The 278,340-nt window shown below is 37.7% G+C and overlaps 12 protein-coding genes and 3 non-coding genes across 18 annotated transcripts; 9 read left to right on the forward strand and 6 right to left on the reverse strand.

Moving 5' to 3' along the window:
• Positions 1 to 1,394: 1,394 nt before the first annotated feature.
• zgc:113516 (uncharacterized protein LOC541449 homolog) lies at positions 1,395 to 28,741 on the reverse strand. The gene is made up of 8 exons (XM_054619952.1): positions 28,283 to 28,741; positions 22,467 to 22,729; positions 20,893 to 21,045; positions 15,446 to 15,594; positions 14,812 to 14,895; positions 12,874 to 13,034; positions 9,379 to 9,452; positions 1,395 to 3,050 (listed from the first exon to the last, which is right to left on the reverse strand). Exons 1-8 carry the CDS (start codon positions 28,421 to 28,423, stop codon positions 2,981 to 2,983), a joined length of 1,095 nt encoding a protein of 364 aa, XP_054475927.1. The 5' UTR covers positions 28,424 to 28,741; the 3' UTR covers positions 1,395 to 2,980.
• A 17,731-nt stretch (positions 28,742 to 46,472) lies between these two features.
• On the reverse strand, positions 46,473 to 103,626 carry LOC129108005 (protein inscuteable homolog). The gene is made up of 13 exons (XM_054619627.1): positions 103,571 to 103,626; positions 103,325 to 103,483; positions 66,204 to 66,570; positions 65,455 to 65,507; positions 65,249 to 65,372; positions 64,622 to 64,735; positions 58,742 to 58,867; positions 53,211 to 53,382; positions 52,139 to 52,317; positions 51,837 to 51,903; positions 50,605 to 50,760; positions 49,358 to 49,434; positions 46,473 to 47,529 (listed from the first exon to the last, which is right to left on the reverse strand). The coding sequence occupies exons 1-13, from the start codon at positions 103,624 to 103,626 to the stop codon at positions 47,401 to 47,403; spliced, it is 1,779 nt and encodes a 592-aa protein (XP_054475602.1). The 3' UTR covers positions 46,473 to 47,400.
• Positions 103,627 to 104,259: 633 nt separating this feature from the next.
• LOC129108722 (calcitonin-1-like) lies at positions 104,260 to 106,532 on the reverse strand. Its single transcript, XM_054620624.1, has 3 exons — positions 106,447 to 106,532; positions 105,234 to 105,368; positions 104,260 to 104,440 (listed from the first exon to the last, which is right to left on the reverse strand). Exons 1-3 carry the CDS (start codon positions 106,530 to 106,532, stop codon positions 104,260 to 104,262), a joined length of 402 nt encoding a protein of 133 aa, XP_054476599.1.
• Positions 106,533 to 127,947: 21,415 nt separating this feature from the next.
• psma1 (proteasome 20S subunit alpha 1) lies at positions 127,948 to 132,894 on the forward strand. The gene is made up of 10 exons (XM_054620194.1): positions 127,948 to 128,035; positions 130,194 to 130,238; positions 130,350 to 130,451; positions 130,730 to 130,833; positions 130,921 to 131,009; positions 131,117 to 131,187; positions 131,308 to 131,437; positions 131,671 to 131,750; positions 132,083 to 132,187; positions 132,589 to 132,894. Exons 1-10 carry the CDS (start codon positions 128,033 to 128,035, stop codon positions 132,649 to 132,651), a joined length of 792 nt encoding a protein of 263 aa, XP_054476169.1. The 5' UTR covers positions 127,948 to 128,032; the 3' UTR covers positions 132,652 to 132,894.
• A 58-nt stretch (positions 132,895 to 132,952) lies between these two features.
• Positions 132,953 to 140,007, reverse strand: ric3b (RIC3 acetylcholine receptor chaperone b). Of its 2 annotated transcripts, none has more exons than XM_054620192.1 (7): positions 139,925 to 140,007; positions 138,647 to 138,929; positions 137,568 to 137,794; positions 136,878 to 136,956; positions 136,634 to 136,727; positions 135,844 to 135,974; positions 132,953 to 134,724 (listed from the first exon to the last, which is right to left on the reverse strand). In XM_054620192.1, exons 2-7 carry the CDS (start codon positions 138,756 to 138,758, stop codon positions 134,267 to 134,269), a joined length of 1,101 nt encoding a protein of 366 aa, XP_054476167.1. In that variant the 5' UTR covers positions 138,759 to 138,929; positions 139,925 to 140,007; the 3' UTR covers positions 132,953 to 134,266. The 2 variants fall into 2 exon arrangements, with proteins under 2 accessions (XP_054476167.1, XP_054476168.1); XM_054620193.1 differs by having other exon boundaries at positions 138,647 to 138,881; positions 139,925 to 139,996.
• Positions 140,008 to 141,705: 1,698 nt separating this feature from the next.
• On the reverse strand, positions 141,706 to 152,460 carry LOC129108381 (rhombotin-1-like). Its single transcript, XM_054620169.1, has 5 exons — positions 152,095 to 152,460; positions 151,350 to 151,563; positions 147,099 to 147,224; positions 146,660 to 146,768; positions 141,706 to 142,384 (listed from the first exon to the last, which is right to left on the reverse strand). The coding sequence occupies exons 1-4, from the start codon at positions 152,114 to 152,116 to the stop codon at positions 146,663 to 146,665; spliced, it is 468 nt and encodes a 155-aa protein (XP_054476144.1). The 5' UTR covers positions 152,117 to 152,460; the 3' UTR covers positions 141,706 to 142,384; positions 146,660 to 146,662.
• Positions 152,461 to 163,813: 11,353 nt separating this feature from the next.
• On the reverse strand, positions 163,814 to 169,276 carry rerglb (RERG/RAS-like b). The gene is made up of 5 exons (XM_054620750.1): positions 169,225 to 169,276; positions 167,457 to 167,513; positions 166,624 to 166,697; positions 164,808 to 164,956; positions 163,814 to 164,219 (listed from the first exon to the last, which is right to left on the reverse strand). The coding sequence occupies exons 1-5, from the start codon at positions 169,274 to 169,276 to the stop codon at positions 163,934 to 163,936; spliced, it is 618 nt and encodes a 205-aa protein (XP_054476725.1). The 3' UTR covers positions 163,814 to 163,933.
• A 16,143-nt stretch (positions 169,277 to 185,419) lies between these two features.
• rpl27a (ribosomal protein L27a) lies at positions 185,420 to 189,542 on the forward strand. The gene is made up of 5 exons (XM_054619917.1): positions 185,420 to 185,461; positions 186,599 to 186,662; positions 187,028 to 187,103; positions 187,682 to 187,856; positions 189,368 to 189,542. The coding sequence occupies exons 1-5, from the start codon at positions 185,459 to 185,461 to the stop codon at positions 189,494 to 189,496; spliced, it is 447 nt and encodes a 148-aa protein (XP_054475892.1). The 5' UTR covers positions 185,420 to 185,458; the 3' UTR covers positions 189,497 to 189,542.
• On the forward strand, positions 186,004 to 186,133 carry LOC129108946 (small nucleolar RNA SNORA3/SNORA45 family). Its single transcript, XR_008531960.1, has one exon. It is a non-coding gene; the product is annotated as a small nucleolar RNA SNORA3/SNORA45 family (small nucleolar RNA).
• On the forward strand, positions 187,374 to 187,500 carry LOC129108947 (small nucleolar RNA SNORA3/SNORA45 family). The gene has a single exon (XR_008531961.1). It is a non-coding gene; the product is annotated as a small nucleolar RNA SNORA3/SNORA45 family (small nucleolar RNA).
• Positions 188,913 to 189,039, forward strand: LOC129108944 (small nucleolar RNA SNORA3/SNORA45 family). The gene has a single exon (XR_008531958.1). It is a non-coding gene; the product is annotated as a small nucleolar RNA SNORA3/SNORA45 family (small nucleolar RNA).
• A 1,400-nt stretch (positions 189,543 to 190,942) lies between the features above and the next one.
• On the forward strand, positions 190,943 to 194,304 carry akip1 (A kinase (PRKA) interacting protein 1). The gene is made up of 5 exons (XM_054620691.1): positions 190,943 to 191,081; positions 192,557 to 192,750; positions 192,845 to 192,919; positions 193,004 to 193,123; positions 193,906 to 194,304. The coding sequence occupies exons 2-5, from the start codon at positions 192,592 to 192,594 to the stop codon at positions 194,053 to 194,055; spliced, it is 504 nt and encodes a 167-aa protein (XP_054476666.1). The 5' UTR covers positions 190,943 to 191,081; positions 192,557 to 192,591; the 3' UTR covers positions 194,056 to 194,304.
• A 13,493-nt stretch (positions 194,305 to 207,797) lies between these two features.
• On the forward strand, positions 207,798 to 220,186 carry znf143b (zinc finger protein 143b). Of its 3 annotated transcripts, none has more exons than XM_054619616.1 (15): positions 207,798 to 207,888; positions 210,409 to 210,521; positions 211,113 to 211,301; positions 211,456 to 211,536; positions 212,441 to 212,637; positions 213,238 to 213,306; positions 213,399 to 213,515; positions 213,706 to 213,781; positions 214,568 to 214,693; positions 215,299 to 215,478; positions 215,759 to 215,986; positions 216,171 to 216,325; positions 216,963 to 217,115; positions 218,090 to 218,218; positions 219,827 to 220,186. In XM_054619616.1, exons 2-15 carry the CDS (start codon positions 210,416 to 210,418, stop codon positions 219,908 to 219,910), a joined length of 1,890 nt encoding a protein of 629 aa, XP_054475591.1. In that variant the 5' UTR covers positions 207,798 to 207,888; positions 210,409 to 210,415; the 3' UTR covers positions 219,911 to 220,186. The 3 variants fall into 3 exon arrangements, with proteins under 3 accessions (XP_054475591.1, XP_054475590.1, XP_054475592.1); XM_054619615.1 differs by having other exon boundaries at positions 207,819 to 207,888; positions 210,406 to 210,521; XM_054619617.1 differs by having other exon boundaries at positions 207,819 to 207,888; positions 210,406 to 210,521; positions 216,171 to 216,319.
• Positions 220,187 to 222,205: 2,019 nt separating this feature from the next.
• wee1 (WEE1 G2 checkpoint kinase) lies at positions 222,206 to 229,894 on the forward strand. The gene is made up of 10 exons (XM_054619905.1): positions 222,206 to 222,993; positions 224,744 to 224,955; positions 225,368 to 225,434; positions 226,051 to 226,223; positions 226,597 to 226,865; positions 227,099 to 227,188; positions 227,318 to 227,403; positions 227,502 to 227,672; positions 228,032 to 228,177; positions 228,699 to 229,894. Exons 1-10 carry the CDS (start codon positions 222,565 to 222,567, stop codon positions 228,853 to 228,855), a joined length of 1,800 nt encoding a protein of 599 aa, XP_054475880.1. The 5' UTR covers positions 222,206 to 222,564; the 3' UTR covers positions 228,856 to 229,894.
• Positions 229,895 to 234,531: 4,637 nt separating this feature from the next.
• On the forward strand, positions 234,532 to 265,288 carry swap70b (switching B cell complex subunit SWAP70b). The gene is made up of 12 exons (XM_054619529.1): positions 234,532 to 234,681; positions 237,938 to 238,078; positions 247,592 to 247,765; positions 249,901 to 250,128; positions 250,757 to 250,903; positions 251,505 to 251,613; positions 252,803 to 252,984; positions 258,436 to 258,543; positions 259,854 to 260,020; positions 261,821 to 262,019; positions 262,913 to 263,009; positions 263,547 to 265,288. The coding sequence occupies exons 1-12, from the start codon at positions 234,586 to 234,588 to the stop codon at positions 263,663 to 263,665; spliced, it is 1,767 nt and encodes a 588-aa protein (XP_054475504.1). The 5' UTR covers positions 234,532 to 234,585; the 3' UTR covers positions 263,666 to 265,288.
• The last annotated feature ends 13,052 nt before the right edge of the window (positions 265,289 to 278,340 follow it).

A 278,340-nucleotide genomic window follows, 5' to 3' on the forward strand; every position in this document is an offset into this window, starting at 1 on the left:
TATTACAAGGTTGCACTACTTTGCATGGGAGCAACATGTTGCCAGTGAATATGATCCAGTGACAAAATTAGGTTCAAACATTATAGGAGACAATATTGTGTTCCAGTAATGTCAGCTTGGTACTACAGTACGTGTGACCTGTACTTTGTGTCAGTAATTCACCTTCCCTTCTCTCTCACATGAAAATATCCAAGGGGGGATTAGCCATATTAACCACATTAGAAACAACTTTGATCACTAAGAGCCACCTTCAAACAAAGAAGAAGAAGAAAGAAGCTTTTCATCTTAAACTATCTTGTAGTTTCAGATCACAAGTTAAATTTGACATGTCCGGGACCTATTAATTACACTACTCATTTCTGTCTCTTGATATTGTTTTGTTCACAGTCTGACTTTTATGTGTTTGAAGCATAAAAACTGACATTTCAGAGCTTTTTTTTTTCTTTAATTTTACATCCTAACTTAACACATTGCATTGATAGCAGAAATCTACTGTAAATTGATAAACGAATGTAACAAAGATTTTACATGAAAATTTCAGATTAGATACATACAATATCATTCAATTAGTCTGGCCTTTTCCTCATAAATCAAAACTTAATTAGCATTCATTTTCAAAAGATAAATGACTTGATCATTTTTAATTACATTTCAGTGACAAATAAAGCATTGTATACATTTTGTGACATGATTTTTACTGCATATTAACATGGTGTGGATCTTTGTCTATGTGCTTTATGTACATCTGCGACACCTCCACCTGATTTTACTCCGCCGATTGAACCCCTACATGCTTGTTCAAATCCTAAATGTAGGGCAGATGACTGCTGCAGGACCTTGATCTCCTGGCTTGGAGCTGTGGTCAAAACAATATAACTAATCATTATTCTGATTGAGAGACGCAAGGCTTTTTCATGACTTGTCATAAATATATTAATTTTGGCTATGGTACAGGAATGCATGAGGGCTTCCTACCGTATATCAATGAATAAAAAATGAACAGAGCCATGATTAACGCTATTAATTACACTTGTGCTTTTCGTGCTTAAACAAGTCAAAATGTGAGCTCGACACTTCCAACATAAGTTTTCCTGCTACCTCAAAAATTTGAATTAACTGCACTGAAGTTGAATAAAAAGTTAAGTCTTCTCTCATGTTAAGCTGACTGGATAAATTAATTAAACTTCAGTTATTAAGTTGAATCAACAACTTAATAACTGAAAATGGCACAAACAGATTTGCTTTCCGTTAAAATTTTCTAAAATTTAAAAGTTAGTCCTTCATTTGCCACAAAGCCTACAGAAGCCACAGCTGTCGAAGTAAATATAGTTTAAACACAACATGCAAGGCTGCTCCCAGTAACCTTATGAAATTATTATCATAGGGGCAGGGACTGAATGTGATACTAACCTTTATTGTGATCAGCATTAATCCTGAAAGGAAAAAACATGACTCCACATTTATTAAAGACACACAGAAACTTTCCACCCTGGTTGTTCTCTTCAAATTTCAAAAAAGGAGGGTCTCTTGAGAGTTTCAACATAAAAATCGCCCAAAAATTGCCATATACAACAGGTACATTGAGGTTCAATGATTTGCTCATTGTCAGTGCTGGGGATCAAACCGCTAACCTTGAGGGACAATCCACTTTACCCACTGAGCTACAGCTGACCCTATAAACAAAGGTCCCATAGCTGGAATCAAACCTAGCACATTGCAGTAATGTGGTATGTGCTATAACCACTCGGGCTACGCTGGTGCTCAAATTTCTTTTTGAAATGGAGGTAAGTACATGGCATGGACTGGTAAAACAATTGAGGTATTGAAGTCTGCTAATATGCTGATGATTCAATTAATTTGTTGAGTTAGGTGATCTCTCAGCAGTAGTCGTTCAACTCTGCATTTCAAGTACTTAGTCAGGTGAACCCATGTAAATTATTTCTGAAGAGGTCTTCAAAGGAAAAGTAAGTTGAGTTAAGTTGAATTAACTTGAAATTTGAAACTTGTATATTTAGTTAATGAGAGAAAATAAGTTAACACGTTGATGACATGCAACTGATGATACATGTCCCCACAGTTATAGGCTAAAGTGTAAAACGTACCTTTTCAGAGGACTACAAAACAAAAAAGCAGCTGCAGTATTAAGTCAGAATTAATTAGAACCAATTCATCAATCTTACCCATTAATAAATCTACAAGCTGCTCTTGTGTTTGCCTTGCTATGGTACTGTGAAAAGGGTCCGTATGAGGTGAAATGAAACAGCAGAAACACTGTCAGTCAGTCAGTGAGCTAAAAAACTTTTACGGTTAAAACTTCTATAAGCTTTAACCTTTTTGCAATTTGGACAAAAGGCTGTCCTACTAAAATTAGGACCAAGTTGTGACATGATTTATACTGCACATAACCACACATAATTCAGAATACAATACTGTTAACACTGTATTAACATGCTGTTTTGGAACTTAAAATGGCAATTAATTTGCATTTCTCTTTGTAAATGTGCAGTATGCTGTATGATCGGTATACATCGTGTAAGGTAGATAAAAAGCAGCTTTTAAACAATAACCCCAGAGTTACAAATGTCCAGTAAGTTTTCCATCAGAACTGTGGTACACACTGAATAAGCATGCAAATAACCCTTAAGGGTTTTATGATCAGGCTCAGTTTTGTGGCTTTATGCAACTCTACTAAATGTGGGAACAATTAATGGGTTTTTGGCAGGACCTTCATCACCATGTGCCAAAAAGGCTTATCGGCATACAGGCTGTGGTAAAACAAATATTTTAAATAAATCACAATGATAGCAAAACATTATCACAAACTACAGCCTGAAATAACAATGGGGAGCACATTGCATTATATGCTTTAAATTCCACAGTGGATTTACATAGAATTGTACAATATAACCAAGAAGGACATTGGTAACTCTCGTAATGCTACGTCTGATTTAAAATATGCTGGTAATTCATCCTCAGTTATTTAGCTTATTGTCAATCCAAAATATTCCTCTTTCTTTTCAAAGTAGTAGTTGAGTCGTGCCATGGCATACCTGAGAATAGAAAAAAATAAATAATCAGAGAACACAAATTTTTCTGCATTTTTCTACAAAACTCTTAGTAAATAATGTTAAATCTGTTCACCCTCCACTGTCCTTGGAAGTTTATGGTGCATTTTTACAACGTATTGGCTTTAAATGGGACCGAGGACTACTGTTGCATTTAAGTCTCTCCTCAGCAGATCCACATTTTACTACAGTAGGATGGCTTTTTTGCCATCATACTAGCAGTCCCTTGTATTCATTATATGTGGTGTACATAAAGGGAAGTATTAACTGAATCTCCATGTAACTTCACCAGGTTTGGACACAAGAATTTGGGTTTGAGCAAAAGAGTTTGATCCATTAATTCAATAACATTTCATCTTCATCATTTCTTCTCTTGAGTCTCTTGATTTGGTTTCTTGGTTTCTGCAGTATAATCAAACTATATTGAAAAAATAATTCCTATGTGAATGCCACCCATAAAGAGAAATGAATACAGGGTTGGCTCATTCATGTGAACAGAGGAAGGGAAATAACTCTGGATTTGACTATTAATGCATTTTACAACTTTTAGGACTTCCTGATTTGAATATGGGCAACTCAAGTATACATTCTGTGAAGTTGATTCAAATAAAAAAAATGATGGTTTGATCAACAGACGTCTCATTCACAATGTAAGTCAATGGGAAAAAGTATTTTTTGGCCCCATGGAATTACATGACGAACTTGGAAGTCTAATTTCACCATTTGGACACGATGTAAGTCTCTATACACTTTAAAAAATATATATATAAATAAAATTTGAATAGTTTATGTTATTTATGTAGAAATAATATAGATAATTTAATATTTAGTCAGCATTTAATGTTTGTTGCATATATTTTAACTACCTGAACTTTTCTTTGACATATACAGTATGGCTTTTGACCTCCAGAGCTTTTCATTCACTAAGCTAGAACATATTTGGAGTTTTTATAGTATTCAGATATATCAATATCTCAGGATATGGATCACAACTTGTGTCTGCATCATCTTATCTTCAGTGTGCGAAATATGAAAGATTTAAAGCAAAAATATCTTCATCGTTAAAAGATGTAGACTCATCAGTTGAAGTTAAAGTCAATATACAGATATGTGTTTGTAGTTCACACCTCTGTTCTGCTAATAGCTCAAGGTGGGCACTATGTTTTTTGTTTGCAAAACTTGCATAACAATATAGCATCAAGACGCTATTCAACAGAGCCCCGAGTCTGAAAGCTGTGCCAAAGCCTCAGAACTTAACTGCGAGAAAAGTGGTTTATTATCGAACGCTTCAATAAATCTGATGTCTGAGTATGCTGCTGCCCTTGGCCATTATACTATACCCTTTGAAATTAAGTGAAGTTTCAAAAGCACAGAAAATGAAGGCACAGAGAGGAGTTTGTCCTTTAATCAGTGCTTTCACTGAACTCCTCAATGTCGAATCAGTTTTCTCTCTTTTATCCCACGGTGAGACAAAAACATAATTCAGACACATGCCTTTTAGTTACTTGTATTCCAACACTTTGTTCTTCACCTGTGTCTCTGGGTAAAAACTGCTCCCTAATTATTGTGTCAGAGTCTGACTTTTGTTGTTTGCTCTTTGCAATTTTTTTTGTAGACTCGTTGCTTTCTTGTAGTTTCTTTGCTTCACTTGCAGGTCACCTTTAGACAAAGAATTCACAGTTGTAGCTTGTTGATAGAGAGAGGTTGTACAGCATGCGTCTAACCCTTTGCAATTGGAAAGTAGGTGTTAAAAATTTGGGGGTAAAAGAAAAAGTAAGAAAAAGAAAATAAATCACTGGTGTTGCCCTGCTAGAGTCAGCACACCATTTTCACTTCTCTCATTGTGGTTTGGCAACACTCAAAAGGAATTTTGTCTGGACAGATTTTTAATAAACCATATGCTTCTGTGGATGATTGACTCACATCGCGAGACGAAGACCGGCTAAACCTGATTTGATGAAAGCAAAACCTGTCACTTGTGTAAAATCTTTGCTTCTGCTTTTCAAACTGAAAAAAGCTATGTTGGCTGTTATGCTATAACATCAAACATCTTTGTTAGGCAAATGATACGGTAAACATTATTTAGACTCATGTTTCAAATGTTTTAAATCTATGTATCTAAGCAGACTCACTCAGACGTTATACTACATCTCATCAATAATTAGCATTCAAATTGGCTAAGTTTGTGTGTCTGTAATTGGCTACAAATCATTTGTGGGGTAATTTACTCCACTTTGTTATACTATTATACAAATGTTGTTTTTGTAATTCCATCAACTTCAACAGAGTGATACGTTCCAATTCCTCATCAATTTAATTGGTCATGAGCTACAACCCTTCAGTATTTGGATCAAGAAGCTTGTGAAAAATAGTCCTATTAACTATTTATGTGAGTCATATAATTATGTGCTTTTATTCTTAAGGCAAGACGTCTCTAAACGTTGAAACATGGTATTTAGAATAAAAGACTGCCTCCTTAATTTGTGAGAAATACCATGAACAAGTTTTGCTTTTAGGCAGCTCTGTGCTATCAACCCGTTCACACTCCCAATCTTCTTATATACAGTCTATGCTCCCAACTCTTCAAAAAATGCTGCTTTGTAAGTGCTCCTCATTGTCGAACACCAACATTTATTTAGCATGTGTATATGCAACGTGTATTAATGTCAACCACGCTGTTTCCTAAATCGAACTTAGAGACTTGGAGACGCATTGGTGTGAGAATACGTTGCTATTATCAATGAAATTGCCTCAAACATTCAGTATTCTGACACTAGTTCTATTTTTAGGCTAAAAGTGTAAAAAAAAAACAAAAAAACCCATAATATTATATATCATAATAATATTATTATTTTATGGAAATTCAGATGGTTAAATTAAAAAGTGAAAAAAGCTTCAATATCAGCTTGTCAAATACAATAAAAACTAAATAAAATCACTGGTCATACCACTTTTTTCTGTTCACGTAATTACCTGTCGCACTCACACCCTTCATAAGCCGAATTATATTTGAGTATATCCATTTAAAAGAACAGCAACCTTCACTGGTGATCCCATTCAATTCCTATTTTTATTAAGGCTGACACCTAAAACTAGCGTGCTTAACATTTATCATCATCAGAGATGAAATTGAGATGTTTTTCTATTTAGCAGAAGTAGGGGAAAATGAACTCCCTCCAAAAGCAGGTATTCTATTTCACAATGTGCTTTTGTGCACAAATCCCTCAATTTTGCAGTCAGGCTATTCCAAACAGTGGGCCTCCTCCTCGTTCATTTCCTCATAATAATGTCTTTGTCAAATAACGGCTCACCTTGCCAACACGTCCACAAATCTAAACCGCTGACTCGCAGACTTTCAACACATGAATAAAATCATATAAGGAAAGTAAATATGGACGGGAGAGGGAGGGCGGGTTTGCATTCCCCTTGTGGCTCCCTATTGTCACATCTACATCTGGCCCTGGTTAAAGCACAAGGCCTGGGCGACGCCTGTCACTAGTTGGGAAGTCTGCAGAGATTTGGCTCAGGGGGATAACAGTGGAAGAACACACACACACACACACACACACACACACACACACACACACACACACACACACACACACACACACACACACACACACACACACACACACACACAGACTCTAACTTCCTATCTCTTTCCTCAAAAATAATGTTCATCACAAAAGCATATAGCAGCAATGTGTTGTGTGTTCTCTTTTGAGTTAAGGTAAGAAGAACTGCGTGGTGAAGCCAAGGGTAAGGTTGTGGTCATGTCAAGCAAGTTGAAGCTTTCATCATTCTATTCTGAATTAAATCGAAAGACTACATTTTAATGTAAACAAGGTCTTGCAGCAATTCACCTGCACAGAATAATCTCACAACCCTGCTTTTGATACATTCACTATACGCCAACAGCTCAGCACCAAAAGGTGGACAGAAGTCATCGGTTAGCATAAGAAAGTTAAGCGTCTAAAGAGACAGATGCTTTGTTGAGTGTTATATCTTGTTTAAGATAGCAAAAAATAAATTAAAAAAATTGGTAAACTAAAAAGCAATTCAGTTGAAGTTCAGGAAAGATCATTGAAGCCCTATTTGCACAGGATTATATTTTATTTAGTTTAGCAAATTCCACCGCAAATTACCTACCATGTTTTTTCAAACACAGAAGTCTTGTGATAGTAATATAAGTCCTGTGCAAATCGGTTTATTGGTGATTGGGGGTCTTATTTGTGTTCTCTGTGCCTTGTTTCTGCCTCTTTCCCAGTTACGAAATATGAACAGTATTTTGAGTGCAAATTCAAGGGGCTCATCTTGCTTAAAATAAAATAATAATAATAATAATAATAATAATAATAATAATAATAATAATAATAATAATAATAATAATAATAATAATGTAAACATTTTAATATCTTTAATTTAATTGGGTGTCAAGTGATATTATTTTCAGATGTTTCCATAGAGTTACAAGTGGATTTACTGGTTGTCAAACTGGACAAGCTACAGATTAGCTAAGGGGAGGGGACATTGGCTGGTGGTTGCTACACTTCTGCGTATATTGCTGCAACTTTGACAATTATAAGCAGATCTCTGGTGTTCACTTAAGGCCTGGTCCCACCAAACACCTGACTACTCGTTGGGATGGGGAGCTAACCGCTAACAAGCTAGCCAGTTGTGACATGCTAACACTAGTCAGTCCCAATATGTCCTCAAGTTTCTTTCATACTTCTGTGATGTGCCGTTTACTTAACACCCCCTTGACATTTTGCTCATAGGTTTTTACACAATTAAAATCCCCTGGTCATATTGTAGACAAGAGAAAAAAGGCTTAGAGAAGCTAACACGTATACTAACTTACTGAATGCTTTGCTATTAAATGTATGTGTAGATTGCTTTATGCTGTCTAAACAAATGACAAGGACGGTCTTATAAGGTTATGACTGTGGTGCTCACTGTCAATGTATTTAAATGAAAAGATGAAAGTCAGGAAACAAACTTGACCTTTGCCATCTACCTTGTTTCTTTCGTTACATCTTGATTGAATCCTGAAAGTAGTGTTAGCAAAGGGAACTAGTATGTATGTGTGTGTGTGTGTGAGAGTGTTTATGTATATGTGCAAATGTGTGTATTGGGAGACATAGTTGGCCGGGTAGTGATGCCTTTAAACCTGGTTCCCCATCGTTACTCTGAGCTCATTTAAGTCTAAAAAAAAAGGTAACCCGACCCTCACAATGCACTTTAGGACAACCTCAGCTGGCGGCTTAGAGGAGCAGACGTCTAGCAGGCGCATGTGGCCCAGCCAGGGATGAGAGACGTATATGTAAGGGAGGACCGACGGCATGGGAACAATAGTGCCTCTGTGCCTCGGTACCCCTCTGGATCACATTTCCTCCAAGGTCCAGATCGAAATGAGGCGGGGGCCCTGTCGCTGATCTAGCAAGCGAGCGGAGAAAGCCACACAGAGGGGAGGGTGCCGTATGTCAATAGTGATTAAGATCACGATCACAACTGTGGCGGGTGTGGGGCACACAGAGAAGGGAGGAAAAAGTGGGGGTGAAGGGAAACATTTCACCCTCCTGAACTTTATTGTCTGGTTGCTGGTAGTTAGGAATGTCTCCTGGACTTGTTTAAAGATGACTATGTGGATCATTATACATTCAAAAATCAAAAGATGTTAGTTTTGATTTCTTTAGAGCCTTTAAGATTCATGATTTGTGGTTTAAAAGTTAAGAAAGGTCGATCATTTCATATGTAAAATAAAGAAGAAGTGACTTGTGCTTGTCCTGCATGTTTTATGCTAGAGTCCAGATACACAGTCTTGAAACACAAGTGAGGGAAAAAAATATATTTCCACATGGACTCCGTTTACTGCAATTTCTCTGCCAAATTCTTTGTGAGGCAATCTTGATGAAGAACCTGTTTGTCTAAACATTGCAATAAAAAAGCAAGTGTTTCATATATTTTTACCCATTTGTGAATATTTTAGTGATGTATGATGCTGTTAAGTAATAAGGCGGACCCATTAAAATTGCCCTGAGGTTGTAATTTTCTTTTTGGATTTGTGTGTTTCTATATTAAACAGTTGCTGAGTTGGTGTGAATTTTAAGGTGGTGCTTAATGTCAAAAGGACGTCGATTTTAATATTAACAATTTTGTTAAGTGTCTATTTTGTGCAGTATTTTATATACAACAGCCATAACGCTTAAGGAAACGCAAACTATGTTTATACAAAGTCACAGCCAGACACACTCCTGCAACTGTGGAAATGAACCATCTACTCCATTTAAAAAGCATTCATCAGAATACAAACCTTAGGAAGTCAAAGTCAATCGAGGAAAACCGTGATTGCAGGATGGCCCAAAGACCCCAGAAGAAGTTTGATGCCTGGTGGTAGAGAAAGAAAAAATGTTTTAAAGGAACATACTCGAAGTGTCCATGCTTAACACTTTATTATTGACTAGTTTTCAAAGCATTACATTACCAAATGAAAATACATTACTTGCTTAAGGGTAATCCATAACAGTGGACATGATTTTATTGCTGTCATAATTGCTGAGTGAAGCAGTTGAAGTAGTGGCCAAATCATTAAATTAAAGCACGACAGAATGTGTGTGTGATAGGTACAGATCACTCAGCATGCAATTCCCTCCTTGGCAAGTTCTTAAATATGAAGCACATTTGGAGTAATATTCTGGGAAAAGATCTTAAAAGTAAAGAAAAAACTTATATTCTATTTTTGTTTTAGCGAAATGACCAGAAACAGAGGTCCACACTTGGTTGGAGCAGCTTGATGGTCCACTGTGGGTAACGTAGGAATATATGTGTGTTTGTGTGGAGTCGTTATTGTGGGGACATGAATCTGTTTACACAGTGGGGACGCGCCTCACTTATGAGGACAAACTGAACAGCCCCATTACGTAAATCATTACAGTTACATTTCTGAAAGTAATGAAGACACGTGTGTGTTTTATTGGAACTACAGCAGTAACATTATAGAATCCAATGTGAAGTGTTTGCATGTTCAGTACAATTCTTGATGTTGTCTGTAAGGGAATGGCAGGAAGAATGTGTGACTGACATGCAATTCTCATGCACCCTTTTGATAATCCAATTAAAGCTTCAAAAGCACACTTCTTCTTGCCCTCCTGCAGGTCACGACGGGGTCAGATGTCAGCGTCTTCAGCATGGCAAATTATGGCTGACAGAGACTGAATTGTAGCCAACTGAATGACAGACTTGTTAAATACATGCCGATATAGTCCATGATACACTTTAAGGACTGGAATATGTACAACAAGTGTTGCAGATTGTTCTAAATCAAACATCACAGTTGCTGTATGGTTTCACAAACTTTGTTTTTCTTTGATGTTTTGCTACATTTCCCTGTGCCACAGAGCAGAACTGTAAAAACACACTTCAGTGACCTCCAGTTGTCGTGTTATAACTGCTCCCATAACTGCTGCTGCATGCTGCTGCCAGCTGCACGCTGCTCCGTCAGAATGACAAACCTCTGTATTGAATGGTTCCCTCCTTAATGGCTTTGCTCACTTAGGCTTGCGGACTTCCCTGCCTCCATAAATTTCTGTTGTTCTCCACCCTTATTGTAAATCTTCATGGTAGGACCACTAATAGCAAGTCCTAATAAGATCCAGACAGACCTCTGTTCTGCGGCCCAGTGATATAATCACATTTTTATTTGATAATCAAATAAAGGGTGGAATGAAATACTTGAAGAGCAATGTGCGGTTTTCCCAGTTTTTTTTTTTCCTCTCCCTGGCAGATTTTCATCTCTAATCTCTGTCTTGAGTTGGAGAGAGATTGAGCGTGTTTCCATTATGATAAATAACTGCTCTCCATTAAGAGAGCATTAGTCTAACACTAAGCAGAGGACGTCAGTGAGAGGGAGCCATTGAGAAAAATGGGAGATGGGAGACGTGTGGGCAGAGTGACATCACAGAGCCGCGGGCTTTAGCCTCAACATCACGGGGGATCCCTGTGGGGGAGGCGAGTCGTAAAGACCCCACGGCGTCTTGGCACAGTTTGCCAGAGATTAAGATTCGAAAGAGGCAGCTTCACGCCGCAGAGCTTTGGCAACGGGCCAGAGTTTGTCGATGCCACACAGCAGAGCCACAAAGCGTCCTTCGGTGCAGACTGGTTTTCCTTGGTTTTGACTATTCATCTGTATTCTCATTTACTAAGCATTAACTAGAGCAGGAATTCAATGTAGTTTGATTATTCAAAGCAATTACCAAGGGATATGACAGCAATACAATTCATGAAAAAAACAACACAAAAATATTAAAAAGTATCCGGTTGAATTGATGATTATAACAGTTGTTGGAATTTTTCCAAAGCATGTTACGCATTATCAACTATATGATCTGGTTTACCAGAGGTGATTAGAAACAATAAAACCGTGATGAAATCTGTATGGTGCAAATAATTGAGTCGAAAACTGAGTGGACACAACTTCCGATTGATAATGGATGCAAATAACGACGAATCATTTGATTTCTAAATTGTCAGAAAATAGTGAAAAATTTCCCGAAACCCCAAAATCATTTTAATTACTATCATTGAAACCATAAGCAAATATCACATTCAAGGAGCTGGAATAAGTAAATATTTTTGCATTTCTGCTTAAAAAAATACAAAACAATTAATTGATATGAAAATTGTGCCACTAATTGTTTCATTTTTTTTTTTATAATTACCTTTCAAATGATTCATAATATTATTAAGGTACTATTGGATATCTTTGATATTTTGAGTATTTTGTCTCGTGACAAAGGAAAACCAGTAATAAAAGTCTTTGAGTATGAAATTTAATTAGTGAATTATTGTGAATAAACATTACATTTAGTGGCTAAAATGCCTCCATTTGTGGATATTTTCAAATGGAGAAGTTTCAACTCAGTTCCTTGAAATTATGGAGAATAGAGCCTGTGATTTTCTCAGTTGTCAGTTATGAGTATCCCTCATTTTGACACACGGCTCGTCAAAACGAGTCCAGTTGGAAACTTGGCTTGTTAAGCGTCCGTGATCAATTTCTCCCACTTTCCTCGAGTCAAGAGTCCTCCTCGGTTTGTCATAGAAAATCTGATTTCAATCAACATGATGTTATCGTCTCTCTCACTCCATCCCGGGCTTCATTTTCTTTCCCCATCTCTCACTTCTCCCTCTCTGTTATTTTGGCCGAGGCACGACTTATTTAAAAAAAAAAAAAAAAGTAAAATGCTTCCTCATCATTTCTGGGCTATTTCAAGAGACATTCACACCACCTCAAAATTGGTCAGGACAATTCTGCATATTGTATTGAGCAATGAAAGCACTTTTAGGCAGATAGTCCAGCACCACTTGAGCCACCAAAGAATGAAAATTGTGGTCATAAGAAAAATAATTTTGGCTGCTGTCTTTCATTTTTTCCCCTTCGGCAGTTTCTAATCAACTCAGATGGAGTCCATCAAACTTTGAACAGTGGTGGGTCAGCCGTGGATCGGGTTTTTTTTTTTTTTTTTTTGGGGGGAGAGTTTTGTTTTTTTTCTTTCTGGGAGCTGGAAAAGTAAATTGTTAAAATGTGATGGTGAGGTGTTGCCACTCTGTCATTTCAGAAGTCTGCACACATACGGATATTGTTGAAATGAACACACTAATCTCATAATATTGAGATATTTGAAGACCAGAACTTAAAAAAAGGAAATAACTTGAGAGATTTGTCACTTTCCAAAGTCTTTCCAAAGTGTTGAGGCTCTACATAATGACATATTTCAACATTTCAACAAAATCCCTGGAAGCAGACACTTACCAGAGAGAATTTGCAGACTTGAATGTAGAGCTGCGTAACTTCTGCCTCTGTAACAGTGACCTCGTGTCCTTTGCTGTGCTTGTAGCTCTCCAGATAGGCCGTCAGCCAGTCTCTCTGCAGCTCCAGGCTCGGGTAGAGGCTGTAGTTCACATCATTCACACCTCAAAAAACAAAACACACATATGCACATACTAGTGGAACAACTGTCAGTGTTACAATTCAACACAATGCCTAAACTAACTGACAGTTTTGATGATTTGCCACAGAGCTCAATCAGCTCAACTCTTCAGCCAAAACTAGTGAGATCCACATGAATTGTTCCAATTATTTGTGAAATTAAAGATATTCTAAGTTTAGAAGGGGAACTGGACGACAGCACTTTTGGTTGAACACTGATTTAAAATCTTAGTGAGGTTGATATGATGCAAATGAAGAGTCATAAAGTGTCTGGACGTGATTGTCATTGTCCCAGTTCTGGCAGAAAGGGATAAGAACTCCAACTAATGATTATTTTTATTATCAGCTACTTAAGTTGAATTTTTTGCAAATTATCTGTTGTTTTTAAAATGTCAGAAAATTGTAAAAAATATTATTATTATAGCTTTAAATTCTATGTTAATTCATTTTTATGACTTTAATGTCTCACATGCAGTGGTCTCAGTTTGTCAAATTGTTAAATTGCTGAATTGCTTTTGTCTTTTCTGCTGTTTTTAATGATACACACTTGTTCTGTCATACTTTTAGCTTATCAGTCATCTGTGAAGCACTTTGAACTGAACTAACCTGTATGAAAGGAGCTATACAAATTAAGTTTGATTGATTAGTCACTACTTAAGGAACTTTTTTTTTTATTTGAGTATTTCCATTTTATGCCACTTTATAATTCTAATAAAATAAACTTAACTGAATTACAAAAGAGTTTAAATAGGAAAACATTATGATAACCTTGTAAAATATGATATATTATTGTAGAAACTGAAACAGTCTAATGCTACTCAGACATTAGTACATCAGCAGTAATAATCTATTAATAAAATGATATATCACTCCATATTTTGTGCTTCAAATGTTCTATACTTTAAGTAGATTTTGCAGTACAATCTTTGAAACTGGACTATCACTTTTAACAGAGTATTCTTACAATGTGCTCTACTACCTTTACTTAATTAAAGGCCCTAATGAATATGTCCTCATCACTGCATACTGTATATTAAATTGTACAATATACCAGAAAGAAAGATGCATGGAAATTGGATGACACGTACAACATTTCAGTTTGAAAATTTATTTGAACGTTTTAAGGGATCTGTATGCTGCAAATGAAGGAAAATTGTTTTTGCTGTTCTGATAATTGATTGCAGTTAAGCTGTATTGTCTCCTTATCAACAGCAACATAAAAATGGATTTATATGCTGTCACTAAAAAAAGCATACAACCAATTGTGTGCCTATTTGTGTGTGACTATGCTTCACTCCAGCCACAATTTGGCATCATGATAATTCAAGGATTGGACCAAGTTTGCACAGTTGGCAAGTGCTGTCAAGAAATCTTACATTATATGCCCTTTCAGAACTATCTCAAAAGTGATAAATTGATGATTGTTCCACAAATGTTCAACTGAACCCTGTAAAGCTTTGCTGTAACACAGCTGGTACATCAAAGCCACGTTTATCACCGTGCAGAATACGCACTGAATACAGCAATTTGTCTTGGCAGCATCAGAAGAGGGATGGTTTCATGGTACATGATGGCAGAATGATAAAATGATATCATAGTCAAAGAGTCAGGACAAACTGGACAATGATTCTGCATACCACTTACTGTATATATACAAGTTTTACTTCACTCAATATCCCACATTAGGCAATCTTATATGTTCCGGCCATGAAACAGATTTGGAGTCAAATTGAACTTCTTTTCATCACAACACAGACCTACCAGCAAATTCATTGAAGTGATTGCCAATATCGAAAGCCTGGTAGTTGTAATCGGCGTACTCGTAGTCGATGAATTTCACCATTCCTGATGGAGAAGGAGAGGGAAAGTAGAGAAGCAGCGGTTACCAGGACAACATGACGAACACATCTTAGGTATGGTTCTATATCTGACGACTCTCCCTCCTTTTATTCAAAGTACGGAACCTTGTGGGAGTCAAAGGAACAAGGAGTCTCTTTTGACTGAGAGTCACCCTGGGCATCCTTGTAAAATATGTGAGAAATAAAATCACAATAAAAAAAGGATACTACAAATAAGGTAAGACATTTAATAAAGTTCAAACACCTTTTCAGTGGTGCAAAGGTTCGCCTCTGTATGTAAAATAGTATGAATATACTCTGTAAGCTGCATTATTTCAAACTGATGAAAAGAAACACATTCATCATTGTCATCATCATAGCATTAGCTTTAGCAATAGACTCTTGAATCACAGAGCTACAATTAAAGAGTTTAGCATAAGTCAGTGATGTATTCATTTGCCTTTATAGCGTCTGATTAATGGGCTGCCACACTAGCTCATTTCAGTATAATATGCACCATGTCTTCAGTGTCAGTGATGTGCACGGCTGTTCCTCACCCTCTTTGTGGTTGTAGATGATGTTTTTTGTCAGGAGGTCATTGTGGCAGAGGACGGTCGGCGAGTCAATCTGCGAGAGTTGTCTCTTCAATGACTCCATTTCAACTGACAACATCTCAAAGCTGGGGAACTCTTGCAGAGCCGCGTGACTGTAAGAGGGAAAAAAAAAATTACTTTTCTGCCTTTTTCGTCGCAAGAGGCAAGGCAATGAAAGAGGGCTGTCTTTGCTTAACAGGCGTTTGGGCACATTGGCGGCACAGTTCAACGTTCGTGAATACCACCTTTGCCAGTGTGTGATGTTTTTTTTTTAATATATATATATATATACACAAAAGGCTGCAAAAAAGACAAGAGCTTCAATTTAGTTTGAATCACTGTAGCTGACAAATACACCACCAGTGAGTTTCATATAATTCACATATTTTTTATCATAAGACAGGTGTCATCATTATTCAGCAAATACAACTTTCCAAACATCCATTATAGGGTTTAACTAAAAGGATAGAATGTTACATTTAATAAAATAAAATAAGTTGTGTTTTTGTGAACACCCTTTGCTTATTTGCATATCTAACTGCAGCCCCAGTGGCTTATTGCACTGCGAAGTATTGACTTTCACACATTGACAGTCGTAAAAGATGTTTTTCAGATTTTTTCTTGACTTAATGTAGCACTACTTATTTAACTTGTACCCTTGCTTCTTATTTATTAGAATTCAGCCTTTCCTTATGGCATATGTAACCCAGCTTGTACCATTGTGTGACCTGCTTTTGTAGATGTGACGAATGAGGGAGGTCAGTGATGGAACAAGTAGAAGAAAGAATGTATACATTGATACTGAATACAAATACTGTACTTAATAAAAGAACAGAAGTATTATCTGCAGAATGTACTAAAGGTGTCAAAAGTAAAAGAACATACCCTTTTTTATATTGTTATATATTATATTATTGGAATGTGACTACTGATGCATTAACGTGGAGGTAATATTTTGCTGTTGTAGTTGGTCAAGAAGGATTTCAACACAAATTTAATGTTGGGAACTTCAACCTGTAGCAATATTTCAAATAATAACATATAAGATGATCATGTGTTTTGTTTGACAGACAGTCACATGTCACATGTATTATATTTAGCTCTAAAAGCTGTTGAAAAGTACATTTTAACAATTAAAGTAACTATAAATACATTTGTAAGGTTTTGTAAGTATGCCTCACTTTAAAGTGGAACTACCATGTCCTATGCTTCTTCAAATGTTATTGTGAAGGCTCAATCTAACCAGGGATTTTCCCTAACACATGGTTACTCACCTGCCTTTAACAATTGTTCACCCTAAAAGAATTTGAATTGTCTGGCTTTCAGCAGTGTGTTAGAGTCCTGTGGTCTGGTCTAATTGCTGTTTTAGAGGGTTGTCTAGCACAGAGAAACAAAGACTTCATGCAATTATTCTTAAAAATCCAGGATTGGATCATAAAAGTTAGTTACATGAATCTTAATATTGGCCTTTAGATATACTTATAGGTTGATGGAGATTTGAACATTTGACATATTATTGAAAGAAAGTGTTTGTACAGAGCAGCTGAGGGGGAATACATCCAAAATAAACTTGGATAAATGGAGGGAAAACAAGACTTTCATGATGCAGTTGTCTGGGAGAGTACAGATATGTAAAAACCAACTTTCACACAAATTCCTCACTTTTCTTCACAGAGCAACGTGTTTGTAAACTAAAGCAGTTCGACGTGCCTTATTGAGAGGTTACATGCCTTGTTTTCACTCCGTTGATTGCTCGATCTATCACAGAAGGCACTAATGTCCTTGGACGTCAGTGCAAAAAATGCACCTGGAAGAAATGCTGTGCAAGCATCCGTCTCTTAATTAATTTCCATGTTTCCTTTTCAGCCGTCAGGCCACGATAAGAGGTTAGTTTAAACAGTGTTATTTAAACACTACCTATTTATCCGTGGGGGAACAAACAGACGCTCCGGTATTATACACACTTGTAGACATCATTTAGTGAGGCCTGTAAGGAACGCACAATAAAAGCAGAGGAGCGAGGCCTTGTTTATAGTCGGGACACAGAGGACCTTATTCAACTCCTCCTACACATCCTCAACAACACAACTCATTTTTGTATCTCTCATTCACTCAGTGCTTCCTGCTGTGGATAGACCAAAGATCAATGAAGGATTTTTTTTGAATAAAAACACCTTGAGATTGTTGTTCCTGCAGAAAAATATGCAAGAATATACATTCCTTTTAAAATATCTGCTCAAGTTCTGACCTTTTTTAATATGTTATTTGACTTATTCAACCTAAATAGTGAAAATACTGTAAAGTTAATTTCCAGTAGCAATTTCAGAAAATCTCAGCCTGCCGTATAGCTGTCAAGAGTGTTTGATTCACATCTACTCGCCTATGAGATGTTGTGTTCCTTAAAAATCAACCCCCTCTGACATGCACCATTTATCCATCTCTTCTCCAATATGAATTAAAAAACACAGATGAATGGTGAATCACCCCGATTCCTTTTCAATCCATCCACTGCTTTAACTTAACATACTGACTTTTACCATAGAAAACCTGCGATTACTCCGGAGTCAAAAGCTAAATAAAAGACTTTCATTGACTTTAAATGGAAACCTGTCGTCTTGCCATCAGATCTTTTCCTCTCTCCTTGCTGTCCTTTTCATGAGAAACAGTTCGTCAAGTACATTCAACCTCCTGCTCCTTGTCGAGTCTCTGTAAGGTAATTAGTGGAATTTCCTCTTCTGGCGCTTCATTATCAATGTGCCTTATTTACATATGATTTCAAACACCAGCCGAGCACTGATTTTTTTCTTCTTTTTTTTTTCCCTTTTTGCAGTTTTATGTGATATGCGGGAGTGCAAACGGGAGACGTAGCAGGGGGCCTTTGGGAGAAGAAGAGGTTGCACTCTAGCTTTCCATTGCCTTTCTCTCTTTTCTCTCCCATCTCTGACTTCTACTGTGCCCTCCCTCTCCGAACCTTGCAGCTGCTGCAGCCTCTTTCTCTCTCTCTCTCTCTCTCTCTCTCCTTCTCTGTATCTGTCGCTCTCTTTGCACAGCGGGTGGCTTGAGAGCTGAAGACCTCCTCTGCAGGTGCAGCCTCTTCCTGCTCTCTCTCTGCCTTTCTTTTACCATTTCCTCTGAAGAACACATTCATACCAGCACTCGTACATTCTCAAGTACAAAAGTTGCTCTAATGCCTGTTTAAAATCACTTTTGCTTTTTGTTCATTCTTGTCAAGTCTTCTGTGTCAGTCACACACACACCTTAGATTATGCTGCAGAGTTCTTTCCATCACTTTATCGACTTAATCCTAATGATTTATATTTTCCTGATTATCATGAGTTCTTCTGTGCGTCTGTGTTCGAGCGGCTTTTGGACTGTGTCAAGTCCCTCAGTCACACAAATGTCTCACAATATAGCACCATCTATTGGGCCTCTAAATGTGGTGCAGCCTGCTTCTGTAGACAAACATTACAGTGAGTAATGTCCTGATTCATCCATAAACTCGTCACTTTTGGTATCACATTGTATGCAAAGCCATCCCTTGTACAAACCAGGAGCTTAAACAAATTGTGATTCTCCTCTATGTGTCTGCTGTGTGTAAAACGGAAGATTTAAAAGGTCAAAAAAAGTTAGATGTAAGATTTAACATTAATAAAACCAAAATCTACATAATCTGTTGAGATGTTAAAACAATGAAACAATGCTACATTTCACTCTATGTGCCTTATGCTGGAAGTAGTTTCTTTTTGCAGCATTGTTGGTTGAATTTCCAACATGATGTCAAATTCAAAGATTGGACTCAATCAATATTTCTTTCAGCTTGCTTGAGGTAATTTAAGGTTATTTTAGTGAATTATAGATAATGATATTGTCTAAAAGTACAATCATTATTATCTTAAATTGATACTGTCTATCTTGTAATAATACGATAAAAACAATTCACTCAGTTCCACATGATTTCCTCCTGAAGCAAAGCAGAAAATCTTTAGATGTTTTATGGGCTCAGTAAGGGATGTGCTCTAAAATAAATGGATTTATAATGGAATAGAAAAAAAAACAGAAAATACAGACTTAAAAAGAGAGTAGTTGTCTTCCCGATGACAAAGAAGTTAAGTCACACTGGCTTTCCCTTAGGCCTTTGTGGGACTTTTGTCTTTCTGAATCCAGAAAGCTTCAACTCCTTATCATAAGAGTCTCCTCCCTCATCCCTTTCTTTAATGGATGACTCAAAGAAGAAACTCTGTGTTTTTCTGAAGCGACGCAGAGACTCTAGGGCTGCCAGCGTCGGTTTGCTTGGACTTCCGACCCCTCCGCCGCATACATAAACAAGGTTGAACGTTTGACCGATAAGGGAGAGCTCTGCAGGAAGCTTGTGGACGAGCGTCTGTTTCTTTGTAGTGTCTGGACGGACCCTCTCACCTCTCATCCCCTGACCCCTGTCAGAGATAACGCAATGTCACTGCCACGGAGGCCCCTCCCTCGCCTCATCCCGCGGACCAATAACAGCTCGCACTGACGGCCTCCATCCCCAAAGGTGGGGGAGGTGAATGGGCAATTTGAGTACAAGTTGTTCAGTTACTTGAAAAACGTAGGTGTGGGGAGGAGCACTGAGGGCAGATTTGAGAATTGTACATATGGCATGTAAAAGAAAATGATAAGGGATCAGTGGAAGTGCAGCTGCTTAAAAGATAGAGATGTGGAAAATGTTGCTGGTTTCTTTCAAATGGATGAATGCGAAAATAACTACCACTGAGGTATTTTACCAGTGAGGTTATTCTCAAAGAACCAGCTCAGTGGGTATTTGTTCAAAACAGAAGTTATTAATTGACATCTCTCTTCTCTCACTTATACATTAATTTAAACCCTTCCTACACCTGATTGGACGGTTGTCCATTCACTAAGACCCACCCTCTTAATTACTGTTGCTAACCTGCAGTTTCCAATGATAAAGGTGGCAGTCTAAATCTACATTTCCCAGGCAAAAATTGCACAGTAAGAAATTACTTGACAGCGTATCGACAAGTCATCTATGCAGCTTTTTATATATATATATATATATATATATATATATATATATATATATATATATATATATATAGTAACCTGTAACTAATGTTGTTAGTTAATGATGTTTTCCTTTGTTCTTTGAGGTTTTGATGAATTAGGTTAGAACTGTTATAAAGCTAGTTTGTCAGACGTACTAATGTTTTCAGTTCATGTGAGGGCAGATAAACACAACGATTAATCACAGTCCCTACACTTACAGACTTCCATACAACCAGACTTCTTTTTGGATCCAGAGGAGTCGCCCACCGAAGGCCATCAAAGACAATGCAAGTTTAAGGCATGTCCACATTGGCTTCACACTTCAGATATCTAAAACACATTAAGATGATTTTTTTCAAAGGCTGTACCTCTTCCTGCAGCGCTGCAAAGCCGTGCTGCTGCTGTTACTGCTCTGCACCAGTGTCAGAAAGTGGGACATTTTTGTCCAGAGAAGAGGTTCAACAGGCGGACCACATTTTGGCTGGATGGAGTGGATTCTCCCAATCTCTGCCGCGATCAATCTGCAGAGAGAAAACATTTTCTCAGATGAGCCTGGCCCGACGCTGTTATTGCACAAACAACCATTATCAGAGTAGAAACACAACTCCCTTTCCATTTAGCGCTCTTATCTTGTTCTTCTTCTCAAAAAAATGGGCCTTGTTGCATTCGTGACCTTTTGACTACTTGAGTGCTCGTTCTCGAGGCATCTTAGCCGTGACATAAAGTTTTTCTGGGTATTCCCCACAGAGGCTATCAGGCAGAGCAAGGTTGATTGATGTGAATCGTGGCCCCGGCTGTTCAGCCTTGGCTGGCTGTGTTGTGTCCTACTGTCCTGTGGGGAGAATAATGGTGCTGGTCTGTTATCGCGGGAATGATGAATGAACCCGGGGGCAGGACTAAACAACATTGCTCAACATGAAATATGACTTAAATAATTAAAAAAGGAAAAACACCTGCATCAGCACAATGGAGATTGTTAACATACACACGCCATACACACAAACACATGCCCTCCAACAAACGCTAACTGTTTCCTTAGAAAACATAAATGGCCAAGGTTTCACATTACTCTCAATAAACCTGTTGCATTTTTACAGATTGAACACTAAATGGACCTTGAAATAATCAGCATTTATTTGCTATTTTTGTGTTTATCTATGATGTTAATGTCATTGTATGCCCAGCTGTCATACGATATGCAACTGTGGTAACAAATGTCTTTACTGACATATTAGGTTTTAATTTTTAAAATAAAAAATAAGAAGTTAAATAATAAATTCAACAATGGTATGCTATATTATTGCACATTGTGAACACATTGTTTTTTATAAAATGATGTAATAGTAATACATTTATTTGGTGTAGATGACAAAGAAAAGTCAGTTGAATAAAGGAAATCTTTACAGAAAGTCAATGAAATGCATATTTTAAACAGTATAAAGGGTTCAAAATTGTCCAGTTTTCTTTTTTTGATAAAATATATATTTATTTATTTATTTATTCAAGGACTTTAATTTAGCAATTTTTTAAAGTGCTTTTATTTTGAAAAATGTAAACATGTATTGACATAAAACATGAATTAATTTTTTCTTTATTAGTTCTTTTTTAATGTTTAATTATTTTAAACAACAATAAAAAAAAAAATAGTAATGCAAACTTAGAGGTAATACTGATTCTCATACCATTTTTGAGAAGTCTTAAATGTGACCATCAATAGTTTTCAACAATTAACCTTTCTTTTCCTTTTATAACCAAGTTGCTGAACAGGACGATGATCATCATATTGCAGTTCCCGCATCGCTGTGAATGTTGAAACTATGGGTCTCTGAACCAGGACATTCCCCAAAAAAGGCACAAACATGCTCTCATCACACAGTCTCTGATAAAATCAACTTTACACTATCAATAAATAAAAAGCTGAAAAGCTGTTTGAGGCAGAGACCTGTAGATGGAGGGTTGCCGGAGCAGCCCATCGTCCAGCACCTTTCCTCTTATAAACTCGTAGCAGATGCCATTCTGGAAGCTGCAGTAGATCTGTGGACCACACCCGTGGGCGTGGAAGACCTGGAACATCTCCACCTCGCGGTCCCTGTTCACGTAGAGCTCCGTCATTCTGCCGTAGAGTCGCACCAGAACACAACCGGGCTCCTGGAGAGAAGCCACGTAGCAGCCAATCAGCTGGTTGGTGATGCCTTCTGTGAATTTCTGGAGGGACAGAAAAATCAAAAGAGAAATCAAATAAATAAATCTGCTTATCTGAAGTACAACATGTGACAACATCCAGTTACCACCAAAGAGTCCAAAACACCTAAATCAACACCGCAACGTTGTTAATGAATGCCTATGTGTAACTTAACAGTAAAAAAAATAAAAAATAATAATAATAAGAAGAAGAAGACTGCCACAACACAACCTTTTGTAAAAACAAGGATTTTTCTTTGTGATGGCATTCATAATATTACAGACGTGGACAATACAATTACAGCATGCTCTAACCATTCGTGTCTGTGTAACAGGTGGTCACACTCTTATTTTGTAACTATTGTGCAAATGAAATATGTGCAGAGCTCAATGGGTCACTCTCCAAAACCACAGTCTGAGTTACTGTTTATTCATGATGATGTTGGATAAATCCCACTAAACATGTTTGCACTCAGATCTTATGTAAATAAATGCAATATGTTTGGTTTCAGGACTCTGGATTACAGCTTTTGGGAACATATCAATTTACAGGCTGCTAGTTTACTGCTGTTACGGATCATTTAGCTGAAATGTTATACTGCCCTTCAATTTAAGACAAAAGCAAAAAAAATAAAAAATACACAGAAACAGAGATAATATACTGTCATAATCTACTACTGCTCCAAGGTTATATTCTTCTTTTGTTTCAGTCATTCATTCATGTGTTTCCTGTTATATTTGTAACTCTAATAACCTAATCTGAAATGTAGCTGGTAACTATGGCTCAGAAATAAATGTTGCAGGTTAAAAAGGACAATTTTGGAAATTAAATGGAGGAGAAGTATAAAATATCAAAACATTAAAATGTGAAAGTGTGCTTGGTTACATTCCACCATTGAGAATCACGTGTTTATGCCATAATTAAGCTATATCTATTCATTATTCAGATATTAAAGGTACAGCTATATGTATCATAAAAAGGAAAAGTGAAAGTAACGTTTCAGTTAAAATAATGTGATGTTATACAGCAAGATAATATGCAAGGCTGGATTACCAACTGAGCAAAGCGGATAAAAGGGAGCCCAGACTCCCATGTGATCATTTGATTAATGGAGTCATGCAGAGATGAAGTATTTTTGTGGGCGGAAATTAGCATTGCACTGGTTCCCTCGACAAAAAGCCAATGGAATTTTCCATTGGATTTTGATTATTGAAGAAAATGAGCTCTATGTAGCGCAAGTAAACACAACAAGGCTTTGAAGGAGGACTAGTCGAGCTTGACAGTTTCGTTTTTTTAGACATATAAATGCTTGTAACTTCACAAAAAAGGTACTGATGTATTTCATATCCCTGAAAATGACTTTTAAATCTCTTAAGCCTGTGTTATTCAAAGACCTTATTTCAGGCATCAAATTAAAAACCCATAAAAAAAAAATTGACTTCAAGACAAGGAAAACAGAAGTGCAAAAATGCTATTTCCCCTTCAGGTTTTAGGACTCTTCCCCCTGCAATCTATTGCATATTTGTAAGAAATTTCCCAACTTGAAAGTATTGGTAGAATATTAACCAGGAAGGGTCCTGCATGTTTAGCTAATGTTGAGGCCTTGTCTTGTAGTGAGACTGTGTGTCAAAAAAAATATATTTATAAAAATGAATGTAAAATTAAACACAGAAAAAAACAGACACAGGTACATGCAACAGTAATGACAGACGTAGAACTGTAGACACCTGCAGCCTGAACTTGTTGACACTAAAGATCACACTTCCAGTGTAGCCGGTGCGGCCCTGTGTGTGTACACAACAATACCACAGCGACCACTGTTTGCCTGCAAAGGCCCATGGGACATTTGTTGTCATTCAGCGGTTTCTCAAAGTCTCTCATTCTCTCTCAAGTCTCCATGGCATTCTCCGAGCCTCAGATTGGCCCTGCACACAGCGGTTTTTCATCTAGATGGAAAGTGAACAAACATGCCCACCTTGACATCGGATCAAGGATTCATATAGTGGATGGAAGGCCACTTGGATACTTTCCTCTGGTTTTGACATTGTTATCAAACTAACCTTTGTCTCTGATCTGCACATATTATTTTTACATGAAAGTTTTTCTGATGTACTGCGTTTTATTTAATAGATAAAAACATTTATTGTCATTTAAAAACAAAAACTCACTCTCATTTCGTTACATATAGAGATGTAGATTACAGCATGTGTAACTAAACTGCTTTTATACAATTTCTGAAACAAGCCATGCAAATACTTGCCTCTGCCTTATATTATTCATTTTATGTTAACCCCATTGACATCGTCTCTTTCAGTTTTTGTCTTGTATTCCTTTTGTTTTTAATTTCTTTTGAAGCTAAAGTGCATGTTGAGCACTCGAATTGCCTTGAATTGTATCTATTGTTTGTAAAAAAAAAACAAGAGCAAAGGTGAAACACAAGATATAACAAGCCTCACATACAACACACTTTAAAGCACAGGTGTAACAGGAACAGCATGTCCTTCCCCTGAATACACTGTATATTCAAACAGATGAACACAATACATCATTAAAGGGACTGTCGAGTCTTTGTGTACACTCGTGGACCCGGTGTAGATTGAGAGGTCACCCACCCAATGTGCTGTCACCTAACAAACATAAACCCTATTTCTCTGAAAGATTGGACCTTGTGTTTGCACATGGGACCAGAATGGGATTATCCAGTTCTGAACAGATTCTCTGACAACACTACACATCTGTTCCCAGGGTTGACATAATAAAAACGTCCACTTCTGTTGTCCAGTTGCCTTGGTTTCTCTGCTGGTTTTTATACGTAAGACATGGTCACCACTTTCCATTTTAAAGCATATAGATGGCAATATATCTTTGTCATTGTCAAGAAATCCCTGTCTCTCTATCTGTCCCTCAATACTCTCAATACTATTTTCCCAGCCTGTTGGAACCCAGTCGGATGAAAAGATATTGGCATTGTACGTGTCTAAAACCACAGGATAAATGAAATGTTGACATTTCAATCATACGCTTTATCAGCCTTGTAATACGCTTGCAAAAACGCCTAGCTACGTAGTTAACGTTGTGAATTGGTTAGTTTAAGGATTCAAAAATACTTGGTTATGGTTAGAAAAAAAGATCCTGGTTTGTGTCAAAATAACTCAACAACCGTAAGAATGTGACTAGCCTAAATAAATATCTATACTGCCCTTAGTGGACATTTTTATACCAAGATAAGGCAATAAGCGACAACAATGCTAAGTAACAATTGGTCTCCTGGGTGAAAGTCCTGTGTTTGATCATTGTTATTATGCCATGTCATTTTTAAACCATATAACTTTCAATAACGGTTGCTTGACATGCGTCGCTTGCTGTACTGCGTCATTTGCTCGACTGAATGTCAAACACATTGACATTCATCTTATCCGTGTTTTGCAGAAATGTACAATGCCAACATTTTCCGCACCATCTGGTTTCTACTAGAGACATAAACCTATGAAAACGCCTCCCAAATGTACTACTTTAAAAGGATAAATAACGTCCTTAAAAAGCTTGGCTTTGTCTTTTTGGCAAACGTTACTGAAGAAAATAGAACACTTATTGGTTAATTATTTTCAGCTGCAAATTTGATGCGCTAGTGAATATATACAGCAGCAGGAAGGTGTACATGGGATCCATTGGATGTAAGCTGCAGTCCTTGTTCATTATAACAAAGGAACACTATATGTAAATATATGCAGGCACTTTTTATAAATCTTTCACAGTAACATAAGCATGGAATTGTGGTTTTTTTGAATTGTCAATAGACGATTACAGTGAAGTTAATTCAAACTACATCCTAAACAATGTTGACTAATAGAGAGGAAGGTAGCATTAGTCACTCTGTGTGCAATTTAAGCAAGTAAAATAAACGGCACTGTGGGTTGCTGGGAAATGCAGACAATATGGTCTGTCTGTTCTGCAGTGACGTTCAGTTTAATATCCCACCAATCTCAGTCAAAACTGCAGTTCGTAAAATACTACTCCAATAATATTAAAACAAGTTCTCCCCGGTTTATGAAGGATCTTTTTACAGCAGCCGTGAGGAAAGATTGCTCTGTGGAACGGCTCAAATTGCAGTTACACAAAGGGTGAAACACCAGGAATTGAATTTTATATCCCCTGTGAAGACAAGAACCTCATTGTAAGTCTACACGCTTAAACAACTCGGATGTTTTATGAGAATGAGTGTAGGGAGAAAATATTTAATTTAAAGTTGATCTTTTTTTGCTTTGCTTTCGTCCACGCAGGATTTTTTCTTAAGATACAAAACAAACACAATTTGAAGGACAGAAACTATTTTCGAATGTCACAGTGACATGTCATGTGTTGTCATGTGACATATTAATGTGACATTCAACAGCTAAATTAGAATTAGGGTTGCATAGTCCAAGTCTGTCTCCTAAAAAATTATACTACTACTACTATACTACAGTTTTGTAGTTTTAGGAGTAAGGGCTGCACAGTCTGTACATATGCAGTAAATTGAAGTGAAAGTTGACGGTGAACCTATTGTAAAAGTAATATAGTTGAGTAAAATCATTGCATTATATAAACAAAATATAATTAATGAATCCCAATCATTCTAAGTTTAAACACTTGCTAGAGATGACTAAAATTTAGAGATCTGCTGCACTTTTGACGTCATCATCATAACACCTAAACATGAACCCCAAACTCTGACTTTTCTTTACAAAGCGGTGCCCATAGGAGATAAGCATTAAATAATTTAAATAAAAAATGTCTGACACTCAATCAGTATAATATGGGGTGATCAATTCACAGGAAGAGACATTTATCCGAACAAGCTTTATACAACCAACCAAACCACAATCATGGACAGATGATACTTTAAAATGAGATACAGTGCTTTTTTATTGACCCAGTTGCAAGGAAAAATTTTTGTCATGGTCATAAGTTGTGCATTGTATGTTTCTGTAAACCACAGGATACGTTGAATCTGGATGTCTTTGCATTCTGTCAGAGCAAATGACAAAGTACAGCGAGCAACGCACAAACTCGTGACATAGAGCAACCTTTATGGAACAAGTGAGTCATTACACTAGAGTGGGCAGAAAGGGTTAGTGGATGGATAGATTAAACAAACAGTATTCTCACCAATGTGAAACCAAAAGAAAACATTGACTTTGCACTTGTTACATAAAGCTGTTAAGTAACACTTTAAAGTAACGTTAACATTACGTTCAAAAGTCCACTAAGAGAGATTGTCGTTTATTTATGGTAGTTACATTTTTACGTAGTGTTTTACATTGATTTGTGAAAACCATGGTCTTTAACTGACCTTAACCAAGTAGTTTTGTTGCCAAAAACCCTACCTATCATTTCACAACATTAACCACGTGGCATTGAGAGTTTCAGCATTGGAGATATGAGGCGGATATTACACATATTCAGGAAACGTTTTGTGATACGGAAAGGCGAAAATTTTACGTATAATGTGGTATGCAGAAACGCAGAATTTATTCTAGCACACGGATTGCTATTACGGTCATTAATGAATCACGTAGACACAAACATTCACTTGCCTTCATCTGAATGTCCTGTGCCCTCCAATGAGGACGGAGTCTCCTGAGGAGATCCAGGATTCCTCTTTGAGGTTCATGCTCATCAATTTGGAGGTCCACATGGAGAAGCGGATTCCCAGCGCTAGCAAACCGACTGTTCATCTTCAAAAATGCAGATGTGAAGTCTTCGATTTTACCCCCGAAAAGTTTGAGATCTAGAACTTCTTCAGAGACTTTTGGACCAAAGTCCCACTCAGACCATCAAAACATCCTACAATGGGGGTTGGATCTTGAAACAGGATAAACCACAAAAAAAAAAAGCAAAACAAACCTGAGTGAGGTATAAAAAATCGTAATGATTGTGATGCAATCCACAACAAAGCTCTGACATCTGCTTTTGTCAGAACAATTCAAGAGCCATGCTTGGTATTTGCATGTCACTCAGTTGTCCACTTGTGTGTCCAGTGACTCAGCTGTCCGGCTTGCTTATCAGGGGCCAATGTTCCTATGGGCATCTTCAACCCCACTCTTACAGTTTACATATTAACCACTGGTGCATGGAGTTCATCTGCGCTAGGAACATGTAGTATTAAACAAAGTTAAATGAGAAACGTATCTTGGAAAAACAAACGTTGATTTTGAGGCTCTGCAATGAAGTGCAGGGAAGTTTGTTCTACAGTAACCTTCTTCTACTTTTATTTACTTACTCATTCAACCACACCGCATCAGTCTTTTAGAAAAATGCCTGGAAATATATCTTAATATAATAATGGGAAATAAAAAAATGCTAAAAGATGTAAATAAGTCACTGAAAATTGAAATATATCATCTTTATCTTTTTTGAAATTGCTACTACACAGTTTTAATTTTGGCTGCTGTTTTAGTTTTAGTCTTTTAAACAAAATGTTTTATAAGTTATACTCACATTTTTGTAATTCTTGTCCTATATAGTTTTATTCTAGTATTAGTTGACAACTCAGTACTCTATTGTCCAGTTTTGGTCATGGAAAAGTCATCACATTTAAGTTATTAGTTTTGGTCAAAATATTTTCTTTCTTTTTTTTGTCAGGTATTTTTTAAATTTAGTCTTACCGTCAAAAGTGCTTTTTCTTCAAAATATATTTAATATTTAAATCATTCTGTTATCAAACTTATTTCACATACGATTTTATCTTATCACTATCTGAAAACAAACAAAAATGCTATCGATAATTACTGAGAACTATTCAATCATTCTTTGAAAACCTTTAAACATATTTCATCATATATTTAGTTAACAAAGCAAACACTGCTACTTGGAGGAACTTTAATGTTGTGTTGATTATGGTGATCCTTGTGAACAAAAGTGGTACTGTTTCTGAAACCCAGAGACCCTTTAAAAAAACTCTGATTTTACCATAGCAGGGTCTGACTCAGTCCTGGTTCTGGCATATCCAGGTGGAGTCTGAGTTGAAGGAGTTTCTGGTGAACCTACATGATTTCATCTGATTTCACCAGAATTCGATATGGTGGAACCAATGAAAAGCATTAAGGATAACTGTTCAATAATAGCCAATCTTCTCACTGATGGCTTCATTTACTTGTGGAGGTCATATAGAGTCATCAGTATTAAATTGAGACTGTTCACAACTAGTTAAAAGTTACTCCTTTCAAATAAAACATTGAACTAAATGTAATGAAGAATAAATTTCAACACAAGAAAAAAGGCCTGGGATTGATTAACTTCTCATTATGGGATGTCTGTAATCCGTTCAAACAGTCTGTCAGCCACAAAGATGTGCCACTAGTGTCCAAATTGAGCTCAGCATACTTTCTCTCCAGAAACCGAGCTCCCTTTGCAGTCAATTTCAGCAAAGCTCTCTGATAATAATAATTTTCAGATGCATTATATTTGGCTGCACCAGCAAAAAGACTTTCAATGGGTGGAGTCCATTGTCTGACCCAAGTCACTGTGTAATCCAGAATACCCATTTAAATATCATAGAATTAGTTCATTCAAACATGACCTTCCATGCAAGCTCAATGCCATGGAACATTTCAACATGATCACTCTATAAACACAAAAACGCATTTCATAAACATTGGAGCAGCATGTTTTCAGTCTGTTAAATTATTTAGATGTTGGGCCAATGTTTTCCATTTTGCATCATTACAGTAATTGCCTAGAAGTCACGAATGTGGTGATCATCTTGAACCAAAATACTTTGCAAGCTTTTAGACGAAAATTAAATTCACTTGCCATCAAAGAGAGTCTCATCATCAAAGATGTTGGGTATTGAAAGAGAGATGAGTGTCTCGATTAAAAATGTAAGGGTCAGGCGGTAGAATGGAGGAGTGGAGTCAGTGTTTGTGTTACTGCATGTACCTCTGAAGTACAGCTGAACAAAAGGGCTGGTTGAAAAAGAGATGACTGACACAATAACCCAGGCATGCACACATATACTGTTGTGACACTCTTAAGACAGACTCACTTACTATATGTTTGGTTTCTCTTTCTTTCTTGTTCCTCATGATTGTTAATGTGGAGAATACAGGAATTGACATGTGGGCCTTTGAGCCTTGAAAATGAATGATTTATGAAAGGAATAACAAAGTACCAGTTATGTCGAAGACAACATAAATGAAACCCAAAAGTGAGTTAATGTTACAGGAGTTTCGCTTGACTTCTTGACATTATCTAGACTATGAGTCTTTTTCACTCAAGTCGTTTAAGCAATGGAACCACTAGCTATTTCTATTCAACTAAATGCGGAAAAGAAATAGAGTCAAGGGAGAATAGAGGAGAAGAGGATCGGAAGATTTCATTATTTACAGATTTATTGTTGTTGATAAAGGATCATATGTCTTCACTTTTCCTTCTGGAAGCTTCTACATGGCATTTTCCAAGATTCCCGGATAAAGAATCGATTTCATGGAGACTTTTCACTCAAAACCAGAAATGTGGACCTCATGGTGGCACTATAGAGTAAAAATCAGGGGATCATCATAGTCTATATGATTCATCCTCTGGACAGAATGACAAAATATCATAACAATCAATCCAATAGTTATCCAAAAGTATGTTTTTGCCTGGATGAGTGAAAACTTGGGCCTGTTGGTGGCGCTAGATGAAAGATCAGGTGTTCACTAAAAATCATTAGGATTCATCATGTGGGGACCATGAATATATTTTTCCTAATCTCCTTACAATCCATCCAATAGTTAAATACATATAGACATGGAAACTGCCCTAAAAACTAAAATGCCAACTTCATCACGGCGCTATAGGAAAATTGTATCTTGATTTTTATGAATTGAATATGTGGATTGTATAAATATAAATTGAATCTCAGTGATGTTTGGAGATGCAACTTAAAAACTGTGTACATAATTAAAAAAACATGATGAGTTGTTTTTTATACCCCCAAATCAACAACCAACAGCCTCTTACACTAGGGTTTGAAATCTTGAGAAAATATCAAGAATACGCTTGATTTTTTAAATAATAATAATCCAACCCAGTGTTGCCGACTCTTTTCCAATGAAAGTAGTTGGCAGCACTAGCTTCAAAAGTTGTTAGTTTTAGGGAGAAGTTGCAAATTCTGCAACATAGACAATCATTTTTTTTCAGCTGAATGAAATGATCGGATGGGCTTATTACAGACCTGCGAAAGCCACAGATAGATAACCTTTTTTTTTTGTCAGAGCATTTGATATATTGATAGCTGTCGGGATGTAAAAAGATTTCCAACAAAAATAACAAAAGATGTTTTGAAGATAACCAACCATACCTTTAATGTCACAAAACGGATTCTAACCTTGATATTGGTTTTTATTACAACTTCAATTCAATTCAATTCAGTTTATTTTGTATAGCCCAGAATCACAAATTACAAATTTGCCTCAGAGGGCTTTACAATTTGTACACATGCGACATCCTCTGTCCTTCCCTCACATCGGCACAGGAAAAACTCCCCTAAAAACCCCTTTAACAGGGAGAAAAAAGGAAGAAACCTATGGGAGAACGACAGAGGAGGGATCCTTCTCCCAGGATGGACAGAATGCAATAGATGTCATGTGTACAGAATGAACAGCATAACAGAGATACAACACATTCAATGTATATGACATAAATGATTCATATAATAAGACTACTTATAATAACAGCAGCAATTATTACAGTAGAACGATTCATGGAAACCTGCAGAGCGAGAAAGCAAAAAGGGCTTCAGGGTGGAAGTAAAGCTAAAATGCTTAATGGTACAGGTAATAATAATAGTAATGTGACTAGTAATAATAATGGTGGTAGCAGTCGGTGTCAGCAGGGCCGTAGCAGGATGCACGTCCACGGTCCAGGTACAGCCACGATTTATAGAAGCCTGCGAAGCGAGAAAGCACAAAGACTCCAGGGTACAAGCAAGTCAATAAGCGTAATAGTACAGGCAATAATAATAATAATGTGACTAATAATGATAGTGGTAGTAGTAGTGGGTGTCAGCAGGGCCTCAGTAGGTGGCACGATGACAGTCCAAATATAACCCCGATTCCTGGGAACCTGCGAGGCGAGAAAGCACAAGAACTCCGGGGAAGAAGCAAAATCAGTAATGTGCATAAATAGGAGATTAACTTGGCAGTTATATGAAATTTAGATTGTGAAACAGGGAAGGAAAACTGGGCCATTTATTGTATCAAAGAATTTTTTGAGAACTCACTTCTTATCCCTTTTTAGATTTTTAAGAAATCAAAAAATCACAAATCTACTGTACATCTATTCTATTCAATACCTAAGATTGTGTTGTGTGCTGTGGGTGTGTCCAATATGAAACCCGTTATGGGGGCAGGACAGTGAGGATGACCTTGATCATTCAAAACCAGGAGCTGAAAGAGTATTATTTGATGAATTGTGAGTCAAATTGAATAAGAGCATATCTATTGTGTGGTGAATTGTCAAAATATTAAAATACTAAAAATATTTAGTAAAAGTTTTAATGAAGTTCCCAAGAACTCTAGACTTTGGACATTCAAGGAAAGGCTACATTCACTAATATCAACAAAGACTCTTTATGATGGAATAATGTTTTTTTAAATGCAGAATGGTGTATGTGCTGTAGGAGTAGTTTGTTGTGTTGTGTTTGAAAATGTTGGTTCTCATTTTTGTGTTATGTTAAGATATTTATTAACAAAAAGGCCAATGGGATTTTGCCATTGGATTTTGCATTATTGCAGAAAACAATTTGTTATAAACACATGTTTATGATACTTAAATGTTCTGTTCAGCAAGATAATCGTGACAAATGAACACCACTTTGTGATTTTTGGAGTGTGAATGCAATGGAAACAACTAAAATGCTAACGTCAGGGATACAAACGAACTACACAAGGATCACATGAGTAAACACGAGTATGTAAAGGCGCACTACTCGGCATGATGGCGTTTATTCTCATTTACCCACTTTTTAGGAACCGCCTTTTTGAAGACACGTAAATGCTTCAAAATTCCCAAGAAGAACATCTACTGACTTTTCTATATGGTAGAACAAAACATTTATATAAAAAGTAAGCTTTTGTTAACCCTAGACCTTATTTCAGGCATCTAACCAAAAACCCATTAAAAAAATACAATTAACTTTAAGATGAGGGAACCGGATGTGCACACATGCAAACTCATTTACCCATTTTAGGATTCATTACTGCAGCACTTTATTCAAGCCTTCACATTCCTTCCAAAATCATGAGCCGTTGTTGAAATTCATCATATTCTTGACTGTCTTGCTCTTACTTTTTGGTTTTTCAGATAATGTATTTTAGACAATTATACACTCTATTGCATTTATAATATCAATGAACTTCAATATGTGGATTAGATGAAAAAGTGTAAAAATCCAAATGTCACTATTGTACTTGCATTGCAGATGTTTCTCAAATGCTAAGAAAATGGTGATTCTACCCACTGCTAAGGGAACATTTTCATAAATGTATACATCAAACCACTTCAGTGACTGTCTTAGCAATTTCAAATTAATTTGTCCTTCACGGTGCAACACTTGCAACAAAAAATACTGTGGCTCCTTTCTTCCCCGGGCTTCTTCCTGTCTTTCAGAAGTTTTTGAAAGGAGAAAATTTCCTTTTATTACAAGGCAAACAGTTGTTGGTGTCCTTTATCAGACAGCTCTTTCAAGAGAAAAAGAGAGAGAGAGCTATGCAGACATTTAACCTTTTGATATAGTCTCACAATTGGGGCTCTCAAGGCCTTTCATTTGTGAAGTTCCTGTGGAAAAATCAGGGAGCTTGGACTCATTACGTTTACCGTTACAGTATATTTATATTTCAGCTCCAATCAAAGCTAGCCAATATGCCATCCCTATGTATTTTCTCCTCTGAGCCCTGCCTCCCCACTATAATTTCCACCGACATTTTGTGTGCAAATGCAGTAATAGACACATTTATCACATCAAAAGGGATTCAATTTTCTTTTCAATCATCCACCGGTATGAATAGCACCACATCCTCTGCGGCCAACAATGAGGGGCCATTACCGTGAGCCAAAGGATGGCTTCGCCTTCTCTATGCATTCAAGGGGAAAGTGTGTCAAACTGTTTGCTGACGCCAACGTTTGTTCTAGGGAAATGGAGACAGCTTTCAGACAGGTTAGTACCCAATTTTATTGTCAGACAAATGTCATTTTTGTTTGGGGCCGTGGTAATCATTGGGCTCAGACACCGGTGTTCCTTGACAGTAAAGCCTACAGTTAGTCCATTTAATACTCTAACTCTCATGTCAGTAACAGATTGCCAAGTCCAGACATGACACCCGCTGTCTCCTCATTATGTGAAGAGGGTGACATGCAGGATTCAGGCCTCGGCCCTCGGGGGAGGGGGTTGGAGGGGCTGATTGCCCGAGACATTGTTGATTTACATGGGGAAAGAAAATACTTTGCGAATGCAATTAATTGTTCCCTTGTGCTGACAGGTCAGAGATGTGGACTGGATATTTTCTGTCAGATTTATTCGCAGTGACGTGCGTCACTACTGTCAGTCGCTGCAGGAGTGTTGCGCTACTGTACGCCATTTAACTGATGTTTACTGCTGCAGGTTTAGTGCTGAACTGTGCTGCAGGTTTGTGAGGAAAAGTTACTTCAGTCAGCACTTTCAATACTGTAGCTTTTTTATACTTTGGGGAGTTTAGTTCAGTATTATTATTATCCCAAAATAAACATACTTTGTCATAAAAATCCATGTTATTTATTTTGACAAATACTTGATCAATGGACAACTTCCTAATATATTCATAAACATAATTATCCGATTTTGACAAAGATAGAATTATATAAATTTCAACACTAATTTCCAACATGTTTAATCAAGATGATGACAGGTATTCAAAGTTTGACTTAAACAAGCTCAAGAAAATTACAGTTATAAAAGATATGGACTTTAAAGCAGGATAAGGAGTTTTCCCATTTGGAGACCTTCCTAATTAGGTTTTAAATATTTTAATCATTCGACTTAACTTCAATTGTAGCCTGTGTTTCCTAATTTTATTTTTACTCTTCTTATTTGTTTGTTAATCTTATTTATAAGTATTAAACATGTTCTTCGGCTATTTAAGTTTGATTCAGTAGCACTATCACGTTTAATTCTGACTTTTAGATCAACTTTATAGCAGCTGTTCTCCACCACTAGAGCAGGGAGCACTGTTGAGCCTCAGAGCATCTAGTGGGCCGTAGAGTTTCTGCTAAATGGTTTAAAAATATATAAAAGATAAAAAAATATATTTGGAAGGTTATTTACAATATCTAAATTTGCCCAATAATTCACTAAAATAAAAAAACAGTAATTCAAAAAAGGCCGGTTACTGTCATCATACCACATGATCAGAGAGAGAAAAACATTTTTTGCCACCAGGTTAACCACGAAGTTGGCGGTTCGACCTTCGGCTTCTTATGTCCGCATGGCAAAGTGTGTTGTGAGGAAAAATATGACTATATTATAGGAATACATTCAATTTAGATTTATAATAAAGAGTTATCTTTTAAAAGAGACAAGATCCATGACTAGTAATAGGGTTCACGAAGACTATATACATGCCTTTTTAATGTTTTTCTAATTTAATTTTGGCTGATTGCATTTGCATTTCCCTGATTGCTCAAAATTGTAATTTGTTGGTAGGTTACATTGAAGAAAGGATTATGATGATTTCATAATTATTATTATTATTATTATTATACTCTGGGCTCAAATTTTGTGTATTTCAGCAACATTGAGCAAACAAAAGTCCAGGTTTTCCAAACTACTGTTGCTCTGCACAAAGCTTTCATATATTGTAGTAACCAAGGGGATAAATAGTTTGACTGTGTCTCTGATTCTTTTAATGATTTTGACCCTAAATACTTCCAAAGCATTACTCTTGTTGACTTAATTCTATCAAATAAAGCCTTTAAGGATCAAGCCGTTGCCTGTGTCGGTACCAACACGCTCTTTGCGCGGAAAACGTCTCTGCTGTGTTTTCCTGTCATCTCCTGCCACAGCTTATACGCGCTCCCTCGCTGCCAAACCACCCGAGCCGCAGCTGATGAGGTCATGCATGTCGCCAGCACCGGACGAGCCCTGAAAGCTCTGCTTAATCGGATATCATTGGCAGAGAGAGAGACATTTAACCAGCTCCATCTCTCACCACACTGTATTTTGGTGTTGCTCACCGTCCAACAATGCTGTCTTGTCTTATGCCTGTGGGGATTCTTAGGGGCCGCTCGTAAAGCTTAATTGTTCTCAATTTATACTTTTGAAGTCTAGAGAGAGCTTGTGCTTGTGATGCCGTTTGCAAGCAGCAGTACGGTGGTTGGGACAAGGTTTATGGAGCGTGGCAGCATGGCGGTAACGCTCGAAATGAAGAATGAGCCACGAAACCACGTCAGCACACGAGGCAGAGGTAGCCCATTTGCTTTTATGTTAAGTGGAGTGTTTTTCTAGTTGTGGTCTGGCTACCGGATTATGTTGGAAGTGGAGGAAATGAACAATCAATCTCTGGATTGAGACCCTGCAAACTGAAAAAAAACAAGCATTTCTTATTAATGATACATTGAAAATAATAAATAATGCAGTTTAAAGATGCTATGCGGGGGATTTATTTGACTGCCTAATTTATTTCACAGGCGAAAATGAGCAACATCAGCTGTGGATGGTATTTAAAATACAGTAAAGCTCAAGCACCCAGTCACATATGTTCACATTCTGTCTTTCTCTATTAAATATGTATTGCATAGGCTTGGGCCTCTGACCTTGGCTTGGGAGAGAGCGCGTATCATTTCATCTTGAAATAAAAGAGACTGCCAGCAATTATAGCACGTTAATTACACATTCACTTTCATCTGCTAGAAAATCACACAGATCTGCCCTCAATGCTGCTGTTGGGTCTCTTTTGATGGAGGGGGGATAGCGCTGTTCTGTATTTGAAAAACATCTGTCAAGTGCCCTGTCTAGTTAATATCTACTTGTCCTTACCTGTTTTGGTTACGAGTGCTGCTGCTCTTGTTTAATCTTTTAGAGATGAGGGAGAGGAAAAAAAGAAATTGATGTTTGTGTGAAATACCTAGAGAAAGTGGTGAATTTGCAGGTATAATTACTGACAGAATGAGGATAGTATTTTGATCTTGTTTTAAACATATACTGTAACATCTGCAAGGAAACATCAGCCTTTTGGAAAAAACACACACATACACAAACTTAAACACACACTCACTTCCCGTCTTCAAGAAAGACTCTTTATTCTGCCTACAAGTGTCTCTAACAGAGAAGGCCAGACTAGAGCTCCGTTCGGCGGCTGTTGTAATTTCCCCCCTTCAGGGTATATGAGGAGGAGGTGGAGGGGTTGTTTGACAAGCACTCTTCACCCTCTAACACCCCCCCCCCACACACACACACACACACCCCACCCCCTTGTCTGCGTGTCAAAGAGAAATTTACATAGAGATGCCATGTTAGATCGGAGGGCAGCAGCGCGGAACCGTGAGGCGAAGGAGTTGAGACTTCTTACTGGGATTAACAGAACGAAGTCTGCACGAAGCTAGAGGAGGGAAAATAAAATAACCATCAGGAATTTGAAGTTAAATGTATACAATAAAAGTATCTAAGCACTTGATAGAAGTCTTACATGAACACCTTACAGATGTTTCTTTTCTATCTCAACCAGGTGATAATGCGATCTCTCTAAGTGCCTGAGTGAGTGAGCGTGTGCATGCATCTCTGAGTCTGTCCACAGCTCACTGCTGCACCAAACTGCCTAATATTTTGGGTGCTCATTCATGGCTGCATGTTGAAGGAGTCAGTTGACTGACTGCTGACTCCTAACTCACCACTCTTGCGCCGGTGCAGACATCTTAGAGCGTATTATTGGTGTGCGTGTGGCTCAGTGTAGAGAAAAACTGGACACTGAAGGCGAGAGATGACGAGCATATGTGAGCAAACATGGTCTATTGTGAATTTGTGGATATAAATATCAATAGATATAATAAAGTAAAAATAAAATTGTTTATATACCTTTCATTTTTGTAACAGCAAATAGGATTTTAAAGATATAATGCCATACATAAATGCTACAAAATGGAGCTTAATTTTTTTTTATTAACATAGTAAAGAAACGTTTTTAATGAATGTATCTGCAAAGTACCAAAATGTTAACTAGCATCTTATTTCAATTGCTTTCCTACAGTATCTATATCAATAAACTACTGGCTTTTAGCAACTAAAGCAGGAATTACATATTTTAGACTTCTGTTGAGGCACTCAAAGCACATGGTTTACTTTAGAGAAAGAGGGATCTTGGTTTGATATTAATAAAAGTCAAAAGGGACTTGAGATGGAGCGATATGTATATGTTATTAACAGCCCACAAACTTTCCCCACCCTTAACGGAACCATTATTTTGGATGTCAGTCCCAGTCTCTGGTGTCAAAGTCCTGCGCGGTAGCATTTTCTTTACTTGAAAAAACACACATTCAGGGCAATAATTATCCAACAAAACCTACTTGATAAAACAAACTTGTAGTCTATAAATGTTATGTCTCAGAGACTGTGTTGCTTTATGAGGCGCCCTTTTAAATACAGCTGGATTAAAGCACATTCAAGAGGCTTTCATGGATGTCATAAATATGAATCTGTTCAAAATGAATTAAATAAGGTTTGAACAACAGCAATAACATTCCTCCTTATATAAAGACACTTGTTATGACAGCATCTGAGGGTCATACATGATATAAGAGAGACAGCAACTCTGTTTTTTTTCCTCTTGTGAAAATACCTGCACACACACACACACACACACACACACACACACACACACACACACACACACACACACACACACACACACACACAGACTCATTCATGCTCAAACATCCACTCCAAGAGGGCAAACTCAATCAATCAACCGCCTTAATGTTTAACCAGGAGTGTCACTTCAGGGCAGGGGAGGTTACATACAGGAAACCCTTTTAGCAACTGTTAGTGAATTACAGTAAACCCCCCCCCAAAAAATTCAAATACTAAAAACTAAAAAATGACGATTGAAATCTGGATGAGGAAAAACTAAAAAAGCCACTATAACACTCATATAACATATGGGCATTTTTAATAACTGCCATTTCCTCACATCCAGCACAGTTTTTGAGTCAACATCCCACAACATGTCACTCAAAATACAAAATACCCCAGAGACCGAAAACCTCTCCTGCCAATCTCAAACAGTGTCAAACAAACTCGGTCCTGTCAGACATATGAAACCTAAAGGCTACAGATACTCAGGCTGTTACATGATATACTCCGTCATAACAAATGTGGACACAGACGGTTAGCACACACAGCCCGGCGGTTTGCTACTGTAGTTACAGGCAGAGCTGCAGAAAAAACAAATACAATTCTGCAGCCTGGTTGTCTGCAGGAGAAAAGAAACTCTCTCCACAAATCCTCTGAGACACTAGATGGAGAGAGAAGTGTGTGTGTGTGTGTGTGTGTGTGTGTGTGTGTGTGTGTGTGTGTGTGTGTGTGTGTGTGTGTGTGTGTGTGTGTGTGTGTGTGTGTGTGTGTACGGGGGTTGGGTTGACTGGAGGACCTAAATGGAGAAGGCGTGCTGCGGTGGCCTGTTAATGGCGGGGGGACTTAGTGGACCAGAGGGGAAAGTGTGTGTGTATGAGTGTGTTTGTGTGTGTGTGTGTGTCGTGTGGGGGGTGGAGGATTATGTATGTTGGATGACCTACTGAACAACAGATGAGTGTGTTAACAGAGGTAGTGAACAAGGTGTTAAATACGGCTGTTCTGTATAAAAACTGATAATAGAAAATTGTTTAATTTGAATTATCTACATTTATTGTGTGTGTGTGTGTGTGTGTGTGTGTGTGTGTGTGTGTGTGTGTGTGTGTGTGTGTGTGTGTGTGTGTGTGTGTGTGTGTGTGTGTTGTGGACTCGTACAGCTATCTTTGTGAGGACCAATACAAGTTTTAGACCTTCAGAGTGAGGTCATTTTGGAAAGTGAGGACATTTTGGCCAGTCTTCACTTTGGGGACCTTCAAAGGCTTGTTTTAGGGTTCAGATTTGGTTTTAAAGGTTTAGGTTTAGGTTAGGGTAAGGGATTGCGCTCAGGACTTTAGTTGCAATGATTAAGATTAGGATACGGGGCAAGGGAATGCATTATATGGGTGTCCTCACAAAGAAGTACAAGATTATGTGTGTGTGACTGGAATCCACGTATTTGTCTATATTTGCTGTATATATGCATGTGTTGGTAAGTATGAGATCTTGATACATATTTTTGTGAGAACCAATTTGAGAGTGAGGCCATAGAATTGCAGACATTTTGGCTTGGCTTCACTGATCCGTTTGAGGGTTAAAACTTGGATTTAGCATTTTGATACTTTCACAGTTTTGTATATAGCACCTAGATATGCTTTAGTCGTCTGGGTTTCATTTAAAAAAAAACGTTTTATTGTTGCTAATTTATGAGAAAAAAACAATGGCCACACCCTAATCTGACATCTAACTCTCCGTTAAGGACTCCCAATGAGAACTGGCTACACAATTTAATTGATGCCCATTGTATTGGGGTGGCTATAACAATAATGGAAACAAACCTAAAAGTCTACTCTTAAAACAAAACATCAGTGAGGAAGAAAGGAATTTCACAGTTTAAGTTCAGGCTTTGGGTTATATCTTTATGATATTTAAGATTTAGGGACCGGAATCAATTATGCCAGTGAGGGTCCTCAACCAACGTGGGTCTTCATATGTGATGTTCAAGGCAGCTTTTCTCAGCAGGAATTGCCACAATCCCTAAAGAGCACTAGTCTCTCCCTTTATCTCTGTCTGTCTCACTCACACACACACGGAAATTCCAAAAAACAGACTCAATAAAAACACCCTTTGACACTAACAAGACTGTGACTGCTCAAATTTTAATTACCACATTTCATTAATTCATTCCTTCTTCCACGAGCATGCTGCTCTCCGTCCAATGAGCCACCATTCACCACGTTCCTGAGTTATTTTAGTGAAAGAAAAAAGATTCAAATATTAATTTTCTGTCACTGAAAAGTAATCACCATTGTTTGTCTCTTACTCTACGGCGTGAAAAATAAATTGCAGCCCTGAATATGCTGAACATTTTATCAAGGCCGAGCGTCTTGGGACAAAAAGGAGCTGTTTGAGCCTCGGCGCGCGGCATTTATTTGACAGTCAATTCTGACCCACACAGAGCGACCTCCCGCCGTCCTGCCTGGAACGCACAAATTAAGGTGCACTCAAGCAACAATTGAACAAATTCATGGCAGTCCATGAGGAATCCTGCTGAACACAAAGAAAAAGGAAGTTTACTCTGAAGGTCTGTGAAAAGTTACGTTTATTGTACATTGCATACTGCCTGACTTGCTGTAATAGTTTCAGCACAAATGTCTTTTTTAGATTTTGTTGTAGCTTTTTGTCACAAAGAATTTTAAATATTTTTTCTGTTTAAAACAGAACCTATATTAAAAAATGACAGGATAATGTCTTGTTCTCTGGGTTTCATTGAGTGGTTGTGGCTAAATAGGATGAAAGAAAGATTTCTAAGCTGTAATTTGGAAAAAAAGATAACTGGATAAAGTACTTAGGTAAGCAATGATACACTCCAATATATCCTGATATAAAAGAAGAGATCGACAATGCAGAGGAAATAACGCCAAAAAACATCCCCAAAAAATTCTTCACTGATTGGGAATGCAGAATGCACCTGTAGGTCAGTGAAATACCAAAATAAGTCACTAGTGTTTTCCGGCGATATTTCTGTTTAAATAGTTCCAATATCACACAGACAATGACATTCAAAATTATTTTTAGAGACTGTCAATTAAACTCCTGCCACCCAGCAAGAAACAAAAAAGGTTTAAAAAAATTAAGGGATTTGTAGGGATTAAGGGATTTTTTAGGGATTTCTTTAGATTGTTTAATGTTTATTACTATTACTAAGTCACATCCAGTAGAATAAAGTCATGATTTATCCAGAACAGTGTTTAAGACTTTATGAAGCGGCAATACAAGGCATCTAAAGATAAAGCCGTATGAACACAACAACAACCCGTGAACATTTTTTGGCATTAGGCTGTTACTCTTCACTGATTTTGGCCAAAAGTTGTTGTGGTTGTATTTCAGCAATTAAAATCCCCACTGGGTCCTCTAATGGGAAGCCAGCTGGGCACTGGACTAGAGATATCAGTAAACCGGAATATTACTCCTTTAATTGGCTGTCCAACAGATATGGCACTTAAGTCATAATTAGCCTTTAAACTGTGAGGTCTATATGAGCTGCAGCAGGATCCTAAAACTTTAAACCTTCCAGTTTTACAGTTTACAGAGCCCAAAGCCGACAGAACATGAAGCACATTTTAGAGGCAACATAATGAATGTAAATAATCGTCGTTTCTTTTCAACAGAACAGCTGCAAATGTAGAATTTAAGTGCCGGATTTGTTTTTTCAAAGGCCAGGAATAACTGGACCTTGTTAATTTGTCCAAAAGTAAAATATTGTACACAAAATACAACTGGCTAGCAAGCTAACTAACTATCTTGTTAACAAGCTACTTTTTCAAGCCAACTAGCATATATAGTATATAGAGTAGTGCAGGAATGAGTCCCAAAACCCAGATATGAGTCAGCATTTGTGTACTTCCAGGGTCCCCTGTCCCAAAGTCAATGGGTTTTCGGTTGCTTTTTTAGATGCCTGAAATAAGGTCTGCTGTTAACACAAGCCTATGAGATTTAAACGTTTTGTTCTATGATATAGAATACGTCAGTAAATACCCCTCTAGGGAATTTTTCAAGCTCTACGGTGTCTTTAGAAAGGCAGTTGCTAACAAGTGGCTAGACGAGACTACATAATGTCATCACCCCAACTAGTCCATCTTAACGACCTTGTTGTATTTACTTGAGCTCAAACGACCATGGTTTGTAGTTTGTTTATAGCCTAACATTAGCTCTCAAGTGTAAATATTAATATTTAACAATAATCCAAAATGGCTTTTGTATTGAGCCGAATATACCAACAACAAAAAAAAAGTAAAAAATTTGTCCAAATGCACTTCTTAACACAACTTAGCAAAATATCACCATGTTCAGGGAGCTGCTGCTGTTTGGTGCTCCTTGAACCTACCTTGACTTCCTTGTTGATGATGGAGTCAAACATTAGAGCAAGGTGGGCACAATGGTTTGTATGCATCTTTCAAATCTAAAAAAACTAGCATCCCTTTCATCTCTTGGTCAAAAGAATTTGGGCAAATTATTTCATTTTAATTTGTGTGTTTTGCAAAAGTTAAGTCTAATGTAACAACCTCTGAAAGCGGTGTCAAAGAACAAGTTTCCCTCATTTCAGGCTTTCTCAAAGAAAATGAGTCAGAGAACAACTCTTCCCTGGCAAAAGCAAAAGATGTGACCCATAAAATATTAAAACCTCCCGGGAGTGACAGAGGAGTGTCTCCTTGCATTCAACTACAAGTGCTCAGATCCTTTTCTTACACAGAGCCTCTGTGAATTATGGTTTAGGACAGTGAAGACGACATGAAAATGACTCTATAGCACAGCTTTACCCTTTTATTCTACCTTTGTTATTGTTATCACTTTTATTTGTAATGTGCACTTTCCATATTAAATGCAGAAGTGCTGACATGCGGATACCTGTTCATGAGAGACCTTGTTGATAGGATGATTGGATAAACTTTTCTTATTATCTAACCAACTCCTTGAAACTTTTGAAAACAACAAAGATGGCAACAGCATGCACACAGAGGACCGTGGAGAGGGAGGAAAGTGAAAGTTCAAGCGCTTAGAAACTGAGAAAAACTGAAAAACCCAGAGCTACAATGCTTGGCATCATTGGTCATGGTCGAACCAAAACAATATCAAAGAAACCTGTGTTTTTAGGTCGTCTGTTTAGTTCTCCTCTGTGTCGATACATATTTCATCTGGTCTCACCAAAGCGAGGCAGGAGCATATTCTATCACAAAGGCCTCTGAACACATTCCCACGTGTATGCTGGACAACACACAAAGCAGCTCAATTGTCTCAACTCTGGGTTGGAGTGTAACAAGTCCAGGCTCAGCATCAGTGCCCTTAGGTTAAAAAGAAGCTACAGAGAAAGCAACAAGACCCTCAATTGTCTCTCCAAGGAGAGGAAAGCTAACGGGGGGGAAAAAACCTGAGCGTGTTTCTATCAAAGAGATGACAATACAAAGGACAAGTTTTTGCAGATAAGCCCTCACACATTTCTTTGTAATCACTTGCTGCATCATGTCCCAGTAACTGAAAATGTTGCATGAAAGGTCTGCAGTAGTTGGGGTTTATGAGCCCTTTTCAAATCCATTGTGATTAAATGAATGAATTAATACTCAATGAGTGAAAAGCTGACATTTTTATGACAAGTTTTTCTAACTCACACAGCTACACTCTGTGCTGCTATTCCTCCCAAAGAGACCCTCTGTTTTTGGAAAGTTGGAAGCTTAAATAGCAAATGTCCCTCCTGTCTTTTGGGGAGGAGGGGGGGTTGAGAGAGGACATGTTGGTTCACGGTGGGTCCACCAGGGTCCACCCTTCTTGGTCTCTTAGCCTCTTTCTTTCCCTGTGAACCGCATTCAAAGGCTTTTCTCATCCCTGTGCCTGCATTTGTGCAGAAGACTGAATGTGAGAGCTCAGTTCCTCTGAGATAGCTGGAGGTCGAGGGGCCCTCCGAGGAACTTTAGCAGCGTGGACCCCGACTGCACTCCTACTGCAATAAGGCGGCACTGTGTGTGTGTGTGTGTGACTACTTTGAATGTGGTTCGCTGTACCGGTGGAGCAGCAGTCTGCTGTGTGACGACAATAAATATGGAAAGAAGTTGAACTTGATTTGGTGATTTTTCTTGCATATTTTTTATATATCCATGGTTTCTGTCTGTTTTAGTTTTGTTTATGGTTGTTCTTTCCTACTTTCCTACTGTGCTTCCTACTACTTTATACCGTTAAAAGTCCAGTTATGTAGAGCATTGACGAGTGTGTAAAGGGTATTTTATTTTATTTGACAACTCAAAAAAGATCTACTGAGTTACAGACGTCTCTTTCCCAATGTAAGTCTATGGTGAAAAGTCTTTATGGCATCACGTAAGCTCGGCTACGCCCCGTGTCCCTGTCAAAAATAGATTATGGATGTAGATGTAGCGGAGCAGATTGGAGAGCTGCTTCTGTGGCTAGAGTGGCAGTGATTGCCGTGGCGGCTGCAGAAGGAGCACGAAGAAGCTCCGATTGAAATCCAGGTGTAAGTCCAATATTAACTTTCTTGTAGTTAGGTCTATGTTTGGTCTGGTCATGGTTGTTATTTTTCTACTTTCTTTGAAAACGGCGCAATGACGGTGAACCAAAATACAAAATTAACTGACAAAACAGCTGATTATATATCATTAAGATGATAATTATTTGGGGGGGTTATCCTACCAGTGAACCCTTACACATCTTCACACTTAGAACCTATTGCAATGTAGGGCCTAATTTATGTACTTTTCCACTAAATTTGTTTTCATCTCTAGGTTATCTACGTTCTGACTTTACTTCATGTAAAACTGAAGAATAGAACTTTGTGACAGAGCTTCAGTGACAATACGTATTACAGAATGACACACACTGAACAATAGATGATTGCCTTTATTCCATGCATGGCATACAATAATGGTAATTCTCCTTAAATAAAAAGCATTCATTTATTCAAATTCAAGGCTATTTCTATAGATTCGTTATCCAGTGGCAAATATTATATTTGACATTGATGGCAATAGAATAATAACACGCCATTTATTGTACACCATTCAGATAGATCATGTTGCCACATTCAGTCTTACATTTTAAATACTACTAGTGCCCTGTCAATGAAGGGACTCAAATAACAAACTGAAAACATGAAATAGCAAACTTAAATAATTTAGTTGTAAAAGGTCCAAATAAAGTGGCTGGTAGTTGGAAACATAAAAAAGGCAGGCAGGTTTTTTTTTAAAAGACCAAAAATAAAATAATTTCACCAGACATACTCAAACGATAAATGCTTCAGATGATCATTTGTGTCCGAGGCATTTTGCTGTATTATCCACTTGAAGGATCTTTCTCTGTTCTCAGATAGCCAACATGCTTTGGATACAACATCTTCAGACATTGCACAAAAGAAATTGCACGGCGGTGGCATAAAAGTGTTTTCATTCCAGAACAGGTTATACTTTCATTTCCAAAAAAGTAGCACCTACTCATACAAAATAATTCAACAAACTACCAATATGAAATTCCCCGTGGAATAAAATAAATGCATGACCTTTTTTCAAAAACACTGTCCACATTCATTGCATTTAATGTGGTCACTGAGATGCACTTAAGGCAACTCATGTATGTATATTAAGATGTCTTTTGCATCCATCTAAACTGGCAGTTTAAATTCTTGATGTCAATTTGACTTTTGGACAACAAAGTATTCTCAGGACACAGGAAGAGACAAATCAAAGCTCCAGTCAGGAAATAGAAGCAATGTTCTGGAGTGATGCTGCTCGTCAGTACTCGCCGTGTCATGGAAAGTATATGTACTTGATGTTGTACATGAGTTCAGCTCGCCGCTTTCAGTGTTCGCTGTGCAGGCCGTCATACGAAGCTCTCCTCCATGTTGGAGCACAGCAGGAAGGAGTCGACTAGCCGCGGTTTGATCAGCTGCTGGTGGTCGGCTGCCTCGATGCTGTCTGGACACCCTGCTGCCAGCCTCCTCAAGGCAGCCTGGAGACACACACACACACACACACACACATCAGTATGCATGTGCACAAGCCCCCCAGAAAAAACACAGAAATATGCATCAACACATATCAAGATCATGCTGCACTGCTGTATACAAACACACAAAGTTGCCAGGGAAAAAAATGTACATTGCTGCAAACTATGTTTTTTCGCATTAAGCCAAAGCAAGAGAAGTGACAATCGAGCAGCCGCTTTTGAAAGTCACGTAATGTGTAAATTACGTCAACATTTAAGATTACAAATTATCTGTGCGAGCTCAGCATCCTTTGAAGATGAAAATTCAACACCTACAAATGCTGTACTTGACCCTTTGGCTAAAAGGATAAAATAGAATCACATTAATTTGAATAGACTGACAAGTGTGGGTACAGTAAAGAGGAGGGCATTTCTCAGCCCAATTAAGCTCCTGACCATTATGGGCTTCAAATCCCCTCTTCGGCCCTAAGATCTGGTCTTGATAATTATGATCAGAATGAGAGAATGATGAAGTGTGAGCAGGGATATTATTCATGATATGTACATATTTAAAGATACAACGTTCGAAGATGATGTGAATCGGTCAACTAAACATGGCTTAAAGATACTGAGTTTGTGATATATTTTGAATTTTCATATATTGCCCTGTGGATGTAATTAAATTCGAAAGACATTTTGCGCTCTGATGTTACTCATGCAGGACTGAGGAAAAAAGCCCTCAGTTTGTACTTTTTAAAGGGCCAGTGTGTAGAAATTAAGGAGGATCTGTTGACAGAAATGAAATATATTATTCCTAACTATACTTTCATTAGTTGGTAACCACCTGAAACTAAGAATCGTTGTGTTTTTGTCAGCTTAGAATGAGTCCTTCATATCTACAAAGGAAGCGGGTCCTCATCATAGAGTCAGCCATTTTGCACTGCCATGTTTCTACGGTAGCCCAGAATGGACAAACCTAATACTGGCTAGAGGAAGCCTTTCGCATTTTACGTCGCCTGAGCCGAACGGCGTTACCATGATTTTGCAATCTGCAGCTCACATTACCGAAGTCTTGGAAAGAAAGGAGCGAGCGGAGGGGAATTCAGTTGGTTGCAATCTGCCATCACACCACTAGATGCCACTAAATCCTTCAAACTATACTTTTAACTACTACATAGAGGGTGCAGCTTGAAATATATGGTATTTCAAATTGTGAATACAACGTGTTTTTGCTTGTAAAGATTAAACAAATTCTGCCAATGGAACAAGTGAAAAATGCTTGGTAAGATTTCCTTAAATAATAAGGTTTAGGCCTTTAAAGATAAAAGAGATCTTGAAATTAGCTGGGAAACCTCATTTTGAGCTATGTGTTGAGTGTCATAAAACCTGTAATGCTCAAAAGTTTGATTTTGTAATTAAACAAGATTATTCAAGATGTATTGTCTAAAAGCGTGTGCCTTAATCTCACTGAAATGTTGTGTCAGGTGATTGTTACAAGTTTTTTTTTTATCTGTCATTGTACAACAGGGTTGCATAACAAAACATTTTTTTGTCATGAGTTCTTGTATCTAATAATTAAACAAATATACTTGTAAGATTTTTTTGTTTTTGCATTGTAGGCAGGGGTTAATCTTTCAACGGCATATTTATATTCAGGACGGGGAGTCATTTACACATATCTAGGGTTATATTACATTACATTACATTACAGTCATTTAGCAGACGCTTTTATCCAAAGCGACTTACATATATATATATATACACACACACACACACACACACACACACACACACACACACACACACACACACACACACACACACACATACCTACCACACACTTCATACCTACCAGGCAAGCGACCAGCACTGAGTCGCTGTTATTTCTCTCAGTAGGGGAGCGACACAGTTCAATAAGACGAGGAACAGCTAAAGACAGAGGGGGAAAAATAAAACAGTTACAAGCTTGTCCCATTCTTAGACATTGATACAAACAAAGGTGCAGACAGAGCAGATGTGTACAGGACACATCTTTTTATAATGCTTAGAACACTCCTAAAATAAAGGGATGTTTCTGGTATATAATGTTTTATACACCTCCCTGTGTACTTTAAATACAGTAAAAGAAACTTATATCACCTCTACTAAAATAAATAAATACTTTCCATCTCTGGCTTCTGTTCTAATGAGATTATGGGGTTTCATAAAGCATTCATAGAGAGCTGCTTCCCATGAGACAACGAGGTCTACTGGCAACAAGGATGTACAGTTCATTTGTATATTAAAGGGGAGGCTTTACAGTCCAGCAATAGGATGAGGACATCTGGTCCATGAAATGATCTTCTGAGACATTTTTATCTCCTTAAACTAAATAAATATACAAGCTCCAAAAGGATGCAGAATCACGACATCATGTCCAATTGATGGTTTTGTTATCTTTAAGTCTTTAAAAGTGCAGTGTGTAGGACATGGCTGCATCTTGCTGTTAGGTTGCAAATTGCAACCAACTGAAGCTTCTCCTGTCTGCCAAGCATAAAGGAGAACTACTGTGGCCGGCGTGAAAACGTGCAAGGCTTATTTTCAGATGATTATACACTAAAGAAACGTATTTTAATTAAATTCCATCTCTGCCATAGATCCCCCTAAATGCTACCCTCTGGCCCTTTAATTACAAATGGAGTACCTCAAGGCTCAATTCAAGGTCCAGCTGTTGTGTAATACTTTACGATTGCCTCTAATATATCTCAACGGCTGGCGGCTTGTAGCTAACAGTGCTAACAGCGCTAACAGTAAAACTATGGTAAACGTGCTTACAGAGCTAAAAGTGGTTAACTGAGATGGAACCCGCGGGTGGATGCTACGCTACGATGCTAAGTTGTTGGGTGCTCTGATTTTCTTATATTGCACCTTTAAGATGGTAAAATGTTATGCCCTAAGCAGCTGTTCAATTCATTTATTTATTTTTATTGATGAATATTTTTTGCTTTTAACACTTATTGTTGAAAACTTAATTTGGTTCCCTTAACTTTTTCTGCATTGCAACAGTCCTATTTAATAAATAATTAATTGTGTTTTAATATAACTGAACTGCTGGACTACCTTTTAGCTGGATGGCTGTTGTGGCCACATCAGGGTCTCTGCTGAGACGAGCCAGCGTGACAGCAGCTTTCTGCTGAACGCGCTCACAGGCGGCGCCCTCTGATGGACTGGGAGAGGTTGGCTTTTCTCCCAGCAGCAGCAGCAGTCGCTCTATTCCTAAAAGACACAATATATATATATATATAGTAAAGATTAGCAAGGAAAGAAACAAAAGAACTAATGGTGTCAGGGTGGATGGAAATGAGCAGAGAACAACAAACAGCACAGCGAGAAGGCAACATGATAGAAAAACAAATGAACAATTGTAGAGAAATAAGTGACACACATAGGGACACACACATAGGAGCCAGAAACAACAGTTTGAAGCAGACATAAAGACTCAGACACAACAAAGTGTTCAGGTGAATAAGGAAAGGAGCCAGACATTACTCACGTCAGAAAAGATTTAGACCAAAAGTGCAGTAAAAAAACACTCAATAGACCACTCAATAAAAAGAAAGACTTGTGATAAACAAAAGAAGAACACAGTCAGTCCGTCTCCAGGTTGTTACACATAATTCTCCACAAGTGCTTCAGGACAATTACTGGGACAAAGACTGCAACAAACTAACTTTGAAATACATTGTACAGATTGTAAAAGTGTTAATACTTTTGGTTGCTCATTCCATTATCGCATTTTTTAAATACTCCGCGAAGAGCAAGCCATAAGATTTCTTTGGATATGACTGAGAGACCTTGATAAATTAAAACAAGAACTAAATATGTGAGTAAATATTACTGATACTGGCCTAATCAGAAGCTCTATTACAATGATTAACACTGAAAATATATCAATACATGTATTTTACAATGCATTAATAAAAAACATAGACACAATGGAACATGTTAAACAGGATGGACTTGCATTTAAGAGCAGAAAAATATAAAATGGTCAATTAATGAATGAAAACTTGATTTTAAAAAGTTGTTTAATGATATTTAATAAGCTCAGAGGTTGATGTTTTATTCAAGCTGTTCCAGGCAACTTCACAAATATTATCTGTTGATGCCATCTTGAGGATTAAATAAGAATTACATGGATGTTTCTTGCTTGTACATCAATGTATGGGTATGAGTGAGTGGTTCAATACTTGCTGGTGTATTTGTCTTTCATCCAACAGCAGTTTCGCTCGTGAACAAAATAACTGATGTGTAACATTCATGTAATAAATGATAGCTGTGAAATAGATTACCTTGGTCTTGCAGGACTTCAGAGGCACACTGCTCTAAAACTGACAGGTTTGCCAAGATTGTCACAACCTGAGATTAAAACAGATTTAAAAAACAAAGTTAAACATATACTTTTGTGTTTTTAGCTGAAGCTTTTTTATTTGATAAAGCAACATTTTCTATACCATACTAGTTCAGTAATAGTTCAATTCAATACATTCCCAGCTAAGATCTGTCCCTGTACAATCAAAACCTGCTGTTTTGGTGTTTTTAATACAATATATTTTGTGAGAAACAGCACCTAAATGCATGCCATGATGTGCACCTGGTCTTTGGAGTAAGGCGTGTCGACTCTCTGGCGGTCTCTGCAGGCCTGCAGCAGGATGTGGATGGCATTGAGCTGCAGGAGAATCTCACAGGCCATGCTGTCGAAAAAGGTAATGTTGGCCAAGGCTGCAGATGCCAAGAGGAACACTTCACCACAGGAGGCGCTCTCGCACAACTCTGGAACAATAAGACATCGCTCATTAAGTACGGTGTTCTTTATGAAACACAATAACACATGCGATGCAAGGAAAAGTGCAAAAGTTGTTTTTTTCCCCCCTATATTCACCAATTCGTGCACATGTAGACAATTTGGACAAACTAGCAATAAGGCAACAACAGATGTTATTGATTTACAAATGAGACAGCTAACTCACAGGGAGAGCATGTGAAAATAAGTAACAACTAAATAAAAAATAAAGAGGAATAGAAAGAGAAGGCAAAAAGAAAAGCTAGGAGGAGAGAAGAAATAAAAAATAAATGGAGGGCGTGTTATCTGTTTGGGGTTGGATGCATTTCATCCAAACTTTGCAGGATGGGGTTCGTGTTAGTACTATAAATAATTATGTTCATACACACACACTAACACACAGACATACATGTTACACTCTGCTTACATAAACATTTAGATTTGAGTTGTGGCACAAGTTCACAGGCAGCAGGAGAGAGTGGAGAATTGTTAAATACACTTTATTAAAGTGTTCAAGTTGTTTTTTTAAATTGATTTATTGTGTTTTTTTTCTTGCTTTTCCAGCTCAGTAGTATTGTTTTCTTAGCGATATGATCATGAATAAAGACCTATCCCAACAGTATCTTAATTTTATTGTCTTTCATCTCCATTGCCAGGTGATGTGGTGGTTTTCTTTTAAAGTGGGTTCTGTAGATTTCAGCTTCTATCTTTATATTTTTAACATGTTTTAATAAGTTTTCAGCCTCGAAATTACTGTTGGGTTGGGGATTTCTTAAACCTAAGAACAAATCCTGTTTCTCCAAACAGTCATTGATTCCGGCCAAATACAAGACAAGCCAAAGGTCTGGGTTACATTATCAGTACATAATCCAGATCCACTCACTGATGAGTGCGGTGACGATGTCGTGCATGCTCTCCAGGAAGCTGGCGAGGTGCTGTGTGGAAGTGTGGTGAGGCGAGGTGATCTGAGCCACGACCGCCGCTGCCTCGGCCCTGGCTGCTTCCACGCTGCTCTCATCGGTCAGGATGTCGGCCAGGCACAGGATCCCGTCCACCTGCACATCGGACAACAGACAGTTATTTATTCTAATCTTTACAGTCATCAGTGTTTAAGATAGATGATACAAATTTGAAAGTAAGACACATGGGATACTCTCACACTGTACTTAGTCAGCTATGGTCAGTGCATTCAAGAAATGACTCAGTTTTTCATTAGTCATTTACGGTAAAGGACATGACTTCCATTTCTACCTTTAGGGGACTGGCTGAAGACACTAACAATATAGTCATCAGCAATAAGAGCAGTGTCATCTTCATGTGAAACACACTCCCCATGTTAGACATTAGACTCTGGCACTAAACACGACATCCTGAACATTTTGGGATGATATATTATTTGATTTAAGATTAGTAAAAGTGTAGGTTCAGTCTAACATTTTCCACCATTTAGCTTTCTTTAGTGCGACACACAATGTTTTCACACTCCCTGGCTGCTACTGACTGCATTACTGTATCTTGACACAAAAGGCTCATTAATGTTCATTGCGATGCATTACTGAATTTAAGTAAATTTGAAGTTGCTGCTTGTCAATCTCCATATACAAAGGTTAAATAGAAACCATGCATGGGGAAAAAAATCAATAAATGTCAAATACTTTTGAATTTCATGTGAAACGCAGTTTGTAGTCAATATATCTTAAAGACCAGACCAGTTGGGGAAAATCATGCACACCAGATTAGAACATTATTTCTTTAAGTTCTGTGGAAAACATGTGTAAAAAGTGTAATGTTTGGTATAAGCTACAGTATGATCAAACAGAAAACACGTTTTTGTCATTTTTATACTCTTGTGTGATTTAACATCCTTTTTTATCGTCAAATAAAAATTAGCTTTAATATGCAAAACCATGAGTAAGGTAATTTATTAAAATATCCAATAGTAGAAAAACAAACCACTTTCAGTGGGATGGGTTTGCAGGCAGAAACTCTTACTTCACACACTGCAAGAATGACAAAATATCTGCAGCATCACCAACCATACTGACAGTAAAGTGTCCATGCAGGTGTCAGCTTGGCTAAAACTGGCTGCTCCGCCCGTAAAGCCATCACAATTAAAGCACTGATTTAACGGCCAAGAGACTTGTGTATATGTGGCTGGCATAAGCCCAGAGTGTGTGCATCATCAGGTTGGAGGAGGAGCTCAGAGTTATTGAAGAGCCGGAAATCCTCTTCTGTTTAAAGAAAAGTTTACTCAGGGTCATGAGGTCATGTTTTTCTCATCTTTGTGTTTGTGTGTGTGTGTGTGTGTGTGTGTGTGTGTGTGTGTGTGTGTGTGTGTGTGTGTGTGTGTGTGTGTGTGTGTGTGTGTGTGTGTTTGTGTGGTGCTGTGTTTTACCAGCATAGTGGGGACATTAATCCGGTAATGTCTTGTGGGGACTCACGATCATTACGAGGACAAAATGAAAGTAAATCATTACAATTTAGGGTGAAGACTTGGTTTAATGTTGGGTTTAGGATGGTAGCGGAAATGGTTATGGTAAGTCTCCAGATAATTAATGCAAGTCAATGTAATATCCCGAAAAGTCATGAAAACAAGACTGTGTGTGTATGTGTGTGTGTGTGTGTGTGTGTGTGTGTGTGTGTGTGTGTGTGTGTGTGTGTGTGTGTGTGTGTGTGTGTGTGTGTGTGTGTGTGTGTGTTCAGGAATTGATGTTGGAGGCTTCAGGAAATAATGGAGATGTAGAGTCACTTTATCCACTTGGTGGCAGTATTACACAGTTCATTCAAACTTTTTTACAGCATTTCTGCACCTTTCCACTGTAGTTCCTATCAAGTCTTGAAAATCAGCACATACTCTGGAAATCATCCATACTATCAATTACAATTTGCAGTCATAAACTGCAGGATCGTTGATTCAATGATGGCCATGAAGACCTAAATTGTGTCCTGGAGATAAATCCCTCACCTGAAACATCAGAAACGTTTTGTTTTCTTTATGAATCACTTTTTAGTAATAGTTATTAGCTCTATCCTTGAAGGAATAACAAATTTATGTTTCTGATGCTCAGCCTCAACCAGCCAACACTCCTAAAAAACAAAAGTTTAAAGCATCCAGAGTGAGGCATACCGTCAGCTCTCAGCGCGCCACACCTGTCAGTCATATCTGCTGACGAGCATCAGTGCACTGAGCTTCACAGGGCATTTCCCTATTTTTGTCTCCGTGGACGTCAGCAGCACTGTGCCATCGCGACCCACTGACGTGGAACAATCCACTCTCCAAACCCCCGTTCATCTACCGTCCCTACCCGCACCACCTTCTCCTCCCTTAAATAGGATATTTCCCAACTCCTCATTTACCATACACAGGATGTATCTAATTCAGTTTTCTGTTCCGATGTCAAATAACTTTTTTTGTTTTGCTTCATACCAATCAGTTGACTGTTTTTAGGCTGTGACCATAGAAAATGAATTGAATTGATGTGCTCTGCATCCCAAACATCAAATAAAATGTGTTAGGTTACTTTTCTTGTTACGTTTTCTCAGTTAACACTACATTAATACTTTGCAGAGAGGCAGCACTAATGAGTTATCTGAGTGTCTTTATAGTTTATAGCTGTCAGCCGGTTGTTTTAATATGTAACTCTCAGACTCAAGAAAGTAACAAGCATAGTCATTTTACGTGACGAATATAGTATTTTTATCCCAAACCAAGATCTTTACCTTACCACTTCATTTTATTTTGTGTAAAAATACAAAAATCGAAGTAAACCTAACACAAACTGAAGCGAATAAAACGGATGCTAGAGAGGGTCCTTGAGTAATAATGTGTGTTTGTGTGGGTGTTCAATAAAACCAGGTGTTTGAATAGGAGTGGCCTATAACAGAAGGTGAATATCTTCTAAACCGTTTCACGTACCATGGCCAAACTCATGAACCATTTGCTGTAGACTTTTATAAGGGGCATCATTGCACTCAGCAGAGTTCCTCTTTTATTGGTAAGGGGGTTAGCCCTGCCTCCTATACTTAAGCCACACCCACTTTCCAAATAAAAATGATGGTCCAATTTAGAGTAAAATTGACCATAAAGTAGAGTATGCTTTAGGGCTGGTCTACCTTATGATTGACAGGTTACCATGGCATTGTCAAGTCTGGTTGTAGTCTGTGTTTTTCTCGTCTTACAACTTTTAACCCTTTCACAGTGTGTTTACGGTTAATAAAAGTTTGTTGTCACAATTGGTCGCCTAAAAAGGTCTCGTTAGTTTCACTCTCTCGTGTCACTTCTTTTTGCAAAAAATAAAATAAGATGGCAAACACCCAAAAAGTCAAACTCAAAACTTCAAAACCTCAATCCACAAACCAACGTGTCATATCACGGCGCCACTTCTTGTATACGGTCTGTGGTTGCATATCAATGCAATCATGTCCTATCATTTCTTCATACATTTTTAGATGAGGATTTAGGTTTTCGTATAACATGAATTTTAAAAGTTTGAACTTTAAGTCTGACATAATACTGCAGTCATCAGTCATCTTCACACTTTATGAAGAAGTTATGCTTCTTTGTCCATCAAGAACAGCTGTGTTCCTAATCGATACCCTTCCCATTCACCATGTTATGATTACATAATGTTCCATTTGGGGATAAAACAAAGTTGGTATATAGTATAACCACCAATGAGCAGCACAGATGCATGCTGGCCCCTTCTCTCTGTCACCCTTCAACAGTGACAGTTGTGTTTCTCAAGCCTGAGCGATCGCCGGTGAGCGGTTGGTAGCGTAGACTTGCCTGACAGCGTCTCTCGCGGGACGAAGCAGCTAATATGGGGCGGACTTTGGTTCCACGTAAAATAGTTTTCACACTCGGATGATTCATGCTGTCCCAGCTGCTCTGCATGAGAGCACAGACGCCGCTGTGGCATCATTATTAGCCGGATTCGGGTTATATTTGTCTTTCTGTATGCGCTCGATTGACACAGGTGCGTCTGTTGTTTATTTTGGTTGAATTCTCAATGGAGAACAAACGGAGACAAACAAAGAAGGACATATCATTAGCTTTCTCTCTCCCTGTCTCGCCTTCTTTCCTTTACACACACTGTAAAGTCATCCAGTTCCAAATGTTTGACCTGTCAGCTCAGCAGTCAAGAGGTCCCATATAATGATCTCATCTCTGCACACCACGGAGACACACTGTAAAACATGACTCATCGTTTTTTGCGCATGTGTACTGTATAATTCTGTCATCAGGAAGACAAAAATAACACAGTACACAGTATGATGCCTATTTCTTCACCGTCTCCGATCCTAAAATTATACAGCGAGAGTTTAGTGGCGGTTTCCCTGAATCTGAACTCAGTGAACTCATTCATGAAAATGTAATCAAGTAAATAGCTGGAGAACTCAACTGCTGCAGTCAAAAGTTTTGCCCCAAAAAAGTAACAATGCAGGAATATATTTAATAACAAAGAGGCTGTATGTGTCAACTGCTGCCTCCTTATAAATGTAAAAGGTGCCACATATAGCATCAATTATTTATTTTGAGACATAAACAAAGTTTTTATACTGCATTTTCTGATTGAGTCTGCCGATAGCAGAAGGCAAAATCACCTGCGACATGTGAATCCTTCTCCTGGATTCAATCAACAGAGTGTTTAGGAAGTGTGGTCCAAATTTAAGTAAATTAAAAGCACCAGTTTCATCATGTTTAATGGTAACTAAACCAATGTAGAGATATTGTAAAATTCTATAATTTCACGGTAAGGAAATAAATGCACTTTTTCCTGCATTTAACTATCCTTTAGTCCACAATCACACACTTTGTTTCTGTGCAGCTCAGCCTCTTCCTCCTGCTGCCGCTTCTGCCATTGTTGGCACTTCATTCACCTGTGAAAATAAACTTTGCCTCCCAGTCATAACATAGAAAGTGAGAGCATGGCTGAATGTGTACAACAGTAGACGGACTATTCTGTGATGCTGGGAAGAGCGAGAACCACCTCCTGTCTGAGCCACGACTTTAGTTGATCAGTGTGCACATAATCTGTCTGGGATGGAGGGAGCCAAGGTATTTTACTGGAAGTACTGTACTTAGTTGAGATTAATGTCATCTCACTTTCTCATTCTCTCTCTCTCTCTCTGTGTGTGTGTGTGTTTTATGTGCGTACACATACACATTTTTAAAATGTAAGAAAATCTAGATTAGTGCTCATGTGCAATTTTTTCATTTTAACTGATTTTGTACATCTGGCCAAAAAACGCAGATGAAAATTAGTTTTCCGTGAATGAGTCAATTGTATTTAATTAATTAAATAAACTTGTCCAATCACTTGATCTTGACCCTCTTTTCCTTTGGTATGTTATCAAATCAATTAATGTCTGTCTCTTTTATTTCAACATTTGGTCATTTCAAGAGAGGTTTACCTTGTCCAGTTGGTTGATGCCCTCCTCCACACAGCAGATGGAGGCCACTGTTCTCAGAGCGTGAGCGTAGAGGTCTCTGAAGCGGTCCTGCCTGCAGATCTTAAACAGGACTACCACAGCCCCTTCCTGTGGAGGAAGGAAAAGTAATTAGATGTTTGTGCATTAGGACAACATCTAAGGTGCTGCTTTATTCTGCGCCGATGCTGAATTGTAATACAACCACGACAGTAAAACCACGTCAAGCTTCATTCACTGTCTGTGTCGTTAGCAGGTGTCTTTGAATGAAATCCGAATTAATACTAATAAGCAAAAGACAACAAAATTCATCTGTTTTCCACCGCATTATTAACTTTTTGTATGTCTAGACCCTGGAACCCTTTGGGGAAAGATCTTGGAGGTGGTTTGATACAAAAATGTCTGCCGTCACTTGAGACATTTTTATATTAGCATTAAAAGGAAACCAATCCTTTCACAATCCTAGACCGAGTGCTGCTGTTTTCCAAACCAAACCACAGACTGGCGTCATGATCCTGCGCTTTCTGTTTTCAGAATCAGTAACTACCACCTCCCTGCAGTTTATAAATGTAGCACTTCATTCAGTCATTCAACGTGGCCTGTGAACATCATCCAGGCCATGATTGCATAAGATAGCAAGACGTTTTTGAGAAAAAACAATTCAATAATATACAAACATAATTTCTAGAGGAAAGGGTTGCATATTTATATATTTTGAATGTAAAAATAGTTGCATATTATGTATGAAAGAAATGCTAAAATGCCCATAGTGAAGAATGGCCAGCAACACCACATGATTACGCACCCAAAGTTGTGTTCTCTTATGAATGTTTTAGTTTCTGTTTATTTGCCGAGTGGACACTGTGTTTGTTGCAATTGGTTCTCTGTACATTTTCATAGGTTAATGTTGGACCAACAGGTGGTTGGTTTGGGAAAACAACCTTCAGTGAGAGTTTTGAGACTCACATTGGGTTTCATACCACCAAATTATTCACCATACGTCATAATCAGCTCTTGTCTTTGAAGCACACATGATTGTGCAAAATGATGGATCAATGCTCCGTGCTAGACTGTGCTGTGAGAGCCAACGGGTCCATCAGCTCTTAGCCAATAGCAGCATGCTGGTTTCAGATAGCCCATGAGACCCGGAATGACCGATGGATTTGGCCGGCTATATTCAGCGAGCCTGCCAACCACAGAACCTATCAAATGGCTCACGCAATCTATCATGTCAAATAAAAACAGCCAAAATATACATATTTCATGAATGGAAAACACTGACCTGAAAAAGAAAAAAAATGATTTGCTAGCTATAATAGCTGAGACTATTCTGTTGGATGATGCTTGGTGTAAACAAACAAAAATAGCTCCTGTATTGGCACTATGTCTGAACCAAAGCACCCCTCTGACAAAAAAAAAACACTTGCAGGTATTGAATTCTATTGCAGATAGATAGAATTACCCGGAGGAAGACGGAGCCTGTACATAAATACCACCATTATCCTAATAAGGCCATTATACTGGGCTGGCATGTCTCATATGCTGCTAAGGCCATGCTGTCGGGGCTTGGAGTGACTAATCATCCTGCCCTCCAGCCTGACCTGTTTCCTCTGTTCGCCGCCCACGTAATATAGTTCCGCCGTACCGGGAAGAACTGCGAACACCAACAGACAGTTTTCACTAAACCTGATGAAACTCTGGAGAGACTTGCAGGGTTAATCAAGCTGTGTTCGGTTAGTGAAGAAGAGGTTTTTGATCCTGTTGTTATGCTGTGACGCAAACATTGCTCTAGTTTTCGGAGTGAGTCCGTGGAGAGAATCTCAGAATGGTCTAACGCACTTTTGAGCTTTGGTTCTTTGGTTTTAAAGTCATATTTTGGGACTTTACACAATAAAAAGTTTGATTGAAGTTTTTAAGTATGCAGTTCCTTGTTAACAAAATGGTGGGTACTGGCAGGATGCCGGTTGACGTAGCGTGGAAAAGTGAAACCGGACCTCTGCTGAGTGGAATGATGCCTAATACAAGTGTCTACGACAAACGTTTCATGGGTTATGGAAGGAGTTAGGCTAACATTAAGGGGGCAGATACAACTGTCACTAATGAAACAGGAACTCTCCACTGAGTGCAATGACGCCTCCAATGAGAGTCTACAGCAAACAGTTCATGTGTTATGGAAAGGGCGTGGCTTAAGTGTGGGGGCGGGGCTATGGGGCTATATGGGCATGTACATGTTGTCACTTGACAACATGTACATGCCCATATAGCATGTATTATGACTGAGAAATTTGGAGCAGGTTAGACAATGGACGCTTAAGTTACAACAACTTCCTCTTTTATAGGGAAAGACACTTTTTCACCACCACTTTGTGCCAACAATGTTGCACGAAACTTCACGTTAGATCTGCCTAGCAAATTTCCTACATGTAGGTTCAATTCTAGCAACTTTGTAGGTGGCACTATCGAACCATTTTGCTAACCAATTGACCAGAATTTTTCGATCATCTGATTGAACTATCTAGTTACAATAGCATCTATGTTCATATTTGGACTTTGAGCAATACTTAAGCAATATAGAGGACACAATAAAACACATTTTGCTATCTTTCTTTATCCACTTAATATAAGAAATGTATCAGAGGAAAAAAATAAACCCCCAGCTTGACTTCCAGACAGTTCTATTCAGAAAATCTTCAGTTTTGTAGTAGACGCATTTGTTTCATCATCCAAACTGTCTCCTGCTTTTCCTTTTCACAGATCGTTGGATCTTGTCAATCTTTTTTTCCCTTCCCCATTAAAACAACTTGCAGTTCTATTGTTTCCACTTCAATGACTGCATTTATCCTCACACTTGTGCATTTTGGTACTTGCTGCACTAACATCATCATGTGAAACTTGACTACTTATCTAAAAACGCCTCTCTATCCGTTTGTTTGCATGCGAAGGTCGACACAGCGTGTAATTTCCTTCCATCTCATCGTTTTCTGAACTGAACTCTGTGCTCTGGTCTGTTGTACTCGCTCACACAATATCTGCAGCTCCTTGGGGTTGCAGGCAGTTTACATCTTTATTTGCCTACAAAAAAGGTTGTCAGGAAAAAAGTACATTTCTCAAGATAAGGGTGGGGAGGGAAGCTAAATCACAATGCTTGTCAGACCGTAAAAATGGCCAAAAAAAGACAAATTTAATTTGAAAAGCCTCTTGTGTTTTTTAAATCTGCTCTCTCTACCCATGTAGTTTTGATGAGTTATTGCCACGTCATGCTCTTCCCTTGTTAGAAGAGCAAGGGCACACACATGTCTGGGCGGCTGTGGCGTAGTGGAGAGCAAGGTAGTTCTCCAATCAGAGGATCGGTGGTTCGATACCCGGCTTCGGCAGTCGATGTGTCCTTGGGCAAGACACTTAACCCCAAGTTGCTCCCGAAGGCTTGCCATCGGTGTGGACTGGATGATGAATGTTAGTTAGAGTCTGATGGTGGCACCTTGCATGGTAGCCTGTCATCAGTGTGTGAATGGGTGAATGATATGTAATATACTACTGATTGTAAGTCGCTTTGGATAAAAGCGTCTGCTAAATGACTGTAATGTAATGTAATGTCTGCCAACATGGACACGTTTAGATCAGTATCCATCATGACAGTAGGCAAACACAGACAGCAAACTCTCATGTACATCATGACACAGTCGCTCTCTAATGTTCCAGCTGCTGTTTGATTTATGAGGTGGCACATGGCTCAGTGTTAAACACCGTCAGGTAATATAAAAAAAATTCTCTTTAGACATCTCAGCCCTGTTTTTTTTTTGAGGAGGTCAAAAAACATTCAGATCAGGTTAAAATGAGACTTTAAACTGCAAATATGTTTGTTAAGATAGGATGTATCCCTGTGATATGAGAGAAAATAATTTTGGTGGATTTAAGGCAGGGTTGGAAATATTCTTCAAATTTTTGGGGATATTTTTGTTAACATTTTCATTACGTCCTGGCAGGAATAAATTAATAAAATGCTCTGCCACAAAAACAAAAGACAAATCCGCTATCTGTGGCTGTCGCAGTACTGCAATAATCCCATAATCCCATCCTATCAGTTTATTCAGGCCGAATGTATTGATTGGACGTCCTACCTGCCTTCACTAGTCTTGCCATGCACTGATTTTGTGTCACTGTAGTCTTCCATAAGCTCACGGCTTGTGTGAGTGCTAACATTAGCCATGTTCATTCTTGACATTCAACATGATAATTTGGGGGGAGTGGATTTGACGGAAGGCCTGAATGGACAGGCTGTCAGTGTGTTGACTAAGTGACTTTCTCGCTAGATTTTTGCGACGTTTGTAGCCAGTGCTGCTAGCTTCTTTCATTGGAAAGAGTTGGCAACACTGGGCTAGGTGTTGGGTTGCGTAATTAAATTAAAACTGCAGCTTTAATGCCGCTTTAACTACCCAAATCTTTAATTTGATAAACACTTAGTTTATACATAACAACCCTGAAAGTATGAATTTTATTGATTACATTTTAATTCTCCTACAAAACCAAGGGGAAGACTTTGCGACCCGACTACAGCCGTGATGTGACATAGAAGTTGATGTGTCAGCAACAAGCAATGAGCAAAAGGATCAGCTGTTGTCACCATGCAAGCTAGATGGCTGTAAATGAGAAGTAAATACCTAATTATCATCAGCTTTCCTTCTTTCCCTGAGGAGCTGCCCCCGCCTTAAACTGTCTGGTATCCATTATGCTGCTCAACATTGTTAAACACATCTGGTGCTTCCAGCATATACACACAATGATTCATCTCTATTCATCATGCTGCCTGCTTCACTACCACACATTTAACTTACCTCCCTTCTCTCCACACACTCCGCTCACTAAACACCGTCTGACACTGGCAAAGAGATGCAAGAGGAGGGAATATCAGGTGCCCACCCAAATATTTAAACGGCTCATTGCAGTTTTTCAAAAGTAAAGTCAGCCGGCTGCGGAAAATGATAATGAGTGAGGAGCTTGGAGACAAGCCTGTGGATGCGCTCTACTGTAAAAGGGTGTGTATGTGAGATGTGTGACAGAATGACTGGTTCTAGTTCATTAACTCAGGTGGAGGATGTTTTGTATTGGGTATTCATTAGCAGCCGTTTGCAGGCAGGTTTTCCTTCAGAAGCCTCTCTGAGGGCTCGGCCAGCGGTGCTACGGAGGGAGTTTAGCAAGATGGAGCGCTTTGAAAGGTAAAGCAACCTGCATTTGTGACCAATGCTCACTCCTAATGGGAGCTGACAGTATTGATCTGACGATCTGGCAGCAAAGATGGTATGTGCGCGTTATTCTTGTGTGCGTGGGGGCCATCAGGAAGAGTCTTATCAAGAGTATCCTGGAAGCAGTCGGTTGACTAATGGCCAATTGAGACTTGCTGTCTGGTCTGTCTTCTGTTATCTCACAGTGAAATAGCTTTTTAGTGGCATGTATATAAGAGATAGCTGCAGGCCTGGACGATGAACACTGGCTAAAGGTGGAGTTGATCATAACAGGGGTGTGTCTAGAGGGAAGTGAGGGGTGGAAATGTAACATCAAATGAAGCTTCTTCTGTGAAACAAGGAAAAAAGTACATCATGCTGCTGACTTGCCACTGGTGTTAGGATCTCTGACCTCGCAGGATGAAATGCATCAGTTGCAAGTAACACGTTTTCACTCCCAACTCGCAAAATACAGTAGCCTGGTGAGTGGCACGAGGCTTCAAACTATGACGCTCTAGGTACCCCTCTAGTAATCTCTATTAACAGATAATCATTATAGAGATCTTGATATCAGAAGCGTTCTGGTTTCCGTTTGTACTCTAAGTAGTATCGACCAATCATATTCGAGTAATATGTCCGACATTACCTTGGCGATGATGCTGCAGAGCTGAGGTCCGTCCTGGGTGAGGGACAGCAGGTTGCTGATGGCACTGCCGATGGTGTGAATGCTGTCCGATGAGTCGATCTGTTTGATCAGGAGCTGCGAGGAAGATCAAACATTGTCACTTTTTCTTTTTATAAATAACAGACCTAGATATGCAATTCACGTTGTCGGCAGCTGAATGCTGTTTAAGTGTTTTTAAAGAGATTTTTTAAAAGTGGATAAAAAACTAATATAATGTAATCGTATCTCATCTTTTATTATCCTTATAAGCCAAATTTTATCAGTCGACAGCCTGGATTAAAGGCTGTTTTTAAGAACAGCACTTAAATCACAGTGTATTTGTGAAGTCCAGTGAAAGGTGAAAATTATATTCAAGGTGTGGCTTTACAGATGTTAATTTATTATTTTTATACAGATAGTCATTATTAACAAAGATAATTTCCACAGAAAAGTGGGACTCATATGAACCAAAGACTTTATTTAAAAGTCTGTACTGAAGGCCTCGATTTCAACACCTGACAGTGTGCATGTGGAGGGGCCCAAAAAGGTATACAGAAGGAAAAATGTAGGTAAATATTCAGGGCTGGGGGTTATGATTCAGTTACATACCCGGATCTCATTGGCTAGAGCCATGTCGATCATGTTGCTGAAGGAATCGCTGACATCTGTGAGGATCTCGTGGATGGCCTCCCTCATGGACTTCAGGAAGAACTCGTCATCAGTGTGAAGGCACCTGTGAGTGAGGAGATATTTTGGATCATGATTCCACAGAAAACCAGCTGTTTACCAATTTGTCTAGCATTCCAGAGTCTTACCTCTCTGTAATATTGGTCAGCTCCAGGCACTTTTCCAGCAGAGATTTCTCATACTGCAACAAAAGGAAAAGGAGGATAACATAACGCTGTGTTAAAAGATACAGAGGAGTAACATAAAGATTGCAGTGACTGGTATTTACTTTTGAATGGAAAACTTTCCAGGGGATCAATGTAAAACAGATAATGACATAATTCCTCTGCTAAATACACTTAATTCTTAAACTCTTGTACTGCACAACATCACTGCATTTTCTCGTGTCACTGGAAGATTTTCTGAGATTTATGACATACTGATCATTGATATAGTTAATTTATATAGTGAGTTTTAAAAGGTGTATCAGGTATCAGCTTTTTACAATTTGTTGCTGTTTTGTCTTGTCACTAACATTTGCAAAACCCCTGATGGATACATCATCATTTGTGGTTATTTATCTGCAAGGATCTGATCTAATTCTCAACTTTGTCTTTGTTCTTTGGTGTTTAACACATAATGAATGATGCTAGAAGACAAATTGGAAAAGGAAGTCTAGAATAGGGATTACTCTGATTTATTTAAGGGGGAAAATAAGGTTTTTATTGGCATAACTTCCCATTTAACTCAGGAGTGTTGGGCTACTACTGTAAGACTGATGAGCCTGAGCAAAATAGAAATGTAAGACATCCTGAAATAATATTTAATAATATAATAATTGTATAACCACATAAAAAACTTGCAAGGACCCCAAATTGACTCCACACGCCAATCACACCTTCTGCATCTCAGGCGGTGTGCTTCGGGCGGCGCTGTACTCGTGCACCAGTGAGCGCACGTGGCAGTTGGCCCTGACGGCGGTGCTGTGGACCCTCTGCCAGCGGCCCTTCTCCAGTCGCTGGAACATCTTGCCGAGCTCCGTGCTGACCACCAGCGCTCGACGGAGCAGCGTCTGCAGGTTGTTCCTGGCCACGTGGTCGCCTGCACCGACCCCGGTGGACACAATCAGCTCTCCCTGCTGGGCGTCCTCCTCCACCCCGATGGGTTTGGCCTGGAGGACACACATACACTCCACCTCCGTCATGTGGCGGAGGTCCTCCATCCAGCGCTGGACAGAGTCGACGTGGAGCGACTGCATGCGGGTACTGTAGAAGAAATAGACTGGTGTAAATCGGTGTATTCAGAGGAAATGAATTCCCTGCTTTTGAATTGATTTGCAGATAGAAAATCAACATAAATTGGCCTTATGGTTTCATTGCATTTCCTCATTATTGATACACAAATAAAAAAGTACAAGTTACTGCACAAACAGAACCACATTAGAGCAACAAATCCGCCTCGGAAACACGCAGATACTGTCTCCATGTTGAGGGCTGTGTTGTCTGAGTTCCAGGAAGTCGTTTGTGCTGACCAGCCTGCTGAACAGATTTATGTGAGAATACTTTAATCATCTTTGCCTCCTCCACAAGAAATAACATGCTTAATCAGTAAAAAATGAAGGAAGTAGTTACTCATAAATTCAAACTGCCGACAATGACGGATCATTTAAGTTGGCTGTGCCACCCTCATGCTCACTTTTAATCCCCCTTACTTCTTTTGTTTTTATTATTTCTTTCATTTTTATTAGAAAGTTTAGATCATAGTGTAGGTTTGGTTTGATAAAACAAAATAAAACGAGAGTAACGTTCAACCGCTAATGTTGCACTAGTGTGAGGAAGGAAAATATTCTGCAATTAGTGCATTTTACAACTAATAGCTAATGATTTAAATAAGGTTTAATTATGTGTTCGTACTGGGACTTATTATCAGCTTATCCGATTTACAGACGTCTCTTTCCCAATGTAATAATAAAATATAAATCTGAGAGGAATATGTTGTTAATTCACAGTAACATAAAATGAACCACAAAATTGGAAAAAATACTGCTTTTGATAATTGCAAGTATGCATGCTTTATGTGATTCTACATTCCTACTTAAATGATCATTTAAGTCTGCATGCATGCAAATAAAACCCCACACACTTCCTCTAAAATAGAAATTCCATTAATGCCACGCAATATAAGTGAGGCGCTAAAACCACCGCTGCATTCCTGAAATCAATGATGTGTACTGAAGGTCAATTATCCAGCGATAACTGCCGGTTTACACAGTTGTTAGTTTAAGCATTTCCCCAGAGTATGGGGGCGGCTTTAACAAAGGGCTGCTCCGAGCAAACACTCCTCCCCACTTCAATTTCCCTCGGCACTGACACCTAATGAGCGCTGGCTTAAGGGGGGCAGTCCAGAGTCCCGCACACCGGTGAGTCAAAGCTCGATGGTCGATGGCTACAGCGGCCACCTCTGCTTTGAGTCAACACATGGCAGAGGGTCTCTAATGAAGCTTGATATTTTCCTTTTGGCTCTCTGGGTATTGTCAGCAGTTGGTGGGAAATGGCAGCTCACTGGAGACATCGGGATAATGCGTTAGTATTGAATATTGGTTGACTGGGCTGGTTTGAATGAAGCATCGTGGCTGCGTGTACACTGGAAAAAACTAACATTTGTCATTGAACAGCCACAGCCGGCGTCATTATGTAACCTCTTTAAGACAGGTATTGGTTTTCTGCCTTTAAAATGAGCTTGTTACACATGAGTGAATCATTAGAAAGCCACAGCTCCAATTATATATCATCCTCTATCAAACCACACAGAGGGCGGCTGTTTGCTGAAGAAACAGAGTTTTGTAAAGGTCAGAGAAAGGTCTCATTAAAAGGTGGAGCAGATTAACTCAGCTGACACGATCACGATGAACACATAAACTGCTCATCTTAAGCAGGCTTTTGCTATTACCTTTACTCTTTTATTACTACCAGGAGAATACACATGTATGCACCGTTTGTATCTATTTAAGGTGAAGCCTTTCTTTAACAGAGTCTATAATTTGATGTTTTAAATAAAAAATAAAACTTGTTTTAATTTCCTGCAACTCAGAGCACTCACTTAATATTTTATTCAGAAATATTAAATATAGAGCCCAAATGCTCATTCTCACACAGACAGAATTTGTATATGTATATACATTTTACATTCAGTCAATCTCTGTCAGGTGAGGAGGTGGAATAACAATGCAGAAGTAATCAAATCTGTAGGTAGCAGAGCGAGGAGGATCCCCCTGTTAAAAAAATCTCTCCGGCAAATAAATCTGCCTCAATTTGGGGAAAAGATAAAGATGTAATTAGCTGTGGAATAAATAACTGAGTGTGACACAGTGGGGTAATCATTAATGTGGAGCTTGTTCTGCTAAGTGGGGTAAATTGCTTCAGAGTGATGATGGTGACTTCTTAAATTGGATGAGATGCGAGTTTTAGTATAAATCGTGGTGATTAAAGTAATTAATTTATCCAAAATGTTCCTTGCAAATATAATAATACTGAACCTTTGCTTCAGTTGTTGTTCAGTTTTTTTCCCACATTCGAAAAGAAAACCTCTTAAAAACCACTTTCGACTAAATTGTCTCTTGTTAGAGATTAATCACACAGCAGTGAATAACACAGTGACTCCAACTATGTGAGTCAAATTTGCCACAAAGAGCTTTATCACTAGTCACTGAAGAGGAGATGGAAAGAGCTCTCATTTCTAAATTGGTATAATCTTCCTAAACATTTCACCCAAATAACCCTACTTTTTTTTGTAGAAGACTAAACACAGAAACGTCAGAGAAACAAAGAAAAAGTCCAGATTTGTTTATCATAAACTCCTATTATGTTTATCAGGTATAATGGCTTTCCTAATCGCACCAAAGTGACATTCTGCGTCCGATAATGTATAAAGAAACAACCAAATCAATCTAAAAATGCACAACAACAAGACAGATTCTCTTCACGCCAGACCCATTGTGGCCATTTCAAACCATTTTTCCATCACAGTTATATAACGGCATCACATAAGGATGAACCCGTCTTGATTTACACTCCCATCAGGCCACGAAAACGTTCCCCTCACCACGGAGAAAAAAAAAAAAAAAAAAAAAAAAAAAAAAGGATAATAATAATAGGCTTGTTTTCCAAAGGAGGGGAAGTGGTGCACTTCAGCTCGCAGGGAATGACAAATATTTACATGCAGGGCCACCAGAGGGTCAGGCGACAGCAGCTCTATTATCCCAGACGGGGATCCTGATGTGGAGATGAAGCATCGCTCGGTTTCATCAGCGGACGACCGTCAGTGAACTGAGCGACGGCGGCAACAGCAAAGACACGAGCTGGTTCATAAGCAATGTCCTTGCTTTTGTTTCAAGTTTTAAACATGTTTTTTTTTCTGTTTTGGTAAATCAATGTGTATTATGAATAGATAGAGGGATATATTATTATTTTTGGAAATCTAAATTTAATCGAGCCAAAATGAATAGTGAATTCGAGTTAAAGAAGGAATTTGTGGAGGAATATGTGCTTCTTTCACAGTGAAGAGGTTTTGATCCTACACAGCTGTCAATAAAACTTTATGGCATGCAAGAACTTTGTGTGGCTTGGACATGAAAGGGAAGACGGAAAGTTACGTAAGAAGTACTAACACATTGTTGGCATGAGATTTGTTGACAATAAGAAAAAGATAGAACATAAACAGCTTTATTTGTTTAAAAAAAGGGGATTGCAGTTTGCGTCTTAAGAAAGTAATAAATGTTAAATGAATTAATCTGGAATTGGAATTTTGGTGGGTAAACGTGGCATATTAAAAACCAAAAGGAAACAATATTCAACTTGAAGGAAGATCAAAAAGGTAGTTTCATAACTTTTAAACAGAAACATGGGGAAGATGCAGAAATCTGACTGCAATAAAGGATGAAACCTGTACAGATTTACAAAGGGGAATCAGGTTGCTGCTCTGAGTTACCATCATGGGTGGCTCATTCTTCCTGTAAAACATCAGGTGTAGATGCTAACTTGAGCTTTTAGATGATTCACTTTTTCAACTTTCCATGTGCTTAGCAGACGTCGAGGGAGTTGTTCTGCTGGATGAGTCACAGAGAGGCTACTGCTCTGACTTCAGCTCTGTAATCGTCTGTCGCTGAAATCAACTCATTTATTTATAAAAAAGAGGGTTTCTGACATCAGACTCAGTCTGTGTGTGAGCCCTAAGTTGGTTTTAAGGTTAAGTATAGAGTTTGTGTGAGGCATGTAGTTAAAATGGTCGGTTTTAGGATCCTTTTTTTCATGTTGGAAACACAAATTAAATAAATCCTCGTGACAATTGACTATTGACGAGGTGTAAGGACAAACAAACACAGGATTTTCAACGAGACAGTTTTACTAAACTTAATTTAGTAGTTTTGTTGCCTTAACTTAAATGATTTTATTATTGTAAGCCCAATTATGATGTTTTTCCTACCAAGTGGTTTTGTTCCCTATATCTTACGTTCATTAAATTGCATATTATCAGCCAGACCTACAGAAAAAAACATGTTGCAGGCAAGAAAGATACTTCCAATGGGAATAAATTAGTTTGAAAGACGTGCTGAGCTTCTGTGCATGCATACACAAATCAATAGATAACAATTTCTGGACTTTTTTAGGAACTGCCATGAGACAGAACAAAGGCAAGACAAAGCAAAGAAAAGATTAGAGGCAAAACACAAATCACCTCTGTAGTGGGCTAAAGTTAAGAGTCATCTTTCTGTGCTGTTGGCCAGAATCGAAGGAATATGGCCACAACATACCTTTGGGATGACAAACTTGTTTTTTGAAAAGGGAAGAGAGGCATATTCCTTCATTATTTTGGCCATACACAATATTTAAATTAACAAACTCTCAAGTTCCAGCCAAAATGAATTAAATGGAATCAATGATTTCAACAGACAGAATGATTTGCATTAAAATAATTGCTATTTAGAATGGCTTGCTGGTTAAGTGGCCCATTACAGACACATTGATATTCAGACATCATCCAGACCACTAAGATGAAAATTCAGAAGATGTTGTATTCCATATTCAATTGTAAAATATCAATAATATGAACCTCACAGTACATTTTCAAAAACCTTCCCTCTGTGACATCCGGCTGCTTTAAAGACAGCATCGTCTGCTGACAGCTGAGGGAAACCCTCGCCGAGCAAACGGACTGGAAACACAAAAGTGACACTTCATGTAGCACAAACCGGGACTTCTAACAGAATCCCTCATCACAGGATGTGAGTCACTTTGTTTGAGGCTATAAACAGCAACACGGTCCGCATGACAACACACTGTAAGCATGAATCGCTCTGCGTGCGCTGTCTCTGGGTCATTCGCTAATCGCATCAAGAAGATAATGAAAATAAATGACAGTATAAATGTTCTTTAAACCACAGTGAAAGTCTCATCCTCGCCCAACATGCTGCATCACCGTGTGGTGCAGCAAGCAGCAAAACAGGCAAGTTTGAAACCGAGCAGTAGAACACCTGTTGTCACTAAAGTAGGGAAGTTATTACACAGCAGGAACTACTTTGTTCTTCAGGGGTGGTTGCCCATTACTAGGCTTGTTCCACATATCGCTAGAGGCTTCAAGTGATTAGGGAACTATGTTAAGCACAGGTGAAGCAATGCCTGTTTCTCTTCGTTCTACCACTGGTGTTCTGAATTAAAGTGGAGACGCCCTGTGTGGCTCAGGCAGAAAGTGTGTCAAATTAACATGTTGTAAAATACAGATTATGTGCTCCATGCACAGTTTTGGACTGTGTGGAGGAAAACACAAGAACCAGGAAGTGTTTCATTGAGTTTTTACATTTAGCAGGGTATGGTCATCATTTTAAATGTGATTAAATTGAAACATTGTGTGAATTTCCTGCTTTTGAAAGTGTGTTGATTGGACCAAAGAAGCAATTAGACGGCCTGCCCTTGGGTTCAAAGAATTATGATGGACATTAAACACTGTTTTTTTATTAATCAGTTAATTAAAAAATAATAATGGGCAGAATAATCGCTAAATAAAAGTAATAATTTGTTGCAGTCCTTATTAAATCATTTAAGTGCTACACACTCATTTGACTATGATAGCCCAGCTTTACTTCAACTCGTAAAAAAATACATTTTCCAATGTTAGTGTTAATTTTCATTTAATACTACACTCATATTGTGTCACCAGTACCAAACCATTACCACAGTAAGGTTTAAGCAGACTTTAGAACAATTCAATCTGAAAATGGATATAATTCAAATCGTTATGTTGCCTTTAAGTGAGTTTAAAAAACCTGTTTTATTTGCAAAATGACTGTCAGCTACTTTTTTTCAAATAAAGATACACATGAAAACATTGTGTTCTATTGTGTTACTGTTTTTAAAGGTAGAGAAACATAAAAACTAAAACTCTCAAATTTGACAAGAGACTGGCAGAGTCCAGGTTTTGATCCTTTATGAAACTCTACATATTACAAATGTATGCACTTATAATAAAGTACAGTCAGGGTATTTTGGGTAAAAAGCCCTCACCAAACATTTTATCACAACATCTGGAATTGTCCACCATCTGCATGCCGTATCATTCGCAGGCCGAGCGGCTTATTTGGAAAAGAAACAATGCAACATGTGTTAGTTCATGTCATTATTTCTGCTTGGAGGATTCTTCCCACAGTTATGGAAGTCATTCTGCACACTATGAACAAACCTTCACTGCCGTCTGCTTATTGTGAAAATCACAGTCTGACGCCTGATGTCCCTTATGAACAAATGGAAATCTCTCTCAAACACCACAACAGACCGCAGTCCAGCCGGGGGAAGAGTGGATGGAAATGTGGGCAGAATGAGCTGCGAGATTTTGAGGACCAGACCATTGTGGCTTTGGCTTGGACTGACGGAGGAAACAAGGACACTGTTGTCCCAGAACGGATTAAATATGGAGGCGAATAGGATGTTAATGCATTCCCCTTCTGCTTAAAATCCAGAATATATCTCTGAACAAATCTTTAAACAAAGAGCGACTGCTCCACTGACAACTTCAGGGAGCTTTCTCAAACTGCAGCTTTACTGTGTTAAGACCCGACTATGAAAATGGTAAAAGCATATGGCTAGTGGTACTTTTAAATGTGCTAGTCACGCCCTTGATTTTCTGGGCGAAGGTCGGGTCTGTGCTCCTCCCGAAGTAGCATGTTGTAAGGGGATATTGTGGACTCTTGACTGGTACAGTTGGCTCCTGGCAACGGGGGCAGACATCTGACTCCCAGATGTTTTCAGACGGCCTCTAATGTGCAGCCAAGACCAGACTCACCTTAAAACAGAACACTCTGTTTCTGTCTTGTTCTCTGTCTCTTTGTCTCTGTTACTCTCTCTGACTCACATATGCCTGGTTACATGCATAACAGTACACCTACTGCAGGAATAATGTGCAAGACATTATACTGAGAATACTTCTCCATGTGTAAGGACTTTTGCAGGACAGGATCTAGCTGGTGTGACAGACAGGGATTGAGCCATACACTAATAGAGGCAAAGTCGTGCAACGTTTGGAGGACCATCATGGGACCTTATTTAAAAAAAAATGTTGGATCCTGCTTGAATTGTGCCATGAATTACACATATAATGTTTGTCAATTTAAAAGACAATTTTGCACGTCAAGAAAGTCACATTTTGTCCTAAAACTGTCAAGTAATTTATAAGACGTAATACCCAAAAGTTATGTTTCCATGCATTTCGAACCAGGATGTTCTCACAAAAACAACAGTTTGCTCATTCTTTTGCTTCCCAGCTGATAAAAAAAGGTTGCTGGATAAAACACATCAGGTTAGATGATGATACATTTGTGCCCAGAACATGGCTAGATGTAGCTATATGGTACAATAAACTGCAACTTTCTTGACGTGCAAAATTATTTTATGTCATCCAACCTGCATGTGCTAGCATGTGACGTTACTTGGGGGTGTGTTCACCGCTTTTTGTCCATCAACTATTACATTTCAGTGTTTATATGATTCTGAAGATAACTTAGCTCTTTCAGATTGCTATGTGATCCATTTTGGGGAGCTCTGATGGATAGACTAGAAGTTCATTCAGCTAAAGGAAAAAAGAAGAATGTTGAAATGATTTTCCAAGATAACACAAGATTTTCTAGGACATTTAACTTTATCCTCTCATTTTCATTGGGTTTTCAATGCCTGGAATATTGGTCAACTGTTTTCCAAGACGTGCAAAAACTTGTTATCTTTTTCTGTCTTAAACCATCTCCATCTGACTCATCTCTCTCTTTCGCTTGCTCAATTTTTCTCTCAAATCTCGCACTTTCCCTCGCATCAGCAAACCCACACTTGTGCAACTTCCAACATTCCAATTCGCAGCATAAAAAGACATGACGTACAGACAAATGACGGCACAGAAACTGAGTTAACCTGGTTGCAGCGCAACGGCCGAGCCTCTTTCAGACTGTAACCTGAGGCCGAGATTGTTCAGACAAGCCGATCTGGGCGAAGCACCGGTTCTGTTGTGGAGCTGTTTGTCAACTGAGTGCATCTGTGTTTGCAATTTACGTGTAATACAATTCAGTCATTCGGCTCCTTTCATCAGTTGATTTACTGAGCCACGTGCTGCACAAATAGGATTTATGTTTGAGTGTGTGTGAATGGGGGACGGACAAAGAAAGCAAGTCAGAGATGATCTGTTTGTTTATGTGTGTGGTTGCGTGTGTGGTTGCGTGTGTGGTTGCGTATGTATTGCGTGACAGCTGTACTGATTCGATATCGAAGTGCATTCGTTGCGTGTCTTCTGCAACGCTGTGTAAGCATTTGTAAACACAAAACTGTCAGAAGATATATATTCAAATGTGTTATCGATGACTGAAATACGGCGGCTGATGAGGAGGCTTTTCCCATTAAGAAAAAAATCAGCAGCTGACACTTTCACAACAGAGATGTAAATCACTGCTGCGTGATAAGAGTTTTGTCTGGTGTAACTCCAGAAAGAGAGACTTGTCAGGAGATTAACAAATGATAGCCACGAAAGGTTTGATAACACACAAAGTGTTAATTGAATAAACTGCCAGTTGCTGTTTTGAAAGACCAGAACTCTCAGCTTGTGATGAAGGATGTTTAGGTGATGGTTCAATAGTGCAGAGATTCCAGTTTAGGTCAGCTGGAAGGGGTTTGTGCTTCCTGTCAATGTTTCGTGACGGCTCTGTTCTGTTTCTGCTTCAGTTGCTGATTGTTTGGTATGTGAACCCTTCACCTTTTTGCATCTTTACCTCATGTGTCTGACAGATTTTTAAGTATTTTTGGTTTCAATCTCCAGCATGTGTGTGCAGAAATGCACCTCCAATATGGGTTCCAATATTGGACTGATGTTTTCAATCTGTGTGTGTGTGTGTGTGTGTGTGTGTGTGTGTGTGTGTGTGTGTGTGTGTGTGTGTGTGTGTGTGTGTGTGTGTGTGTGTGTGTGTTTGTGGAAGAGAGTGTGGGTTTGTGTATGTGTTTGCATTGTCACTTAGGTTTTGACCTTTAGACCTCCTGCTGTTGACTGCCTCTTAATTTGTTGATGCATGATCCTGACTAAGGCTTATATATTGGTTTGGCGATGTTGAACCAACAACTCTAATCAAACATCAGCCGGCAAATATTTCCCAAGGCAGATATGAAGGTGGTGAGGATGTGATTTACTCAGCCGCTTTGGGGGGTGTCAGTATATATATATATATATATATATATATATATATATATATATAGCAATACGTTGTAGGAATGGAAAGTCTGCATTCAAAAAGTTATGCATTAAAGACATGCATTGGATCAGTACATCAAACGATGTTTTTAATTCCTACATCAGTTATTTGTTAACAAAGCCGATATGGATCATATTATATTTTTTTTCAGAAGAGATTGAAAGGCCCATTTTAAGAAGAATGTTCTTTTTTGGTTAATTCGGTTTCCATCCAGTTCTTTGTTCTCTGTCTGATCACCAGGTGTGTTTAATCAGTGCCTGCTCAATGTAATCAGTTATTTCAGCTGCAAACTGTGACACAGTGATTTGAGGGAATCATGCTTATTGAATTACATTCCAACCTTGACAATGAGATCTAAAGAAAGAATGCAACGACAAAAGTATTTGTTTGTTGCTCAGAATGTAGTTTTACCAGCTGTTGGCAGCTAAGACAATTTGTCAAATACTGGGGATTATTCTGTGATTAAGCTTGATGTAGTTCCTAAAATGTCTGTGTAGGTGCATTTCTGTTTGTGTCCAACTCCAAACAGGACCTGCCTTCCATCCCCTCACAAACAAACAAGGGCGAATGATCACACAACTAGACCCCGTCACCGCTGTAAACCTCAACCTCTGCTCCTATGAGAGCTGCCATGATACCAGCGTCTGCCACCATTACAGGGAATTATCAGAAGGAGATAGGAGTCAAAGTGTGCTGCATTTTTCCGAGGGGTGTTATTTCTTGCCGTCATGGCTATTATTGTCAGTATGTTGTTTGGGTGTGTTTCTACATGAATGTGTTGACAACATGGAGACCCTTTACAGCTCTGCATCACTGCAGCGTTAATGTTGACATGCCCAGAGCAGGGTTTTATTATATAAAACTGAAACTAAAACCAAAATAAGCAGTAAAAAACATTTTCATGAACTGAAACTTAACTGTTTCTTACTATTTTCTATTTTATGCAAATACATTGAAGAGGACCCAACAATATATATAATTAACCAAGCACCTGCCTTAATTCTGTCATTTTATTGCTGCTTTCAACTTCAGCTGATATATTTATATATATATATATAAACTACATATTTTACCACCTGAAGTAAGTGGGAATAATATGTTGCTTTAGCTATTTTTGTGTGCAGCCAGGGGTCCGACTGCTGCTACTTGCCTCATTGGGGATGAAGAGAGGGAGCTGCTCTGCCTGGAGCTGCTCCGAGGGCTCGCCATTCTGTCCGAGGCCATCTTACTTCAGCTCAGCACCTGAAACACAAGATGATCAACATAAACCTCAAGGTCACGAGACGTGAAAGTGTCCTCCTTTATCAAGTTCTATTCCTGTGAAGTGTGAAAAAGTAAAGTGTATTTTACAACCAACTTCAACTGAAAACTTCCACATGTTTTTATAGAAACATTCAACACACACACACACACACACACACACACACACACACACACACACACACACACACACACACACACACACACACACACACACACACACACACACTCTGGCCACTGCAGCCTTATCCACTACAACATCTCCTTATTGATCCGCCTCCAAGCATTCTATTCTTGTCTTGTCTTTTTTTCCTCCAAGTAATTTAATTATCAATAAACCTCACTGTTTTAAATAGCTGCAAGCCGCTGGTGTGCCAGTGGAATAATATTTCTTATCTTCTAATTTATTGGCTGGCTGCCAGCCAGGGACTCTCTTCCTTACTTTGAGCCTGAGCAAAAGAGGCTGACGCTCTTAAGTGCCCGCAACTTTATTCCGCCGTTTTATTGATGTATCCCATTTAGATTAGTCCGTTCTCGATCGGGAGAAGCCACGGACGCCCTCCTGCCTGAGCCACACTCTAATCCTTTTAGTTAATGATATCCTGCAGTGGTGTGGTTACAAATTTCATGTTTACTGTGGACTATAATTAGCAGGTAGTTACAAAGTGAGACTATCTCTCTCTCACGCACACAAACACCCTCCCTCCCGGTGTCACGGAGCAGGTTTCAGCCGCGGTGGCCTGCTTTTCATTAAATGCCTCCCAGAGTGTTGTGGGATCGATAAATCTAAACAGGAGAAGTCACAATAAAGAAAGTGATACTAGAGGGATGTGTGATGCAGGCAGGACGTCACTCGTTTGATCCCATGTCGGCCTGCTGTTTCAGTGCCGCAGTGTTTAAGCCAAAATCCCGCGATGAGAGAACAATTGATGCATTCTGTAGCGTTTGGAGATGGAGAGGATCATGCACAACAGCACATTGTCATCTTGTTTTACCGTTTGCTTCGATTGCTCCGAAACTCCCCGGGTTACGTAATTATGTGCAAAAAGGAAACTATTTGATGATGAATGAGAAAAAAGTGACTAAAAGTGACTAAGACAGTCACTGCGATAACAGTTACATGAACAGGTGAAGAGATATTACTGAGAAAAAACAAAAAGATAGGAGGGAGAGAGCAGGAAGAAGATGCAGAGAAAGGGGGAGAGAGGAGGGGGTCTTTTAACTGCAGTCTTGGCATGGCTCCTCCAGGGCCATTTTCAGAGAAAGCATCACAGCGAATCAGAAATTACACCAATACCAGTGCCAATATCATGGAAGTCTGGCAGTGCACACGCAGTTTGGGGTAAAACACATCTACTACCTCAGTGTAGTTAGAATATAGAAAAGCATAGAAAGAGGGCTGATATAATCGCGCCGTTAACTAGAGGCGTAGATTGATTATATGGGCCCTGTAATTGAGCACAGGGTCACGGCCAACGAGACACGGATCCAACAGATTCCATTACATGTGCCGGCAGCTCGTTACAGCGCTCTTCTGTGGATTACCATACAAATGGAGATGAGTTGCCCAATCAAGCAATTCAGTCCTGAGCACTTAGAGTGTGCCACTAAGTGCCGTGTTAAGGACCATTGCACTGAAAGTGATCTCTGTCATTCTGCAGTAAGTGGCCACCGACTGCAAAAAAAATAAAAAATGCATGAGGGAGGAGAGCGAGAAGGGGTTTCTAACAAGAATTGTGCAGCAGGTTGTTTTGTTTCCCAGACTGTTTCTTTTACAGCTTCCTGGACTGACTCAGTTTTGGTACAGACGGTGCTCTGTTATGTTGTAATCGTGCACGTTCTATTCAGTGTAAAGCATGACCGTATTTCCTTTGGGATGCAGGCACCCCAGTTCAAACATTCCCAGGCACAGGAAAGCTGCAAGTATTACAGAAATATGAGTTTCCGAAGCAGATGGTCAGCTTTGACGGGATCCGGGCTAATTTTCTTGCTGGGGTGGACATTTCTTTTTATGTCTGGGCTGAAACCCGAGTGGCCCTGTGGGTTTCCCCACTCGGTTGCCGTGGAGAACGTGTCGGTTGCAGGTAGCCAAACAAAGGACACCTCTGTCTCGGCCTCATGTCGAATGCCGGGTAAAATAACAACCACTCTGTAACTTATGTGTGTGTGTGTGGAGGAAACCGCTGCGAAGTGTGCTCCAGATTTGCTGCAGAACTTGTATTCATTCTTTGCATGTGTGTTGAGGGGGATTTAAACATTGTGTGCATGTTTCTGTCCCTTGCAGTTTTCCAGTCATTTCTCATGTAACGTCTGTTTATAGTTCACGCCAACTCCTGCATTTAACATACGAGTCATCTTTTTTCTTTCTCATGTGAGCTCAGTAGCCTTTATATATTATTTTATATATTCTGGCTGTGGCTCAACAGTTTAAAAAGGGTTGAGCAGTTACAAAGCAAAGGGCCTAAATAATGATCCAGTGTTTAAATGTTCTTACCATAAAGAACCAAAGTGAAACCATGAACTTCCAGGTTCTGTTGCAGAATTAAGAAAACCTCCAAAATACAGTAACCGTTCTAAACAGTACCCAAGTTTACCCCATTTTTTCAATATTATGGTTTAGATAATATTTCAGTTTCAGCTGATTTTGATGGAAACCATTTTCCACCAAACCGAGACCGCCACTGGTTAAACAACACCAGTCTGACAAACTGAGATTGACAATGAACTGTCACTCATCCCTGTATAGTAGGCTACACTAACCGCAACAATAGCACACCTTCACAAGGTGAATAGTACAATTGTGTTGGATAAGGGAGTATTATTTTTTTGAAAGCAAATAAATAAATAATCCACCATATTTCGCCAATTTTAAATTTGACACTTTAGCAAAAGAGATATCGTACCATTTGGTCCCTGTATGCTTGTTTCTGTCGGAGGCTTCATTCTTAACCAACAAATAAAAGCAGCACATGTGCAGGCCAATCTACCACCAAGATTATTTTGTCTGCTGACCTCATTGTTTGCACTCTCCATAACTGCAGAGTCACTGGTTTAATAAAAACATTTCCAGCCCGTTTTATAATATTATGTGGTTAAGCAGAGTGCCTTTTGCAGATTTTGGGTAAAACCACCAACTGAATACAAAAACTGATCTGCAGAAAACAAAATACCAAACCACTGTGGCTTTAATTCAGTGTTTAGCCAAAAGCAATGAATATTTATTTGACGAAAACAAAAGAAATCAAACTCTGAGGAAATTAGAAAAAACAAGGCACTCACCATTATAAGAGACCAAAACCCGCTTGAATCAATGTGATGGAGTTCAGGCAGGAGTGAGTCAGGCTATGTACTCCAAAAGTTTAATATCGTTGTTGTTTCAGGAGTGCCTCATCGTGTAACCGATTCCTTATGGTTTGGCTTGATTTCAAAACTGCCAGCGATTATGGATGAAATGCTTCTTCTCCCGTGCTCCCCTAACTCACACAGACTCTAGAAGAAAGCATCTAAGCAGTCGTCCCTGGCCTTTGGCCTTTAAATACAGTGGACATGCTCTGAATCGGTGACTCGACGGTGCCGTGCTGCTCGTGTCCTGTCATTGAGCTGGAGCCTGAGTTCACCGGAGGAGACCGTGGTCACAGTCTCACCACAGAGCTGTCATGTAAGGAGAGGAAAGCAGTGCAGGATGGGTACTCTATGGGTGGTTGGGTGGGAACAAACTGGAAACCTGCTGTGCTGAGCTGAGCCGCGGACCCGACATTCCCATCCCACACACAGTGGGCTGGCTCAAAGTGGGCCCTTGTACTGGGACAGAGGGACCCACACAGGGCAGCAGATAATGCCTGATGTTAACTACATTCGGTGAGTCAGCTCGTTTCTCCGATTCTACGGCGCTGACGTTACTTTAACATCATCATATTTACAGCCTGAAGTTATTTTGTGGTTAGTACAATACACAGTATATCCCTTGGTAGGAATCTATAGCCCCAGTTGACAACGTAGGAATTCATGCAGTTTTACTGCCATTGAGCTACCCATTGAGCTACCCAGTAATTTATTCATACATCATATACTGCAAAATAACTATATATATACTTGTTTGAGCAAAAATGTAAAGGGAGCATATGGGTTACCACAGGATATAGTGGAATTTACAGATTTACAGTTGTAAGCATAGACCTAAGTACTGAATATGTTGCACAAACAGCCAACCATAATAATTCCCAATGTGAAGAATTATGAACTACTGTTGGAAAAAACAACAGGAATGTGTACAAACTGGGAGTACAATACTGAACAAACTGTGGTACATTTGATAGAAGTTAAGCTTACGTATCATAAGCTAATGTTACTTAAGTTGACATTATCTAAACTAACATTATGTAAGCTAATGTATCATAAGCTAACATAACATAAGCTAACCAATTGTAAGCTAACATGATTGTTATGTAAGCTTACGTGCCTAGTTGATAGGCGATAATTAACTATATATTTTGTCACAATAAACATAAAATAGGCTAATAACTTGTCCATCAATTTGTCTCTTGTAAGCTATATAAAGCCAACCATTGGAAGGACATTCTTGTTCTCTCCAGACACAACAGTCCCCCTGCCAATAATCTCAGCGAGTCTAAATGCAGTGCATTCCACAGATAACATTGGTATGGGAACTTATTTTAAGTTGGGTTATGTTTTGCCACACTGACACTCAGCTAAAATGAGTTTGTTATGCTAGAGTTACATCCGTTGAGTCTGAATAATTTGGATAGTTTCAGCATCTGCAATGTGGTCAGTGTTTTGAATGTTTGAAGTCCCATATGTATATTTGGCTATTTAGCAAGTCTAGCTTCCCTTTTTCAAGGGACTCTTGTTTGAATTGCATGTTTGTGAGTGAGATTTATTATTTTTACTTTGTTGGGTGTTCAGTGCCGCAGAACTTGACACAAAAAGATGTGGCCCTTTCTCAAATTAACAGTTTGCATGTCCGACATAAAGGCTTGCTTGATAGTTTTTTCTTGTATACAAGCACATATTTTATTTCTCTAGCTTGAATCTGACAAAATCAAGCTAACGTGTTTACCCTTCTCTAGCATCATCCAGCTACAAATTCACACAGATCCATCAATTCCTGAGAGTTGTTCAATTTAAATTATTATTGTTATTGTACGCAACATTATTTACAATTTGTATGTCATGTTGCTTGCAATAAGAACGCCATGACGTTTTATGACGTTTTCCTGTTTAGTTGTCTCTGTATGTTTACATACTTATTTGAAGCCCCACCATGATGTTGTTTTTTCTGCCTAAACCTAACTGCGGCCGTCACAGTATTTTTGTTGCCTAAACAAAAGCCATTTCACGGTAATGACATGCCATAAAATGACATGTGAAAAGCGGTGTAAAATGTCATGCAAAAATGCCTAAAATGGGTAAAAATGAAACACGTAAATGTCAGATTGTCTATACGCCCTCCCATGAGATCGGGTTTGGGGGGGTCAGTGCTTTGCAGTTTCCCAGAGTGTCCGGAGATCTGAATGACCTTCTCAGCAAACCTTTTGGCTACGAGCCAAACCTCGAGGCTACCATCACTCCATTCATCGCTGGTGAACATAATGCTCATACTTGAAACCAAGAAGACTGTCAACACATGGGCTGAAAGGTCGTAAGTATAGTCGCATTGACATTGAAGTAAATAAAAGAGGGACGTGCTTTGCAAACATTTGAGAAACCACAACATTAAAGCTCAAACCTGTGTGTGTTTGAAAGTTGTCTTCACAAAGAACAATGACTATGGTAAGATGGAGTAGCTTCATGCCCAAAGAAACTTCATGCCGCTGTTGGCCGTTCTGCAAAATATGGCACAATAACACTGCTTTGTTCTGCTGCCCATCCTCTGATGTTGGGAGCTCTGCCAGATGTGGCGTATTAAGCCATACTTTTGTGAAAGTATGAGTGATGGATTAGAAGATGGTGATTAGAATCTATTGTAACTGACATTAATTGAAATTAACAACTGCTTTTCTTTGATGAAAGAACAAAGTTTGGATTCACCTTTTAAACCTAGAAAAACTTTGTATTGCGTTAAAACAATTCTTGAAACACGCTAACCTGCACTGAAAACATGTAACATAGTGTAATGTTATGACACTGGCAAGTTATTTAATTTGCTCTTTGAAAAACAACAACCTTTTTATTTTCAGCAATTATTTATTTCATGAAGACTTATCCTCAAATCAATCTGCTGCCATCTATTTTAAAGCTTGATGTTTGTATTTGTGTCCTTGTATTCTCACAAGGACATATAATATGAGTCCTGCATTAAAATATCAGATGCACCACCTTTTTGCCTACATCCAGGTCTTCTAGTTGTCCGTCTAGAACAATAGACATCCATCAGATTCCACCTCAATCACATCTGACACAGGAGTCAAAAATAGTGGAAACCACCACTGAATTCACTGACAGCTCCAGGGTTACCTCCAGATTCACCTAATTACTAAGTTTCTTTGCATATGAGGATGTAGAAATAAAAAAAAACATTATACCAACAGCACCGTAAATTGATGCACAAGACCAATTTCTACACCAGCGCCACTGTAGCTGTGTGGCTAATGATGGAAAAGGATCATGTCTCCATCAGCCTCAGGCTGAAGGAGACAGGGGTTTAAGGAGCGTCACATGTCGAGTGTGACACACCGTGATGTCAGAAATAAATGTGTAGGAGGACGGAGAGGAAGCACCATTCCATTGTATATATATATATATATATATATATATATATATATATATATCTTTTACTACAAAAGTTGGAGTGCAGGGTTTTGGAAGGAGATTGAAAGAGTTGAGAAACAAATGGAGAGGACGAGAAAATGACAACGGGAAGTGTGGGAGATGGATTCTGGGTAAAGCAGGTAACAACACAATGGCCCTACAATTACAGTAGGTATTTCAGAGAAAGAGTTTTCGTAGTAAAATATTTCTTCAACTATGGAGGTTCAGGTTCCTTTAAGAGTACAGGGTCAAGAAGTGAGTGCTACTGGAGCTGGAAGGTATTAACATGGAGTCATGCTTCATGAAACTCAAGGAATGTGAACATATAGTATGTGGTCATAGTAGTTTTGTCGAAATTCTAAGCAGTACAATAAGCCACACTTCCGTCTTTGGAATTTGAATATTTAATATGATGTTTAAGACAATTTATTGGAAACACACTATGTTCGATTCATTCTTGGCACCATTGTTGCATGTAATCTATACTCTCTCTCCCTTCATTACTTCTCAACTCCTCACTGTCAAGGCAAAAGACCTCAAAAATACACAAATGTTTGCAGTAAATGTTATTCAAACCGCAAGGTTGATCTTTAAATTTAAATGATGTTGATGTTTTTACCAGGTCATTTCACCTGGTTTAATCTAATTTTAGTGTAACACTAACATCTCTACATGGCAAACGTATTATTCATCTTCTTCAACTTTATTATCCTGCAGAAAAATCGTGTTAGCACTTGTTAAAACACATGAATGCATAGATGACTGCTAACAACAAATTTAACAAATAAAGCCTGCATTGGACTGCATTTATATAGTGCTTTTATCCAAAGCGCCTCATTCACCCATTCTAACACACACACACACACGTCGTTGGCATCGAGCTACCACGCAGCAGGGATTAAAGTGGATAATGATTACTCACACTAAATTTAGAGGCAAATAAAGTGCAGCTTTAGGTAAATAGCCGCTACGGGAATAACTCTAGTGTGCCGTATGCAGTTTATTGACAAATGGTCAATATGAGTCATCTTTTAGTGTCTTCTCAACAATTAACTGGCTGGGTTAAGATTTGATCAGTGCACAACAGGGAGAGATGGGTGAAATAGAGGTTACCTCAGGTGTCTGTAGGGATGCACAGGGCTGAAGTAGTTCTACTGATAGTTTTGTGAGATGAAAGTGTTAGAAAGTTAACACTGGTGGAAAGAGAAAGTATTGAAATGCCTCCATAATTGATCATTTAAGTCTGCTTGACTTTAAAAATCCATTTGTGAGGAGGAGAGAGACGGATATTGTTCAGCGTCTGTCACCAGCCTCTACAGAGAAAATGGACTGTCTTGACATGTGAAATGCTCCCCGAGCAGTATACCTGACAGGTGAACCACAGTTTTGTTCCATTGTACTTCTGTCAATCATACTGCACCCATCCACTGCTACCAAGGATGTAGACTCAAGTCACGAGGAGTTACGCATCACTTTGTCAGAAATTGTTTTTTCTTTTCTCTTTTGGAGTTTAAGGGAACAAAAGTTTTCTTTCTCTTTCAAGCAGCAATCAGACGAGACAATAGAGTGCAGCGGGGATGATGTCATTTTAAAGGCCAACAAGTAAGTTAGCATTACACTGGTTTCTTTGACCAAAAGCCATTGGGGTTTTTCCATTGGATTTTGGATTATTGCAGAAAATCTTGTGGCAAACACAAATGTATGATACTTACACATTGTGTCCAGCAAGATAATCTTCACACATGGACACCACTTTTATGATTTTGAAATGTAAAGGGAATCAGCAGATGTAAAATGATAATGTAAGGCTACAAACAAACTACACAGTGGTCGCATGAGTATGTTTATATACAACGAGGCTCTTAAGGCGGACTAGTCAGGGTGATGGCATTTTGTAGCCTCTATAGCCACTTTTTTAGCAACCGCCTTATTTAAGACACTTAAAAGCTTCAAAATCCACAAGAGGGGAATTTACTGAGAGATTTTATGCCATAGAACAAAACGTTAAAAGTTCTTAAACTTCAAGCATCTAATCAAAAACCATTGACTTTCAATCGAGGTAACCAGAAGTGGAAAAATGCTAAACTGATTTCCGGACATATTTTAGGACTTATTTTTGCAGCACTCAAGAGACTTTACTGCAAACATATTCGGAAAAAAGACCAACCAGAAAAATAACTTTCCAGCATTCGTGCAGTTTAAAATGTTACCAGTAGTCGAAGCCCCCACATGATAACAATAGCATACAGTACAATGCTTTTCCAGACACATTTACAAAGCTGTTTTAAGCAGTGCATACAGTAAATTAATTTGGTTTATGTTTTCTCGAGCATGCCATAGTTCCTCTGTTGTCTCTGTGTGCCAGTTTGGGAGATGAAAATGTCAAGTCCTTCCCCTTCACACTCCTGACAGGACTGATTGAGAAGATTCCCTTGTAAGGCCAAAAACTGTGGAATCTATTTGAGTCTGGGAGCATTCTTTCCTTTGGCATAATAATATGGAAGTTAAACGCTCTAACCTCACGGGGTTTCCAGTCAACCTTCGCTTATGGATCGAGATGAGATCAGACAGGGTCAAGTTGCACACACAGAGGACCTGTAACCCCGACCAAAATCAGCCACCCTGCTAAATGTCACACTAATAAAAAGGGACAGATCGTTACAACTGATAGCAGTTTGACTTCAGCTGCTCATTCCACATTACACTAAGAAGCCTGAGACACATTCCCCCTAGAAAGATGAATTTCAGCTGCATAAATAACTATATTTGCTTCACCACAAGTATGCTAGAGTGAACACAGTCGTCTTGGTTCTTTATGATCAGCTATAAAACTACCCATAATTCTCATTTTCAAGAAATGTTAATGATAGCAACACCATACCTCCAGAGAGCTCAAACAGCCCCAACGTCACGCCAAGAGAAATATCCAAATGCATTTCAAGCTTCCCAGTTCCATCGACAGTTAGCAGAATAAACAGTGTCGGCGAAATCACCCGTGGATGAGTCAAAATCCAGAGCTAACAAAAGGTTTTGGAGCTCGGTAGCATTCGGGAGCAGCTCCAACTGGAACTGGATCCTTGCTCGGTGTGGTTCAGTGAAGGGGATCGCGTGGGTACCTGACACCGGTGCAGTGACGGCCTGCAGAACATCAGGAGCTGTTTAATAATGAATGAGTAAGGCCTGCTGAGAGGCACACAAGTACGCCACATGGCTAATAGGGAGTCACGCTGACATAATTGGAGACAGGCTTACAGCATGGTCAGGTAAAAGTAAGGTGTATGACCATAATCAGCCGGAGCAACTTGACACATGTTGATACAAACTACTCTGTCATCACCTGCAGCACTCCATTCTTTACACACAGCGGGCCTCGAGTGTGTTTAGTGCTAGTTTGTACTCACGAGACATGACTGAAGGAAAAGTCTAAGCGATCAGTCAGTTATAACTCAGTGTAGCGTTCAAAATAACAAGATTGATGGGTGTTGTCGTGTATGACTTCACCTCCACCACACCCACCTCAGAGACAGAATACGATTGGCTGAGAAGCAGTCCTCGTGGCAAAGAAGAGGGGAAAACCCAATCAGAGCCGAGCCATACAGCTGCAAGGCAACAAAAGTAGAAACCACATTTCCCCTATGAAAATCCACTGAGTCAGCTCGGAGCCGAGAAAATACAAACAAATATTACATTACAGTCATTTTTTCTTTAAATACTGAGGTTAAAAGCAGGAGACAGGAGTTCATCCCAAAAAAAAACAACTTGTGGTTTGACTGACGGGCCTTTGTATAAAGATCAGATCAATCCCGAACTCTGAACCAAAACAGAAATCCAAACACAACACAAATGGAACCACCATGTCATGAAATACGTGGCCCCCTTGAAGAGTTTTTAAGGATTTGAGCAAGACAAGGGGATTTTTCAAACCTGGCATCACTCAGAGGCAACGCTTAGTTTCCTACTGGAGAAACACAACCTAAACATTATAAGAAAAATGTTGTTGGGGCATTGGAAAACACAGAGGAGCAAACACACCAGTTCCAGACTATTTTTAGTGTGTTTAATGCGCAAGTATCCTGGTTATGATCAGATAATGTGTTGCACATGGTTTTGAGACACATCAGGATATCCTAGCTCGAGTATTGAGGCATTTAAATACCAGATCAAGGTTTCCGATCCCTATCCGATGGTACAGATATGAGTGGCTAAGGCGTTTGGGAATAAAGGCACAGCTGCAACACATCCATTAGGCCCAGTCCAGGGGGACACAGCATGACGGGGGGGAGATGGAGCATCAATTACAGGGGGAGCAAAAGTTTTGGTCCATGTGACATCATGTGAATTATCCAGAGAAGATAAAATGCCTGTCACACACTTGAGACAGGAACCGCGTTCTCCTGGGTGAAAGTCCTGTGTATGTTTGACCCGCTCTTATCCCTCTACACAGACTTTCTTGCACTTCATACTACGTCAATTCCACTGACCGTCTAATAATGACGCAGGTGGGTTTACATTGGAGTTAGTCAAACACCTTATACAGATCCTAAAGGGTGCCCCGGTCGTTGCTATCAGACATTTTGGGACATTGACCAAGCATTGGTATTTTCAAGTGTTGGGAGTGAAAGCGCGACCTGCAGTTATTTGCTGCATTTTTTATTTAACCATGAACACCTTTCCCTAACCTGAGCCAAGTGTTTTAGTTGCCAAACCCTAGAAATTACTAAACCATATATTATTTGCACCATCTTTAGCATCTATAACCATACTTTAGTTGCCAAAAACAGATCTTGCAGAAAGCATGGCACTACCAGCCTTTAGAACAGATGAAGCCCTCTGGATGAGTGGAAAAACATCTTCAACTCAACATAACATTTTTACCTGGTACCAACAAGAGCTCCCAGTTGTTTTAGTGGAAGCACCCAGTATAAGTGCTTAATAAAACAGCACGACCTCAGCTTCCATGAATGAAAAAGCTCCATAAAAACAACCACTTAACACTTTTATAAGTCTATCAAACATCTACCTGACTATCAAGTGAAATTGTACACCAAGCAGCGATCATTCATGGAACCAAAATGCATTATACAAAGACTGGAAAGAGTGACGTATAGTGAAGCACTCTTTACACATTTATTTGGGATGTCTCTCTAAGAGGGGAGGGGGACTCCAGTTACATATGTTTGGGGAATTTATTGATTTATGTAGTTTGATGACAATCGTTCTTTGTTCTCTTTTTTCTCAGGTCCTTTTCATTTTAGCTAAACTAATCGAACACCTCTGATACGACTTGGGATTTAACATTGAAGAACTGCATCTTCAACACTCTAAAGTCCATCACTTTTCCAGCAGTGTCCTGAATATTGTGGCCAAAGTTTTAGAGTCCGTGATAAATTCTTGAGAAATCGGCTTTCAGGTTGGACTCCAGGCATGTGGCCAAAAGCAATCCTTTGAAGCAGTTTCCCGACAGCGGCAGGAGCTCTGATTTTCTCCTGTCAATCACATCGGAGAATGACGTCACTGGCATTTATGTCACACAGCTCCTTCAGTTAGATGGAGTGCATTGGAAATGGCACTGGTCCAGTCACGGCCCAACTTCACATGTCAGAGAGACCACTACAAAACATATGAGCACGGGCTATTCGGCACAATTTATAGCCAGCAGTCTATCCATCTCCGCCCATGGGCACCTACGATGTAAATTCATGACCTCATATCCAACAGGCGGATCATAAATAAACCTTGAATAGATGCGTGGTTTAAACGCCACATTTGGGCCCGTGAGCGACCTGATATTAGGGGCCACGCACAAAACGTCTGAAAAAAAGAGTAGAGAGGGAGGGGAGAAATACGTAAGAGCAGCAATTCCTTGCGAGTCAACTCTACAGCTGTTTGACATTAGGAGGTGGGAGTAAATTAGGTGGGCTGGGTCCGTGTGTGTGTATGCGTTTAGGGTAGAAGGGAAGAGTAAGAATCAGGGGTGGAGGATAGATCCACTGCCCAGATCTAAGACGAGGAACACAGGCACCACTTCAGGGCAGGGTGGAATTTCTTCAAGGCGTTTCCCCCCCGACTGTTATTCCACCGCTGAACTAAAGGCACATGCGGGGAGAAAATGGGGCACACATGGGGTCAATGTGATAAGTAAATATCGGCTGCAAAAATCGCAAGGTATGCAGGAAAGAGCTCCATATGTGCCCACACGTGGCACTTCAAAACAGCCGTTTCAGGGCTATTTTTTACACTTTGGGCACGAAAAGTAAACATGTGTGAGAGTTTTCTGGGTAATTAGGTCTGGAAAACAGTCTGCCATGTCTCATTTAAGATAGACAGAGTGTTCTCTGAGATAAAAACTATAAAAGTGTGATTTCAAGAGATGTGCATGGTTTAAAAACAGCTACTCTGTCAAAATTGTTGCTTTAAATGAACCGTGGTCTTACGAACCATTTCACTTTTATTGAGTATTTTCACAAGTTAAATCAAACAGCAGACAGAAAAATAACAAATGAAGGTAATGCGCATCTAGAGGAATAAACTCCAAAAGGGGTCTATTTACAAATTGGTAATCAATTCAGTCATTTTCAGAGCAGAAACCTCAAACATTTTCTTGATTCAGCTTCTTAAATGTGAGGATTGTTGCTTTCATATCATTGTAAATGAACTATCTTTGGGTTTTGGACTGTTGGTCGGACAAAGGAAGCAATGTGAAGATGTCACCTTGGCCTCTTAAAAATGTATTTTGTTAATATCTGGCCAGATTAATCGAGAAAACTATCTGCAATTTTATTGATAATGAAAGATATCATGAGCTGCAGCCCTAGTTATGACATTATGATTTATAAAAAAGAAGTTTTAAGGATCTGCAGGAAAATGTCATTTAAACCAAAGCAGAAAAAGTTCCAGAAGTTTAAACCCCTAAATCTGAGATTTAGAGTTGAGATCATAATGACATTTAAAGAAATATTGCTTAAATCAATCGTAGTGTGGTTTCACATTTTCAAACACCTCTTCTGAGTTGCCAGCGCTGCCATATGAAGCAGTAATAGCCATGAGACAGACAGTCATAGTGAGGGTGGTTGGGGGTTACCCAAACAGAAAATGACACCACCTCAAGACTCCCTAAGGTGCTCTCAAGACTTCTTCACAAGGAGGAGGAAGCGGTGACCTTTCTATCTTCTGTGAATCACACAGCAAACAAAAGCGCAGAAGTACCAAAGCCTCCATTTCCTCTCATGATATCCCCCAATGAACTGAAACAAGGGCCAGGGAGCAAATACAGTAGATGTCAATCACAGGAAAAGACAGATAAACAGACCAAAGCCCACAAAGCCACGACCTCCCAACCATTTAGCAGATGGAGATGGGAGGAAAAGACGAGAGCAAAGAAAAACGACGCTCTACGCTGACGCTCTAATTCAACCAGTCTGATATTGATTTATCTCCCAGCCTTGGGCCCCAGAGTAGCTGCCATATTGGGCCCACCTACGCAAAAATTTATACCTGCACTCTCCTAATTGAGTCCCCGCTTTGAAGAGAGAGCGTCCACAGAGTCATGAACGCTATAGCGGTGATGCGTCAACAGGCGCCGTCACACACAATAAAGCGGCGTCAAACATGTACAAGTGACACTTGTGCAACGTCCATATTTTGTGATGTAAGAAACAGAATAATTTATGGATCATGCCGTCGTCCACCATTTTTTTAAGTGTATGTCAGTGAAGAAGGCTTGGGTTCCAGCCTTTTTACAATCTCCATACTTATCACAAAAGTTTGCCGATTCATCTCTAGTCTAAATTGTATTATTATTAGATTTTATTACTTGGATGAATGAATGTTTAAATCAACAGCAGGAGGTTTTGCTGACACAACTAGCTGTTTTTTTAGACAACTGTCTTTGATCACAGTTGTTTTGAAGCCATAAAAACTGCCTCCTTGATTAATGACAGAGACGGGCAGTTGGCTCCATGCGGAGGAAGTTGTTTTCTGTGCTCCACTGAGGTCAAAGGTCAGCAACTCAAAGGTAGCAGCCAGGCGACAACCCCCGGGTCTGAAAAGTGAAGCCACTGTGGAAGTGCCTTAATGTGTTGCATTCTTTCTAATGTCCATCAGGGGGCGACTCTTCCAGGTAGCAAAATGCATCTGATTCTATAGAAGTCTATGAGAAAATGACCCTACTTCTCACTTGAGGCTGACGGTATTGGCATTATTATTTTTTCAGACATTTGGTCACAAACCAAAATATTGGACAAATAAAATCGGAAGTCAGAGGATGTCCAAAGTTATTACAATTCATTGTGAGGAGTACTTGTTCTACGGAGCCCTGAAGGGTCGATAAGAGATTTGTGTTTTGGTACAAGAACAGCATCTTAAAATGGAACCAAAAGTTAGTCAGTGGCTGAAAATTGTATTCACTACAATAGAAATCATGTTACAAGACAGTCTGCCAGGACAGTCTGTGATCACTTTATAACAAAAGGTAGTATAGAGATGACTTGAGAGACAAGATCTCACCAACCACAGCCTCAGCGTCCTCTATGATACAAAAGTGGAAACGCACTGTAGGTTTACAGCTGTCAGATCGAAGCAAATGTCCTCAAAATTACAAAGCAACTACCCCAGGTCACAGTTTTATAATAGTATTTGCTATGTTATCACTTGAACAATAGTACAGATACATTTGAAATAAAGGCAAAATGGTTAAAGCAAAAGAGGCAGAACGCTGTTGTTTTCACTGAAGAAAACCTAATTAGTTGGCATCTGGATCGAAACCGTTGGAGGAAAGGCAGAGCTGTGTGAAAAATAGCTTGTGACGAACACCAGACTAGTGGGAGGAAACCAAAATGACCCAGACCTGACTCCGATACGGCCACACAGACACAAAAGATGGAAAAATGACAAAATACACAAAGAAAGAAACTACCTCACCCAGAAGACAGAAGCTACAAATGTAGAATGGCAGACGCTTGGAAGGTTCCAGCTCTAAGCGTGGGATCTCAGTCTTAAACGTGCATCAACTTGTTAACTGTTATTACACGAGCAACTGTACAGGATGGGTGTGACTTTTGTCTTTAATGAGAAAAAGAGGTCTTCATGTTGAGCATAAAGCCAGTTGAGTATAAGCATGCTAGTTTGGACACACAATGCCTTGGCACTGGCCTCCTAAAAACAGACGCGTGTGGAGCCAAGTGCAACTTTGTGTTTCCAACTTTAGCTGTGGTCACAAAGTTCAGTCACACCCTCAGTGAAGCGTTCTCTTAATGTCTCAGACAATGACTGTGGGGTGAGACTGAGGAGAGATGGGACTTTTACAGGGGAAAAAACACTGAGATTCTCCGCCCGTGGAGAGAAAAACCTAATTAAAACAGTGTGACAGCACAGTGGTGGCCACACCTGCGTGTGTGGTTCACATTGACCACGCTACGCCCTCCTCAGCTGTTCACCAGGCCACCAGGCTCCAGGATTTATCCCCAACCAGTCCTCTATTTTGAGAAAGAAGTGCTGGACAGATGATGGGGAAGCTTTTGTCGTAGCTTCTCATCTGCTAATGATAAATGAGCCGTTCAGACCACTTTGAAGCATGTCGCTCCTTTTTTTGTGTACAGATGATGCTAAGCTATCATTTTCTGTTTGGTGTGGTAAAAGGAGCAATCACGTTGCAAAGGATATTTTTACACCAAAATTGCACCAGTTGCCTTGTAAAACATGTGTGACGTAACCAGTAACCAAATGCTAGGCTCGTTACTGTGTAAAAGATACTGAAGTCCTCAGAGAATCAATCACAACATTCATTCTTCTAAAAGAAACGCCTCATTGAGAAGTATTTTGGGCTCTCAGGAATGTTGCGCTGGATAATGAGCAGGTTTCAGGGCCTTCCTGCAGACTTTGATTGAGATTAAAATCCACAACTAGCGTTATAATATTTCTGCAAGCCCCCTCAAAAAGGGGAATTCAATGCTAATTTAAGCATGCTAACATGCTCACAATGACAATGCCAACATGCTTTTACCATATATAATGTTCACAATGTTCACCATCATATTTTAGCGTTTATTGTCATTGTACAGATTAAAAATAAATTGCAAAAGTGCAGTTAAAAGACACTAACTACTTCAGCAGAAAGACATCTACAGCCAAATGCTTAAATATTAAGGAGCAGAAAAAAATACAATTTGCACTAGAATAAATGTAATTATTGCTAAAGAACCCATAAGTGCACTTATAGCAGCATAATATTAATATGCAGTAAACAACAAGTGCAACTGGTAATGTCATTATAATTTTTTTGAGGATATTTGGTCTTAAACTAAAAATACTTGACAAATGAAATTTGATGTCAAAGGATCAACATAATGATAATAATAGATCAAGATGGGGACTTAATTGAATTCCAATCCACCCAATGGTGGGCAAGACACTTCATTTAAGAAACAAAAACTTTAACCTGATGGTGGCGATGGAGGTAAAATCCAAGGATTACCAAAAGTCTGTAGGATTCATCCTCTGGTGAACATGAATGTCTGTGCAGAATTTAATAGAAGTCAATGGTTGCTGAGAGGTTGTCTGTCTGCTAACAATAACAAAACAGGAACAGACAGAAGTTTATATATAAAACTCACCAATCAAATGCTTTGTGTGTTTGTCATGTAATTACATAGTGACAACATGACTTACAAGGCAACAGAAAACAGAAAGACTTCTGATCCTGGTAACTTATTTGCTGTTCGGTTCTTGTTACCATCCAGAGCTCTTGCATGTTTTTCCACTCATGCATTTAAAGTGAGCACACAGGTGATGTTAGTTAAAGGCAGTGAGCGTTCACTGCCTGAAGGGCAGTTGTTGGACTTTGATATTGGGTAAAAGAAGCAAAGAAAAGAATGGAAAAAAACGTAATGACACACCTCTGCTGTAATCTCTAATTGTCTCTGTCTCAAACTTACTCATTTCTCCACCACCACATCAAACACACACTTACACAGACGCCTGTAGTAAATACATGTGGTAGCTTGTGTCCTCATCATCACTGTCAGCCTCACTGTAAACTTTGTTGTTTCCCACAGTCTCAGCTTCCATCACTCCCACACAATCCTGACCGGCCAACTCCAAACAGTTATAGCCACGCTATGGTGTTCAGCTCCAGCATGACTCAGAACATAAAAAACTAAATATTTTCCAATGGAGAACACTGGAAAGAATCCCAAAAGGACCGTTCATATTTAATATGATACCATCAATTGGCAAGTGAAAGTTCCCACAAAAGTGATGCTAATGGCAACGCAATGGTTCTCAGATTTAAAGTTATGCTGACATGGTGTAAAAGCAGGAAAAACAGGGAAAATGCTGGCATTGTATTTTTCGGCAAACCAAGGATACAATTAATGTGGATGTTTTTGCATTCTGTCCGAGCAAGTTATGTATTACAACAACCAACGTACAGAGAAGTATATCAAGCAACCATTATTGAAAGGAACGTAGTATGACACAAACACGAGACTTTCACCCAGGAGACTGCCGTTCGTGTCCCAAGTGAAACCAAAAGTAAACATTGATTTTTTGCTTGCAATATAATGTTACGTAAGAAAGTCCGGTACTCGTTTTAAACTTACATTTTTACAATGTTAATGTTATGTTGTTATATTATAATTTTAACACAGTTCATGATCTTTTTTCTAACCTCAACAAAGTAGTGCTCTTGCTTAAACCTAACAAATTGTTTCACGTTAACCACGGGGCATCATGCATTTCAACAATTGTGATACGAGGCTGATATGAAACATGTTGACATATCCCGTGGTTTGCAGAAACGCACAATGAGCTATCTACACAACCAAGTCACTTGGTTTTCGGAGGCTAACTGACTCAGCAAAATGTTGGTACAGTCATTGAATGGTAAAGGCTTTCCATAAGTTAAAGCTGCACTACTCAGTATTTTTATATTAACAATAGCAATAAATGCTGTGTGTAATTTAAAAGGTGTCGTTCTTAATGAGGGACTCACGGATAGTTTTCAGATGCCTCTTCAGTTCTTAACATCTTTTTTCTAAGAATTTTAGCATCTTTCAGCACATTGTTTTGTTTTTAGGGCCCTCAACTTTGCCGTTTTGGTTTACTCTCACTGTTCTCATCACTTCCAGCAAACCAAAGCTCTTTGTTTGACATTTGTCATTTTAATGCATTACATTTCTAAATTGAGTACCGTATGATTGGTGTAGGGTTTACTTGAATTGCTTATGACTTGGCACTTATAGATGGACTCATTTTTGTGTCTCATCTGACTTTTTTTTGGCAAGGACTACATTGTAAAATACAAAAAGATCAAAAGCTTCTTATATTCAACAAATATCCAGAGTGGTTCATACATCCCCTAAGTTTAGTGACAATCTGGGTGTCCAGATGATCAATACCGCTGCCCTTTTAAATCAGAAGCTTTTAAGTTAAAATGCCACTGACATCTTAAGAAAACCCTCATGGTTTCTGTGATAAATTAAAGCAGACTTGGAAGTTGGTCAAAAATACTTTCATGAGGAAGAAAAGGCTTGTTAGGAGTGCCCGGAGTTTGAAAGTGATGCAGGCACCTTGCACAATAACAACTGCATCTCCAAAAGTACCCGCTTGTAAAGTCTGTCATCCAAGTGGACAACTGCATTGCTGTTGAAGTTTACTAAAAGCTCATGAAAAGGCTCAAAGTTCAAAGTCCAATACATTCACAGAAGTTGAGTTTAGACTGAAGCGGTTGTCAAACTTACCCGGTCAGCAACTAAAAGGTTAAGTGTTCCCTGGAGGGTTCATAGCTGCAGCTCAAAGTTCTTGTCTTCTTCTCTGCAAACCCGTCTGTCTCTGTCCTCTCTTTCACTCGCTCTAACTTTGTCTCGCTCTGTTTCTCGTCTTTGGAGCCCAGCTGGGCCAACCACCACCGAAGCCTGCTGGAGTGGGACTGCTCAGAGTCTTAACGAGACTGGCCTTAAAGGGTTTTCTTGGGGAGAAAAAGCTCACATCCCACTGTCAGTCAAGCAGCGAAGCATAGTTTCAGCTGGGACGCCATCCAAACAGACATGAAACTATTCTATTTCGGTCTACCATATGAGCAGTGGTGCTGCTCAGAGGAGGGGTGGGGGGGGATTCTGTGGTGGGGCATGTAATTGCAGAGTGACCAGTTCTGGTGAGATGTAATTGCAGACCTCATCAGATGGAGAGAAACTGCCAACAAGACAAGGTAAAGGACTTTTAAATAAGACTGAAAAAAAAGAAGCTACCCAGACCACATAAATAAATGAGGAGCTGGGTTCCAGATGTGGCACCAAAGGGAGGGAGGGGAGATGAAGAACGAAGAGAGGGAGGGACAGAAGTAAAGGGGCAGATGAAGGAACTGCAATGGCAGCAGAGTAAAAATGCCATTTCTGACACAGTGAAAAAGGTGTTTACCTTCCCAGCAACAGTCGCACAAGACGGAAAAGGGGGATTGGTGGAAGGTGAGAGGATGTCGGGCTGGCCTGATGTTGTTTCTGGACCTTAACCACGAGAGCTCCGGGGTGTCTGGTTTCACATTAGGCCTTGGAAATGACTACCTTATGGAAAAAATGGGAGCTTTAAAAATGAGGAAGGAAAATGAAAATATCAACGGAGGTCGGCTGGTTCCCATTAAGAGCGAGACTCAGCTGGTCTGTGTTGCTGCAGTCAATATTGCTTCGTATTCTTGAGTGAGTAATTATCACCTAATGGGGCGGCTCCACACACGCTCCCATGTGCACATAGGGGCCTGTTACACTATGTAGAGTCAATAAATATTAGCTTTAGCTTAAAACTGAATTTAAACAGCTAATTTCCTTCCAAATTGTACCTAATTTCCTGGCAAATGGAGCTGCGGAAAGTATTAAAGCACATTTAGAGGCACATTGCTCTGTGTGAAGGTTATACCTAGACCCCATTCTTTAAAAAACTAGTTATATATTTTGGTAAAATAAGCCTATTTGCCTTGAGATTGATGCCACTCTCAAGTTTGTACGCTAAATAGAAAGCAAAAGCTAGAAGATGGTTAGCTTAGCTTAGCATAAAGACTGGAAGCAGGGGGAAACAACAAGCCTGGCGCTGACAAAAGGTTAACAAAATTGACTACCAACACCTCAAACTCTAACTAATTAACATGTAATATTTTACTAATCCATAGGTGGATATTGAAAAAAATGTGGACCCTGCTAAGCTAAGCTAATTCGCCTGCTGGCCCGAGCAGCATATTCAATATATACATACATAGAATTATCAATCATCTCATTTAACTCTTAGCAAGACTGTCGAGAACATTGAAGTTATCTTCCAGAAGTAAAAAAAAAAAAAAAAACTAATTAAAAATGTCATGGACATTTAAGATAACGCAAATAACAAAAAATCTAACCTTAGAACTGAGCTCTTCTCAACCTTATGTTCTTAGCTTTACTCGATATATTTAGATAGGGACTATCATTTTAATATACTTATATCACTGTTTGTTCTACATTCCTCTTTTCAGCTGCCATTAAAGAACACAATTTCCCATAAGCCCTAGACAATCGCAGGTTAAATGTCACGGTTCGACAAAGAGCAAGCAAGTAGAGTTATTTTAGAGGGGAACTTTGGTGAATTTTTTGGTATGGACAAAACTAAGTAACGATGACGTAGGTACCCGAACTGCTGCCCTTGTAGGTTTTTCACGGGTTTTTCTGTGCCAACAAAGTAATTGTTTTCGTTATTTAAAACACACTATATACATTTGACTCTTAATGGACCATAATTTAAATGAATCTTGCAGTATTGAAGAAGACTTGAAACTGGAGATCGAGACCATAAACTCATGTTTACAATGTTTACTGAGGGAATAAATCAAGTGAGAAGTAGGGTCATTTTGTCATAGACTTCCAAACATCTGTCTTCGTTTGCAACCAGAGAAGCCGCCTCCTGATGGACAAAAGAAAGAATGCAAGTTTAGGGCACTTCAGCCTTGGCTTTACTTTTCAGAACCAAATTCGGTTCTGAAAAACGCATTAAAATGCACGTGCGGCTGGCCAGGCTTCATAAACAAACCACAGAGAAGCTCAGATTTACAACATAAACAGAGGGAGAGTGACTTCATTCTCTGCTCAAGTCACTATATCGTTACATTGCAAAAAGTGAGAACTTAATTCTGTATATAGTATCTTTAAAGAAACGCTCTATGACAGTTTGCATTGATTTAAAGAAGCTAGTTTGACGCAGGCCAGTCTGGACATTACAGCATGACTCCAGCTCTCCATTTCCAAAAATGTGAAACTCTTACTTTAAGACATTAAAAAGAAGCATCTACCAAAGCCTCAGGTTTTTAAATTGGTTTGTGGTGTAGGTTTCTGGGAACTGGACGGGCGACACGTCTTCTTTCTGGAGATGGGGGGGCTTGTTTCTTGGTTTCTCTTATACCAACCATCTAATTTTCAACTGGAAGGGCCCCATTCAAAGCAGCTGTGTGCCATTAGGACTGCTATTCTCATTGGCATAGTGGGATTGTTAGATTACTGCTGAGAAAGAAGCTTAAAACCAAACCGACCCACAAATCAGCCCTCAACCTCCCGTCCCCCTCAATTATCAGAATAGAGAGAGGGGTTTTTATTTTTTCCCTCCTCAGTCATGCAGGAAAAGTTTCCATGTGGATTCTAGCATGACTCCAGACAGACGGACAGATAGTAAGACGGAGAGAGATGAGTGGAAAGACTGTAAAAACAACTGGCAGATGAGGGTTTTAAAGCTCCAATAGCATAAGTCACATATTTTCCATACATCTCTGATCATTTGGGAATCAATAAGTCATCCAGTTCAACACGTGGCTTCATAACCAATCATCTGATGATGGTGTTGATGGTGCATTTCATCTGAACTAAATGAGATGTTTCACAAAAACCTTGGTTTCCTCGGGCACACTGTGACAAAAATGCCGTCTATTTGCTCCGGTGCACACTCAGCATTCATCCGTGCAACCAAATAGGATCGACTGTATCCTGTTTTTCAATTTCACCCTTATTGAATGAGCTCATTATGCCCTCAATTTCTAAACTTACATCCGTGCTTGTCATCCAAAAACTGCCTTTATTCATCTTCCTTGTTAAGTACTTTTTAAGCTCTCTGTGAATGTTTTTTCTGGAAACGCTGATCCTCAAATACAGAAAGGAAATGTTGTTTTTGGCAAAAGAAGACCTAAAACTATAAATGTGCATCTGTATGACAAATATCATACAAATATCATCAGGAACCTTTGAGTAATGGTAACAAGAAAACCACAAACAAAGGAAAATAAAAGAAAGGTCATTAGTGAAAAATAACATGAACATTGTTTGTGCAATAACATGATTTATGTGAAACCCATTTTCTAAATACCTCAAGATTCATGTTCATGTTATTGTTTATTAATTACCTTATTTTTTTCTTTATGTGGTTTTCTTGTACTTGTACTTGTCAAACGTTTCCTGAAGCAATACATATGATTTCAATGAGTAATTAATCCACTGAAGAGCTGCCCAGTTCAACCAGTCTGATGGCTGGTTGGAGCAGATGATATTAAAAATGAATCAGTGCCTTGCTAAAGGGAACCTCAGTTCTACTTTTGAGAGTAGAAAAATAACCCTTTTCCATGCATGTATTTTTGTATTTTTTGTAGTTTGAGCTGACCTTTTTTATTTTTTTAAGGTTTTTAGTTTAGCTTATTTGACATAAAATCCCAAAACAAAAAGTTAAAAAACAATGTGTAAGACTATTATTGTTTTAATAATTGTTTTTATTAATAATAATAAAATAAATAATATATGATGTATATGTATCATTTTTTCTTTAACAAAAAAAGGTTTCAATGTATTTAAATGACCATTTCCTTATCTAGCAGTCTGTTTTTTCTAAAAGGCTTGTTGGTTTTGCTCCTCCTTAATTGCAAGAGGCAGTTCATTCCACAGACCAGAAACCTTATCCATCGTGGTTTTGAATCTCTTAAGGTTCAGTTAGTTCTGGTATTGTGATTATGGAATTCTTAAGGTCAGTATCGATGTAACTATGGGGCCTCTGCCATTTTTCATCAAGTCTGATCTGCTGCACTCCATCCTCAACTTGGAGCCATAAGGGCTGAAAAAATATCATTTTTGTAAGTCATGGACTTTGTAATTTCATTGATCAACTCACCCATCAAAACCACACATCCTTGTTATGACCCACTGGTTGACGACTTCTGTTTGTGACACACCGACATGATGAGAGGTCAACAGGTCATTGATTCACACCTCATTGCTGGCCAGGCAGCTCTAAAGAATGACGTCATTCAAACAAAGAAACCTTATGGAATCACGTGTCTTTGTCATTTTCGCTTTTTTAGATATACTTCCTCCTCTTAGTTTATCATGTGTGCAAATATACAAAATGTAAATCTCTACCTGCCTCAGAGCACCTGCTGAGGCGGTAAACGAAAAGTTCTTATTTATCACCGGTGGAGACTTGTTTTTTATGTTTTTGTGACTTGAATCAGACCAGTGAGACTCTGCAGAGCTCCACTGAAACTTGACTTGAGATACTTTTGTTGCCCTCTGTTGGAGTGCTGCTGTAAAAACAAGAGATCCCCAAAATGTTCAGTTAAAAATCAGCTTGCATGAGTGCAGCATGTGAATTTTTCTGCACTGATGCCAAAAAGACAATCTCTTGCAGAATATTTTTGCCTCAGATGATTTCTTATCTTAAGTGTCCTTATACACTGATTTTGATTAAAAAGAGCTAAAGAAGAACAAGTCTGACTGCAGGTTTGGCTGCCTTTTATTAAGCAATGACCCATGCAGTTTATTTGATTATTTATTTATTGTATCATCATGTTTCTCAACATATCCATGCCGCTGTGGTGTCAGTAAAATAATCCCAATGTAACTCATGTGTTTGCATCTGCAGACTGTCGCTGCATAAAAACTGTGCAGTGAGTGTGGATTTGTTTGTTTTTTTTTGCCAAATTACAGATGTGTGCTAGAAAGTGTGTTTCTGTCACTGGGAAATATTGTCAAATTTCTGACAAATAAATGTATATTTACGTGAGGTTCACAGATGCAATATCATTAATAATTTATGGACATTGTAAATCAATATTCCAGTAATTGATGTACAAATATAAGCTTCAACCTCTGTCTACTCCTAAATGCTTAAAAACCTTTGAAAAACAACACAAGTACCCCAAACCCGAGTGTATCTAAAATACATTTTAATCTTGCTGAAATTTGTTTTTCACAATATTGTTTACAATATTAATCTGTCTTCGTTCTCTTCCATCCTTCGCTCGGCTCTTCGTTATCGTCTCGAAACAGAACTGTACAATCATGTTCATGTAAATTGTTCTACATCAAGGCACAAGACAACAGCCGTTGTGGGGGGGGCCTTGGGTAGGCTGATCTTTAATGGCGTCCCTCTGGCACACAGAAAAAAAAAAACAGGGTACCCCTGGGGGAGGGGGAGTATGGAGGATGTCGGAGTATGGATCTCAAATGGGGAGGGGGGTCGCATAGAAGAAATGTGCTCTAACGACATGAAAGGTGGGAAAGAAATAAGGTGATAACCACTGCAGCTTTCATTTTATTTTACAATGATACTCATGTATAAAAAAGAGGAACCATTAGGGTGTTTTTTTTTTTCATTTGTTCATGTACATAAACTAAAGTGCTTTTTTTCTCTTTTTTTTTTTTTACTCATATTTGCCAAAAGCAAAAGGTGTCACTAACAGGATGAAAATGGGGACGAGGAGTCCTTTTTTTCCCGTAAGAACGTGAGGGGAGTGGATAAAGGGCCAGTTCAGTGTTTATTTTCTGCTTGATTTTGTTTTTTGTTGATTTTTGTTGATTTTTGTTCTCAGGTCTTTTTCTGGTGTTTTCTTGTCGGGTTTCGACCTCTGAAAGACAGAAAAGAAAGAAATTAAGTGTAAATTTAAAGCTTTTCAAAGGACAAAAGTGACAAGTTTACAACTCATTACATGATGAGTCCAAAATTATTTGAATCTCTTTTGTGATAAAAAAACATACATTTTCTAAAGTGAATTTATGTGTTATTTTCCAAGTTTGAATAGTTCTGCTTACATTTTTTGTTCGTAATCCTTTTGTTGCAAAAGTTATTTTTCAATTTTGCTCTTTATGCAAAAAAAGAATATTGAAGAAGAAAAGGTAGGAATCAGAAGAAGAAGAAACTTTATTCACCGTGTCCCTGAAGGTCTTGGAAGCGCTCACATCTGGAGGCTTCTCCTCCGCCTGCCGAAGGCCTTGGCGCCAACGTTGGTGGGGACGAAGTTGCTGTTGCCCATCCCTCCCGACCGGCTCAGGAAGTCCGCCAGGCGGTGAGTCACGCAAGTTGCCGTGTTGCAGGCTCGCTTCTGTGCTGTAACGCTGCTTCAGGAGAGCAAACAAGGGATTAACGCCATGATCTGGAGTGACATCCGTCCATTCGATAGTGACACAAAGATGCTAAACACAAACAGTATTTCTGCACACAGCTTCAACTTCACAGCACAGAATACAAACAAGACATACATGTTGAAAATATGCAAGGTTTGTTTGCATATGTTTTCAAGTTTGACATTTTTCTTACCTTCGGACTCGACGAAAGCTTCAGAGATAATTTCAAGGATGCTATAAAATCCTATTTACGCCCATATTTGCAAACGTGTTCATGAAGTACCCACTGACTGTTTTTAAAATAGCCCTAAGAATGAAAATGAACTACAGCTTCCTGGTAGAAAAATACATTTATTGAACAAGAAACATGGTGTCGCATGAGTGGATCATTTATTAATGGTTTCGATTAAGTGATCTCTCCCAACTGTTAAAGTTTCAGAGGCTTTGAAATGCCATCAAGTGACTCCACGCACAGTACACAGAGATGGAAGTCTGAACTGGTTCCTGAATTACACAAACTAAGTCTGATTGTCTGAAATTATTTGGGACAATTCATTCTCTGCCAAAAACTCCCCCCCAAAAAAGCAGGAAGGAGGTAAGAACTAAAAGGTTTGGTTGCAGTTAAAGATCATATTCTTCTCATGTCAATCAAGCAGGTTAAACCAACATGCACTTGCCAATCCTAAAAACAACAAGGAAGAAACTGGGATGAGCAGAGGAAGAGGAGGAGGAGGAGGAAGAGATGCAGTAAAGGTAGATAGAGGAAGGGCTTAGATGCTGTCAAACGTCTCGCCGTAGCTTGCATAGCTGTCGCTCTCAGGCGCACTGCGCTTCTTGCCGGGCGTTCCTGCTCCCACGTTCGTGCGGGGGAACGTCTGCAACTTGTGCAGCTCCTGAGACAGTTTGCCCAGCACACAGGTGCTGAGGTTGGAGCACCGCTTGGTTAGGGGCCTGACACACACACAAGAACACATGCAGAGAGAGAACAGGCTCATAGGGCATGGCAAAAAAAACATGCAGGAAACACTTTTCTTCATCATGTCTTTCTTTTCCCTTCTATTCAAGCACACGTGCATTTATATCTCATGCCATAGCAGGTATAAACAAAACTACAAATAAAAGACATCCACCTCCCGATAGCATCATGCTCCCCCCCCCACCCCCACCCCCTTCCATACAATTCAAAGAAGTCTTCCATCCCCTCATGCGCCAATCCTCCACCCCCACCCCCAGTCAATCCCCTCTTGTCACATCTTTTACACCCACAGAACAAACAGAAACCAGTCGCTTCCCACTGTCATGCAACTCCACTTAATTGACATCATGCACACTTATCCGTTCCGTTAGGCATACACTGTTCACATGCCCGGCGGGCAGGCTGGAAATAGTCGTCCGATCAAACAAAGTCAAATCAAACTCATCCATGCGGGAGCAGGGTTATGACAGAGAATAGGGATTTTTTTTTTTATGTGTGTTTTTCTATGATTTCTTTTATTTTCTTCCGGTCAGCTAGGAAGTACATACCTCTATGCCTGATTGAACCCAAGTGGGGCGCTAAAAAGACGCATCTTCAGCGGTGTTAAAGTGAAACCAGAATATATAATACACAAAGTCCACAGCTGTCCATTTATACCTTAACATTTCACTGTTTCACTCTCCATTCTGTCAAATCTGTGAGGAAAGTTTTTTTTTGTATTTTTAAAGGGTTAAATTACAGATAAACACTTGTTTGTCGTCTGCGTACCTGTTTCCTTCAGTTGCCTGCTGCTCCATCTCTTCCGCCGTCATCTGCACAAACTCCTTGACGATGGCGTTGAGTAACCTTCGCGCCTCGTAGTCCGTGAGCGTGACTCGGTCTGACATGGACTCTAGGACCGGTCTGTGGCGAATAAGAGGGGTGAGCGGGGTTGAGAGGGAAGGAATTGAGATTAGGCATTAAATCCTTCACTGGAATTATCACCTGCAGTTAAAAGGAAGGGTGGGTGGGTGGTGTTAGGGCGGGGTAGGGTGGTGGTGGTGGTGGTGGTGGTGGAGTGGCTGGATGGATAGGAAGAAGGGTCGGGGGGGGAGGAGGTTGGCTGGGACGTCACCAACTCTGAGAGGGATGACGTCTGAGTTGGAGGGCCCCCGGCCAACGCGGGGAAACAATCTGCGGAAAGTGCCCCATCTGAGAGAGAGAGGGGCTGATGTGCAACCGGCTTTTGATTTATTACAAAATCGATGGCTTCATGGGAACAATGTGGGGAGTGGCTTGAGAGGGTTTTCTATGTAAATATATACATTTATATACATTTATCTCAAACCTGATTTGAATCACACCTTTTTACCTTTCTTGTTTCACTTTTTTGGTTCTTTTTTAATTCCATTATTCCCTTTTTTTTCAAACATTGAAAGGTATATAACACAAACTTCATATATGGACAATGTATTTAAATGTATGCAATCTACATTCTTTTTTCTTATTAAAGTATGTGGTTAAAGACATTTTTTACACATTTTAACCCTAATAACTCTCAACTGGAGGCTATATTTAATCCTGCTAATGTAAAGTGCCAAAATGTACCATCATAAATTATTAAAAGGATCTAGAATAAGCATATTTAAAGTTAGTCTGCATGCACATTCTTACACACTATCTGTATTTTCTGCTGAAGACTTGATATTTGAATGTGTTTGCACCTCTTTGCTTCAATCTATCCATTTCTTCAGATTTTTCTAGCACTTCTGAAAATGTTGTGAATATATTTCTTTAAATATATTCAAGACAAACTATAAAATATATTCTACATTTATTTCTTAGCTCTCAACCCTCCTCTCCTTCCCACTGGTTGCTTCTGATTCTAACAATTTGTAATCTAACGTCTGTCTACTTTTCCCCAGATATTTCAAGTTGCTGCGAAGAAAATGCATGTCAGCTGGGAGTTTAAAAAAATGTGTAAAGATGTTGAGCGTCTCACCTGGCAGGGGCGGCTTGTGAGCAGTACATCTGGCAAATGACCAGGGCGTAGGCAACGAGGAAAGCAGAGATCTTCAACATAACCATGGTCCCCTACACCGCAAGAAAGACAAAACCCCCCACACCATCAGCTCCTTGTGCACAAGACTGCTGTCATTCACACTCTCACATCTATAGAAATAAGTTCTCAGGTCTCCCTAAAAAATCTACAAAACAACATACTTTTAGAAAATACACCTGCTGATCCTGTTGTGCTGTTGGTAAGAAGTTATGACAAGAAAAAAAAAAAGGGATTCCTGTCACTTCCCAGAGAGGTGAGCTCAGCTCTGCCCACATCTCAGCTTGCCACTATTTCAGCGGTGATCTCCTGCTGCATATTCTTGCTTTTACGTCCACACAACTACCCAATTCAAATCTGAGCCACATAACAACCCCCTCACCCTACTCTTCTTCTGCAAAAACACACTGTTCCTCCAAAACATCCAGCCAAGAGCACAGGACAGGTAGTTCTCTCATGTCGTACGCTGCAGGTCCTGGAGTGTGACATGTCTGTGGGTGGGAGTGTGTGTGTGTGTGTGTGTGTGTGTGTGTGTGTGTGTGTGTGTGTGTGTGTGTGTGTGTGTGTGTGTGTGTGTGTGTGTGTGTGTGTGGGGGGGTAGCTGGGGGTCCTAGTGTGTGCAGGGCATGTAGCACTGGCTAGCGCTGGAAGAGGAGGGGTGAAAAGGGAAGAGAGGGAGGGGGTGACTTCAAGCTTGCCAACTCCCTAAGGGACCGGTGCATTAGTGTAATGAGCTGCCAGCACTCTCTCTCTCTCTCTCTCTCTCTCTCTCACACACACACACACACACACACACACACTCAAACCTCATTCCTCCTGTCCATCTCTTCTTTCATATTCCTCTTTTGCTTGCTGTTCTTTCACTTTTCCCCCCTTCTTTCTGTCTTTCCTCCCATTTTCCCCTGTTTTTCGGACTCTGGCCCTTCAGGTAGCGGACCGGACCCCTTTTTGCAAAATGGGTGGCGGTGCAGCCGGTGACCCCTGTGGCCACACTCCAATCCCATTACCGACACAATCACGTCACCACAGTCTAACGCAGTGGCCATAATATCCACTCTCATCCACACACACATAAGCAAAACAGCTTATCAGGTACATTTGTAGTCCCAACACATCGCCCAACATTAAAAGTCAACACTTACCTTCAGTGATAATCACCCAGCAAAAAAATAAAATAAATATATATCTCTATGTATCTCTATGCAAAACACAGTAAGTTGACTTTCTCTCAACTTGCAGAACAACTCTTGATTCTGTTGCATGCAGCGCCAACGCAGCAGCCTATATATCCCACCACTTGGATTTGTGCATTGACTGTGTAGGTGTTTAATTATCCGCCAGCAGCCAATCAGGTTGCTCTGATGCCATGGCGAGCCAATAGGACGCCTCCCTTTCGTCCTGGCTCACTAATAAGGGATATGGCTTTGTGCTGACGTCATTCCCCCAGTCAGTAAGTGCTCCATTCACAAAATCCTTCAGTCGTTTGGACCATTTGCTATCCCCAATTTGCATTGATGTCATTAATTAAATAGGAGGCAAAGCATCCGTGGAGAAGCATCACCAGCAATAAATATTTTAAGAACCTTCCAAAAAATGTTACATTGCACGCTATATCTCAAATGCCAAATCGATAACCCCCCCACCACCACCACCACCACCAGCACCACCACCACCAGCACCACCACCTCCACCCTCCCAGCTAAGCACTTGCAGGCGGGGCCATCTGCTGGGGAGGGATGTTCACTACACAGTGACGCATTCCTGAGCTCTTCATTCATAACACATCCACTATGTGCTTCAGCTCAGTATAGACACACAATCAGCTTACGTAATCTTTATTCACTGCAAATAATGAGCTCATGGCACTTTACATCTCAAACCACATGTGTCAACTCTGCTCAGAGTATCAGCGAAACTACTTTCAAACTACGAGGCATTGTGCATTTTTCTTCTGCTGTGACTTAAATTGTGTACTTTTATTTAATCAGTGTGATTTCTTGTCTCTCAGCAGCTTCCGTATTTAGTATGACAACCTCCCTCCTCTCCATACAGTGAAACATCAAACCACATTGAGTTAATAAAGTGATACCACAGTCAGGTCAGTAATGATCACTGCCTACGCCCACACACTGAGTAAACGAGTCCTCCTCGGCAAAGATCAATCGATGACAGCCTCCGACAAGAGCCGTATCTCAAAAGCAATTACACAACTGTTTGTCGTGCAGCATCGTCTCAATTCCCTTGCTTTTCATTAGTGTGCAGGACAGCGTTTGTGTGTGTGTGTGTGTGTGTGTGTGTGTACAGTGGGTGTCTGTGTGCGCTCACAGTCTCTGCACAGTAGACTTAAAATGAATGGGTGTACAGTAGGTGTGTGTGTACGTGTGCGTTCTGGATCATATGTCAGAGTGAAAGAAGGGGAGGGGTTACCTCTCCTTGTCTGCGTCATAGAGGAACCCCATTAGACAGGATGAGCCTTTTAGTGCTATTGAGCCACAAGGCTCACCCATGTCAGACGCTAAATCACTGCTGAATAGACAGCTGCTGGGTCTCGAGCCACATCTACGAACCCACACAGCTACTTTCTTACCTGCACATCTACTGCCTAATTTACTGCACAGTGCTGGACAGATTGAAACATACTGCACCAAGAGACAACTTACTTGTTTAAAATATGAAAACTTTATTTCCAATACTTATATGCCTTTTCACTTTTCATCCAAACTTGGAGCCCTGTTTCATGCCCTGCACCAATGAGTCATGGCAGACTATGAGGAAGTCTTGAGAGACAATACTCTAATTTTACTTTGTCTGTGTATTCTGTTCAATCAATATATTGCGCGTCTGTCCGTCCAGGGAGAAGGATCCCTGCTCTTCCAGAGTTTTCTTCCAATTTTTCCATGTTTTTCCTTATCCAAATTCAGGGTCGCCTGATTTATACTTGGCACATCTGCAAGGATCGTAAGTGTCCACAAAGCCAAAGTGATGTCACACCACCAGAAACAGCCCCTTTGCATTGATCCTGTGTCCCAAATTATGAAGGCTGCCATGGCGAAGGCATGAACCGCCCAGCTCTGCTTCTGATTGTCTGGTACTAGTTGCATTCGTTGGTAGGATTGGTTAGGCTTAGGCATGAGGACTGAGATTGGTTTCGGTTATGGTAAAAATATCAGGTGGCAGAGTAGGACGCAGATGGGCGGAAACTATGCTTTAGACGTGAGTTCTCAATACACTGCCCTCTACAGTTTGGGAGAATATCTGTTTGCCATGAGGAGAAATCTGAATGCAACCTCCTGTTCAAAAAGTGAAAAGTTCCTTGCACTTGCATTCTCACTACTGGCCATCAGGGGGCGACTCCTCTGGTTACAAAAAGATGTCTGATTGTATAGAAGTCTATGAGAAAATGACCCCACTTCTGACTAAATGTTTTATCTCAGTAAAACATTGTAAACATGAGTTTATGGTCTCAATCACTAGTTAAAAGTCTTTTTATATACAGCATGATGTTCATTTGTTCAATTATGGTCCCCTTTAGAGTCCAAAACCTAGATGACATTGGCCAAAAAGCCAACATCGCGACGATCAAAAACGTAGCCGTAGTCCACAAACCAATGTTGACGTCATGGTGACTATGTCCACTTCTTATATGTCCTGGGAGAGGGATCTCTCCTCTGTTTTGAGGTTTCAATAATTGTTTCAACTTGGTGTACCTTATAAACTGGCTGCAAACTGCATGAAACTGCAAGTAACAACTCTTAAACCAACCTATCTACCTACCTGGTAGCCAAACTATCTATATATCCATCTTTTTACATACTATATAGATCAACAACTCAAGTTTGAGTATGAGGATTGTGTCATTTTCACTCCAGGGAGTTGCACAGGCTTAATCCTCCAAAGTTTTCCCTCAGTTCCTGAAAAAACTTTTGAGCGTAGAGTCGATACGGTAACCTTTGAAGCCAGGTCTTCCCCCCCACCTGAGCTCATTCACCCAACCTTGTGTAAGTAATCACTGGGGACATGGTGATTCCTGCTGCTACTGCTGCTGCTGCTGCTATGGTACTGTTGGGTGTCAATAACCCTCATGCTATATGTCATCCTAATGGCTTAGCTCTATTGGGCCAATCAACCAGCTCATGTGTAAATGGAGCAACAAAAGTATAAATGATGCTTACACATGTGAATGGTGTTATTGATATTACTGGACTGCTGTGCTATGTGTCATCCCAATTATCTAATGAGGTGATGTGTAGGTGTTTCATGTAATGCACACACTCATGCACATGCATACAGTATTCACACACACAATTGTATTCTCGCACAAGTTCAAATGTCATGCAAGTTCACGGGTTTGTCAGGAATGTGAAAAATGTCTGTATATGTAACAGGAATTCAGTACCTGCAAAACACCTCCTTGCACATCAGAGCAGAAACAAATGTGTACTCACAGTCCTCAGTCCAATCAGCTGTATGTGTACTTTGTTTTGTCTGTCACATAGAGGTGGGCGATATGACGATATTAGATGTTTAAAATATCTCCAGGATCTGACAGGATCATTGCTCTCATCTTTAAGATCATAAACTTTTTTTTTTTTTTTTATGTATGTATTTGAAAGGAAGTCAGCCAATATTGATTTCATGCGTTCATTTTACCAACACACGTTTCAGAGCTTTAGGAAACACAAAAGCTGTCGAACATTGCACCCATGTTCAAACTAGTACTTTTTCAATTCGATGCCGCCATTGAGCCTTCACTAAGACCCTCCCTGCGAACTCCATCTCCCTGATACCTTGAAGGTCCTAGATGCTTTGTTCTCCCTTTACCTTTGTGCACCCTGTGGAAGAAAAAATCTCCCTTGAAATCAGTTATTCTTTCTTAGCTGTTTTCCGAAGACTTTGGCTGTCTTTGAAGACTTTGGGTGTCTGTCCAAGACTTTGGCTGTCTTTCAAAGATTCAGTTGCATTTCGAAGAACTTCGTTGTGTGTCAAAGTTTTTGGCTGTCTTTCAAAGACTTTGACTGCCTCTGTGAAATACTTGGTTGTCTGTTGAAGACTATTGCTGTCTGTCTATTGCTGTCTTTGGTTGTCTTTAAAACACTTGATTGTCTTTAAAAGACTTTGGTTATCTTTTGAAGACTTTGGTTGTTTATCAAAGACTTTGATTGTCTGTCGAAGACTTTGTTTGTCCTTAAAAAACTCTTGTTTTCTTTCAAAGACAAACACTTTGGTTGTCTTTCGAAGAATTTGGTTGACTGTTGAAGAATTTGGTTGTCCGTCAATGACTTTGGTTGTCTTTCGATGACAGAGAAATAAATCCTGACCCAATGCTTTATAATTGACAAAAAAACCACAATGTTATCATATAAAAATGCAATTGTGTGTGGAGGAAGTTATAAGCCGATAAATATCAGCAAAGTGATCAGTGTCTCCATATTTACGCTTTTATTTGGTTCAGTAGTTTACCAAAAGTTAAAGCTTTGACCAATTTGCAGAATTAAAAAGATTTACTTTAATAGTAATTCCTGTTAATTTTGTATTTATTTGTTACATTTTCATTTACAAAGTTAGGAAAACAATGTTTAAGTCAAGCCCGATGTTATATACATACAATAATCTCTCACATAGTGAGGAAACAGCTTATTATTTAAACTCTGTTATCGGATCAGTACTTTGTATCAGCCAATACCCAAATCCCAGGTATTGGGACTGAAAAAGTCAGATTGGATCTATCTCTACAACATGGTTGTGGGTTCTAACTACATGTCTAGCAGTTCCTCAATCTTTGTTACTTGATTTCATTTACCCTTTACCAATTCCTTTTTAGCTGATTGTCACACTTCCCCTGTGTTGATTGGAGGGTAATTCAGATCACCTGTTGTGCAGAGTGTGATGACCAGCTGCTGATTAAGAAATGAGAGCAGCTTGGTGCGTTTCCACTTTTGGCCAATCAGGATGTGACGACGCCTTTTCTTCAGGGTTCAAGAGAGGTGGGGATCTGCACGCCCAAGGCTTTTCTGATCCTTTCTCAAATTTAATGTAGACCTAATTTCAGCAGATATGTTCAGCCAGAAACTCTGGTCTTTTTAGACTTCTTTGCCATCTTAACTTTTCTGATTGAGGGTGATTTTGAGCATTTTAGTTGGAGTCAATAATAAAGACATCTTTCCTCTAGGTTTCCTGCATCAGGGCAGACTTATTTGTGCAATATGTTGTAATTGCCTTACCTTTTACTTATTAATTTTATTAGTTTATTTTCATTGAAACTCTCTTCATATACATTTCTTCATTATCAAAGAGGCATTTGTTTATTGTTGAAGACTAATTTTATTATTATTGAAGGGCCATTTATTTTCATTAGGAGGCATTATTCAATTGTGAAGGCACTTTATGAGATTTGTTTCTCGGGGTAAATATTTCTGTAATATGTGGTTGGGAACGGGTTCTTAGGATTCTACATGATCAGCTGAAATAAAATGTACCGCCACTCATTTTCTCAAGTAAAACTTTGACTACTTTATTTGAGTATTTCCATTTCACACCATTAATACTTCCACTTTATTACATTTCAGATGGAAATATTGTAGCCTACTTTTTACCACACTATATTTATTTGAAACTTAGTTTTTAGTTACCTTTTTACATTATAAAGAACATGAAATGCTTAGGATATAATTGAGTACTACACTACTAATGTACCCCGTAAAGATGACTCTATTAACCAACTACAACAAATAAACATTAAATTGTTTGACCAGCCAATCAATGAGTGACACTCCTTTTTTAATGGAGTACTCCTTTCATGACATGAAACCACAATACAGTTTGTGTTTGCAGAAGAGGCACGACTCTGTTTCCCAGATGACAGCTGCTGTTGTGGCTCTCTCCTCCTACACAAAACAATTGAGCACGATTCTAGCTAGATATTGAAGCTTCAGTGGATACGTGTTGTTTAACATTCAATAACTTGTAAGGCATATATTTCAAAACAGGCTAATGAGTGCGTTTGTGACTCTCAGAAAAGGAAAAAAACAGTTTACAACCACTGGGTTCAATACTTGAAGTACCGCCCGCAGATAAATGGAAACAGTTCACGCCAGATGAAGGACATTACGGGAAATGCAGGAAATCACTAAGTATCCGATGGACACGGATGACTGACTTTAATGCTGTGGAAGATGCTTTTTGCTGTCACGCGTGATTATTCTACATGACACTAATTAGCCTGTGAATCACATCTTATGATGTTCCTATAACAAGCCCATTTCTAAGAATTAGTTATATGTTTAATTTTAGCACACAGTACGCTCAATTACATTTTCATAATTCACATTTATAACAGCTGCATCATTGCTCTGTCAGAAACACTATTGCATGTTGAAAAAACACAGGGGAAATTTATTATCTGAACAAATGACCAAGTGCAACAGGCACTGCGTTGTCAATTTGATTAATCTAAAATTGCCCCAGTCAATTATGCAATTGTTTTTCTCCTTGTTTGCACAAAATGGAGGAAACTAATGCGTTTGATCCTGGATGGCTGCTCTCTGCCTTTACGAAATGCAACTGCCTACTTCCTTGTCTTTTTACCTCAACAAAACATCTGAAAGCACATATAAGCTTTTCACTAAAGTGAGGCTGCAACAGCACCACAAATTCACATATTTATTTATATTTTTTTACTGTGTGGTTTCCCTTTTGATTAATTCAACCAAATTCAATTTTATTACTAAATAGTTAGAAGTTCATATGTTCGTTTACAGTTTTTTATTTTTTTTATTCTCTTTGTTGTTTTATGCTTCTTGGCCAAGATTCCTTTGAAAAATATATTTTGAATCCCAATGGTAATATTCTTGTAAAAAAAAAAAGATGAAATTGTGGAAAAAATGCCCTTCCCTGTTTCCAAAAGTCAAATATGAAGTCTTCAAATGTCTGACCAACTGTCAAAAACCTGAAGATATTCAATATACCAATAAGATTAAATAGAGAAACGCATCACAAACTTCCTATTGGAGAAGCTTGAACAATCATCAAATAATCAATTATCAAAATAGTCGCTGATCCTTTTTCTGCCGTTCGACTGATCTATCAACCCATTAACCTCTGGCTCTATAACATGTCTACAATTGGACAAAAGTGACATTAAGTGAAGGACAAGAACAATTGAAAGTGAGATCCCATCTTAAAAGCTATATTTCATAATGTACAGAAAGTATAAATCACTATTGGGACGACGGTGAAATCACCATTGGGAGGGCAGTGAGTGTTGTTAGGGTCAAAGCACGGGTGATCTGATCTAAGAATGGCATCGCTCAACCGTTGGGCACCTCCCAGTCAGTTAAGGCCTGGCCAATCCAGATAAATCACTTCCTGAAGAGAAAGCAAGGCAAAACAGCACTTAAGTCATTATCCAACTGCTGCCTCCTGTAATGGCTTTCAATCTCCAAATCTAATCAGTGGCTCGCCACCACACAGAAGGCTCGCCACCTGATTAAATGCAGGTTCAAGTGGTGGAACTGGTGTCACTTTGTGGTTTCACATCAGGGAGAAGAGGGGTGCTGTGTTTAACCACCTGGGATGGAGTAGCAGGTTGGAGTGGAGGAAGTGTGGCTTCAAGCAGGTGGTACACGTTGTACTATCTGTTTTTAAACCAGCCGGACAAGTGGCTGAGTAGAAGGTCAGGCTAACATTTGGTGATGGGTCATCCGTTGGAGGAAGCATGTAAAATGTCAAGGAGCATGCTTTTTTTGCCGCTCATCCCCAGGCATTAGGGAGATTACATTCAATCGTTGAAACCTCCCAAAGCATCAATCAGAAGGCTTCGACTTCGCAGCGTGGGAGGGCTGTCGGCCCACCAGGATCTGACATCACTGTCTGAACGGCTGGGCTTGCTAGAATCTACTCCACATTCATTCAAGAAGAGGGAGCAAACAAGAAAAAAAAAAAGAGACCGCTCAGCAATCTATAGCCAGACACTTAGCGATGCTGTGGACTGACGGAGCAACACTAAAAGAGTTTGTGTTTCCGAAAAGTGCCCGCCGGGAGTTCTATTTATCATGATTAGACCAGAATGAATGAAGTGACCTGATGGCTGACTAGCAGAAATATGCTGAAAGTGGATTTGAGTCGTGCAGCGATTACGCTTGCCAGCCCGACTATATAAAGCCTTATTAGAATCGTGAATCATTTATTTCATCCACTCACATTTCCTAATAAAAGGTGAGGCCTCTTGCAGTCCTAGACGCTGATGCTTAAACAACTCCACTCTTTTTGTTGGACGTTACAGACAAACACTGAAGCCAATACGTCAGCAATCAAACCAAACAATGATTATCCATTCATAGCTTAGCTAATAACTCGGCATTACAGGTCAGTCAAACTTTAGATTTCTCCACATGCTGAAGCAGTGAGTGCTGTCTTTGTTTGGCTTTTCGAAAATCCAAGAGCATACCTGTTAGTAGTAAACTGAGAGTTTGTCTGAACTAACAAACTGTTAGCATGTCCGGCTAACAGGCAAAAGACCTAAAGTAGCAACCGCCAAAGAGTCCATCATTAGCTAACTTTACAGTGTGGGAATATAAGTACGTATAACGGCCATGAAATGTTAGAATATGGTTGAAAATGGCCATGGTCATTTGCGTTAAGCCATGAAAACCTCTTGTTTTGACCAACAAACAGTCCAGTTATTCAATTTATCAAATTCTCACAATTAAGAGGCCTTTTTGCTTGAAAAAAGAATTATAAGAATAGATTCCAATATGTAGCTGTAAAGTGCTTATTTAAATTAAGTCATCTGGAAACAGTTTTAAAGATACAATTTTTTCAACAAATTCATGGAGCTAACGTTAGCTTGATGAGCTGGTTAGCTTCCAGCAAGCTTTCATTCCTGCCAACAAAATCGACCGCTAGAAATGAGAAGACAAATTTTCTTTACTTCTTTCTAAAATCAATGGACCCATTGTTCCACAAATACCAACATTTTGATGTGGTAAATCTGCCACCGGTATCATTTAAACTGCATATGTGCCATGAGATGACCTGAACGCTTGACTGATGTATCTACCGCAGTGGGCTTAGCTAATGGTCCCCTTCCCTCTACCAATGATAAGTGTAGAGTCCATTTAATATTAAAACACAATTATCAGACCCTTAATGGAAACAACTGGTAAACTAACATTCCAGGACAATATTCCCTTGTGCACAAACCAGATCACAATCACTTACACAACAACAAACATAGCTCCAATGCCTTTTTTAAGATACCAATACTGCTTGATGTTTTGTGTATTGCAACCATTACTTTTGCTTGAATAACTCTGGAGTACCTTGAAAAAACGTGGAGTGACTCAGGCTGGTGCCCTGTCAAAAAGCTGAGCGGGGCCAAGCAGTTCCTCTCAAGTATCTTAAGGAAACTTGGCTCTAGCCTTTGGAGTCATTTCAGATTCAATCACACTTGATCAACTTGGACCACGTCCCGTGGTATTTATAGAAACTTAAACGTTATGCGGTTATAAAGCCTGGCGGAGACCCAAGAATCTGCCATCGTTTCTGCCTCTGCAGCAAAGCTGAGAGTTGGAAATTTCTGGCTCTCAGTATGACTCAAAGATGCTCAAGTTACAATGAAACAGAGAAAGAAAATTTTCATTAACAGGCAAAAAATGAATTTGAAGATGTCTTATTGTTTTACCCAAAGCTAAATCTACTCTATTTAGACAATGGCTTTCAGCAAAGGTTTAAATAATCATCAATTTTTTTTCTTTTCTTTTCTTCCAACATCTTATTTTATTTAATTTTTTTTTTCATAATCTGTTCATTGATATTTTCTTAATGGACAACACAATGACATTTGGTCATAGTGATAAAGCAAAGGTGCAAGTGGTAAGCAAGACAGAAACAATATAAAAAACAGATATAGGACCAAGACATGACAAATATAACGAACATAGCCATAGTTGTTGGTCGGTCTTCTGGCTGTCGCATCATTTTTAATGTTGCTAAAATGCCTGATCAATTCCAGCTCAAGTAAATACTCTCTATTATGCCCAACTTGTAAAATGTTCTCTGGTAGACCTCCATTATGCACCTAAGTCTTTTCAGTTTCACAAAATAATGGACTTTCCTTTATCCATAGGGTATGTGAAGGAGGTAGTGGAGATTTCCACTTAATTAGTAACAATCAGTATGTTGACGATGGCTGTAAAGGCCTCTTTGGAAGAGAGTGGCACTGCGGGTGGGGTTTCTCCGAACAGTGCAATCATAGCATTAGGTTAAATACATTTTCTAGTAACTTTCGACAACGATATAAAGATTTAACCCACAATAGGACTGTAAAGCAGGACAGGACCAGATCATGACGGTGCTTGGTGGCACCAGTTGCAAGTTGGGTTCACGTCTTTTTTTTTTTTTTTTAGGTGGGTATGCTGTACAATTTAGTGCTGGATCTGTCCATTTTTGGCACAAGGTGGATGGTTTCAGTATTTTATCAAGGTCATCCTCGTAAAATTCCTCAGAAATCTCCTCTCCCATATCCACTTGTGTACAATGACTGTTGAAAATATGCACAAGCTTTATCAAATAGGTCTTAATTTGTTTTAATGCCTTGGTTGGTCCAAAACGCACCGTCTACCAAAGATGGAGGAAGACCATGATTAGTAGTTATTGGGTTTAACGTAGAGTGTGTCTGGAGACCAAAACAACACCTGAGCTTGAGTTGATTCCAGACTCTGAAGGACATTTTGATAATTATAACTCTTATGTAGTGAGCGGAGTTGCTCTCAATGAGAGACTAATGCCGACTGTTACACTGGCCGTCAGGAGGCAGCTTCCATTTTAAGCCATGGTCGGGGAGTAGTATGAGCATAGAAGTAGAACATGCATTTAATTGTTTACTGTTGTCATTGGACTAGCTCAAAATGAAATGCTGATTGTTGTTATGGTCACAACTCACCATAACAGTGTCACACAATGTTGCTCCACAGCTAAACTAGCACTGGAGGCAGAGGTAATCTCGTAGTACATTTCATACTTCATCTGATTAAAATGGTTACAAACAGAAACCTTGCATCGATGTGTTTTATTATTCTTTTCGTTGCAGATATTTGCAATATGAAACATAACTGAATTAATTTCCTGGGTGCCTTGGATCACACTAGTATCGGATGGGGTAATGAATGACATTAGCAAGAAGCTGTCGTTTAGCTGCCTAGAGCACAATCACTACTGTCTAATCTTTTATTTCTTTTTTGTAAAGTGCTTTGTGCTGGAATACAAAATTAATGTTTGGATTATGACATCGGTATGTATGGTGGCTCTGAGTGGTCAAACAACCCTCTTTCGTCTTTTGAAAGATGGGTAAGAAACGCAGAAAATCAAACCTTTTCCAAAAGCAAAAATGATTTGCCGTTTTCTATTTCTTCATATTTGTTCTTCTACCCTGTGCTGCCAAAGTCAAGTTTGCCATTAATCTCATTAAAAAGTACACATCGTCCTTTAGAGGGCTTGTTCTTCTTTTCAAAGGAAAATATCTTTCATTTTTCCTATCAAATTCCCGCCCCATGACCCTCTTGTTTCCCTTGTAATGTCACCGTCTTTGACGTAATTAAGTCTTAACCAGTTAATGGTTCGGCCGACATGGCAATGAAATTAATATGGTGTGTTCAACCATTGTATTTTTTTTTTTCTCAACTACAATAAATGGGACGGTTTCTCCAATCAGTCAAACGTAGTTAAAAGCGCCCTTCAGTCGTAAAAGCCATTATTGTGACATGATGATCCTGAAGCACAAGAGGCCATTAAGGGGGTTTAGTGAGTAGATTAGCCGGAGCAGCCAGGTGTCTCCAGAACAACACTTGATCACACGCCCACATACACCTAAACGTTGCCACCGAAAGTGTCTCCTACCCATTAGGGTGACAAATTAAAGATGACCAGACATGTCGTAGCTCTTAACTTCACCAGAGGACAGGTTTTTTGAGAAAATTAGACTTATTTCTCACTTCTTGCAGGTAAAAAAAGCTTTTCTGGTTATGTGAAAAACATTGTTTCCTTTCAAAAAAACTTATGCTCTGTGAAAAGATTCCCTCAAGAAATCCAAATATGTCTAGACTTTAGTATTTCATTGGATTTCCAAAACAGCCAAAAGTCAAATAGCATAAATATCAAATTGAGCTAACCTTTTGCTATGAACCTGAATTCCTGTTTGCTGGACTTCTTCATCAGAGTATTGATTGGCAGGCCTTGTTGTCCTCATTTGCTGTCATGCTTGTCCAATACTGACCTCAGGATAAAACCCACAGTGGAAGCTGAAGACATGATCACATACTAGTGGCTCTCACTGATTGTAGTCTAGTTATTGGCTTTTTTAAAGATATCAGCATGTAAAGAAGTAACGCACGCTTTGACTAAACCATAAGCTTTCATATAAATCTGACATTCTGACAGTCACAACACAGGAAATTTAAAGCAGGGGGATGTTTCAATCAGTTTTGAAGCTACTTAGTCAAGTTAATTAGTTAAAGCTATTTGTTGTCTGTCTGTTCCTAGTTGTCTGCATGTTATGTTTCAACCCGGGCAAATTCACTGTTATTTTTAATTTTATTGTCAGATTGTGAGTGTTTTTGACAAATAAGAAAATACATTTCAAGATAATACATTCAAATGTGAAAATGTTATATTAAGATGTAAAAATATTAAAGATGCATATGTTGTCTATTATATATATTAAAAGCTGACTGATCCATTGGCTTGGCTACATTTTGAATCTGATCTTTATTTTAGTATAGCTGTGTTGTATTTTCTGTTACGGTTTATAGATACTAGCCTACATTAATTTCCAGGAAAGTTTACTCTTAGAATGCAAAATGCAGGAGCCTCTTTGGGGTCGCTTACCATTTCAGTTTTATTGTGCTTTAGTTAAACAGATTACAGAATACATTTTCAGTTAATTGAAACAAATTGCCATACAGACAATTTGGGTCCATTGAGGGTCCGGGTTAAAAATATGTAACCTTTAAACTTAATCTGTTAAAATTGATCATATACATACAAGAAATTTGACTTCTGAGTTATATGTTTTGAAGATGATGTGTCACTAAACGTCTTCCATCTAACACATTTTGTTGCACTATATATTTTCCACAGCACAATTACTTTAAGTCTCATTAACATACTAATACATTAACATACTAATAAAAGGGAATTTACACTAACATGTAACCAACCTGAACCGAGCACCAAGGAACAGAAATACACGTGTGACGTCAACATCAAGCTCATTGAGCTGAACTTCACATTTCACACGAGCCATAAATCACACCGATGCATCATACAGCAGACTGGCTTTTGTGTCAAACGTTCATGTGCTGTGAAATACCTCATCGTCTAGAAAAATCTGATCAGGAGCAACAATGAAATGAAATGGGTGAGTCATGATGAACCGTAAACCTCTCCCAACTTCTTCCAGCTCTCGCAATCATCAAATCATGTGTCGTCACTGAAAAGAAAAATGTGGATTTGACAATTACGAGGTTAGATTTGTCATTTTTTTGGTGTTTTTTTTTGCTTCCATCCAATAATAACTTGTGGGTATTAAACGGTGAAGTGCTGTCTGACAGAAGACAATGCTTTCATCTCCAAAAAAAAGACCACTCACATTAGTTTTATTCCAGAACTGCAGCGCTTGATGAGCAAATGCAATTAATGCATAATGTTTGCCGGAGAGCCAAAGTAATGATTGGATGTCTCCGTTCCGTAGGCTTGGCTTCATCAGATGTTTCTGCATTGACACTGACAAGGGATGACAAATGAACAAGTGGTTCTGCTGCTTTCGGTTTCAAATGAATTGAGGCTGAGTGATCATCAGAAATCAAACATCTTTTCTTTAATATTAACATTCAGCCGTCCAAAATGATGAGCAGAAATATTCTCATCCTAGTATTATTATGACTATATATAGTTATTTTGTCATGTAACTTCAGCTTGGGTTAATTCTGTTTTGTTTTGCTTCACCCAAAATGTGCATCAGGCAGAGTAAGAAAAGACATATTCTAGCAACAGATTCATTTTCATTAAATCAGAAAACTAAAAGTATAAGATGGATAAACTGTAGAGACGACTTTGCAATTTTCATATCTGAGGCAAAAAAGAAACCATGTTATTTAAAGAGTTTATTCTCTGTGTGGTGAACATTTAGGATGAAACTAAGCTTTTCAGGCTCAGCTTCACATTAAAGTCATTTTAAAGGTATTGGGTTTATAATACTTTATTTGGACCTGTAGGTAGAAAACCCAGAAAATAGACATAATAAAAGTGCTCAAGGCTCCATTAATCACTAAAACCACTTAAATAGAATACATAAATAAATAAATAAGGCAGATGCTGTTAACACCCATGTGTCAAAATCCAATAATACTAATTGCACCGAGGTGGAATAACCAATGGGGCTATTTACACCCGGGTGTACACAGCATGGCAGTAACAAGCACCGTAGCTAACGATGATAATTGCATCTATCAGAAGAAAAACATATTGGAGGATTATAAGAATAGCCTTTTAGCTTGCTATAAAATGTTAAATTAAGATGCATATTACTCTTGTAAATAGCCTAATAGCTGATAAATTATTATTATAACCGGCTGCAGAGACACTCCAAATAAATAAATAAGCTTTGCTTTTGTAGCATTTGCTATTTGTCATTTAAAATTGAGCCGGTTATTCGCTGCAGCTGACTTAACTGGGTTAAGCTGCGACTCACCAATCAGCCTTCTAGACAATTTAACAACTTGATTCAGAGAATTTCTGCTCTGGACTCTGTGTCTTAAACAAAGTTGTGTAAAGCCTTTTGTGGCTCAAGAGGGAGCTGCATGGTCTGATAAATTGACTCAAGTGATGTCACTTGGGTCGAAAATGTGTGGGTGTGGAGTTAGAAAGAAGTGAAGCCACCAGACATCTGTAGCTCGAGGCTACATTAGCGTCCACTAGCATAGCACACACCAATATCTGACCAAACTGTCACCAGTCGAGTTGCATTGTGGGTAATGAAGGCCTCTGGCAGAAGGGGAACATTGATCATTTTTCCTTTTTTCTTGATTTTTGCAGGTGAAAGCTTTAATTTTTTATGTATGTTCAAATACACCAAACCAAATGTTTTGAGTCTACAAGAGATAAATCCACTCAGCACTTAGAGAGAGACAGTTTTACAGATACAATACTGAAAACTGGTATTAATGAACATTATTTGTGTTGTAAAATGTTATTCCACCTACCGTTTATTGACAAAATTACCGAAATGAAAAGTCTGACCACCTTCTGTCACATTTTGCTCTGTATATCTTGTGAAAATTTTAGATTTTTTAGAAACAGGTTTATCATGGTATGGTTATCATTTCAAACTTTAACTTCTCTAGCACCAGTGCAGCCTCCCTATACCTCCATGTGAAACTTCTACTCAGCGAGCTGTTGTCAGATGCAATCAGAACATTAAAATGATGGATTACGGTGCTCTTGACACTGATGTGGGTGCATTTCCTGGCATTAAAACAATGAAAATGATGGATGGGAAAACTGTAATCGCTGTTAACATAATGACTGAAATCAGCTCCTTCCAGGGCTGCATTTCCTTCTTACAGTGACGAGCACTAAATCACGTCTCACAGCAATATCATAACCAGAATTTGAGTGACTCAAAAGCCAGTATGTGTGCATGTAATGCTCGCTAGCATCAGGTGGTTTAAAGTGAACTCGCTTCTGTCGTGTGCTTTGTGAGAAAAAAACCTGTATTGTCTGTCTATTCTTAGTTTATGAACCTATCTATCTCACTGCTTATATTATTAAGTGCCCCAAAATGTTCTGCATTTTCTTTTTCTTTTTGTGCCAGAAAAAAAACAACCTCTTCAGCCATTTGCTATTGAAATGCTGCATAAGCACCTTCGTCAAACTGACGGCAGCAAACACAATCTCCGCCTCGTGTCTCACACGTATGCGATAGCCTTTGCCAATGATGACATACAGTATTCATGAAATGTGAGAATATATATATATATATAGAGAGAGAGGGGGGGGGGGGGGGGGGCTTTCCTCTGTTTGCTGTGCGGCTGGTGACCCCTGACCTGTCATGTTATAAGAGCGCCGCCGGCTTAATGCAACCTTGGCAGAGCCGCCACCTTTCCCACCTATTATCCCTGTCTCAAACAAATCGCTGACCTATTTTGAGCAACAAGGCGATGAGAGGTCTGCAATATTTAGCCACTTTGGATGCAGAATTAGTTCTATATTTAGTAAAGAAGCTCAGGTGAAAGCTTTGACAAAGTAAGAGGAAAAAGAAGAATCTGTTCTGATGCCATCACATATAAAAAATATAGTAGAATTCAAAGTAACATAAAGGAATTCAATCTCAAGTTTTGACAGCAGGTGTTCAATCTTTCCCCGTGTGATTAACACAATCTGAAAACCATGAATGGGTAGAGGAATGGGAGCGCTCACACTCTCTTCTACTCCTTAAAACACCTCCGCCTCCCTCTTCTTCTCCCCCCCCACTCCCTCCTTCGACACCACGTGCGAGCGCAGAGTCCACAGTGTGGCTTGGACCCATCGCACAGTGACTCAGGCTGCTCTCCATTTGAAAAATTAAACGGAGGGCCGTTTGGCAGAGTTAAATGAGGCCCCCAGGAAAAAAAAGAAAAAAAAACATGCTGAGCTCAGCACAGCTCCTACAATCTCAATCACAAAGGAGGAGGTTGGCGCGCTGATGTAATGGCCGCCGTCGTGCTGCCGCTGCCTTGGCAGAGGAGGAGGGCTCGTCAGCACGGCCCTACTAATTCATCTCCCCCACCCCTCCTCCTCCTCTTCCTCCTCCTCCTCCTCTTCCTCCTGGATCAAGGGTACATCAGATATCATTAAAAAGGCTTAAAACCAAACAGAGCAGGGTGTAAAGGGGATGAGGCATCAGTTGGCATTTCTCTGACTGAATCCCTGGAGAAATTAAAATATATGTTCCAATTTGAAAAACCAGGATAGCCTAGAACGTGTTGACCCCAGGGGATGTGCAGTATTAATGCATGTTGAATACATTATGGATCACAGGCTCACCTGTCAGCATCTGTCCACCTGTGGAGCTGCTCTACAGTCATAAAATATCCAACAACAGTGGAACCATTAAAGAAAAGGTTTCCGAATATTTCGTCCATAACTGTAACAGCTCATCCATTTCACATAAAGGACTCCATAGTGGTGGAAGAAGCATTCAGATCCTTGAGTTAAAGAAGAAATACCACAGTATAATAACATTCCATCACAAAAGTCCTGAATTTATAAGTTTATGTTTTATTAAGTATGTTCAGCTAAGTGTACTTAAAGTATAATATATTTTATTTAAAAAATGTAACAATTATTTTGCATCATTCTCAGCCTTTCCAAAAGAGCGAATCCTCACATTTCAGAAGCAGCATGATCAAAGAATCAAACAAATAGCTGATTAACAGATTAGTTGTTGATTCATTTTTCTATTGATCAGCTAAACAATTACGCAACTAATATTTTCAGCCATTTTTTATAGGAGGCATTGTAAAAAGTTACCCACGAGTGAAAAGTTGGATGCAATGTAAAGTGGCGTAAAATGGTACAAGTACCTTAAAATTGTACTGTAATTCAGTATTTGAGTAAATTTCCTCCTCTGGGAATCAGTACCATTATTACCTTTATTTGTTTATTCCAAGCATATTAATACAAGGTTTAAAGTTCCAGCATGAACTGAATTCAAATATCTAGAAGTGTTACGATTCCCTGCCTTTTACCCATGAGGAGCTTTAGTGGTACTCAATATTACACTATAGCAGCCTTGTTTCATGTTATCACTACATTATTCAAGTAAGATATTTTACTGTTATCTTTGTTTTTATACTAATAATAGGACTCTTGCTGTTATATAAAAAGATATAGTCATACAAAGTCTTGATTTGTTCATGTTTTTTAATTGATTTTAGGGACGTTTATAAATCGTTTTCTTAAAGGACTGCGACAAATGCTGATTTGAAATATACGAAGAAACATTGATATGACTCACTTTAAAGGCAAATTTATGGGTTCAGTTATGTAGGTAAAGCAAGTAGAAAAAGAAAATCCATCCAAACTGATTCATACATGGGACACAGAAAGGGAACTCTGTCATTTTTAACATTTAATTAAAAAGATTCTTTACTCGGTTTCCCAAAAGAAGAAACTTCAGTTCATCTGGGATTCAAGCAATATCAGCTGCTGCTTCGTATATAATAAATATGGCATGTCACACCAAAAATGAAATTAATATTCTAGCACAGCTCACTCTATATTAACAGGTTTTAAGCCTTATAGAAGTTAGTTGTTTGCAGAGGACAGACAGATCTTTCACTCCAGTTTAAAGGTCATCTGCAGTCCGCTTTTAGAAATGCTCAGTGGATGAGAAATATTGACTGAAGTGCTCCGTGGCACAGAAATAACATGTGAATTATTAAAATGGGTGACATTTACTTTTTTAAAGAAGCAAACAACACAAACTTCTTTTGAGTTTCCACAAATTTGTCTTGACTACATGATTGCTTGTACAATTTATTTATCCATACATTCAATTGCTGAATTATTTGGCTTGTCTATCATATAAGAAGGAGGACATTATATTTCATTCGTCTACAGAAAGTTAAACTTATAGTTGCATATTTTAATTTGTGCGCGGGGGAGTTTACCTGCAACTGCTGCATTAAAGTTTTGTAGTATGAGTAATGACCAAGATGTCTCTTTATTTGGTTCTGCAACAGAAATGTGTTTCATGTCAATGTCCACAACCAAATGACTCACCAGTGTCTTCTTCTAATTTATTGCTGCCGCCTAGTGGCGAAAAACAGACATTGCTCCTGTTTGGTCAGTGCAGAAAAGAATAAAAAGATGAAAGATGAACAGATTCAGGGAGGAAATTACTTTAAACTGCACTTTAGTTCCGGTTCCCCTCCAATAATGCACATAGAGCAATTGATACTGCTGGAAATAACAAATATCCCTTTTCATTTATATCGGGAGTTTTATATAAATTTAGAAACCATTGTTAAAAAACCTACGTTGTGAATGCAAACAAAATAGCAAAGTCATTGTTATGTGTGTTGATCGTACTTTTTAATCTGAAATGAAAGTAGATAGAAAATGTTTTTACGTTTGTATGAATGTATAAAGGTTTAGTTGCGTGTTTTTTCTTCTTTATTGATAAATAAAAATAAAATAAAAAAATAAATAAAAATATAATAAAAATATAAATAATATATATATATATTAATATTAATATTTTTATATTCGTAGTATGATATCTCTTTGTTTTTGTTGTTTACAGACGGCCTAAACTTTACTCAATCCATCACTGATTTTCAATTGAATGTATAAAGGTTTAGTTGCGTGTTTTTTCTTCTTTATTGATGAATAAAAAAATATAAAGAAATAATAAATAAATAAATAGATAAATAAATAAATAAATAAATAAATAAATAAACATTTATTATTTTTTTTTTAATTCATAGCATGATATCTCTTTGTTTTTGTTGTTTTTGTTGTTTACAGACGGCCTAAACTTTACTCAATCCATCACTGATTTTCAATTGAATGTATAAAGGTTTAGTTGCCTGTTTTTTTCTTCTTTATTCATGAATAAAAAAATATAAAAAAAAAAATAAAAATAAATATTAATCTTTTTTCAAATTCATAGCATGATTAAAGGTTTTTGTTGTTGACGTGTTTTTTTTCAATTCACTTTTTCAATTGATGATAAAAAAATATAAATAAATAGATAAATAAATGAATAAATAAATAAAAATATAAATAAATAAATATTAATCTTTTTTTAAATTCATAGCATGATTAAAGGTTTAGTTGCGTGTTTTTTTCTTCTTTATTGATGAATAAAAAAATATAAATAAAAAAAATAATAAAAATAAAATAAATAAAAATAAATATTAATCTTTTTTAAATTCATAGCATGATATCTCTTTTTTTGTTGTTTACAGACGGCCTAAACTTTACTCAATCGATCACTGATTTTCAATTGTTTTTTTCTTCTTTATTGATGAATAAAAATATAAAATAAATAAATAAATATTAATCTTTTTTCAAATTCAAATAGCATTGATAAATGTTTAGTTGCGTGTTTTTTTCTTCTTTATTGATGAATAATAAAATATATATAAAAAAAATATATATATATAAATAAAAATAAATAAATAAATAAATATTACAGACGGCCTAAACTGTACTCAATCGATCACTGATTTTCAATTGAATGTATAAAGGTTTAGTTGGGTGTTTTTTTCTTCTTTATTGATGAATAAAAAAATATAAATAAATATTAATCTTTATAAATTCATAGCATGATATCTCTCTGTTTTTGTTGTTGACAGACGGCCTAAACTTCACTCAATCGATCACTGATCTTCCATCGGGGCTCCACTATTTCCCGTGACGTCACATCCAGGAAAACAAATCGAGTTCCGACCACAGTCCGGGCGGAGGAGACAGTTTCTGCACAGAGATGGTATGTTTCACCGATAAACGAATGAATCCCACCAGCTGAACATCACCCACAACAGTAGCCCAGTAAACACACCGCATAACGTGTTTATTTTCAATGATTTATCAGGAATAAAAAGCTAAAAAAGGTGCTTTTCCTAGCTAGCTAGCTAGCTAGCTAGCTAGCTCCTGACTGCGCTGTGAGTAAGCAGAACATAGCATGCTAACGTTAGCCGCAGTGATGCTACATGACGTGTTTCTAAACACATTAATGACTAGTGTTTATCACGTCATGTGCTGTTAAACAATGTCTGTTAATAACCAGATGCGCTGTTCATTCAGCACTTTAATGCCGTAACTGTGTGGCTAATCAGTTAGCCGGTTAGCAGGCTAAGCAGCTAGCAGGCGTTAGCTAGCTGAGTTAGCAGCATGTAGCATGTCTTTTACTTTCGTTTTCCTTTCATTCCCTGATTTAAAGAGTGAAGACAACACATTTAAGTCACTGTGTTGATATAACACTTTAATACAGTCACGTGATCAGCTGATAAATAAAATATTTACTGCAGGAAAGGACCAAAGCACTCAAAATGATGTATTATTTAATTAATATATATTATTTAATTAATATATATTTTATTTAATTATAATATATATATATTATTTAATTAATATATACTTATTTAATTTATATATGTGTTATTTAATTAATATATATTATTTATATATATATATATTATTTATATATTATAATATATATATATATAATAATATATATATAATAATAATAATATATATATTATTATTTATATATAATATATATATGTTATTATATATATAATATATATGTTATTATATATAAATAATATATATATAATAATATATATGTTATTATTTATATATAATAATATATATATTATATATAAATAACATATATATGAAATATATAAATAATAATATAATATATTTTGCATTAAACTTAAAGAAAAAAAATTAGTCTTTAGTCTATTATATATATATACTATATATATATATATATATATATATATATAATATATATATTATATATATATATTGCAAAATATATTGACTCATTTTAATCTGCAAAATTAGTCTTTAGTCTATTATATATATATATATATATCTATATATAATATATATATTATATAATATATATTATATATTGCAAAATATATTGAAATATATTTTGCATTAAATTTAAAGACTCATTTTAATCTGTAAAATTACTCTTTAAGCTTTTAGCTTAATGCAAAACATATTAAAATGTACTTTGCATTCAGTTTAAAGACTCATTTTAATCTGTAAAATTAGTTTTAAGGTTTAATGCAAAATATATTTTAATATATTTTGCATTAAGCCTAAAGCCTAATTTTAATCTGTAAAATGAGTCCCTGGCCAATTTGTTAAAAATAGGCTTCCTAAAAGACATTAGAGCAATAACAAAAACAGTTTAAATGTATAAAATTTAGTTGAATTTACTACAGAAAAGGACAGTCCAAAGCATTCAAAAAATATATTAAAATATGTTTTGCATTAAGCCTAAAGACTCATTTTAATCTGTAAAATTAGTCTTTAAGCTTAATGCAAAACATATTTTAATATATTTTGCATTAAGCCTAAAGTCTTTAGTCTTTAAACTTAATGCAAAACATATAAAAATATGGTTTGCATTAAGCTTAAAGCCTAATTTTAATCTGTAAAATTAGTCCCTGGCCAATTTGTTTAAAAGAGGCTTCCTAAACTACATTAGAGCTATAACAAAAACAGTTTAAATGTATAACACGACAATGCAAACCTGCAGGACATTTAGAGATCAGCCCCTGAAAGAGTTTAATGCTGACACGTGTAGCCTTATGTATAAATCATTAGTTGTTGTCTAGTAACGTTAAGATGCTGCACGCCTCTATTTGTTAAGTGGCTGCACACAAAGATGAGCTTATCAATTATTTGGTGGTAGAAATTTAAAACCCGAGTCTAGAAAAGTCCAGGCTGCAGACGGACACAGAGCCGTGTGTAGTCGTTACTTGGGAGTCCGTGTCGTATAGTGTGTAACGGAGGAAAATGAGATGATGCAAGACAACTACGTAAGCTCAACTCTTGTGTGTTTCTGTGATGACTTTTCTTTTTAATTTAACTGTCAAATGATGGCTTGTTTTTGTCTTTAGTTCCGCAATCAGTACGACAACGACGTGACGGTATGGAGCCCGCAGGTGAGTCGCTGTTTGCTTTAACCCCTTGACTTTTCTAAGAGAAGTAAATGTCCATGTATAACTGTCATGCCATAACATAACATGTGAATAAAATGATTTGTGTTGTTCCAGGGCCGTATTCATCAGATCGAGTATGCCATGGAGGCAGTGAAGCAAGGCTCTGCCACTGTAGGACTCAAATCCAAATCCCATGCAGTCCTGGTTGCTCTTAAGGTATGATATGATATATGTTTATGCTTCCCAAAAACCTGTAACATTGTAGAGTATTCCCTCTAGAAACGGATGACTTTTTACATTTAAAACATGTTTTGAGCCTAAATTCATTCCATTCTGAAGTGTAGCCCTTTTTTATTTGGGAAACCATGGGGGGAAAGTATTTAATAGAACTTTAACATGTATTATAACATACAAAGATACTAAAACCCATGTAGCAGACGATAAGATACATTTGAAGGACAACTTTTATATCATGCTTTTTCATGTCTCTACAGAGAGCCCAGTCTGAACTGGCTGCCCACCAGAAGAAGATCCTCCATGTCGACAACCACATCGGCATCTCCATCGCTGGACTGACTGCTGATGCCAGACTGCTTTGGTAAGTCACCGACGCATTGATGATATGAATAGTTTTATTTATTTATCTACGTAGTCTTAAATGATACTAACATCCTGTCTTCTGCAGTAACTTCATGCGTCAGGAGTGCTTGGACTCAAGATTCGTCTTTGACAGACCCCTCCCCACGTCACGCCTCGTCACCCTTATTGGCAGCAGTATCCTCATTATGTTAGCTTTAATCTTTGTAATTAATATTCATATATCTCAGTGGTTACAATGGCAAGTCTGTCTTTTCTAGAATGATCCTTAACTGATCCTTCAGAAACCCAAATCCCAACACAGAGGTATGGAAGGAGGCCCTATGGTGTTGGACTCCTCATTGCTGGCTATGATGTAAGTTTGCTCACTCGGATAGCGTCCTAGTATTTTTCTATTGTGAAAGAGTAAAGGTTGTATTAGTTTACATTTTTAAGTTTGACCGTAGTTCTTGTCGTTTTGTCGTGCGTCACCCAGGACATGGGACCTCACATCTTCCAGACCTGCCCGTCAGCCAACTACTTTGACTGCAAAGCCATGTCCATCGGAGCGCGCTCTCAGTCCGCTCGCACCTACCTGGAGAGATGCATGGACAAGTTCTCCGACGGTAAGATGAAGCTTATTTCACTCCTATTAATGTTTATTGCATCTTTATTTCTCATGTCCTTATTAGTGTTTTAAGCATCTTGAGTTTTAAACATCTAGTCATCTGTGTTCTCACAGATTTTCATTTAGCATCTTCTTAGTTCAAACATGGATGGTCACAGAACCTAACTGTGTTTTCCTCTTGCTGTATCATGTGGCAATACTTGAATTAAGAAAGTTTTGTTTTGTTCTCAGCTAATCTGAATGATCTGGTCCAGCACGGCCTCCGCGCTCTCAGAGAAACCCTCCCCGCCGAGCAGGACCTCACCACCAAGGTACGACAACCCTCTCCACTCCTGTTTGACGTGTCGCTCTGCTACACAAGACATTAGTCGTCTAAGTCTCCAATGAAACGTACAGTTGTCCTGCCTGTGATCAGACCTGTTTGTCTGACAGTTATGTGAGAAGTGTCGAGAGCATTAAGCTCAGTTTGTAGGATAAATATGAATTCAAAACCTCACATAATGGGTGAAATATGGCTTTTAGTTTTTGTACTCTGAATGTCATTGATAACTTAATTTTGAATTGATTAAAGCAAACCTAAATAGATTCAGTTAAATGTTATAGCATACAGGCCATTTCTAAGTTATGCTTTTCATTCTTTCAGAATGTGTCCATCGGCATTGTGGGTAAGGACATGGAGTTTGTCATCTATGACGATGATGATGTTGCCCCGTTCCTGGAGGGACTGGAAGAGAGGCCACAGAGAAAGGTACTGCAAGAGCATTTATTAAGCTTTCTTTGTTTAACATTTTATATTTTCATTATTGTTTGTTTTCATTTACACATGATTAGTCCAAAGCGAGAGCTCTGTGTCTTCTGAACTGTTGTTCATGTTGCATTTGCGTCGGGTTAGACAGTTAGCACATTGTAAGATGGAAATCCTGCTCTTTAGACATCCGCTTGGTGGTAAATTGTTATATTAATAATTATAAAATCAACTCACATTCTTGGGTCGAGGCAGAAAAAACAAGATTTCAATGTTGGTTTGTGTGTGAAAGGGAAATGTTAGAGATGCATCCTTGTTAAAACTTCAGAGTTCCTGTTTTTTTTATCATTTTATTTTATAATTCTTGTGTAAGTCAGACGCTGATGTTTGTGTTTGTGCCTCAGGTTGCCCCGCCTGCAGATGAACCCGCCGCCCCTGCAGAGGTACCTGAGCCGATGGAGCACTGAGGAGGCCCACTTCCTTCCATCAGAGGTGGGGGGGGGGCAGGCAGGCACACACCCAGACCAACCTGACACTTAACTGCAACTCACCAGAGTAAATCTAAGAGGGGGAGAAGTTGTTTTTGTTCTGATGTGCCACTCGCTAAACTGTCAATCCAAAATATCCTGCTAACATCACCCAACGTGATGTTGCTTTTGTATGAGCAAAATGTACCATTATACAAGTAATAAACTCTTTTTTTGAATAGTGCCGCAGCTCTTTATTTCAATAGTTTTTTACTTAATACACTTTGAATATGTAGATGAGCAACATTGCATGTAACAAACGGTGAGAGCTTAAAGAGTCGGAGCCACTGAGTTTCACAACATTGATCTTGATAATAATAAATAAAAGCCTCGAGTAGGTAAAGTTCCCAGAACATTTTATTTAGTTTCTCCACATTATTTTAAATCCCTAATCTGCATGCACATGTGCTTTTTTTTTTTAAACAGTAAATAAATAAATTCAGTTTATAAAAGTAAAAATCTAAATAATTTAAAACACTACAGGTTTTTTAAAAGCTTAAAACTTTATCGGTACCGAAGACAAGAGATTTCTCCATCAAACACTGGACGGGAAGACAGGACATCTTTTCTTTAAGTTAGTACAGTGCATTAATTGTCTCATCAGAAAAATGTTCATCTTGGACATAAAGGTTGCAGGAAGTTGAACACGTGTCCTGAAAAAGAGCTAAGAGTTAAAAGAGGACATGACAGTCATATCATTAGTCCAACATAAACACAGTCACATCTGGTCAGCTGGAGCTCGATCAGAGAACAAGAGGATGATTGATTTGAGGCAAATACTTTCTATTTGAAAACCTTCTGTTGTATATCGGCCATCATTCATTCGAGCGCACCCAAAGAGCATCCGAACAGATGAAAACGGGCCTTGATATCTAGCGCCGTCTGCATAGAAGCTCCAGTTACACTGTGTGATGCCTTCAAATCATAATAATAAATCTTGAGAAAAGGCTAAATCATCCTACTAACTTAACAGTTGTGAAAGTAATGTCATAAAATGTCGTCGGTGTTTCCTTTCTTTACAAATTTCTTCTTTGTTCCGTTTTCAAAATGTATTCATTTGTAGAATTTGTCATCTTTTAAAAAGGGTTTGCTGTTCATTTATGAATATTAAAACCACCTCTAATTCTAGCACTTGATTATACAACGTAAAATAATTTTAGAGGAAAAGAGGTTAATAATTGTGCAAAAAGACATGAAATACAATAAATAATAATTACTGTGTTTGTGTTCACCGTACATTTTGACATCTTATCTTCACCTGGAAGCATCTTAATGTTAAATAAAAAACTTTATAAATATTTGCATTTTGCAAGCTGATATTAAGTATTTGATTGTGAGAGTTTTATAAATTAGGACCTTGTTTTTTTCTTAAGAAATATTTAAGACTATACTTTTTCCTTGATGAAGCTGATATCAGTCCTAGAAAACGTACTTATTTACTTTAAGTCCAGATAAACGAGGCGGACTAACCCGACCGCTCTGATGAGAACAGATTAAAAAGAAGAAGCCGTCCTCACAAACGCCGCGCTGGAGTCCACGCGCCGTCACGTCGGACTCAGTGCGACGCTTTCTTTGCTCTCCTCCTCTTGTTCCTCCGTCGGACGGCGCTGCCTGAAGCTTCTGTCTCCGTGGTCCTGGTGAGGTCCTCCACCTTCTCCTGCTCCATCGCTGACGTCATCTTCAGCGTGAGCTCCAGCTCCTCCAGGACTCCAGCCAACTCTTCCTCCGGGACATCCGGCTCCATTTTACCCGCTCCCTCTTTCCGTTCATCCACATCCTCCTCACTCACCGCTGTGATATCAGATTCTCTCTCTTTATTCGGGTCCTCTGCTACGTCAGCAGCCGATCCTCCACCCGCGACCTCCTCGGGAACGTCCTCCTCCAGGTCGGCTCCATCGGCTTGTGTCCTCTCTGTCTCCGTCTCTGTCTCCGTCTGTGGACTCTGGTGCTGCTGACTGTGATGACAACTGCAGTGAGAGTGTTCCCACTGCTGCTGAGGCTCCTCTGGGTAATCTGCAGAAATTGAAGAGAGCTTTAATGAGCCATTAATTGATCGACTTTTAATAACTATTTATAAAGCACCTTTAAGTGCAGACAGATACAAAGTGCTTTAACAGGAAAAGCAAGGCCATATAACAGAGAGCTCAACAGTGAAGCCCAATTTAAACCCTGATAAAACACTATAATAAAACCAATTTATACAACATAAACTAAGAAATATAATAAATATTTGTTAACCAAAAATGTAATAATACCGATAAAATAAAGCAGTAAAAAGGCAACAGCACATAAAAGCCATTATGTAAAAAAAAAAAAAAAAAAAAAAAAAAAAAAGGTTTTAAGAGGTGAATTTTAAACGAGATATCTGATTCTTTTAGCTTTATCTCCTCCTGCGTTATATTTGAGACTCAGACGTGCTTTAAAAGTGATCAATAAAATCCTAAAATCAATTCTAAAAACGAGCAGGGAGCAAATGGGGAGGAGCCAGGATTGGGGTGATGTGATGTGATGTGATGACGTCTGTTATAAACAAGCTGCTGCGTTCTGAACTAGTTGGAGGAGAGAGTGACTTTTGGTCGATGCTCTAAAAGGAGAGAGTTACAGTGGTAAAAAAAAAAGCATGAATTACTTTTTTCCAGGTCGGCGTGTGAGAAGACTGGTTTCATTTTTGAGATAGTTCTAATTTAAAGGAAGCAGGACTACTTTTGTGATTTGTGACTTAAATCTGAGACAAATATTACTAAGTTTCTGGTAGAGGACTTTATGTTTAAGGGACTTAAAAAGGGACTCTAGATGGGACTGATGGGGTTTAAGGGACTGAATAATATGATTTCTGATTTTGAGTTGAAGAAGATGTTGTGCCATCCAACAGTTGATATCACTAAGAAAGTCTAAAATAGCAGCTCGGCTTCTTGGGTCATCATTTCACTACCTAGTAGAAGTTTAAGAAACATTTACAATCGCTTAAAGACGTTTCATTCATAAGAATAGGGGAGTTGCTGGTTAGTTTAAAAAGCATTCATGATGATATGTTTCATATTAATAATATGTCTAAATAGAAGTGTTCCTGTGGAGTAAAATGTAATCTCTGCGTAATAAAATAACCGCTGTGAGCGTGTGGCGTTCAGGTACCTTCCCAGTCCTCCTGGCTCTTCTTCTCTGGTGCCAGTTCTTCCATCAGCTGGCCCTCCTGCATCACCCGAGTTATCTCCGTCAGCTGCTGCAGGAGACTCTCCTCCTGATCCGCCGTCACGCCCTTCATCCTGCAACACGGAAACAATAAAAACAATCCTGAACATCGAAACTTTAATAACAGAAGATGTGACTGTGTGAAGTCAAGCAGATCTCATCGTTTTGACCTTAAATTTAAACATTTAACCCACATTCGGCGTATATTTCCTCAAAATACGGATCAATTTATGCTGTGCCTAATTTGATAAATTTGTCCATAAGATGCTTCATTTATTAATTAAGATTTTGTAAATTTTTGGAAGGTGTGGGTGCTAATCATTTAGTGTTTTTATTTTATTTTTCATTTTGACAAACCAGCTCAATGTTTGTCAGAGAAAAATTAAAAAAAGAGCAGATTTTAAAGTGAATTATAAAGTTCTAAAAAATGATAAACACTTCCACACATCCTAATTACAGCCTACCAGAGTAAATAGTAATTAAACCACTTTTTTTAACTAATAAGATTTGACACATGACGCTGTATAAATGTCATACTTTATGGGAGTGTCATGTTTGTCTTTATCTTTTCTGTGGAAGTGATTGTTCAACGAATGTAATTTAAATGAACAAACACACAAATGAGCTCCATCAAACCAGTACTTCCTGTCAGGAGAAGAGAAGGGAGGAGACTCCACAGATGAAATGATTCCTCAGTAAACACACACACACACGCACACACACACACACACACCTGTCAGGACTGTGGTTGACGTTGGAAACTATTTTCTCCATCACCAACTCTGTTTCTTTCAGTTTCTCCTGCAGCTGAGCCAACTCAAAGTCAGCTGGAAAGGCGACAAAATAAACCAAAGAAAGAAGTTCAAACACAATCTGAGCTCAGACAAACAAGCCTGAAATTCATCTCACTGTTATGATGCTTCATTGGAACCAATATGGAACGAATGCTAAAAGAATGAGCCCTGGCTGATACTCACTGATCTTTCTCTTCTTGTTCTCCGCACGAACCGAAGGAAACCTGTTCTCTGAAGGCTTGTTGTTCCCTTTAGATGTGATCTGACAGCGAGGCAACAAGAACAGGGTTTAACACTCAAAACAGACAGTTATAGTTTCTGCCTCATGATTACTTTTTAGTGTAAAAATGTTGTTTATTTTTCTTTATGGTTTCATTTTACAGCATTTTACTTTAATGTTTTTACTGAGAGCCGAAGCTGAGGATCCTTACAAAATGAGTTTTTTTGTACTGACACTAAAGCTTTACTTTTTTTGATAACTTACATGAACATGGCTTTTGAAAAAAAACGCTTTTTAATTTAACAAAATAAGCCAAACTTCTGAAATGTTAAATATTGTCTTAACTCAAAAAGCTTTCTCTAAAAAGAAGAATCGTCTTCAATTTCATTTTCTATTTATTTGAATAATTAAGTATCTGATCAAAGAGATAACTGAACACTTTTCAATACTAATTATGACTTCAATACAGTATTGAAGTTTAATAAATAGCCATCCTGTCAAACTTTATTTTTAAGGAGCTTTTTCCAGGCAACCAGTGGAGACTCCTGACATTTAACCAAAAGTCAAACTATTTATTTTACATTCAAAACTAAATACTTTCGAATGTGGCGTAAAAACTTCTTTAAAAGTTTTTTGAGTGTCCAGTGTTTCACCTTAAACAGAATGTAGAGGATGTAGAGTAAGATCCCGAAGCCGTACACGGGGATGATCTGTCCTGCCAGGTTGGACTTGCCCCCGGTTCCCGCCCCTGTTCCTGCCCCTTTAGCCCTGGCTATGGCCTCGGTGTTGTGGGCTCTGGAGAAGCCGGAGCTCGCGGCCCTCTGGCCTCGACCCTCCGGAGCCGCCTGACGTTGCATCATTGAGGGGAAGCGACCTGAACCTGATATGTGAGGAGGAGGAGAAGGAGGGTTTACCAGGAAGTCAGCTCAGGAAAACATGAATGATTCACAACATAAATGACAGCAGCATAATAAATATCCAAGAATTTGTCTTCTAACTTTGATATATAAAATGAAAAATCAATGTTTTGGGTGTGCTGAGTTGATTAATTGCCTAAACAGAAGATCCATTCATTCATTAATCAAAAAATAAATATATATACAGTTTAAATTATTAATGAATCTGCATTCTTTTTGTTTTTCTACTCAAGTGAGCAGAAACTAATTATGTCACTCCACTGAGATCTTGTTTTATATTTTAATATTTATATATATATATATATATATATATATATATATATATATTTTTAAATAGTCTGTGTATATTGCAGTCTGCAACAATAAATCAAATGCAGTAATTCCCACTTTTTGTGAGGCTTTTAATATTTAGTTTTTTTTTTTTAATCTCTAAAAACTACAATTTTAACAAAAACTGAAAATTATAATATTCATGAAGGTATGTTTTTTTTAAATAGGACTGCCATATTAAGCTGCATTAATATTATAATTATTATTATTATTATTATTATTATTATAATAAAGAGTATTTTCTTTCTCGTAAATTAAAACAGGTGCGTTTGGCGCCCTCTTCAGGGAGGAAACGCAACTGCATGATAACGACACACCGGTGATGCTCTGCAGGAAATTAGACTTAAACTACCAAACAAATAACAATTAATTATGCCAATTAGAACCACAGATAAATCCAATGAACTATAAACTTCAAGTATCCATCAGAGCATCCCCCACAGGTCTCTCTAAGCACGTGTAAAGGCGGTGTAAAGGTGACGCACCCTCCGCAGCATCCCTCCTGCCTCCGGACAGCAGCAGCTTGGGAAGGAGCAGCGCGACGCACAGCACCAGACACGTCGCTAGCGTCACCTTCTGGAAAGTGGACATCGCCATGAGGACAGGTAGACAGGTGGACAGGTAGACAGGTAGACGGTCACCTGGAGGGGAGACGGACGAGGTATGACGGGGAGGAGACGGGCAGCTGCGTCTCTTACATCGGTTTCACTTCCGCGTTGGCTGGAGGAGGGGGAGGGGCGACAAGGCTGTGATGAAGAAGGTTCACCGCTAGAGGGCGCCAGAGGGCCGCGTTACGTTTTCAATGCTATATATATATATATATATATATATATATATATATATATATATATATATATATATATATATATATATATATATATATATATATATATATATATATATATATATATATATATATATATATATATATATATATATATATATATATATATATATATATATATATATACACATATATATATATATATATATATACACATATATATATATATATATATATACATATATATAATATATATATACACATATATATACATATATATATACACATATATATATATATACAATATATATATATATATATATTGTTATGCAATATGTTTACATGTCTTATAAACAATTAATCTCACATATGATATATGGAGGACGAAAAATGACATAAGTATAAATAAATAAATAAATAAATAAATGCATGAATAATTGTATAAATAGATACAGGAATAAATAAATGTTTGAATACAGAAATATCTACCATGTATGTATATATATATACATACATACATACATACATACATACACACACATGCCAAACATATTACATCTCTTGCAAAGGCAATAAATTCTTGCAGAACTCTCCAAACTCTTGTTAAAGTTTTCTTCTTTTTTTTTTTTTTTTGCGTCAGTACAGTGCACATACACCATCATTTGTACACAAAGCACTACCTATGCACTGGTTTAAATGAAAAACATATGTATCTTTTGCTTGTTCTGTGTGCAGGGCATAACAGTTTGCAATATTATCATTATTTTGCAATTGCTAAAACACATTTTTTTAAACTAGGGCACTCTTTGTCAAAACTGTAAACACAAAAAGCAAAATAAATATACACAAAATACATCTTTAAAATCTAAAACTTCATTAATAACTATGTATGTATATTCTTCTTAAATAATGCTATTTTTGCTTTTCCCACACCCTACTGGCACATCGAGGTGCTAAATATAAAGCACCATTATCTCACCAGTTTTTTGGCAAAGCCAAACTCTCTCTCCAAAAAATTGGCCTCAATTGTTGTTCACACCAAAGAGCAAACCTAAATCCTATTTATAGTGTTCAAGCTCTGATTGGTTACAGGTGTTTTCACAGGTGCATTCTGGCTGCAGCTGATTGATAGTGTTTAGGAAAGTTACACAAAGGCATTTTGTTCTGAATGACGTGTCTAATGAAGATATACTATGTGTGAAGTTATTTTCAGAAAAGTGTTTCAAAAAGTGTGTTTTGGAAGTTAAAACAATGTGCTTACGGTTCTGCACACCTGGTGAACATACATGAGTCACCGGTTTCAATAATTTGCCCTCAAACACCAGTTTTGTGCCTTTGCAGTTGCAAAAAACTGCACGTAAACACAGCTGCTCACAGGGATCCAGATGTGTGATCCAAACACAAGACACCATCAAAATATATAAGAGAGAAAAGTAATTCATTCTTAAATATTCCAACTCTCCTCAAACAACAACAGCGCAGCAGATTTTTCTTCCATTGTTGTCCAAACCAAATGTTCCCCTGTGGCCTATTTATGGTCCTCAAGCTCTGATTTGTAAGTGAACTCATGATCTAAAAATGTTTTCACACGTGTTCATGTGGAAAGGCAACTGGTAGAACAGAATTGAAAGTGTTACTCAAATGAAAATACTGAAGTACAAGTACTTAAAATTTGTACTAAACTACAGTACTGTATATAAATGTTCCAGCACTGAATTCACTCATTTTTCACTCTTACTTTCACTGTCATTGACATAAATGTGTTCATTTTTAATATAAAACATAAGACAATTTATTTAATATAACACATAATATATAATTCATCTAATAATATACATTATAATTATATATATTCATTCATTTATTTTTGCCAGTATTTATTTTAAAGTATTTTTTTGCCTTGAACTGTCAGAGGTCTGAAATTGACAACTTCTGACCTCCAGGCGTTCCAGGTGCAGGACTCCAAACGTAAACAACAACATGTCCGGCGGTGATAAATTGAAGTTTCTTAGGTAAGTGTTAACACAGTTGAACTCTCAGCAGTACTTCCTACTTCATTTTTGGGGCTTTTTTTTTTTGTACTTTATCCAGAATAGCTTTTGTTCAGAGACGATAGCTTTCAAAGTTTCTTCATTGTAACCTAGTGAAATGTTTTACATCAATTTACATGCAGAACAGTTTTTACTATATGATGGTTTATATTATTTTAATTAGATACAGGCAGATATACTTTAACGTTGCCTTCTAGTTGATGGTTAACCATTTAAAATGTGTGCTTTAGGGGTTGTGCGACGTCAGACTGCTTCTTCGTGAAGTCTTGCTAGATGTATTGGTTGTGCCTTTTCCAGTAGGACACTGAGTTGTTTTGAATGCAGCAATAATTACACTACATGTTTGCATTTATTTTGTTATTTTCACTGTCATGTCTTGTTAGCGGTCTCGTGACCTCTTGATGATGAGTCAAAGCACGTTGGTTATCCAAGTATCAATAAATGATTTTTATCTCACAATCAGAGGATGCTCTTCAGACTGACAACCAACTTCCTCTTAAAGTAAGATGGACAATATTCTTTTTGCTTTTTATAGTCTCATTTTATCAATATTAATACATTTCTTGACAAAGTGCAGCACTCTATTTTTTCCTTATTGTAAGCACTTTACTTCACTTTTGTTTTTGAAAAACCATTTCAGACGAATCATTATTATTAAACATCTTTCTAAAATGTCTGGAGGGGATGTTTAAATGACTTCCTCTCACACTGATTTTCAGGACTCTCAGTTCATAAATAATGAGCACACAAACCGAAATTAAAATTCAGTTTAATTAGTCAAGAAACGAAAAAAAAACAGCTTGAGATCAGTGTGAAAACAAAACTACTGTGGGGTTTTTTCTTCCAAGCATCGCTCAGTTCCATCGAGTCTTCGTAGAGATGAAGGAGAAGCAGTCGATCCTTCTTAAACCGTATTTGCAAAAAGGTTTCAGTTAGTTTTGCGGCTTCCTAAATGCCAGATGGGCGAGTTTCACCACAGAGGACGGTTCAGCAACTGCCGGGGACATTTTGACAACTCAGTATTTTCTGTGATGGATGAATTGGTTGATGCTTTGTGTGGCCTGATTGGCTTCCCTCCATCCATCTAGTATTTCAAGTTTGGTGAACAGACTCTTCAAATTATTTGTTGAATGTAAACCAAGAAAGAAAAAAAGGTGGGCAGAACCATAAATATCCTTCTGACAGTTTCCATTTTCACTTCCTGGTTGATCTCTGGTCCGTCTGACCAAAATGTTCAGGATAGTTTCCACACAGCTCTCTATAATAAAGAGTTCAATCATTGGAAACACGTCCCATCAGTGTTGTTTCAAAAGTCTGAAACAGGAAGCTGATGAAGACGCTGCTGCTGTGAGTTTCATAGTCCAACTGGCTCACAGTCCTGTCACGATCTGCAGAAAGAGAGAAGAAGAAAAATATGAAACAGCTCCAGCTCGCTCTGTGGTGCTTTTAGACGTTCAATAAAAAACATATGATCAGCATATCAGCAACAGTATAATAACAGTTTGAAGGAATTGTGGTTTATAATGAATAAATCGTTGTGTAACTGGCTTTAAAAACATATTTTTCTCTTTTGGAAAACACACTGAATACAATTGCTTATTATATTTCAAAGAGTTTTACAAGTTAAGGTCAAACATAAAGTGTAACTGAAGACATATGGAAGTGAAACTGCATATTAAACTGTATTGGTGTTTTGAAAATCTCTGTTGAGCCTTAATGTTTGCACTAATCTTTGCAGAAAATTATTTTTTAACTACAGTGAACTACTGCTGTGAAGCTACAGTCAGTCATTCCCCTTGTACATTCTGATGTTTGTTAAGACTCTTATCATTGTTTTTATTCATTCAACTTTTGTTGCTTTTCTGGTGATTATTCATGTTTATGTAATTGATTTCAATGAGACTTCCAGACTAAATCAAGCTATTATCTTGAATCACAATTCAAGAAATAACTCTGTATTTATATGAGAGAATAAAGTAGATTATTCTTTGAGATTAAAGTGGTAAATTTCAAAGAAAAACTCAAATTTACAAAAAAATACCTGAACATTATTTGAGACTTTAAAGTCACCAATTTAAAAAGAGAAAAACAGTTTTGTTTTGTTTTGTCAAGGAACAACATCGCTCCTTTTTTACAAGGTTTGATCAACCTCATCACAGCACAGACGTCGCCATTAAACGCTGCAGTAAAGTAAAGTGCAAAATTGATTAATTATATTTATTTAAGTACATAAAAGAACACAGAAAAAATATGTGTATGTATTACTTTTTAACCTACAATGGCCAAAATCACGTCGCACAAATTAACTTATAACTTATTAACTTGTCTTTACTTTTAAAGGATAAGGCAGTCATTAGTCTATATTTTTCCAGAAGCACATTTTCTGCTTTACACCAAATTTGAAATTCTAATAAAAACATCTTTTTGCAAATAACTACACACGGTTATCTACATCAGACATTCAAAACTAAACGCCTTTGTGTCACTGATATACTTTCACTCAATTATAAATCACCTGCCGCACCTGTGAAAACACCCGTAACCAATTAGAGCTAAAACTCTATAAATAGAATTCGGGTTTGCTCTTCGGCGTGAACAACAATGGAGGCCAAATCTGGAGGGGGAGTTTGTTGAGAGGAACTAATTGTGTCTGATTTATTCACATAGCATTTGTGTTCACATAATTAATTTACAGCATGCTACAAACACTCTAGATAATAGTGTTTTATAAAGCATTGGAATAAGCCATTTATCTGGTGTTTGTTTGCAAAGTTGTAACGCAGAAATACAATTTATTTAGCAAAATGTCAGATATTTTGTGTTTTGTATATATATATTTTTTTTTATGTATGTATAGAGTCTTGTGTTTTGACAAAGAGGGTGCTAGTTTCAGAAATTGTGTTTTAGGAATTGAAAATAAGCTTTAAGTGCATTTCCCTGTTTTCACTTCAGTATTCTTTGAGTTGGAGAATAATAACCTTGACTGTTTTTGACTGATATAATGCAGCATAATAATACAGGTTAACTCAGTGGAGGTTAGTGTGTTGAATAGAAGCAAAATGTCATTCATTGAATTATGTTTCAAAGAATGCAATTTCACTGAATCAGATTTTTTATCAGCATTATTTTTGTAACTTTTTATCCACTTATAACCCTTTGCGTGTCAGACAATTTTAATTCTACTACTATATTTAGGGTATAAATTCAAGAGGGGAGAGAACCAAATACACATGTTAGAAACAAGTTGTCACATCTGTAAAGTCTTTGACAAAAGTTTAAATAAATCTATAAAAACACCAACAAAGCTGTTTGGGTCTAAAGAGAACAGTTAGAAAGAGTTCCAGCATCTGGAGGCCAGAAAACCTTCAACGTAGCCACATTTATAAAGTAGACTCCCAATGTAATGCACTCCAAACTAAACACACAGCAAAAGACATTTGGAGAAGAAAATGAGAGTTTCAGAGTTGGTCAAGTCCTCAATTGTATCAAGATCTTTGGATTAAAAAAAAAAAGGGGAAACGATCTCCTAAAGTTCTTTCAAAATGAGCTAAAAAGGAACCAAAATTGAAAACCTCTCCATTCCCAGAGAGCATCAAGTGTCCAGTGCGGCCAAGTATTTTATGGTCTGTAGTTGTAGTTAGTATCGTAATTATAGGTTGAGCTGCTGGGTATGTTTTTGAAAACAGAAGCGAACCTTGAAACCTTCATAACTGTGGATTTTGTGGCGTCTGCTGCTGCACTTGCTTTTTAAACTTCTCTCATCTGCCCTCAAAGCTGAAACCCTATGCTCACGCCCATCGAGAGGCTCAATAAAGGATGAGCTCGGACTCCCACAGGATTTTATTTGTCTTCTGTTTAAAGCTTTAAAGAAAGCCCTCTGGATGTGTTCAAACCTGCAGGCAGCTCTGTGGCCTCCGATGAGAAGCAACTGTTTGAAAAACCTGATTTAAATAGAAGAAACTGCATATTTCACACTTATTGAGTTTAACCTTTGAGGAGCAGCAAAAGAAAAAAGGACAAAGACAAATATCTGAACTTCACAGGTCCTGTTTTCTCGGTTGATAAGACGATTTTGCTTTTGAAGCAAACTACAGCAGCAATGATGAAGCATCTAGTGTCGTAAGTCTGAAGTTATGTCACCTCGTTCTGGTTGTAATTAGGTTCAAATACCATCAAACAACCATTAACCTGCCCAACATAATGATACTAATTATATGTTAATCAAAAACATTATGCTTCACAATCTATTTGGTCTTTCCTATTATTCTACATTCAGAGCCAACAAGCCTGGTCTCCTAAAAATCACGTTCCATATAACAGAACTGCATCGTCAACTGTGGGGAAACGTATTCTCTCCCAGAATATGTTTGCTTTAGCACAAATATGTTTCTAATCAAAGTCCGAGAAATCCACATATTGAGGAGTTTGGTGTGGATTACGGGTCAAACAATTTCAGGACTTTCACTCAGGAGACCTCTGGTAGTGTCCCTTGTGACACCAAACTTAGTTTAGTTTACTGTAACTTCAATAACATAACAACATCATTCATTTTAAGACAAACCATGATGTTTTTTTCTGCTGAACCTAATCAACTAGTTGTGATGCAGGTGTTTAATGTTTTCATCTTTGGTGCTGAGCTGGCTTACATGTAGTTAATCAGAGGTTTGAGTTGATATGATACCAATCTATGCAGTTAATGCACCTGAAAACCAAAACAATGAGCTAAAAGAGGCTTAAAAGCTCTGTGGAGGTGTGGAGTTGGGTAATTATCGTGTATGGGTTTCCCCTTTTATAGAGTCATTTGATTAAGTGTTGATATTTTAAAATATTCAGTAGAGATTAAAGAATAAAAATGACATTACAATAGCCTTAAACAAAGTATCCTCATATGGTTTGTATGATATTTTACAAAAAGTTACTTTCCAGCAAAAAAAAGCGATCAGACATACTTGGTTAAGTTTAGGAAAAAGAACCGGCTTTGGGGTAAAATGTTCATGGAAGAGGTGTTAGTACAGACGTTACCTGACAAATAAATCAACGTTAGCTTCTGGTTTCACACGGGACATGAACAGCGGTCTCCTGAGTGAAAGTTTGATGTTTTTACACCCACTCATCCACCCACACTTCGCCTGTCCTGGCTTACGATTATGTGGTTTGCATGCAAATGAATTACTCGGGTTGCAAACAAACGATAGTGCCTTATTTTTTGTAGTTTTACAAACAGTTTTATAGGAACAGCCTGCTCTAAACCATGTTTTAAATAGAGCTCCTTTATCAGTTTAAACAGTTGACAACCATCTTTTTTTTTGCTGATTTAAAAGGTGAACCTCATTATCCGTTTCACTGAGAGACTGTAAGGAACCTCTCAGAAGTTACTGCAGTATTGTAGGAGACACTTTATAAAGAATGTGTTTAACATGGATTCAATCCATTATCCTAAACTGCCCTCCAACTATATGCATCTTTACTAAATGCTTTATCTACATTTGGGACGATAATGTCAGCAGCATCTGGCTTTTGAAGTCTCATGTCTACATATGGTCATATCTGGGATGAGCTCTGGGAGCTCACTTGAGGATCTTCCAGATATCTCGGCGCATGTTTTAGTTCAAACTGTCAGAGCGGCTGCCCGAGACTGTAATTCATCATCATCACAATATTACCTCTTACTGAGGCTGCCTCTCCGTGCTTCCATTAAGATGGCCTCCTTCATAGTCCAGCTGGCACAGGATCATGTTGTTCTTGAGGAAAAACTTGTCTCCCACGCAAAATCTGCAAAGAGAATATATAAAAAATATGGATCTGGGTCTCGGTTGTTTGCCGGAGCCGAAGTGAAGCATGAGCTCCCGGAGGAGCATTTCAGGCATATTTTTCAGCACTGCTATGATAATCAGAAAATTAATCTTGCATGATTGCTTGCTGATTAACAATCCGAGTAAAATACAAAGTTTTTAACCCCTTCCAGGTTTTAAAACCTCATCACATTCTGATTATAATGCATTGGGCGATGTGCTCATAATGACCGGTGAGCTCACTGGTGCACCTCCCACAGATAAGTCAACTGAATTTGATCTCCCTGGCTAATTGCTCCCCTAATCTTACCTCTGGCGGCAGAGCTGACAGGCGAAGCAGTCTAAATGGTAGACGTTGTCTCTGGCTCTCATCACCATCTCAAAGGCAGGGATCAGCTTACTGCAGGCTGCACAGTTCCCCGTCACCCCGAAGAGCCTGCAGAGGGGAAAAAGGGCGACAAGCAGACCTGTAGTCTGGACGCACTTAAGATACATTTCAGCTAAGAGCAGAAAAAAAAAACACTGGAATAATAAAAAAAGAACACAAGCTTGAAACATTGTTCAACAGGACCATGCAGCTGACTCTCATATGTTGCTCAATCATGCAGCTTTTTTGCAAATAATAATGTTTTAAAGTGATTAACTGCACTGCCTTTCCTGCAGAATATTTGCTGGTTTATTGCTGCTGCAGCGCTTCCATCATATTGTATGGATTCTGTGCGTAATTAAGAGCAGCCAGGCGGGAGGAAACATTCCCATCGGCCTCCTAGATGTTATTCTGAGTAGGAGAAATTTCTAACCGCATACTGAAAGATAACTGCAGAAGTGTCAACAATCTCGATCCAAAAGAAAATGCAAAGCTGCTATCGTTGGCAGTTAAATGTAAGCAAAATACAATAACACTGATATAACCAATGTTAGCTATGCTCTCAATGACAATACTGACATGCTGATGTTTAGCAGGTGCAATATTTATCATATTCATCTAAGTTTAACATGCTAGCATTTCCTAATTTGCATTAAACACAATGCAGGTCTTTGGTCATAACCAAAAGTATTTAAATGTTTCCCTGAGGGCTTAACGATAAAGGGAAAAGTTGAAGGATTCGTTCCTTTGGGGAAATTTCCAAGCAATCCATCTGGTAGTTGTGGAGGCATTTCACTCAACACCACAAATGTCAACATTATGGCGGCGCTAAATAACAAGTCAGAGGATCGCCAAAGTCAGTGGGATTCATCCTCTGGGGAACATGAATGTTTGCACAGAATGGCATGCGTATTTATCCAATAGTTGTTGAGATCTTTCAGTCTGCTGTAGCCTGTTTATAGGTAACACCTAACAATACGGAACACAACATTACGAGACAAGAAACAAGTGACAAATCAGGATCTAAGTGACATATAATAAAAATAATCATAACTTGATTTATATAGCACCTTTCAAAACAACTGGAACAAAGTGCTTCACTAACAAGGACAAATGGAAGAAAGGAGCAATCAAATACACAAAACTAAAATAAGACATAAAACAGCAGAAGAAAAAATCCAGCCAAACAATTTAAGGAAAATAGCTGCGACTAAATGGACTATATAATAATGTAAATATGATATCATACGTTAAAGAACAGACTTTGAGGAACTATGTTAATACATTTGTGTCGACATTCTGATCAACTGTTTCTAAATATAAATCAGCAACAGAGCAGCACAAAAAACACATTCATACGCAGAGATACCTAAGAACTAATCCTCACATACAGTTCCATTACAAAGCTTCTCATAGTCTGCTCTTCAGTATCTCATAACTATCTGTTTTGACCTAGATACAGAGTTAATCAGGAACTTCTTATTAGGGTTTCATTAATTACAATTTTGCAGCCGATGTGTTCCTAATTCATTTTTTTGTATCTACTAAAAAATGTGCACAGCATTCATCTAGAACTATGTTAAGAAAAATTGTGGCTCAATTTAGTTTCCATTGATGTATATGTTGTGATGAATGGCCTAGCGATGCAGCTAGCCATCCATTTTCATCCGTAGAGCAGGAACACTACTTTTTTTGTTTTTTTTTATCTCTTAAAAACAAACCTCTGTTGTTGCTGCAGGAAACATAAAGGCTTTAATAAACTGGATTTATAACTTGAATAACTGTTGCATTATATCAGCTGCTGATAAAGGGCAAGAAAATGCAGATTCACCAATATGAAAATGTTACTTACTTTAAGAGCCAGATTGTGTTTTTTTATGCCTCATAGGACATAAAAACTGACTTTATAGGTAATGACTTGAATCAATCTATAAACTAATAATTTATCCGTCACGATCTGAACTATGTCCTCATTCTACCTGAGAACAAACCCTGTGTTGTTTTTAAATACTCTGTGACTCGGTGCTGACCAGCAGCAGATTGCTTCACCTCTCGTTCACCTCTAACAGAACGAACAAACGGCTCCCTAAGAGCCTGACACACATGGAGATAAGTTGCTGCTGCTGATTTCCATATTCCATTAGAGGCCAGATAGAAAAAGGAGGTTTTGGAGAGCAACAGCTATGAAAAACGACATCCGCAAAAAAAAAAAAAAAAAAAAAAAGGGGAGGATAAGGGCGAGCATGTGTCTCCCAGAGCTTCACACGATATATAAAAAAGAAAACGTCATCAAACGAGTGACCAACTCGGGAACAAAAGCGAGTCCTAATTAACCGAATGTTCTGATCTAACGAGCCTGAGTCCTGAGCAGGCACCTGGTGGGTTTCTTTTTTTTTTTTTCTCCTCCTTAACGAGGCAACGGAGCTCAATGCTAATTCTCTACTAATGGTCCAATTAAAAGAAATCACATGGTTTTAATCCTGCTCTTCAAAGGCTTTTTGGTCTGCACCCTCACAATGATGAGGAAAACAGGAGGCAATCTAGCCAATTTAACTGTCAAAAGGGGTTTTGGTCTCTTAAGTGCAGCGCAGCTAATGAGAGACTTAGCTCCAACCAAATCCAGCTGGATTGTACATGAGACTAACACATGAGTTCAGCAATGTGGCTGAGATATCAGGAGTTCTCCTGCTGACCTGACACCAGACGTCGTTATTTCAGGCAAGAAAATGGAGGTTGTATAACTCTCAGAAGGGCCGTTTGAGCCGAGGGTTTCAGGTTTGTTTGGAAGTGATTCATGGTCAGAAGACTGTTTTTAATCCAAAGTGTATTTTAAAACATACTTATTCATAAATTCATCGTGTCTCGATCCACAGGCACCAAAGGGTCGGGTTCAGACCAGAGCTGCTCAGCCAGTATGAAAACATTTATCCCTATCTGAAGAGTGTTTGAAGTGTTATAAACCTCCTGCCCCATTACATGGCAGACACTCTAAGTACAAGCATAGTAGACACTTCACTTAACTACTTAAAGCAAAAGCAGTTAGTTTATTCGCTTTTCCTGCCAAAAGTTAGGAAAATGATACCTCTAAATATGTGGCTGGAGCCAGGAGATGAGTTAGCTTAGCATAAAACACTGTAAACAGAGGGAAACAGCTAGCCCAGCTCTCTCCAAAGCTAACAAAAGTCACCTACCAGCACCTCTAATGCAATATTAGCATTGCATATATAACTAATGAAATATTTATGTATTTATGTGTTTATGTTGTTGGTTTAGAAAGTATAAAAATGACAATTCAGATACGAGACTCTGATCCAGGACAAAACATATTCTGGCACAAACTTTTCTAACAAGGCAACTTGCCAATAGACAGAGCCAGGCTAGATGTTTTCAATCTTTATGCTAAGCTAAGCTAACCGACTGCTGGCTCCAGTTTCATAATTACTGTTCAAACATGAGAGTGGTATCAATCTTCTTATTAAATCATAATTTGTGTTACTCTGTGCAAACTTCACCCTTTATTTTCTCATTTCTTCACTGTTAAAATATGTAAAATTTGCATAAATGTTCACTAAGAATGTTAAGTGACCAAATAAATAAAACCCTTTTCAGGTTCAGTAGAAGACGGAAAACTATGTGTCCACTAAAGACTTTTAATTCACAATCTCAAATCCCAATGCGATGACTCAAAATTCACTAAAGTAGCTCATCCAAACAGGTACGGGTGAAACATGCTTGGACGTGTTTTGTAATATTTCTAAGAAATACGACACACCTTCTGTGTAGTTTCGACTGAAAGCTTCACTGAATCCACCTAAAGGTTCTGCAACATTTTAATCTGGGTCATTTATGCAGTCAAGAGGGATTTTGAAAAGCAAACTGCTTCGTTGTTTCCTCTTGTATGATTTATTGTATTTGTGCATTTCTCAGATAAAATCACTTGTGTCCACATCTGTCCTACTGGTATTAAAAGAGGCTTCTCAGATTCAAGTTATTACCTCTGTTCCAACATTCTATCTGATAAATTATCATTGTTTTATCCTGAGTGGATCTACAGTCTGCCTCAGCTCTTTCAAAACACTATACATGATTAACATACTGCAAACTCTGCACCTGACAACAGTGTTTGCAGGGATGATTTGCCTTGTAGCTGCATATAATGCATTCACATTCTAGGTGCACCTGTAGAGGGCTTACCTCAGGTAGTCCCTGCGGCACAGGATGAGGTTGGCCCGGGTGTAGAGGGTGGAGCCCACCCGGCCCAGGCGGCAGTCGCAGCAGGCACACTTCAGACAGTCCTCGTGCCAGTACCTGTCCAGGGCCTGCAGCATGAAGCGGTCCCGGATCTTCCCGTTGCAGCCGGCGCAGCCCCTCGGCTTCTCTCTGGACTGGAGGGACACGAGGGACACACCTGGCAGGACGAGGACAGGTAGACAGAGAGACAGAGACACAGGTGAGGGTTAAATTAGAGAGCTGGTCATGAATGTTACCTGAATTTACACAATATTGGAATACTCCAAAGGCATCAATACTGCAGATAAAAGACATATCATTGGATCATTATACATTTACTGTTGAATATAACACACTACATGTGAATGTCAGTTAATTATTGATCTATTAAATCCATATATGCAAAATGTGATCTCTTTTAAGAATATAATGTTGGTATAATGTCATTGTAAGGCACATAAAGTGATGTTCCTGTAATAATACAACAGTAGTTTTCTGATAGGGAGGAGGAGCCAACTTCATCATTAATCATCATAAAAGTATTTCTTAAGTTTGACATGATAAATCTGCTCTGCTATCTTTAATTTAAATGCATTTCCTGCTGCACAGTCGCACACCATCCATCTCAAAAGCCTTTTTCTGCTCTCCTGCATACATAGAAAATAGAAATACACATTCACGTTGGAGTATCTTAATCCTCTGTACTTACTCTCCTCCTTGTCCAGCACCATCCTTTTCTGGAGAAAAACAACAACAATCCAACAACAAGGAGATCCTCAAGATAAAAAAAAAAAGAAAAACCCTGAAGACTGATAATAAACACAGAGGGCTTTGACACAGCCGCTCAAACTTCAGCTCCGCTCCTCATTACCGTGAAGAAAGCCCAGAGAAACAGCCATCGAGTCGAAATAATAGCCCCACGGATGGATGAAAACAGCGTCTCCTGGTCTATATAAGTATATATATATATAAATATCACCCTGTCCTTCAAAAGAAGAGTGTCTGTGTGTCTTATCTCAGCTGATGTCAGTGCATAAGCATGTTCTGTCTCTGCACAGGCTGCTGCTCTCAGATGAGCTCCTCTGCACAGACTGAGCCTCCTCACAGACCTCCCTCTCTCTCTCTCTCTTTCTCTTTATCCCTCCCTCTCTTTCTCTCTCTGCAAAAAAAACAAAAAAAAAAACTCCCACAGTCAAATGGCTTTTTTCTTTTTTCTTCTAAAACGCTGCGTGCTAATTATATAAAGTCATTATGCTCAGATCTGATAGTAAACCCCCCCCTCTCTGAATCTGAATCAATTATTCAATAGACAGTCACACACCAGGACAGCCCGGGCCTGAGGTGTTTTAGAATGAGCTTATTCAACTCCAAGGACACCAATTATCTCCAGGGCGCCCTGTAGTCAAAGCACCGGCTCCTCAGCAGATGCGGCGCCACTGAGGGCAAGTTTGTATGTGACATATATTCAGTTTATTCTTGTGCACTTGTGTGTTTTTATTCAGTTTATTCTTGTTATTCTTGTTATTCTTGTGAACTTGTGTGTTTTTATTCAGTTTATTCTTGTGAATTTGTGTGTTTTTATTCAGTTTATTCTTGTGTGAACTTGTTGTTTTTATTCAGTTTATTCTTGTTATTCTTGTGAACTTGTGTGTTTTTATTCAGTTTATTCTTGTTATTCTTGTGCACTTGTGTGTTTTTATTCTTGTGAGTTTATTCTTATTTATTCTTGTGAACTTGTGTGTTTTTATTCAGTTTATTCTTGTGAACTTGTGTGTTTTTATTCAGTTTATTCTTGTGATTGTGTGTTTTTATTATTGTGCACTTGTGTGTTTTTATTCAGTTTATTCTTGTTATTCTTGTGAACTTGTGTGTTTTTATTCAGTTTATTCTTGTGAACTTGTGTGTTTTTATTCAGTTTATTCTTGTTATTCTTGTGAACTTGTGTGTTTTTATTCAGTTTATTCTTGTTATTCTTGTTATTCTTGTGAACTTGTGTGTTTTTATTCTTGAGTTTATTTTTATTCAGTTTATTCTTGTGAACTTGTGTGTTTTTATTCAGTTTATTCTTGTGAACTTGTGTGTTTTTATTCAGTTTATTCTTGTTATTCTTGTGAACTTGTGTGTTTTTATTCAGTTTATTCTTGTGAACTTGTGTGTTTTTATTCAGTTTATTCTTGTGAACTTGTGTGTTTTTATTCAGTTTATTCTTGTGAACTTGTGTGTTTTTTTTCAGTTTATTCTTGTGAACTTGTGTGTTTTTATTCAGTTTATTCTTGTGAACTTGTGTGTTTTTTCAGTTTATTCTTGTGAATTTGTGTGTTTTTATTCAGACACTTTTAAAGACACTATAAAAAACACCAAGAAGCAGTTAATGTCTGTAATATTCTAGGATAATTCTAGGAATATTATAGCGATATAAACTCTATATAGGACTAGTAGTTTGGTTGGGTCTACTATACTATAAGCAGGTAAGTAGTAACGACTCACTTCATGTATTTATACATTCAAATTCATGTGAAGTCATGTCACAATAATGTTTGTTAATGAGCTCCCCTCCATGTTACCTGTAGGTCATGTGTCAAAACTGCCAAAGAGGAAGTGAAGGTAGAGAGGACTTGAGAGAGAGGACTTGGACCGTACCATTCTGAATAAAGTACAGAGGGGTGTTCTCATTGTTTTAGGGGATTGTCTTTTTAAGTACCTTAATTGATCTTTATTGTTAATATTTTTGTGTTGGGACAATTATAACAATGATTTATTTCCTGTTTTTACTTAAAACTGTTATTTTAATTGTCATTATTGATTATGGACTAACTTTGGTTTGTCTGGAGGAGGAGCTTCCAGTTTAAGAGCCTAGTAGTAGCTTCTCAGGGGAGTTCTTTATTCAGCTGAGGTGCAGACAGACAAAAGGTTGTTGCTAGCTGCCAAACAGCCACGGGCCTAGACTAACTTTGTTTGTTGACTGAGAGAGAAAGTCTTATGTTGCATTTCACTTTCATATTTGTGTGTCATTTTTTCCCCCCACAATCTTATTAAAACAAGCCTGAACTGCTTGATAGCTTTAAATAAACATACCAGGTGTCGGCGACTCAGACCTCCGTGTGTATGCATCACACTGTCGTCAAGATGACGTACACAGTTTGTTCGCTGAGAAGCATACACACACTTCGTTAGTGAGTTGACCCTGAAACCCCAAAAAGAAAAAGGTTAGGAGTTCAGCGTTCTGTGATGTTAATGACTGTTCTGATGTTGATGGCAGGGTTTGAGAAGACCTAATTTTGGCAGCACATTCAGATGTTAGACTCTTCCTATATGGCTTTAAACCTATAGGATCAAGTAGTGTTGCAACGGACATGATGCTCATCGACTGCAGTGTGTGTAGTCTCTCCCACGGCTGCACCATAATAAGTTCTCCCATTTCCCCCTGTCACTGCAGCTGCTGGGTTTGCAATGTCTTCCTGTAGCACAAGCAAGTTAGTGGAACCAAAAAAACATATTCTCCTCTGAGAGCTCCACGGTGGCATAGTTAAAGGACGACAGCAGAGAAAGGCACCTGCTAACACTGGATGAATTAATTAGATGTCAAAGCTGCCCCTCTGGGAGACTGCTGTTTGTGTCCTATGCTAAACAAAAAAAAACTAAAAAAAAATGACATTTTGTCATTAGTCATGTGAGTCGTTAGTGTCCTTAGTCACATGAATCTCGTGAGTCGCCAATCAGGTCAAAATCACACAGCAAGATCTTAACTTTCCCCTGAACCAGTCATGTGGTTTGGTCGAACAGCGATGGGTCTGACTAAGATATTTGTACGTGCGAAAGTACTGTACTTTAGTACAAGTTGTAGGCACAAATATTGTACTTTTTACTCCACCACATTTATTTAAAAACTACTTCCTTTGCAGATTCTAAAAAAAGAATACAAAAACATAAATCATTCTTGGCCATTCTGCTTAAAACTTTTGTATTTTCACTTGTGTAAGATTTTGAATGCAGAACTTCTACTTAACAGAATGTTTTGACACTGTGGTATTGCTACTTTTACTCAAGCAAAAGACCTGAATACTTCTTCAAACATTGTCTACCAGGCCCATGACTTATAGTAGAGTGATGATACAAGTCCTGAATATTTTAAGAACACTGCAGATGAAACCAGCTGTAAAGTTCTATAATAGACCTACCGCAGACCACCAAGTCCTTGTAGTATTATTAGAACATTATATGAATAGCATGAAATCTAAATAGCCTTGGAACTCACTGTTGCACGTCACTATATTGAGGATTTAGTAATCAAAATACCACAAAGTATGCTAAGGTCATTATTTAAAGTTAATCTTGAGCACCACAGACACATCATCAGTCCCTGCGGATAGATTATTGGAACATTATAGTGATTTTCATTGGGATGGGATGGAGGGGGGTTTCAAGGCCAGTCCATGAACAACACTGCAGCCTGCCTTCCAAACAGATCACCCGGACCTAAATCCTCCTCATTAGAAGCTATGGCATAAACAACTGTTCTAACATGGCCCCTGGATCAGGTCACACTAATTAACCAGCACCATCGACCGACAATTCCCTCATTATCCGCCCTCTCATCTGATCGCATATAGGCCGTCAAGACAGCTAACGATCAACCGACTAATTAATCAGTTGATGAGGTGCAAGTGAAGCTCCGGGTTCCCTCTTCATTTGCGAGACACATGGGAGCTAATTAGTTCAATTATTAATGCATCTAATTAAATAGTTTCTCTGGGTAATCATGGTTGAAGTCTCGTCCTCAGTCGGCTGCGGTGATAAATGGATCCGCGCTGCATTAGACCCCTCTTGTCCTTTTTTATTTTGACGTGCTTAAACTCCAATGCGTTGCCTTCGCCTCGCCCTTAACAGTACAGGCTATTCACAGGCCCGGACCCCATTAGGCTAATTGCGCTAAAAGCAGTCTGTGGCTGACATTAAAGGTGAGCTGTGGTTTGAGCTCTAATTAGCAGTCTGTGAAAATAGGAAGCTTTTTCTTTTTTTTTTTTTTTTTTTGAGCCATCTGCTGCAGCTTGCCTCACCATCATGTCCTCTGTGTGAAAAGGGCAGAGACAAATTTAGGCAGTGTTTTCTGTGGAAAGGGCTGTTTGTCAGATATAATGCCACGAGAGGCCACACAGCACAGTTCAGACAGTAACAGCTGGATTTAGAGGTGGAATACAAGAGAACCGCTGCAGTTTGTGGCAGAAAGGCCATATGGTTTGGCATATGAAAAAACACAGAGCTCCTGCTTCTTGACAGATTGGAAAGAGAACAACTGTGTTATTTATACCATCTATGTTTACTTTACATTCCCATTATTTTCCAACACATGCCTTATTTAGATTTTCTCTCTTTTTGTAACACAAGGAGTAGGCAAACTTAGACATGTGCCTCCATTTGTAAGCAGCAGCTTAACCAATGGCCCTCTAGTGGAAAGTATGCAAGATTATCTTTTGGTAATGTCAAAGTGCCCTCTCATCGGCATGCCAATAGTTCGCTCCGTCATTGTCAGTTGATCCCTCATTATTTTAACAATGGTTTAATTAACTTTTTTCCCCCGTCCGCATTCTGCAAAGACAGGCCCTACTCTGTATTTGATTGTCTTTTACTTGTTACCTTCTTCGCAGAATTTCTTCCATTTATTGCTGTGAACAAAATCAGTAGATAGTCTTCAGCTTTCTTGTAATGTGATTTCATATATAATTACTTGACCTGATTATGGGAGAGAAATGTTTCTTAAAATGGGGATTCAAATTTTCAAGAAAAAGTCTTGTAATTCTCTTTTAGAGTCTGATTTAGCCTCAAATCACGCTTGCAGAAACGAACAATGACACATGCTTAGCGATTTGTTAGGTTAGGCAAGAACACTACTTGGTGGAGGTTAGAAAATACATCACGGTTTGTTTTAACAATAATGTAATGTAAGAACTTAACAACGCAACGTGAACAATGCGTAACAACGTAACAACACAACGTGACGTAACAACGTAACAACGTAACAACGCAACGTGACATAACAACGTAACACAACAACGCAACGGAACAACATAATGTATGTTCACACAAACCCAAACAGCGGTCTCCTTGGTAAAAGTCTTATGTTTGTTGTTTGCTGAGGCTGAATGAGTTTGGTTCTATAACAGCTGAGCAAACTTAATCTGCTGATGAGAACAAGAGAGTACGAGACTCTGTTAAAAAGGTCAATATGAAGTGCCAAGCCCTGTCAGTTAATTGATTGGAAGCAAGGATCCCTAATGCAGCGCTGATATGAGATATGTCATCTTTTGCAAAACAAAAATAGATAAGGAATCAAAGAAAACATGATCAAACCGAATTATGGTAAAACATCCCTAATACTGGAGTCTGGATAAAATGTCACCATATGGATCTCTCTAAATGGAGATTAACAAGGCCTCATAACATCATCAGGAAGACCAGAAATTGGAGCAAAACACAGATGATTAACACACTTTAACATTTACATATAAGCGTCATTAGCAAAGCGCTTCACCAGGGAGGTTTCTCTGATTGTGATGGAGCTGCACCTGAACTCCCAAGAGGTCCAATCACCAGGGAGGAGACTATTTGTTCAGATCCCTCAGCTGGCTGGGAAAATCTGGGAAAGAGAGCCAAGTGTTTACATGTCGCTGTGGTGCCTTTGAGCAAGGCATGTGCCATTCAGATTAACCAGTGGAGCTTCTTTGTGGTTGTTTTGGGGCAGTTGGGATGGATGGTAGAAGACTCAAGATAGTTGTATTTCCTCATGTTAGGGTTAAAAACACTCTGCATTGAATGTTGACATTTAATTTGTGTTTAATTATGTTGGCTGACGTGACATGACCATGTTTGTTTATTTTTTCAGGATTTACACATTATTAAGCTCCAAATCTGATTTATCAAAGTTGTCAGAAAGATCTAAGTTAAGATGTGATCTCATATATAATTTTTTGCCCCTCGACTCATTCATGGCTTATGGAGTCGTGTTTGTTAAAGGCCACTAAAAACTATTACTATTATTCTATAAATAACAAACGTGATTTTTTTTCAAGAAATCACCATCCTTATGTAAACATACTGTATGTAGCGAGCTACACAGCATATTGTGGTTTGTGGACTACGAGTTTGAAGCCAGAAGTTCAGCATTTTGGCCGTCGCCATCTTGGCTTTTTGCAACCAATGATCAGAAGTTATCATATTTGGACTGCTTAGGATTGGCGTAGAGATGCATCATTTGGCTCTGAAGCGACCTGTCAATCGGGGAGCCCCGCCCTAAAGCATACTCTGCTTTATGGTCTATTTGACTCTAAATGGAACCATAATTTACTAAATGAACATCATGCTGTATTGAAAAAGACTTGAAACTAGAGATTGAGACCATAAACTCATGTTTACAATGTTTACTGAGGGAGTAAATCAAGTAAGAAGTAGAGTCATTTTCTCATAGACTTCTATACAATCAGACTTCTTTTTGCAACCGGAGGAGTCGCCCCCTGATGGACATTAGAGAGAATGAAAGTTCAAGACACTTCTGCATTGGCTTCACTTTTAGACAGCCAAAGTGAAACCAAGGCAGTAACATCTACTGCCTTGGTTTCACTTTGGCTGTCTATAGGCCTCTATCACAGCAGATATTTTGACTTGTCATAGTAGGAAAAGCGCAGGTCTAACTAAAAACATGAATAAAGATTCTTCTTTTCAAGTGTCCCTGTAGGTCATGACACTGTGACAGTGAGGCAGATCCCAGAACCTGAATCAGCTGAATAGAATTCAGCCATAATTAAGTTAATTATTTACACTGTTTGCTTTTTCCTGCTTTGACATCAAGGGATGTTCTGATTCAGCGACCGACTACAAGAGCTTTAGAGGGCATCTCTGTGATATTGAGCTCTTTTATCAGATTCACTTCATTTGCAGAGTTTTTTGGCAGCGTCACTGGAAGAGGATACCAACGTCTTACGAAGCAGTATTCAGTGCACAGACAGCAGGACATCACATTTAGTGTAACAGGAGACTGCAGGACACTGACTAGACCACGGTCAATTCATAAAACACATGAAAAGGATTACAAGCTGCTTTACATTCAATCAATGTTTCATAAAACCAGATGTAACTCAACAAAAATAAAGTTGACATTTTTGCTTCTATGCTTCTTTTAACAGAGGATGCACCATATTTTTCATGGACTAGATGTCACATTTTCAGAAAAAAACACTCTTCAGATGCAGCATATATTATACATCCAGCAAGCAATCACTGTGTGCACTCATGCAGCGTGACACACAGTGCAGGGCAAAAAAAAAAAAAAAAAGTCCCCTCGAGCAAATCATACACTGGTGTTCAAATGATGTTTTCCTTCAGATCATAGCAGGAAAACATATGTTTTAATGGGATAATTTCATCTGTATGCTTTTTTTGTGTTTATTTGAATTAGAAACAAGGTATTATTTTACCACACGGACAAATTGTTTCCACATATTTTAAGGAAGCAACTTTAACAACTATTTATTTTTGCAATCGCAGAGAAGGATGTTGAAAGTGTCTCTTGCGTGGATCCATTTCACTTGGAGGTTCAGGTCTTTGGAAGCCATCCAATCCCCTGTCAGTCTGACTAAGCTGCAGAGTTTTTTTAGATTGGAGTGGGGATGTGCTCACCAGCTGTGAGATTAAGGGGAACTGATCGATGGCCCCTCTGATTGGCTCTCAACCGGTGTCCCAGCAGCATCCAATCCCCTTGGTTCAGATGGTTTTTCCCTCGGTCCAGCCAAAACCAATTCTTCCTCCACGCAGGGGCCGAATAAGATCGCTGACCTGAAGCTACGAGGCCACGCTCGGAGGTTCAGCCTCCAACCGTCTGCTTCCATCTGACAAAAAATGAGACAGACAGAGAGGAAGATGAAGAGTCTATATTACGAACATCTTTGCACCATAACATATTTCCACTTTCCTCGTTTATTCAACGCATGTTTTCCTGACATCTTTGTTATTCAGCGTTAATGCCAGCGGTGATTCTCCAGAAATTACCTGTCAGTAAAACTCAGTAGGAGGCAATGTGATGTCTCTTTTTTTTTTCAGTCTCTGTAGGTGGAGCTCTTTTCTTACCCTCTTAAACCCTCGGCTGCTCCATCCAGCTACAGAGTTCCTCTATCTATTCAAAGCAAACCGCTGTTGCTGCAGCTGGGAATGTAAAATGCATGACTTCCTCTGTGTGGCAAAGGATTTTTCTTTTTCTTTCTTTTTTTTTGTTAGAAGAGAAAATGTCTTTCATGAACTTTATAGAGAGTAGAAATGAATCTCAGGGGTCATTTGTTTGAAAGATAAAAAACATAAGAAGCTTTACAACGCATGCGAGATAAAATAAGCTGCACATAAAAGGGTGTTTAAATGTGGAAACTGTGACTGAAGGAAAAGTGTTTGCTTCATTCACTGATTCCAAACTACCACCAAAATGACTCCTGTAGAGATGATGATGAGGATGAGGATGAACACGAGGAGGCTGCAGTGCTTCCTGTCTGCTCTTCACCAAATAAATATCCTCCACTTGAAAGAGGCACTGAGCAATCAGGAGCTACAGTTTGATCAAAAAACCCAAATTCATTTAACTTGCATAAGCTGCAGGTATTCATGTTGTCGTCCGTCTGCAGTTTTATGTGTTTTGTCTGATCTGCAAGGAGTCTATTTGAAATAAGTAAAAAGCTTCAAGGTTCATTCTATAGAGCTCAGAAGTAGTTGTTTATTCTCTGAAGATTAAAGGCAAAAAACATCTAATATCACAAATACATAAAGAAAACTGAACTCCAAAAAAATTCTCAAATGTCAATCAGAAATGGGAGAGAGGATCAGATTAGAAATATGGTATGGATACAAATGATTTACATACATTTATCCTTATTTTAGTGTTATTATCAGTTTTTCCGTATTGATTTATCTGTTGTGTAATTGTTTTATTGATTTGTCAGTGACTTTTTATGCTTTCCCTTTGCAACCTCTCTTTAGATAAACGTTAAACAAAATAGAATAAAAACAGTTTTTTACTACCACATGCAATATATGTAAAAGAAAAACCTGTAAAATTGATTGGAGAATACAAATGCCTCCATAGAGGTCACGGAAAAATAAGATGTACTTGATTAAAATAGTGATTTTTTTCCATTTCACTGCTCGCTGTCATTTATCTTTATAATCGGAATTGATTCTGTGTGTATTGGCTCAGATCAGATGGGCAGGAAATCATTAAAGATATAGAGGAAGAAAAAAAAGAGAATGTTATTAAGATGTTTTTTGCTGCCATCTAGTGGGCACTTCAGGAAGTCAGAGGCCAGAATGCTGTGTAATAACGGTGCATTTCTCAAGTCTCCTGCCTTCAAGCCAACTATTTTTAGCAGCTTCACACAGGAAATTCCTCTTTCCTGAAGGCTTTAGAGAAATGCCTCCTGTCATGGCCGTTTTAATTAAAGTCGAGCTCAAAGTGAAACAGCAGCCCCCTCCGAAGAACTAAAACAGGCATCTTATTAAGCAATGTTTAACTTTAATTTCCTCTGGAGAAGCCGATGTTTTTACAGTTTTTACAAAAAGAACATTCGTCTACAAAACGCTGCATACATGAAAAAATAATTCAGGATGGGAAACATATTCAGTCTTTACAGGATCTTGGTGACATAACTGGATTTAAAAAGAACAACAGCACAGCATTGAAAGAGTTCATGCCCTTAATTGGTATGTGTTGGTGTTTTTCATAAAGTTTGAACGTCATGAGTTCACATTCAGGATATTTTTCAGACAAAATTATTAAATTTACCAATTATTTACATAATATATCAAATGAAATGGTTGCAAACATTATTGGTCAGGTCAGTGTATTTAAATGATATACCATATAACAATATAACAGAAATATAAAGAGATTATGACATATTACAATGAGCAGTATAGTCAACAATTAACTATAAACATCCACTATGGCTTCCAAAGAGTAGTATTACTATGAAAAAATTATAAAATGTCAAATGCATCAAACATTTTCCCTCCAAAAACATTATAAAAACCTGCTGCACAACAACTCTGAACTGAAGACACATTTCCCCACATTACAAAGAGTTTGGCACTTTGGCCGTCTTGTTTTTGCAACCAGTGAACGGAAATTACGATAATCCCACTGCAGAGTAATGAAGTAGAGACACCTCTGGTAGCGTAACAATCCTCATAGAATAGTTCGTTTGATATCTTACAAATGTACTCCTTATTTTTGGTGCGTTTTCCCACAGAAGTCTAGCAACACCTGTCAATTTGCGCTCATTACATGCACACAGGCTTCTCAAAATACACATTTGTCTTCACAAGAAACTCAGTAAGGTTTAGGAATAGATTGTTATGGTTATTTATGAATTACGGCGCGATATTTTTCGTTGGTATTTCTAGGAAAGCTGCCGTGGTAGCGTCCTGTCAATCACAAGGTAGCCACATAACCTGCTTTATTGTATATTTACTGTAAATGGGACCATAATTTACTAAATGAGCATCATGCTGTATTGAAGAAGACTTGAAACTAGAGATTGAGACCATAAACTCATGTTTACAATGTTTACTGAGGGAATAAATCAAGAGAGAAGTAGAGTCATTTTCTCATAGACTTCTATACAATCTGATTTATGTCGCCCCCTGGTGGTCTTTAGAAAGAATGCAAGTTTAAAGCACTTCCACATTGGGTTCACTTTTCAGAACCAGAGGTTGCCTCCTGTACAAAGCAGAAAGGCAGTTTTATAAGCAATGATACATTTACTTAAACCAAAGACAGAGATGCTTAAAGCCGACATCTGACCAATGAGTTCACCACGAGTACACTGATGATGGCGAGAAAACTTCTCAACGTCACCAGCAAATCAACAACTCATCAGACTCTTCGTTCCTCCATGTTGTGATTACGCTTAATGATAAACAGTTATGTCTGATGAGTGAGAGACGGAGGAGAAGCTGATTACAGACAATCAAAGCTAGACAGTTGTTTATTCTTGGGGTCCCTGTCGGTAGTCCTTATATGTTAAATATGTTGGTTGGGTGAGGGTTACACTAACAAAGAGTATTTTATAGAATAATTGTTCATGTAAATACTCAGAAAAGTACAATATCAAAAAAGTATTTATATTGGTACTGAAATTGGTATTGTTCTTGTGCTGATATTGAAATATTTGAACAATAACCCACTGAAGTCAAGATTTCTGACCTTTTCAACTTCAACTCCTTTCAACAGTTCTTTGTTTGTTTTACATTTGAACTTTAAAGAGAATAGTCTGACTTAAAACTTTATTTTTTTTTGCTTTCCTGTCCTTCTGTGACCTCTGACCTCCAGGTCAACAAAATCCTGCTTTGCTTTAATCAAAGCACCATAATCATTCCTTTTTGAACAGCTGGGGGGAAAAACAAAGCTGGGTATCATTAGTACTGATATGTTTGGACTCCATCCAAAGCCTTTCAGCATGAGGTTTATGTTTTGGTACTCAAACAGTTTCCAGAATGTCCAGTTCTCTTAAACGTCCTCACACTGACTTCCTCCTCTTGCCAAACACGTTGTTGATGAGCTTGGCCATCGACTTGGAGCCGCTGTAGCGCCTCCGGTCGGCCCTGTACTTGAGGTGCTCCATCACCTGACGGATGAGTTGGGTGAAGAGGCTGGCGATGTCCTGGTAGCTCTCTGCGGCCGAGACCTCCCGGAAGTGGCAGCGGTTCTCCTGAGCAAGGCAGCGGCCCTCTTCCTCACGCACCTGCCGGACGTGACACAGGTCCTGCTTGTTTCCCAGCAGACACACAGGAACCTCCACCTCCCTGAAACAGAGGAGGAAAGCAGCAATGAAAGCAAATTACTTTCTATTTTTAAACCTCTTCAACCTTTTTATTGAGTTTATTTGAGGGCGTTCAAACTTTTAGTTTATTTTATATTCAAAATCCAAAGATTTAAAAGACTCATTAAGTGTCAATTTATAAAATGATGCACAAAACATCTGGAATATTTACATTCAATGTAACAGTGCAGCCATTAAAGAAGATAAACCCGCCCACTCCATGTCAGCAGATAGGACAAACTAAAAAGTCAAAGTACACTTCAAATATTAACCCTAACCCCTAAACCAATATTCTCAGTTGAATTTTAAAAATATTCTGGACTTTGTTTATACTTCTTAAGCCAAATCTAAGACCCCTAAGACACGAGCAAATCTGGGAAAATATTTGCAAAAGTATTTCATGTAGCCTTGCAGTATTGGAGCGCCTCAAACTCTGTAAGAAATGTAATAATAGAGATAACAGGCCACCAGCTTCTTGAAACCACCAAGTCTGAACTTTGTGAAACCCAGCAGAGTTTCCCATCAGCCTCTGTCCTCTTCATAATAAAACAACCCTCATTTTGCTTCTCACCCTTTGCTGTTCTCCACGCGTGCCTCCCGAATCTGCCGCAGGATGTTCTTGGCGTTGATGAAGGAAGTTCGGTCGCTGATGTTGTAAACGACCACAAAGCCATCCGCCCAATCCACCGGCTCCTCCAGGATACACCTGGCCTCTGAGCTCTGACAGGGACAACACAGGCTTTTATTTTGAAACTGATCATATTAAATTAGTATCAATGTCGTCCTCTATGGCTTGTTTTCTTCACTGGTTCAACTAGACAGAATGAGCTGAAGTAAATGTTCTTTATTTATGTCTTTTAGTAGTTATTAACTCACAAACATGAGCTTAAGATAGACAGCATTGGCTCATTGGTAATTTTGGCCACTTATTTAATTAAATTAAACCTCAATATAGCATAGCTTTATCTGAATTAAAGAAAAACAATATGTGTAAAATATTAACAAAATTGTAATATCAAAGTTAAAACGTTTTCATATTTTATTGTTGAATTAAATGGTATTTTTTCCGGCTTTTCTTACAATGATCAAAAGAAAAATACCCTTTAACATAGTATTTAGTATTTGTAATTAACTTAGATCTGATTTAGATCTGTTTTCTGACTTTTAAGCCAATAAAATTGGAAGGATTTGATTTAAATCCCTCTCGGAAATGAACACCAACACACCCATGTATTCAGTTTAAGTTTCACTCGTAAATATGTCTCATTATAGCAGGTAACTATATAAAAACACAGATTCTTTGCAGTATATCTGGTTAAAAACTACATTTACTATTGTTTGGCACTTGACGCCTCATGTTTTTCTGTTGTACTGTTGTTCCACTTCTTCCAGAGATATTTCTACTGTCGTTTTTGTCACCCGTGTAAATAGGACTCATGTACAAGTTCATGACCTTGAGGAGAAACAAACATAGTAGGAAGGACAAGTGGCCCGAGGAGGACTAGTCTGAACACTGTAAAAACTCACTTATCCCTTTCTTGTTATTGACTCCATAGTTACTTCATGGAGTCCAGGTCAGAAGGGCGCGACACGGAGTCACTGTTTCTTTATGAAAGGGCGGCCTTACAGTGAGTTTAACCGACAAAGACAATGACCGGCTCTTGTTCTGCCAAGCCAAGGGGTATTCCAATAAAATACTAACTCTGCAGTAAAAAGCCTCTCAGCTCTTTGGTCTCGCTGAAAGAGAAGTAACCGGGTTATACGGCTGTTTTCTTCAAAGAGACAGCCACTGGTGCACACATCGCCTCGGGATACTCCCATAAACCTTTGGTATTTAACTTTAAGTACTGTACGCTTCGCACACGTGCCGAGGAAAAAAGGTAAATATCCAACCATGACTCATTCAAGGTCACGGAGATGAAGTTCAGACTGAAAACGGGATAGTTTTTACTGTTTTTATAGAAAACGCTTGTAGCTCCAAAACTAACTTTCACCTCAGCTGAAGGACTGAGAATTTTTTCTCCACTGAGGAAACATTTGAATAATAATTCTAAAAAAAGTAGAGCTTCTCTTGGCCGCGGACAATTTGGAGACAGCAGGTTTTTTTTCTTCCAACACTGATGATAAATCGACATTTTTGTCAAAAGTTATGTTGCCAAACATGATGATAATCATAATTCAAACTAAATGCTGGAATAGGAAATTTAACTTTCATATGGTTGATGAGTGAAAAAAAGAAAAAAGAATAACGCAAAACAGAAAACCACGGAGTCCAACTGCAGCTCAGCTTTTTATATATAAAAAAAAGCTTTTAGAAAATAAAAACATTTACTATCCAAAGGTTTGGATCCAGTTAATGATATTTATGTGTTATTGATGTGTTTTACCTGAGAGCAGGGGTCAAAAACTTCTAGATTTAGCTGCCTGCCATCGATTGAAAGCCTTTTGTGGTACAGGGAATCTGTAACAAGGATTAGAAACAATCAAAATAAATAACAGTAATATTCATTGATTAAAATAATGACTGATGGTACAAAATTCTAAGTTATTAGTGTGTTTTATTTGTATATGGTTTACAAATTGTCAGGTTTTGTTTGTTTGTTTTTTTCTTCTCTTGAGTTTGACTTTGTTTATTTATTTGTTTGAAAGGTGCACTAATCAATATTCTCGAATTAGCAATGGATAAAAAGGACCATGTGTGATGTCTACAGAGCTTTTTAGCATCTTTCAGCTCATTTGTTTTGTTTTTTCCAGCCCCCAAAATTACTGTTTTGGTTCACTCTCACCTTTGAAATCACCTTTATTTAAATTGGAGCATTCGGAAGCTAAAGATACAGATATTTCCCTCAGGAGTTAGTGGAGAGCAAAATTAAAGATTAAATATTATAATTAAAATAGATAAATGCTAATGCCAATTTTATAAGGTGATAGTATGTCAATGTTGTATTTACAGCCTCCTATACTGCCCCCTAGTGGCAAAAAGGCAGAAAATACAGGTTAAATTAGATAAAAATTTAAAAGACATAGAGGCACACTAGAATAAATTGGTGTGTGGAATGTACTATTTAAATGTTTTTACAGCTGTAATCATCTTGAATTATGCTGCATATAAAAGGTAAACTGGTTTGTTTATCTCATGAGCGCAGCCATGATGTCTGGAGATAAACTCCGTTCTCCAGGACCAAAACAGAATCACCTCATCGAATCTGGAAACACTTACTGGCGTTAGAGGCGTATTCACCGATGAAGCGCCTGGTCAGGAACCGCACAAGGACAGCTGGAGGAAACAGGAGAAATGAAAAACACAACACAGAATGAATCACAGCCTCGTTACACACTCTCATCCCTCACAGGTGGTAGCGGTCGGGGGTTAAATGAGCCTCATTTAACCCCCGCAGGCAAAGAATGGTGCCAACAGTCTCTGAGGGTGGACCGGTGAAACTGTAGCCTCACATGAAAGAGGCTGTATGGCTTGTGTGCATATTTGGCAAGTTGAATAGTTATATTTCCCCCTTCTGCTTGGCCTCAAGGCTGCAAGCCACATTTAAAACTGACTAGTTTTGGTCCCAAAGACAATCAGTTTCATCTAAGGGCTGAAGTTTCAAGTTGCTCACGGTATTCATGGGCTTCTGAAGGGGTTATGCTACGGCTACGAGTACACAAATATGGATATGGCCCAAAAGTTACTCATGCATGCACTCCAGAAAATGCAAATTCAGCACAATTCTTTTGGGGGCCCTTCTTCACATCATCGCTGATATAATCAGACAGCGAAACAATAGCAAAACAATGATAAATGTGTTTTGAAAGCGACAAGCAGAACAGCAAAGAGTAGAAAATACGTATTAAATGGACGCATACGGCCTCCAGAGGCTGCAGCATCTCAACAGTAACAGCTCTGGTTCACTGCCAGGCAGCAAGAATGGAGACGTCCCATTGTTTTATGAAGCTTGAACACATCGTAGAGCCACTTTGTCTTAAACAGCACCACAGAGACTGAATGCTGATTTGTACAATAAGACCCCAAGCAGCAGCAAGGATCCTATAACTCCCCTCCTTCTGCTTAACCAGCATTTTTCACTGTAGTTTGACCTTTGCAGATTTAAGGTTTGATCACATGACATTTTGGAAAATAAGCAGATGGAGTTATTCTGCCCAAAATACAGATCTTTTACATATTTTCCTCTAAGTAAGCAAAGAGTAAATAGAAAAGGCTTAATTTAGTTAATTACAACATTTAACAAAATCAGTGGTGGGAACTTTAGCTCCCCTAAAGGTCGACTGCACTGACTTTGATTGATTAACCCTCAATGTACATTGTTTTTTCACCTTTCAAACCTTGAAATCAGGTCTTTGAAACATGCATTTTAATTTAACAAAGGTCAGGGGTTCTTTTAAAGCATAAATAAACTAATTATTTTTAGTGAATCTCAATGAATGGAACCATTAAATGTTTTTGTTTTTGTTATGTAACATGAAACAAAAAGGCAATAATTTAGCAGTCCGTAATGATTTGGTACCACAAATGATAACACAGCTAGCTACCTACCTAGCTAAATACCATACAGTACCGATCACCATTTACAGCAAGTGCACGATATTTATTTTGATTTATTTTTTCTATTAATATTTTTTCAGTTCATATCCTGAATATGCATAGTTGGTTTACTAATAACTTATGTTCTCAAATAAATAAAGTGGAGTAAAAAGTACAGTATAAGTATAAAGTAGCAAAAAAATGGAAAATACTTAAAAGCACAAGTACCTCAAAACTGTGTTTAAGTAGTAGTGTACGTCAGTAATGTACTTAGTTACAGTACTTAACAACACTGGATTTATTATGCACCATAAACATTCATTATTTGACAAAAAGAAAGCCACAAATATAATTTGAAATGGCCTCAGACACAGCACAGAGATGATAAAACTTGATATTATACATCTTTTCTGTGTCTGTTTGAAATAATAAATCACCTCCAGCCGCTCACCTGACTTCCCAGCCCCCTGGCTCCCCAGCAGGGCCAGCTTGATGTCGTTCATGCCTGTTCTCCGTCAGCTCCTCTGTGTTGTGTCTGGTATCTGGGTTAACGTCGGCACACTAAATGCTCCTTTCTAGACCGGGTCTGGATGGGAGTACAGGACTGCCCCCTCTCTTCCACTTCAAAGGGCTGTTTCACTTCACTTTTTCTTTTAAATCTGGAGGGAGGGGAGAGGAGGGAAAACAAGCACCCCCCTTTTCTCTCTCTTTCTGTCTGCTCGTTTACTCTCACACCTCTCTCTTCTCTCCTGTATCCAACAAAGTGTTCTCTCCCCTCTTTTTCCTCTAAATCCATCTGTTTTTCTGCTTTCTCTCCTCTCTTGTGCTCATATATCTCTATTTTCTGCCTCTTCCCCCTCCTACAGAGAGGTTACTGGAGGGTCACGGCTGACTAAACCTATTGTGCCGCTCCAACACTGTTACCGTGGTCTGGCTGCCATCTATGGACATTTATGTTATTCTTCATACTTTAATGTTATTGAAGACTGTTTGTACCAGGAAAAGAAAAAGATGAAGCGTTAGGAATGAATTCCAAGAATACAAGTCACATAAATGCAACCATGTCTCTTAGAAATGACTTTTTAGACAGAAAAAAACACCTGAACGTGTTTTTTATCAGCTTAGCAAGAATGTTTTCAACAAACAAATTGCAAAATGTTCATACAGCACGTATCTGCAGAACGTTTCCTGACAACATTTAAATTGCTTTTCCTACAATATCTGCACTTCGAATAAAATATCCGCTCCTAGCAACTAAAACATGACACCTTTCTGCAAATGTATTCAGTAAAATTACATTTAAAAACTAGTGAGTCAAAGGTATGTCATAATAGGTCCAAATTTTGATTCACTAATCAAAAGTATGAAATTTACTAGGTCAGATTTACATACGAAGTCAAAACTGTGACATTTATATTTAGAGTTTTAACTCAGTAATATTTAATTATGAATAAATGCCATCTGCATTACATTTTTATTAACATAACATAAATGTTTATAATGTACATATATGGCAAGTTGTCAAACATGTCTGCATGACTTTCACTTATAACATACAGTATTTCACAGTTTTTCTACAATATTGGCTCTTGCAATACAACATTTTTAACTGAAGTATGATTAACGTCTTTATATCCTTATGTTTAGGCACTCAAATCCCTTTTTTAAGATTAGAGAAAGATCTTGGTCTTTCTTAAATATTGACGTAAACAATAAGTTGAAGCACAAGACAAGTGTTGTTAAATGATCATTCAACCAAAACGCCTTAATGAAACCACACTCCTGCACTTTGCTCGTTCTTAATAGTCAAAATTATAACTTAATTTCCCATAATTAGAACAATTTTTATAATTTTCAACTATCCATTTTGGGTTTTTTCTGACAGAGTTGGTCTTCCATATAATGTGATTTTGTATTGAGTTAAAATCCAGAAACCAGAATTTCTTATTTCTTCAGGTTTTCGAGTTGTTGTTGACGTCTCTTGGATGAGACCTGGCAACTTCAGTCCAGTGTTAATAATATTCTGGCTTCAAGGAGAGTCATTTTTATGAAAGTGAATCAGTGTGTTTTCATGAAGGGAAATGCAGTGATATGATCTTGGGAAAAAAATGACTCTGGTTACGTATTTTATCAACCGTGCCGTCACATCTCACCAGACTGAAGCAATATAGTGAAAGTTGACTCTTTAAATTCCGTGTAAATCGGGACCATGAAAAAGGCCAGAAATAAAAACCCTGATTGGAGCATCAGTCAAAGTCCGGACATCAAACTGACAACAATCCATTTCCTTGACGTTCTGCAGCCACACAATTGTGGCACATAAAAAACAATAAATCATCCTCCAGTAGGCTTGATTTCACATTTTAACTTCAGCCAATAAAATGAATATTCTTTAGACCTAAACCACATTTTCGTCCCCACTGATCCTCCGGCATTTTGGGCATTTTGGGCCCATTTCCAAACTGGCGTCATCTGAACTTGTATTGGTTTTGCGTGCAAAGACTCCTTTAGAGAGGGATTTCTAGAATTGGCTGCACTTGTCTCGGTGTTACAGTATTTCAGAAAAATACTTACAATGCTGTTTTTTAAAGCCTTCATTTTGTGTTGTTTTAGTCTGTTTACATAGTTTCTTTATGATTATAAGTGTTGGAAAGAATACCCCAACATTTAGGATTGGACCGATTCCCTGAAACATTAGAAATGTAAACAAGGCTTTTAAATTTATTTAAAATACAGTACGTTAATCCACATGTTAGGCTTTGCATCCAGAAAGCTGTCAGTCAATGTCAGACCTTTTCAAGACCTCCTTTTTTTTGGAGTTCGAGCCGCTCTCTTTGTGTTGACTTTAGGATCACGGTTCTTTAAATAGCATAAAACAAAATCTGAAATGAAAACAGCCCGACCACATTTGTGCGTCCAAAGCCGTTCGTAATGCACGGCAAGGCGACTGGATGGGCTTGTGAAACGTTTACCAAATTATGTTCTTTCCAAGAAGCGATGTTTGGATAATATATATACGGCGAATCAGGTTGCTCGAGGCAAAATAATTGGTACCACGTTTTCCGAGTTCAGATGAAGACAGAAATCACTGAAAACACGTCTCTTAATTTCTTTGACTCGCTCATCAGATGGAATGGGAATATTGGAAAATAGAGAAATGAATAGAGGCTGTTCTCATACAGCGTTTCTACCTACAAATATTAATGGTCTGTATTTTATAGCTATCCCACAATATCAATTAATATGTAATCCACGTAATCATGAACCAGGAAGTAAAAAGGCCCCAAAAAAACCACGAAGTGCTGGTCTACCGAATATTTCACAATCTTTTCCTAAACTTAAATAAGTAGTTTTGTTTCCTAAACCTTACCAAGTATTTCAGTATCTTTTCCAAACCTAAACTAAGTATTTTAGGGTCTTTTCCTTAACCTAAGCATGTAGTTTTGTTGCCTAAACCTAACTACAAAGTTTCCTGTGAAGACGGAAGTTTATTTTGAAAAGACTGTATGCATGTAACTAGTTGATATTGACACGTTTTTCTGGACTTTTGCAGTAAAAGGCACATTAAATGAGGACAATTTTTTCGTAAAATATGAGACGAACCCTTGCATGAGGACACTTTGATTAATATTCATCTCAGGAAAATGTGTTTTCTCCAATCAAGCCTAATCTAAAACCACTCAAGTAAGAAACCTTGAAACACTTGAGCTTCATGACCTCAATTGGCTGCAGAAAAAAGGAAATGCAACCATAATACAAGTATTCAAATAAAATCACTTTTCCTCTCGTGCTTCTCGTCCTTAAAACTTCTCCTGTTGTAATCAGGGAGAACCGAATTCCTGTGTTGGCCCAGCCATCCATGACAGCTTTTAATCAGGCAGAGAGGAAAAGACTGTTTCTCCTGAGCTGATCAACACGTGTTCGTAGAAAAAAGCTTTCACATGGGACGACGTCATGTGCCCACAAAACTACACACATCAAGAAACACGTTATTCCCAGCAGCTGCACACACACACACACACACACACACACACACACACACACACACACACACACACACACACACACACACACACACACACACACACACACACACAAAACAACATCAAAGGGCACAACATGATTACCTAACGTCTGTGCACCAGGAATCTGTCTAAAAGCTCTCTGATTATTCTGTGAAAAATGAGATTATCTATCACGTATGACACGTGAAAAGTTATGTTGGACTGGAGATATATCCTCGTGGCTGTGAGCCAAACAGGAGACGCCATCTTAAAAAATGTTATGGCTCCTGTTTACTGAATGTCAAAGGGGTATCTGTGCCTGATATTTAATTACAGAGATCTTGGAGAAAAAAGTTACTATCAGCAGTTGTATTTGCATGTGTAGTTTGGTTTTGGTTTAGCTGATTTTACAGTTGTTTACCTTGTCTTTGAATGATTTAGTGAGACTAAACAATAATACAGAAATGATTAGTTTGTTAATAAAAATCAAATATATATTGACGAAGTAAATTGGATGAATGTTTAGTTCATTTTAACTTAACTTAGCCATCTTTGTTCAGCTTAAGTTAGCCTTATTAGCTATTTAGGCTAAGTTCAATGCTCGACTTCAGGATGTTATCAAAACAATATGATTAATATGTGTAAATATGTTGACAAGCAAAGTAAATTGTTGAGTTCTTTAGTTTAGATCAGCCATCTGGGTTTATCTAGTTCAATTGTATTTGTTGTATCTTAACTTAGCCTTAGTTTAATTTATCTTAATCTTTGTAGGGACATTGTGGCTTTTTAATTATTATTATTTTCAGAGTAGTGTTCTTGGTCTTGTTTTGTTTTCCACAATAAGAAGAAAAAAAAACACCCATTTCCAATGTGTTTTAGCCCAAAATATATAAATAGATTCATTGATTGATAGTAATTAATGATATTTCTATATATAATCACATAACTGCCACTTATATGTCTCTGGCACCTAATCAAACAATTATCAGGCCTGTATTCAAAAGAAGTGCAGCGGCTCAACAAGCTAAATCATCGGTTTGTATGTCATTGATCGGTTCGTTTCTTACGTTTCGGTTTTGTATTTTTCCAGCAGCTGATAGAAGAATGATGTAAAGAGTCAAAACATGGGGAAGAAAGATCCCAATTAGGCCTGTTTATCTTTTTCAAGCCTATCCTTTGATTTTGTAACAGAAAATGACAGGATTTATGGAAAACGTGTTCTTAATCCTCACAGAAACAACAGCAGCGTTAGATGGCAGCTATCGATCATTTCTCTAGCTACATTATTGTTCAGAGAAATCAGAGTTAATGTGACATTCATGTTTAAAATCGGACCTTTTTAAATCCAAAGCTCATTCGTTGTCCTTCACAAAGCCATACAAGCATCTTGAACGTGTATCTGTACTGAACCAGCGTTGTCCGTGTGACAGGCTGTAGTGATGAAGTGCAGAGGCAACGACTGTCAAACCTGAAAATATTCTACGACATCTATCATTCCTGTTATTTTTCTTCATCTTCTTCTTTCTTTTGGAAGTCTGCTTCCCAAATTTGGGCATCAGAGGAGATGTTTCCACACGTTTCCACAGCTGAGATGTTGAAACGATGACTTAAAAATGACTGATGGCGTGTCTGTGGTCTTTGAGTTAATTCTATTCTGAGGTTTATGGCTTTAAAAAGCATCCAAATCTCTGTCCTTGGCGTAAAGAACATGTTGAAGTTAAATGTGAAAAATGATGTGCAACATTATCTTCTTTACATTTGATAAATCCCAGAACTTTCACACTAAGATGAGGTAAAAAGAAATAAGGTAAAATACGTCTTTGCTGGCATCTTTCTTACCCTTTTCTAGGATCAACTTTGGTCATAAAACAAAAAGGTGGTATATATTTCTCAGTATCAGCTCTGCTCTCAACAATGTCTAAAAAAAACCCACTGTAACAGACAGTGACCTTAAATAACACAAAACTGTACTAACAAATCTTGGTGGGCAGCTTTTGGGAGGAAGTATACATCATAAACAACTGTTTCCAAAGTGAAGATAAATTAAAAATATCAGGAGTCTAATCGTGGCTAATGCACGCTCTTGAGTTTGGTCTAAACATTACATGTGGGTCTTATCTCAAAGAAGACCTCTGCAGCGTCTTCCAGTGTGATTCACCAGACCTCAGAGCTGCATGAGGTCTCCGTTTGATGTTCTGAAATGAAACATCTGCACATTACAACTCAAGAGAGAGAGAGCAGACATGTGACTGAGGTTTACTGGACGGAATAAAGTGGGTTTAAAGGACACAAGAGGGGAATAAACCTCCCTTTGAAAAACATCTCACGGCCAATTTCCCCCCTAGTTTACCTTTACATTAGCCACAGGGCCGCCTTAAAGCCTCCTCTCATCTTTCTCCGTACCGCTTCATTCAGTTTCTGACAATTTTTTAGATCCAAGTGGGATGAACACGCAGATCAAAGTGTTTAAAGGCCGGCACGTAGTGGAGGTTTTATCAGTGGTTGCAACAGATTTTGTCCATTTGAAAATCTTTTTATTGGGTTCAGGGAGTAAAAGCACTCATGGTGCAGCTTTCTTCATAGATTAAATTACACAGAAGAGCATTTTGACAAAAATATAAAATGGAAGTATGAGCTCTCTGGCTTCAAGTGCTCTTTCTGGTTTGACAAATTATGTTGAGCTGAATATTGGAAGAACAAAATGTCCTGAAACACTGAAGAATATAGCAGACCACAGAGGACGGCAGCAGAGTCCAGGAGAAACAAAGGAAATGAATCCACATCAGGATTAATTCAGACAGCAGATGTTTGTGAGTGGGTTTATTTTGAGGTGATCCCAAAGAAAACGTGAACGAGAAAAACAACACGTCCTCTTTTAAACGATGGGTCTGACGCAAGTTCTAGGATGTGAGGAACCTAATGATTAATACTGATGTCACCACGACAAAAATAATATTTGCTCAGTTTATAACATTTACATTTTCTTCTAAATTTCAACAAGAATCTTTATACATTTTAACAAGATGTCTTTCTCATTAATTCAACTTATAAATGTTAGTAAGTCAAAAATGCATTCGTAAAAAATTGTCAATCAACTGTGTTTATTGATCTTAATAAATCATAATTTATATTTAATAAATAAATACATTCTTATAGTTATCCATTAATTGTGCTGTTATATGTGTTAATATGTGAGTTATAAATAGATTTTGGTCAATACAAGTCGAACTGTCTATTAGGGGATTCTTCTTGATGAAATAAAGAACTCGCTAAAAAAGACAAGGAAAGTTTGATGATGGAGGATTTTCCATAACCTGCCAACCCAAATGTAATTCTTATTAATTGCTAAAAAATTATATATACTGTATCATTAAATGATAGATATCAATAATGACATTGATAACTGCTAAATAAAAACTATTTACTATATTTTTTTGTTATGGCAACATGATGTCACTTTATCTTGACAAAACTTTCAAATTAACCTATGGCGTAAAAATAACGTGGTTAACATTGTGAATTCAAACAAAAACACTTGCTCTTTGTTGGGTTTAGAAAAAAAACATAATTGTTTGTAAATACATAGACTGAATAAAGTACGGAAAGCACGTCACAAACAGCACAAACTTAACTTCAAAATAACTCAACAACATTTTGGACACCGGCATCCTGGGTGAAAGTCCTGTGTTTGTTTGACCCAAGTGTGAGTTTTATCTATGACGCCATGGGGGCTTGACAAACAGTCGGTATTTAACGCTCTCAGAATGAGAAACGGCTGTTCTTTCCCTCTGAAATGTAGTGAATATAAGTATAAAGTTACATGAAATGGTCAAAATTGTACATATCTAAAGTACTTGAGTAAATGTTAGTTACTTTCCACCACTGCTGGATACATGGATCATCTAGTTGAAGCTAACTATTAACTTTAACTTTTAAATTCAAGGTTAAACAACTAAACAAACTACAGCACATTCAGCACAACAACAACAAACCATGTTCATGTTTCTGCCTTCAGCTCCACCAAGCTGAATCCCAGTCATAACATTCAGTTCATGAGGTGAAGTTTTCTTTTTAAAGCCTTCACAGAGTTTTAATGACGTCGCTCCGCATGATGTCATTTAGGTCATTGGGACATTACTGCCCCGACAGGATGATGGAGTTTGTCATCAGCTGCTCATGAGGTGACGCCAGTATAAAGAAACCCTCTCTGATGGAGAATATATCCAGTTATGGTCCTTTTTCTTTCTGAGTATTTTAACATTTCACCTAATTATTTTAGAATCCAGTCTGTAAGACTATAAAACATTAATTTATTTCAATACTTTGTTAAAAACCGGAGCATAAGAGCTAAGAAGCCTGAAAAGTGAGGATAAAAGAGTGTTATTGCGAGATTATGTCCAAAAATGAGCTGCATTTTCTTGCTGTTGTTGCAGAAGTGTCAGAGTGTTGCTTCATGAAGATTTTCAGAAGCTTTGTCTAAAAAGCTGTGTCCAGTGTGAGTAATGCCCTGCCATCTAAATCCACAAAATGATATAAAGACACAAAACTCAGGAACAATAAAATGCAGGATAAAAAGACGGAGGACCAAATCAAACTGTGCTTTCATATTTGATGTAATTTATTGTCTTGCTCTGTGATCAATTTGTCCTTTTGAGCAAGATTGAGCAACATTATCGACATGAAACAAACCCTGATGATCTTCAAATCTACTGACTGTGTGCAGAAACCAGCAAGGAGAGTGGGAATGGAAGTAGCAATAGTTGAGGGTCATTTAAATGGACAAAACCCCCCCTGTGCTTTAAAAGTCTTACTGTAATTGCAAACTTATGGCTGTTTATCCAAAATATAAGGTCTTAGATACAAACACGCCCCCTGGTGGGCGAAATATATTAAAGCCTGGAGAAGCACAAACCGAAAACTTTAAAATCCTGTTAAAAAACATAATGAAGAAAAAAAGTAGTTATCCTCACTTTCTGCTTTTCTTGTTGTTAAAAATCAATTCAAAAAAATAATGTCTCATCATCATTTCAGGGACAGTAGATTTGTGACTTTTAACCTCTTTAACCTGAACTTTACCAACCAAATATAAATACACTTTTTTGTTTCTCTTTATGGGACATATTTATTTATAATATGCAATACAATGTTACAGGGATGATACAATTCAAAGGCAGTGTGATTTGTTTTTATTTATTTAAAAATATTTATTTTGGGAAATAATTAAAAAAACGTTGTATTATAAAAAAAATATGTTAAAAGAATATTTCTCAGTAAGACAGTGACCATAAATGCCATATACAAGAAATAAGACTTTTTTGCAGGGAACAAATGTTATGGATAGAGTGCCAGCAAGCAGGTAGACACTTTGTGTGTGATTGTTGTTTAAACTAGTATTACAGGTAGTATTTCTTCCCACTAAACACGTATCTCCTCTTCTTGTAGTTCTCCCTCCTCTTCCTGCAGAGCCACCGGAGGCGAGCGCTGTCCGTTGGGTCGTGGCTGGTTGATGGAAACGTCCGGTCAGGAAAAATCTCAGTGAGTTGGCTCAAGAAAAACAGCTCGAGGCTCCGACCGGCCTGGGCCACCTCTGAGTCCGGCTGCACAGCAAACAGAGATGAATGTAAGAATCACAAAACTATATTAATAGATTTAAACTTTATTTATCCAAGGATAGTTGACCGAAAACTCTACTGAAGTAGATTTAGTTAACCCTCAAGTAAACTTGGGACAATACAGAGTCAGACATTTAAGATCAGACTGCTAATAGTAGTGGAGATTTAAAACTGTTTGATTGATCACCATGAAGTTTAGTACAGATATTCATGGTCTGCAGAGGATGACTCCCTCTGAACTTGGTGTTCCTCTAACCATCAGATTAAAATTTTAATTTGCCCAATGTCAATTTGCCCAGGGTGGGATCAGATTACTTTAAAATTAAGTAAACTAATAAAAAAATCATGGCATATTATGTAATCAGTAACAAAATCCATTGGATTACACAGAAAAATGTATTCTTATTTGATTACTTTTGGATTACTCATCAAATCAATTATTATATCAAACGAAATCATTGTACCTTACACAAAAACAAATGGTGGCAGACGCAAAAAAAAATCTACAAATACTGTTTTTGTTCACATGTTCAGCTTTTTTTGTTGGTTTAAATCAAATTTCCTTTTCAAAGAAATTCCTTGCACAAATCTAAAAAATGATGGGTTTCTTTTGTGAATTTATTTTTTTTAAAAAGCAAAAATGAGGACTTTATCTCCAGAGGAGTGACAATTTTTGTTCTGCTTATTTTCTGTAACCAGTGTAGCATTTGTAGTGGTGGAATTAGCAAGATAGCTGGCTAACTAGTGGACAGCTGGCTAGTTAGTTACTTTGCTAATTCCGCCACAATTTAATGCTACACTTGTTACTGAAAAGCTTTGACTGACGTATGTTGTCACCATAGCAACTACGAACATATATAATATATATATATATATATATATATTTGACTAATATATATATTAGTCAAATGAACACAGAAAACAATGTCTGTTCTACTTCTTTTCTATTTCTACCAACCTTGCATTCACATTAAACTTAGGTGATAAACATGTTGAACATTATTTCTGCACGTTAGCACTGAGCATGCTGACATTATCATTTAGCTCAAAGTGTCAATGAACAGCCTCACAAAGCTGCTGTTAGGCTCTTGTAAGATATCACGTGTGGTTTAACGTGAACTTGGAGATGGACACAACCTCAGTTGCCTTTATATAGAATAAAAAGAAGGGAAAAAGTGTCCCAGTTTTCTGCTACATGTGGAACTTATCCCCAAAGGTTAGAGTGCAGAAATAATTAAATTAAGCCAGAAATTAGATTAAGTCGGGAAAAAAAATCCACTCACGTAATTGAACGTAGCGCAGTTCTTGAACATCAGCAGGACGTCATCCACAAACTGTTGGGCCGTGAAGTAGTGGAGAGTGTTGCTCTTGTCCAGTTTCCTGCGGATCACCGACAGGTCGATGGGCCTCTTGATGATCTGGTAGTAGTTTTGGGCCTGGAGCACATTCACAGAGATTACATCACGGTGGTGGAGGTTGTTTACATTTTTAACATCAAGGTTTGTTATGAAATGTAAGTGGATCATTTGACATGGAGAGTTTTATTAAGCCAGTGTTTTCTCTACTTAACCATGACATACTGCCGTCATTTTGAGCGTTTTGAAATGAGGCCAGCAGTGTAGATCTTCTCTTTATCACGGGTAAATGTTTTCTAATAGGTTGCTTTGTTCCATTTCATTTATTGCACTCTACTTTATTGTACTTTCTTGTAAAAAAACAAAACACGATAAAGATTAGGTGAATTTGATGCAACAGAAAGGTTTAGGTTTAAGTGGTGAATGTTCAAAAGAAAATGTTGTTTTTGAAAGTTTATGTAAAAAACATGTAAGGTTGATGTGTTACTGAATGACATATTTCCTGTTTTTTTAGATATGTTTTTATATTTACCAAATAGTGGTGTCATATAATCATGTGTAGGATGCTTATTCTTTTACATATACTTTTATAACTTTTTTGAAGGAATATTGTTTAGGATTTAAGGGGATTTATTGGCAGAAATAGCATAAAATTACAAACTACAGTTTTTTTATTTGTGCATAATGACCTGAAACTAAGAATCAAGTTTTTGATAGCTTAGAATGAGTCCAACCTCACCACTATATTTAACTTAAACCTACACACTGCTCCTTTAAATAAGGCCTACCATGTAGTTATCATGACATATATTTTAGTTTGATTATTCAGTGGTGTCAGGGTAATTTATTTAACATGTTTTTAATGTGAATCTGTCAGACTGACCAGGACGCTGACGGGTTCATGGAACGGAGCGCTGAGCGTGTGACAGTACAACAGCAGAGTCAGCTTCTCACACCTCTGCACAGGAAACACACACACATACACACAGTCACTAACAAACATCTGGTCATCCACGCATGGGATGATACTTGTACAGATGCTTTACATGTGATGAGGGTCAAACTGATCCGACCCTGCAGCTCACCCTCTGGTCCTGGTTGGACAGCGTGTACGGGGCTTTGACTCCCCCACAGGAGTTCTTGTTCTCACAGTCGTAGGTCTCCACAGGGTCCTGGTCAGTTCTGCACAGCGTACACGCCCAGTCACCTCTGCAGGACACACATGACCTCCGTTACTGAATAATGTTGACATTTAAAACAAGTAAAATACTTCACATTCTTTGCACGGGGCGATGCATCTGGGATACACTTTATATTTTTAAAACATGGCATGATTTTACCTTTTTTTATCATTGAAACAAATCCCATAAAAAGATCAAATCCAAATGAAATGTATCATAAAACCAAGTATGTCTGTGTAGCAAAAACCTGATATTTCTTATGACACATTTCAAAGAACCATGTGCTGCATTTGGGTGAAATATTACTTAATTTAAGGTCAGCTTTACTATTGTCTGTCTGTTTTCTGACCTTTTTCTAACCTTTGCTTTTTATTGGGAAATACTGAATTGTTTGATTCTTCAAACCTTTAAAAACAATCCTCAATCTTGGGTTCACCTACTCAGTAAACACTGCTTGGCTATAAAGTGTCACAAGTGAAAAAGAGTCTGTATGTGATAAACGTATACATAGTGTGCTATGGTGCTTACAGTGGGAAGCTGATAAGCAGAGGTATATGACAGGCCAAGTGGTAAACTTTTGGACAGCGGTCACAGCAGAGCAGATCTCCTCCGTTCTGACACACGGCACAAAAATCTTCACTCTCCATCTCCTCGATCTTTGGACCAGGTCCAGGTCTCTGCATGGATGAGTCCTCCTCCTCTTCCTCCTGTGAGCAGCAAAGATCCGGTCTTTCATCTTCAACGTCGTCCATTTGAACCACCTCGCATTTAATCTCGGCTTCATCCTCCAGCTCCATGGGTCCCTCCTGATCCACCACCGGTTCCGGATCCAGTTGGATCACCATGGTCTGCTCCAGATCTGGATCCAAATAAAATGTTTCTGAATCGGTTCTCCCATCCGGGTCCCACTGGTCGGATTCAGTGTCTAACAGGATGAAGGTCTGATCTGGATTAGAGTCACAGTCCAAGCCTGAGTCCTGCTCTGGTTCTTCGGAGGCGGAGCTGTCTGGACAGTACGGTTCGGTCCAGGAGGTCTGTGTTGGTTCTGGTTGGCTCCGATCAGACTGAGGCGACTTTTCTGTTACCTCTGAGGTGTTTGCCTCATCATGACTGACTCCATTCTGCAGACAGAGACAAAAGTGGTCATAAAAGAGAGCTCTTGTTGAGTGAAGCTTTAGTGTGTCGACCTTCATCTCTATACCTGCTGAGGACGATCCAAACAAGAAGCGTCGTCATGGAGATTGTTGGCTTGTGTTTGGCTCGGCAGTCGGACCAGAGAAACCACCGGCTGCAGAGACGACAAGCAAACGGACTGGAAGTTCAGACGCTCCAGGCTCACTACCGGTATGCAGGAGTTACCCAGAATCCTTTGGGCCTCTGGGTGAATCCTGTGGAAATAAATGGACAATACCACATCAATTAAGGAATAGTTCCTCATTTTAGGATATCATTTTCAAGAAAATGACTGTACTTCTCACTTGATTTATTACCTCAGTATACATTGTAAACATGAGTTTATGGTCTCAATCTATAGTTTCAATCTCAAATTTACAGTAAACTACACCATAAAGCAGGGTTTGCTTTAGGGTGAATGATTGAATGAATGTAACCCACAATTCACTAACCCCACATATAGACACCAATAGGCCGAAATGGTGTTATGGTGTAAAACGCACTTTATTCAAACTCAGATACAAGCGCCGATGTACGCAGGCAATCACCTTTACGTTGTCGTATAGTACACTTCATACAATCTTGCCAATAAACAAAATGAAATTCACTAAGCTGTCTGTCCACTTAACACATGCTGAGTTGCAGCCTCCCTGCAGCGTTCCCTACTGGTCTGGGAACGCTTAATAGTAGTGAGTGATGACTCAGCAGGAAGCCAATTGCAGTATAAAATGAGCAATAAAGGTGTTTTGGAAAAAGTGTGAGTCACCGCAACAACGAGAGGTCCTTGAATGTGCAGCACTAACCTGCCAACTACAAATATTATGCAGTTTGCTGCAGCAGAATAAGAGCTTAGCTGTGGACAGACACGGAGGTACTCACTCCCTCATTCACTTACTCACTTATAAGCGAAAGGGGTAAGCATCTTCTTATCTACCTCTTAAAGGAAAGCTAAAAAGCATATCTCCCAAAATGTCAATCTACTCCTTTTAAATACATTTTCTTATTGTGTTTGTTAGAAAACGCGTTCCCCCTGTTGTCCTTTATTTTACCTTATTCTCTTCAATAAAGCTGCCACAGCTTTTCCATGTTGTCGTTTTCCAGATGGAGGAGAGGCTGCTCTCGTCTTTCCGTCGCAGGTCTGGTTTGACTCCTTTTCCATCTTGCAGAATCCAGAACTGCAGAGCTTTTTTAATAAGAAAATAGAGACTTAGTGTCTTTTCATTAACCCGAATATTTGAATTAAAATATCAATAACCCTTTGTTAATTTCCTCCCTCTTCCCTAACGCTGTTAATTCTCATCCAGCTGCTCTGCTCAATCATTAAACTCTTTATTATAATGTGTCTGTGGGCCATTACGTGTTCTGTTGGGAGGCTCGGCTCCTCCGCTGTGGTTGTGGGACCTGGACCGGTCTCAGATGACTCGGCCTCCAGTGCCAGCTGCACTCTACCCTTGGCTGCCCGTGGCAATAAGGTGGCCCGCCTTGGGGGAAAGTTGCCATGGCGTCTGTGAAGCAGGTGAGCCATCTCCAGGAAGATCGTGCCCTCTTGGGGTGCAAAAAACAGAAGAAGCTGCTGGTTTGAAACCTCCTGTGAGCCCAGTGTTTGACGGAAAGAAAGAATCAAAACAAACAGAAACCCACCAAAGAAACAACAGAGGAAGTCACATTTTAAGATTAATTTAACTGCTCTTTTGTGCAGGAAAAGAATCAAATCAACAAGTCAAAAGAATGATGTAACGCATACAAAATAAAGCATTGTTTACAAAACAGTTATCAACAAAACATTTACATATTAAAGGTTAAAGTCACATCATAATAACAATAACGCCTTACCTGTTTGAATACAAGCAATGAAAAAACAAGATGTCTGCTTCAGAGAGACAGGTGAGTGTGCCTCCAGGTGTGAGCTGAGGATGAGAGGGATGACTGCGTTGTCCAGTATCAAGGGGGACACGGATGATGTGATTGGTGGAGAGTTGACCTGCGGGTCACCGGGGGATCCGAGGCTTAAAGCAATGAAGCAACCACCATGAAGTGCATCCATTAGAGAAGCATATAAGAAAAGAAAAAGATCCCCGCACAGGTTTGATGAAGTTGAATCCGGTCGAAACGCAGTTTAATTTGTCTTTTCTTCAGCTGGAGTTCCCTCCCAGTAAAATTCTGACCAATGAAAAGTCACAGGCTGTGAAGTTGACTCAAGTTTTGAATAACAGCCTGTATGCAAATCAACATTAACGCTCTGGGATGTATCTGATACTCATTCATGTTCTATTTGCATAACCTCCTAGAGGTTTACTGTACTCCATTAAATGGATCTCACGCTTGTTATTATATAGGCAATGTGCATTCTGTAAAATACTGCTGTTACAAGGGAAAGTCCTGCACTGAAAATGTTGCTTAAGTAAAGAAAATATACATTAACATGTGCCCTGTGTCTTTTTCTACTATTATATATAATAAAATTAGATTGCTAATGCATTAATGTTAAAGCAGGGCTTTAATGTTGTTGATTAAGATTTTTAATTAGTTTTCTCATACAACAAATGACGTGAAGTAAAAAAGTGAAATATTTCCATCTGAAATGTAGTGGAGTAGAAGTAGAGAGCGGAATGAAAAGAAAAGAGCCAAATAAAGTGCAAGAATCTGAAATTTGTGACATTCCAAAAATGCACATTTTGTTGGCAATCCAAATTTAACACTCAGTAGTACTAACAGTTGCTGTAAATTATAGGTAACCAAATGCGCTCTCTTTCTGATTTATTTAAAAGTAATGAGATATTTAGCCTGAGCAAATAATGGATTTAGATACTTGTATGAAAAGCCTACAATATATACAGTACCAGTCAAAAGTTTGGACACACCTTCACATTCAACTACTTATAATAATCTAAAATATAAAACATATTCTGGTTTGTTGAGCATTTGTTTGTTTACCACATAATTCCATATGTGTTCCTTCATAGTTTGGATGTCTTCAATGTAGAAAAAAATAAAAATAAAGAAAAAACATTGAATGAGAAGGTGTGTCCAAACTTTTGACTGGTACTGTATAATAGTTCTTCACAAAAATCATAATTTATTTATAATTGTGTAATTTATTGATTCTAGCTTTCTGTAAGTTCTTGTTGTGGTGTGTAGGTTTGAATGGTGTACAAGTATGCAGTACAATAAATACTCAAGTGAAGTACAAGTACTTCAAAATGTACATGAGTACAGTAGATGTACATAAATACAGTCAGTTCCGTCCTCCACCACTAGGCGTCGCTGTGTGTTTCTTCGCGCGTTTTTTCCCCAGGAGCCAAATCTCGCACAAAACCGCGTGACTTCCAAATCCCGTTCCTCTTTCAACCAGCCTCCAAGATGGTAGGTGAAATCATGAACCCCTGCGCTTTGAAATGTAGTTAAATCTATCGCCATCCGTGTTCATTATCACTGCAAACTATCATCTGGTGGCGGTTTACGGTGTAGCCGACTCTTACGGTCATTTGCAGAGTATTTTGTCCCGTGATTTGTTAATATTATGGGATATTGTGAGCGGTCCAAGCCTGTTAGCGCAGATGAGCTAGCATTAGCATTAGCTTCCTGGGATGCTAGGCAGCATGAGAGCAGCTGATTATTAAACTATGGGATTAAACATGCATTAATTAGTAAAACCAGTATGTGAATGCATATTTTAGTGTCAATTATTTGCTGTTAAGTTGACACAATATCCTATAACACAAGAGCTAGCATGGCTAATCTAGCTAGCTAGCTAGCTCCATTGGCTTTGATAGAAACATGTGTTTACACTCTGCAGGTCTTTAACAGCCCACCAGGAAGACCACAACTCTTACACACTTCAGTTTATTCATGTTGTTCCTGTATCTTCATGTCATTGTGTCTGTTCTGTCAGTAGGTGGTGTTTATTAGAGACTAGAGTCTCACCCTGACACTACTCATTGTCTTGGTGTGCTAGAGTACTCTTAGATTACATACTGGTCCTATTCACCGACTGGCTCTTTTGTAAGCCAGTCACCCACATGGTCAGTTACAAACCTGCTTGAAATCACTAAATACTGATGCTGCAGTCTCATACTAGACTTCAAAGCATCCAAGTAAAGTACATTTAGCAGATGCTTTCATCCAAAGACTCACAATAAGTGTGTTCAAGAGAACTACTAGTCACCAGAAGTGCATCTCCTTTTTTAAACAAGCATCTAAGAGCATAAACCAGAGTAAAAGTACAGTAAAGTAAGAGACAGCCACAATGTTTAATTTGCAGGCTTACAGCAGCGTAGAGTAAAGTGCACACAAGTATTATAAATAAGCAATACAAAACTGTAGAAAATCAATAACTGAAATGTTATATTTACAGACAGAAAAAAACTATTTTAACTATTATTGCACAGTGTAATGTATTGCACAGGTTTTTATTGTCATGTTGTTATTGTCATGTTATTATTGTCATGTGGTCTGCTGGGAGTAGTTATTCTAATCCATATCAAATCTTTACTTCAACAGCCCACCAAGGCGACCAAAACTAGGAAGCTCCGAGGACATGTCAGCCACGGACATGGTCGTATTGGTAAGTGTTAACCTGCATTTACATTACATTACATTACAGTCATTTAGCAGATGCTTTTATCCAAAGCGACTTACAATAAGTGTATTCAACAATCAAGAGAACTACTAGTCACCAGAAGTCATAAGTGCATCTCCTTTCTTAAACAAGCACCTTGAAGCATAAACCAGAGCAAAAGTATAGTGCAGAGGCAAATTACTACGAAAACAATAATTGCAACAAACTAATACGAATATAATAAGTGCTACAAACTACTACGAATAGGATAAGTGCAGTAAACGAATGCAAATTTTTTTAAAGGTGATCTCCATTGCTCTGTATGTGTGGACACATGGTTTTACTTTTTTAACTTGTGCAACCCTCCACAGGCAAGCACAGAAAGCATCCTGGAGGTCGTGGTAATGCTGGTGGTATGCATCACCACAGAATCAACTTCGACAAATAGTAAGTGCTGCACGACATGATGAGATTGGTGCAAATTTAAGGGTGTTTTTCTTTTACATGTGCAAAGAAATAGCCCTCTAAATACAATGTGCATGTTTACAAATACTCTTACAGGGGTTAGCTTCAGTTTATAGCTTTGCAATCAGCTCTATTTATTAATAATAAATGGATGGATTGTTTTCTGACATGTTACACTTGCGTTTATTTGTAGTTTACATCTATTCTCATGTTATTGTATCTGTTCCGTCAGTCGTTGATATTTATTCTGCTGTAGAGACTAGAGTCTCACCCTGACAACTCCTTGTCTTGGTGTGCTAGAGTACTCTTAGATTGAATACTGGTCCTATTCACTGACTGGCTCTTTGTAGGTCAGTCGGCCACATGGTCAGTTACAAACTGCTCTATCGATGATTAATGATAATTTTGTCAAGGTGTTTATATACATTTTAATGCACACTTTTACAAACTGACATGTTATTTCTAAACTCTCTTTGGTTCATTTTTAATGAAAATATGTGTTGCCACTTTGTGTAGACAGCAATTGACCTTTTTTGTCTGTCCTCCCTGTGTCTCCTCAGCCATCCCGGGTACTTTGGTAAGGTGGGTATGAGACATTACCATCTGAAGAGAAACACCACCCACTGCCCCACCATCAACTTGGACAAGCTGTGGATGCTGGTGAGCGAGCAGACCAGGCTCAACTACGGCAAGAAGCCCGACGGACCCACACCCATCATCGATGCTGTGCGCGCTGTAAGTATTGACCAATGTTGTCATTGTTAGAGTTGTTTAGTGTCGAGCACTAATCACTAAATAAAGAGGGAGTTGGGGTCAGTTGCAGCTTGAAAGTCCAAGTTGATGTATTCACGGACACCAGCCTCTGTTCAAGTATGTTTGGATGTTTTTTTTAAAGACTAAAAGTATCAGCATAGATCAAAGAATGCAAGTAAATGAATGTGGTTATGCTAGTTGTGGTAGATGTATCTTGTGTTTTTAACAGCTGTGAGAAGAAGAAGAAGATATTGGATTTTAGTTGCAGATAACTTGCTCATTGGAGCTTTTTTCTCAACCAAACCCAGTGGCTGGAAAAAACATGTCAAAAATCCTCTAGTGAGGTGGCCAGATTTTGCTTAACAAATTGCAGTCAACGCAGGGTCTTTGTATTTGTGACAAGCCTGGTAGATAACGGTGCAATTTTAGGTTGCAGAAGTTATTTCACTTTTCTATCCACCTATTTTTGATCTTAGCTTAACTTCCAAGGTTTGCTTTGTTCAATATAGTCATTCTCATTTTGATTCACACAATAATGCCTGGCAAAAAGTGAAAGTTTTGCTAAAGAATTTAAACATGCAAAAACCTTTTGCGGTGCCAAACTAATTTTCTCCCACCATCTGCAACCATTGTTAGTATATTTCAGTCTGTACTGAAATGTGTTGCACGCTACAATAGAAGGAATAACTGAGTACACACTTATTAAATAAGATTTGCACAACGTACTTGGTGCTCTTGATTTGAGAATATTCCTAATTGTATTTGTACATGTATTGTGGCATTACATGGACTTCATTTGTAATTGAAATAGCCCTCTAAATATAATCATGTTTGCAAACACTGACATGGGTAGGCTTCAGTTTATGGTTTGGGGGAAATTGGCCTGTATATAAATTCATCAGCTATATTTATCATTAAGGCACATAAATATGTTGATCTTCGATGTTTTCTGACATGTTACACTTGCGTTTATTTGTAGTTTACATCTATTCTCATGTTATTGTATCTGTTCCGTCAGTCGTTGATATTTATTCTGCTGTAGAGACTAGAGTCTCACCCTGACAACTCCTTGTCTTGGTGTGCTAGAGTACTCTTAGATTGAATACTGGTCCTATTCACCGACTGGCTCTTTGTAGGTCAGTCGGCCACATGGTCAGTTACAAACTGCTCTATCGCTGATTAATGATTAATAATTTTGTAAAGGTGTTTATATGCATTTCAATGCAAACTTTTACAAAGTGGCATGTTATTTCTAAACTCTTTGGTTCATTTTTAATGCAAATATGTGTTGCCTAAAAGAGATTTGCACAACGTACTTGGTGCTCTCGGTTTACATGGACTTAATTTGCAGTCTTAATAATATGCTGCTGGACATGAAGACAGCACTTGACCCATAATATTATGGGCATTATTCTCCATTAATGGAAGATAGTTTTTATGCACATGTGATTATCTGATGGCACTAATATTGTGTTTCCAATTTTCTTTTGTAGGGTTACTACAAAGTCCTGGGCAAAGGCAAGCTGCCCAAGCAGCCTGTGATCGTCAAGGCCAAGTTCTTCAGCCGACGGGCCGAGGAGAAAATCAAGGCAGTGGGAGGAGCCTGTGTGCTGATGGCATAATGTTCCTGTCAGATTGATTTTGCAAAAATAAACTGTATAAATGGAACTACATAATTGTCATGTCTAATTTAAATACCTCCATATATGGCTGTTATGATATGGGCTGCGTTTTAAGCTTGTACCATTTGGAAAAAGACAGCCGTATTTTCAAATGGCCTCATGCGAAAATTAAATAATCCTGCACAGTAAGGTTTTAATGAGTCAAATGGTTGTTATTGTAACTATTCACTGTAACATTGACTTCTGGTTACCTCAATCAATACACCCAGCACATAAGCCATGGACCAGGGAGTCTCATCAGGGTTACTGCAACCCTTAAAATGTGAATTTGAAAACAGGACTCAATGTTTGAAAACTGCTATTAGAGATTTATTGACAGACATTTTTGAAAAATCCTTGATTTGACATTTAAGTAAATATGGGAGCACTGAAAAATGATAGCAATACATCTTGGTTAAAGTGACAAGAAAGGGAAAATAAAATATTTAATTCACTTCCTGCTTTTTGTCAAGAAGCATCCACATTTAGAAAGTTTCATATGCAAACCTTCATCATTACATTACAGTCATTTAGCAGACGCTTTTATCCAAAGCGACTTACAGGAAGTGTATTCAACATAGGTATTCAAGAGAACTACTAGTCACCAGAAGTCATAAGTGCATCTCCTTTCTTAAACAAGCATCTTAAAGCATAAACCAGAGCAAAAGTATAGTGCAGAAGCAGATTACTACGAAAACAATAATTGCAACAAGCTAATACGAATACAATAAGTGCTACAAACTACTACGAATAGGATAAGTGCAGTAAACGAATACGAATTCAATAAGTGCAGCGAACTGATACGAATACAGTGAGTGCTACGAGGAAGGCTGTTAGCAATTAAACCAGTAAATGCTCTTTCATTTCCTGGTCTTATTTTAATATTTAAGGTACTGAAGAGCCAAAACTATACAGGATATTGCAAGACTCCAGTAAAGATTGGAGAAAAACCATCAATCAGTGTATGAATTGCCAGTGTTTTGGTACTTTTTGTAAAAAAATAAAAAACAAGTTTAATGAAATCTTAAGTAAAGAGGTAAAAAATGAAACAAAGTGTGGTTTATATTTAGTACTAACTTGTCATTTGCAAGATTGGAGAAAACCATCAACATCACTTTATTTATCAATTAAATGCTGTGTTTAATGTCTTATTTCATGCTCGGACTCCTGAGCCTTCTTGGGGGGATTCCTGTCCCCCAATTTAAAATACGTGATTCTGAGTAGAAACTATTTTATAAATGGAAATCAAACATGTTTAGAGAGCGACTACCGACATGATTACAATTCTTTATAAATCATAGGACAAGTAAAACATCTCCACGTGACTTTGGGGTGTTTTTTGCATACGTGTGGGGCGGAGTTTTAACATGACGGATTTCCTGTCCCCGTCACTTGAAAGCACCACGGCCCCCGGATGCAAAGGTTGTTGACAGTGAGGTCATCGTTTTGGAACGTTGACGGGCAGTGACGTAGGCGATGGAACGCTGAGCGGTCTGAGGTCTCGGTGCTCTCGACGCCAAAACCGTTGGCTGTTTGAAAAGTGAACGTAAGTAGCCGTTAACTAGTAGGGGGCGGTAATCTTCACGCATGCGCAGTATCTCCACTTTCTCGTGGTGCGTTCACTTGTAGGCTTTTCCATGTAATTTGCACAATTAGTTTGTTTTAATTAATATTTAGCTGATATTGGATGTGCATGCATGAAATAAGGGTTGCAAATATTTTTGTTATGAATTAATTATAAATAAATAAATATAAATTACATATAGTAGGCATTTATAATTAATTGTATTTAATAAATACATATCTTTATTTAAATATATATATACAAACATAATATTGTATATAAAATATATATAATATATATATATAATTTAAAAATGATTAAATTATATATATATATATTTAATCTAAATCTAAATTATATATATATATATAATTTAATCTAAATTATATATATATATTTAATCTATATATATATATATTTAATCTAAATTATATATATATATTTATTCATAATATTATATATATAATTTAATTTAATATATATTTAGATAAATTATATAATATATTTAATCTAAATTATATATATATAATTTAATCTAAATTATATATATATATATATATATTTAATCTAAATTATATATATAATTTAATCTAAATTTTATATATATATATATATTATATATATATATAATTTAATCTAAATTATATATATATAATTTAATCTAAATTATATCTTCTAATATAATTTATTCATATAACATTCCTGGTGTCTTTTTCTTGCCTGAAAAACTATTTAGAAACTCTGATTCAAATAAAAATAATCAGTTGTTTGTTCTGGAGATTCATAAAATGTTTCTTTTAATTTCTCAAGCCTTCAAAATGATTATATTATATATATATATAATTTAATCTAAATTATATATATATATATTTAATCTAAATTATATATATATATAATAATCTAAATTATATCTTCTAATATAATTTATTCATATAACATTCCTGGTGTCTTTTTCTTGCCTGAAAAACTATTTAGAAACTTATTTATTCAAATAAAAATAATCAGTTGTTTGTTCTGGAGATTCATAAAATGTTTCTTTTAATTTCCCAGAGCCTTCAAAATGCATGTTTTATCCAGTATGATATCAAAGAAGACTTGTAAAAAAACAGCAAATATTCCATTTAAGATGAACAAGTTTAGGCATTTTGTTTAAAAAGGGTGGATTATGATTAAGAGTATTATCACTGTTTCATTTTCTGTCAATCAAGTACTCACTTCAGCTCTATATCAATTTAGTTAATAAGTGTATTAGTAGTAAAACTAAATTAGATAAACAGACAGATGGACAGATATGTAGCTGGATAGTTAGATACATAAATAGAAACATTTCTGTGCACCATATGGACAAGATGCTGTAAAAAGGAACATATTTTTAATATAAATACTGAACAATTTGGACAGAATGTGACTAAATTGACTATTAGTTTTGATGTGTGTCTGCTTTTTCCTCCTCTCAGGTGAAGAAGCCCCTGTGTTTTATCTCGACCTCTTCATGGCGAGCCAAGCCTGGCTGGAGTCCTCTCTGCAGCGCTCTGCCAGTCTGGGCCTGGAGGTGCTGGAGCGGGCCTCCAGGCGGAGCGTGGACTGGACGAGCACTGGAGCATCCCAGACCCCCACTACGACAGAGGAAGACACACAAATCCCTGTCAAGGTGCCTAAACTAAAATATATATATATAGATAGATTTATTGGGGTCTTGACTTGACTCTCTGTGTCTCAATTCTCTTGCATTTCACATTTCGCAGAGAGCACACACAGAGCTCGATGATGTCTTTGCAGCCCTCGCAGGCCTCATGGCACAGACGACACATCAGTGCAAGGTCAGCGATTATTATTTATCAGCACCTCTACACTTTCAGCTCAAGCTCCGAAAACTTAAATGTGAATGTTTTCTGTGTCTGCAGAGGTTTTATGAGTCCGGCCGTTGCACCGAGCCCACTGACACCGAGAGGACCCACGTGTGCCGGTTTCACTCACGGCCAGCTATTGGCATGACAACACCTCCACAGACAGCCAGGAAACATGTAAGGGTCCCACACAAGGAAATAACAAGAATATGCTGCTTTTTTCTTTGAGTCACATACAGCTTTCATACGTCAAATGTGTATTTTGATAATTTAACAGGTAACTAATGGCCAGTGTGTTAGCAAACAGCACACAAGTGACAAGTGAATAATTTAGCTTATGTAATTTTAATATTCACTGTCTCTTTAGACTTATTTAGACATCCAAATATTGAGAAAAATATCTGCATTATAAGCTTGCTAAATATTAACCCTCTTCACCACTAGACACTTTTTTGTTGCAGCGATGAACCTTCGAGGTCTCTGGTCGCTTTTTGAACTTAATCATACAGAAGAGCAAACAAATCTGCAAAGCTGCAAAAAAAGCTTGCAAGTGTTGATTCTAGTGGGAATGACTTTTGATTCAGTGTTGTTACAAGAAATATGGTTAATGAAGCTCTTAAGATAAGGTTTTCAAGTATCGGTGTCTTGCCAAACATTTTGATGAAACAAAATATAAAATTTAAGGACCACAGTATTGCCAATCAAATAATGCATCTGGAAATTTCTCTTTATGTAAAATGTCCTTAAATGGAACAGTTATTCTGATGACACACTTTAACAGACGTGAAATAAATTCAAACAACAACATTTTCTAGAAAAAATATTCAGTTTTTATTTGAGAGAGATATTTTGGTGCTTTTTGAATTGAATGTTTCAGATTTAATTGCAGATTTCTTGGAGCCAGCATCTGTAACATCCCTCAAAAGTCTTTTCAATACAAAGTCTGTTTTTCTCTTCAGGGTCGTGCGTCGGCGTCGGGTGAAGATTTCTTAATCGAGGTCTCACCGGGGACGTACGCCATCACTGCCAGCATCCCAGAGTTACAGCAGCAGACTCAGATGGTCAGTGTCAAAGCTGGAGAGAGCATCAACCTGACCTTTGACCTCTGACCCCTGACGCCTAACACTCAATACCAAAACTGACCAAAGCTAATCATGTTTGTGTGTGTTTATTGCCTCTTTTTACACAGATTTATCTCCTTTTTAAGAGTTTATTTTATTTTCCTATCAAAATGTTTTAATCTGCTGCACATTGAGAAGCCATATTTTATTGTATTTTACTTGAGTATTTTATTATCATGTTTCCTAGAACATCATGAAATCTAAACCTGCACTTTTACCGCATCGGTGTATAAAAAATAAAGATTATTTTTATCAAATTTATGCTTGTTTAACTTCATATTCCTACTGTCGGTACACTGACATATTATGTGTAAACAGCAGCAGAGTTGTTGCAAGAAAAAGGCCTAATTCCTGCTGGTGGTCGAGGTTTGAAGTCGGTCGTTGTAAAAACATCTCTGATGTTCGCTCTTCTTCCTGTTGCACCAGGAAGTGACAGAAACAGAGAGCTTCGATTGGGCGAAGCACTGATCTGTGGGACAGGGAAGCTGAACCTCTCAGGCAGTGATGTCCTCCTCGGAGCTGAACTTCCTGCAGATCAATAAAGGAATATAATTAACATGATCAGTTATGAAAACCTTATCTTTAATAGAAGATGTCTGCCTGAATTTGTGATAGTTGACTGTCACTACTATTAAGGTACTATTATTCTAAATATTTTAATTAAATGTACATCAAATCGTTCTTTCGTTTACCCCTCTGTTTTCTATTACAGTATCAATAACCTGTCAGGGATTTTAATTTGAGAACAAAAAAAATCTGCACTTTATTTGTCCTTATATGGAACTTTATGACCTTATAACAGGTTTGAGTTAAGCCTTCTCTACAGGACTTTAAGGATTTTACATGGAACAGTAACCGGGTTCAAGTTCAGTTCTTGTTTACTTTAACAGAAAAGCAATAGAAAGCTTCCTAACTATGGACATAACAAACTGCTATGGGATGTGCACAGCCCAGTACTGGAGGGCTCTACAGCGGGTAAAACCGCCAAGAACATCATTGGTACCCATTCATCAAGCACCAGTGATATTGGTGACAAGAGGTGCCTGCAAAGAGCCGGAACCGATATAAGAAGATGAGAAACCTTTAACCCAGCCGCAGTGTGTTTGCTGATGAACAACCAGACTTTCGAGCATCTTCTTTCCTCTGACTATAAGACTCCATAATCCACCCTCAACCTTTCACATATTAGCTTTTTTGTGTTTTGTTTTGGAGCAAAATGGGACAATAATTTGCATTTTATTGTGCAACCCTGTCTTACAATGATAATGAAAATAACATAGTAATCTTGTATGTGACTTTGACCCAAAAAACACAGGTTTAAACCTAATTGCAGAACCTTGATGACCTTATTTAACAGTGCATTGCCACAGCTTTGGGTCTAATTTGTTTGTGCATCAGTGGAGTTGTCTGTGTTTCCCACCTGGCTGTCTGTGTTGTGGTTCTGGCCCAGTTCGTCTCCAGTACCTCCAGGGAGGACGCTGCTGTTTACTCCTCAGCTTCACCGCTCTGCTCTCATCCTCAGAAAGAGAAGAAGAGGAGGAGGAAGAGGAGGATGGCACATCAGGGTCACTCCTCCACACTTCTGTATCTTTGAGGTCCAGCTGTTTATCTCCCTCCGCCCTTTCAGCTCCATAGCTGGACCCACAGCTGGGTGGAAACCAGCATGGCCGGAGGTTTGTCACTGAGCAGCAGCGAGATGAAGACTGGGAGTAGTCGGTGCAGAGCGTCTGAGGAGGGCAGGAGGAGCTGCGAGCACAAAGCCAGCTGCAGCAACGACTGGAGGCCGATGTCTGGATCTGGAGCTCCCGGACTATTCTGTCGTGTTGAGGAGCTGAAATGGGAAGAACGAGGCCGCCGGGAACCAGAGACACACAGCGGTTCCACATCAGCACCCGGAGGCTCCAAACTCCATCAGCTGCAAAGACAAACAAGTGATTTACATTACATTACATTACAGTCATTTAGCAGACGCTTTTATCCAAAGCGACTTACAATAAGTGTATTCAACATAGGTATTCAAGAGAACTACTAGTCACCAGAAGTCATAAGTGCATCTCCTTTCTTAAACAAGCATCTAAGAGCATAAACCAGAGCAAAAGTATAGTGCAGAAGCAAATTACTACGAATACAATAAGTGCAACAACATTACACATTTACTGACATTAATTCAGTGCTAACTAGTGCTTTTTGTGTAAATAATATATATATTATAGTGATAAAACATAGTCTCCTGTAGAACAATTCACCTTTAATTTAATTTTGAGGTATTTATGTATTAATATTCCAAAATACAATGCATATGAAACTTATATAATAATGTAATTCTGAAAGGGACCATTATGTCCAACAAGTACTTTTACTTTAATACTTTAAGGACATTTTATTGTTAATAATTCTGTATTTATATATAATTAAAAACCTTAAATGTACCTCTACTTCACAGTCCATCTCCACATTTTTCTAAATAGTCAGTAAACTATAGCAGAGAGGGTAAATACCTGCAGAGGTACTTTTATTCATTAAATAAAAAAATCATCTCACTGGAATAATCAGTATCCTGAATTTTGGACCTTAATCCACACCATGAATATGTCTGTAAAAACATCCACACAAACACTATTTAACATCCTACCTCCAAAGCCGTTGGCGGCCATCACTCTCCCCGGCCCGTATCTCCTCTGGTCTGGTTCCCATGGCGACAGGACAGCATCACCAGGTACCAGAGGACAGCGTGTGTGAGCTCTGGTGTGGTTCACCATGTCGAGGGAGCAAACCACCTGCCTCTGGGAGGAGACGACCCCCATACCGGCGCCTCCCGGATGGTCGAACTCCACGACCCAAACTCCTCCGCGGCCCTGAGGTTGGACCCGGGGGAAGAAGATGATGAAAGATTTGAGTGATGTACAAGTATCTCAAATTTCAATGCAGTACTTAAGGCTACTAAATCACAGTCCACCAAGGTCTCATAGTCATTGTTTCTAAATCCACTGTTCTGTCCAAACACCTGCACCTGCTCACATGTGTATTAATACACCATCTTTTCACCTGTACTTGCTGTATTACGGTTCCCAGGTAGTAGAGGCCATCCACCTCCCTCCTGGCCAGAACTCTGCATCCTGTGTAGAACTCTCGACCGCCCATGTTTCGACCAGGCAGCATGCATGGATTACCCAGACTGCACCAGGGTAACAACATGAAGCCAATAAACACACACACACACACACACACACACACACACACACACACACACACACACACACACACACACACACACACACACACACACACGCACACACACACACAACTCAGGTGTGTCATTTTATCCACAGCACCTTACAGTGTGTTAAATGTAAATGCCTGTAAATGTATGTTTGTTAAAAGCTAAAAACGTCAATTTTTAACCATGGAAACCAACCTGAGCTGAGGCGGTGACGTGTTGTGTGGGATTAAGAGTGAAGTCGATGGACAGCAATACTTTACTGTAGAGATTGTTGGCGCTGATGATTGCTTCTCCACAACATACAGAGGAGTCACCTGACAGACATTATGGAAACACACAGTCACGGCAAAGTCCTTGAGACTAAGAAATATTTCCACATAAAATATAGAAGGAATACAGTATATGACGAGTTGTTAAAATATATAAACTAAATATAATATAATGATTGTGAAAATATTTAAAATGTAAATATTATGCATTCATAAATATTATTAATTACATTTTTTATTACATATATATAAATATATGTATATACTTTAATCTAATTTACATCTTTCTAATGAATGACTCTGGTGTCGTTCTTTCACATAACTAAGCGTAAAGTGTAAAACAAAAAAGGCTATATCATATTATTCATTCATATTTAACATTCAATAAGTATATTCTTTTCTATCTTTTACTTGGCTGAAAAACAATTATAAACCTTTGATTTAAATTAAATAGTAAGTCAGTTGTCATAAACTAGTTTAAATTATCCCATTGCTTAAACCTATTTGGATTTTATTTTTAAATGTTGCAGAAAGCATGCAAGCCTGATTTTTGAAGCACCTAACTAAAGATTTTCTTCTCCAAGGGTACAAATACGGACGAAAAGAGAGGAAACATTCAGTCTTGGGGTTCAAGTTAATGTTTCAATCTTAAAACTACAGTTTTAAAATTCAGTAAATTCATCCATACCTTCTCCAGTGCACCATTCAAACCAACTGGCATCACATGACAGCTCCCTCTTGTGCTCCGGGTCAAACACTGCAGGAAGCCTCTTGTGTCACCATCCAGCTGACCTCCTGAGTCCTGCAGGTAGAAAACGTTCACAGGCCTCCCGGACGCCAGAGCTGGCAGGGCCGCCAGCACGGCCTCCGGCTGGTCTGGGACGCCCGTGCAGAGCAGCTGGACGGCGTCACAGGCCGGGTCGGCGAGGGCCACACTCAAGGCCGCCAGGAGGTCCCTGCCGGGGCCACAGCTGATGGAGTGGATCCAGGACAAGGCCATGTACACCGTGTCAGGAGCACAGGGCAGCATGTGGGAGGACCAGCAGGTCAACTGTAAGTAGATACAAAAAAGAAAATCTCCAGAGAGCTTAGTATTAGTGATGCTTGTGTTGTAACAAGGCTCTCGGTCCGGCCTCACCTGGCCTGAGAACGTCACGATGTTGAAGAGAGAGTCCCTGAGTGAGGCCTTCATCAGCAGGGTCCGGATCAGCAGGCGTTTCACTGACCCCAGAGCAGCCCTCGTGCTCTCTGAGCTGTCCACGACAAAGGTGACGTTGCATCTCTGTTCGCCCAGAAACAGAGGAGCCAGCGCAGCCTCAGAGGACGTCATCCCTGAACTGGGATAATATCAGGACACTGTTTTAATTTATTGTCAAGGTTGTTGTTGTTTTGAATAATTATATTATGAATAACGTTTATTTTTACAATTAACAATTGACATGATGAAGGCGCTTCCAAATGACAAACTAGCACAAAATTGGTGTTTCATTTTTATTTTTTACTTGTGACTTCATTTAATTTTTATTTTACACAAAATGGTGGCAAGTACTTAAGCACATTTACTCAACTACTGTACTTCAGTACACATTTGAGGTACTTGTACTTTACTTGAGTATTTCAATTTGATGCCACTGTATACTTTTTCTCCACTACATTTCAGAGGGAAATATTGAGCTCCACTACTCTTATATGACAGCTGGAGTTATTTATAACTTTACATATTCAAATTTTAGAAAACAAAACATAAACCTGATTTATGAAATATGAAACTGCACTATAGATTAAACTATCCAAAAGTGTATAAAGTAATTAAATGTGCTCCACCTCAACCAGCTGTAATATTAAAATACTGCTTACATGTTAAAAAATCTGCAATAATGTTCCAATAATAATGATAATCATAATAATAATAATATAATTAGGCTATCTGAAAGGGACCATTCAGGGTTACTTTTACTTGAGTACTTAAGGTACATATTGCTGATACTTTTTTTTGTACTTAAGGACTTTTACATACATTTGCAGAAAAGTATTGTTACTTCTATTTAAGTAAAAGTTATGAGTACTTCCTCTAGTATTTAGAACTCATCCTCTTTTGTCTTATGATAACAGGAAACACAAGTATCATGTTTTCCGTAAAGTAAGAAGCTAAAAAAACATACTTTTTTATTTGCTCTGAACGTTAAAACACAGATAAACTGAGTTTGTACAATACCTCCAGACTTTATGTTGTTCACAGTCAGCTGCAGACGACAACCTCCCCTCACTGTTGATGTTGGTTTCCACGGAGATGTGCTCAAGACTCAGGAGTCGGCCTTCTTCACGGCCGCTGGAGGGGCTGTCCACCTGCCAATTACCACCATACCAAACACTGCTGTCATGTTACGGTTGCTCTGGTGACAGCAAAGGTCAGCTGAGTGACCGAAGCTGCTCCCCATCCTCCTCGTTAGCAGGACGTTTCTTCTGTTATACATTTTATTAGCAGCACTAATTATGTCACACTACATTTGGCCCAGTTTCATAAATGGCTCTCAGATGAAATAGGCCAGGTTATGTAAAACATTTTCCACAAGAGCTGAACTTCCTGTTAAAAAATAACGAGAAATGCAGAAAAAGCTTAAACATCATTTGTGATTTATTTATTTGATATTCAGTGCTGCACTTTGCTACAGTGATAAAACATATCACAAGTGTCACTATCATTATTGTAAACATTAAAAGGCAGTCACCTAAATGCAGAAACATGTTTGGACTAGAAAATACATTTACAACATTATAAAATACAGTAGATAAACAGTTGTATAGAATAGATTGTGCTAAATTCATCAGCTACACTTCACAGGAAATATAAATCCTCCAACGTTTGTTCTCCAAGATTGATTTTAAGCTTTAAATGTAGAATATTACTGTATGTTTGGCGGAACAATACTTATTTGTAAGATACAATATAATATAAATCACAATTCTATCAGAATCTTTAAGTCTAAAGCATTACAAGTTATTTTATTCATTTGTTTCCTAGCTGCACAAAACCTCCTACTGTGGCGACAGATAAAAACATGATAATTTCCGCTACAAGGATGCGATTTGTTGCTACACGAGTGACTGTTTGTGGAGGCATCTGCTAAGTAAATTGTTGCTTTTATGTTAAAACAAGTGGATTATCTGACTTGTGAATGCAGCAAACAAACAGGCAGAGAGAAAGTGAGAATTCGAGACGTGAGAAATCTGAGGTTCCCCAACAAGGCTTCTAGTTGTGAGTAAATACTTGTATTGCTGTTGGTCACGGTGAGACGTTGTTGTTGTTGTTGTTGTTGTTGTTGTTGTTGTTGTTGTTGTTGTTTATCCCAGGTCTCTGAAGTCAGAAGAACTGCAGGGGGAAAAAAAGAGAAGAAGAAGCAGAACCTAGTCAGAATCATTTGTAAAATATTTGTTTTTTATTCAACTCCCATTGAACGTCCAATGAATGTCACAGATAATGATTAAAATATGTTTGTTTAAAAATTCCCAAATATAAACAAATCTCAGATAAATTAACGTTTTAGATTAACAGTACAGTTTGAGCACAACATGCATAAGAGCCAACATGCAACACCCAACTGTATGTTAATAATAATAAATTAAATAATATGTAAATAATAATTAAAAAATAAAAAAAAAAAAAAAAATAGAAATATAATAGTAATAATGACAATAATTAAACATGTTATTTGTATAAAGCTTTTAAAGGTACTCAAAGGCACTTTACATGGTAAAAACAGAAGCAGTAAAAACAATAACTATAAAAAACAAATAAATGCATTTTGTTAGAATTTGTGCACAAAGCAGATTTGGCCACAGAATAACAATTACACCTTGAAAGCTGTTTTATGGAACAATATACTTTTAATTGCACTTGTTAATGATATTGTATTTATATTACAATCATACTAAACAAATCCTGATTGTGTGGAACTGAGGTTTCTGTGTATATGAAGTATAATTAAACCAGAAAGAGGACGTACACTCTCAGCACAGACTCTGTTAACGGCACTGACATCTTACCTTTCATTGAACGGCTTTTTGGCAAACTGAAGTTGCTCCCTTTCTGTCGTCCCAAACACCAACATCTGCTTCTCAGTGTCAATTACACACTGCAAAAAAACAACAACAATGCCCAATCATCAGACATTTACATGCAGGTAGAGACACCATTTGTGCTTATTTTGCCCCACTAGTGGTAATATTAACAATGTTATTTTGTATATTAGTAAGTCAAAGACATCTTGGGCGTGTATGTTAAACATTTACGTCACTGTGTTACTGCTGATCTTTAATTGTTTGTCCTGTGATTGGATGATTGATTGAGTAAAAGGAAGCAGATGATTTACCTTGAGTGACTTTAATGTCTTGTTTCCCAGAGACATCAGTGGTCTGTTACTCTCTGCAAACAAAATACATGTTAATGGCGGACAATAATATTAGAAAAGTGTCTTAAAATTACAAGCTAGAATAAAATCTATAATTGTGATCTTCATTCTTACCTATGATGGCAAAGGAGCACATTATTCTGAGTTGCCCGATGGTCAGGCTGAGCTCTCTGATGAGTCCGTCGACACAAAGCTTCCTCTGAAATGGAAAACCATCCGTCTCCATCTTGTTCTCCTCAACCAGATCTTTCAAACTTTAAGAGAAACAACAACAACAACAACAAAATGACCCTCTAAATACTTAAAAAGTGACATTAATGTTTCATCAAATGGACAGATAATGAGCATCTCACCCTGATCTCTCCACAGTCAGAGAGGACATGAGGTTCAGTTTAGAGCCGGTGTCAATCAGCACATTCACTTCCTGTCCCAAACACTGTGAACAATAAACACAAAAATAAAAACAGAGAAGAAGAAAAACATCATATGTAACCTGTATTTCTGATTATAACTCTGATGCAGTAATTATAATACACATTCACTCACTCACCTTGCAGGGCACATAGATGAAATCTTCCTCCTCCTCTTCTTCCTCGTCTTCATGCGAGTTGAAATGAGGGCAGGTGAGAAGGACCTCTCCGTTGTTTGGTGTCACTGCACACATGTTCATTCTTCCCCGAGACAACTTGGCCTCCAGCAGGCGCTTCTGGATAATATGATGCGGCTGCTACAATAAAAAAATAAACAAAAAAACAAATACAGTTAGAGAATGTGGCCAAGTTCTCATCTCATCACTGTGGAGCTGGAGCTTAAACACAAGTAAATATTAATGTGATTTGGCCAATATGTGTCTATACGATATAATTAGATGGACATATTCAAATACAGATAAATAGAGAAAGTAAGAAATAAATAGTAAGATATAAAAAATACAAGTTGCATTTTAAACATAACTTTAAAGTCTTAGAGTAAATGTCTTAGTGTGGAAGTTATTCTTGATAGCCTATATTTATTTAACACTCCTTATATTTTATTATATTTGGCTGTACATGATACCAAAACGAAATAGGATATAAATTAAAATAATGAAATTAATCAAATATAACAGCGACTACCCTGTTTTCATAATATGCAATATTGTGCCTGTGATTTAGTCAAGGCCTAAGCCTCAAAATGTGTCAATATGATAAAATAAGATTGACATTAATAAATACAGATAAATAGAGAAAGTAAGAAATAAATATTAAGATATAAAAAATACAAGATGCATTTCCAAACTTTAAAGTCTCGAAGTAAATTTTATTAGTTTTGGAGTTTATTTTTGATAGCTTATATTTATTTAACACTCCTTATATCTTTATCATTTCTGTCAATACATGATCCTATAACTAAATAGGGTATAAATTAAAATCAATATGTGTCTATACGATAAAATTAGATTGACATAAATAAATACAGATAAATAGAGAAAGTAGGAAAATAAATAATAAGAAATATAAAACAATAAAATTTATATTTAAAAAAATACAAGATTATGTAATCTAACTTAGTGTCTTTCTGTATTGATATGACACTATAATATAAACAGTAGCCTATGATATAGTATATAAGGTGAATATATAATAATATATATAACATATTATATATAAAATGGCTCTTAATAACATGGCTCACCCCCTGTTTGGATGTCCCGAGCTTCTTCAGCCCGTCCAGAGGAAGCAGGTCAGCTGAGTCCTGATGGAGGAACTGGATCGCCTGCTTCAGTCTCCTCTGCTGCCTCAGAGCCGCAGCATCCAGGACCCCCGAGTCCACCAGGCTCTCAGGCCGCATCCCGGTGAGCATGACTGCGGGTATCAGAGTCAGACCGAGTCGGTGTGTGTGGGTGTTTGTGTCAGATGTGAGTTTATTATGAGGGATCCCCCAGTGATGAGTTATAGAGACATTCCCATCATAACCAGTGCAGGTAGTCAAGTCAGACCGGATCAAAGCAATACTTCTGGTCTGACCCTTCAAAATATTTAATATCTTGCACACAGAAACCTCAGGATTTGTTTAGTATGATTGTAATATAAATGCAATATCATTAACAAGTGCAATTAAAAGTATATTGTTCCATAAAACAGCTTTCAAGGTGTAATTGTTATTCTGTGGCCAAATCTGCTTTGTGCACAAATTCTAACAAAATGCATTTATTTGTTTTTTATAGTTATTGTTTTTACTGCTTCTGTTTTTACCATGTAAAGTGCCTTTGCGTACCTTTAAAAGCTTTATACAAATAACATGTTTAATTATTGTCATTATTACTATTTTTATATTTTTATTTTTATTTTTTAAATTATTATTTACATATTATTTAATTTATTATTATTAACATACAGTTGGGCGTTGCATGTTGGCTCTTATGCATGTTGTGCTCAAACTGTACTGTTGTGCAATTAGTGCAATTAGAAGTATATAACTTGGGAAATTGAAATTATCTGACATTTTAATGTGCAATAAAGAGCTAGATCTGAATATTTCTGTTTCAGTAACTATATATAGCCTGTACAGACATTTTCTCCAAAATTGTATTTTTTCTTTCTGTCAAATTAAACCTTTCACAGAATAAGCAAAAAAGACATAAAGTTTCATATCTGCAAGTCTATTTCAAATCTTAATAATTAACACAATAGATCCTCTGGTTCATAGGCAGTAGTTAATTGCCAGACTAACTTAATTAAAGCCCCCCCAAAACAACAGACAATTATGTTTTCCAAGTGAAGTTTATTTACAGTATGTTTTTCAAAGTGCTTTATGAAAATAAAAAATGAAAATATAAAAGAGCCAAAGTACTTATACTAGCAGAGAGACAAAAATAAAAACTCTAAAACAATAATTATTAAGCTGCAAATAGATTACATTATGAGAATATTGAACACTAGGCCTAGGTTTACTAAAAAAACACATATTTATATAATCGACTGACTGCAGTGTTTTCTTTGATGGAAGACCAACATAGAGCTTTTACTTTTAAGGTCATTTCCGGTCTGTTTCTGTGTCTTGTGGCAGCTTTAACGTGGAACAAACACGTCACTTTATTGAATCGTGACTCCGGTATAAAAAACAATGTTGTGAAAAGAGATAAACTGTCTTGTGTTTCTGATGTGATACACTGTAAAAATTGAATTCCTAATTAACATTATTTCATTAAATTAGTTTATTTATTCAAATACTCTCCTAAAGTATAAAATTTAGTATTTGTACTTGAGCATTAGACACAAAATATAAATAAATGTATATATTTACTTGAATAAAAGGTTGCACAACTCTCTTATCTTATAAAAGAAAGTTGTTATACTTTACTAAAGTATATATATATACAGTACCAGTCAAAAGTTTGGACACACCTTCTCATTCAACTACTTTGAATAATCTAAAATATAAAACATATTCTGGTTTGTTGAGCATTTGTTTGTTTACCACATAATTCCAGATGTGTTCCTTCATAGTTTGGATGTCTTCAATATTAATCTACAATGTAGAAAAAAATAAAAAATAAAGAACAACCATTGAATGAGAAGGTGTGTCCAAACTTTTGACTGGTACTGTATATATATATAAATATATATATATACAGTACCAGTATATGTATATAATATATATATATATAGTGTATATTGTGTATTATATATATATATATATATATATTTATATAGTGTATATTGTGTATTATATATATATATATATTTATATATATATATTTATATAGTGTATTATATATATATATTTATATAGTGTATATTGTGTATTATATATATAATATATATATATATATATATATAGTGTATATTGTGTATTATATATATAATGTATATATATATATTTATAAGTATATTGTGTATCATATATATAATATATATATATTTATATAGTGTATATAGTGTATTATATATATAATATATATATTTATATAGTGTATTATATATATATTTATATAGTGTATATTGTGTATTATATATATATATATATATATATTTATATAGTGTATATTGTGTATATATATATATATATATATATTTATATAGCATATATATATATTTATATAGTGTATATTGTGTATTATATATATATGTATATATTTATATAGTGTATATTGTGTATTATATATATATATATATATATTTATATAGTGTATATTGTGTAATATATATATATTTATATAGTGTATATTGTGTATTATATATATTTATATAGTGTATTATATATATAATGTATATATATTTATATAGTGTATATTGTGTATTATATATATATATATTTATATAGTGTATTATATATATATTTATATAGTGTATTATATATATATATATATATAGTGTATTATATATATATATTTATATAGTATATTATATATATTTATATAGTGTATATTGTGTATTATATTTATATATATTTATTCATAGTTTTCCTCTCAGCCTCTCTTCTTCACTGCATTGCCCACATTCCCCTTTTCTTTATTTTTATATATTATATATATATATATTTATATAGTATATTATATATATTTAATATATATATTTATATAGTGTATATTGTGTATTATATTTATATATATTTATATAGTATAATATATATATTTATATAGTGTATATTGTGGATTATATATATATATATATTTATATAGTATATTATATATATTTATATAGTGTATTATATTATATATTATTTATATAGTATATATATATAGTTATATAGTATATTATTTATATATATATTTATATATGTATATTGTATTATATTTATATAGTGTATATTGTATATATATTTATATAGTATATTATATATATATTATAGTGTATATTATGTATATATTTATATATATTTATATATATATATTATATATATTTATATAGTATATTATATATATTTATATAGTGTATATTGTGCATTATATTTATATATATATTATATATATATTATATATATTTATATAGTGTATATTGTGTATTATATTTATATATATTTATATAGTATATTATATATATTTATATAGTGTATATTGTGTATTATATTTATATATATTTATATAGTATATTATATATATTTATATAGTGTATATTGTGCATTATATTTATATATATTTATATAGTATATTATATATTTATATAGTGTATATTGTGTATTATATATTATATATATTTTATATAGTGCATTATATTTATATATATTTATTCACAGTTTTCCTCTCAGCCTCTCTTCTTCTGCCCACATTCCCCTTTTCTTTATTTTTATATATTATATATAGTGTATTATATATATAGTATATATATTTATATAGTTTATTATATATATTTATATAGTGTATAATATTTATATAGAATATTATATATATTTATATAGTGTATATTTGCATTATATTTATATTTATTCATAGTTTTCCTCTCAGCCTCTCTTCTTCACTGCATTGCCCACATTCCCCTTTTCTTTTTACCCACACGACCTTGTTTTCAACATGGATGCCGAAAAACCTCCCCACACTTCTGTGTTTACCCCCCAGAGGAACACAGCTAAACCCCTCCTGATCAGCCCTTTACATCCAATCCACAGTCTCAGTTGAATATAATCTTTAATTAAACCTCAAATATACATTTTCTAACCACAACGCTGCGCATTTTCTGCAGAAAAACCCAGAAACAATACGGAAAACCGACGCGGAATGGCGTCTGAAAGGGGCCCAGGAACATGAATAACAAAACCGCGGCGTCGGATGAACCAATCACAACCTTCGCTTGGATCGCACCAACCAATCACAGCGCCGGATTCCAGAGTGGGCGGGTTCAGCAGAGCGGAGGAGCGTAGCGTCATACATGTTCCCGGGCGCTCAGCGTTTCCTGCACTGGTGCATGGTGGTCGAACAGGAGGAATTGTTGGAAATTTTTCTGAGGTTCGTATATAAATTGGTTTTTACCCAGTATGCATTATTCCCACAGCCATGTCTGAGGCAGAGAGGGAGGGACTGGCTGAGACTGGGACTCTAAAGGAGGACAGGGAGGACAATCCACTGCAGAAAAGACAAAATGACATCCACAGAAATGCTTAAGTTATCCTTAATGAGCTCCAGGTTGTTTCCTAGTTAGAGTAGCTCGAGATGCATGTGTGTGTGTGTGTGTGTGTGTGCTGCACGAGGACAGCTCACGAGCTTCTCCTCCAGATGTGTGAGGGGGTTCAGCAGCGTGCAGATGTTCACTGAAATGTCACCTGTTCTTATTTGTGAGGTTTACCTGCAGGAGACAAGTCTGCAAAGAAGTGGCTTTGCTGTTAGCATGGAGGCTAACCATGCCTGCTGTTAGAGCTGGTGAATGTAAACAAGAGCTTGGAGCCTTAATTTAGTTTATTATGCATGCTGTTCCAGAGCTATTCTTCATAAAAAACACATATTTTATGCTATATTGCCTTTTTTTTTTTTTTTTTGCACTTATAGAAACTGTGAGTTTAGTGTGTTTTATAGTATTTGTTGTCAGGCAAAATGCACATTAATCAACACATACATTACATTACAGTCATTTAGCAGATGCTTTTATCCAATAAGTGTATTCAACATAGGTATTTAAGAGAACTACTAAACCAGAGCAAAAGTATAGTGCATCTCAAACTAATTCTAATAAACCAGAGCAAAAGTATAGTGCAGAAACAAACTAATATGAAAATAATAAGTACAACAAACTAATACGAATACAATAAGTGCAGAAACAAACTAATATGAAAATAATAAGTACAACAAACTAATACGATGAACAAACAAAATGCACATTAATCAACACATACATTACATTACAGTCATTTAGCAGACGCTTTTATCCAATAAGTGTATTCAACATAGGTATTTAAGAGAACTACTAGTCACCAGAAGTGACTAGGTCTAAGAGCATAAACCAGAGCAAAAGTATAGTGCAGAAACAAACTAATATGAAAATAATAAGTACAAGGAGACAGTCTGCAAGAAGTGGCAGGGTTGGAGGAGTTAGCTTTGCTGTTAGCATGGAGGCTAACCATGCCTGCTGTTAGAGCTGGTGCAGGTGGTGAATGTAAACAAGAGCTTGGAGCCTTAATATAGTTTATTATGCATGCTGTTCCAGAGCTATTCTTCATAAAAAACACATATTTTATGCTATATTGCCTTTTTTTAAAATTTATTTTACATGTGCACTTATAGAAACTGTGAGTTTAGTGTGTTTTATACTATTTGTTGTCAGGCAAAATGCACATTAATCAACACATACATTACATTACAGTCATTTAGCAGATGCTTTTATCCAATAAGTGTATTCAACATAGGTGTTTAAGAGAACTACTAAACCAGAGCAAAAGTATAGTGCAGAAACAAACTAATATGAAAATAATAAGTACAACAAACTAATATGAAAATAATAAGTGCAACAAACTAATACGATGAACAAACAAAATGCACATTAATCAACACATACATTACATTACAGTCATTTAGCAGATGCTTTTATCCAATAAGTGTATTCAACATAGGTATTTAAGAGAACTACTAGTCACCAGAAGTCATAAGTGCATCTCCTTTCTTAAACAAGCATCTAAGAGCATAAACCAGAGCAAAAGTATAGTGCAGAAACAAACTAATATGAAAATAATAAGTGCAACAAACTAATACGAATACAATAAGTGCAGAAACAAACTAATATGAAAATAATAAGTACAACAGACTAATACGAATACAATAAGTGCAGCGAACTAATACGAATACAATAAGTGCAACAGACTAATACGAATACAATAAGTGCTAAGTGGAAGGCTCAGGGTACATACAGTATGTTAAATAAGAACAGGTGAAAGCAAAACATGGAGGATGAAAAAGCTCAGGGGACTAAAGCATGTATTATGTAAAGAAGGACATGTATAATGCAGACTTTTAATACAAAACAATGTCAAGTAGACAACTGGCACAGGCAGTTAAACATAAAACGACAAGACATTACAGAAGAAAAACGTAAAACCAGAGGGCGAACAAACAAAAAGCCAAGTAAAATGAGAACAGACAGGGAAAGCGTGTGGGGACGAGGTACGATAGCAGGTCCAAGTTTTAGAATTATAAGATGTTTACAGCTATAATTTAAGAGAATATGTGTACATGTAAACATGCAGCACAAAACCACAGTCACTGATAGGATAAGGGCCTTGGCGGGTTATGCTTTATTCCCTAAACTTAAGGCACTTCTCGATTAATGCACTTGTGTTAAAATCAAGTTGTAAGACCTTCATTATGTCAGTTTTGTTCTAATTTCTTTCATATTCCGAAATGAATGTGTCAACAACACATTACTGTATGTCACATTTCTATATTCAGTGCTTGTGTGTGTCTCTCGGTGTGTTTGCTAACATGTCAACACCAGTATTCTGTTTCAAATGTGTGTGTGTGTGTGTGTCTCCGTTCCAGCAGCTGAAGCATGCTCTTGGCCCAGATAAACCGGGACTCCCAGGGAATGGCAGAGTTTCACGATGCAGACGGGCAGCCAGTCACACTCTGTCTGACGGAGGCTGTGACGGTGACAGGTGAGCTCCCGAAACTTCAATCTGTCAATGTTACGACATACGACGGGAACACAGATCCAGTTGGAAAACCTGCCATATTCTTTTTATTTTATAATTTCTTATTAAACATATGTGATAGTGCTTTTGCTTTACCGCTGCTGAGTCAATAATTGTATGTGTTGTATGTGTCACGCTATAAAAAAGTACAAATGCATTCTATAGAAAACTAGAGTGATATATACATTATGAGCATCTACTTTAAACAATATGATGCATGCCAAATACATACAAAAATCATGGAGCTACTGTATATTTTTTTTGCACTTAGTTATCGCTGATTTTGATAAATGCGATTATTTATTATCATGCATACAATATATATAAATAGTTAGGAGAAGTATCTAATGACTGAGTTCTACACACCAGTAACAGATCTCTGTGATCTCTTGTCCTTTTGTAAAAGCTATGAGATGAGCAAATATGTCAACATGAGCGTGCAGTTTGTATTTTAAAGATATGAACTCAGTTCCGTGGACAACCATTACATGACGATCTTGCGACTACCATGATCTTCTCGCTTTAAGTTTGGTCATTGTCACTTAATTTTCCCAGATGGCGATCAGATGGAGAGCATGGACACCGTGAGCCTGCAGGCCGTCACTCTTGCGGACGGATCCACTGCGTACATCCAGCACGACTCCAAATCGTCCTTCTCGGACGGACAGATCATGGACGGCCAGGTGATCCAGCTGGAGGACGGCTCTGCTGCCTACGTTCAGCATGTGTCCATGCCTAAAGGAGGTAAAATACAAATATTTACAATACAAATACAAATACAGATTTGTATTTCAACCGGATGACTTAACGGGACCTTACTATTGTGTAAATACTGCTAAGATATCCAGGAACTCGAGCTAAGCCGTGGTCACTGTTGACTGTTTGTTTTCTGTTGTAGGAGGGGACAGTTTACAGCTCGAAGATGGACAAGCAGTTCAGCTGGAAGATGGAACAACAGCCTACATCCACACACCCAAAGGTAAAAAACAAAACACGCCGTAGAGCTTGAATTTCTCAGAGTTTTGAGTTTGATCCATATCTCTCTTCAAGTGTCTCATTTCAGTAATTTTATTTAATAACATAGGAATGTAAAGGAGGAAATAGTTATAAAGATACTAACATTGTTTTGCTTCATCAGTTGATTCTTTTTAGTTCATTCTGCGAGTTGAAATGTTTTTTTATTTTAATTTTATTTAATTTATCTTAGTTTTACACAAAACACAACACAAAGTACATTATGAACTTAAGAAGATGAAGAGTTGTAACATTGTTATTAAGTTCAGGGTTTGTATTGTTATACTTCTCATTTGAAAACTAAACACAACACTAGAGACATAAGAAATGTACAACAAGAAGAAGAGAAATAGAGAAAAAAAAAGATAAAGTTGTAATTTGATGTTTTGGTTTACCTTCTTTGATTCAATCTGCCACTGCTTTTACACAACTTTACAACCTCTAGAGAAGCAGTGTACTAGTAACCTCAGAATAATCAGGAGTTATTATGGATATTTTAATGAACAGGTTATACACTTTACTTGAAATGCAAAAACGAGTGTCTTGTGGCTGCATTCAGCTCAGATCTGTTTCTTTGGATTTCTGATAGACTGACACCAAAACTCAATGTTAAATCAAACCCAGTGTTTTTAAATATGCTCTATTTTTGTCTAAGGATGTGAAAAAATGTTCACAGAAATTAACAAATAGACCCAGAAATGTATTTTGTCAAAACTTATGTCTTAATAGCTAAGAGATTGATTCAAAAGAAACCGTAAGTTTGACTACGTTCATGTAGGAAACCATCCATCCTCCCTGAGCAAACAACCATCTCAGTTTTCAGCCCAGTTTCTCTACATGAACATCACTCTTCTTGTTTTTCTGTACAGATGCATATGAGCAGAGCGGCCTACAGGAGGTGCAGCTGGAGGACGGCAGCACCGCCTACATCCAGCACACCGTGCACATGCCCCAGTCCAACACCATCCTGGCCATCCAGGCCGATGGCACCATCGCAGACCTGCAGGCCGATGCCACGGCCATCGACCCCGAGACCATCAGCGTGTTGGAACAGTACACCACCAAGGTAAAACATCATCGTACCGGTGTGGTACTGGTCCTGCAAATGTGACATGTTGTTATTTTTCCTTTTGTTTTGGAATGATAAATTGATACTGCTCTGTAAATAATATTGGAACAATTTGTATTGCTATTTTTACTTCCTTTTAATTATAATTTTTAAGTTTACTGTATCTGTGACTTTATAATGCATCCAGGCTTTAATATACTAAATATATTTTCCCTTACATAACTTTCTTTCTTTCTCATCTCTGTTGACAGTTTAGCCCAGTTCAGTAATTTACTTAGATAAAGAGTAAACATGACAATTAACATTGATCTTTGTTGTTATTTGATAATGGCTAATAAATAAAACAATTTGAATCGGGGCAATTAAAAATTGACTTTGGGAAAATAGATTCTGACCAAGAGAAGTGAAAAAAAAAGCATTAACGTTGAACCCTGGTTGAGATTCATCGTCTTGGTTAATCTAGTGTAACATTTTTGCAGATGTGGATCACACACCTTACATTTCCCCTTGTTTGTGAATGTTCATAACTCTGACAGTATGTACTGTAATAGTACTATATTTTGTACTAATAAAAGTATCCTGTCTCTTTCCTGTCAGGTGGAGAATATCGAAAACCCCTTGGGATCCTTCGGCAGAGTGGAAGCAGACAATGGCGTCCACATGCGGGTATTTCTTCTAGAGTATTTTTAGTATTCATTACTTGTTTTTTATCCTTCCTCCAAGTTTAACAGTGGAATCTAATTCATGTGTTTTTTCAGATTGTGTTACAGGGTCAAGACAACCGGTCAGGAAGGAGCTCAAACGTAGGAGAGAAGTCTTTCCGCTGTGAATACGATGGCTGTGGGAAGCTCTACACCACCGCACACCATCTCAAGGTGAGTGTGGGCGTTTTGTGTTTGTGTGTGTGTTCATGGAAAAAAATATTCTTCTTGTTGTGTTGCTTGTGCCTACTCAAGTGTGGGATTGTTTAACGACAACATTTCCCTTACAGCATCTTCCTGTGATGTTGTAAGTTAACGTTTTCAGCCTCGCTGCTACACAGTTTTGTTTTGTGTGTCTCTGCAGGTACACGAGCGCTCCCACACTGGAGACAAACCATACGTCTGTGACTATCCAGGCTGTGGGAAGAAGTTTGCAACAGGTATTAATGGACACTTATTTTTTTCTCTCTCTGAGTTGTCTCATTAACTTTAAAGCAATATCTTTATTAATAACTTCTAATAACAATGAAGCAGATGTGTTCTCATCCAGAATAATATCAAAGGCCCAGAGACTATTGTCTAACATTAAAATTAAGCTTCCCCTTACATGTAAGACATTAAAAAAATTATAACAATAACAATAATTCAATACAAAAGTTATAAATGAAGAAAATACGGATCCCATCTTTTTATATTCCATACCTCCAGTCTTTGTCCATTGTGTCTATTTCAAAGATGTAGCTCACATGGAACAGAACAATTCATTATTAAAAGGAGTTCAAATAGTTTAGGCAACTGCAAATGACAACTTATATTTAAACCTCGCATTCATCACAGTCTTTAAAATTGGGTTTACATTTAATAATGTAAGTAATCTTTTTATGGACAGTTAATAAACTTTGGTTTACTGGCCTTCTTCCAAGAGAGTGAAATAACTATTTTTGCAAGCAGTAAAACGTCTTAGCTATTCTTTAAAATTAATTTACTTACTCTTGGAACATCTCATATTTTTTTTATTTTTTGCCATATTGCATAATTTAAAGTAGAAAAAGATCCAGCCTTCATCAGATGATTTTATGCAATTTACTTAGGAATTCTTTATTGATTGTTGTAATGCTTTGATTGAACACCTTGATAAAAAATGCTGTGATTACTGTAGTGATGTCAACAACTTTGAGATCAAATTGAATTATGTTTTCATAAATGTTTTTGTTCTCGTTTTTAAGGGTATGGACTGAAGAGTCACTCACGCACACACACAGGAGAGAAGCCATATAGATGTCAAGAGCTGAACTGCTGCAAGTCCTTCAAAACATCCGGAGACCTTCAAAAGCACACGAGGACTCATACAGGTAAAAAACAATACAAAGGAACAACATAACTGGGTTTGCACCAAATTCCTGAAAAGATGTGTTTATATGTCTTTTATATAATGATCCATAGATCTGGCACAGGGTTATTCTTCTGTTTGCTACTACTGGGAGTTTAAATGAAAACTGTTATTTGTTTGATACAGATGTAATTATGTTATTTTGGTCAGTCAGGCTCCTCTGGTTTGTAAAAACAACACAGATTCGGTTGCAGAGCCTCCGGCCAGAATAGACGAATAACATGGTTTTGTTTTCTGGCTGTGTTGAGCTGAATTTCCCCACAAAGCCCCTGGAGCTCTTTTCAGACACGGGGTCTTCACAAGGCTCAAGACTCCGGGCTGTTGCTGTTATATTTTTGAAAAAAAACAATTTTAAATCTCATTGGGATAGGGCGACCTATAGAATACGAGCACGTGTAATAACAAACCCTTTCATTTTTCTCTACTGTTTGAAAATCAACTCAAAGTCGAGTCATTTTCCTTCTTTTTTACACGGACCCATGCAATGTGTTTTGAAGAAATATAAAGACATTAAACTGGAATGATAATTAACCCTTTATAACCCTGACTTCACACACTTCTCTGCAGGAGAGAAGCCTTTCAAGTGTCCGGTTGATGGCTGCGGCCGGTCGTTTACAACCTCCAACATCCGCAAAGTTCACATCAGAACGCACACCGGCGAGCGGCCGTACTACTGCTCCGAGCCCAGCTGTGGACGGTCATTCGCCAGTGCCACCAACTACAAGAACCATATGAGGATACACACTGGTGAGTCCATTTTCTTACATCACAGTCCGTCCCTACAAACTCAATCGTGGTTTGGTGTCCTACACAGACACAGCTGACCCCAAATATTAAGTTAAGCACATAAATATGAGTTCTTGTACAACTGTGTGAATAGTTTACAGAAAAAAATGTGGCTTATACATCAAGATTCCAACATTATTGTGGGTTTTGCTTGTGTGCGATTTGTTTACAAGAAATAATTGGTTACAAGTTTTAGTTTTAATTAAAAATTTACTTAAAACCGTCTTTTTTGCTTCTCCAGGAGAGAAACCTTACGTCTGCACGGTACCTGGCTGTGAAAAGCGCTTCACAGAATACTCCAGCCTTTACAAACACCACGTGGTTCATACACCCTGCAAACCTTACAACTGCAACCACTGCGGGAAAACCTACAAGCAGATCTCGACCCTCGCCATGCACAAACGCACAGCGCACAACGACACGGAGCCCATCGAGGAGGAGCAGGAGGCCTACTTTGAACCCCCAACAGGTCGGTTAGAGCTGCAACGATTAGTCGTTGGCTCGAAAATACATCTGCAGTAATTCATTTTGTGAAATTATACGGGAAATATACACAAAATGAAAATGAAGTATGATATTAAATACTGAACAACATGGAAAAAACTATCTCAAATAGTGACAAACAATAAAAATACTTTCTGATCTTAATTCAGACGCCATTGATGACCCCAACGTCAGCTACACGACGGCGGTGGTCGAGGCGGATGACTCCGGCTCGGAGCAGGCTCCTGTGGAGAACTCAGACATGATTTGTCAGCAGCACGTTGCCTTGGTAACGCAGGAGGATGGGACGCAACAGCAGGTAATGGTACGCAATGACATCCCAAACGATGGAGAAATCAGAGTTCGAGGACTCAAAATGGTGATGAGAGGAAAAATATATCTTTTATTGAAGTCTATGGAAAAGTTCTTAATAACAACAACTCTACATCTGCATACAATGACAGGATTTCCAGAGCTACTACTTTATTTTAGTTTAAGGTATAACATGTAACATTTATGCATTAAAATGTCTTAAAAATGACTTGACCTATGTTTAATAATTTGTTGAGTTGTGTTTTCCAACCATGAATAAAATGACATAACGTGAGTATATCTTTAATAATAGAAATGTTTTTAATGTCAGATTGATTTTCATTAACATTGTTGGTTGTTTTAACAACAACAACTCCCATGATCATCAAAGTCCGTCTTTTGTTATTGTTTTGATAAATACATACTGTGCGTTTAAGTGAAGTAATGACGATACTAATAGTATTTGAATATAGTAACACCTTTCTTAACAAAGTAAAAAAGTGCTTTTCAAGTTAAAAAATTAATTAAAAACATAAGATCATCAAACACAGGAAACTTTGTGACCATGTTGTTCATGTTCTTTCGGAGTGATTTTTACTGTAAAACTGAACGTTCCTCACTCTGTATTTTGTGTCACACACACACACCAGGTCAGTATCTCTGAGGCAGACCTACAAGCTATGGGTGGCACAATCACCATGGTAACCCAAGAAGGCACGACCATAACCATACCGGCCCACGAACTGGCAACGCAAGGTACTCACTCGGTTACCATGGTAACGACGGACGGCTCAGAGGAACAGGTAAACGATTGACGGAGTGTTGTGCAGACGGTACAAAAATATTATGTTGGAATGATTTGCTTTGGGGTATTTTTGTACTTAATAAACTGAGCTGAGCTTCATAATAACAGACACTTTTATTAAAAAACGTTACACACATATGGGAACAAGAAGTGAACATTAAATGTCGAAAAAGTGATTACATATGTGGGAAGCAGCTCTAAGAGTTAGAGAATCCACTTTTTTATAACAATTCAATTCAATTTGGCTTTAATGAAAGCATCAAACAAAAAAACTACACAGTAATATGAATATCAACACAACATAAACATAACCTTACAATTATGTTTTATAATGATATATATAAAGTATTACAAATACATTTCTACAAACGTGTTTAATAAAAAAGCAACGCTGGAGACAGTGTGGGAAGACGAATGCCGATCTCTCACATATTTCCGAGTACAAACATTCTTCGACTAATTTATTCAGATTCTTGAGGAGATTTTATGCTACAGATTTCCCAGAAACCCTCAGATTGTGTACATACTTCTTAAGAAGTACATCCATCTCTTCAAATTCCTCATAATTTGTGTAAAAAAGGCCATCAAATGTAATGAAATCTGACCCTTTAAAGACCAGGACAGAGGCTGGAAATTGTAGCGGGAAATGTACTCCAAGAAAAAACTGACTTAATCAGTGACCTATAAACAACGCTGGGAAAATGGACTGTATACAAAAGAAAACATGGGTTGTGTTCAACTGGTCTATAAAGAATGGAATGAAGGTTGGAAAGAGAGAGTAGTTTCCCTCTTTTTTTAATTTATTTTTATTTCTATTTTTGTCAATGACGCCTTTTCTTTTGTGAAATAGTAACTGAAAAATATATTTTAAGTAAAATAATAGACAAACACACCACAAAAGAATGTTTCACGTGTCTGATGTGATTTGTGATTGATTTTCTGAACATCAATGTCTCTCGTCTCCCCCTCAAGGTGGCCATCATGACGCCGGACATGGCCGCGTTCCAAACCGTGGAGGAGGCCGGCTACAGCCAGGAGCAGGATGACATTCATCCCGTCACATTACTGGCCACCTCCAACGGCACTCACATTGCTGTGCAGGTTGGTAGTCCGACACTATAGGTGTGAATACACCTGTGGGGTGAGTTTATATCTGTAGAAGAAGAAAAAAGAAGAAGAAGATTGGAAACATCTGCCATATTGTTTAAATACAGAAAATCTGGGAAATGGATCATTTGGGAATAAAAGTTCAGCAATATAGGACAGGAGTTTTATCTAATACCTACAGGAGTTTTATCTGTTACAGACAGGAGTTTTATATAATACTGACAGGAGTTTTATCTGTTACAGACAGGAGTTTTATATAATACTGACAGGAGTTTTATCTGATACAGACAGGAGTTTTATCTAATACTGAAAGGAGTTTTATCTGATACAGACAGGAGTTTTATATAATACTGAAAGGAGTTTTATCTGATACAGACAGGAGTTTTATATAATACTGAAAGGAGTTTTATCTGTTACAGACAGACAAATGATTCTGACAGTTTTTATAAAATACTAACACTGACAGGAGTTTTATCTGATACCTACAGGAGTTTTATCTGTTACAGACAGGAGTTTTATCTAATACTGAAAGGAGTTTTATCTGTTACAGACAGGAGTTTTATCTAATACTGAAAGGAGTTTTATCTGATACAGACAGGAGTTTTAAATGATTCTGACAGGAGTTTTTATAAAATACTAACAGGAGTTTTTATCTAATACTGACAGGAGTTTTATCTGATACAGACAGGAGTTTTTATCTAATACTAACAGGAGTTTTTTATGATACAGACAGAAGTTGTATCTGATACAGACAGAAGTTTTACATGATACTGACAGGAGATTTATCTGATACTGACAGGAGTTTCAGTCATGACGGTACTTATGTTAATCCCTCCTCGGATCCCGCCCTGTTGACCTATTTGCTTTAACACTTAAGTATGAAGTCATCGGAAGGCGGGGTTCAGCTCAGTTGGAGAGGGTGTAGGTGTGTTTCCACCTTCCTGCTGGTGCATTTGATCACGGATCAAACTAAACCAAAACCAAACAACCGCTGGATGTGTGAGTTTACATGTAATCCTAATTAATGATGATCGCCAGCAGCACTTAATCTGTAGCTAAATATGTAATAACAATTTACTGTTGTGGTGTTATTTCTCAGTACGTAAGCAGAAATGTGAATTTTCATTTACTAAAATCAGAGTTTTCCATTGGTCAAGGTAATAATTAAATAAGAAACGTTAACCCTCCACATCATAGAAAGACGATAATCTTTAGTCCATTCAAAAATAAATGTGTTTTAACTACATATTGCATTATTCAAATTAGGTAATAAATGAAATATTCAAGCCTAGAACCCCAGAGGGGATTACGATCACCATCAAAGCATGCAGGTCTCATGACTTACCTTCATTCAAACTGAAAAACATTGTTTTCATTCACCCTCTTCTGCTCTTTCTGTAAAGTTAAGTACAAAGCAAACACTCTTTTACCACCTTTTAACCACCATGTGCCTTTTGACCCAATCAGTCACAGTCAGAGGTGGCATTGTCTTCAAAGGGGGGGTGTGTGGGAGTGAATCAGTCGTAGTGATCGGTTAACAGTGGTTATCAGCATGTCAATCAATGTTTCTTTTAATCCGCATTGTTTTCCTTCTCTCTGCAGCTCAGCGATCAGCCCTCGCTGGAGGAAGCCATCAGAATAGCATCAAGAATACAGCAGGGAGAGTCGCCGGGCCTGGATGATTGATGGACTCATTACGGACCATGATTTAGGAATTTACAAAAAACAAAACAACATCTCAATTGGACTAAATCAACGAGAGAAATCACAAGTCTTCCTCCATGTTTTGTTTTTCACAAAAAGAACCTAGCTTTTATGTGTACATAGGATTTTGATAACTGGAGTTCTGCTATGCTATTTTCTTCCCCAAAACCAGAAAAGTATGGGAGAGGGGAAAGATGCTTTCTTATGTTTATGGTGCACAGTGCAGTGTACAGCTAATGCTATTTCTAATAAAAAAAAAGTGTGATTAGTTGATTGTACTTGATTTTGAACACCTGAATCCCTGAAAAACATTATTTTATTTATCTATATACATATAAAAATGACAAAAAAGAAGATATATATTTTTATTTAATTTAAATACTAGTAATTATGCAATATAACTACTGACAAACAAACTTTAAAGGCATATACAGTATTTGAATATTGTGAAAACACATCCTTAGTATAACCTTACAGATGTAGATGACCCAGAGATTCACACGTTATCAGCTGACAGCCTTATCAAAACCACCTGATAAGAGACAATGTACAAACCACAATTCTAAGCTTTTAAAGCCCACTTCAGACTTAAGCAGTGATTGAAATTAACTAAGTACATTTTACTCAAATACTGTATAAATAAGAGGTACTTCTACTTGAGTGTTATTCTTATTCTTCCTTGTACTTAGTTATTTTAGGCAAATAATGTACTTTTTACTCCACTGCAGTCATTTTATAGTGTTAGTTAGTAGACTCTTTGCAGATTTTACATAAAAGATATGATCATTTTATAAAATAAGATGCAGTAAAAGCAACCAACAAAATATAAAGTAAGCAATAAAAAAAATCGTATATAAAACATACAGTACCAGTCAAAAGTTTGGGCACTCCTTCTCATTCAATGGTTTTTCTTTATTTTTTTCTACATTGTAGATTAATATTGAAGACATCCAAACTATGAAGGAACACATATGGAATTATGTGGTAAACAAACAAATGCTCAACAAACCAGAATATGTTTTATATTTTAGATTCCTCAAAGTAGTTAAATGAGAAGGTGTGTCCAAACTGTTGACTGATACTGTAGTTGTATACAGTGAATAACAGTCTCAAAGGGCCTTTCTGCATAATGAATTGATCATTTAAGTATTTCTACAAAACATATTTATTTACTCTAAAACAAGAATTATTAATGAATTATTATGTTTACTTAGTATGTTTGTAAATTGATAATACTTGCAAGTATGTTTACAATGTAGTACCTGTTTATATTGAAGTACTTAATGGACATATATTTATATTATTATATTATATTATAGGAATATTTTTTAAACAGTAAGTAGCATTTTAATGATACAACTGGTGGAGGTGGAGCATTACATTACATTACATTACAGTCATTTAGCAGATGCTTTTATCCAAAGTGACTTACAATATGTTTTAAAATGTACAATAAGCACATTTTAACTATATTAACACAGATGAATAGTTTAATTAAGTATGCAGTATCATACTTTATAAATGCATCATGTTTTTTCATATAAATGTAGTGTATTAAAAAGTACTATATTCCTCTCTGGAATGTAATAGAAGTATACAGTGGAATTAAATTGTATATTATTATATATATTATATATTATATGATTTTGAGGTAATTTAACTGGGCTTTTTAAAAAAAAAAAAAAAATGTTCTGATTTCATTTCAATGCTTTCTCATGTAGTTTTGTATTTTCAAGCAAAAATGTGACTGTATTTGAATGTCTTTTATTTTATTATATATTATTAATAATACAGTAAAGAAAGAAATAAAGGACTTTACTGCTTTCCCACACTGTTGAAACTGTTTTATTGGCAATGAAATAATAGTTTTATACCCCAGTGTGTCTTGTATGAACCATAAACTTCACCATAAAAGAGTCTTTATGCTAATGAGGACCTCCACCCTTTGATCTCACCGCTTCTAATAATGGGCCGCATTGCTTTCAAAGCGGCACTCGGCGTTCCCGCCAGATCTCTAGAAATGGAACCAGCGATGACGTCACGCCTCCCAGAAACCCCCTCTCTCTCTCTGACACGCCCCCTTTTTATTTTCAAAAAAGCGGCGCTCTGATTGGCTGCCGGCGCTGAGCATGTGACCAACGGTCGCGGGAAAGCCCCTCCCCTCCCCCGTTCCCCCTCCTTTTTTTTTTTGCCACGCGCGTGATAGGAAGAGCTTCTCCAGCCTGGTTTTTTTTTTTTTTTTTTTTTTTTTTTTTTATAACAATAATAATAGCGTATTTTGGCGTAAACATTGCGGTGCGTTTATGGAGTTAAGACGTGTTTCTGCGGCGGCATAGCATCGAGGAGTTAGTGACGCCTTCAGACACTACGTGGGACCCGGTGTTTTGCGTTTTATTTGTAGTTTTATCGCCGCTTTTCTGGACTCCATTTCTCCACGTTTTTTTTTTTTGAATGGGCGTGTTGGCATTTCCTGGTTCGCGACACTCTTGTTTGTTAACTTAAATCGATACCTTTTTTTAATTCCAAGGTAGTTAGATTTATTTTTTCACAGTTAATTCAACTTAAATTGTTTTTGTAGTTTTTAAATTTTTTCCACTAGAGGGGGTTACTTTTTTAAATAAAAAAAAAAAAAGAAAATGTCGGACTTCGGTCGCCATGGACACGGCTCTCCGTCTCCGAACATTCGACAGAAGCTGCAGTTCACGTACAGCGACGGCGAGGACGAGCCCGTCGACGACGTCAACATCAGCACCGGCGGCGAGTCCGGCTTCACGGAGGAGATGGACTCCCCGAGGACGGCGCGCAGGGACCCGGCGGAGAAGAGCAGCAGCAGCCCGCTGAACCAGTCCGGAGGGGACGACGACGTGGAGCTGTGGGACGAGGAGAGCTTCGGGTCTCCGTCGCACCTGCGCAGCGTCATCTTCGCCAATTGCTCCCCGTCCCCGAGGAAGGCTTCCCGGCTGCAGGAGGACGGCTCCAGCCCCCCGGTGCCGGACTGCCCCGACACCCCGCCGCACAAGACCTTCAGGAAGCTGCGGCTGTTCGACACCCCGCACACACCAAAGGTTGTTACTTCTCATATGCATGGGACTAACTCTTTTATTATGCGAAAAAACAACCAAATCTAAGCTTAAATACACACTAAATGTCATATATTCTGCATATAAATGTAGTTTATTTGCTTATGCATGGGACTAACTCGTCATACCAGCTTGCAAAACTTTTTCCAAGCTTGTATGAACACTTTTGAGGCCTTTTGCACGTTTTTTGGGGCTCATTTTTGGTTTTATTATGCGAAAAAACTATTCAAATACACACCAAAGGTTGTTATTTCTCATATATTTGTTGGTTTGTTTGCTTATGCATGGGGCAAAGTGTTCATATCAACTTTTTGCATACATCTACAACCACTTTTGAGGCCTTTTGCACGTTTTTTTTGGCTCATTTTTGGTTTTATTATGCAAACAAATCAGAAAAAACAACCAAATCAAAGCTTAAATACACACCAAATGTCATATATTCAATATATGCATGTAGTTTATTTGCTTATGCATGGGACTAACTCGTCATACCAGCTTGCAAAACTTTTTGCAAGCTTGTATGAACACTTCTGAGGCCTTTTGCACGTTTTTTTTGGCTCATTTTTGGTTTTATTATGCAAAGAATCTGAAAAAACAACTTAAATACACACCAAATGTCATAACATCTGCATATATTTGTTAGTTTATTTGCTTATGCATGGGACTAACTCTTCATATCAGCTTGCAAAACTTTTTGCATACTTCTACAACCACTTTTGAGGCCTTTTGCACGTTTATTTGGCTCATTTTTGGTTTTATTATGCAAAGAATCAGAAAAAGCAACTTAAATACACACCAAATGTCATTAGTTGTCATATATTCTGCATATAAATGTAGTTTATTTACTTATGCATGGGACTAACTCTTCATATCAGCTTGCAAAGCTTTTTGCATACATCTACAACCACTTTTGAGGCCGTTTGCACGTTTATTTTGGCTCATTTTTGGTTTTATTGTGCAAAAAATCTGAAAAAACAACTTTAAATACACACCAAATGTCATAACATCTGCATATATTTGTTAGTTTATTTGCTTATGCATGGGACTAACTCTTCATATCAGCTTGCAAAACTTTTTGCATACTTCTACAACCACTTTTGAGGCCTTTTGCACGTTTATTTGGCTCATTTTTGGTTTTATTATGCAAAGAATCAGAAAAAGCAACTTAAATACACACCAAATGTCATTATTTGTCATATATTCAATATATGCATGTAGTTTATTTACTTATGCATGGGGCAAAGTGTTCATATCAGCTTGCAAAACTTTTTGGATATATTTACAACCACATTTAAGGCCTTTTGCACTTTTTTTGGGCTCCTTTTCGATTTTATTATGCAGCAAATCACAAAACTTAAATGCACAGCAGGTCATTTTTGAACCCCAGAGGGTACTTTTAACCACAGTGACTCACTTTATGCATAACTGTACTCTTGCATAATGCTCCCCCTGTAGCAGGTTGTCAGCCAGCCAAATGCTCTGGTGACCTGAAGTTGTTTGTCTGGGCATGTTTATTTATCCTAGATTACACAGCATTTACTTTTAAAGCAAAAAATGTAAAACTTGGATATTCCACACTACTCTTATTTCAGAGCCACAATCATTTTATTGTTTATTAACCAAGTTTATTTGAAGTCACACAGTTTAAAAAAGGTCTGCTTTTAAATCTAGTTGACTCTGCTGCTCTCAACTAATCAAAGCACTAAATCTGTCTTTCTCTTTTTCTTTCTTCCAGAGCTTACTGTCCAGAGCCAGGGGCTCAGGCTCGGGCTCCTCCAGCAGGAGAGTTGCCCTTTTCAAGAATGTGGAGCCGTCAGGAAAGTCGATCACAGACAGCATCAGGAGACAGCAGACCCCTCTGGTCAACTTTAACCCCTTCACACCGGACTCCCTCCTAATCCAGTCTGCCACACAGCAGAGAAACAGGAAGAGAGCACACTGGAATGAGTGAGTTGTTAGAAATACCCTTTTTGTCTTTAGACCAAACCCGAAAAAACTGCTGTAACTTGTCCATAACAGCTTGGGGGAGGTGACAGACTGTTTTGGTAACACATTTCCCGGTCAGTTGGTGTATTATATAACTTTTTCAACTTTGTTATAAACTGTAATTCAAAACCAGTAAACCACATTGCTGGGTAAGTTCTTGAGCACAGACCCAACCCATTGTTGTGATAACCAGATTCGTTAAAGCCGTTGACTAAGTGCAGTGGGTTTGGCTGTGAACCAAGACCTCATGGTTACTGGTGGACTTTGCCATGTGCTTGTGAAGCGCCCCCCCACCACCACCACCCCTACCTCAGTGCTGCCCCCTGCTGTACAGAATGCTAACCAACAGCGTCCATTGTCTTCTATCTTTCAGCTCTTGTGGAGAAGACATGGAGGCGAGTGACGGGGAGGGAGACGAGGAAGTGTTGCCACCATCCAAGGTAATTAAATGTTCACGGGATTTGCTTAAACATTTAGTGATACACATATTTTCAGTTAAAATATAGTTGATTTCATTGAACACATGTTACATTTTGTGCAGATGAATTGTTGTTTCACAAAACAGTGTGTGTTTAAGAGTTTCAACTAACAATACTTGCATCATTTATTTACTTTTTGGTGTTTATTTCAATAAATATGTCATCATAAAGCCTATTAAATGTCAGAAAATAGTAAAATCCTGACATGACATGAGAATATTCTGTATTTTTGTTAGGTAAATTACTTCACTTGAAATCACTTTTTTGCTTTCTTACTTCGTTTTGCAAAGCAAAATAAGTTTTCCTGTAAAGAGGATTTAATGTAATTACACCATAAGTGCACAAGACAATATGCAAAAAAACAAATCAAACACTGACTCGATAGATATATTACACATAAATAGTTGTAAATACAAAATGCACTAGCAAAACCACTTCTCCATATGCCTTTCTAAATGTTGATTGATTAAAATCTATTTGCAGAGGAAACCTCTTAATTTAAATGACCATGAAAAATGTTTGTTGTGAAGCAGCTGAAATGTAAATCTTGATAATAATCTTGTTCTTCCTCTCTCAGAGGATCACCATGATGGAGAGCAACATGATGTCACGGTACACCTCCGAGTTCCTCGAGCTGGAGAAGATCGGCTGTGGAGAGTTTGGCGCCGTGTTCAAGTGTGTGAAAAGACTCGACGGCTGCATCTACGCCATCAAGAGATCAAAGAAACCTCTGGCAGGATCAGTAGACGAGTAAGTAGACTTATTAACAATCTTATTACAGAAGATTATGCCTTTTTTGGGACTCGTAGAACTTTGTCAGAAATTTGAATTATATTTAATGCATTAAAACTAAACATCATTTGAACTTTTTGGTGCCATTAATACTGAAATAAAGTTTGCTCTCTTAAAAGTGGTTGACATGCAGGTTTTAAATGAAACTTTCAATCTCAATTATGATTACTATGTCGTACACAAAGTCATCTAAAGTATTTATTTGCATAATTAGATATACAAGATGATAAAAGTTTTACCTGGAAAGACCACATTTTCTGCTTCATTTTATCCACGTAACTCTCCCCAGACGTGTCCTAATTAAAAACCTTCTGTTCCTCCTCCTCCACAGACAGAACGCCCTGCGGGAGGTGTACGCCCACGCCGTGCTGGGCCAACACCCCCATGTGGTGCGCTACTACTCAGCCTGGGCCGAGGACGACCACATGCTCATCCAGAACGAGTACTGCAACGGAGGCACGCTGTCCGACGCCATCGCAGAGAACTACAGGCGACTCACTTACCTGTCCGAGCTGGAGCTGAAAGATCTTCTGCTTCAAGTCACCCGCGGACTAAAGTACATTCACTCTACGTCTCTGGTGCACATGGACATCAAGCCAAGTGAGTACTATGGGATGTAAAAAAATAAATAAATAAAAAGATATACTATTCTAATTGGCAGTAGATTTGTATCCAACTTTAAATACTGTCATTGACAAAATAAATAATACAGATAACACTTTGGAAAGTAGATCTATATTTGTGTATTTAATATATAATATAACAGGAGCTAGAGTCTTAACATGATCATTAACTGGTCAGAAACTAATGGATATGTCATTGTTTTTTCCAAGGTAACATCTTTATTTCACGAAAGTCTGTATCCAGCTGTGATGAGTGTGATGATGACGAAGGAGTGACCACCAGCGTCGTCTATAAAATAGGTAAGCTGCTTCCACATCGTCTTCCTTTTGTTTTGTTGCGTGTCCTTTTTCAGTGATACTTCCTTAAAATGTTACTCGCTGTAAAGATTGTCATGGCTTTAATCTTTTCTGATTGTGTTCCCTCTCCAGGTGATCTTGGTCATGTGACACGAGTGAACAATCCACAGGTGGAGGAAGGTGACAGCAGATACCTGGCCAATGAAATTTTACAAGAGGTTTGTCATCTTTCTTTAAGGAAATGCCTTTTACTTTTGATTAGAGCTTCACAAAGGTGTTAACGTTTCTCTCCATTGGTCTGATTTCCTTTTTCTAGGACTACAGCAGGTTGACGAAGGCGGACATCTTTGCTCTGGCTCTGACTGTCGTCAGCGCCTCGGGGGCGGAGCCTCTTCCCACCAACGGAGACAAATGGCACGAGATCCGAGAGGGAAAACTGCCCGCCATCCCCCAAGTGCTTTCTCCAGAGTTTCTCAGTCTTCTCAAGGTAACAAACAACCCTATTTCTATTCTACTATCATGTGTGTATGTTGAATAAGAGCAGATATGTGGGGACTAGAGATAGGATTTTAGAGCCTTTTTTTTTTGAGGTAACAAAATAATAGTGGTAGAGGGACCTATAATATATTGTTATTTATGCTGTTCAATTGTTACTTAAGTTTATTTATTTGAACAAAATTGAGCAAGGAACATTATTAGTGCTGAGATGAATGATTTTAAATCATTTATCATTTCTATTGGGAGATGACTTTGTGTGCATTCTTGTATTTCTTATCACATCCTTGTTGAGCAGATTTTCCCTTATTTTTTAAAAAGTTAATCATATATTTTTTTCTTGTCCATCAGCTGATGATCCATCCTGATCCCAGCAGACGACCCTCAACGTCTGAACTCATCAAACACCCGGTGCTCCTCACTGCTGCCAGAATGAGCGCCGACCAGCTCCGAGTCGAGCTCAACGCAGAGAAGTTCAAGAACGCACTGCTCCAGAAGTAAGTGTTCAATAACAAAGATGAGACTATTGAACACGTTGTTACTCATTACGGGGATGCACACTGTTTATTAGATAAACTTGATTTTATGGTCAAAGTGGTTGGACGACTTGTGATGCAAAAGAAAAGCCACAGAGAATTTGTTTGGTGATGAAATGTTAAATATATTTAGGGTAAAACACAGAGAGAGAGGAATAGAATGTAGGCTGTTGCACATAATGTTTCTGTAAATTAATAATAACAATAATTCCAATGTTATGAATGAAGCTTCGAACTGTTCTGTACAACCCTAGATATTAGTTATATTTACAATATTTGGTGGACAAAACAAGGCATTTGTATAAGTCGCCTTGGAATGGGAAGAATATTTTTGTTTAGTTTCATGAAAATGCAGAGAAAATAATCAACAGAATAATCTATCATGAAAATAAACATTGGTTTCAGCCCTAATAAAGTCAAATAAAACCAACTAATGCCTTTTTATATCTCGATATTAACCATCCTCCTTTTATCTTCCTCAGAGAGCTGAAGAAAGCGCAGCAGGCCCGAGCTGCAGCAGAGGAGAAGGTTTTGTCCACAGACAGGGTCCTGACCCGCTCCACAGTCCAGACCAATCCCAGAACCTCCAGACTCATCGGCAAGAAGATGAACCGGTCGGTCAGCCTCACCATCTACTGATACTTTAATCCACCCGGACAGGAAGTGAAACACGAAGGCTCATGGACCTATTTAATCAAAAAGCCTGTTCAGACGGAATCGGTCTCTTTAAGTTTTTCCATTTCGGAAGTGAACCCCGTCAGTCGTGGTGGAGGAAGTTGAACTTGAACTCATCTCCATAGACTCACATTGCCAACATGGTTTAGCCCTTTTTATCTTTCCAATGGACTTTTATTTTGGAAAATAAATAGTTATTCCTGAAAGGTAGTTACTTTACCTTTTTTTTCACACTTTGTCATTCCTTAAGTTTGCATAAACGTCAGGCTCTATCACCGTTTCTGTCCTTGCACTTCCCCTTCGACAAAGCCGAAGCCTGTTGGCAGCGGATCGAAGCCGCAGTGAAGCTCTCTTCAGTGTGAATGTACTTGCCGAGCGCACCTTACTGCCTGTCAAATGCCTGATGCTGGGTACCAGAGGGTCTGAGAACTGACAATTTCTGTGTTTGTATGGAGCACTTTGGAGGCAAAACATGGAACTTGCCACGATTTTTTACTTTTTTTTTTAAAGAGAAAAAAAGAAAAATACCTGCTGCTATTGATGTTTTGTGTGTATCGGGGTTTGGCCCATTTCAGGTTGGATCGTTCTAGAGGTCATTGGCTCTTATTTTCAAGTAGCAGGAGTCTGTTTCCCCCCGATTTAATGTTTATTCTTCTGGTTGGATGGAGAATGGATCATGCCATTTGAGCAAAAATCATCCATTGGGTTTTGAAGTACCAAAACCAGTGAGCTAACTCTGTTATCTGTGAGGTTAGAACTGATCCATAGTGTTTTAACTCCCCCTGTTGATCGGTGCTGCCAACCCTGCCTGTAGCATTAGAACAATCATCGTCCCGTTCTTTAGGTTCTTGTGTGTTCTGTTATTATTATTTTTTTATGCTCATCTTCAATTATTGGTTAGAAAAGTATTCCTCATTGGGTTTTTTTTTTCTTGTAACCTCTAACACAAATCAACCTTTCTGTTCTTGTAACCTTGTACATATGTTCTTTTAATAAATTCTTACCATCTACACTTTGTATTTCATTATGTGTTAATGTATCCTAGTTAAAGCATGTCATAAAATCATAGTATAGTCTGTCGGAAAAAATCTCATGAAAACATCATGGTATAGTATGTCGAAAAAGTATAGACTAGATAAAATGTCTTAAATGTCAAAGTATAGTATGTTGAAAAATCTTCATAAAAATGGCATAGTATAGCATGTTGAATTTTTTTAATAAAAATGTCATAGTATAGTATCTCGAAAAAAAGTCATTAAAACATCAGAGTATAGTATGTTGAAAAAATCGTCATAGTCCGTAGAATAAAAAAACGTCATAGTATAGTCTGTCGAAAAAAACGTCATGAAAACGTCATAGTATTGCATGTCATAAAATAATATTAAAATATCATAGTATAGTCTGTCATGAAAAATGTCATGAAATCGTCATAGTATAGTATGTCATAAAGAATTTCATGAAAACATCATAGTATAGTATGTAGATAAAATTAATAAAAACGTCATAGTATAGTATGTAGATAAAATTAATAAAAACGTCATAGTATAGTATGCAGATAAAATTTATAAAAACATCATAGTATAGTATGTTGAATTTTGTTCAATAAAAACGTCATAGTATTGCATGTCATAAAATAATATTAAAATATCACAGTATAGTCTGTCATGAAAAAGTCATAAAAATATAATTTCATAAAGAATTTCATGAAAACATCATAGTATGGTAACTCTTATATAAAACAGATCTCAAGGACAGCCTTTTTTCATTTACGTAACATTGCGAAAATCAGGCAAATCCTGTCTCAAAGCGATGCAGAAAAACTAGTTCATGCATTTGTTACCTCTAGACTAGATTATGTAACTCCTTATTATCAGGCTGCTCTAATAGGTCTCTTAGATCTTTACAGTTGATCCAGAATGCTGCAGCACGTGTTCTAACAAAAACTAAGAAAAGAGATCATATTACTCCAGTATTAGCTTCTCTGCACTGGCTCCCTGTTAAATCAAGAATAGAATTTAAAATTCTTTTACTTACCTACAAAGCTCTAACTGGTCAGGCACTGTCTTATCTTAAGGAACTTATAGTTCCATATTACCCAACTAGAGAGCTGCGCTCAATCAATGCAGGGTTACTTAGAGTTCCTAGAGTATATAAAAGTAGGATGGGAGCCAGAGCCTTCAGTTATCAGGCTCCTCTTCTGTGGAACCAGGTTCCAGTTTCAGTCCGGGGGCAGACACACTCACCACTTTCAAGAGCAGGCTTAAGACCTTCCTTTTTGATAGCGCTTATAGTTAGGGCTGGTTCAGGTTCGCCTTGGTCCAGCCCCTAGATATGCTGCTATATGCCTAGACAGCCGGGGACTACCTAGGATACGCTGAGCTCCTCTCTCCTCTTCTCTCCCTCCTTCTTTATGTATTAATCTCCTATTTATGCACATTACTGATTTTGCTTCTTCCCCGGAGTTCTTGTGCTTTCTCGCCTCGCAGGTTCCCAGGAATCGGGGTTATATTTGGACTGTCATCGTGCCACCTACTGAGGCCCTGCTGACACCCACTACTACTACCACTATCATTATTAGTCACATTACTATTATTATTGCCTGTACTATTACGCTTATTGACTTGCTTGTACCCTGGAGTCTTTGTGCTTTCTCGCTTCGCAGGCTTCTATAAATCGTGGCTGTACCTGGACCGTGGACGTGCATCCTGCTACGGCCCTGCTGACACCGACTGCTACCACCATTATTATTACTAGTCACATTACTATTACTATTACCTGTACCATTAAGCATTTTAGCTTTACTTCCACCCTGAAGCCCTTTTGCTTTCTCGCTCTGCAGGTTTCCATGAATCGTTGTGGTACCTGGACCGTAGTCGTGCCTCCTGCTGTGAGCCGACTGACACCCACTGCTACTTCGATTATTATTATTAGTCACATTACTATCCCTATTTTCATGGCTATAATTCTACTGTAATAATTGCTGCTGTTATTATAAGTAGTCTTATTATATGAATCATTTATGTCATATACATTGAATGTGTTGTATCTCTGTTATGCTGCTCATTCTGTACACATGACATCTATTGCATTCTGTCCATCCTGGGAGAAGGATCCCTCCTCTGTCGTTCTCCCATAGGTTTCTTCCTTTTTTCTCCCTGTTAAAGGGGTTTTTAGGGGAGTTTTTCCTGTGCCGATGTGAGGGAAGGACAGAGGATGTCGCATGTGCACAGATTGTAAAGCCCTCTGAGGCAAATTTGTAATTTGTGATTCTGGGCTATACAAAATAAACTGAATTGAATTTAATTATAGTATGTAGATAAAATTAATAAAAACGTCATCGTATAGTATGTAGATAAAATTAATAAAAACGTCATAGTATAGTATGTTGAATTTTGTTCAATAAAAACGTCATAGTATATTTCAAAAACATAAAAATGTTGAATTTTGTTCAATCATAGTATAGTATGTCGAAAATATGTCATGAAAACGTCATAGTATTGCATGTCATAAAATAATATTAAAATATCATAGTACAGTATGTTAATTTTTTTTCAATAAATCGTCATAGTATAGTCTGTCATAAAGAATTTCATGAAAACATCATAGTATAGTATGTAGATAAAATTAATAAAAACGTCATAGTATTGCATGTCATAAAATAATATTAAAATATCATAGTATAGTCTGTCATGAAAAGTGTCCAAATCTCAGCTGAAGGTAACTTTATCTAAGTCTGAGTTTGGCTTTAAAATGCCGAGCAGGAAACTCTCCCAGGGTTGTCAATGTTTATTATCTTCTTTAAAAAAAGTTTTGCTATAAACTAGATTTAAAACAACTTATTTTTAAAAAGTCATAAAAATGTCAAAGTACAGTATGTTGATAGATAAAATTTATAAAAACATCATAGTATAGTATGTAGATAAAATTTATAAAAACGTCATAGTATAGTATGTAGATAAAATTTATAAAAACGTCATAGTATAGTATGTAGATAAAATTAATAAAAACATCATAGTATAGTATGTTGATAGATAAAATTTAAAAAACATCATAGTATAGTATGTAAAAATTTATCATAGTATAGTATGATAAAATTAATAAAAACATCATAGATAATGTAATGAATAAAAACATCATAGTATAGTATGTAATTTTCTTGAATAAAAACGTCATAGTATAGTATGTCATAAAGAATTTCATGAAAACATCATAGTATAGTATGTAGATAAAATTAATAAAAACGTCATAGTATAGCATGTCATAAAATAATATTAAAATATCATAGTATAGTCTGTCATGAAAAAGTCATAAAAATATCATAGTATAGTATGTTAATTGTTTTTCAATAAATCATCATAGTATAGTATGTCATAAAGAATTTCATGAAAACATCATTGTATAGTATGTAGATAAAATTAATAAAAACGTCATAGTATAGTATGTTGAAAAAACCCCGTTATAGTGTATTATTCCTCTGAAATGTAGTGGTGTATAAACTGGTATAAAAATAAATACTTCACTAAAGTACAAGCTGTACTGCTTAAGTCTGAAGTTATGAAGTTTACAGTATTTCAGTCCTCCTGCAAACACTCATCTAAATTCTTAACATGAACTCTGGAGTAAAAAACACAAATAAAACTTCCATCACATGATAAATGTTTTTTTTTTTTTTTGTTTTTTTTTATTTTTTACTTTTTATTTTGTATTTCTTTGTTATGTAATTTACTGCATGCTGCTTAATCCTGCAAATTAACTAATAAAGGATTATCTTATCTTATCTTATCTAAATACTCTCATCAGTAATAAAAAACGTCATAGTATAGTATGTTGAAAAAAAATGTTATAGTGTATTATTCCTCTGAAATGTAGTCATCTAAATTCTTAACATGAACTCTGTAAAAACAAATAAAACTTCCATCACATGATAAATGTTTGTTGTTTTTTTGTGTTTTTTTGTGTTTTTTTAATTTTTTTATTCTCATTTATTATTTTTTTCTTTGTTTTGTGTTAAGATTTAAAGATAACCCTGCTTAAGTCTGAAGTTATATCTTTACAGTATTTCATCTCCTCATCTACTATGACTCTAGTAGTAAAAAAGACAAGATAAAACTAAATGATAAAAAAAACAACAAACAAAACAACCCAAAAAAAAAAACAACAAGTTGTGATGGAAGTTTTATTTGTTTGTTATTTTTACTCCAAAAATGTTCATGTAAAAATTTAAAGACATGAACTCTGAGGAAGTTAAAAAATGCACTCCTGTAAACACTCATAAATTCACATGAACTCTGGAGTAAAAAAGCTTTAAAACTTTAAAACAAATAAACTCTCATCAGTACTTGGTGTTTTGTGTTGTTGTTTTTTTTTGTTTTTTTTAAAATTTTTTTTTTTATTTTTTTTATCCTCATTTATTATTTGTATCTTGTCTTTCTTCTACTATGTCTCTTGTGTGCACTTTATCTTATCTGAATCCTCTCACCAGTACTTGGTGTTTTGTGTTTTCCTCTCGCTGTGCGGTGCTGCAGCTCTTCAATCACAAATCACGCGTTAAAAAAACACAACACAGCGTCTGACAGCGCGTCACGTGTCTCTGTCCCGCACCTCGTCCGACAGAGAGACTCAGATCCTCAGAGAGGAAGAGAAGAGTCGAGAGGAAGACCTCCCAGAGAAGAAGAGAAGAGCTTTCCACGCACCATGGCTCTGCGGGACGAACTGTTGAAGTCCATCTGGCATGCCTTCACTGCTCTGGATGTGGACAAAAGTGGGAAAGTGTCCAAATCTCAGCTGAAGGTAACTTTATTTATATCTAAGTCTGAGTTTGGCTTTGTGCCGAGCAGGAAACTCTCCCAGGGTTGTCAATGTTTATTATCTTCTTTAAAAAAAAAAGTTTTGCTTTAAACTAGATTTAAAACAACTTATTTTTAATTTTTTTTATTTGAATACTTCATAAAATCGTCATAGTATAGTATTTCATAAAGAATTTCATGAAAACATCATAGTATAGTATGTAGATAAAATGAATAAAAACATCATAGTATAGTATGTTGATAAAATTAATAAAAACGTCATAGTATAGTATGTCGAGAATATGTCATGAGAACGTCATAGTATTGCATGTCATAAAATAATATTAAAATATCATAGTATAGTCTGTCATGAAAAGTGTCCAAATCTCAGCTGAAGGTAACTTTATTTATATCTAAGTCTGAGTTTGGCTTTGTGCCGAGCAGGAAACTCTCCCAGGGTTGTCAATGTTTATTATCTTCTTTAAAAAAAAAAGTTTTGCTATAAACTAGATTTAAAACAACTTATTTGAACACTTTTCTTCTTTGAAAAACACACACTGTGGTTCTGTTTGTGCACCTGCTCCTTGATTCTTGATTGATTAAATCAAATCATGCAGAATAATCACAATAAACTAAACAAACATCAGTGGAGGAATATTGGAGTAAAACAACTAAGAGACTTTTTGACGTTAAAACCACCAAAGAGAGCTGAACTGATGCTAAGAAAGATAATTAAAGTAGGTTAAAGTTATGATTCATTGTCTTTTAAAAGATTTGCAACAACATGATGGGATGAACACTGTGACTTAATTCAAATCACTCACACCACACTGTAAAAGACCTGCATTGAAAATGTTACTTAAGTAAAAGTATGGAAGTATAATCAGGAAAATGTGCTTAATAATGTTACATTAAAAGTAAAAGTACTCATTGCAGAGAACTTGTCCTTGTGACTTTTATACTATTGTTTATTATATCTTTAGATTATGATTACTTGTGCAAAAGAAGGATTTGACTGGTTGAGTTGGAGCTCATTTGAAAACTGTTTTGTTTCTGACAGGTTCTGACATGATTATTCTAATTATCAATTGATTGTTTTGTATAAAAAATCTAAAAAATAGTGACAGATGCTCATTAAAGGTTCTCAGATCCCAAAGTGGCTCCTTCATAATGTTCTTTTTGTCAAACAAACAGTCCAAATCTCAGCATTATTACAAATAAATGTGTTTAAATTGCAGGAAAAGTAGCAAATACTCATGATCATTCTAGCTGTACTTGTATACTTTCATGTTTTGTGTGCCAAATTCTTAAGCTGTAAAATAAATGTAGTGGAGTAGAATACTTCCCTCTGAAAATGTAGTAGAGAAGAAGGGAAAGAAGTACAAGTACCGCAACCACAAAAACTAGCCTCCATGTCACAAAGTATTCTCAGTCTGGAAACGTGCCAATCGGAGAATTGATTCCTGTTAACGTCAGATAATTGAGCCCTTTAGTGGGAAAACTGGTTAAATGTTTTGTTCATCAGGAGAAAAATGGAGTCAGTATCAGTGGAACGATCGTAAATGAGTAAAACAAAAGTAAATGTTCCTGTGAACAATTGACATGTGTACAACCTGACACACCCACATATTTCCAGCTGTGTCAGCCAAACATTGTTCAGCAGTTATTGTTTAAAAAGAAAAACAATCAACAATAAAGGTCAACTGCGTTTGAATCTAGAAGAGCAAAGGTTCATCTTTAGTTGGATATTTTTTAACCAAAACACGACCCAGTTTTTACACCAAATCGTTCAGAAAACCAAACAGGTTTTATGTGATGAAAGAACTCCTTCTTCTCTTACGGGACAAACTGTCACTCTGTCGTTTCTCTGAATGCAACGTGTCGTCATTCTTGAAAAATACAGGAAAACACAAAATGCATCAATGATTGACAAAGTATTTCCTGACATGTGTTTGACATCACACAGGCTGAGGTCTGACGAAATATCAAAGATTGTCCTTTTTAAATAACACAGATTCAATTTTATATATCTGAGATAGATGCTCCTCACATTAAAGACAGACGATGCCAAAAATGAAACCACGCTGTTAGTGTGATGAGGTCACTGAACCGTGATGACCTCACACCTGTATTTAAGAAAAAAAGGAAACGATTTAGTTTCACACTCGTAGTTTTACACACACAGAGATATTCTCACTTTTGGTCACTAAGACGAACTTTCTGTTAAAAGACAGAAAACATTTTACAACTTGTTTTCATAAGATGTGTTGCTCCTCATGGCTCGGATATGGCCTCTTTAAGTCCTTTTGTTTATTGTAAAATAACAATTTAATTGTAAAACAATAAGTTAATTATTCGTTCATTAAGCAATAATTCAAAAAATTGTTTGTTTCAGCTTCTAAAATGTGAAAGTTGCAGCTTTTATTTGTCTTTTATGATAGTAAACTGAATATATATATATATATATATTTTTTATTTACTGCTGGTCGAACAGAGCGAGATGTCAAATTGAAATGAAATTGTGACGGATATTTCTCACTTTTTTCTGACATTTTATAATTAATTTATAGGAAAAAACTTCTCCAGATTAATCAGAAATAAAAATGATTGTTTTGCAAGCCCGAGGTTTAATGCTTCGTCAAGTCTAAGACAAACTTCTCGTGTCATCAGCCATGTTTATCGTCTCAAGACTACAAACTACGTTGGCTGACGTTAGCATTTAGCAGGGTTGATTTAAACATAACTTGCTTTTGAGTAGCATCCTGGGAAATTGTGAGCTTGATCCATAAAAAGGACTAAAAGAGAGGCGAGTATCTCTGCTTTTGCTGCATGGAGTTCTCTTTCAAGGTCTTCCTTATCTTCCATTTCTTGGAAAAGAATCAGTTCCTCAAAAACATTAATTGTATTTTTCTCCTCGAGTATCTCTATGTTTGTTATTTAAGTCCTTGCGTGTAGAGTGAAAACTTTACAGATGAGATCCTTTAGCTTCATATCCTATTAAAGTAATCAATAATACAACACTTTGATATTAATAATCATTATAGTCAAACATCTTCTGGTACCAGTCTTTCAAATATGAACATTTTGCTCATATTTGAGGTTTTCATCCCAAGCTCTTTGAAATTGTGGCATTTTTTTTTACTGTTTCCTTTCTAGATGAAATGATGAATCATTTAATTTAAAGAATCCACAGATTATTTGCAAAATTAAAACAATTGTTAGCCCTTTAAGCTATGATTTAATATAATGTTTTTTTCCAGGTGCTGTCCCATAACTTATGCACAGTGATGCAGATCCCTCATGACCCGGTGGCTCTGGAGGAGCACTTTAAGGACGACGACGAGGGTCCCGTCTCCACCCAGGGTTACATGCCGTACCTGAACAAGTTCATCCTCGACAAGGTTTGGAAACATTTCTGATTATTCTACCGACTGAGGAGACGCAGTGTGGTTTTCTTCTGTGGTTCTGTTTATGCTCCTGCTAATGGTCATGACAATGGCATGAGGGGTCAAATGCAGTGGACACATTTCACAGATTTATAAAGCAGAAATAGAGATTTGAGGTTTTGCACTCCCTATATTATACTCGACAAACACATCTGATTTCTCCGTACGATAGAGGAAACGATACCGGTTGATGGTTCTGACATGAGGTTTCTTCCAGTCAAAGTGAGTCAGCGCTCTGTGACTCTTCACCTCTTTATAAGGAGGATGATGCATTATCAGGAGAACTAAAACAGAAACTATGTGTGTAACGGCATTATTTACACCGGGCTGAGAGGAATCTCTTAAAAACAGCTACTACCTCCTTTTGCATGTTTGTTTTTGGAAAGAAAAAGTAATCTTTACGAATTACAGGGGTCCTAATCAGACACTATAATTGATCCATTGAGGCTAGAACTATGTCGGTGAAATGTGACTATGAATAATACTGCAAAGACTTTCTTGACTTCCAGTTCAGGAGTTTGATTGGTCATCATCTTCTAAACAAATTCATGGCCACTACAGATGATCTGAATACTAGATTGCATAGACTGTATATAAGAAGTGGACGTAGTCATTGTGAGGTCACACATTGGTTTGTAGGCTGGATTACGGTCGTCAACGCGTTGTTGTTTTTTTGCAACCGAAGAACGGAAATTACCATATTTGGACTGCGGAGGATTAACGTAGAGATGGCGTATATGGCTCTAGTAGTGACCTGTCAATCACAAGGTAGCCGTGCCCTAAAGCATACCCTGCTTTATGGTCTATTTGACTCTAAATGGAGCATACTTTACGACATGAACATCATGCTGTATTGAAGAAGACTTGAAACTAGAGATTGAGACCATAAACTCATGTTTACAATGTTTACTGAGGTGTTAAATCAAGAGAGAAGTAGAGTCATTCTCTCATAGACTTCTATACAACCAGAGGAGTCGCCCCCTGATGGACACTAGAGAGAATGCAAGTTTAAAGACACTTCAGCATTGGCTTCACTTGGCAGAACTGGAGTTTGGAGCCTGGTTACATGTTAGTCCTATTTAAATGGTATTTGTTGTGATGTGACGCAGCAAATCTGCATTGAAGACGCTGGTGACAAACTATTGTATTAGACTATAGAAGACCATTGATTGACGCCTGGTATTCCTTTATTGTGCTGGTGACGATCTCTATTGTGTCCATCGGTCATTGTGCTTATTGAACGCTGAATCGGTTCATTGAGCTGCCTGTCTGTCCCTCTGTGATGATGTCATAACGGGTCACTGCATGAATGGTGACTGTTTAGCCAGGAATCGTGACAATCGGAGATAAAAAGAAAAGGCAGCAATGAACACTAATAGAATTCCTGCTGGCTGTTTTGGAATTCTTGTCGTATGATGTCATAACGTGGCAGAACTAGCCGTTGCTGAATGGCTGTCACCACGGCAACACTCTCCTGAAGGTACCAGAACTTTTGACCCCTGATTTATGCTCGTCTTTTCTGAACACTGGTCGCCTCTGTTTTTAGGTCACTAAAAGGGTGATTTTTGAAAAATTTCAAAGCTCCAGTTACTCTGTATCCGTGTAAAACAGAGCGTTTGGGAAATGATGATGTCACATCCTCGATTTGCACATTCCCAATCCCAACTGCTTGGTCTAATGATTACTTTACATTGCTTGATATTTATGTGCACCACTTAACTGATGAAAGTTGGCGCCTGCTGTTGTTTAAGTTACTGCAAATAAAAATAAGCTTGCTGTGCATGCTTAATATCATCTTGTTTGGTATTTGATGCATCATTGACATGGAATTTATCACCAACTACTGGACCGGCAAGTGTTTGAGGTCGTTCTGTTGTGGGGCGAAATATATATTTTTTAATTTAAGTGAGGGGAAAATATCTGTATACGTCCAGACGGGGCCTTAATCTTAAATCTTAAAATTTGTCATCATTGTTGTTTGAAGAGTTTTTGTTGTCATTCCATGATTTATTATCATTAGTAAGATGTATTCTATCTTTCATTGATGGATGTTATTGGTTGAATTTGAATGTCTCATCTGTAAATGCTGTAATCGTTACAGTTTGGAGAGTTTGTCAGAGGTCGTATGTGTTTATGAGCTGTGTTGTTCTTTATGGTACTTCAAAGTGTCTTTTTTAAACAACCTTTAGTTTATCAGGTAGTCTCAAAAGTTAAGACGACACTAAAAAGTTCATCTTTTTCGTGATGTTTACTTTGCGAGTGACATCATGTTTTTGTTTTTTTTCTCAGTTTTTTGTGATAAATCTGTTACACAATGAGACTTTAACTGTGTATTGTGTGAATTCCCCTTTTGGATTTTGATGACGTCAAACATACAGGTGGCTGCTTTTGAGTTCTCATCGTCAGTGGTGAAACCTTTTTAACCAGAAATGATTCATCTGGTTTTTTTTTAATTCCAACTGAAAGATCTTTAAAGTTTCCTCATTAGTTCCTTGTTCTGGCTCTTAGGACATCCATGTATGTTGAGTCAAACAAAGTTGTTTGACTTGTTAAACTGGCAACGACATCATTTGTTGTCTATGTTTAGCAGAACCACACACTTTTATCTTTTAACATACAGAGTCCTTTTTTTACTTTTAAGGTTGTTAAATTGTCTAATCATTGTCATAGTTTTTAGTATATTCATTAAAGCTAAGACGCAGGTGTCTTGGGCACCATTGTATACACATATCCCCCAAAATTCAGACCCGCATTTCTGGTATCTTTTGAAACTTTGGGATCTCAACTTCAAAAAATATAGTTCTGTGTATTTGAGATGAATTTGGCTGCACAGCGTTACTGACCCACTGGAGGGTTGTTGGCATTTAAGGGTTTAAACTCCACTCTTCACTTCTCTTAAAGGAAATGTAAGTCCTTGAATTTTAGGATTCAGGACGTCATGGGCAGACGTCAATAAACCCCCCCCCCCCCCACCTAAAAAAAACGACAACCACACACACTCTTATGTACTTTTCCGTACATACAACTCTCCCACCCACCCATTGGTGACCGGGCCGTGGAGAGTGAGGAGGGCGTAGGTCAGTATATTCAACTGCCCTCACTCCTGAGGAAACTCCACCCGGTCACACAAGGAAACTGTGTGTGTGTGTGTGTGTCAGTGTGTGTGCCAGTGTGTGTGATGTAACCAGATACCCAAAAGGCAGAACAACAGGAGTCTTATTTTACACATGAATGGAGTTGATAGTGTTGAAAAACTGAAACCTTTAAAAATAAAACTAGAAAAAAAGCTCACACCTGTTTCTGTGTGGGTGTGTGTGTTTCTGTGTGGGTGTGTGTGTTTCTGTGTGGGTGTGTGTGTTTCTGTGTGCAGAAAATGTGCAAAAAGTGCAAAAAATGTCATCCCCTTTCTCTGTCCAGAGATAACCACAAATCTGCAAATGTTGTGGTTTTGAATGTGGTTCTACTGTGAAGAGAAAATATTCCAACTGCTTCAGATAAATAAACAATTTAAAAAGCTTCATGGATCAGCTGGAAAATGCATCATTACAAAGCTGAAAACGGGACTGTTTCTTATCTCGTATACGTAGTTCTCTCAGGATAACGACACTACAAACACAAGATGATTTTATAAAATATGTTTAATGCATTGATGTAGATTAAAACTACCCTAACCAGCAGCACGACCATAAACGTCTACAGCAGTAAAATGCAGAACACGTATAATTTACTTTAGTGGAGTATTTTTACTTTGTGGTTTTGCTACTTCCATCACTGTAAGGTAGGTAGGTGTGTGTGTGTGTGTGTGTGTGTGTGTGTGTGTGTGTGTGTGTGGGTGTGGGTGTGGGTGTGGGGGTGGGTGGGTGTGTGTGTGTGTTACTTTGTCAATTACAATGCACCAGAACATTAAACACATTCCACTGATATTTTACTTTATCTGAGGACACCGGCGGTCACAGATATTTCAGAGTGGTGTGATCGTGGAGCTCGGTTGACGAGGAACATTTAGAGAATGTTGATAAGTCAGCAGTGACAGTGAAGACTATGACTCAGCACTTTGTGGTTTGCTGAAGCGTTGAAACAAGTGATCCTCTGTGACCCTGAAATACCAACGATCACTCCTCACAATGACCAGCTGCAGGCCGGCCAGCTTCACTCAAACGCCACATTGTTCTGCTCGTATTGTAGTTTTTCTTTTTGAGGTGATTCATTTGGCAGTGGTTCTGATATTTACTTATTTTTTATGTGAAAAATTTGTTGTGAAAGTTGGAGAAACTGGCGGCAAAACTCAATTAGTTTATTAGTTAAACTGATCTAAAACTAATTTGAAGTAGAGGGAAGTTTCAAGTCTTAATCCAACTCTTCACTTGAACATTTCACCTTCAAATCTGTATTCATAATGTACAAATACAAATAACATTGCCTTTTATATGTCTAATAATGAGAAATCCAAGCAGTGTGGCTCCTTCGGTAATAAACTTTAAAACAATTGATGTGGTATTTATCCACACAGGTATAGTGATTTATAAGTAGTTGTTGTTGGATTATATTGGTTAAATCTCAAAGACAGATGGCTCAAAATGTGGATAATTTAAACCAAAAACTAACTGCTAGATGCAACTAGAGTTAAGTGAGGGAAATATTGACCTGTATCTCAGGAAAGTCAACTTTTCATGAGGTCAGAGCCCCCATTTTCAGCGTGTGATTTGCAATATAAAATAATCCTTCAGTTCATCCTTTCACTATAAATAGTTTTGATCATATGGGTGAACTGCTCCCTAAATTGAATAACCAACACCTGCAGATTGTTTGTCATTTTGTGCTTTGGAGCGATTCAAAATTCTTTACTCATTTCCCCTTTTTTCTTTAAAATGACTTTCATTTCATATCATGTCTGATCATCCGCCTGCTGTCATGTGAATATTTAATTAGCATCAAACCCTTTTGATTTAAAGGCTGATAATCCTGTTCGACTGGTTACAAGCTCTTATTTAAAATTGTCTTGCTGTTTATCAACCAAACATCTTTGTCTCATTTTTAGTTTCTTTCTCTGTGGAGTTTCTGTATTAGTTATAAATGGTTCTGCAGGTTGCAGGAGATTCAGAGCCTGAATCCTAATGAACATGTGGCGTTGGAGAAGGAGGGGAGGCAGCGCTGACAAGGCTCTCCTTGTTTCAGAGAAGAGAGAGAGAGGGAGAGAGAGGGAAAGAGAGAGTGAGAGAAAAAGATGGAGAGAGCCAGCGAGCCACGAGGACAAAGAAAAACAGGACGAGAATGACACAGCGATGTTTGACGAAGAACAATCCACACTGTCATCTGTGCTGACTCATTTGCAAACCAGTAGGCAACCTGAACACAGCCATTATCATCATCATCATCATCCTCACATGAGACACATTGATGCTGCTGAGTAACAACAGGAGGACAGTCTTTAGTTTTATTTGTGTTGGTATCTAATCAGAAGAGTGTTTTCAAAAGAGACACTCCGCCAAAAATCAATCTTTAGTGTCGAACAGCAGCTGTGTTCAGCTTTACTTAACGTGGCCCTATTATGCTTTTCCTCTTTTCCCCTCTTCTTTAGGGTGTTATATATATTTGTGTACATGTAAAAGATCCGTAGAGTGTAAAACCTGAAGTCCATGCCTAAAAGGAGTTACCCTCCCCCACAGAAGCTCCTGAGCTCCTGAAACGACTCCATTGAATTATCTTCTTCACTTCTGTAACTTTATGAGGTCATAATGTAACTTTATGAGGTCACAATGTAACTTTATGAGGTCACAATGTTACGGAAGTGACGTAAAACTCCTTCCGGCTAGTTTGGCCCTCAAACAACAAAAGAGAGAGATGTACCTGAAGCTCCAGAGGAAGAGTTTTTTCAAATGTGAAACGTTTACCAATCACAACAGAGCAGGCTAGCTGACCAATCAGTGCAGACTTTGCTTTCTGGAGGGAGGAGCAAGCGCTACAACGGAGCGTTTCAGAGAGAGGGTGAGAAGAGGTGCTGCAGGACAGCCAGGATGAGAAAAACAAGGAGGATTATGAGCATTAACGCATTAGTTAAATAAAGCGTTTAACGGATTCCAACGCTGACAGTTTTTCACTTTGGAATAAAAGATTCAAAACATCTTTAGAAACTTCTTAAATCCCTCCTGCATTATATTGAACTCTCTAACTTCAGAGTTTAGTTTAAGTCTGAATTCTTTGTAAGAAAACTGGTTTCTGAATGACGCTACACTTGAACATATTGCTTTTAAAGCTAATAATGTCACTACATAGCTGACATCAAGTCCTTTCAATCTGTAGTTAATATGCAAATGTGCCGCCTGTCACTGTGTTATGTTATTTTATTCTGTGTCTTAAAAGGACACAGATACAAATTGAAGACTCAAAACTTTAAATGCAGAATAAGTAGGATTTTCCTAAAATAAATAATGTACAGACTGATACAAAAACAAAATATTGTTGTGTTCAGGACGTTTGTGGGCATGAACGTCTGTAAAAACCATGAGCGATCCAAGAGGATGCTACAAAAATGGCTGCCACAGAAGCAAAAAAAAATATAGCGAGTCGAAGCACCACCTGGACAAAGATCGTTCCAAAACCAGAGTGAATCTGAGGTTAAGGCCATCTTTGAATGTTTTGTTTATCAACCACAACAGACAAATCCTACTTATTGTGCTTACAAAGTCTCGAGACAAGTCTTAAAATGCTTATTTTATGACTTAAGTCTGATGTGAGTCGCTGTCTCAAGTTTATCTGTGACTTCAGTGCACTTCTTTACCAGTTTATTAGCTAAACCTGATCCCATCTAATGCAACAAACTTCTTAACAATCCTACTTCCATGAAGGTTATAATATTCATTATATTTTAAAACTTGGTGGTGATTCAACTACAATCATTCTAGAGGCTGTAGTTTATGGTGCTGAGATGTGTCTCAATGTATATCACAGCATCATTGTACACTGTATTTACTTATATTTTGGGAGTACATAGAAGTATAATCTTCTGCAGCAGTGATTTGAGTGCTGTAAAGACATTTAATACATTTTAACTGATGTTCATTCAAACTGTAACAACAGATTCTCTTTAGGGAAAATTATTAATAATTGAATGACTAAACTACAAACATTTTATTCGTAACTTTCAAGCCTAAAAGACTTGAGTTGCTTCAGAGATTTCTGGGTAGGAGAATCACAGTTTCCACAGAGGCACAGTCACTCTTAAATCAACACAATGGAGAGTTACATCAGATCCTGTGTCGCTTTAGAAAAGTTCTCTCCAACTGCAGTTTGTTCACTTGAGCTGAATGTTTTTCTTTTCTCCTCACAGAGCACAGAAAATGAAAATAATGAAACCGCCGTGAGAGAATTCAGGATATTTGGGTTTATTATGATAATGATTATGACAATTATCCACTTACTCAGTTGATAAAGATACAAATGATAAGCCTAACAAACTATAAACACCATATAAATATCAGAAATCTCAACCATCTATTTCTGACTTGTGATTTTTACTTCATAGGATCAACAGTAGAGCTTTAAGGTTTTAGAAAAAATGACTAAATTACCATGAATGTACTTGTACTTAAAGAAAAAAGTGAGTATACATTACCCAAACTCATCAACACGCTTCATGGAGACATATATATATATACTTTAAACTGTAACGATTTTTTGTTATAAAGTTGGATCTGTCCAATTTCTACAAATATCATTTCATATTTCTGTTTTTCTTATTGAGATTTCACTTAATACGAGTTAATATTTCATTAAAAAAGACCCTTTAATTTAATGTTTACGTAGTGTGGGAATACTGGTTTTTTTATTATTAATAATAATAATACACTCCTGATAACTTTACAATACTTTCTTAGCTTCAATTCAAATAAACTGTCAGAGAAAGTTATTCAATTTACAAAATAAAAGAGCAAAATCGGTTAATTTATCACTGATTGATGTTATTGCTGCTCTCCTACTTGACTCATCTGTTTATTATATAAGATAATATTATGTTATCATAATGTGTCAGTTCACGTGTGGAGGAGAACAGGTTGAGATATGAAACCAGGTTCTGCATCACTGGCTGCTCAAACCTCCGTTACGACCGCATTGGGTTTTTTCTAATAGTGGGATTTTTTTTACAATGTGACGCTCGGTGAGTTCAGTTTCAGATCGGTGGGAGAATTTTGAGTTGTTTGTTGTTGTTGTTTTTTTTTTGTTTGACGGGACGACTGCCAACAGAACGAGATGTGCTTCTCATCCACACGACTGCCAGGAGTCTCCATGGAGACGCTCCTGTTCCGCGGCTCAAGGAGAACATTTCTCCTCCAAAGCACCGATTGTACCTTTTATTTTCAAGAGCTTTCCTCCCATTTTGCTTTTGGGAGGGGAGAATATACGTCAACATTTATAAATATATAAATATAAATTGTGTTTACGGGGTTTTCACTGGTGGTTCAGCATGTGTAGTTGTAAACACTATGTATTGAGGACATTGTCTTTTTAGACTTGAGACATTTTCTCTCTCATATATATTTAAAATATTTCAAAACTAACATATTTAATAAAAGTATATCCATTTGGCACCTGTTTCTAATTTATTTATAAACAAAAATCTCTTCAGGATTAAAAGTAGTTCTATCTAATCTTAATCTTTTATCTTATTACCCTTAATAAATATCGAAATACGGTTGTGAAAAAATCCCTTCATTTATTGAACATTTATTAATATTTTACTGATCTACAGTACCAGTCAAAAGTTTGGACACACCTTCTCATTCAATGGTTTTTCTTTATTTTTTTTTTTTTTTTCTACATTGTAGATTAATATTGAAGACATCCAAACTATGAAGGAACACATATGGAATTATGTGGTAAACAAACAAATGCTCAACAAACCAGAATATGTTTTATATTTTAGATTCTTCAAAGTAGTTGAATGAGAAGGTGTGTCCAAACTTTTGACTGGTACTGTATAAATTAATAATAAAAGGATGTTGGTCCTGATCATCTGATGCCACCTGAAGTTCAATCAATTAGGGGGATGTTTCACAACCTGGCAACTTGTAAACTCTTCATAAATGCTGAGTAATTTGAAAGTGTAAATTAAAAACTAATTAAAATAAAAATGTTCCTTTTCTTTTAAGGGGACAATAATCAACAATTTAAACAGACTTCTTTGCTTTTTTATCGTTAAATACTGAAAATTGTTACTGGTTTCTTAAAAACTACTCAAGTGGGCAAAATAAAGGCATAGGCAAAGACTCACTTTTCGGCTCAAAACTTCTAGAAACATGAAACTTGTGTGCATTACTTTAAAGATGTAAAATAAGAAAGGGTTTGAAATGGGTCGGCGTCTCGTCAGTTTTGTATCCGTGTCGTCTGCTTGTCTGAATGTCTCTTTCCAAACTGAACTGCTTTCTAGAAAAACAAACTGACTCACCAGACGTCGTTGTTTTTCTGCTTCAGGTGACTGGTAACTTTGACCTCCAGGACTTCAACAAAATGTGCTGGACGCTGAGCTCCAGGAAGAATCTGGATCAGAGCCAGCTGCTCATCTCCAACAACGACGCCTTCAAGATCTGGTGCATCTTCAACTTCCTGTCCGAGGACAGATACCCGCTGACCATCGTCACTGAGGAGGTGAGACGTTAACGGAGCGGCATTACACTGTTAGTGTCGGTATCAGACTTCAGTTTGCAGTGGTGGAATGTAACTAAGTACATTTACTCAAGTACTGTACTAAGTATACATTTAACTTGTACTTTGAGTATTTTCTTTTGCCATTTTCTACTTCATCTCAGAGGGAAATATTTTACTTCTTACTTCACAACATTTATCTGACCGATCTTGGGTACTAGTTAAGATTCTGCACACAAAATATACAGGGAGGTTCTAAAGAATGACATTTTGATATAAATGATACTACCCAACAGGTTATTCAAGTACAGCTGAAACAATTAGTTGATTCAATAATTAAACGATTGACAATAAGAAGGATGGGAACCTTTTTTTTGAGAATTGTTTAAGTACATTTTAGTGCAAAAATGACCGAAGGTTTATGGTTCAAGCTTCACAAATATGATGATTTGCTGCTTTTCCTACAACTATTTAATTATATATTTAAAATAAATAATCTTTTTTTACTTTACTTTATACTTTGAATATGTTTTCCACATTAAACTTATATACTTTTACTCAAGTTTTTCAATGCAGGATGTTCAAGAGTATTAGTACTTTTACTTAAAGTAGAGATATGAATACTTCCTCCACCACTGCTTCTTCGTGTCTAATAAACCCATTGTTGACCCTTTTATAACCAAAAGTCATTTAGTTAACATACGTAATTTGCTAGAGCAGTTTACAAACATGATTTAGGCTTCAAATTATATTTAATTAAGTGAAAACATTTGGTGAAGCGCTGCAGATTCTCAACCTCAAGCTGAAATGATCACGACTAGAGATGGGTATTGTTTTAATATGTTTAATATAACGGTGCCAACACAATATCTGTTGCGTTACGTTACACCAACACAATAATTCTACACCTTAGTTTGTGGAATATAAAACATGCTGTAACCTTTATGCAACACAGCTCAATGCATTAGTGTAAAACAAAGAAAATCTTCAGAAATTGAACGATGTCTTCAGTTAAGAGGGTTTCCTGATTGTAGTTTTCGGAAATGTTTGCTTGAAAAATTAAGAGAAAACGGGAGAATGTGAGCCAATGTGACCAAACATTTGATGTAAGTGTAGTTGGATACTCAGTTAGACATTTAGAGGTTGTATTTAATGTTATCATTACTGAAGGTTGCAGTTTGTTCACTGCTCTAAACTTTTATTACTTTTCTTCCAAACTCGAGAATTGCACAATTAAAAAAATTCTGATTGTTTTGGCAGCAAGAAAGCTGATTTCAGGTCCACATATTAGGGTCCTAATTCATCAACTATCATCTGAGAACTACGGCTGTGGCGTAGTGGAGAGCAAGGTAGTTCTCCAATCAGACAGTCGATGTGTCCTTGGGCAAGACACTTAACCCCAAGTTGCTCCTGAAGGCTTGCCATCGGTGTGGACTGGATGTTGCATGAATGTTAGTTAGAGTCTGATGGTGGCACCTTGCATGGTAGCCTGTCATCAGTGTGTGAATGGGTGAATGATATGTAATATACTACTGATTGTAAGTCAGTCTGCTAAATGACTGTAATGTAATGTAATGTAACTAACTTCTGAACTTTCAGCGCTCTGGCTGATGAATCTCCTTTAATATACCGTCCATTGTCACCAGTAACAGCCTAATATTGGAAAAGCACTTTGTCCCAAACGGTTGGTTACTGGTCAAAATGGGGGAAGTAGAATTATCTAAGTAGAATTAAACTAGCCAATGTTTGTGGTGTTAACTTCCCTGTCCGCTCACAACTTATTTAAATGAGCTTTTGTTCATTTGAAGATCACACAGACATCAACTGAGAGCTGGATTTTAGTTGCACAAACGCCTGTTGCTCAAGAGCAGAAAAGGAAGTTTCAAGCTTCCTGTTCTTTATACAAACTCTGGAGGATTTATTGTTGGGTGAAACAAACATCAGAGCTGAATCACAGGAAGACATGTTGATTTATGTGCTCCAATTAGCCCATGTAGGAATGACTAGTAGGAAAAATACAGGACGGGGACAGTTGGCTTCAATATAAATGATCAGCTTTAATTAAAAAAGTAGAAAATCTAATTGGTGTTTGTGTTTGTTTTTTTTGCACTAACGTACTGATTCGTCTCCACGCACAGATTGAGTACTTCCTGCGTAAGCTGACGGAGGCGATGGGGGGCAGCTGGGTGGAGGAGCGTTTCGAGGACTACAAGCTGCAGCTGAACTCCAAGCAGCAGAGTCTGAACGCCTGGGAGCTCATCAGGCTGGTGGGGTCAGGTCACTTCAGTAAGGGCGTGGACCGGCAGACGCTCTCCATGGCCATCAACGAGGTCTACCAGGAGCTCATCATGGACGTTCTCAAACAGGTGGGAGGCGCACCTGCACAGAGGGAGGATAGGGTTCTCCGTCACTAATCGATCGCTGAACTACGTCGTTCTCACCAAGCACATATTGAAGTTTACAATAATGACAGATGCATTTATTTCCGACTGAAACATGTCTTTGATTTGATGCAGAAGTGAACAAAAACAGGATTCTTTTTTCTAGCCATCCTCAAACACTCTGTCTCTTTTGTAATCTTAACTCAAAGGTTAACTTACTAGCGTCTTCCAGAGCTTTAACCCACATCTCAAGGTCTTCAATCATTGGATGGACCTGGTTCAGGGGTAATCATGTCTGGAAATATTGGTCACATGATTAAAAATGGTGGAAAATACACCAATAACATGTCTGTTTTCTGGCGTCATCACCTTAATACAATTACAGATTCGCAAACAATGTCCTCAATTTGAAGACAGTGATTCAGCTGTTTGAAAGAGTTAGTCTTTTTTATAAATTAAAATAACTCATCAGTTTCGTCAACATAAATAAAATTATGATGGATTTCACTTTGGACACTTTACACTTTACAACGCTTTTGAGTTACTGTAAATGTTTGGATCACACAAGTCGATTACCCTGATTCACGTCCTCCTCTTCTCTTTCTCTCTGCAGGGCTACATGATGAAGAAAGGTCACAAGAGGAAGAACTGGACGGAGCGCTGGTTCATGCTGAAGCCAAACTCCATCTCTTACTACGTCGGCGAGGACCTGGCCGAGAAGAAAGGAGACATCTTACTGGACGGAAACTACAGTGTGGAGGCAAGAACCTTTTTACCTTTAGCTTTTTACGAAAACTCTTCCGCTTTTCTCTCAGCCTGCTCGCATTCATAGTGATCAATTTCATATAAGAACAGGATGTACAAAATATCAGGAATATAGTCTCTATTAATGTGTGTTTACAACTCTAAAGGCATAATTAAAACTCTCCCACCACTTTTAATTAAAAAAAATAGATATTTCTTTATTTCTTTTGGTATTTTTTAAATTAAAATTATTATTAATTTACTTATTCACTGACAGTTATGTTTGTCTTTTTACCATTTTATTATGTTCTTGTCTGTACCAAATTTAAATAATCAAGGTATACCACCTGCATCTGATACACAGATCTAAGCTTGAAGTCCGAAGCTGGTGCTGCAACACGAATCAATCAAATCAATTGTGTTAAACACAGTACAGTGATGTCAGCTAACCAGATATAATGATTAACTGGCTATCAATAATCAAATATTTACGACACAAAAAGGGTCAGATTAGGGGGTCCATTCCCATGTAATTTATTATCAGTTATGGTGAAGTCCCTTGGATGATAATATATATTGTATGTATCAGCCTTATGTAATCATTTTGTTCTCTGCAGCCTCTACAAGATAAAGAAGGAAAGAAGTGTCTCTTCCTCATCAAGTCGTCTCATAAGACCTTTGAAATCAGCGCGTCGGACAAGAAGAAGAAACACGAGTGGATTCTGGGTGAGTCGTGACGCCACCGCACCCGCTTTATTCCTCTTATTATTATATTTTTATTGAGCCAAAGAAGATAATAAACACAGTATATTGTTTCTAAAGCAAATTTTTATTTTTGTGAATTATTTATAAAATTACATGAATGGAGAAAAATAGAAAGGAAACATTTTCAAAATTAATTAAATTAAAATTGATGAGGATAAAATACATTTAAATACAAAATAAACTAAATGAAAGTCTAAGAATAATAAAAACTCAGAAAGGGAAGTCTAGGAATATTGATTTCTAAACCTCTCCTGTAAACAATAAAATAATAAACCTTTCCTTCTCTCCTTCCCATCTGTCACTTATTAACTCATTGAATAAACTTTTATTATTTATCAGATAAGCAGTCTCCTTCCGTAGCTGTAAGACTCATGACATGATAGACTCATTCACTCTATAAGACTAAATGTTCACTTTTTGACCTAGTTTTTTTTTTTTTTTGCCAAAGCTTTATTATCAGTTACTGTGAATGTTTTTGTTTTCTCTGCAAAAACTGCTCATGAGATTTTTTTCTATTTGAGCTGTGTCAAGTTAAGAAGTTGAGTCATTATTAATCTTGATGGGAAATTAAGTTATGTCTAAATACAAAATCCTTCTCCTTCATTGCAGTTTTTGTCTGTTTTAAAAACTCGGTCCAATCGTTATCAAAATTGATTTCACAAAAAATGTAACTAGATGTAAAGACCAGGCTTTTCTTCCTCTGTTTCATTACTTGATTCCTTTCAGGATAAAAAGTAGAGCTTCAACTTCAACTATTTTCATTATAGGTTTGATCTGCAGATCACTCTTAATTTAATCTATCGTGTATTCCATCAAACCTCGAAAAAATTGTGAAATATACACTTCTGCAGACCCAAGTTAAATGACAACGAAAGTAAGAAAGAGCAAATACTAATGTGAGAAGCTGGAAGTTTAGAATATTTGTTATTTTTGATTGACAACAACTAACTGATCAAAATAGCTGGTGATTCCTTTGATTGGCGGTCGACTACTCACTAATCTATTAATCGTCTGATGGTTTCAGCTCTAATACGATATTGATGTTGAATATATCACAGTTTTTCACATAAATGTTTTAAAACAAAGCCTCACAGCTCTTCACTGATTATCTGGACCTTATTATAAGTCTTCTCCGTGTTTTTTTTCTCAGCCATTCAGACCTGTGTGAGCCTCCTGCGTCAGGGCCGTCCGGCGCCGCACCGCGAGGCCCGTCAGAAGCGTCGGGAGATGAGGCTGAAGCAGCAGGCCGAGCACGAGGAGCTGGAGCTGAGGATGAGCGAGCTGCAGCTGGCCAACGAGGCCAAACAGCTGGAACTGGAGAACATGAGGAAGGTGAGGAAAGAATAAAGAATAAAAATAAAACACACACACTGTGAATCCCGTCTGCTCAGGAAACGTCTGGTCAGAGAGATCGGTTCCTTTTTGTAGTAAAATAGCTCAGCGTGGAAGAGTGGAAGAGGAGGGCAAGAAGGAATCCCTGATCACATGATGTGGTAAAAGATTGAACCTGTAGTGCAAACAAGGAGTGTGTATGTCAGAGAGATTCTCCTCAGTCTAGCATGGGTTTCAGAAATCAGAACTTCTACGTGTTTATGCTTTTTCCTTTTGTCCAAAAAACATCAGTTTGTGGAGGTTGTTTTCCATTATTAAAATGTTAAATACATATTGTATAAGAGGAAAAACTCTGACTTAAGAGACTCAAACTTCAGCCAAAACAAACATACAAAGATAAGGGGCCTCTTAAATAATCAAGCTCCAAGACAAAATCAAAGACACTGTTGGATTGGCAATGAAACAACAAGTTTCATTCAGTAAATGAAACTGGGAAGAGCTTGTGGGGCCAATGTGGTGATATTAAGAAAAACAACATGTTAACTGGAAATTATAAACGCCGAAAACTAGTTCAACTTACAGCGTAATAAAAGGAAAGGGGCGGTCCAGGAATTCACTGGAATCTGTTGGTGACTGAAGTTTGAGGGAATTCCCTTGAGGGAACTTTCTAAACCTAAGATAGAAAAAGAAAAAGATAATACCTGTACTCAAAGAACACAACGAGGACAAGTTATTAAAGCGGGAAGCAGTCCAAGATTTAAGCTTAAAGTGCCCCGGAGGAGGAAGACAAGTTGTTCCCAAATATACTTAAAATGGACTTCAGTCTGGGTGTGTATTTAAGACACACGTGTTGGTTTTTATAATGGACTCAGCTGTAAACTGACCTTTAGGCTTCTGTGGAAAAACCAGTAGAGGCAAATGTGGAGAGCTCTGGCAAAAAAACTGGCTCAACTTCTTGCTGAATGAAATTCCTGCTAGATAACTTTGAAATGACATTTCTACCGTTTACCTCCTGATTAGATAAAATAATAACCGCAGTGATAAGTTTGTTCTTTATAATATTTCAAAGCGTTGTGCAGTGTTTCAGTTTCTGATAAACATCTTGGTATCAGGTCAGTAATGGAAGGACTTTTCAGATATTTTACTGAAGTAAAGTTAGCAATACTACAGGGTAAAAATACTCTGTTACAAGTAAAAGTCCTGCATTCGAAATCTAACTTAAGTACAAAAGTATTAGCATCAAAATACACTTAAAGTACCAAAAGTAAAAGTACTCATCATGCAGAATGGCTAATTTCAGAATAATATATATATTACATGACTTAGAATCAGTGATGCATTAATGAGTTCTTCACTTTAATGTTGCAGCTGGTAAATATGGAGGTACTTTCAATACATTTTATATACTGCTCTGTAGTTCAATCTATTAGAAATACCACGTTAATTATTAGGGGATTTATATTTTGTGTTGATGAGCTGAATCTGTAAAGTAACGAAAGCTTTAACAAGAACATTTAAAAAGATTACCTCTGCGAAGAATAAAGTTGCATGAAATGAAATACTCAAGTGAAATACTATTACCTCAGAATTGTATGCAAGTACAGTGATTTAAGTACATTCACTTCATTATGTCACGTGTGAAATCTTTTGCTTCCACTGAGCTTGTAAAATCAGAGGAAGGAAATATGTTTTGGTAGAAGGTAATACATTATTTATATATATATATATATATATATATATATATATATATATATATATATATATATATATATCATAATCGCTGCAGTTTCAATGAGCACTGTTGATGTCATCACAACAAAAGCCTTAAAGCTGATTCAACCACATTCCTCTGCAGTAACGTCACACCTTTAAAACAACAAACTTAGAGTGAAGTGTTTTTATCTGAAGAGCTCTTATGAATGACAAACTGCTGGTTTCAGTCACACTATCTAACACACAGAATTTAAAGTAAGTCCCATTAAAAACTCACTTCCAGCTCATGAATACCAATAATAGATCAGTTTCTGATGATGAATAGTCTGTCACCGGCTGCAAACGGATGAATGTGTATTGAAGTGGAGGTGGAGCAGCAGTATTAGTCTCCATTTAACATGTTTTTCCAGTAAAACCTCCCTAAACCTGATTCACACTCCCGTCTGTTAACGCCGCTGTCTGACGGGTTGTGATTATGTTGATTCTCCAAATACTGATGACTAATGGCTGCTTCCTGTTAACACTGTGAATGGCTGTGGGGTTAACCCTTTAACCTCACTGGGGGACATTTATTAGTTAAAATATATAACAATGAAAGTGTGAAAAAAGTAATAATATATAGTTTAATGGCAGTTTTTTGACCCAGACATGTTTGTCCCCGTATATGACAAGAGAGCAAACTTTTAGAGTGATGATTTAAAGGAAGTCAGGATTGAAATATACTGTATATTTACATTTTTACTTCAACAATTCAGTAATTTGCTTATTAGTAATCTTGAAACAGGTTTGAATGCAATTTTAAATGCAAAATTATTGTTTATTTTCATGATTTTTGGTTTAGTTGAATAAACACTCCCTGGCCATTTTTTATTAGATACACATATACATTTTAATTTAATCCAATACAACAGATCTGCCATAAAAATACAACATTTAGGAAGATAATAAAGTCATTTTTTGAGGTTTTAATTCAACTGTATGTTTATTACTGAGGTCATAGTTAGTGTTGATGGTGATGTACTGGACTGCATTATATTGAAATGTGTTTCTGATTGCTCATGTTTGTTCAATATGACTTCATTCAATATAAAGCAGTCCTGTTCAACACCACTGCAAACTTAAACCTCAATCATAACCATTAGGTTGAATTTACACTTCGTATCGATCAAAACTAATATACCAACTAAATACTTTTATATACGTTTGTAAAGGTAGAAGTTATGGCTGAGGTGCTCAGAGTTTATGTGATATAAAATTATGAACTCTTGAGGCAAGATTCATAAAACTGTTTAGACTAAAACATAAAGCTTGACATACGCATGGTTCCGTTTAATAAATATCAATAATTTAAAAGCATGATGCAAACACAGGCCTCATTTATTTAAATAAATAGAGATGCCTCTTATGACTCTCTATGATTTTCACATCGATAACTTCCGCCTGCTGCTCTACTGTAGGCTTTAGATCATTAAAAAAAAGAACAGCAAAGAGGAAGCTCAGTTTTGCTACATATATTTATGGCACCTTTTATTCATCATTCATCACCTCTAAGCCGTCACTGGCTGTTCTCTTTCAATCATCAGTGTCAGATACATAATCAATGAAACAAACTTCACAAAGTAATTAATAATTAAAGTTAAAAGAGCAGTAAAACAGGAAAGAAAGGGTAAATATTTAGAGATGATTAAAAACAAAACCCCAACTTTTAAATGTTTAGATTCAAGCTCTTTTTTTCTCCCTCTCCTCATCGTATCACTGACATCCTGTTCTGAGGTTTTCGCCTCACATGTTGCTGCATGTTCTGCTTTTACAAATAACAGTTGATGAGAGGGGAAATCATTTATTCATCTGGCCCCTTGACTTACAGTATTTATATTATTGTCACTGGTGTTTTCACAGCTAGCATCTCTAAATCTAAGAAATATTGGAGAGTAAGAACTAGTTAAATCAACTTGTTAGATGTTATTTTGTTGTTGCTGTGCATTGCTTTGTTTACTTTGAATATGTATAAAAAGAAAATCACCAGTTTGATTTGTTGCTGTGCATTGCTTTGTTTACTTTGAATATGTATAAAAAGAAAATCACCAGTTTGCTTTGTTGGAGGGAGCTTGAGTTCTAAGATTTGAATTGCTAACAGCTGCTTCTCTCTAATTGTTGAACACTTAAATGAAGCGTTATAGCAAACAAAAAATGTATCTTTCAGCTGCATAAGAAAACTCCTTTATATCTAAATATCCTTTAACATAACTACAAAAACACAATTACTGTAATTGTTTTTAAGTACAGTGCAGCACTCTGCATGTTGCAGCCGTCAGCAGAGAGTCAAAATAGTTCACATAGTAGTTTTGTAACATACAGACAACAACAGTTTGTCTTTGTGTCACACTGCTCTCTAATGAATGCACAACAATCTGCCATTGAGGTGAAAGTCCTGTCTCAAATAGATAGCACAATGAACACACACACACACACACACACACACACACACACACACACACACACACACACACACACACACACACACACACACACACACACACACACACACACACACACACACACACACACACACACACACAATAGGCAGCCTGGCTCTCACACTATGCTGTTATATATAGTCTTAAGACAGTTCACTGCTGGGTGACATACTTGAGTCAACATGAGGTTACTGCTCAACGAGCCATAAAACTTTACTTAAAGATTAACTTCCCCTATTACATCTGCTTAAATGTACAAAAAAAAGTGTTTTAACTTCTGTAAAAAAAAACATTTGAAAATGTGGAATAGAAATGGACACCTCACACGTTTTTTGTTTTTTTTAACTGATGCTTTGCGGTATAATTGTCCGTCCAGCTCAAAGATGCTGGGATAAACGCACGTGTAGCGTTGTCTGGTTCTGACTGCAACAGTAATATTTAAATATCACTTTTTTGGGGGAGCACATTTTGATTTTTGCTGTTTCTCTTTTTTTATATTTTAAAAAGCTGCCAAGCCTGGTTGCCAATCTTTCTAAATGGTTACCGATGGCAACTCCTATTGTTTAGGGAAAAAAAGGCACATGTTAAAGCATAAATGTCTGAGTTGTGTATGAATGTGAAGGTTAAGGGAGGATATACTATGTCGCTGAGGTTGCTGAGGTTGACGATATATCTGCTCATGACCACTGATTTGTGTTTTGACTCGACAAAATCCTTTCTTAGTTTTTTCTACAGGAGAAACTATCCAGACAAGAATTCACATCAAATCATTACAATCTGTCGTCAACTTATTGAGACGATGAAAGCAACCTGTACGTCGGTTGCATTAAAGTTTATAGTATGAAGTTTTTTGCAGAAAGACAAAGTGATACACTCCATTTATCATTTATATCAATCTTTGACCTTTTGAATTTCAGTTTCTTCTTTTTAAATTTGCAGAAATATTCACTCTCAATTCCTCTTTAGAGCCTGCATCTCTTTCTTTGTTAAATAAAAGTATTACATTTAAATAACTATTTGCAAATTATGCTTACAATAACTGTTAGCCACAGCTTGCTTTTGGGCCTTCAAACTAAAACAAACAGCGTAGTCATCAGTTGAGATGTTTAACATTCTTTACTTTCTAAATTTCACATGAATTTAACTGTGAAAACATGTTGACAGAAAGTAAAAAGGTGCTTTTATTTACATGGAATATCTGACCTTTTTTTGTATTTGACTGACCTCTCTCTTTCTTTCTCTCTCTCTCTCTTTTGGCCAGGCTCTGGAGGAGACGGCGACTAACGCAGCAGAAGAAGAAGAACGGCGTCTTCAGACCCAAACTGAACTCCAGGATCGCTACAGGATGGACCTGGAGAGAGAGCAGATGGTACGTCACTCACCGTCGTCTTCCATCGAGTCATTATGTCAGAACAAGTGCAACCTAAATACAGATTCCTCTCCTTGGTATACTGAAGGGGTTTTATTATTATTTAAGTACAATATTTGTATTTGACATTTATCTACAGGTGTCAGATTTAAATGAAATGAGAAAAAGAAACTCAGGAGAACAACTTGAAATAGACCTAAAGACACACTACACCTCAGAGTGATGCTGAAACAGCAGACAAGTTATTTTAAGCCCCACAAGCTCTTCCCAGTTTCATTTACTGAATGAAACTTGTTGTTTCATTGCCAATGCAACAGTGTGTTTGATTTTGTCTTGGAGCTTGATTATTTAAGAGGCCCCTTATTGTGTTGTCCTCAGTTCACGTTTAATAATTCAGTCTGTGGGTAAGACGTTTCTATGTAGCTTAATATTGACAGGCTTTGCTGCCTGATTGTAATTGGAGACGTGTACTTGTTACTGCGAGGTTAGTTTGGTAAATGTCACCATCACCATACAGACATCTACACTGCACTCACTGCCTCTGCTGATAACATCTGCTCAGTGCTCAGTGCACAGCGTGGATGTGGGGCTGCAGAAGATGTTTATCTTCCATCAGTGACTTCATGGCTCTTTTTCTTGAAAGGACTTGAGTGTGAAAACATCACAATACAACCGACCGGAGCCTCAAAACATGTATCTGTTGCACATATCTGTACATAAAATCTACTTCGACAGAGTGAAACACACTGTGTATTTTTAGATTTAACATTTAAAAACACAAACACAACTTCATTCAACATAGAGCTGAAACAAGTTAGTATTTTATCAGCAATTCATTTCCTTATTAACTTTATGATAACGTAATAATTTGGAAAAAATTCCATTACAATTATATTACATAAGAATTAAATCACAGTGAGTGATATAAAAAACTTCAAATTCTCGCTCTTTAGAAGCAGGAAGTAGCCAACGTTTGACATGTTGTCTGCTTGATAAAAATAACCGAAAAGATGAATCGATTAATAAAGTAGTTGATAAAGTTTATGTTCATCTCTGTGCTGATTTGTAAATACCTTAGCAGAAAATCAAATTTCAAGATTCTAGTGAGACGGCAATTAATCACAGGCAGGTGTACTTCCTAATGTGTGTACTACACAAACTATCACAGTGCTAAAGAGTTAGCATAGAGCACTGACTACCTTTTATGGGCTGCACTGAAATATTTACTGTACTCCTTTTAAGATAACTTATTAAATAATTGATTGACCTTTTGGATAAAGTATTTCTCTGTATGTTTCCCGGTTCGACAGGTACGGAAGAAGATGGAGGAGCAGGTGGCCCAGAAGTCCACTGAGCTGGAGCAGTACCTGCAGCGGGTCCGGGAGCTGGAGGACATGTACCGTCAACTGGAGGATGCTCTGGAGGACGAGAAACACGCCAGACAGGAGGAGGAGTCCGTCCGCAGGCTGCAGGAACGGTGAGTCAATAAAAAAGTCCACACCGATGTGGAGGGGGTTAAGTGTCTTGCCCAATGTATCATCAAGCTGTGCACAAATATATTCTGCAAATTAGGAAACAATAAGGGATACATTGGTGGAAATGAAATCTTCGTCTCTACTTTGGGCACACAGAGTTTGAGGAAAGTCGATCAGGTATACAATCGAAGTCTAACAAGTAGTTGTTTTTATGTGGTTGTTGGCTTGCCAGAAACCAGCAGGTTAATTAAACAAAGTAAATAATATGAATGTAAATTTGGACATACTAGTGACAGAGCAAACCAACTACACAAGCTGTGCAAATCAAGTGTTCAGAGAGACAAACCAGAATCCAGTCTAAAATCGGACAGAACCACTGCGTTTATCTTAGTGGCATTCTGAAATGTGGCCACAGTAGTGACTTCAATGATGCCACAACTATTGTTTTGTCTTCACACCTGATACAAAAAAAAAAAGCATTATTTATAGAATTGTTGCTAAATGTGCTCACCAAATACAGAAGATGACAGTGCCAGTTTGAGTCTCACACACACACAGACACAGACACAAACACACACACACACACACACACACACACACACACACACACACACACACACACACACACACACACACACACACACACACACACACACACACACAGACACAGACACAAACACAAAATCTCTTGCAAACCAACGGTGGGGAATCAATACAGGTAAGGAAATGCCTGTTTCCCACAGCTTGTCAAAGCAAAAACACACGTACATGATAATATCAAGTTTTGCAGATGTATCGAGATGTTTGTTATCATATAGTCAAAGTTGCCCATGTCAGAAATGAAACCACATGTAAACAAACACGTGGGTAGAGTCTCACACACAGCTAGACATTCAACTTCCCTCTCTCCAGCACATTTCCTCCCTCCTCCTTCCTTCCTCTCTGCTGACATTTACTTTCCACCCCACGTTTAACTGATGTACTGACCAGGGTCCTTAAATTAAACCAGTGTTTAAAAAGACAGAGACCAGTCCATTATCATTTCTTTATATCAGCCATACTCGATGCATTCAACCAAACTTTGTACCATATTAAAGGTTTTTGCTACCTTTCGTCAGTATCAACACTGTAGTTCCTGTGTGCTATGTGCCAATGTGGTTTCCCAATTGTTCTGTCAGTTTATAGTTGATGCAAGATTAAATGCATTCAAAAGCCAAAACATCCGGTACAACAAAGTATACAAACAGTGGTCTTACATTTTGGATATTTAAATCTTTGGCTGCCTTTTTAGTGTGTTTGATACAGAATATAAAGAATGCAAAAACATTTATCCAGAAGTGAAGTCCGTAGTTACATTTAAAAAACAGTCCATAACTGCACTATAGCACCACCTGCTGACACACTGACACCTCACAAACACCTCCACCTTACTGCTGATTTACACATTAGTTGTATAACTTTATTACTCAGACTGATTAACGTTTTCCTGACCTCTTCCACACTGTTTTTTAAATTAAGATATTAGGGTTGGAATTTGATACATTTATTACTTTAAACATATATACATATACATACAGTTTGTGGTGATGGTGGAAATTGCATTTTTTATTTTATTTTAGAGCGGCTCATTGTCTTTAAGAAGAAATTTAAAATATATATATATATTTTTTCAGTTTAAAAAGAAGGAAAATGCATGTTTGCACGCATACTGCTCGATTTATGTTATTATTAAACCAGCTGGACGTGAAAAACCTATATACAAGATTATTATACTGACCCATGTTGATGTCTGTGTGGAGCAGGTTACTGGAGGAGGAGGCCACAAAGAGGGTAGAGCTGGAGGAGTTCCACCTGCGGCAGCAGCGCGCCATCTCAGAGACGGAGGCTGAGAAACAGGAGCTGGAGAAGGAGCGTCTGGCCAAAGAGAGCGCCCTGCAGGCGGCCATGAAACAACTGGAGCTGCTGGAAGAAGAGAGACAGGAGGCGCTGGAGCAGTACCAGGTCAGCTGACAGCAGTGACAGTGGAGGTGGTGGTGGTGGTGGAGGTGGTGGTGGTGGTGTAGGGACCAGCAGAAGCAAACAGTCCGCAAGAGAAATGTGGTTAAATCAATTTACAGTAAACTTTACCACAGTATGGCTCAGTGGGAACCTGCAGGGGAAAAGAACAAGTGAAAATAGTTATGTGCAGCTCCACCCCATCTATCATTATTTCAAAAAAGATAAAGTCATGTAGATCAAAAAAATGCACAAAATGCTGAGAAATGATCATTGTTGGTTAAAGGAGCACTCCCAGATTATCGCCACCAGATCTCTCACTGTTGATCTTTGGGAACTGAATTTATAACAAAATCTTGGAGTGCATCTTTACCAAAGCACATGGTACAAATATTACATAAAGTGAAGAAAAGAAATGCCAAATATTTATAAAACAGATTTGTCCACACATACTTTTTTTTCTTTCAGCACATTTACATAGCAGCAAACAACTATTGGTTATGTATAGTGGAGGAATGGTGTCCTGAGCAGAGAATGAAAATGTGTTATCGGTGCTGTAATCTGTGTTTTGTTTTCAGTCTCCTTTTAAGAACTCACAATGACATTATGACTTTGAACTCGTCTACATTTAGTAAAAAATGAAAGACTTAAATTCTTAGTAAATAGGTTAACCTTTCTTTCCCACGCGGTGTCACTGTTTGACTGCTGGATGGAAAACCGCTATTTAGACATGATGATAAGTCGAGCAAGGAGCTTAATAATTATAAATTTTTTAACTACATTTGTTACATTACATACAGTATTCCAAAAAGCTTTATTCTTAAATCATAATTGAGGTTTCCAAGGTGTTTTCAGAAAAAAAAAAATAGCTTTGTCTCTGTGTTTTCTTGTGTGAACAGACGGTGATGAAGAAGCTAGAAGACGCAACCAACAACACCAAGACCTGGAAGCACAAGGTGGATGAACACGAGGGGATGTTACGGCTCATTCAACCAGGTAACAACAACAACAACAACAACAACAACACAATAACCACCGTCTGTTTGTACAGTCTGAGTGTTGAAGTGTGGGGACAGTGTGTCCAGTCTTCAAAGGACTGTTTGAAGGGTGAGACTGCAAAAAAAGTCAAAAACATGCTTTTTTTTTAATAGTGAGGGCCATAATTAACTAGTTGCACTGCTGCAAATAAGCACACAGAAATAAATAGTACAGTTACACTTTCCAGCGGCAAAAAGCATCATAAGGCAGAACAGCATGCTTTTATAGAAGCTGCAAATCTTGTTTTACTGACCTCCTGTGGTTCAACTTCTCGACCTGCTGCAGTGATGTAGACGTGTACTCCAGGGTAACGTGACATCATGGATGTCATTACATCTGTCTGACAGGTGAAACTACCTTTCAGCCAGGTGTTGAGACACTTTTTAAATGTCTATGTGACTTGAAGACTGTTGCTTTGACTTGCTGTTTACAATGCATGTTAATGATAAATACTTGACCTCTATGGTGAATCGTCTCGTTTCCCCCCCCCTCCAGGTTCCAAGGGACAACAGAGGATCACCAATTGGGGTCCTGCAGCCTTTTCTGATGCAGAGCTCAGTCTGAGGCAGAAGCAATGGCAGGAGATGAAGAACCAGACGACCCAGGCCCAGTAGAGCCACTGGACCTTAAACTAATGTCTACAGATCAGAGGAGAGAACAGGAAAGGGCTGCTGGAAGATACCGTTTGTGATACAGCATGACTAAGTAGTGACTGGAAGGAGTTTTCTGGATTTTCAGTGGAGTCCAAATGCAAAATTTAACCGGATAATATGAGGCATTTTGTAATAAGAGGGCATTAAATAATAAATGACCTTTAACCCTTTTGTAGACCACCATAGAATAAAAAGGAGCAGAACAGAAACTTAAGTCCCATTTTCACATTATTAAGTTAATTCATTTTAGCAGGAATCCTACAAAATTTACCAAGTGAAGGAATGATAACCAAGACAACAGCTGGATTAATTAAAGGTTTGTTATTGATTGTCAGTCGTTTATAATAGAGAAGCTTAAACAGGTTTGTTGGTAGTGTGTTTTAAAGTCTAGCGCCTGGGGAGTTCTCTTTTCCAAAATGTTGTACAGGACGTCAAATTTGTTATAATTTGTAAAAGAGCTCACTGGGCAAAGTTGGGCCATTAAATATTGATCCATCAACCACCACAGATAAAGTATAGTAGAAGTATATTAAGGTAATTTGGGCTATTGAGCAGGCAATCTTAATTTCTCAATAGCATTAATTCAACATTTACCAAGTTCTAACATTACACCAGTCCAAACATAACAGAAGGATAAGAACGTACAGGAACAGGATTCATTTTGAAATGCGACTCCATCAACTTTGGACCATCTGGGCTCCTGTAGGTAAACGGCTAGCTCGCTATTGAAGCCACCAGTCGCTTTTAAACAACGTTCTAAGTACACTGTCAATTATGTAAAAGCTGACCGTGGTTAACATCTTACCAAGCTAACAATACATACCTAATATAAATATTTAGACGTTAAGATGTGCAGGTTATTACACGTCATGAGTGGGAAAGAATGCAAACCACTACCTTTTATCATTTTGTCCTGACTGTCAATTTGTGTCTATGAAATGCACTACTCTTACACTCACACGCCAACGCCAACAGCTTGAGCATGTTTTAGGTTCATGTTGTTGTAAAGTTGAAAGATATTAAGAGCATCTATCAAGCCGAAAAAAAGCTACTGAAAGAGCTACAAACTGTTCTCTTTCCTTCTTACAGAAAAAGCTGGGGCATTTTTACATGGAAACATAAATACAAGGGATTTCTGTACATATAATAACAATAATGTTTTTGTTTTTCTTACTAAAGTTGAGCTGCATGGAGGCAGCATCAGTAACACCTGAGGAATGACATGTAATGTAAATGTCCATAATGTCTAACATAGTTGTCTTTTAACAGCCTAAATGAAAATAACATGTATGATTCACTAAACATTTTCTCATTATCATGAAGGTGTTTGTTTTTCCTCCAGTTTGTCCGCCCTAGATTTATATCTGTCTAAATAACTTTATCCTAAACAGTGCATGCTTGTAAATACTGTCAGAAATAGGGCATTTGGCCAAAATCTCACCCACAAACAATAATGTTAACTGCTAGAAAATGTTTCCTTTGTTGTGTTATTGTAACCATCAGTGCCTTTGATGCCGTCATGAGTGAACATTGTGATTTCTATATTATGTTTTTATATATAAATGTAAAAATCTTAAGACTGAACCATTGCGTAAAACACGTCTTGAATAACTGGCCTTTCTGCATTCATTGTATTTTATCTTTGTACAAATGATTATCACAGACCAAACACTACAGCAGAAACTTTAAACATTTCACAAGAACCACAGCCAGCTACACTTGTGCCCTAACCTCATGTGTACACCAGAGGGCGCTCAATTGCCACAAACACACCTCAACAGAAAGCAGTTTGAGAAGTTTAGTATTTCTGATGGTTAAGACAACAGAAGCGTTGAGAGCTAGCTACACTTTTCTATCAAACTGTAGTAAATGTACAAAATGGTGACTTCATTTCCATGACTTCACTGTCTAGACATTCCATTTTCCAAAATAAAGCTGATCACTGTCTTCTGTCTGGCTATGAATGACAGAAACATTAGTTTCATGTGCAGTTCTATAATTGTCAAAGTGTTTTGACAATTATATGTAACGTCTGGTTGATTAGAGACTTTAAGTACTTCGGGATCTGGGTAATGCAGAGAAGTTAACCCTTAAATATCAAATTTAGAATATTGGGGGGTATTTCTAATGTAGGAATGTAATTTCTTTTCAAAACACATTTTTTCATTAATGAAGATGCCAAAACTCAAATAAATGAACAAAGTTTTTATTTCAATCAGCAACTATTTGATGAACGCTTATGTTAACCAGAGAAATGCAGAAAGAACTTGGCCAATTTATCAACCAGATGATACAAAGTTTATATCCAACTTTTACACTTTTTTTTAAAATAATCAATCAATTGTTTAAATAATTTATCAAGCAAACAGTGAAATATGAGGATCTGAATATCTTCCGGTTTTGGACATAACGAGCGATTTGAGGATGTCAGAAGGACTCTGAGAAAAATGTGAGGTGCATTTTTCACCATTTTATAGTGCAGTCTTAACTAAATCTCGTTGTTTTTTAATGGTTTGATTATTCCATAATGAGAACTAATTGTAGGTTGTAGGTTTTCACAAGATTACAAATCTAGCCAAACATAGTAGGACATTTTAACACTAGACTATTAAGATACATTTCAGACAATACCAACAAAAATCATAGCTAGCTCTAGTGAGAATATCAACATACTATGTTTGTGTTTTGATTTTGTCTTGATTTTTATTGTTTGACACAAATACTGCAAACATTTTCTTGACATTATGGTGTTGACCTGACCACGATCTGGATTAAAAAGAAAAGTAATAACTGGGACATTAATATCATCAGAGCAGCTAAGCCTGTAAATAACATTAAACAAACAAAGCTTGCGTTTGTTTGTTTAATGTCTGTTTATCAGACATGAATTAAAACAGTTAATTCAAACTGAGAATCAACTGGAGTCGTGACAGTCACGCAGTGCCTCACTGTAGTTAATCTGCACAACTGACAATGCTCGACTAATCCTGACACGATTTCAATATGCTTAAATGTCTCGACACTGCCAGAATAAATAAAAAAAATAGTATCTTAACGTTATGCAAAACAGACCGCCTTGTAAAAATCAGCCCCCGCTCGAAAGATCCCCAACTAAGTTAATTCACTCCATCCTCCCTCCGTATCGTGCAACAGTCGTTAATTTGAGTGGGACGGGACAGACCAAACAAACACACACACAAAATACGTTCTCGAAAAAATCTGCGGTCCAGATGCGCCTCGGCACATACCACAGCTGCACTAACATTTCTTTATGCAACAAGATGGTCATTAACGCCGAGTGCCGCGCCGGACGCGCTCTGTCAAACCCACCCCTCCTCTCATCCCCCCATAACCCCCAGCAGCGTCTGTATCCCATCATTCCTCTCTCCTTTAAACATCCTCACACTCATCAGCCTGAGGTTATGAGGCTTGTGGCACGCGTGCTGCATTCCTGGGAGGTGATGCGAAACAGAAATGCATTAAATTCCCCGATCTGGAATCCATCGCAGGGGGTGTGTGTGTGAGTGTGTGTGTGTGTGTGTGTGTGTGTGTGTGTGTGTGTGTGTGTGTGTGTGTGTGTGTGTGTGTGTGTGTGTGTGTGTGTGTGTGTGTGTGTGTGTGTGAGAGGAGGGCAGTGGTGAGGGGGGGGGTTAGGTTGTAGAGAAAAAAAAGGATGAGGCGGGGTTAAGGGGTCTCACTGCCCCCTCGAGTACCAGAGCATCTGAGATACAAAGAGTTTGAAGACGTCTGAGGAATTCAAAATATATAGGGTTCTAAAGTTTTAGGAATTCTGGGTATTTACAGCGAATGGGGTTCTCGGGAGCCCCGGGGCCTGTAGAGGTTTACGGATCAGAGGGGTTCTCCTGGGACAGTAAAATAAAACGCCTGCTGAACATTTACCTTCCTTCACAGTATCACATATGACAATTCATGGACCCCAGGGGTGCGATATGGCCGTATTAAGAGTTCAGCGAAGCATCTGGCGAGAGAGTCGACAAAAATAGCATATCACCCCATCTTCACATTATAGATTTCTACGGAAGATTAAAAGGCCCCCGGAGGATTCCTGTAAGAGCCAATGATGCAAACAGATGTCCTCCCTGCTGCTCATAAAAGTGAGAAAACACCTAAAATAAGTGAGATCCAGAGAGTGAGAAATCAACAGCAGCATTCCACTTCACACCAACAACAAAAACTATAACTGGGAAGAGCTGCTCAGCCTCGCTAGTCCGAATTTTCAGCTTCAACCTTATTTCACCTGCATGACATCGCTCTCGTCCACCGGCACATGTTTCACCGCAACGCCGCCCCCACCCCCTGCCATTTCACAACATCAAATTAAGAGTTGGATTTTGTAATGTGGGACTTACACCAATGACTGAAGGTTTTAGTTTAGAGATTTCGTGAGGTTCAAGGGTGCAAGGAGACGGAATTTGGGACAAAGGATCTGGCTCCAATCAGCGCATCTGACTAAGGTTGACTCTGCACCCACAGGAAGGCCGAGCCCGAGGCCAAAGCGGGGAAATCAAACCCATCTTTCTCAATTGTTCATTCCAGATATAAATATCTTTTGACAATACAAAGAGCCAAGCTACAAGTGAGCCGTGTGCCACTCTGACCTCCCATTTGTATTTTTACCCTCATAGGTCAGAGGTTACTGTGGATACGTGTTAAAAATAGCACACGCACATACACACTTTCCTACTGTAAGTCATATGCAAATAAATACACCTCCATGAATGCTTAGTTTCCACACCTGGTTACATGAATGCTCATACTTAAATGTGTGAATGCTGCATGTGCACGCATCCTAAAACACAAAAATGCAGCAAGGCACACAACTAAATACCTAAATGTGTTGCAGACAAACACAGACGCACAGACATTTTTTCTTTCTTCCATTCAGCCTGATATAAACTGTAACAAGTCAGCAGTGAGGTGACTGGTTGGCTTTAGAATCCCACTCTCTCTGTGAGGAATGCTTTACGTGACAAGATAGAGAGACTTCCAAATACAATGTCTCATCCTCTTCCTCCTCCACAAACACAAAAGAATGTGTGGCAAGGCGCAAATATAAAACACAAGTGTTTCTGTGAAGAAGAAGAAGAAAAAAAAAAAAACCAACCCCCATGGACTGCTCTGCACTCCTGCCAGCACATGAAGTTATCCTTTTTTTCCTCCAGTTGAAACCCATCTGACTTCTCATGAATGAGCCAAGTTTAGAGCTGGCCTCCTACCAGAGCATTGTTTACCAGCATCCTACTTAATTGCACAAGTGAGTGTATGCAATCCTGCTAAAAATACCCAGAGTGCAGTGGGCTTAAAAGGAAGCAGGTGAACAAGTCAGCAGAGCTCTTTTTTTTTTTACCGGGTGAAAGGCCAAGTGCTTGATGAGGCGATAAGAGGGTAGAATTACCTGCACGCTCCTGTGTCATCATCCCATCCTCTAAATACACTCCCTCTCTCTCTCTCTGGGATAAGTGTGTCATTAAGGTAAAACTGCAGCTGTTATTTATGACCACGGAGAAACACAACCTGCTTTGTTCTCCTTTAAAAAAGACGTAAATTTTGGCAATGAGACACACCGAAGGTTAAACCCTGCCTGGATAAGCAGCTCAATCAGTTTTCCGTAAAAGTCATAAACAGCAAATTTTTGTTGCTCGAACCTCGTAACAAGTCTGAATTAAATGCAATCTCAGATCAACCTAAACTCTACAGCAACACCAAGTTAAATATGGACAAAGAGTAATCAAATGTCTCGTAAGCCTTACTGTTGTCTTCTAGTATGAAAAAAGCCAAAAAAATCTGTTTAGTCGACCACAAAAACAAAGTGAATGAGCCCCTTTTAAGTCGATTGTTCTCATATGGGAGCAGTTTACACTTTAAACTTTAGTGCAAAATATTCAGATGTTCTTTTTTTTTAATGCTCACTAGGAAACGAGCATTGAGTTATTTTATTACTTGTTAGGCAACTCATTAATAATCAGCAGATTAACTGGTTCACTCACTTTAAATGATTAAAAGTGTATTTTCTGTTGAGGGAAGAAGGAACGAGTATCCCAAGTCTTCAATGAGAAAATACATTTTAATACTCTTTTCATATTGTAAGTTTAACAAAGTCACCAACGTTGCTCCATCTCCTCCACCAGTCGCAAACATTGATGCTAATTCTGTAAATGCCATGTCAAGTCTGCTTAACGCTGAGAGGAACATTTACATAATTGACAAACATGTCTGAGTGACAAAAAGCCTCCACTTTAACAGACGGATGAAGCCAGCGACGTGACGTTTTTCCGTGTCTGAAAAGAGTTCAACAAACCCTCGGGAACAATTTGAAAGAGCCTTGTCTTGAAAAAAAAAAAAAAAAAAAAAAAAAAAGTAAATAGATTCCTAAACCATTACTCATTTCATCTCTCCACTTAATTTGAAAGTGATGAAACATGCCTTAAACCACAGAGTCCTAATGAGGACAATGTGACTGTAATACTTTGGCTTAAAATTAAGTGGAGATAAACTCCCCGATTCTAAAGAAGTGACATAGTATCACTCAGCTCACAAGAGAGCCAAAGTCACATTTCAAAGGGTCCGAATCCCTCAGAGGGCAGCATTGGACGAAGACTAGTGGCTCTTCAGCATGCGATTCCTCCGTGACAGTAGATGACTCACGGCAGCAGAATGTGATGGCGCAGAAAACATCACTTGCAATTACACTGTTAACATCACGGGGATAACTATAGTAAACATGCTATTTTCGAAACACGTTTATGGGCCACTTGTGGGACATCCATCTCCTGGAATTGGAGAAGACGATGTGGAATTAAGCCCCAAAACATCTTGAAAATGTGATTTACATTTGCTCTGCTTGTTGCCTAAGTACAAAAATAAAAACGAGGAACAATTGTAGACAGACACCAATACATCCTTCCAGTTATATATAGTTATACATAGTTTATGTATGTGAATATTGTTGGGTTTTATTGGCTGAGGACAAGATATCCATTACTCTGAGATGCTTATATGCACACGGGTAAAAACATTTAGTGGCCCAATTATGTTTTTCCACTTTTTCCCTCTTCATTAGTGTGTTATATATATTTTTGTACATGTAAAAGGTCCGTAGAGTGTAAAACCTGAAGTCCACACCCTCAGAAGCTCATGATCTCCTGAAACGGCTCCATTGAATTCTCTCCTTCACTTCCGTAACTTTATGAGGTCATAATGTAACTTTAGGAGGTCATAATGTTACGGAAGTGAAGTAAAACTCCATCCGGCTAGTTTGGACCTCAAACAACAAAAGAGAGAGATGGAACTGAAGCTCCGGAGGAAGAGTTTTTTGAAATGTGAAACGTTGACCAATTACAACAGAGCGGGCTAGCTGACCAATCAGAGCAGACTTTGCTTTCTTGAGGGAGGAGCAAGCGCTACAACGGAGCGTTTCAGAGAGAGGGTGAGAAGAGGTGCTGCAGGACAGCCAGGATGAGAAAAACAAGGAGGATTATGAGCATTAACGCATGTAAACATGTTGTAACTGTAACTGGAGATAAAAATATGCACCCGAAAAATAGCATAATAGGGCCTGTTTAAAATTAGGATGTAACAAGGTATATTTAGCAAGAAGCTCGCAAGGTTAAAATTCCCTCACTAGTAGGAAAAAATTATGATGGAGAAAATGAATAATTAATGCTGACGCACCACTTACACCCAAAAATTAAGCTATTGCTCATTGGTAATCATTAGAGTACTGGTTTTACTGGGCAGTTAATATGTGTGAATCTATCAAACAGGGTGAATGCAAAGCAGAATGTTGCTGTGAACCAGCAAACGCAGTTGGCTTCTCCTGAATAAACTGTCAGACAATTTTCAACTTATTGGTGTTTTTAAAGCCAATTTGTTACATAAGCATGTGTGCGTGTCATTGTTTCTTAGCCTGATCTACAGAAGGATGTTCTGTAACCAAGTAAAAGCACTACACCCACACTGAGAACAGATTTAGCGGGAGATTTTTATAAATATTTCATAATAAGGACCAGATATTTATTGACCAACAGTACAAAATGAACTGTATATCTGTGGGACGGTGTGTTGGGTCAATATCGATGACATCTCTCCCAGGTGCAGAGATCTTTGGCTTTCAAAAACACATTTCCCATCCTGCACCACACCCACTGGAATTTCAAGACGCTCCAAGTCGATCCCTGAGATATCTGCACTTTCAACGCAACAATAAAAAGACAAGTGAGAAATCAAAATCGCAAGACACGACAGCTATAAAAAACACAAATATGTGTTAGCTGCGGTTCAAAAAGTACATTTGGTCTTAATGATTCGTGGCACAGATTCAACGAGGTGCTGGAAACATGCCTCAGAAATTTTGACAGGAAAGCATCACGCAGCTTGCTGTAGATTTGTCGGGCTGAACATCCGTGATCCGATCCATCGACTCCCAAAGGAGCCATGTTGGATTGAGATCTGGTGACTGTCAAGTTCAAGAAACCAGTTCGAGTAACCTTTTCAACGTAAATGACCATTGTTAATAACAAACTCTTCGCTGTAGAGTATACTGTATTTTCATTTCCAGTAAATATCACAATATAAAAATAGTTAAAAAAGCACAAACACAGGAAGACAGTAAGTATCATCCGTCTTTTAAGTGGCTATGTCTCCCAGTCTGATGTTGAGCATGTACACAGTTTGTTTACATGACGTAACAGAATTGCATCTTTAATGGATTCAGTGTGGACTGACAGCACCCAATTTTTAGGGATAGGACGCAATAGTTGGACGCTCGCTCGCTGTTAGGACATGGTGAAGCTAAAATGTGACACTTCTAAGGACATACATAGACATGACTGACTGAGGCACAATGCATGGAGGAGGGGGGAGATACAATGTGTGCACAATTATTAGGCAAGTGAGTATTTTGACCATATCATCATTTTTCTGCACATTTTCCAACTCCAAGCTGTATAAACTTGAATGCCTATTGGATTTAAGCATATCAGGTGATGTGTATTTGTGTAATGAGGGAGGGTGTGGCCTAAGGAGATCAACACCCTAAATCAATGTGTGCATAATTATTAGGCAGCTTCTTTTCCTCAGGCAAGATGGGCCAAAAAGGAGATTTAACTGACTCTGAAAAGTCAAAAATTGTAAAAAGTATTTCAGAGGGATGCAGCACTCTTGAAATTGCTAAGATATTGGGGCGTGATCACAGAACCATCAAACGTTTTGTTGCAAATAGTCGATAGGGTCGTAAGAAACAATTAACTGCCAAAGATTTGAGAAGAATCAAACGTGAAGTTACCAGGAACCCATTATCCTCCATTGCTGTCATATTCCAGAACTGCAACCTACCTGGAGTGCCCAGAAGTACAAGGTGTTCAGTGCTCAGAGACATGGCCAAGGTAAGGAAGGATGAAACCCGACCACCACTGAACAAGACACATAAATTGAAACGTCAAGACTGGGTTAAGAAATATCTGAAGACAGATTGCTGAAGACAGAGTGGCTGGATCAGAGCTCCACCTCGACTCAGACGCCAGCAAGGTGGAGGTGGGGTACTGGTATGGGCTGGTATTATTAAAGATGAGCTAGTTGGACCTTTTCAGGTTGAAGATGGACTCAAAATCAACTCCCAGACCTACTGCCAGTTTTTAGAAGACACTTTCTTCAAGCAGTGGTACAGGAAAAAGTCTGCATTTTTCAAGAAGACAATGATTTTAATGCAGGACAATGCTCCATCGCATGCATCTAAGTACTCCACTGCGTGGCTAGCCAGTAAAGGCCTTAAAGATGAAAGAATAATGACATGGCCCCCTTCCTCACCTGACCTAAACCCTATTGAGAACTTGTGGGCCCTTCTTAAACAGGAGATTTACGGTGAAGGAAAACAGTACACCTCTCTGAATAGTGTCTGGGAGGCTGTGGTTGCTGCTGCACAAAAAGTTGAATGGAAGGCTTATGACTGTGAAATGTCAGAAATGTTTATTTGTCCATTTTTAGTTTTTCCATTTAGTTGCATAATAATTCTGCACACTCATAGTTGCCAAATAATTGTGCAATTGTGTGGTTTGAGGTTTATTAACATTTTGGATTGACAGAGAGCACTGTAGTTGTTCAATAATAAAATGAATCCTCAAAAATACAACTAAGAGACTTTCAATTTGAATAAATAATTACTTATTTCTATTCCGGTAATGTCTCTTCATTTATTTAAGATTCACAGTAAAGGGAGGTTGCGTTAAGTTGCGTAAACTCTTTTTTACTGTGTTGTTTTAACATAAATTTACATTCGGGCAAACAAAAATGTACCTATGGCACCAAATTCAGGGAATGGGTACCAGTAGGACCAGTGCTAAAGAATATTAGCATCCATCGCCGACTGGATATTATCCCAGAGAGTATACAATGTAAGTAATTGGCAAGGTAACTCCATTATGAAAATGTGATATTGTGTCATTGGGTTGTGAAAGCTCTATCCAAATACCACTTAATACCCTCCTACACCTATCTAACCTAGAATAATACACAACACTGACTACATCAGCAATCAAATGGATCAGTACCTTTATAAGTGGAAGTTATGGTTATGTAGTACAAGTTCACTGTCGCTCAGTGCGACGCATTTAACTTCACTTTAATGACCACTTTTGTTTGCAATTAATAAAAAAATAGATGCAACTAAACAATAGCAATTTGTAGATTAATAAAATGAACCTGTAACAATTTTATTAAATGGAATATTCATAGGTTTTCAAACAAAGATGACTTTTAAAATGACTTTCTTAATCTTCTTTGATTGCAACCTTTATATATTTGGGTGTGTTGGACGAACAAAACAAGCTATAGCCATAAGTATAATTGGTTGATGAGCATATAGGTGGAGCTGAGAACAATGACAACATGCAAATCATAACTCTTTTTATAGCTGTACTAAAAATATCTTATCTTGACACGGTTCAATAATTGGCAACATCAGTCTGATTGATCGTTTTACCACTTTGGTCCAGAAAGAAATATCTCAATAACCTTTGGATGGATTGCCTTGAACATCTGCTCACACAAATATTGTCTCCAGAGGAAACTTTGGTGATTCTCTGACCTTCACTTTAGCACCAGCATGGGATTCACAATTTGTTTTCAAAATATCTCAACAAATATTTGATGCATTGCCATGAGTTTGCTACAGCGACTGTAATAGTAAAACTCCTCTGTTATTTTGAGAAGAACTGTTAAACAAATTTCTAACATGTCAATCTCAACATCTGGTGTATGATTAAGTCAAAAGGTATGAAACTGCTGGTAAAGTATAAACTACTCAATTCCGAACCATCTGTCATCTCTGTTGATTTCTGTGTGTCATGAATCACGTAGGAGCAGCACCATTGCAACACATTGACGCCACTTTTTGGGGAAATATTGACAGTGCCTTTAATAGAGACATATTAAATCCTGCTACAAAATGGTCAAAATATGAGGTTAACATCTGTGGCTTAAATATCTGTTGAGATTTCTGGCCTTTAAAAGAAACTATCTGGTTTGTTTTGGAACAAAAGGTCGCCCCCACCTCGATTAATATTCTGACACGATACTCACATTTTTAACTGCTTAATAATGGAAAACCGTGCTACGATGGAGCTACTAGCCAATCATCTTAGCCTTGAATGATCTTAGTGTTCAAAAGTTTCAAAACTGTCAGCTCTCACGAAGCATCAAAATGTGCACACTGCATGTCGTCTTGTGGAGATTCACCTATGAAAGGCCAAATGGCAGTGAGTAACTGGAATAAATCACATATTTGATATCCAGACACAATTAAACATGACATCTCTGGTACACCAAAGAGTCAACTGAGGCAAAAGGAGCTCATTTTTTATTTCAGCTCTCTGCAAAGAGGAGACATTCCTCTGTTTTTGTGTCACTTTGGATTTCAAGTGTAAGGTTTGACATCTGGACACTCATCTTAACCACAGCTCAGATGATGATGAGAGAGATTGATCTTTCAATAAAAAATCTTATTTAGAGGAGCACAGTGAAATATCAATTGAATTCAATATATATTCCAAACAAACTGAACAAATGAGACTGTCAGGTCCCCCATGGCGTAAATCTGAAGCTCAGACATAAGCCAGGCCCTTACTGGGCAAGAAAAGCAATATTTAGTTGAGATATTGAGATGAACTCGATGATCATTTATTAGGGTTGTAAATCTTTGGCAGTCTCACAATCCAATCCACATTCTAGGTGTCACGGTTCGTTTCAGAATTGATGATCCATTCAAAACTATTCTTGATTCAATTAATAGGAAATGAGACACTTTATTTATAAAATTAGTAAATTGTGGCTCTATTTAGAGTAACATAGACTATAAAGCAGGGTATGCTTTAGGGCTACCTTGTGATTGACAGGTTGCCAACAGGGCCGGAAACGGCGTCTCTACGTCACTCCTCCACAGTCCAAATATGGTGATTTCCTTGTTCCATGGTCACTGGTTGCAAACAGCCAAGATGGAGACAGCCAAAACGACAAACTCGAGACCTTAAAACGGCAACCCACATACCAAATGATGTCATGATGACTACGTCCACCTCTGAATAGCAGTCCAAGACATCAACAAGACAGTCATCACTGTATCTAGTGGGATTTTTAAGATTATTTATTTATTGGACGATGGGACAAAATGTAATCCCCTGACTTCTAAATTATGTATATAACAATTACTACTAGAACAGAATACAGAACATCCTGTTGGTACTTTTGAGCGTCCTGAAAAAACAGCTTTCTAGCCACAAAATATTTTATCTTTATAAATAGATATCTACATATGTATGCAGAGCCTGTAGGCAACAACACAAGACTTTGGAGGCACTCTGGTTTCCGTTTGTAGTCCATTTGTAGTCTGAGTTGTATTGACCAATCAGGTTTGATCAGGCTTTGGTTGCATGCAGGTAAACAATCCATGTGGGCAGCAAAATAGGGGAACGCATTGGCCAAAATACAATATCAGAATCCGATATCCAAATCAATTCACATTCAATATATCTAAATGTCAGGATTTCCCAGTTATCCTTTACCAGGGTATCTGCTGGTTACACCAGCACCCTAGAAATTTTGGCCCTTGCCACCAGTGGCTCATCGTCATCAAACTGATAAACGATGGGTAGAAAGATTGTAAAATATTAGACATGTAATGTAGTAGATTTTGTAGTTTTTCAAACTGAGCCAATTAGTTCTGCCACCCTTTAAAGTCGTTTTTTTATTTTATTACCTGGAGAATTTTAATCCAGCTGATAGTGCACTATCATCTGCAGGCTTGTCTTGTCTATTCATATGCTACATGTTTATAACATTTTAATAAACTTTGTATTGCAGCCTTCATACATATAATGCAGCTCAAGGGGATTTACATCAAATTGTGTGTTAACAAACAAGAGTTCAGTTCGGTTCGTTTTGTTATTTGTCTCTGAACACATCGGTTATAATTATGTGGAACATTGCCTTCCTCTTGGGCTTATTGATATTTTCAACCTGTAATTGGTAAATTCCTCATCCTGTATTTTTCCGAACAAAACAAAACATACTGTTATTTTCCGTTGTTTGGAGCAGAGGTACGAGGAATGTTTGGGCCTCACATTTAGACAACTGCATACCAAGCGGTGGATTTCACGGGGGAATTCTCTTTCAGATCCATGAAGAGCAGGGTTAATAAAATCCTTATAATCCCTGCGTTTCTATCTCAGTAGTAATAAAAACACAGGATGAAATATGCAACTATAAATAGACACTGATTATCTAATATTGTCACATCATGGACGTTGGCCAATGTTGAGCTCACATCGTGTTTTATTAACCCCTGACTGTGGAAATCAATAGCATGTTCGTCCTTCCCCTAACCAAACACCATATTGTCTTCATTTCTTGTATATGTAATGCAAAAGCTATTCTTGCAGCAAGTCAAGAGAGAAAGAAATAGATCCTGGCTTACTAATATGGAATACAAAAAACATTTATCAAAGTCACAGTGACCACCTATGGCTAGATAGATGTGGATCATCTGTTTTGGAATAATAAAAGCACGTTGCATCTAATTTAAGAACGGGAAAGGATCATGAACAAACACAGATCAGTGATTCATCTTTTTGGCCGTCTTGTTGCCATGACGGTGCAGTGTTTATCTACTCAAAGCATCCAAATGCATTACTCATGCGCTTCTATAGACCCATCGAAGCTTTGTGTGCCACTGTGTTTTGTAAAGTCGTATCAAAACAGACCTGACATTGGCACAACTGCTTATAGAAACGTAGCCTCAGGACATGGTGAGGATGACGACTGTGAGGGTTGGTATTGGATGTAACGTTGGCAGGGATTGCATCAGCTGAGTGCAGGTCAACACAAGTTGGAGGCAAAAGATTTCTAACAGACTGGGAAGGACTACCTGTACTTTTAATCTGCCAACTGTCAAAAGAACAAGATACTAATTGTGTAATGTTCAAACAATTTCATTGATCGTGTGACACCTATAGTTGGTCCGGCACCAAGGGAAATGAAGATATAATGTTGTCTTTAAGTTCTAGTCCTGTTTATGTTAAATGAACCAAGAGCTGTGCAGATCAAGTCATGCAGACCGACAGGTAACT

Source organism: Anoplopoma fimbria, chromosome 19 (assembly GCF_027596085.1).
Source record: "Anoplopoma fimbria isolate UVic2021 breed Golden Eagle Sablefish chromosome 19, Afim_UVic_2022, whole genome shotgun sequence".
In the NCBI taxonomy this organism is placed as follows: domain Eukaryota; kingdom Metazoa; phylum Chordata; class Actinopteri; order Perciformes; family Anoplopomatidae; genus Anoplopoma; species Anoplopoma fimbria.

Coding starts and splice junctions, on each gene's coding strand:
- wee1 (XM_054619905.1), top strand. CDS start 222,565: ATGTCGGACTTCGGTCGCCATGGACACGGCTCTCCGTCTCCGAACATT. Junction 227,673..228,031: donor AGTTTCTCAGTCTTCTCAAG/GTAACAAACAAC, acceptor CTTGTCCATCAG/CTGATGATCCATCCTGATCC. Junction 228,178..228,698: donor AAGAACGCACTGCTCCAGAA/GTAAGTGTTCAA, acceptor TATCTTCCTCAG/AGAGCTGAAGAAAGCGCAGC.
- psma1 (XM_054620194.1), top strand. Junction 131,438..131,670: donor CATGGACAAGTTCTCCGACG/GTAAGATGAAGC, acceptor TTTTGTTCTCAG/CTAATCTGAATGATCTGGTC. Junction 131,751..132,082: donor AGCAGGACCTCACCACCAAG/GTACGACAACCC, acceptor TCATTCTTTCAG/AATGTGTCCATCGGCATTGT.
- LOC129108381 (XM_054620169.1), bottom strand. CDS start 152,116: ATGGTGCTGGACAAGGAGGAGA. Junction 151,564..152,094: donor GGTGCTGGACAAGGAGGAGA/GTAAGTACAGAG, acceptor TCGTCCTGCCAG/GTGTGTCCCTCGTGTCCCTC. Junction 147,225..151,349: donor TGCCGCAGGGACTACCTGAG/GTAAGCCCTCTA, acceptor TCCCCTCTGCAG/GCTCTTCGGGGTGACGGGGA.
- swap70b (XM_054619529.1), top strand. CDS start 234,586: ATGGCTCTGCGGGACGAACTGTTGAAGTCCATCTGGCATGCCTTCACT. Junction 238,079..247,591: donor ACAAGTTCATCCTCGACAAG/GTTTGGAAACAT, acceptor TTTCTGCTTCAG/GTGACTGGTAACTTTGACCT. Junction 250,129..250,756: donor TCATGGACGTTCTCAAACAG/GTGGGAGGCGCA, acceptor TTCTCTCTGCAG/GGCTACATGATGAAGAAAGG.
- znf143b (XM_054619616.1), top strand. CDS start 210,416: ATGCTCTTGGCCCAGATAAACCGGGACTCCCAGGGAATGGCAGAGTTT. Junction 211,537..212,440: donor CTACATCCACACACCCAAAG/GTAAAAAACAAA, acceptor TTTTCTGTACAG/ATGCATATGAGCAGAGCGGC. Junction 213,782..214,567: donor TGGGAAGAAGTTTGCAACAG/GTATTAATGGAC, acceptor CTCGTTTTTAAG/GGTATGGACTGAAGAGTCAC.
- rerglb (XM_054620750.1), bottom strand. CDS start 169,276: ATGAACGACATCAAGCTGGCCCTGCTGGGGAGCCAGGGGGCTGGGAAG. Junction 166,698..167,456: donor TGAATACGCCTCTAACGCCA/GTAAGTGTTTCC, acceptor TCCTTGTTACAG/ATTCCCTGTACCACAAAAGG. Junction 164,220..164,807: donor CGCGTGGAGAACAGCAAAGG/GTGAGAAGCAAA, acceptor CCTCTGTTTCAG/GGAGGTGGAGGTTCCTGTGT.
- LOC129108005 (XM_054619627.1), bottom strand. CDS start 103,626: ATGTATGTCTTGTTTGTATTCTGTGCTGTGAAGTTGAAGCTGTGTGCA. Junction 58,868..64,621: donor TCTGCAGCATCATCGCCAAG/GTAATGTCGGAC, acceptor CTTCCTCCACAG/GAAGGGGCTGTGGTAGTCCT. Junction 51,904..52,138: donor CGCCTTACTCCAAAGACCAG/GTGCACATCATG, acceptor TTTTAATCTCAG/GTTGTGACAATCTTGGCAAA.
- LOC129108722 (XM_054620624.1), bottom strand. CDS start 106,532: ATGGTTATGTTGAAGATCTCTGCTTTCCTCGTTGCCTACGCCCTGGTC. Junction 105,369..106,446: donor TCACAAGCCGCCCCTGCCAG/GTGAGACGCTCA, acceptor TATTCGCCACAG/ACCGGTCCTAGAGTCCATGT. Junction 104,441..105,233: donor CAGGCAACTGAAGGAAACAG/GTACGCAGACGA, acceptor TGTGTGTGTCAG/GCCCCTAACCAAGCGGTGCT.
- rpl27a (XM_054619917.1), top strand. Junction 187,104..187,681: donor AGAATCAACTTCGACAAATA/GTAAGTGCTGCA, acceptor GTGTCTCCTCAG/CCATCCCGGGTACTTTGGTA. Junction 187,857..189,367: donor TCATCGATGCTGTGCGCGCT/GTAAGTATTGAC, acceptor TTTCTTTTGTAG/GGTTACTACAAAGTCCTGGG.
- ric3b (XM_054620192.1), bottom strand. CDS start 138,758: ATGGCGATGTCCACTTTCCAGAAGGTGACGCTAGCGACGTGTCTGGTG. Junction 137,795..138,646: donor CAGGAGGGATGCTGCGGAGG/GTGCGTCACCTT, acceptor CTCACATATCAG/GTTCAGGTCGCTTCCCCTCA. Junction 136,728..136,877: donor GAACAAGAAGAGAAAGATCA/GTGAGTATCAGC, acceptor TCGCCTTTCCAG/CTGACTTTGAGTTGGCTCAG.
- zgc:113516 (XM_054619952.1), bottom strand. CDS start 28,423: ATGAACAGTCGGTTTGCTAGCGCTGGGAATCCGCTTCTCCATGTGGAC. Junction 13,035..14,811: donor TCACTTCAATGAATTTGCTG/GTAGGTCTGTGT, acceptor TTGTTTTTTGAG/GTGTGAATGATGTGAACTAC. Junction 9,453..12,873: donor AAGTCTGCAAATTCTCTCTG/GTAAGTGTCTGC, acceptor CTCTACCACCAG/GCATCAAACTTCTTCTGGGG.
- akip1 (XM_054620691.1), top strand. CDS start 192,592: ATGGCGAGCCAAGCCTGGCTGGAGTCCTCTCTGCAGCGCTCTGCCAGT. Junction 192,751..192,844: donor ACACACAAATCCCTGTCAAG/GTGCCTAAACTA, acceptor CACATTTCGCAG/AGAGCACACACAGAGCTCGA. Junction 192,920..193,003: donor AGACGACACATCAGTGCAAG/GTCAGCGATTAT, acceptor CTGTGTCTGCAG/AGGTTTTATGAGTCCGGCCG.